This window comes from Crinia signifera, chromosome 3 (assembly GCF_055691185.1).
Source record: "Crinia signifera chromosome 3, ASM5569118v1, whole genome shotgun sequence".
Taxonomy (NCBI): Eukaryota; Metazoa; Chordata; class Amphibia; order Anura; family Myobatrachidae; genus Crinia; species Crinia signifera.
Window position 1 is genome coordinate 342354462 of NC_139219.1, and position 288358 is coordinate 342642819.

Consider the following 288358-nt stretch of genomic DNA (forward strand, 5'->3'; position numbering starts at 1 on the left):
GTCGCGTGAAACTAGGCCATTTGGTCCTCAAAAATGAACAGCTATGAAATTAAATTTCAGAAATGAAAAAAAAAAATCGGTTTACCCGCAATATCTCTAGAACCAATGAACCCATATGGACCAGCCTGGTATCAGGTTGAAGGTCTCGAGCTTCTCTGATGCCGGATGGGGTACTGGCAGCCGTTGGAACCGGGTTTGGGTCGAAATTAGCGGGTCCCATGTTATCCTATGGGGAAAACGTTCCAGCTTTGCCTGGCGGTATCTCCGGTTCCCGGGGGGCTAGCAATGCGGGGCTGAGCTCATTGGAAAGCCCTGGCCCTCAGCTACAACATGAGCCTATTTGGAGTAGATTGTGTGGTGCGCTATCATACAGCAGCTGGCACAAGGGTTTGTCAGGCCCGATAGTATATAAGGAAAAAAGAAAGGGTATGTGCCAGCGCTGGCTGTAATAATACAATGGTACACGGTTCTCAAAAAGGTATAACAATTTATTATGACATAAAAACAATAATAAAAATTATATGCTAAAAAGGTGAATCACTTTAAAGCAACAGTCCAAGACAGTAGGTAAGAATACCTCAGTATATTATATTAATTATCTTGATAATTGTAGCTGCTTGGATAGATATAAAATGATATTATTGCTGTATATTACCATCCCATTTCTGTCTGGTCATTGGTGGAAACCAGGATCTGTGACGGAATGTCCATAGGGAATGTCCTATAATTTCAAGGACTCAGGATATCCCAGTGTGGTGTCCTCTTAAGTGGTAGCTGGATGATTAGGAATAAAGCTGTATCCCATAAGATTTTTGAATCCAGAAGATTTGAAGGGAACCAACTGTGGGAGAGCGGACTTGTCACTTGATAACAGTGGATGGAGGTTTTCACAGCAGCATGGATTGCTTTTGCTCAACGCGTTTCCCCGGATAACCCGGCTTCATCAGGAGCAGATATGAGTGTTTGTAGGCTCTCAGGCATGCTTTTTATACCTGATAGTTAATTGCTTAGGTGATTCACCTGTCTGTTAATTGGTAGCTAAAAACTTTTTTCATGGGAGAACCGTGTATATAATAAAACTATATATTTAATAAACTCTATAGGAGGCAATCGCTTATGACAAATACAAGTTTTGATAAACATATACAAAGATATATAAAAAATTGGGTGTAAACAGAAGGGCATAACCCCGCTTGTATGGGTCACATGACCCGGAAGTGATCTGTAATATTGACACAGCGTAATTGAAGTATCGATCGCCTGTATAAGGCACATAAAAATTTTGTTCGGGTCCAGAAAACAGTATATGTATCTGCAGCACTGTGCACGTCTCACCGCCAAGTGCCGATTGCCGGTACCGGCAGATTCGGCGGCGTACGCGTCTCCAGGTCGCAGGCACACATCTATCGCGTTGCTAGGTGACAGACGCGGTCACGTGATATCACGTGACTCGCGTCGTATCCCAGCAACAGAGCGGGCGTCCCCCACGCCACTAAGACACCAGGGAAAAGACGTCAATACGTCTCTGTCACGTAACACGCGACAGACCCAGGCGAATCAGATAGCGCGGACGAGCGTCCGCCGCGCTGTCATGACAACAGCCACAAGTGCTATCATATCAGCGCCCGATAGTCCAATCCCCATACAGGAGATCAGAACTGTGTCTAGTTGGAGAGTAAGGAGAATAGAACATTTTCACATATACAGATGGGGCATTCTGGATAATTCAATAGTATATGTAACTAGGAGATATATTCAATTCATCAGAGATAAGAGAATAGTTATACAAGTCTTTGTGTATGGAAACAGAGAATCATTTTACATTATATATATAGAGAGAGAACACAAATTTGATAATGGAAAAAATTATTATAATAATACTAACAATAATAATAACACCATATATAAAGACAAAAAGAAATTATACAACTGTATTGAGCTCGATGGTCTCATTTAATCCATCTGGGTGCAAAGAATTAAATTTCAGTGTCCAATAGATTTCCCTCTTGCAGAGTAGATTATAACGGTCTCCACCTCGTGGAGTACAGGCTATATGTTCTAAAGCTGTTATGGATAAACATGTTGGATTGGAGTTATGCTTGATTCTATAGTGTCTAGATACACTATGTTTTTCGAAACCTTTTAGTATATTTCGTCTATGTTCCATAAATCTAGTTCGCAAGCATCTCGTTGTTCTTCCAACATAGGGAAGGTTACACCCACATTTTAACAAATATATTATATATGTGGATTCACAGTTTATAAAAGATTTTGGTATAGGGGGTAGTTGTTCTGATAACATTGTGAGGGGTTGTTGTTTAGTAACGTGTTTGCACATTGTGCATTTAGATTTCCCACATTTAAAAAATCCTTTGGGTTTTTCTGGAAGCCATGATAGACGATGGTCATCAATATTAGGTGTTTTATGTGACGTATCTTTTTTGAGGTGACTCGGTGCAAGAATAGTTTTCAAGGTCTTGTTCTTTTTATATATAATTCTTGTTTTTTCTGGAATGATATTGGATAAAATCTTATCCTGATGAAGCACTCTATAATTTTTTGTAACTATGTTTCTTATATCGTTAGAACAGTTATTATATTTGCTGATAAAAGCGAGATCTCTTCCATTTGATTCTAAATTATTCTTAGTTTTGTTTTTATTTTTATTATTATTATGGTTAGGATTCTCCCCTGTCAGCAGATCATTTCTATTCATTTCAAGTGTTTCCTGTAATGCTTTTTTCAATATTTGATCAGGATACTCTCTTTCTAAAAAAGATTCAGACATTATGTTGGCCTGTGTTAGAAATTGTTCGGTCTCAGTACAATTTCGCCTAAGGCGCATAAACTGGCCCTTCGGAATATTAGTTTTCCACGGCATGTAATGTGCACTTTTAAAGTGCACATAAGAATTGGTGTTTACAGGTTTTATATAATTAGATGTTATAATTTTATTGTCTTTAATTTCGAGAGTCACGTCCAAGAAGTTGACAAAAGACTCATTGAAAGTGTGGGTAAAGGTTAAATTATATCTATTTTGGTTAAGTGAGTGAACAAATTGAGTGGCCGAAAGTGAATCCCCATCCCAAATTATAAAGAGATCGTCTATATAACGGCCATAGTAGACCAGGCTCTGCGCCCAGCTGCTCCCCCACACATGGGTCTCCTCTACCTCCCCCATGTATAGGTTTGCATAGCTGGGCGCGAACCTGGTCCCCATGGCCGTCCCCATCACCTGTAAGAAGAATTCCCCATGAAATGTGAAATAATTGTGTGAAAGAATAAAGGAAATACTGTCTAGAATGAAATCCCTATGTTCCGACTCCAGGTCCTCACACATCATAAGTTTTCTTTGTATCACTTCACAACCCAATTTGTGTGGGATGTGGGTGTATAATGCATTTACATCTAAAGTGAGAAATGCATAGTTGTTTTTCCAACCTATTTCTTGGATTTTGGTGATTAAATCACGAGTATCTTTGATGTAGGACCTGAGAGTCGGAACATAGGGCTGTAAAAAGAAATCAACATAATGTGACAAATTAGCTGTAACAGAACTGATACCAGATACTATGGGGCGCCCGGGAGGTGAAGAAAGGGATTTGTGGATTTTAGGTAAAAAATAAAACGTGGGCGTGATGGGATGTGAAGGTAAGAGAAATTTGTACTCCTCCTTGGACGTGACTCCCGATAAAAGTGCTTGGTCAAGTAAAATCTTTAGATCACTCAAAAAATTGAGTGTGGGGTCCCTAGTGAGTAGGGAATAAAATTTTGTGTCATATAATTGTCTATATGCTTCTTCAAGATAGTACTTTCATGTTCATAATAACAACCCCCCCCCTTATCTGCTTCCTTAATAATTAGTTGTTTATCTTGTTGGAGATTTTTTAGAGCATTTTTCTCTCTTTTATTTAAGTTGGATACTTTAAAGGGTTTGGCACTTTCTTTTAGACAAAGTTCCTTAAAGTCTTCTAAAGTGATTTTATAAAATGATTCGATGCTAGAGCTCTTTGCACTGATGGGGAAAAATTCAGATTTATTACGAAATTTAGGTGGATTGGATCTTTGGATATCAAAGATTTTTTGTGTAGTCGGTATTATATGATTTTGTTCCCATAGTTCTTCCAAAAGGGAAAGAGCAGTATCATCCATCTCATTAAGGGTAATTGGAATAGAGTCATCTTTCTTAGTGTCTAGTGTTTTCTGTGCAAAATATCGTTTTCTGCACAAGGTACGTATAAACCTGTTCAATTCCACAAATAGATCGAATATATTTGGCGGACTAGTAGGACTAAATTTGAGTCCTTTCTGTAAAATAGACATATGACTCTCGTCCAAAACCTTATCAGATAGATTAAATACACATTGAATTTTAGGTATTTTTAAATGTGTTTTAGATTTCTTTTGGAGGCGTTTGCCTCCTCTGTTTCCCCTATACTTTCGTCTCTTCGTCTTTTTGGGGAATCTCTGTTGTACAGTGGTTGATTTAGATCCCACCTTGATGTTTTGGGGCGGGCTCCCAAAAAAGACGCAGATTCTTGGTAATCTCTCCGTTCCAAGGGTGGCTCTTCTCTTTGTGATTTTCTATAATGGGATGAATCTCTGAATTGTACATCAGATGGACGGGAGTCCCTATTAGTATATTTATTTCTATACGTATTTTTTGGTGAATCGTGATTATCATAGAATTTATTATATTTTTTGGAGTTTTGAGTATAATTATTTCTTCTGTCATTTGAATCTGATCGACCATGGGGTTCTATTTGTCTCCTAAAAGATCTCACTTTTTTGTTTTGATAATCCCATAGGTCTCGTTTGAATTTTTTCTGTTTAGTGAAAACCAGGTCTTTTTCAAATTTAAGTATTCGGTCATTTATCTGCTTATCTTTTTCAATGAAATATTCATCTGTCTTATATTTATCAAGGGATTTTTTCATTTCTTCTATCTCCTTAGGGATTTTTTCATTTCTTCTATCTCCTTCTCCAATGTATTCACTTTGCTCATTCTATATTTAATCAATAATCTCATCAGGGATAGGGAGCAAGAGTCAAGAAGTTGGTCCCATTCCAACTGGAATTCTGGGTCATTCTGAAAAATGGAGTTTTTAAAAAGCCTGAGACCACGAGGTATCATCTTCTTCTCCACATAATGTTCTAAATTAGTTGCATCTAACCAATTTCTTGACTCTGCTTTCATTAGATCCTCCATTTTGTATAGCTCTTTATACCATTCATTATTTCCCCTTTCCAGAGGTACAGAGTTAGTATTACATTCTGCCCACTGTGACATATATGATTGCCTCCTATCTCTACGATCAGAGTAATTCATAAAACAGCTCATGATTGCAGCACCACACTGACAATTAGTAAAAAAACAATATACAGTAGATTGTGTGGTGCGCTATCATACAGCAGCTGGCACAAGGGTTTGTCAGGCCCGATAGTATATAAGGAAAAAAGAAAGGGTATGTGCCAGCGCTGGCTGTAATAATACAATGGTACACGGTTCTCAAAAAGGTATAACAATTTATTATGACATAAAAACAATAATAAAAATTATATGCTAAAAAGGTGAATCACTTTAAAGCAACAGTCCAAGACAGTAGGTAAGAATACCTCAGTATATTATATTAATTATCTTGATAATTGTAGCTGCTTGGATAGATATAAAATGATATTATTGCTGTATATTACCATCCCATTTCTGTCTGGTCATTGGTGGAAACCAGGATCTGTGACGGAATGTCCATAGGGAATGTCCTATAATTTCAAGGACTCAGGATATCCCAGTGTGGTGTCCTCTTAAGTGGTAGCTGGATGATTAGGAATAAAGCTGTATCCCATAAGATTTTTGAATCCAGAAGATTTGAAGGGAACCAACTGTGGGAGAGCGGACTTGTCACTTGATAACAGTGGATGGAGGTTTTCACAGCAGCATGGATTGCTTTTGCTCAACGCGTTTCCCCGGATAACCCGGCTTCATCAGGAGCAGATATGAGTGTTTGTAGGCTCTCAGGCATGCTTTTTATACCTGATAGTTAATTGCTTAGGTGATTCACCTGTCTGTTAATTGGTAGCTAAAAACTTTTTTCATGGGAGAACCGTGTATATAATAAAACTATATATTTAATAAACTCATCCACTGTTATCAAGTGACAAGTCCGCTCTCCCACAGTTGGTTCCCTTCAAATCTTCTGGATTCAAAAATCTTATGGGATACAGCTTTATTCCTAATCATCCAGCTACCACTTAAGAGGACACCACACTGGGATATCCTGAGTCCTTGAAATTATAGGACATTCCCTATGGACATTCCGTCACAGATCCTGGTTTCCACCAATGACCAGACAGAAATGGGATGGTAATATACAGCAATAATATCATTTTATATCTATCCAAGCAGCTACAATTATCAAGATAATTAATATAATATACTGAGGTATTCTTACCTACTGTCTTGGACTGTTGCTTTAAAGTGATTCACCTTTTTAGCATATAATTTTTATTATTGTTTTTATGTCATAATAAATTGTTATACCTTTTTGAGAACCGTGTACCATTGTATTATTACAGCCAGCGCTGGCACATACCCTTTCTTATGAGCCTATTTGGAGCATGGGCCTGGAGCTGTAGCTCCATCAGGCCCATTATTAACCCGGCCCTGCATTTGAGGGCCTTTGACTGACGGTTGCCTGTGTGTTTTTCTCCTCAGGTGAGAATGATTCTACTGGGAGAAGAGTTATGTGTCTTCTTCCATCATTTGGGGTGTGTTGGATGTTTAGACCAGTTTTTGTGATGTCTCTGTGAATAATTTGAAATGAGTAAGTATGCCAACATAAGTGTGGAGTATGTGCGATTAGTAAGCACATTGTTGTGGGTACTGTACAGTAAAAGAAGATCAACAGCATATTGTTTAATGCTGTGATGTTAGGTTTGTCTGCTGTGGTTGTTTGTAAATGAATGCTTCTGTTGCTATGTAGTCATACCTCCCAGCATGCCCCTCTCCAGGAGGGACAATGCTCTGTAACTGGGCTTCCCTTTTTAAAAAAGTCAGTCCACACAGTCTCAAGCGCTCTCCCCCTGCAGCTGCTGAATCCCAGGTGAAAATATTCAATCAATGATTATTTCAATGGACAATCTCTATGCAGAAACAGGGATTATCTGCAGCGCTGGGTTAATGTGCAATTCTTTATATGGGGTTCGCAGGTTTTCAAAAATAACAGATTATTCCAGAAGTTTTTTCTTCTTTTACTTATAAAAACTTTTATTTATGAAGCCAATATATATGCAAAAAAACTTTTGCCAAAGATATAAGTAAAAAACTTTTCCCAAAGATATGAATAAAAAATTGCAAAAAATACAAAATATAAAACACAGTATACAGTCTCGTTCCTTGCAGAAAAAAAGTTTTAAAATAGGCTTACCGGACCTTTCGGGGGCAGAATCTCCTACCACTTAGATGTTTCTCAGTGGGATTTCTTTAGCAGGATGAAATGCTGCTCCTTCACTGGTACTCTTCCCTTCAGGCACCACACTGCCACTGTGGTGACCCTTCGGGTTTTCCCTGTGTTTGGATAAAGTATTCCCTCGTGTGTAGGAGATAGGGACAGGTAATCCTTAGAGCAAAAAGAACACACAGCCTGCGTTCCTCTCACCAGCCAGCACCTGCCTGCGCTCGCAGTCTGGCAGGGTCACCGGGACGCTGATCTTTAAATGTATGCTGTGGGGCTCCGATGTTATCTGGATACCTCTCCCAGGCTTCACTTGAATGTATGTGAGCCTCTCGGGGTGCGATTGTATATACCCCGGTACTGCTACCTTGTGTCTGGCGGCTTTTTACTTTTCTGTGAGCTCCAATCTCAAGCTGCTCATCTACTAATTTAAACCTCTTGGGTCTTTCTCAAGATGGGATGCGGTCAATTTGCCGGCGGTCGGGATTCCGGCGTTCAGAATCCCGACACTGGAATCCCGACCGCCGAAATCCCGAAACTTTCTCCCTCCGTGGGTGTCCACGACACCCATAGAGGGAGAATAAAATAGCGTGCCGAGGCCCGCTGCATGGCGAGCGCAGCGAGCCTGCAAGGGGGGGTGATCCACGTCCTCCCCATGTCGGGATTTTGGCGGTCGGGATTCCAGTGTCGGGATTCCGACCGCCGGGATCCCGACCGCCGGGATTACGTATCGGATCCCTCAAGATGCAGCTGGAGAGTGTAGCTCCTGATTATTTATCCTCCCTGAGAGTTCCGGTTTGCCTGTTCCTGGGCTTCATGTTCTTTCTCATACATGTTGCCCGACTTTCTTAAAGTTGTATACACATATAAAAAAGCATGAAAAATTCTTACACATAAAATATATAAAACCAGATACATAAATCAGATATACTGTATAAAACAAGATGGGGATATTTCTATTTGGAATGCAGTTAGAATACAAAGTCGGCATGGGTTTTATCTGGAGTGAGGTATTGGGGATACGTTATAGAAACCACTTTATTTCAAACTCCCCATTTAGCCCGTTTGGGTGCAATGTATCTAACTCGTAGATCCATCGCATTTCTGCGCGGGCCAAATCACTTTTTTTGTCCTCTCTTCTCCAATTTCCCTTCACTGAGTCTATTATTTTAAAACTCACAATTTTATTTAATGAACATTCATGCACTTGTTTAAAATGGGCCGACATACAGTGTGTCTCCACCCCTTTTCTGATATTGTTTAGGTGTTCTCTTAATCTAATCTTGAACTGCCGACTTGTTCTCCCTACGTACTGTTTGTTACATGCACACTGGATTAAATAGATAACGTTGCTGCTGCTGCATGTAACAAAAGGATCAATTGTATACTCCTTTCCTGTTGCGGTAGATGTGAAACTTTCTATTTTGTTTCCCTCTTTGTTCTTACATTGTTTACAGCTGGCACACATACCGCAGCGAAAAAATCCTTTTGTTTTAACCCTTGTGTGCATGGCTGCTTTTGGGGTTTGGGCACTCCTCACTACCCAGTTTCTGATGTTAGGGGCTCTTTTATAGATCACCTCTACCTTATCTGAGACATACTCTTTCAGGATTGGGTCGGCTTTCAACAATCCCCAATGCTTGTTGAGGATTTTTTTCAATTTTTTTGTAATCACTGCAAGTGATAAAGTATGTAGTGATAAAAGCTGTGTTTTCAGTTTTCCTTATTTTTTTGGGCTGATTGATCAAGAGTGATTCTCTTTTAACTTGGTTCACTTCTGCTATCGTTCTGTCTAGATCTACTTCGACATACCCCTTCACTAAAAATTCATTTTTCATTTTCTCTGCTTGGCTTTTATATATGTCCTCCTGTGTACAATTTCACTTGATTCTGTGGAATTGACTACCCGGTATTCCTTTTAACCACCGCGGATGGTGGTTACTCTCTTTGTTAATAAAGGAATTACTGTCTGTTGGTTTGTAATATGTTTTTGTCAGGATCTTGTCTTCTTCAATGTACACAGTTAGATCTAAAAAATGTATACATTTTTCACTTGACATGAAAGTTAGAATAATCCCCATATTGTTATTATTTAAACATTCCTGGGCCTCTTGCAGTGCTTTTTCACCCCCTGTCCATATCATTATCACGTCATCAATATAACGTTGATGGAGGACGAGACTCGCCCCCAGACTTCGCCATACATCTGACTCCTCCCACATCTCCATGAAAATATTAGCGAAGCTGGGGGCGAATCTCGTCCCCATCGCCGTCCCGGCGCACTGCAGAAAGAATGTACCATCAAAACAAAAATAATTGTTTTCTAAAATAAATTGTATGCTTTCTAAAATAAACATTTTAAGATTTTCTTCACAGTTTTCTCTTGTTAAGACCTTTTCTGCGGCTGCTTTACCATCCTTATGCTGTATTATGGTGTAAAGAGAAGATACGTCCGCAGACACCAGGATATCTCCTTTTTCCACTCAATTTGTTGTAACTTATTTATGATATCCATAGTGTCTTTGAGATACGCTCTCCCCTTACACACAATTGGGCTTCCCTCTTATTGTTAAAACAGAAATAACGCATCAATAATTCCATGCTTTTGTTATACTCAAATATTGTTATTTATTGCTGCAGGTGGCATTAGCTTGTTGCACAGGGTACTAGCCACGGCGTATGAGGCCTACCCTTTGTGCTACACAGCAGGTGTTTGTTAGAAGCAGCAACCATTTTGGCAATCATGACTTGCATAATAACATTATAAAATGGCTGATCATTCAGAATAGTGCTGTAAAGGTTATTTCTTATAGATAATTGTTTTTGGTTTTAGAAGCTTACGAATGTGATGTTGACATTATAATGGAGCAAGGACAGCCAGCTAGTCTCCACAAACTTATCAATAATATGGGAACAGGGCCACACATGCGTAGACCCCAAGGTCACGGAATCTTTGCCTAGTAACAAGGAAGTTGGGTGTTGGGTTAATAATGACATCATGATTGAAAGCAGAGCTTGCCAATAAGACTCAATGCTTATGTGTAATTAATGTGATTAAGGTTTAAATATTAGAGTTAGAGAAGGAGGAGGCAGGCAGTTGTGGAAGAACAAGCAAGCACGGGGGGCTGGAGGTAACTATGAAATGAGGTTTAATCATGGCTGATCACTGTCCTTGAAAGGTTTCCATTTTGATTTGATTTAGAATTACTGTTTAAGTATTAGCTAATCAATTTTATGTTTCTTGTGTTAGTCTGCATTTGCAAATACCTGTAATGAAGCTATTTTTCAAGTAAAGCATTGTCATACATTTTATAACAAGGTTATGTTGGTGTGCAATCATTTCAGAGTTGCCGTTATATTTAAAGGTAATAAAGTAAATATAAACAAGTTTAATCATATCTAAGCGTTATCAATCATATCTAGCCGTTATCAATTTTGGAGGCCCCAGAGAGATCAATAATATTGGTGCCCACATTTGTCAGTAATTGAGAGAATCAAAGTTTGCACAAATAATTAAAATAAATAATGTGTGTAAAAAAAAAATTGTAAAGTGGTGCAGTTTTTTCCCCCTTATCTATCTCTCAATGGCCCTTATTCTGATTGACGCGGACTTTACCGCATACTTTCGGATCGCGTCTTTACGGCGTCTGCGCATGCGTGGAGAACGCTACGCGCATGTGCCACGCCTTGACTCGGTACCAGTTCGGCCAAATCCCGTCCAAAACTGTTCACCGCTATCAGTCGGGAAATATGGGCGTATTATGGGCGTCATGCGGAATGTCACATGGGCGTAGTTTAAAAGTGGGCAAAACGGGGCGGAAACATGGGCGGACACGGGGGAGTACACTTATGTTGGGGGGCGTACATTCGGATACCACTCCGAATGCACGCGATCAAAAGGGGAAGAAATGTGCGGTGTCCACAAGTGTACTATTGCTTTGCGGACACCACTCGTTCATGCGGTAGGCGAACGTACGCCTAATGACTACAAGCATTAACACCTGAACCCAATAGAATCTACTCCTTTACTCATTACTCACTAATAGGCCGCTTGTCAGTGCTTTAATTGAAACCATTGCTGCTTCAAGGAACCCTTACTAAACACCCACATATCCTGTACTTGTCAGACACTTTAAAACTGCTAACAATGGACATGACAGAATATTAATACTAGCAATACACATGTGTATTCGACATGTACTCATGAAACCACACATTTTTGGGTAAAGTAAAAAAATTTATTTCTATACATGTCACAGTCAATGCCACTGTGATGCAATGACCAATGTATTGCAGAAGATAATTCATAGTGGGTTGTTTGGCGTAAATACTCCGCTTACGGGCGGTAGCACCGCTTGGCTCCCGTTCGGATGCGGTATTTCCGAGCATACTCTGTAATACTCTGTAATACCGTGCAGAATCGGAGTGTTTCTCCCGCACACGCATGGTTTGTATGTCGTCCGTAAACACGCCCTGTTCTTAAAGAGTGAGTCCGTCCGAATGCGGAGGACACGTGGGCGTTTCTACGGACGATGGCCGCATGCGGCAAAACACCGTGGCGTGCGGACCGCTCCATAAGAATGCGGGAATATCCGCACCGATCAGAATAAGGGCCCATCTCTGTTAAAGTGTGGTAATCAAGATTACTTGAAAGAAAATGCTCCCCTTTAATTATAAAACAAATAGATCGTAATTTAATGCATGGAAAGACAACGCTGCATTTTGCAGACTGTCAGCTTGCTAAACCCCCCCGCATCGCCCATTTCTTCTCTGTGTCGGAGAATAGATAAGGAGCACAAGAAGCTTGGCAAGAAGTTTTAAACAACCTTGTTTGAATTAGGAAGAATATTTATTTTGTTTATTTGCAAAGCGTGCAGACTATAACAAGCATATTGATTTAAAGGTTATGCTGGCAATGATTTTCTACTTTTTTTAAAATTTCTTTAAATAACAGTATTTTTGTTTATTGTTATTTTTCGACCACGGTTGGATTGTTTGATGTATATTGTCTTCTGAGAATATTGCTGAAGTAACTAATCTGTAGCGGTTGTTTTGATAATTAGAGTTTTTTGTTTGTCCAATCTATAAATTTTAAAGAAGTTGCATATATTTGTTGTAGGTTTTTCCCGTGCTAATAATTTGGTGATTAGAGAGAGGAGGTTGTGCATTTACATTTCTTTCTGGTTGACTGGCCAGCAACATGTGGAAGAAATGGAATGCATGATTTATCCATAATCTGTATTGTTTGGAAACCCCCGGATTGTCTACTGTATATGGTTTATATAAGAAAATGTTAATAAATAATTAAGTATACGTTACATTGTTAGAGCTAGCAAGCAGTCGGATTACAATGGAACAGTTTGTGCTGATTTCTTTATATCCATAGACAGAGGTCCATTAAAATACAGAGTTTAAAGGAGTAGATGCTAATATTTTAAGCCAAGTAACAGTTCATTTTTACCACCAGAATAAATAAAGTTAATTGGAATATTGTTTATAACAAAGAAAGTAAGATCGAGTTTATCTCATTGTAAAGTTTTTTGGTCTCTTGTCTTGCGGAGATGAAGTACGTAATGTAGGACTGATGTTTTTCTGTTATGGGTTTTTGAGTTCATTTTTTTGGTTTATTAAACAAAGCAACTGTGAGTTAGAAACTCTAAAGTGATTGATTCAGTTGCTGTAATGCGAGATAAGGAGTTGTCCAGGTTAGGTGAAGAAACAGGAAATGATGATGTGAATCCAATGTTTTTTTCATTTAATGAGTAATACATTTTGGATAAGAAAAGCGAGATATATCGATGAGATATAAGTCCAATATAACTTCTATTCTTAAAGGTTCATATTGATATATTAGACCATGTTTTCTGTTGCCTATTTGCTTGATCTGGATACATATATCAAATCAGATATACCTTGAGTAATGCGCAGATAAGTCCTGGGTTTTATTTTTATTCTCATGAATGGAAGGTAATCAGTGATAACTGACTCAAGGCTGTGGGTTTTTTTAAGCCAATTTTTGTTTTGTTTTTCATTTGTGGTTAATTTCATTTTCTTTGTTATTTTCAGGTTTGTTTTGAAAGGGGGAGGGTACTAAATTGATAGTGTAGTTAAGGGGTTGATACTGTGGCCGCAGTTAAATAAGAACGGTGGACGGGTAGTAGTCTAAACGTGTAATGATCGCTTAGACAATGTGCAGATATGATAACAGACTGACATATTGCATATAATTTTTTTTTAACGAGTTGATTTTTTCCTGTGAGAGTGCTGACCGGTATCGAGATTCACAGGGGGTGTCTGCCACCTACGTACAAGGTAGAATATATGGGAAAAAATAACAAGACAGGGAGGGGGAGGGACACGTGACTACTGATAACAGAGGACAGTAGATGAAACACCATACTGATAACAGAGATGGACAGTAGGTGGCCCACTATACTGATAACAGAGGACAGTATGTGGAAGGCGTAGGTGTGATAACAGTGACAGACACATAACGCAAGGTAAGGTTTTTTGTGGGGAAATTTTTCATTTGTATTATTTATTTTTTGTCTTTGAAAGAGGTAACACCTTTTTAAGCATTTGTATGGGATCACAGAAAGTATGTGACTGGTGTGAGCAAGTGAGAAGGAATAGAAAATACTATGCTGGTCATAGTTAGTTGGAATTGGCGATGATGATGCACCTGTGAGGTAATGATTATTTGTTGAGAGTGAATGCGCAATGGTCTGGTGACAGGTGGTAAAAGCTCCAAGAATTGAGATAGTATATCCCACTAACCCACATATGTTTGGAAAGATTGTACTGTCCCACTGAGGGGTTAATTCTGTTCAGTGAGAAGTGAGGAGAGGTGATTTCTCTTTTAGAGCCCTAGGGAAGAAAAAGAAAAATGGGGAAAAGAAAAATATATATTTTTTTTGTTTATTTTTGAAAAAGCAGAAAGGAAGAAGTTTTTTTCAGTGACGAGGTGAGAGTAACATCAGAAATAACTCTGTAGGAGTTTAAAGACAGGAAATGGTTAATGAGATTGATAAGAGAGTAAAGTTTTATTCCTAAATTATGTGAAATATCCAAGGAGTGTTACAGAACTGTTTTCCATAACAAGGACATTTAAACAATTATGTGTTGAAAGATCTTAGAATTAAAGAAAAATTTTTACCTTTTGAAAAAGCATAATGAATAGATTTGTTATTGCAATGTTTGTATGGGACAGTGATCAGCCATACCCAAGGATGACCTCCAGCCCCCTCCCCATTGCTTCCCTCATGTGATAATGTTGTTTTATCAAGATCTGCCATTTTCAAGAAACTGCCAATTTTTCCCCAATGACAAATGTTAATATGATGTCTGAGCTTAATAATGCTACTGCTTCTGCTTTCTGATTTAAATTAAACCCCAGTCAATAGAGGTGTGACCATTCCAGAGAAGAGATTAATTCATAAATTGATGCATTTAATTCTGCACAGAAAAAGTAAATGTTTTAAAAAATTATTATTATTATTATTATTATTATTATTATTATTGCTGAGCCACTAGAAATTCTTTAGAAAATAATATTGAGTCTGCAGGTACCTCTGCAGAATCCTTATCAAAGCCCTTATTGAAAAATACAGATTTTATAGTGATTATTATAAGATGCATATTGAGTTGTGTTTTATGCTTACTGATTTATCTGATTGCATGGTGCCACTTTACTAGATCCATTGGTCATGCATATGAGCCCACAAATAAGGAATGGAGGTCACAATTAGGCGCAGCACAACTGGGTACTGCTACTAGTAATCGCATTTACTGCACAACTAATCATGATATTCTCTCAAATATTTGTAATGATTTAATGATTGTTTTTTCTCAGAGTGGTTTGGAAAAAATTGTATATTATTAACAGGAATCCATGAGAGACTGCTGTCAGAAGGCACTAACCGATATGAGGACCCTCATGGGGTTAGAGGTTTCTGAACATCTATGGACCACTGACATGCAGGTTACATATATATTGAACCGAAATGAGATGCCCAAAACTTCCATGGATTCCACAATGCCCTCTAAAATCTGAGGCGGATATAGTTTTTTCCAGATTTTACAACAAAGCATATTATCTAATACCCATAGTAGTTGCAACACTCTGTTATTGCAGGTTATCTGCCCAATGTGATTATTCTTATTATTTTTTTAGTGTAAATCAATTCACTTTACAGTTATGGAAGTATTACCGTCATCTAATCATTGATTTATGATCTGCATATCTCCTACTATCAAATAGCAGATAGTCAGGACTTACTACATTTATTTACAGCACAGTCCAATATACGTGGACTCAATTAAGCCAAAGTTTTTTGGACAGCCCCACTATGTCCCACAATGAGTTGCATGTTTGCTACCACAATGCTGATTCAATATGTTTATGATCTAATGATGTGTTTAAATTCTTTACAGGATTCTCTTACTGACACCTTTTCTATTACTACTACTAAATCTAACTGACACAGAGCTGACAAAGTACAATATACTGACATAATTGCTTCATTTGAGGCTCTGATACACGCACTGACAGAAGCCACAGCACTGAATATATCAGATTTATCATATACCTGTCTTTACTGTAATGAACAACAAGCAGCGGCCTTGGGAGTTTGAACACATATACATGGGGGTTCACATAGACCCATTGGGTGCTACAGTTGCACACTTGACCGAGTGGCATCTGCTTTACCAACATGTTTAAGGACTGTGGCGGGTGCTGCAGCCTTTGTATAGAAATTACAGAACACCGCACACTATGTGTCTCTAATGCTACATCTTTTCTAATGAACTCTTCACAGACAAGACACATTTCCAGTGCATGGTTCTCTCGTTGGGAACTTTTGCTCCCAGCACCACATGACCTGACCATTGTCAGGTGTGGTACGCTAAATCCTGCTACTCTGCTACCTGGTGGGACCCTGGAGTCCCAGAGGATGGATGAGAGGCAGGATTTAGAACATGATTGTGAGGAATATTTAAAGCAAAATTTCTCCAATTAGACCTGATATCTCTGACACGCCACTGCCATCTACAAAGATTGTAGTTGTCACCAACAAGGAGACTCAGGATGGCCATATACAGGATATGCGGTAGTATTGGATTTAGAGATCCTCATTTTCCATCGTGATTTTGCTATGATATAATACGCTAATATCACAGCAAGTAAAGGAGCTCATTGAGGCTGTGCAACTCCCTGCAAAGGCAGTAGTTGTTAAGTGTCAAGCTCACATGTTATAAAGTGATCCTGTTTCACTTGGTAACAAAAACAAGATGGCCACTGTACAATTTAATGTTTAGTACAATTTACCAGCAGAAGCTCATAAAGCATCAAGAGTTGTGTATTTAACAGGAATGTGCCAATGGATGATGAATGGATCGAGTCAAAGGGCTAATGGCCTATGTAAAGATGGTGGGGACAGGTCAGTAGCTCCCAAAATCCCTCCTCCTGGCATATGCAGAAGCTGCCCATGGGATGTAAGGAGAGAGAGGGCATGTATGTTGATTGCTAGAGTCATGGTGGTGTATTCTACTTCTGCTTTTAAATGTAATCCCACAAGTATAGTAATAATCATAGCAGACACATATATACATCATACTACTGATGCTCCCAGTTTTGGGTATGCATCAGAGGATGGTAAAAAAATACTGATAGCCAATATGTTAAACTAATTAAAAGGTTTAAAATGAATATATGAGTAATAACATAAAAGTAACTAAGAACTCCCACACCAGAACCATTGATAGAATGCATCTAGTAAGGTATCAGTAAAGAAGAGGCACTCTGAGTAAGGATGGTAACAATGGTGTAAACATAATATCTATATGCAAACTGACATTTCTTTCTAAGACGCTCATCATGAGCTGATAAAAAGAACAATAAGCTAAACTGATTGTTGGTTATATTGACATCTACTGTATCACTCCAGTAATGTTGGGTTAATGGCTACTTCCATTACAGTCAAATCAAACAACACTTCACTTTCTATGTAGGATTCACACAAGTGAATCTTATGAGGTTACTGACTCTCCCCAGGTTTAAAATTGACAGTGTCCAAAGTATAATCAGGAAAGTATCACATGTATTAACAAAATTGAATAACTGAACATGATTAGAGTAATGCTTTTGTAGAGATCATTAAATACACTAAATTGGCAAAGAGTGTAATAACAGGAGATATTTTGGAGTACAACAAAACATGTAGTTATCATGTGACAGAGTTGGGTGAGGTAGTAGAAAATCTAGATAAAAAAGGTACTAATTGAATTGTTTTTCTTATGATGTTTTCTCAAACATACTGTCTCATAAGCCATGGACATTACCACAAGGATTATATTATATTTACAAACTTAAGGTTTCTAAATGGTTACAAACAAGATCTATTGTAATACATTTTACTTTTACTAATTAATATAGTGGTAATCCAATATGAATATTTGAAAGTAACATATGGTATATTAAAGAAACACACTTATTTACATTATCCCAAGTTTATAAAATTTTATTTGAATTTGTGAATATAATTAAAATATGGTACAAGCATCACAAATACTAAACTGATGGATACTAAAGGAAAATGTTATGAAATTGTTTGGGTTAAAAATTAGTTTACTAAACAGGCATGAGTGATATTCCCTACAGTTGGTTTATTTGGTTGAACCCCAATAACTGGTTCGCATAAGTCAATGTTATATATGCTTTAAGAAGTTTAATGTTTTTTCAAGATAATATTATTGATTTTTCTGTATAATAGGGAAATCCTCAAGAATGTTTTCCGATGTATTGAGAGAGACTAATGATGCGTTTTGCGAGATATATGAACTTTCATTGGAGATATGACCAAGTTCAGAGGATGGAACTGTTAAAACAGAAATAACACATCAATAATTCTATGCTTTTGTTATACTCAAATATTGTTATTTATTGCTGCAGGTGGCATTAGCTTGTTGCACAAGGTACTAGCCATGGCGTATGAGGCCTACCCTTTGCGCTAAGCAGCAGATGTTTGTTAGAAGCAGCAACCATTTTGGCAATCATGACTTGCATAATAACATTATAAAATGGCTGATCATTCAGAATAGTGCTGTAAAGGTGATTTCTCATAGAGAATTGTTTTTGGTTTAAGAAGCTTAAGAATGTGATGTTGACATTATAATGGAGCAAGGACAGCCAGCTAGTCTCCACAAACTTATCAATAATATGGGAACAGGGCCACACATGCGTAGACCCCAAGGCCACTGAATCTTTGCCTAGTAACAAGGAAGTTGGGTGTTGGGTTAATAATGACATCATGATTGAAAGCAGAGCTTGCCAATAAGACTCAATGCTTATGTGTAATTAATTAATTAATGTGATTAAGGTTTAAATATCAGAGTTTGAGAAGGAAGAGGAAGGCAGTTGAGGAAGAACAAGCAGGCACAGGGGGCTGGAGGTAACTATGAAGGAGGTTTAATGGCTGATCACTGTCCTTGAAAGGTGTCCATTTTGATTTGATTTAGAATTACTGTTTAAGTATTAGCTAGTCAGTTTTATGTTTCTTGTGTTAGTCTGCATTTGCAAATACCTGTAATGAAGCTATTTTTCAAGTAAAGCATTGTCATACATTTTATAACAAGGTTGTGTTGGTGTGCAATCAGGGCCGGTACTGAGCCGCCGAGGTACCATAGAGAGGTACTAGAAAGCATCCCATCCCGCCCGGCGTGAAGCAACGCTGTCCCCTGTGCGCGCCGCCCGCTCTCTGCTGGGGGGATTTCAGCGAGGACAGAGAGGAAGCACCCGGAAGCTGCATATCACGGCTTGTAACAGCAGGTACAGTGCTCCAGGGGGTGCCGCAGCAAGTATTGTCTGCACCCTCCCCACCCCCAACCCCCCCGGGCGGGCGGGCGGCGCAGGTTTTTTTTGCCTGGGGCAGGGGGGGGGGGGGGGGGGGGGGGCTTGCACCGGCCCTGTGTGCAATCATTTCAGGGTTGCCGTTATATTTAAAGGTAATAAAGTAAATATATACAAGTTTGGGTTATCAATCATATCTAATCGTTATCAATCATATCTAGCCGTTATCATATTATTGCCAGCACCTGTTTCACACAGGTTGATTGATAAGAAAGGTGCTTCACCACAGGTGCTGGTAATCATAAATTAAGGTAGAAGTCCAGAAACAGAGCATTGTGTCCTCCTGGAGAGGGTCATGTTGGCAGTACATCTGCCCCACCTGCAGTGCACATGGTTTTGCCCATTTTCCAAACAAATTTGTACTTCGATCAGATCTGAATAAAGGCCTATAAGTGAAAAATAAGTTGAGTACATTATAATATAGGGGGGGGGGGGGGGGGGGCTGGCGGCGGCCAGGGGGCGTGGCGATGAGGTGTGTATCTCTCTCTCTCTCTCTGAGGGCCAGATGTAACAAACTTGATAAAATGAAGAGTGATAAACAACCAGCCAGCCAATCAGCTCCTAACTTTTATATCACAGGCTCGGTTTGAAAAAATGACAGGTAAGAGCTGATTGGTCGGCTGTTTTTCACTCTCAATTGTATCACTTTTTGAAGTTTGATACATCTGGCCCTGAATGGTTTCTCTTTTATCATCTATCGAATTTATAATGCGATCTGGGTGGAATGTTACCGCCCGGGATTGCATTGTAAAATGCGACAGTAGTCCTGGGATGTATCCCACAAGTGCAGGGACAGGGCTCCGAAAGGAACCTGTCCCTGCAATGTGCTGATCCGGAAGTCGGGGGGTCTGCGCATGTGCGGTTAGTGCTGACCCCCAGCCGACCCCGCTGATTGCACTGCCCCAGCAGCAGTGCGATCAGTAGCCCATAGGTAACAATGGCAATAGCCCAGGGATGCAAAGCACTGCTGCCCAATGTTGATACATGGGGGATGCAGCCGGTGGTGGTGCAGGGGGATCGCAGCAGGGATCGGAGATTGGAGTATTGTTTAATAAATGTGGCCCTTAGTCTCTCAATCTCTCATCTCCTTTTTCTGTTAGTCCCTATATTTTCCAGTTCACCTCTGCGAGCTCCCCCAATATCTTCTCTTCTTTAGCCCCCTCTGTCTGAATCTTTTCTTTTTTCCTCAGTCTAATCACCTCTGTCTCAGCCACCTTTCTCTGAGTCCCTATTTTCTTGAACTGTGTCTCCACCTTTCCTCAACCCGTCTCTGTTAGTCCCTATATTTTTCACAGTGTCTCTAAATCTCATAGCTTATTTTCTCGTAATCACTATTTCATACATCCCAACTTTTAGGGAGACCAAGGAGGGACACAGTGAAGCGCGGCAAACATTTTGGGGACGTGGCCTAATTAAAGGGGGTGTGGTCTATACTTGCGGCTCTCCTGTGTGGCCACGCCCTGTTTTGACGCTATGGGGGCATGACCCAGAGGCTCTGTGAGCCTCTAGTAATGCCCACAGCCCCCTGGCTGCTCAGCAGCTGACAGGGGGACTCCCAACAGCCCCCCTCGCCGCGGGACACTGCCGGCCACGGGAGGGACACGAGAATGTCCCCGAAAACCGGGACATTCCCACTGTAATCGGGACTGTTCGGAGGTATGCTATTTTTTTCTACTGTGTCTCTCAGCCAACTTTCGCCTTATTTTTCTTCAGTGTGTCCACCTCTCCCTCAGTTCCCCCACTCTCTCTGAATCTCTATTTTCCCCTCAGTGTCTACACCTCATCCCTTTTTTATCCATGAGTCCCTATTTGTATCAGTATCTCAACCTCTCCCTCCCCCCCTCTCTTACTCCCTATTTTTTTCCCTCTGTCCCTTATTCACTCACTCAGCCCCACCTCTTTCTGTGTCTAAGGGGCACATTTATCAATAAACCGCGATGTTTTTAAATCCCTATTTTTCCATCAGTGTCTCCACCACTCCCTCAGTCCTCTTTATCTAAAGCACTATTTTTCAGTGTCTCCAACTCTTCCTTAGCCATCCTCTTTCAGTCCCAATTTTTTAATACAGTGTCTTCACCTCTCTCTGAGTCCCTTTTTTTTCTCAGTGTCTCTTCCTCTCCCTCACCTCTTTGTCTGCGTCCATATTGCCCCCTATGTCTCCTTACTCTTCCTGAATCCCTCTGTCCCTCAGTGTCCATCTCTCCTTCAGAGCCCTCTCTATCTCTCTCTGTCCCTATTTTTTTCCCTCCGAGTCTCTAGATTTGTCTTAGCCCCCTCTCTCTAAGCCAATTTTTTCCTACACTGTCCAGGGCCGGTGTAAGGCTTCTCAGCACCCTAGGCAAAACTTCAAACTACGCCCCCCCCATACTGCCACCAATAACCATTTTCCAACCCCTTAAGGCATAATTGCCTAACTTTCTGGAATGGCAGCCTGCCAAAATTGAGGTGTCCTCCCAGCCCCTCAGGTAGGGGGGCAAGACCCCTGCTTTCTCTGAAGGCCCCCAGCACCCTCCCCTTTGACACCCACAACAGAGTACAGGAAGAGAGGGCAGCAAAATAGGAAAGTATGCCTCAAGAGAAAGTATGGAGGTGAGGTTATAGAGGTTCCACAGCAACCACCTGCATTAAGTATAACAAGGATCCTCACATCCTTGAATTTTTGATAGGCAGACTTAGTGGCACCCCTCTAGATCCCGGCGCCCTAGGCAGCTGCCTAAACCTGCCTAGTGGTAGAGCCGGCCCTGACAGTGTCTCTACCTTCCCCCCAGCCATCTCTTTCTTTCTCAGAATTGCAGTTTTCCTCTCAGTATCTCCACCTCTCCTTCAGCCTCCCCCCTCTCTCTTTCTCTCTCAGAATTGCAATTTCCCCTCAGTTTCTCCACCTCTCCCTGAGCTCTATGTCTGAGTCCATATTTTTAGTGTCTCCACCTCTCTTTTATTAGTTTGTTTTAGTCCCTATTTTTCCCTGTTTCCACCTCTCCTTCAGCCTCCCCCTCTCTCAATCCCTATTTGTCCTACAGTGTCCATCTCTCTTTCTGTCCCCATTTTTTTTGTGTCTCCGCCTTTGTCCATAGCCCCCCTTTTGGTCAATCTGCAGACCTTACCAATCGCCCACTTGAGGTGTTGTGCCTGCACATGTCCTGCCAGCACAAATGCTCTCCCTGCATATTGATTTATTACATTTCTTATATAGCACACACATATTCCTCAGCGCTTTACAGAGTTCACATCAGTCCCTTCCCCAGTGGAGCTTAGAATATATGTTTAATGCATACATTGCTCTCCAAGGCTATTCCTCATCCCTACCTGCAAATAATACTCTTTTACTATACCTCTTATGCTGTGCACCTTTCTTGCACATTGCTTCCTACACTATTCCTCACCTTGTTACCCCTCCCAGCACACACTGCTTTCTTACTCTCAGCCTCACTCGGCAACCCATCCCATCCCATCACACCACACACTGCTCTCCTTTACTACTCCTCACCCTACACCACCTCCCTGCACGTACTGCTCTCCTGCTTTACCCCTCACTCTGCAACCCCTCCAGGCACCCACTGCTGTCCAAGACCACCATTTACCCCCAACCAGTACACATTGAGCTACACTACCCCTTCCCCTGCACACCCTGCTCGCACACACTGCTCTAGTGCATTATCCTTCACCCTGTACTCTCTCCTCCCCTTTACCCTAAACCCCCTGCTTGCACGCACTGCCCTTCTAAACTACCCCTCAACCTGCATCCTCTCCCCTCACACACTGCTCCCCATACACTACACCTCACCCAGCACCTGACCCACACACACGCACTGCTCTACAACAATAATCTGCTCCTCCTCCTCCCAAGAAATACTCCCCTGACACCACACACTGCTCTCATTTACTACTCCTCACCCTACACACCTCCCTGTACATACTGCTCTCCTAACCTACCCCTCACTCTGCAACCCCTAGCTGCACCCACTGCTCTCCTGGGAGTCCTAGACTACCCTTAACCATCACCCAATTCAAATTGCTCTTCTACACTACCACTCACTCTGCATTTCCCTCCCCTCACACATTGCTCTCCTACACCACTCCTCACCCTGTAACCAATATCCACACAGATACTGCTTTGCTACACCTCCTCAAAGGCCATCTTGAATTTCACTGGGTGATTTTAAACATGGCACCATAAGCAAGTCGATCACAGCTCATGTTGCCATTTTTAAAATGAGCTATGCATTCTATCCTACACTACCCCATACCCTACATTCCTTCACTGCTCTCTTATACTACCCCTCTCCTTGTACCCCCTCCCCTTATACACTGCTCTGCTACACTACCCTTCAACATGCATCCTCCTTCCGTATAAATTGCTTTCCTATACTTCCCCTTACCTGGCACCTCCACACCCACACTGCTATCCTATGCTACCGCTTACCCTGCACACACTGGTCTCCAACACTACCTCCCACCATCCCCCACCACCTTTTCCCGCAACATGAGGTTTTCTGTTTCATGAGGGGACTCTCATTGGCTGAGAGTGGAAGGCATTGCTCATTTTAAAAATGGCAACATGAGCTGTGATTGACTTGCTTATGGTGTCATGTTTAAAATCACCCAGTGAAATTCAAGATGGCCATGGGAAGCTAACAGCAGCTCATCATGTCATCATCTTTCCTCCTTGGGCTGGATTAAATTAGCCTGTGTGAGGCAGGGATAGGCTGTCCGACAGTGGAGGAGGTGAGAAGACATCCTGAAGAAATTAGACAGCGAGGAAGTCCTGGACGGCTTGTTGCTATGCACAACAGCTTAAAGGCCACCCCCCAGGTGAAGATGCGGAGGAATTCATGGATGGGCAGTGGCCATGCTTAAAAACTGCTACCCTCAAGGTAGAGGAAGAGGGTGCCACAAACCTTGGGGAGGGGCAGCCCCTTAGGTGAAGATCACATCAGATGCCACCAGTCCTAGGGGAGTGGCAGCCACACAAAAGAGTTTATAGACAGCTGCTTCCCAAGTGAATGTGTAGTATAATACATTTTTAGTATTCTGAGTCGTGTCTTTATTTTAATATTGTTTTTATATAGGCAAAACGGGTGCCAGCAGGACTTTTATGTCTGGACATGCTTGCACTTGTGGCTCTGCAAGTGCCAGCATGCCGGGGCTGGCCTTCATTAACCTGTATGCTGCCTGTAAATGTACAATGAACTCTGCACCCACTGGCACCAGGGAAGTAGGGTAAAGCTCTGGTGGGGTGAACCTATTTCCTTTTTTGGGCCCTACTCTCCAAGGAAATCTAGCCCTAGGCTGACCAGTTTTGGGGCTGGTTAATGTGAGGGTGGAGACCCCAAACAGAGTGTCCCCCTGCTATGGTATTACCCCTCTGGCTGGTTCAGCTTGGTGCTGGTTTTTGGAAAACAGGAGCAATCCAACACTGCCCCCCCTAATTTCCTTAACCAAATCAGGTAGAGAAGTCTGGGGCTCGTTTAGGAATGCATGCTGGGCTGGCAGGGCATGTTCATTAAATCTTGATGGGCATGGAGTTTGAGGGCTACACCTCAAAAGTGATTGAACCTACTGAGCAGAAATTTGGAATATAATTGTCACCCAGTACTGCATGCCAAATTTCAGGGCAAAAACAATAAAAAGGAGTAATCTAAAATTTCAACTGTAACCGGCTGCTGCTACCTCTCCCTTCCTGCATAAGCCACCACTGGAATTCTTTCTTCCTCTCTTAGCACCATGCACACTGGCGGTTCCTCCAACTTCAGTCAAAGGCTGCTGCCGCTACGCACCCCATCTCCTTCGGCCAGTGCTGGATTTCTCACCTCCACTCCCAGCACCATACACACTGGCCGCCTCCCCCCTCCCTGCATCCGCTGCAGAGGCAGCAAAGTATTTTGACTAAAGTTATAAGTAGAAACAATTCTGCTAGGTAAATAAAAACTATTTATGCATTTTGCACAGAACAGTGATACAAACATTTTCATCAAACATTTAGAAAATAAAATCTTTATTCTTACAGTGAATTATTTACATTTCTGAATTAAAAAAACTAAATTGAAAAAAAAGCTATGAAATTCCATAGACAAAAAACCTTACGGTTTCACATGTTCCATTAAGGCTTCTTAAACATGATCTGGCATTTTAGGAAACCTATTGTAACTATTCCACTCAAACTCCAAAAAGCAATGAAATTACGATCATTAAGGCTGACGCCTTAATGGACGTGTTCCTTGCGCAATACAGATATGGTACGCCATCACAGCCTGTGGGTAAGTGCAGATTCAGCACTCTCACAGAGTGAGATTGCTGTCACTCACACAATGGTGGAGCTGCTAAGTCACAGATTTGTGTGCTCATTGGAATACACACATGCAGTCTATGCAACTGAAGGTCTGAGCAGTTATGAATTTCTTTCTTCGTGCTTTAGCTTTACGGGGGACCCCCAGATTTTTTGTCCCCCCGTATTTTTGGAACGAATGCTAGCTACCCTCTTTAAACCGTGCAAGAAAGCAACAGGGTTTAACCCGTACTGTCAGATACAGCACTCAAGAGGTCCTAGCGGCATGTTCCGCCCTACTGCCTGCCAATTCACACTATCGGTATATATACTGGCATATGTAAGGTGTTACAGCGTGACACAAGCCTTTCCGATCAGCTGTGCAGGGAACTACCTGCAACCCCAGTGCTGCGTGCACGGGGTGTAGTTCTATACGGCATCAATTGACATATACTCAGTGCCTTAACTCTGCCGATATTGAAGGCCCCATAGCAATTGTATTCACCTGATATGCAGTAATTGTTGGACTCATTAATGTGAAACGGAGCAGTACACACCAGGCAATTTTTGCCCACTGCCCGATCCCAATACCACTGTGTCGGTCCGCCCAATGAGACCCGTGCGCTAAACAGGGTGAAACATCTAGAGTATCAATCTATATATATGAAAATTCTGCATTAATTTGTGGCCCACGCTGCACCCTTTACTGTTTAATTGTAAACAGACATTGTGATACAAAATCGTAATATCTTTACATGGCAACAGTGTGACCAGTCAGACAAAATCACAGACAGGGAATTACTTATGAATACAGCACGTCCCTCTAGTGGTAACAGGTGACCCAGCCGACACATAGGGAAGAGAAGTTATAATAAAGTTAATAGGAATATAAAGTGCTAAGGGACGCCGCATGAGCCCAAGTTTTTAACTTGCACCATTTGTTCACTTGTCCTTGTTATATGTTACATGTAGTTTGTCATATTTTCGCAGCTCCCTCTTTTTTTATGTAATAAACTATTAAAGGTTACTTTTTAAGTCGTCTTATTATATTGTGGTGCACCACTACCGTGACAAACTTGTTCTTTCCCTCCAATTTCTACCTTAATAATTTGTCCAGTGGTAGCACACCCCCGAGCATCATAAAGATACCCAATCACAAACTTAACGGGGGGCCTCTCTCCTAATTTCCAATTGTTCAAAACTGAGATTACCGTCCTGTGCGATTTGACCCACCAAACAATCTCTACAATTCAATTATAATAATAATAATAACAGTTTTATTGTCATTGTCATCGCAATAAAAATTGAACAACAACGAAATTACAGTACAAAACATAGAAAGACAACAATTAACGATCTTGGTTAAAATCAATAATTGCTAAAGGAAAGAAGCTGTTTCTCATATGTGTAGTTCGTAGCTTAGGAAGCCTTAACCTTTTCATTGATGGTAAAAATGAGAGCATATGATAATAAGGATGGTGGGGATCATGCATAATACTATCTCTTTTGCGCCGGCAGTTCTTAACAAAGATCTCTTCAGTGGAGGGCAGCTCACAGCCAATAATATCACCCTGTCTAGTTTAATCAGGTCTTTTTTTGTGCTGCTACCAAACCATACCACAATGCAGTATGAGATAATACTTTCAATAACTCCTCTATAGAACCTAATCAGATTTAATTGAGAAAACCCAGCCACTTTAAGCTTCCTCAAAAAAAAAAGACGTTGGTGAACCTTCTTAACCATCAAATCAGTATTGGCAGACCAAGTAAGGTTTTGAGAGATAGTTACTCCCAATAGTTTAAAATCTGTAACCCTCTCTACTACCAAATTATTGATCTGGAGGGGCATCAATTCCGTCTTCCTACCTCGCCTAAAATCAATAATAATTTCTTTTGTCTTAGTCAGGTTTAATAGTAAATTATTTTCAGTACTCCACCTAACTAAAACATCAACTTCCTCTCTATAGGCACTCTCATCTCCGTCATTAATAAGGCCTACCACAGTAGTATCGTCCGCAAACTTTATAATAAAATTAGTATCCGCCTGCGGATAACAGTCATAAGTAAAAAGGGAAAATAAAAGTGGACTCAAGACACACCCTTGTGGCGTACCTGTGCTAATTTGAATAGGGGAAGATATATATTCGCCAATTTTTATTTGTTGGGGTCTATTAATCAGGAAATCTAATTAGTCAGGACAAGGAACTGTTTCACTAAAGCAGCCTCCCATGTGCAGGCTGGGAATATAGAAGGACACCAAGCTCAGCAGCAAAGCCCACTGACTGACTGGAGGGACTCCTACAGCTAGAGCCAAATCTGGGCTCCTGAGATATTGATAGAAGGGAAACTACATCACTCCCCATCTGAGTTGTGGGATACAAACAGTTTAAAACCAAGTTATAGTTACAGATCTTTGAGACCACCAGGTTAACAGCGCCATCCGATGGTGTAAACTAGACAGTTACTACCTTTCTGTTCTACCAAGGAGATTAGTTTTTCCCCTTTATTAGGGACATTACCCAACTAAATTTCTACCTCTTTCTCTAATCAAAGAAGACTGTTATTCTACGTTCCACATCCACTGCGCAGTGACTGAGGAGAGGCCTCCAGCGAACTCCAAAACCCCTGTGCACAGGTCTGTCCTAGGGACAGTGTTTAGTGATAGGAAACATTACAGTTTAATGTGATTACAAATTGCCTTATATTTATACATATTGATAGCCTTAATTGCGTTAACTGGTATTATAGTTAATTAAGTCAGTAAAGTATCTTTGGTGCACTCCTTTGGTGACACGGCTGGTCTGCACAAGAGCGCTAACCCATTTTAGTATAACTTACCACGTGACGGCCCTTTGGTTGGGCTCATAGGGACAGTGTTGATCAACTGCACCAGAAAGGAGATAGTCCATACAAGTGTTCTGTTGAAATGTTTTATTGTGTATAACCGATTGGTTAGAGTCTGTCGCAGAAATAGTGCACATCTATACGCCCACATGTGCCTTATCCTACAATACTGCATTTATTGTGTTCTGTAACGGTTCACCCTTTGGGGGACATTTACCAAAATGGATTCGTAGAAAAAAGGTGTATTCGTAGGGAGAAATACACCTTTTTTTTACGAATTTGTATTTTCGGGATTTACAATCCCAAAAATACAACAATTCGTAGTCCTAAAGATGGAACATTCGTATTTGTATTTACAAATACGAATGTCTACACCATCGATAGGATACGACAGAAATCACCATTCAAAAGAATGGTGATTCCTGATTTAGTAAGCAGCCGTATGGATAATACGGCTGCTAAGTGGTGTGAAACACCCACGCAAATACGACAGGAAAATAGAACACCATTTTCCTGTTCTATTTGCGTTTTAGCCTGCACGGATCAGTCAGATCCGTGCAGGCTTCAGTGTAAAAAAATAGAAAAAATAAATATAAAAAAAAAAAACTGAAGGAGCCGGGGCCGGTAATTAAAAATCATGGAACCCGACAAATAGGGGTTCCCCGATTTTTAACAACCAGCCCCAGGCTCCAGGTCCGGGGCTGGTTCCCAAAATACGGGGGACAAAATGACTAGGGGTCCCCCGTATTTCAAGAACCAGTCCCAGGCACAACCAGCCAGCAGGGTAATGTCACAGCCGGGGGACACTTATTATATAAGGTCCCGCGGCCAAAACATTAACCCTACCGACCAGTCAGCCTGGCCAGGGGCCCTGGGGGAGTGGGGACCCCCCCAATGAAGGGGTCCCCCCCCTCCAGGACTTACCTGACCAGGCTGAAGCCTGGTACTGTCCCCGATGCCCCTGGGCGGTGGGCATCGGGCTGATTATGGTGTAAAAAATAGATTAAACTATTGTTTTTTACTGTGGCACTACAAGTGCCAGCAAGCCTCCCCAGCAAGCTGGGACTTGGAGAACCACAAGTCCCAGCCTGCGGGGCATTAAAGGGCCCGCTGGCACTTGTAGTTCCACAGTTAAAAAAATAGTACACAAAACTCGTCCTGTGTCGTCTTCTGCCTCCATGTCGACCGTCGCTGTCGCCGTCCGGATCCGACGAAATCCATTTGGGAAGCTGTGGAAGGAAACCATACTCACCTGTCCCAGCGCGACGTAGTCCAGGTAAGTGTCTTGGCAAAAAAACAAACCGAACACCCCGAAACCAGCCGGACAGGGAGACGCACGGTGTTTGTTTACATCGTGCGGCTCCGCCCCTGAATGCCGCTATTGGCCGCCTTGTGGCCTAGCGGCTCCTGATTGGCCGCTAGGCCGCAAGGCGGCCAATAGCGGCATTCGGGAGGCGGAGCCGCACGATGTACACAGAGTACCGTGCGTCTCCCTGTCCGGCTGGTTTCGGGGTGTTCGGTTTGTTTTTTTGCCAAGACATTTACCTGGACTACGTCGCGCTGGGAGTATGGTTTCCTTCCACAGCTTCCTCCATGGATTTCGTCGGATCCAGACGGCGACAGCGACGGTCGACATGGAGGCAGAAGACGACACAGGACCAGAAGACGACGACACAGGACCAGGGCTACCTACGGAAAGAAGATAGGTAAGTATTAGTATGTGTGGGCTTTGTATGTATTAAAGTTTTATTTTAAAAGTGTGTCAGTGTGTTTTGTGTACTATTTTTTTAACTGTGGAACTACAAGTGCCAGCGGGCCCTTTAATGCCCAGCAGGCTGGGACTTGTGGTTCTCCAAGTCCCAGCTTGCTGGGGAGGCTTGCTGGCACTTGTAGTGCCACAGCAAAAAACAATAGTTTAATCTTTTTTTTTACACCATAATCAGCCCGATGCCCACCGCCCAGGGGCATCGGGGACAGTACCAGGCTTCAGCCTGGTCAGGTAAGTCCTGGAGGGGGGGGACCCCTTCATTGGGGGGGTCCCCACTCCCCCAGGGCCCCTGGCCAGGCTGACTGGTCGGTAGGGTTAATGTTTTGGCCGCGGGACCTTATATAATAAGTGTCCCCCGGCTGTGACATTACCCTGCTGGCTGGTTGTGCCTGGGACTGGTTCTTGAAATACGGGGGACCCCTAGTCATTTTGTCCCCCGTATTTTGGGAACCAGCCCCGGACCTGGAGCCTGGGGCTGGTTGTTAAAAATCGGGGAACCCCTATTTGTCGGGTTCCCTGATTTTTAATTACCGGCTCCAGGCTCCTTCAGCCTGGTGCTGGTTACAGCTGTGGGGGGGACCCCACGCCGTTTTTTTTTTTTATTTATTTAATTTTTCTATTTTTTTTTTACACACTGCAGCCTGCACGGATCTGACTGATCCGTGCAGACTGCTAGAAACATTCGTATTAGCGGCCGTATATATGTGCCGCTAATACGAATCATGACACCATCGGAGGGTTACAAAGCAGTCGTATCTGACTGCTTTGTAATTTCCCCTCCGGAACACGACTTTGCATACGACTTAAACAGTCGTATGCAGCCGTAGGGGAAATACCAATACGAAAAACTAGGTTTTTCATATTGTTAAATTTCCCCCTTTATCTTACAAAAACGTTCAATAGGTAGTCCTGTCCACTACCTGACCTCGGTTCTCTCACCACTAATAAACACCCTTGAAACATTTCATTGCCTGATTCTTTCCCCGCTTCCGAGAAGATGAGAAGAGAAGGAAGAGGTGACCAGCACCTCAGAGCACTAGGTAAAAGGGTGGTACTGTTTACCTAGCACGGCGCCCATCGCATTGATCGCATGTACATCGCATGCCATTATAGTGGCATGCGATGCCTGCGATGTGATGGGTGCGATTGTAGTGATTTTACATAGGGAACAATGTTAAATTACCTTCAAATCAACCAGATCAACCTAATGTACCCGATTTTACATAGGGAACAATGTTAAATTCCCTTCCAATCAACCAGATCAACCCAATGGCCCCGATTTTACGTAGGGAACAATGTTAAATTCCCTTCCAATCAACCAGATCAACCCAATGGACACGATTTTACATAGGGAACAATGTTAAATAGCCCCCAGACCACAAATTGAATAGAATAATCACCCTGAAGTGTGAAATGCCCCCCCATTGTTAACGTCACCCCATGGTCAACGTCATCCCGAAGAGTGGCGAGCGCAGCGAGCCCACGAGGGGCAGTGGTACGTGTCCTCCGACCTTTTCATACCCCCACTATCCACGTCGGCGTGGAGTTAAGAATAGAAAGTGTGGCGAGCGCAGTGAGCCACCGAGCCCGAAGCGTGGCGAGCGCAGCGAGCCCCGCGAGGGGACACGGATACCTTCACAGGTATCCGCGTCCCCTCGCGGGCTTCACAGGTATCCGCGTCCCCTCACGGGGCTCGCTACACTCGCCACGCTTCGGGCTCGGTGGCTTGCTGCGCTCGCCACACTTTCTATTCTCAACTCCACGCCGACGTGGATAATGGGGCTATGAAAAGGTCAGAGGATGCGTACCGCCGCCGCTCGCCACACTTCGGGATGACGTTAACAATGGGGGGGGGGCATTTCACACTTCAGGGTGGTTATTCAATTCAATTTGTGGTCTGGGGGCTATTTAACATTGTTCCCTATGTAAAATCGGGTCCATTGGGTTGATCTGGTTGATTGGAAGGGAATTTAACATTACAAACACATAAGATGCATGCGATGCCTGCGATTTGCGGCAAGATACCCGCGATATAGATCGTGGGCGCCGTTCTAGGTAAACAGTACCAAAAGGGTTACTGGCTTTGACATTCCTGTTTGTCACATTAGGAGTCTGGTGGTGGCAGCGATATACCCACCCACTGCCTAGTGGGTGGAGTCAGTAACAGGTGGTCTCTGATGGTAAGAGGGAATCCCTTATTGGCCAGGTCCTGGGAGACCAGAATCCCTATCTGTGACAGGGAAGGGTGTAGCCAGCAAGGGCAGGTATCTGGTCACACAGACTCACTTAATGCGTGGGCCAGCCTACTTTATCTGACACTCCCAAATACCGCTTTCTTTTCAGTGGAGTCCAAATGCTTCTTCTGTTGCTATTTTCCCTCGCACATGCGCAGTCATTTCATAATCACTCTGTCAGCAGCAGCGATCGACTCTGAATCAGGCCCTATTTGATTAAGTGGCGCTACTCCCGTGGGCATTATGTGCGTAAGTGGTGCTAGTCCCGTGGGCATTATGTGCGTAAGTGGCGCTAGTCCCGTGGGCATTATGTGCGTAAGTGGCGCTAGTCCCGTGGGCATTATGTGCGTAAGTGGCGCTAGTCCCGTGGGCATTATGTGCGTAAGTGGCGCTAGTCCCGTGGGCATTATGTGCGTAAGTGGCGCTAGTCCCGTGGGCATTATGTGCGTAAGTGGCGCTAGTCCCGTGGGCATTATGTGCATAAATGTTGCTAGTCCCGTGGGCATTATGTGCGTAAGTGGCGCTAGTACCGTGGGCATTATGTGCATAAGTGTCGCTAGTCCCGTGGGCATTATGTGCGTAAGTGGCGCTAGTCCCGTGGGCATTATGTGCGTAAGTGGCGCTAGTCCCGTGGGCATTATGTGCGTAAGTGGCGCTAGTCCCGTGGGCATTATGTGCGTAAGTGGCGCTAGTCCCGTGGGCATTATGTGCGTAAGTGGCGCTAGTCCCGTGGGCATTATGTGCGTAAGTGGCGCTAGTCCCGTGGGCATTATGTGCGTTAGTGGCGCTAGTCCCGTGGGCATTATGTGCGTAAGTGGCGCTAGTCCCGTGGGCATTATGTGCGTATGTGGCGCTAGTCCCGTGGGCATTATGTGCGTAAATGGCGCTAGTCCTGTGGGCATTATGTGTGTGTATGCAGTGCTACTACTATGGGCATTATGTGTAACAGACACCAGTGTGTAGAGCAGTGGCATAAGTTCTTACCAGTTGCCCGGAGGCAAGATAAATATTGGTGCCCCTCAAACAGCTCAATCAGCAAGGTGTTTGGCTCCAGTAAGACAGGTCATTGGGTTCTAATACAGTTGCAGAAATGATGTTAGGAGGTGGAGTGTCAGCCACAGAAGCGATATTGACGGCTTTCAATTAACTGATTCAAACTCACAGGGGAGGAGAGGTGCCCCCTTGGGAGGAGGAGCCAGTTGATCGATGACTATTGCCTCCCAGAGTTCTGCCTCTGGTGTAGAGTAACGTAAGCATACCCTCCAACATGACCCATTCCATTAGGTACAAAAAGCTATGTTCCTGGACTTACCTGCCAGTGGCAGTTACAGAAGTTGGACTCCAGCACAGTCCAATATTCAAAGCTGAGGGGGGTCACATCAACTGTCAGTGAGTCCAGGACAGTGATGTGTGGGGTGGCATTAGGTGTGTCTCCCCTTTTTGAATATTGGTCTGAGCTGCAGGCTCACATCTGTAACTGCTACTGACAGGGAAGTCCAGGAACAGAGCATTTTGTACCTAATGGAATGGCTCATGTTGGAGGGTATGCGTAAGCTGTGCTTTGTGGTGTAAAATTTATCAAGAGCACTACCTGAGTTGTAATAAGGATAAGATTGTTCTGTGTGGTGTAACTTTAAATAGGGGTACCATGTTAGTCCACACCCCTTTCTTCTAGCGGATGCTGTCACTTTGTAATGTATGTATTTTGCAGGGGGAGGGGGGCATTGGCAACGCAGCCCAGGGTTGCTACCCTCCTGGAATGGGGCGGGGCTAAAGATGCAAATTGTGTCATTTAGCCCCACCCCTCCTTGAAGAACCGAATTGAGAGATTTGCAGTACTGGGGACGTCTACATCAGGCCCTGCCCCTGCTGCTGACAGTCTTCTCCCAGAGAGGAGATTTTATATGTAGCACCGGCCCTGGTCCCAGTCTCCATTGCTGCCAGAGCAGAGTAATGTGGATTTCTTGATGAGGGAAAGCATATGTCGCTCTATGCAGGAATAATGCAACAGATGTCGAACTGTTGGAAAACTTTTATTGGCCCAAAGCAATTCAGTGATTTCAGATAAGGGAGAAAAGTGACAAATATGCCCCAGATATGTTACAGACATGCTACAGACATGCTCCAGATATGCCCAGACATGTTACAGATATGTTACAGACATGTTACAGATATGTTACACACATGCCCAGACATGCTCCAGATATGCCTCAGACATGTCACACAGATGTTACAGACATGCCCAGACATGTCACAGATATGTCACAGATATGCCCAGACATGTTACAGATATGTTACACACATGCCCAGACATGCCACAGATATGTCACAGATATGCCAAGACATGTTACAGATATGTTACACACATGCCCAGACATGCCACAGATATGTTACAGACATGCTTAGACATGTTACAGACATGTCACAGATATGTTACAGACATGCCCCAGACATGTCGCATACAGTGCACAGTATCTACAATGAAAGGGTTGCAGGTTACTGTAGATTCTCTTTGTATTCACCCCATTTATTGTCATCCAATGATCCCATATGTCCTTGAGGCCAGGTCTATCTAATTCATAGCTTATATCACACTAAATAATTCCATTATTCATAGAACAAGTCCTAATTGATGTATCTTATTGCATGTCCCAGACATTATCCAGGAATATGCATGGGGCAGGGCTGCAGCATTGGAGGAGGAGCTCCATGGTGTCATGTAGGCTTATGTGCTAGTGTGTGTCGGTCATTGTGTATGTGGCCCCAGATGAGCACAACGTAGAAGAACCCCTAGGTGTCTGGACACAATCACCATGTGACCTCTGTTATATGTTATAGTGAGTAATATGTACTATGGGGAATGACAGTCCTCACTCTGACCCCATATGATGAAGATGACAGGATTCTGTACTCTGTCCAGATCCAAAATTACTGCAGGTTCTTAGATGCTCTGTTAGTGCCTTGGGCTGGAATAAGTGGTTATAGGCTGCATCCATATATGCCACCATTGCCGGATTTGGACCGGTGGACACTTGGCATCTGTCCATTAGTATGTTGGTCCTTCATTTTTCTCCTGGGCAATATGACACCTGAAGACTTTATGGAACTGGTCACAGAAACTCCTTTTGCTTCCTGTTTTGCTCATATAGAAAATGATCACCATAAAAAAGACCAAACACATGTGGTCTAGTAGTTGTCCACTTGCCCCTCGTAAAGGAATATCCCACTGAATATTGTCAGAGGCTCATCAGAATATGCCAGTTGCCCTGTCACCAGGTCAATACAGACAGTGTCCCCAGCGACAAGCTGCAGAATAATGTTGAAGACCCCAAGTGAGCCAGTGGTCGTCTTATTTTCTACCAGAGGCTTCTTCTCAAGGCCCTCAGGCTGGTAGCCTGCTGAATCCACACGAGCAATGCCAATGTTAGACTTGGAGAGAACTGCTTCTAGTTTTTCATCTTTGTAGCCAGTTAAGATGACACTAAAGAAATATCGTCCATCCAGTGGGGCCGTGAAGATACCTGGGGAGACAATGTATGTTTTGGTTACCAATACGGACTGATGACCTACCTCTGCAGCTTCCTACTGGCCAAGTGGCTAAAATAATAAATGACCTTAGCAGAACCAAATGTTTCTGGAAATCTCTTGTGTCTACCGTAATTATCTATAATCTTCTGAGTGCTCTGGACTATGCAGTACTTGTACATTAGATACAGTCCATACAAGGCCCAGAGTTCAAACAATGTTAAAGCCATGACTCTCAAAAAGGTTAGATGGGCCACTTCTCATGCTGCTGACCGTGCAGAGCCTTAACACAATGTATGCTGGAGAGGGTGAGGAACCTCAGGATCGTGCTGCAGAGGGTGTGGGGCCTCATGACCATGGTGCAGAGAGTGCTGTGCCTCACGATCATGCTGCAGAGGGTGCAGTGCCTCATGACCATGATGCAGAGGGTGCAGTGCCTCATGACCATGCTGCAGAGGGTGCTGTGCCTCACGATCATGCTGCAGAGGGTGCAGTGCCTCATGACCATGATGCAGAGGGTGCAGTGCTACAGGACCATGCTGCAGAGGGTGCAGTACCTCATGACCATGATGCAGAGGGTATAGTGCCTCATGACCATGATGCAGAGGGTGCTGTGCCTCACGATCATGCTGCAGAGGGTGCAGTGCCTCATGACCATGATGCAGAGGGTGCAGTGCTACAGGATCGTGCTGCAGAGGGTGCAGTACCTCATGACCATGATGCAGATGGTGCAGTGCCTCATGACCATGCTGCAGAGGGTGCTGTGCCTCATGACCATGCTGCAGAGGGTGCAGTACCTCATGACCATGATGCAGAGGGTGCAGTGCCTCATGACCATGCTGCAGAGGGTGCTGTGCCTCATGACCATGATGCAGAGGGTGCAGTGCTACAGGACCATGCTGCAGAGGGTGCAGTACCTCATGACCATGCTGCAGAGGGTGCTGTGCCTCATGACCATGCTGCAGAGGGTGCAGTGCTACAGGACCATGCTGCAGAGGGTGCAGTGCCTCGGGACCATGCTGCAGAGGGTGCAGTGCCTCATGACCATGCTGCAGAGGGTGCAGTACCTCATGACCATGATGCAGAGGGTGCAGTGCCTCATGACCATGCTGCAGAGGGTGCTGTGCCTCATGACCATGATGCAGAGGGTGCAGTGCTACAGGACCATGCTGCAGAGGGTGCAGTGCCTCATGACCATGATGCAGAGGGTGCAGTGCTACAGGATCGTGCTGCAGAGGGTGCAGTGCCTCATGACCATGCTGCAGAGGGTGCTGTGCCTCACGATCATGCTGCAGAGGGTGCAGTGCCTCATGACCATGATGCAGAGGGTGCAGTGCTACAGGACCATGCTGCAGAGGGTGCAGTACCTCATGACCATGATGCAGAGGGTGCAGTGCCTCATGACCATGCTGCAGAGGGTGCTGTGCCTCATGACCATGATGCAGAGGGTGCAGTGCTACAGGACCATGCTGCAGAGGGTGCAGTGCCTCATGACCATGCTGCAGAGGGTGCTGTGCCTCACGATCATGCTGCAGAGGGTGCAGTGCCTCATGACCATGATGCAGAGGGTGCAGTGCTACAGGATCGTGCTGCAGAGGGTGCAGTACCTCATGACCATGATGCAGATGGTGCAGTGCCTCATGACCATGCTGCAGAGGGTGCTGTGCCTCATGACCATGCTGCAGAGGGTGCAGTACCTCATGACCATGATGCAGAGGGTGCAGTGCCTCATGACCATGCTGCAGAGGGTGCTGTGCCTCATGACCATGCTGCAGAGGGTGCAGTGCTACAGGACCATGCTGCAGAGGGTGCAGTGCCTCGGGACCATGCTGCAGAGGGTGCAGTGCCTCATGACCATGCTGCAGAGGGTGCAGTACCTCATGACCATGATGCAGAGGGTGCAGTGCCTCATGACCATGCTGCAGAGGGTGCTGTGCCTCATGACCATGATGCAGAGGGTGCAGTGCTACAGGACCATGCTGCAGAGGGTGCAGTGCCTCATGACCATGATGCAGAGGGTGCAGTGCTACAGGATCGTGCTGCAGAGGGTGCAGTACCTCATGACCATGATGCAGAGGGTGCAGTGCCTCATGACCATGCTGCAGAGGGTGCTGTGCCTCATGACCATGCTGCAGAGGGTGCAGTACCTCATGACCATGATGCAGAGGGTGCAGTGCCTCATGACCATGCTGCAGAGGGTGCTGTGCCTCATGACCATGATGCAGAGGGTGCAGTGCTACAGGACCATGCTGCAGAGGGTGCAGTACCTCATGACCATGATGCAGAGGGCAAGGGGCCTCATGACCATGATGCAGAGGGTGCAGTGCCTCATGACCATGCTGCAGAGGGTGCTGTGCCTCATGACCATGCTGCAGAGGGTGCAGTACCTCATGACCATGATGCAGAGGGTGCAGTGCCTCATGACCATGCTGCAGAGGGTGCTGTGCCTCATGACCATGATGCAGAGGGTGCAGTGCTACAGGACCATGCTGCAGAGGGTGCAGTGCCTCATGACCATGCTGCAGAGGGTGCTGTGCCTCATGACCATGATGCAGAGGGTGCAGTGCTACAGGACCATGCTGCAGAGGGTGCAGTACCTCATGACCATGATGCAGAGGGCAAGGGGCCTCATGACCATGATGCAGAGGGTGCAGTGCCTCACGATCATGCTGCAGAGGGTGCAGTGCCTCATGACCATGCTGCAGAGGGTGCAGTGCCTCGGGACCATGCTGCAGAGGGTGCAGTGCCTCATGACCATGATGCAGAGGGTGTAGTGCATAGGACAATGCTGCAGAGGGTGCAGTGCCTCATGACCATGATGCAGAGGGCAAGGGGCCTCACGACCATGCTGCAGAGGGTGCAGTGCCTCACGATCATGCTGCAGAGGGTGCAGTGCCTCGGGACCATGCTGCAGAGGGTGCAGTGCCTCGGGACCATGCTGCAGAAGTTGCAGTGCCTCGGGACCATGATGCAGAGGGTGCAGTGTCTCATGACCATGCTGCAGAGGGTGCAGTACCTCAGGACCATGCTACAGAGGGTGCAGTGCCTAGGGACCATGCTGCAGAGGGTGCAGTGCCTCGGGACCATGCTGCAGAGGGTGCAGTGCCTTGGGACCATGCTGCAGAGGGTGCAGTGCCTCGGGACCATGCTGCAGAAGGTGCAGTGCCTCGGGACCATGCTGCAGAGGGTGCAGTGCCTCGGGACCATGCTGCAGAGGGTGCAGTGCCTCAGGATCATGCTACAGGGGGTGGGGGCTTTAGACCATTTACTGTTGTGCTTTTAATAAGGGGGCCTATTAATCATTGATAGTTACTTTGTCTTAGGGGGCTACTATGGGCATTACATAGTAACATAGTAATTAAGGCTGAAAAAAGACGTTAGTCCATCAAGATCAACCTATGTAACGTGTAACTACTGACGTGAGTAAGTCATATCTATAGGATTCCCTTAGTGGCCAATAATGCATCCAGTTTGATGTAAATTCATTAACAGTAGTTGCTGTAATCACCCCACCGGCAATGGGTTCATGAATGTTACTGCTCTAATGGTGAAGAATCCTCTTCTTAATTCAGTACGGAATCTCTTTTCCCCGAGCCTCAGTACATGCCCGCGTGTCCTAAGTATAGGCCTGTTACTGACCAATCATCTCCCAGTTCCATATGATTCCCAGTCCTGTATCTGTACATAGTAATCATATCACCTCTCAGCCTCCTTTTCTCCAGTGATAACATATTCAGCCTGGTATAACCTATCTTTGTATTCTAGTGATTCCAGACCAGTTACTAGCTTAGTCGCCCTTCTCTGTACCTGTTCCAATTCATTTATGTCCTTTTTAAGGTGCGGTGCCCAGAACTGAACACAATATTCCAAGTGTGGTCTCACCAATGCCTTGTAAAGAGGCACTATCACATTGGCATCCCTTGAATCCATACCCCTTTTAATGCATGCCAGTGTCCGGTTTGGTTTTGCTGCTGCACTTGAGCAGTGCGCACTATTACCCAATTATTCTTCTATGATGACCCCCAAGTCCTTCTCTACAGCAGAATTTCCTATAATAACTCCATTTAGCCTATAAGTAGCTTGTTCATTTTTGTTCCCATAATTACATTACATTTTTCAATGTTAAACTGCATTTCCACCTTTCCAGTTTATTTAAATCACTTTGTAGTGTTTCCACATCCCCTTCGGAGTTAATTTCCTTACTGAACTTCGTGTCGTCTGCAAATATTGCAGTTTTACTCGCTATGTCACTTCCAATATCATTAATAGTAAGCCACCAATGCTCAATATCACTCCACAGATATTACGCATCACTGCTGCCTGCCACTACAGTCATCTTAGGGATTATTTCTTATTATGATGTTATAGAATTTATAAAAACAATATATGTTGTGACCAATGAAATCCCACTGGACCTTGTTATGCATTATAACCTATGGCACAATTTCGGTATACAGAGCGTTGTGTACTAGGTGTATTGTTATGTCATGTTATTAGGGGCTGACATGATATATGGAGCAGAGAGGCTTTGGAATGTCCCATTGAGCTCTGTTTTCACCACCACGTGACATGATGAGACCCTGCCCATCACACTTTGCAAGCAAACAGGAAAAAAATGAAGTTTACACTAGCGCTTCTGTCTAAGCTTTTGGTGGATTTAATTGGGGGATGCAGAGTGTGAGAATTCCCTATATTTGTGACTACCAGCGCCAGCCACTACCAGCCAGGGGGAGCGCACGGTGTGGAGTACCCCCACCATATTGCCAAACATCCAGACATGAAAAAAAGATATAGAAATAAATTCAAGATAAAATGTACCTTTAATTCTTATTTGTAATAAAACTGTTTAAGTGAAATATCTACCACATAAACTATTGAATAAATTATGAATTTCTAGAAAAAAAAATGTTTAAATAGCAGTAAAATAAGAATTCTAAAAATATACATATATTCAAGATATACTGCTGCCATGCATTAGCAGTTCATTACTGCATAAAGGGCAGAAAAATACATTTAATCTTGAAGATTCTGAAAAAGTCCAACTAATAATAAAAATCGATACAATATCAGCAAATTTAGCTAAATGGTAATAATATAGAGGAACTGGACAGAATTCACACTGCCAGATAACCCACGCCATAATAATAAAAAAAAACTTGCATATCAAAGCAAAATTATATGCGACAATAGAACTACCCAAATGAAGACAGTGGAATAATAATATAATAGAGGAACTGGACCGAATTTACCCTGACAGATAACCCAGAATAAGCACTTATATGAGATTATATGCTATACTCATACACACACTATGCCAGAAAACTTCCACAAATTAACACTGAAACAGATAAAATTATAAACACAACTACAGCACGTGCAATTTTTCTAGAAATTCATAATTTATTCAATCATTTATGTGGTAGATATTTCACTTAAACGGTTTTATTACAAATAAGAATAAAAGGTACATTTTATCCTGAATTTATTTCTATCAGTGACAATCCTTTTATCTTTCTCTCATGTATAAAGTTATTGTCTATGGCAGCCCCCAACTCTGATTTTACTGTAATTCACACAGCAACTAAAACTGGGGCAATGAAAATCCTACTTAGAAATACTAGTGCGGGAGTAGCCTCATTTCCCCTTTCTCAGTACAAACAGCCAGACAGTATGGCGCTGCATTATTTTCTTACTGGCGCACTACAGGTCCTGGTATCCCCTGACATAAACACTTGGACTGGTTGCCAGGGAAACCCTGGGTGTCGTGGCTTGTGAGTAGTTGATGCTATGACAAATTAGGGCTTTGATTCATATGTTCTATGATAACTCACAACTATAAGAGGAAGCCGTTACGTACCTGTTAATGGATCATAGGCGTCCCCATCATTCACCAAAATTTTGTCAAACGCAATGGTTCCTGGCTCTGGTAAGGGGACAGTGAGAGCCGCAGAAAAGGAGAGTTGCGGAACTTCAGCCGGGACACCAATCAGGCCTGAATTCACAGAAAGACATAGAAGCTGTTACAGTGTCCTTATTATCTGATGATTCCCATTACATACAGATACATAGTTATATAAAGATGTGGGTCCATCAAGTTCAACCTTGCTTGGTGTATGATATGATGGAAAGCAATATACCTTTTTATTTCATTTATAAAACATATTGAAACTGTTTAAGAAATATACATAAAAATAACAGGAACGATCCCTGTGTAGTGGCAGAGCCGGCTTTAGCCTAAATGACGCCCTAGGCAAGATTTTGGCATGTGCCCCCTAGCACCGCCACTAGTTCCGCCTCTGACCCTGCTCCCCTTTTCCAGCACCAGCACCCCTCATTATAGCAGTCATCATTTTGGTGCTCCTACCCGCAATATTTTAAATAGAAACAGTGCACACATTCGGTGCTCAGCCCAAACAGGGGTGCGATCTCACTGGGAAGGGGCATGGCCACACAATAGTACCCCCAATTCAAATTATGCCACACAGTAGTGCAACTTTATTCACATTATGTCATGCGATGGTGTCCCTTATTCACGTTACATCACACACAGTAGTACCACTTTACCTTATACACATTATTCCTCACATTATTCACATTATACCCTTAGAAAAAAATCCTGAGAAAATATTGTATTTTAAGCACCTCCATGGCCACACTGCAACCCGGCACAAAGCAGTGTGTGCTGGGCAGAGGAGAAGAGCTGCAGCTGCTGCTGTCACTTAAGGGGAGGGGGCCTGGGGCCCCCACTGGGCCCTTCCATCAGACTTTGGCCTGGGTAATTTGTACCGCCTACCTGCATACGGAATGCTATGTTCCAGTGATTTCCATCAATACACTATTTCATATGCAGATACAGCCTGAATCACACACAGAATATAGGCATGCTGCATATCATTTTAATCAGCAGAAGCTGATGCCCCTAGGCATTCCAAATGCCCTAGGCAATTGCCTAGATTGCCTATGCCTAAGGCCGGCTCTGTGTAGTGATCCATGTTAGTAACATACTGTAGTAACATACACAGTAACATAGTAATTAATGCTGAAAAAAGATGTTAGTCCATCAAGTTCATCCTATCTAAATTGTAACTACGGACTTGAGTAAGTCATATCTATAGGATTCCCTTAGTGGCCAAAAATGCATCCAGTTTTGATATAAATTCAGTAACAGTAGTCGCTGTAACCACCCCACCGGCAATGAGTTCCAGAATGTTACTGCTCCAATGGTGAAGAATCCTCTTCTTAATTCAGTACGGAATTGATTTTCCTCGAGCCTCAGTACATGCCCGCGTGTCCTAAGTATAGGCCTCTTACTGACCAATCATCTCCCAGTTCCATATGATTCCCAATCCTGTATTTGTACATACTAATCATATCACCTCTCACCTTCATTTCTCCGGTGAGAACACATTCAGCCTGGTTAACCTATGTTTGTATTCTAGGGATTTGAGACCTGTTACTAGCTTAGTCACCCTTCTCTGTACCTGTTCCAATTCATTTATATCTTTCCTAAGGTGCGGTGCCTAGAACTGAACACAAAAGTGTGGTCTCACCAATGCCTTGGTAGTGATCTGTACATCTGCTATTACTCCATACTGATGCCCAGGATGTGCAAAGGTTCCTACAGGTCTCCAATATTGTAGACTAGCTAGTCTCCTGGTGCAATTCCACCCTTTATATGCTACAGCGAATGGAGGAACAGCAATCATCCATCCAAGCCGATACAACAAGCCACAACATAGGGAATCTACCTTAGTCCAGCACAGTGGAGAAAACTTTCCATTTTATTTCAGGTACTGAAACCATTTGAAGCAGCAACCAATGAAGTCCGTCAGGTGATTCCCTTAAATAAACTACTGGAAAAGCAGCAAGAGAAACTGAATGATGAGTTTAAACAAAACATTTCTGATAAGTATGTTGGTCTTGTCAATCAAGGTCTTTATTCGCCTCCCCAGGCATAGGCAAACTAGGCAAAATTACAGTGGCCAGTTGCTGTCTGCAGGTCACTTAACAGTGCCTGTCTGCTCTAGCTGTGAGCCCAGTGGTGAAGTCCCTTCCTGCCACTGTTAGACCCAGAATGCTGGGGCAAGGCACATCATTGTGCATTGTATTATGGGAGTGGCCAGGAACACAGAAGAGCAGCATCATGAGTCAGCCAGTTACTGAGCTCTGCTGCTGGGGGGACATGGGACAGTGAGTAGTAGGCAAATAAATGACTTATGTGAAAAGGGCCATTACTATGTACAGTGTAAAGGGGCATTACTGTGTAATGGGGGGCATTACTGTGTAATGGGGGGCATTACTGTGTAATGGGGGCATTACTGTGTGGAATATGTAAGGGGAATTTCTGTGTGTGTAAAGACGCATTATTCCTAGTTGGCATATGTAAATTGAATGAGTGTGTGGGTATAAAGTGGCATTACTGAGTGGCATGTAATCGGCAATACTACTACGTCCCATATTCAATGCGGCCGGTGAGGGGGTTAAATGGCGGGGATCGCAGAAAACAAGCGATCTTTGCTGTCTAACCCCCTCGCCGGCCACTCACCCTATTCTACATTCCAGGAGAATCCTCGCTGTCACAGGACGGTGAGGATTCCCCCAAACAGCGAGGCTCGTGGCTACTGCAGGGAGCCTGCTGCATTTAGCCGCGAGTCTCGCTGTTTCAGGGGCCGCATACGCCGATTCCCCATTGCTCCAAAAACGTAGTGAGAGGGAATCGGTGTATGCAGGGGGTCAGTTGACTACTGACAGGGTGAGCTGGCACAGCTCGCCCCCCGGGCATTGAATATACCCTTATGTGGCATTATGTGTTTAAGGTGTAATAATGTGTGGCTTAAGGAGCACAACAGGATTGCGTAATGTCAATGTGGAGCACTGTGGGGTGGTGCAATGTGAATATGAAGCACTGTGGGTGGGAGATAGTGAATAAGGAGAACTATGGGGTGGCGCAGTTTGAAAAAGGTGGCATAATGTAATTATGGAGCACTACATTGTGGTACAATGTGAATATGCAGTGCTATTTGGTGGCGCAATGTGAATAAAGAGCATAATTGGCTGGTGCAATGTGATACAGAGCACTACAGGGTGGTGTATTGTGAAATGGAAGCACTGTATGGTTGGCACAGTGTGACTAGGGAGCACTACATGGTGGTTTAATGTGAAAAGGGAGCCCTATTTGGATGGCACAGTGTAAATATGGAGCACTGTGGCTTGTGTAATGTGAATAAGGAGCACTAGAAGGTGGCACAGTGTGAATAAGGAGCACTACGTGGTGGCATAATGTAAATAAGGAGCACTATAGAGTGGCTTAACGTGTAAGGTAAAGGGATACTTCTTTGAGATGTAACATAATTAAGGGGCACTATTAAGTGATGTAATGTGTATAAGGGGCACTATCATGTGATGTAGTTTACATAAGATTGCAATACTGTGTGGCATTTTATTCTCAGTAAGTACACCCCATTTTTGTGTCACACACTGCCCCCTTTTGAAAAATGGGTGGTGGGGTTGCCCATGCTGTCGCAGGACACCAAATTGAGGATTACTATGGCTGATGTGTGTTGCTGGCTGCTGCGATCTGTGCTGATGAGTGATGGGTGCTTTGCTGGGAGAGGGTTACTGGGTCAGAGGTGGAACTAGCAATGATGCCTAGGACCGGCTCTGGGTAACATCTTGCAATCGGACAATCATGCTTGTTCCTAGGTTTAAGTTGTATATTGGCATTTGCAAGCGCACATTCCTTCGCATGAGGGCAATGTTTTTTGATTGCGCATTTCTGTGTATGTGCATGAGCTGGGTGCTCGCACTCAACCTTGCAGCTGCTGGTGGGGAGGTACGTGGTGGCCCGTTAGCATATGGTAAAAAGATGTGGGAGGGTCCCAGTGGCATGCGAATGGGTATTTATGTGAAACATCCATTCGTAGCAAGTGCAAACATATACACCTTGCGAATGGTGGCCTGGCGTACTCGCAAGTATGCAAATTCAAATCCGAGTGAATGAACCAGGATAACCCCCATAATGTCATTCTTTCCAACTGACACAGATCTTAAGTGATGCAAAGAATTCATTGTAAGCAAGTATCACACCACATGGGGATGTCTCCTGCAACTGCTACTGCCAAGTACCCAAAGACCCACTGGTGATAGGGATGAGTCTACTCAGTGACAGATTATTATAACGGCATCTGGTCAGGCGTAATAGCATTGCCCTACATTAGTGACACTTGTACAGTGACTCCACCTTATACTGTATGGTAACCACACATAGAATGTTGAGGATTAATTGAAATGACATTCTATGAATGAGCAAGTTAGACAGTACCTTTGAATACTAGAAGGAAAAAAGCCAATGGATCCCCTTTAACAAACTCACTATGTTTTACTTATGCTGCCCACCCTCCAGTGTGTACACGGAAAGAGTGTTTAGCACTTCGAGGAGGCTTGGTAGAGATTGGCGTATGCTACTTCCTCAAAATATGGAAAAGCTTTCCCATCCATTACATCAAAGTACAGACACTGTAATGGTGGATTCCAGCGGAGTGAGTTCAAATTGTGCGATGGTGCGATGATGATACTGAGACAGATAATAATGAATAAAGATCAAAAAGACGAGGAGTGTTTTTGGCAAAACCGGAAAACAAAAACATAACGAGGGCAGTTTTTCAAAACAACCTCAAAACTTGGATTTGCCCTTAAACTCTCCCTATGAGGTGTGTAACCAGAAGTTTGTGGGCCCCCATGCTGTGCAAGTCATTCCCTTTGCTACCTATAAAAGTGGTTACACTCTTCATTTTGATCTTTCAGATTGGATTAGAAGTCTATAAAATAAAAAATAAACCCAGCCACGGGAGCAGATCACTGAATTTGGGTCTCAGTTACAATCCCATGATACATAACCTTGCCCATGGAAACAAGACATGAGAAACTACAGAGTGGGGAGGCTGCAGGAGATACAGACATGAGAAACCACAGAGGAGAGAAAGGCTGCATGTTGGGTTGCCACCTCACTCACCATCGATTCCTGGAGACACCCCCCCCCTCACCCTGTAGGAGAGCCAGACAAGAGAAACCTTGGCGGATAGAGAGGCAGTAGGAGATACAGACATGAGAAACCTCGTAGGTTAGAGAGGCTGCTGGTAGGATTGCCACCTCACTCACCGCCGATTCCTGGAGATCCCCCCCCCCCCCCTCAGCCTAATGCGCGCGTGCTCCAGGAGAAGTGGGCGTGGCCTCATGAAGTGGCCGTGGACTATTCTAAAAGTGGGTGTGGTCTCTGTAAACATCGGTGTGGCATTATAAGACAGTTTCTCTGTTTAACCCTGAGCGCGGCCAATTCATTTAACACTATATATACACATGTGTATATATATATATATATATATACTATACGTGTGTGTGTGTGTGTGTGTGTGTGTGTGTGTGTGTGTGTGTATATATATATATATATATATATATATATATATATATATAATAGGAGAAGACTGTGTCACTCGGGACTGGTTCAATAACAAACAACTCATAGCCAGACAATGGTTAAGTTGATGTTTCAGCCCTCAGGCTTTTATCAAAACAGCTTACATAAAGCCTGAGGGCTGAAACGTCAACTTAACCATTGTCTGGCTATGAGTTGTTTGTTATTGAACCAGTCCCGAGTGACGCAGTCTTCTCCTATTATCTACATGGGACAGCATTGCCTGTACTTATACTGAAGGCATCGGGCAAAAAGTTTCCTTCTGGAGTTGAGTGCCAGCGTTTTTGCACAATTATATATATATATATATATATATATATATATATTTATATATATGTTTTGTTATGCTGAGCCTAAAGATGGGTCAATAAAGTCCCAAAAGCTTGCCAAAAGACCCATGTAGTCGGCGTCTTTTATTCTGTAAGACAAGGACTGGAGAGTGCAGTTCCCTCGTCAGATATATATATATATATATATATATATATATATATATATATATATATATATATATATATATATGTATATATATACTGTACATATGTATATGCATGTATAATATACATATATATACACATACATGTAGGACACCAGCCCATGTACTGCAGGGTTACACTTCAGGGGAGGCGGCAGTACAAGCCCCAGCATGCCATGTCCCTGGGCAGCCACATGTGGGACCCTTACATAACCCCCACCCATGATAAGGACTGCACTTACTATCCACTGACCCTATTCACTGCTGCTGCTGGTAATCTGAACTTCACAGGACTCCCTCCATACAGTGACAGCTGCTCCACCCCCTCTGAGTCCCTGCACCCTGCTTTGCACTGCCAATGACTGTGTCCCTGTCATCTCCAGAGTCCTCACGAACAGGGCACTCAGCAGAGCACTGAGTCTCTCTGTTACAGCAGAAGTAAGGGGAGAGAACAGGAGACAATGGGGTAAGTGCTGCCCCCTTCTGGGCTAGAAGCCCGGCGGCAAATTACTCATTATCTCAGCACTGCGGGGGCCATTGCTGGGCAACCGCAAGACACCTTCCCCCTTTCCCTCAGCAACAGCACGGACGGCCCTGGCACTGGGGAGAGACTATGGAGGGCTGGAGGCTTTTCTAGACACTCGGATTCCAGGAGAATCCTGGAATCCGGGAGACTGGAAAAGCCTCCTTGAGGGTTGTCACCAAAAAATGGGAGAATCCCAGGAGAGGTGGCAACCCTAGCTACAGGAGATGGAGGATGCACTCCTTCAAAGACAATAGAATTTTTTGGGGGGAAATATTCCTTTTCTATACTTTTAAAAGGTGGAAGCTCCTCTTATCTTTATTAGCATAGGTTGGATAAGGAGACAGCCACTGTTTGTGGCTGTCTCCTTATCCAACCTATGCTAATAAAGATAAGAGGAGCTTCCACCTTTTAAAAGTATAGAAAAGGAATATTCTCCCCCCCCCCCCCCCAAAATTGTTTTTCTATTGTCTTTGAAGGAGTGCATCCAAAACAAATTCTTTTTTTCTTTTTGTTCTTGTCCTAATCTCTATATTTGGGATAGCACCCCCACTGGTGTCTACAAACACCAAGTGGACCCCTCACCCACAAAATAAGGGTGCTAATTGATTTGTGTGTGCAGAACTCCCAAAACCCATATACTCTACAGGAGATGGAGACAGGAGAACCCTCAGAGGATAGAGAGGCTGCCTGATATAGAGACATGAGCAACTACAGAAAATAGAGAGGCTGCATGAGATACTGTAAAGACATGAGTAACTACAGAGGAGAGAGAGGTTGCAAGAGAAAAAGACAGTAGAAACTTTGGAGGAGAGAGAGAGAGGCTGCAGGAGATAAAGACATGAGACACCTCAGAGAAGATAGGCTGCAGGAGATGCAGACATGAGAAACCTCGGAGGAGAGAGAGAGAGAGAGAGAGAGAGAGAGAGAGAGAGAGAGAGAGACTGCAGGCGAGCAAGTGCCTAGAGCAGTGGTTCCCAAACTTTTTTGACTCATGGCACCCTAGAGCATCAACATTTTTTCAAGGCACCCCTAGGCAAAATGTTTCTTATTGCAAAATACATAAACAAATATTAAATTAAGTAAATAGTGTTTAAGTTTAATCATTTTGGTCAGTTATGTGGTAAGGAACAGGATTTGCGTCTATTTGTCCACATTGATGGCCACAAGCACTGGTTTTGAATATTACATTAAAAATAAATAATTTAAATTGGTCTTGGACTTTCAACCCAAGGCACCCCTGCAAGAATCTCGGGTCACCCCAGGATGCCTAGGCCCACAGTTGGAGAACCACTGGCATAGAGAGAGGCTGAAAGAGATTTAGAAAGCTCGCAGGAGAGAAAGAGGCTGCAGGAGATACAGACATGAGAAACCTCAGAGGAGAGAGAGGCTGCAGGAGACACAGACATGAGAACCCTCAGAGGAGAGAGGCTGCAGGAGATACAGACATGAGAAACCTCAGAGGAGAGAGAAGCTGCAGGAGATACAGACATGAGAAACCTCAGACCAGAGAGAAGCTGCAGGAGACACAGACATGAGAACCCTCAGAGGAGAGAGAGGCTGCAGGAGAGTTAGAACGCTCGCAGGAGAGAAAGACTGCAGGAAATACAGAAATGAGAAACCTCAGAGGAGAGAGAGGCTGCAGGAGACACAGACATGAGAACCCTCAGAGGAGAGAGGCTGCAGGAGATACAGACATGAGAAACCTCAGAGGAGAGAGAAGCTGCAGGAGATACAGACATGAGAAACCTCAGACCAGAGAGAAGCTGCAGGAGACACAGACATGAGAACCCTCAGAGGAGAGAGAGGCTGCAGGAGATTTAGAAAGCTTGCAGGAGAGAAAGACTGCAGGAAATACAGAAAAGAGAAACCTCAGATGAGAGAGAGGCTGCAGGAGATACAGACATGAGCAACATCAGAGGAGAGAGAGGCTGCAGTAGATGTAGACATGAGAAACCTCAGAGGAGAGAGAGAGTGAAGGCGATAAAGACATGCGAAACCTCGGAGGAGAGAGAAGCTGCAGGAGATATAGACATGAGAAACCTCAGAGGAGAGAGAAGCTGAAGGAGATACAGACATGAGAAACCTAAGAGGAGAGAGACTGCAGGAGATACAGACATGACAAAACTCAGAGGAGAGAGAGGATGCAGGAGATACAGATATGAGAAACCTCAGAGGAGAGAGACTGCAGGAGATACAGACATGAGAAACCTCAGAGGAGAGAGAGGCTTCAGGAGATACAGATATGAAAAACCTCGGAGGAGAGAGACTGCAGGAGATACAGACATGAGAAACCTCGGAGGAGAGAGAAGCTGCAGGAGATACAGACATGAGAAACCTCAGAGGAGAGATAGGCTGCAGGAGACACAAGACATGAGAAACCTCGGAGGAGAGAGAGGCTGCAGTAGATGCAGACATGAGAACCCTCAGAGGAGAGAGAAGCTGCAGGAGATACAGACATGAGAAACCTCAGTGGAGAGAGAGGCTGCAGGAGATACAGACATGAGAACCCTCAGAGGAGAGAGAGGTTGCAGGAGATACAGATATGAGAACCCTCGGAGGACAGAGAAGCTGCAGGATATACAGATATGAGTACCCTCGGAGGACAGAGAGAAGCTGCAGGAGATACAGATATGAGAACCCTCGGAGGAGAGAGATTCTGCAGGTGATACAGATATGAGAACCCTCGGAGGAGAGAGAGGCTGCAGGAGAGACAGACATGAGAAACCTCAGAGGAGAGAGAGGCTGCAGGAGATACAGATATGAGAACCCTCGGAGGAGAGAGAGGCTGCAGGAGATACAGACATGAGAACCCTCAGAGGAGAGAGAAGCTGCAGGAGATACAGACATGAATACCCTCAAAGGAGAGAGAGGCTACAGGAGATACAGACATGAATACCCTCAGAGGAGAGAGAGGCTACAGGAGATACAGACATGAGAACCCTCGGAGGAGAGAGAGGCTGCAGGAGATACAGACATGAGAACCCTCAGAGGAGAGAGAGGCTGCAGGAGATACAGACATGAGAAACCTTGGAGGAGAGAGAGGCTGCAGGAGATACAGACAAGAGAACCCTCAGAGGAGAGAGAGGCTGCAGGAGATACAGATATGAGAACCCTCGGAGGAGAGAGAGGCTGCAGGAGATACAGACATGAGAACCCTCAGAGGAGAGAGAGGCTGCAGGAGATACAGACATGAGAACCCTAGGAGGAGAGAGAGGCTGCAGGAGATACATACATGAGAACCCTCGGAGGACAGATAAGCTGCAGGAGATACAGACATGAGATCCCTCAGAGGAGAGAGAGGCTGCAGGAGATACAGATATGAGAACCCTCGGAGGACAGATAAGCTGCAGGAGATACAGATATGAGAACCCTCGGAGGAGAGAGAGGCTGCAGGAGATACAGACATGAGAAACCTCAGAAGAGAGAGAGGCTGCAGGAGATACAGATATGAGAACCCTCGGAGGACAGATAAGCTGCAGGAGATACAGACATGAATACCCTCAAAGGAGAGAGAGGCTACAGGAGATACAGACATGAATACCCTCAGAGGAGAGAGAGGCTACAGGAGATACAGACATGAGAACCCTCGGAGGAGAGAGAGGCTGCAGGAGATACAGACATGAGAACCCTCAGAGGAGAGGGAGGCTGCAGGAGATACAGACATGAGAACCCTCAGAGGAGAGAGAGGCTACAGGAGATACAGACATGAGAACCCTCGGAGGACAGATAAGCTGCAGGAGATACAGACATGAGATCCCTCAGAGGAGAGAGAGGCTGCAGGAGATACAGATATGAGAACCCTTGGAGGACAGATAAGCTGCAGGAGATACAGATATGAGAACCCTCGGAGGAGAGAGAGGCTGCAGGAGATACAGACATGAGATCCCTCAGAGGACAGATAAGCTGCAGGAGATACAGACATGAGATCCCTCAGAGGAGAGAGAGGCTGCAGGAGATACAGATATGAGAACCCTCGGAGGACAGATAAGCTGCAGGAGATACAGATATGAGAACCCTCGGAGGAGAGAGAGGCTGCAGGAGATACAGACATGAGAACCCTCGGAGGACAGATAAGCTGCAGGAGATACAGACATGAGATCCCTCAGAGGAGAGAGAGGCTGCAGGAGATACAGATATGAGAACCCTCGGAGGACAGATTAGCTGCAGGAGATACAGATATGAGAACCCTCGGAGGAGAGAGAGGCTGCAGGAGAGACAGACATGAGAAACCTCAAAAGAGAGAGAGGCTGCAGGAGATACAGATATGAGAACCCTCGGAGGAGAGAGAGGCTGCAGGAGATACAGACATGAGAACCCTCAGAGGAGAGAGAGGCTGCAGGAGATACAGACATGAGAACCCTCAGAGGAGAGAGAGGCTGCAGGAGATACAGACATGAGAAACCTTGGAGGAGAGAGAGGCTGCAGGAGATACAGACATGAGAACCCTCAGAGGAGAGAGAGGCTGCAGGAGATACAGATATGAGAACCCTCGGAGGAGAGAGAGGCTGCAGGAGATACAGACATGAGAACCCTCAGAGGAGAGAGAGGCTGCAGGAGATACAGACATGAGAACCTTCGGAGGAGAGAGAGGCTGCAGGAGATACAGACATGAGAACCCTCGGAGGACAGATAAGCTGCAGGAGATACAGACATGAGATCCCTCAGAGGAGAGAGAGGCTGCAGGAGATACAGATATGAGAACCCTCGGAGGACAGATAAGCTGCAGGAGATACAGATATGAGAACCCTCGGAGGAGAGAGAGGCTGCAGGAGATACAGACATGAGAAACCTCAGAAGAGAGAGAGGCTGCAGGAGATACAGATATGAGAACCCTCGGAGGACAGATAAGCTGCAGGAGATACAGACATGAATACCCTCAAAGGAGAGAGAGGCTACAGGAGATACAGACATGAATACCCTCAGAGGAGAGAGAGGCTACAGGAGATACAGACATGAGAACCCTCGGAGGAGAGAGAGGCTGCAGGAGATACAGACATGAGAACCCTCAGAGGAGAGGGAGGCTGCAGGAGATACAGACATGAGAACCCTCAGAGGAGAGAGAGGCTACAGGAGATACAGACATGAGAACCCTCGGAGGACAGATAAGCTGCAGGAGATACAGACATGAGATCCCTCAGAGGAGAGAGAGGCTGCAGGAGATACAGATATGAGAACCCTTGGAGGACAGATAAGCTGCAGGAGATACAGATATGAGAACCCTCGGAGGAGAGAGAGGCTGCAGGAGATACAGACATGAGATCCCTCAGAGGACAGATAAGCTGCAGGAGATACAGACATGAGATCCCTCAGAGGAGAGAGAGGCTGCAGGAGATACAGATATGAGAACCCTCGGAGGACAGATAAGCTGCAGGAGATACAGATATGAGAACCCTCGGAGGAGAGAGAGGCTGCAGGAGATTCAGACATGAGAACCCTCGGAGGACAGATAAGCTGCAGGAGATACAGACATGAGATCCCTCAGAGGAGAGAGAGGCTGCAGGAGATACAGATATGAGAACCCTCGGAGGACAGATTAGCTGCAGGAGATACAGATATGAGAACCCTCGGAGGAGAGAGAGGCTGCAGGAGAGACAGACATGAGAAACCTCAGAGGAGAGAGAGGCTGCAGGAGATACAGATATGAGAACCCTCGGAGGAGAGAGAGGCTGCAGGAGATACAGACATGAGAACCCTCAGAGGAGAGAGAGGCTGCAGGAGATACAGACATGAATACCCTCAAAGGAGAGAGAGGCTACAGGAGATACAGACATGAATACCCTCAGAGGAGAGAGAGGCTACAGGAGATACAGACATGAGAACCCTCGGAGGAGAGAGAGGCTGCAGGAGATACAGACATGAGAACCCTCAGAGGAGAGAGAGGCTGCAGGAGATACAGACATGAGAAACTTTGGAGGAGAGAGAGGCTGCAGGAGATACAGACATGAAAACCCTCAGAGGAGAGAGAGGCTGCAGGAGATACAGATATGAGAACCCTCGGAGGAGAGAGAATCTGCAGGATATACAGACATGAGAAACCTCAGAGGAGAGAGAGAGGCTGCAGGAGATACAGATATGAGAACCCTCGGAGGACAGATAAGCTGCAGGAGATACAGATATGAGAACCCTCGGAGGAGAGAGAGGCTGCAGGAGATACAGACATGAGAACCCTCGGAGGAGAGAGAGGCTGCAGGAGATACAGACATGAGAACCCTCAGAGGAGAGAGAGGCTGCAGGAGATACAGATATGAGAACCCTCGGAGGAGAGAGAGGCTGCAGGAGATACAGATATGAGAACCCTCGGAGGAGAGAGAGGCTGCAGGAGATACAGATATGAGAACCCTCGGAGGAGAGAGAATCTGCAGGATATACAGACATGAGAAACCTCAGAGGAGAGAGAGAGGCTGCAGGAGATACAGATATGAGAACCCTCGGAGGACAGATAAGCTGCAGGAGATACAGATATAAGAACCCTCGGAGGAGAGAGAGGCTGCAGGAGATACAGACATGAGAAACCTCAGAAGAGAGAGAGGCTGCAGGAGATACAGATATGAGAACCCTCGGAGGACAGATAAGCTGCAGGAGATACAGACATGAATACCCTCAAAGGAGAGAGAGGCTACAGGAGATACAGACATGAATACCCTCAGAGGAGAGAGAGGCTACAGGAGATACAGACATGAGAACCCTCGGAGGAGAGAGAGGCTGCAGGAGATACAGACATGAGAACCCTCAGAGGAGAGAGAGGCTGCAGGAGATACAGACATGAGAACCCTCAGAGGAGAGAGAGGCTACAGGAGATACAGACATGAGAACCCTCGGAGGACAGATAAGCTGCAGGAGATACAGACATGAGATCCCTCAGAGGAGAGAGAGGCTGCAGGAGATACAGATATGAGAACCCTTGGAGGACAGATAAGCTGCAGGAGATACAGATATGAGAACCCTCGGAGGAGAGAGAGGCTGCAGGAGATACAGACATGAGATCCCTCAGAGGACAGATAAGCTGCAGGAGATACAGACATGAGATCCCTCAGAGGAGAGAGAGGCTGCAGGAGATACAGATATGAGAACCCTCGGAGGACAGATAAGCTGCAGGAGATACAGATATGAGAACCCTCGGAGGAGAGAGAGGCTGCAGGAGATACAGATATGAGAACCCTCGGAGGACAGATAAGCTGCAGGAGATACAGATATGAGAACCCTCGGAGGAGAGAGAGGCTGCAGGAGATACAGACATGAGAAACCTCAGAAGAGAGAGAGGCTGCAGGAGATACAGATATGAGAACCCTCGGAGGACAGATAAGCTGCAGGAGATACAGACATGAATACCCTCAAAGGAGAGAGAGGCTACAGGAGATACAGACATGAATACCCTCAGAGGAGAGAGAGGCTACAGGAGATACAGACATGAGAACCCTCGGAGGAGAGAGAGGCTGCAGGAGATACAGACATGAGAACCCTCAGAGGAGAGGGAGGCTGCAGGAGATACAGACATGAGAACCCTCAGAGGAGAGAGAGGCTACAGGAGATACAGACATGAGAACCCTCGGAGGACAGATAAGCTGCAGGAGATACAGACATGAGATCCCTCAGAGGAGAGAGAGGCTGCAGGAGATACAGATATGAGAACCCTTGGAGGACAGATAAGCTGCAGGAGATACAGATATGAGAACCCTCGGAGGAGAGAGAGGCTGCAGGAGATACAGACATGAGATCCCTCAGAGGACAGATAAGCTGCAGGAGATACAGACATGAGATCCCTCAGAGGAGAGAGAGGCTGCAGGAGATACAGATATGAGAACCCTCGGAGGACAGATAAGCTGCAGGAGATACAGATATGAGAACCCTCGGAGGAGAGAGAGGCTGCAGGAGATTCAGACATGAGAACCCTCGGAGGACAGATAAGCTGCAGGAGATACAGACATGAGATCCCTCAGAGGAGAGAGAGGCTGCAGGAGATACAGATATGAGAACCCTCGGAGGACAGATTAGCTGCAGGAGATACAGATATGAGAACCCTCGGAGGAGAGAGAGGCTGCAGGAGAGACAGACATGAGAAACCTCAGAGGAGAGAGAGGCTGCAGGAGATACAGATATGAGAACCCTCGGAGGAGAGAGAGGCTGCAGGAGATACAGACATGAGAACCCTCAGAGGAGAGAGAGGCTGCAGGAGATACAGACATGAATACCCTCAAAGGAGAGAGAGGCTACAGGAGATACAGACATGAATACCCTCAGAGGAGAGAGAGGCTACAGGAGATACAGACATGAGAACCCTCGGAGGAGAGAGAGGCTGCAGGAGATACAGACATGAGAACCCTCAGAGGAGAGAGAGGCTGCAGGAGATACAGACATGAGAAACTTTGGAGGAGAGAGAGGCTGCAGGAGATACAGACATGAAAACCCTCAGAGGAGAGAGAGGCTGCAGGAGATACAGATATGAGAACCCTCGGAGGAGAGAGAATCTGCAGGATATACAGACATGAGAAACCTCAGAGGAGAGAGAGAGGCTGCAGGAGATACAGATATGAGAACCCTCGGAGGACAGATAAGCTGCAGGAGATACAGATATGAGAACCCTCGGAGGAGAGAGAGGCTGCAGGAGATACAGACATGAGAACCCTCGGAGGAGAGAGAGGCTGCAGGAGATACAGACATGAGAACCCTTAGAGGAGAGAGAGGCTGCAGGAGATACAGATATGAGAACCCTCGGAGGAGAGAGAGGCTGCAGGAGATACAGATATGAGAACCCTCGGAGGAGAGAGAGGCTGCAGGAGATACAGATATGAGAACCCTCGGAGGAGAGAGAATCTGCAGGATATACAGACATGAGAAACCTCAGAGGAGAGAGAGAGGCTGCAGGAGATACAGATATGAGAACCCTCGGAGGACAGATAAGCTGCAGGAGATACAGATATAAGAACCCTCGGAGGAGAGAGAGGCTGCAGGAGATACAGACATGAGAAACCTCAGAAGAGAGAGAGGCTGCAGGAGATACAGATATGAGAACCCTCGGAGGACAGATAAGCTGCAGGAGATACAGACATGAATACCCTCAAAGGAGAGAGAGGCTACAGGAGATACAGACATGAATACCCTCAGAGGAGAGAGAGGCTACAGGAGATACAGACATGAGAACCCTCGGAGGAGAGAGAGGCTGCAGGAGATACAGACATGAGAACCCTCAGAGGAGAGAGAGGCTGCAGGAGATACAGACATGAGAACCCTCAGAGGAGAGAGAGGCTACAGGAGATACAGACATGAGAACCCTCGGAGGACAGATAAGCTGCAGGAGATACAGACATGAGATCCCTCAGAGGAGAGAGAGGCTGCAGGAGATACAGATATGAGAACCCTTGGAGGACAGATAAGCTGCAGGAGATACAGATATGAGAACCCTCGGAGGAGAGAGAGGCTGCAGGAGATACAGACATGAGATCCCTCAGAGGACAGATAAGCTGCAGGAGATACAGACATGAGATCCCTCAGAGGAGAGAGAGGCTGCAGGAGATACAGATATGAGAACCCTCGGAGGACAGATAAGCTGCAGGAGATACAGATATGAGAACCCTCGGAGGAGAGAGAGGCTGCAGGAGATACAGACATGAGAACCCTCGGAGGACAGATAAGCTGCAGGAGATACAGACATGAGATCCCTCAGAGGAGAGAGAGGCTGCAGGAGATACAGATATGAGAACCCTCGGAGGACAGATAAGCTGCAGGAGATACAGATATGAGAACCCTCGGAGGAGAGAGAGGCTGCAGGAGAGACAGACATGAGAAACCTCAGAGGAGAGAGAGGCTGCAGGAGATACAGATATGAGAACCCTCGGAGGAGAGAGAGGCTGCAGGAGATACAGACATGAGAACCCTCAGAGGAGAGAGAGGCTGCAGGAGATACAGACATGAATACCCTAAAAGGAGAGAGAGGCTACAGGAGATACAGACATGAATACCCTCAGAGGAGAGAGAGGCTGCAGGAGATACAGACATGAGAACCCTCGGAGGAGAGAGAGGCTGCAGGAGATACAGACATGAGAACCCTCAGAGGAGAGAGAGGCTGCAGGAGATACAGACATGAGAAACTTTGGAGGAGAGAGAGGCTGCAGGAGATACAGACATGAGATCCCTCAGAGGACAGAGAGGCTGCAGGAGACACAGATATGAGAACCCTCGGAGGAGAGAGAATCTGCAGGATATACAGACATGAGAAACCTCAGAGGAGAGAGAGAGGCTGCAGGAGATACAGATATGAGAACCCTCGGAGGAGAGAGAAGCTTCAGGAGATACAGACATGAGAACCCTCGGAGGAGAGAGAGGCTGCAGGAGATACAGACATGAGAACCCTCAGAGGAGAGAGAGGCTGCAGGAGATACAGATATGAGAACCCTCGGAGGAGAGAGAGGCTGCAGGAGATACAGATATGAGAACCCTCGGAGGAGAGAGAGGCTGCAGGAGAGCTGCGTATCCTATTGGATTATTACTGAACCAGTGTCAGTGGCCCAATTAACGACATGGAGTGTACACACTAGGTAAAATTGGCCACAATATCGCTTTACTGTCCCACACATCAATACGATTACCTGTTATACTGTACATACATTTAGTTAAACATCTCTCTCCGACGATGATGATGATGAAGTTTTTCTAATTTCTCAGCAATACTTCTTTATGGTCTCTATAGTTTAAAGAATTGTAACAATTGTCCCCCATATTCATGATTCCCTGTAGAATGAATAATTATTTCTATTGTATATAACTACAGTCCACCCTTACTGACCAAAGAACAATTGTCCTGATAAATACTACGTATTATATATATGTATGTATGCTGCGTATGTATATATATATATATATATATATATATATTCCATTGACAAAAAACCTTACGGTTACACATGTCCCATTAAGGCTTCTTACACATGATCTGGAATTTCTGAAACCTGTTGTAACTCTTCCACTCAAACGACAAAAAGCAATGAAATTCCGATCATTAAGGCTGACGCCTTAATGGACGTGTTCCTTGCGCAATACAGATATGGTACGCCATCACAGCCTGTGGGTAAGTGCAGATTCAGCACTCTCACAGAGTGAGATTGCTGTCACTCACACAATGGTGGAGCTGCTAATTCACAGATTTGTGTGCTCATTGGAATACACACATGCAGTCTATGCAACTTAAGGTCTAAGTAGTTATGTGGCGCACTCATCCTAATACTGTAATTACCCGCAATCATCTAAAACTGTCTATACTGTACCTCTGAGTTACTATAGTGTTTATTCTAGCACCCGCCATCTTTGAAAACCCATGCAGTTCCTCTTCCCTGCCTGGGGTGTAGCTGTCTGCTGTAGTGCTTCTAGCACAGTGTGGTCTGTATATCAGCACTGCAAACCAGACCTTTGCTAGAAACACTACAGCAGACAGTAACACCCCAGACAGGGTAGAGGAACTGCATAGGTTTTAAAAGATAGCGGGTGCTAGAATTAACACTATTACTAGAACTATCCCACTGAGGGTCCAACATCTTTCACACCCACTACATATATCCATTTAATTTAGTATTCACATGCAGTTACCAAAAACATCTTTCATAATTGCAAAAACTATAATACTCCCAACTACTATGCATCTACACTTTCTTCTCCTATACGCCTTCATGCTGTTCTGTCTTCCCCGATACCTACTGCTGTGTGTATTGCCTCATCTGCACCAATGTGTCTTTCCCCATCTGCGCTGCCCTGTCTTTCCACACAGATGCCACTGTTTTCTTCTATCTGTGCCACTGGCTTCCCCTCTATTAGTCATACTCTGTCTCCCCCTCCATCCATGCTGCTCTGCCCGCCTCATCCATGACAATGTTTCCCTCCATCTGTGCTGCTCTGTTTTCCCTTTATCCCATTTGCTCTGAACCCCCTCCCCCATCAGTGCTGTCTTTCCTCCAACTGCTCCTCTGTTTCCCACCCAATCGCATCACTCTGTTTTACCTTCCCCAATCTGTGCCACTCTTTTCCACCCATCTGCTTTGTTAGTCCCCCATCAGTGCTGCTTAGCCTTCCTACCATCTACGCATTTCTATTGTTCACCGTCCGCACCACACTGTCTCCTACCCCAATCAACACCACTTTTACCCCATCCTCTCGGCTCTGTTTACTGCGCAGACCTTAAGTTGCATAGACTGCATGTGTGTATTCCAATGAGCACACAAATCTGTGAATTAGCAGCTCCACCATTGTGTGAGTGACAGCAATCTCACTCTGTGAGAGTGCTGAATCTGCACTTACCCACAGGCTGTGATGGCGTACCATATCTGTATTGCGCAAGGAACACGTCCATTAAGGCGTCAGCCTTAATGATCGGAATTTCATTGCTTTTTGTCGTTTGAGTGGAAGAGTTACAACAGGTTTCAGAAATTCCAGATCATGTGTAAGAAGCCTTAATGGGACATGTGTAACCGTAAGGTTTTTTGTCAATGGAATTTCATAGCTTTTTTTCAATTTATTTTTTTAATTCAGAAATCTAAGATTTCACTGTAAGAATAAACATTTGATTTTTTAAATGTTTAACGATAAGACACCCCTGGCAACGAGCATTACCCCTCGCCACAAGAATTTCAAACCCCTGGCAATGAGCATTACAAACCCCTGGCAATGAGTATGACACCCGTCCCAGTGCATGAAACCCCTGTCAACAGGCAAGACATCCAGCCCATGAAACCCCTGGCAATGAGCATGACACCCAGCATGTAGAAGCTTTACTGTAGGGCAAAAACTCTCCTAAAATCTCTCCGTTTTGGATTCTTACAACCTATTACATTCCCCGCTGGGTGTTAAACTGACCATTCCATGTTGCAATTGCATTTGGTATATTTATTGATGGCTTGGATGTGAGAGAACTTAAAATTCTTAGCTAACGTACATTGGTTTGTGAAGTTAATATGCCTTCAAAGATGAAATTGAGGTAAAGAGTTGGACAAGGTTTTATTTATGGCCTTTCATATGAGTTATAAACAGCAGTATATTTCAATAAAAATGGTCAAAATCAAAAAGTCTCTAACATCATTCATACTGTTGTTAATAAATCAATAAAGTTTTATTTTGGGATCATGATGAGATGATCCTATATAGTAAAAGGCTAAACACTGCTCATCACCTCTATTGGAGATTCAAGAGGTTTGTTCCAACATGTTGGTGCATTGGTAATGAGTAATCTAATAGGGAGAAATTTACGAAGATGGGAGTTCTATTTCACATGGGATGTTGCTATGGGCAACCAATCAAAATCTACATTATTTATTTAGAACCTTCTAGAAGATATCGATAGTATCTGACTGGTTGCCCATAGCAACATCCCATGTGAAATAGAACTCCCATTTTAGTAAATTTCCCCCATAATGTCAATCATAAATATCACCTGGAATCCAACACATTTGAACAACAACCTAATCCCTGCCTGTGGTACACAGATGTGAGTAACCTCCACTAATGTACTAACACCCCACTACTAATAATAATAAACAAGTAAGTGTGTAACAAGAGGCAGAACTAGCGAATTGTGGGCCCAAGTGCAAAAATATGCTCCTCCCTACACTCAAAATAGGAACAGTGTGAGCCGAAGGCACCCTATAATCCTCTACTCCCATACCACACCCTACTTCCACTGTCCCCAACATACTACACATCCCATAACTCCTACCCCCATCCCCTGCTCACATCAGTAGGGTGCGCATGCACGTAGCTGCAGTGACATCTTACTTGTGTATACTTGCAGCCAGTGCTTTGTACAAAAATAGGTTCAGGAACTCTCTGGGAAGGAGCAGAGTGGGCAGAGCTTTTGCAGGGGTGGGGCTTCAAACAGTACTTTGAGCGAGATTTTTTTGAACACCTCCATCCACAAATGTGGCGACTGTGCTCCATTATACATATGCCCCACACCGTGATTCCCATTATACATATGCACCACATCTTGGTGCCCATTATTCATATGCCACACACCGTGATGTCCAATGTATATATGCAAGCATCATGATGCCCATTACACATATGCTACCCCCCATGATGCCCATTATACATATGCCACGCATCGTGATGCCAATTACACATAATGCCACACACCGTGATGCCCATTATACATATATCACACACCGTGATGCCCATTACACATATGTCACACACTGTGATGCCCATTACACATATTCCACACATCATGATGCCTATTATACATATTTCACACACCGTGATGCCCATTACACATATGTCACACACTGCAATGCCCATTATACATGTGCCACACACCATTATGCTGAGAAGTGCAACATTATCGGATGAGATTGGCTAGATGTGGGGCACTGGGTTGAGGATGGTTGGGTAGATTGGCGTGTACTGGGCTGGGAATGGGGGATGGTGGTTGGCTATATGGGGTGCACTGGGCTGGGCATGGGGGATAGTTGGGTTAGATGGGGCGCACTGGGCTGAGGATGGAGGATGGTTGAGTAGATGGAGGGGCACTGGGCTGGGCACAAGGGTTTGGCAGCACTGACCTTGGGTTTGCTTGTCTGCCCATGCATATTGCAGGACCTCAGCTCTGGCTGCTGCTACTTGAAGCTCCCAATCACTGTGACTCATGATGAGTGCTGCTGACAGGGGGAGGGTGCCATTGAGTTACCCCCTGCTGGGTCTTAGATCATATCAGCACTGGGACTGGTACCGGCTATGGGAGCTGCTCAGCTACATCCTAGCACAGCCATTACCCCATTTTCAAAATACAGTCAACAGGTATCTGCAGTTGGAACAGAACCTATAATGTGTACATATACAGTAAGATGGTGTGTGTGAAATGCGCTCATTGACGCTGTGAATCTAGTAACAGAGTTATCTCACGTACCCTTCCCAAATCTGTGTGATCTAGTGCACTATGCACGGACCCCACAGCACCATTCCAGGGCATTGATTTTGGATGGCCAGAGTAGATGGCAGGCACAAAAGTACACTTGCTGGGAGGATTAGCAGCAGGGTGTCAGGAGCGGGTGGGAGCAGAGAACAGACCGATGGTGAGTGCCGGAGCAGCCCTGGGAACAGGAGCGGAGTGGAAAACTCATTAATTATGCGGAGGAGTGGACATACAGGGTGCACGATCCCTGCGTGTGACTCTGTAACCCAATACTACTACATGCCAGGGCAGTACCATTATTTAACCCTCTGTGTGGCAGTGCCACCTGTGCGGGCAGCATAGGCATATTCTTAGGAGGTGCACCCTTGGAGGGGCATGTCTATCACTGCCTACTGGGCGTGTCCATCACCGCCTACTAGGCATCAATACAAACTACACTAAATAGAAGGTGACTTATTTATGTATATGCACTTCAGAATAATCATTCCCCCACACATACTAGAAACAAGGACAGTGTGCTGCAAAAATGTACATGCCCATTACACATTAAGCCACACACCGTACTTCACATTACACAAAATGCTGCACATTGTGATTCCCATTACACAATATGCTGCACACCGTGATGACTATTACACAATATGCTTCACAGTTATGCACATTACACAATATGTTGCACACTGTTATGCCCATTACACAATATTCTGCACACTGTTATGCCCATTACATATTATGCCACACATTGGGGGTTATTCTGCTTGGTGTGGTGGGACTGTACGTGGTCGGTTCGGGGTTTTTTTGCATCTGCGCATGCGTAGCTTTCGCTATGCGCATGTGCGGCGACCTCACACCGCTCAGGGACAGGTCTCTCCATGCAAAAAAACCTGTCCTCAAGAGTACGGTCATTGTGGGCGGCATGTGGGCGTTTTTATGGGAGCCGGACGGAATAATGAGGAAAACTGGGCGTAAACATGGGCGTACACGGGGGTGTGCACACAAAATGCACGGTGCCACAACCGCCTCGATCGGCGAACGCACCGTGCATTTTGGGCCAAAAACAGGCGGACGCCAAAGAGTGCTCCTGACCACTCTTAGGGGTTTATTCTAGTTCATTCTTTCTGACAAAATCCTTCTTAGATGGACAAAACCATGTGCACTGCAGGGGGGCAGATGTAACATGTGCAGAGAGAATTAGATTTGGGTGAGTTATTTTGTTTCTGTGCAGGGAAAATACTGACTGCTTTATTTTACACTGCAATATAGATCTCACTTTGAAGAAAAACCCCACCCAAATCTAATTCTCTCTGCACATGTTACATCTGCCCCACCTGCAGTGTACATGGTTTTGTCCATCTAAGAAGGATTTTGTCAGAAAGAATGGACTAGAATAACCCCCTTAGAGCTACCGCATGAGAGCGGATGCCTGGGTCTGCTAATTAACGCCGAATACAAGTAAATTACATACACCTGAATGCAATAAGCCATGCTGCTATAACCATCTCACCCATTCAGAAAGTGTTTTTGTATACTTTAAAAAGCAGGACACTCAATTCACAGAAGTCGGCATGTGTCAACTTTTTCACTGTAACACAAACATACCAGTTTTTTATTAGGAAAAAGACACATAAACCACATCCACATAAACCACAAGAGCAACAAGGATGTTTTTGGACTCAATTTCTACTTGCACTGTGGCGTACGCTCAGATATACGGAAGGTGCCGGTGTGAAAACGGACCAGACCCGTCCGTATACGGTGGCGTACGCTCAAGTGTACGCCACTCCCCATTGTCGGTGTTTGTGACCGTCCGTGTGCGGCTGTTCTGTGGGCGGACTTACTCACCGTGAGCGTACGGGAAATGTACGGTGTGACGGACCGTACGCACGTTTCACCGATCCGATCAGAATAAGGCCCATTGTTACGTGTAATGCCCCCAGTACTCCTGCCTATAAACTTAATGCCACCAGTAGTGCACCTGACCTTACACAATGCCCACAAAAGTGCTACTTACATTTTTGCTGCTTCACTGCTGCTGTTATGTGGATGGGAAGGGGGAGAAAAGAGACAGCCTTGCAGCTTCCCCACTCTGCACTGCTGCCAGTGGTGAGGCAACCGACGCCAGAGGGACGGGGTTGGAGCAGAGGAGGTAAGAGGCACCTTCTGCTCTCAGCTGAGGGGGGGTCCATGTGTTCCAGAGCTGCTGGCAGGCCAGCTCCGGTGGGATGGGGAGGAGAGGCAGCTTCCGCCTCGAGTGGAAGGGGGCTTCTCTACAACCAGGACCCTCTCAAACCAGATTTATTTCTGATTGGGATTATCTCCCAAGTGGTGGTTTGAGAGAGTCCTGGTTGTAGAGAAGTCACAACGGGTCACCTTTGCGAAAGCTGCAGATAGCAGCAAAATGCTTCAGCTGCTCTGCAGTGAACCAGACAGCTGCAATTTACAGTATTCCTTAAAGACTTGGATATCATCAGTCGGTGAGGACTTTTTGTATATAATTGATTCAATCATTATCCCTCCAATGGGTGAACTCCAATAAGGCTGATCCATGGACTGGCAATCAGAAATAAGAGTTATTATTAATTCCAACCATTTTGCACTTCTGGTTACTCAATATTCATTGTTTTTAATGCTCTAGAGTTATTAAATTTATTTTATTTATTATACACCTGACCACTTGTTACTTATGCGCAGTTAAACCTCTTCCTGTTTTCCATTCCACATGTCGCTAGCCTTGTAAATTTAAATGGTGCCGGGTACAGCCCTAGTGTCTTTCAGTACTTCTGCACATGCACTGGACACACAGATCACTGCACGTCCAGTCCTCTCACAGGGCCTTATTCTGGTTGATTCGGTCAGATGCGTATTTTTGGAAAGGCCCCGCCTTCCGTATGGATCGCTCACACCGTCCGAATGCGGTAAGACGCCGACCGAACTGGCCGCAAGTGGATTTTTCCTATGCACACCTCCTCCATCTTTGGGAACCTCCCCCATCATTCGATGGTCGCCGACCATCGAATGCTGGACCGAGTGCTCCAGACCACTGGGGCATTTCTCCATGCAAAAGCAGGGATATGGGCGGGCAGCTGGCATCCGGCTATGTCATATGTCCGCCCCCCACATGTTCGTCACGGCCGGATTACCATATGTACGGCCAGCGTTTTCATGGGAACGCCCTTGAAATGCGGGACGTACGCATATGGTAATGAGGCCAAACAGCCCTTCACGACCCTCTCCACCCCCTGTTCGGATTGCTCCGACCGATCGTTTTCTGTACAGAATTCACGCCGTATTCGGATGTGCGCGGCGTTCGCACATGTGCAGATACGCCTCTGCACATGCGCAAACACCAACCATCGGCCGTCCGTCCGCATTCGGCGCCATCCAACAGAATAACCTCTACAGTGACAGTCTGAGAAGAGCCGGCCTTAGCCATTTTGATGCCCTAGTCAAAATTTTGCCTGCTGCTAGTTCTATCTCTGATACAGAACCCCTGATACAGCAAAGCATCTGTAAGTCAGCAGCACAGATCACCGCAGCAGCCAGCAACACCCACCATCCACTGGCATATCCATAATGGGTGCAAGGTGTGCAGCACACATGGTCGTCTGGGCCCTGGGGGCCCCACACGCTGTACACCCTGCACCCATTTCATCACTGGGAAAATGGCTGCGTAGTGACCCAAATTCACATTACATAGCACGCAGTGACCCATATTCATATTACACAGCGCGTAATAACCCATATTCGCGTCACACAGCATGTAGTGACCCATATTTGCATTACACAGCAAGTAGCGACCCATAGTCACATTACACAGCATAGAGACCCATATTCGCTTAACACAGCATGTAGTGACCCAAATTCACATTACACAGCATGTAGTGACCCATATTCGTATGTAGTGACCCATATTCACATTACACAGCATGTAAATATTAGAGAGCACGTAGTGACCCATGTTCACATTACACAGCGGGTAGTGACCATATTAACATTACACAGCCCGTAGTGACCAATATTCACATTACACTGCGCATAGTGACCCATAGTCACATTACACAGCGCATAGTAACCCATATTCACATTACACAGCGCATAGTGACCATATTCACATTACACTGCGCATAGTGACCAATATTCACATTACACTGCGCATAGTGACCCATAGTCACATTACACAGCGCATAGTAACCCATATTCACATTACACAGCGCATAGTGACCATATTCACATTACACAGCGCATAGTGACCCATATTCACATTACACAGCGCATAGTAACCCATACTCACATTACACAGCACGTAGTGACCCATACTCACATTACACAGCGCATAGTGGCCCATACTCACATTACACAGCGGGTAGTGACCATATTAACATTACACAGCGCGTAGTGACCAATATTCACATTACACTGCGCATAGTGACCCATAGTCACATTACACAGCGCATAGTGACCCATATTCACATTACACAGCGCATAGTAACCCATATTCACATTACACAGCGCATAGTGACCATATTCACATTACACAGAGCATAGTAACCCGTAGTCACATTACACAGCGCATAGTGACCCATATTCACATTACACAGCATGTAGTTACCCATATTCACATTACACAGCGCATAGTAACCCATACTCACATTACACAGCACGTAGTGACCCATACTCACATTACACAGCGCATAGTGGCCCATACTCACATTACACAGCGGGTAGTGACCATATTAACATTACACAGCGCGTAGTGACCAATATTCACATTACACTGCGCATAGTGACCCATAGTCACATTACACAGCGCATAGTGACCCATATTCACATTACACAGTGCATAGTAACCCATATTCACATTACACAGCGCATAGTAACCCATATTCACATTACACAGCGCATAGTGACCATATTCACATTACACAGAGCATAGTGACCCGTAGTCACATTACACAGCGCATAGTGACCCATATTCACATTACACAGCATGTAGTTACCCATATTCACATTACACAGCGCATAGTAACCCATACTCACATTACACAGCACGTAGTGACCCATACTCACATTACACAGCGCATAGTGGCCCATATTCACATTACACAGCACATAGAAACCCATATTCACATCACACAGTGCATAGTGACCCATAGTCACATTACACAGTGCATAGTGACCATATTAACATTACACAGTGCGTAGTGACCCATATTCACATTACACAGCACATACTGACCCATATTCACATTACACAGCACATAGTGACCCATATTCACATTACTCAGCGCATAGTGACCATATTCACATTACACAGTGCGTAGTGACCAATATTCACATTACACTGCGCATAGTGACCCATATTCACATTACTCAGCGCATAGTGACCATATTCACATTAACAGTGCGTAGTGACCCATATTCACATTACTCAGCGCATAGTGACCATAGTCACATTACACAGAACGTAGTGACCCATAGTCACATTACACAGCACATAGTGACCCATAGTTACATTACACAGCACATAGTGACCCATAGTTACATTACACAACGCATAGTGACCATATTCACATTACACAACGCATAGTGACCCACAATCACATTACACAGTATGTACTGACCCATATTCACATTACACAGTGAGTAGTCACCCATAGTCACATTACTCAGTGCATAGTGACCCATATACACCTTACACAGCATGTAGACATTACACAACGCATAGTGGCCCATATTCACATTACACAGCACATAGTGACCCATATTCACATTTGTCAGCTCGTAGTGATCAGTAGTCACATTACACAGCGCTTAGTGACCCATATTCACATTACACAGCACATAGTGACCATATTCACATTACACAGCACAGTGACCATATTCACATTACACAGCACATAGTGACCATATTCACATTATACTTTACAGCGCGTAGTGACCCATAGTCACATAACACAGCACGTAGTGACCCATAGTCACATTACACAGCGCATAGTGGCCCATATTCACATTACACAGCACATAGTAACCTATATTCACATCACCCAGTGCATAGTGACCCATAGTCACATTAAACAGTGCATAGTGACCATATTAACATTACACAGTGCGTAGTGACCCATATTCACATTACACAGCACATACTGACCCATATTCACATTACACAGCACATAGTGACCCATATTCACATTACTCAGCGCATAGTGACCATATTTACATTACACAGTGCGTAGTGACCAATATTCACATTACACTGCGCATAGTGACCCATATTCACATTACTCAGCGCATAGTGACCATATTCACATTACACAGTGCGTAGTGACCCATATTCACATTACTCAGCGCATAGTGACCATAGTCACATTACACAGCACGTAGTGACCCATAGTCACATTACACAGCACATAGTGACCCATAGTTACATTACACAGCACATAGTGACACATATTTACATTACACAACACATAGTGACCATATTCACATTACACAACGCATAGTGACCCACAATCACATTACACAGTATGTACTGACCCATATTCACATTACACAGTGCGTAGTCACCCATAGTCACATTACTCAGCGCATAGTGACCCATATACACCTTACACAGCATGTAGACATTACACAACGCATAGTGGCCCATATTCACATTACACAGCACATAGTGACCCATATTCACATTTGACAGCTCGTAGTGACCAGTAGTCACATTACACAGCGCTTAGTGACCCATATTCACATTACACAGCACATAGTGACCATATTCACATTACACAGCACAGTGACCATATTCACATTACACAGCACATAGTGACCATATTCACATTATACTTTACAGCGCGTAGTGACCCATAGTCACATAACACAGCATGTAGTGACCCATAGTCACATTATACAGCTCGTAGTGACCATATTCACATTACACAGCGCGTAGTGACCCATATTCACATTACACAGCACATAGTGACCATATTCACATTATAAAGCGCGTACTGACCCATATTCACATTACACAGCACATAGTGACCATATTCACATTACACAGTGCATAGTGACCCATAGTCACATTATACAGCTCGTAGTGACCATATTCACATTACACAGCGCGTAGTGACCCATATTCACATTACACAGCACATAGTGACCATATTCACATTACACAGCACATAATGACCATATTCACATTATACTTTACAGCGCGTAGTGACCCATAGTCACATTAAACATCGCGTAGTGACCCATATTCGCATAACACAGCACGTAGTGACCCATAGTCACATTATAATGCACGTACTGACCCATATTCACATTACACAGCACATAGTGACCATATTCACATTACACAGCACATAGTGACCATATTCACATTACACAGCACATAGTGACCATATTCACATTATACTGTACAGCGTGTAGTGACCCATAGTCACATTACACATCGCGTAGTGACTCATATTCGCATAACACAGCGCGTAGTGACTCATATTTGCATAACACAGCACGTAGTGACCCATATTCGCATAACACAGCACGTAGTGACCCATAGTCACATCACACAGCACATAGTGACCCATATTCACATTACACAGCACATAGTGACCATATTCACATTACACAGCGCATAATAACCCATATTCACATTACACAGCACATAGAAACCCATATTCACATTACACAGTGCATAGCGACCCATAGTCGCATTACACAGTGCATAGTGACCATATTAACATTACACAGCACGTAGTGACCCATATTCACATTACACAGCACATAGTGACCCATATTCACATTACACAGCACATAGTGACCCATATTCACATTACTCAGCGCATAGTGACCATATCCACATTACACAGTGCGTAGTGACCAATATTCACATTACACTGCGCGTAGTGACCCATATTCACATTACTCAGCGCATAGTGACCATATTCACATTACACAGCGCGTAGTGACCCATATTCACATTACTCAGCGCGTAGTGACCATAGTCACATTACACAGCACGTAGTGACCCAGTCACATTACAAAGCACGTAGTGACCCATAGTTACATTACACAGCACATAGTGACCCATAGTCACATTACACAGCTCGTAGTGACCCATATTCACATTACTCAGCGCATAGTGACCATAGTCACATTACACAGCACGTAGTGACCCATAGTCACATTACACAGCACATAGTGACCCATAGTTACATTACACAGCACATAGTGACCCATAGTCACATTACACAGTATGTACTGACCCATATTCACATTACACAGTGCGTAGTCACCCATAGTCACATTACTCAGCGCATAGTGACCCATATGCACCTTACACAGCATGTAGACATTACACAGTGCATAATGGCCCATATTCACATTACACAGCACATAGTGACCCATATTCACATTTGACAGCTCGTAGTGACCAGTAGTCACATTACACAGCGCTTAGTGACCCATATTCACATTATAAAGCACGTACTGACCCATATTCACATTACACAGCACATAGTGACCATATTCACATTACACAGCACAGTGACCATATTCACATTACACAGCACATAGTGACCATATTCACATTATACTTTACAGCGCGTAGTGACCCATAGTCACATTAAACATCGCGTAGTGACCCATATTTGCATAACACAGCACGTAGTGACCCATAGTCACATTATACAGCTCGTAGTGACCACATTCACATTACACAGCGCGTAGTGACCCATATTCACATTACACAGCACATAGTGACCATATTCACATTACACAGCACATAGTGACCCATAGTCACATTACACAGCGTGTAGTGACCCGTAGTCCCATTACACAGTGCGTAGTGACTCATATTCACATTACACAGCACGTAGTGACCCATATTCACATTACACAGCACATAGTGACCATATTCACATTACACAGCACATAGTGACCCATAGTCACATTACACAGCGTGTAGTGACCCGTAGTCCCATTACACAGTGCGTAGTGACTCATATTCACATTACACAGCACGTAGTGACCCATATTCACATTACACAGCACATAGTGACCATATTCACATTACACAGCACAGTGACCATATTCACATTACACAGCACATAGTGACCATATTCACATTATACTTTACAGCGCGTAGTGACCCATAGTCACATTAAACATCGCGTAGTGACCCATATTTGCATAACACAGCACGTAGTGACCCATAGTCACATTATACAGCTCGTAGTGACCACATTCACATTACACAGCGCGTAGTGACCCATATTCACATTACACAGCACATAGTGACCATATTCACATTACACAGCACATAGTGACCCATAGTCACATTACACAGCGTGTAGTGACCCGTAGTCCCATTACACAGTGCGTAGTGACTCATATTCACATTACACAGCACGTAGTGACCCATAGTCACATTATAAAGCACGTACTGACCCATATTCACATTACACAGCACATAGTGACCATATTCACATTACACAGTGCGTAGTGACCCATATTCACATTACACAGCACATAGCAACCATATTCACATTACACAGCAGTTAGTGACCCATATTCACATTACACAGCACGTAGTGACCATATTCACATTACACAGCACGTAGTGACCATATTCACATTACACAGCACATAGTGACCATATTCACATTACACAGCACTTAGGGGGTTATTCTAGTTCATTCTTTCTGACAAAATCCTTCTTAGATGGACAAAACCATGTGCACTGTGGGTGGGGCAGATGTAACTTGTGCAGAGAGAATTAGATTTGGGTGGGGGTTTTCTTCAAAGTGAGATCTATATTGCAGTGTAAAATCATGCAGTCAGTATTTTCCCTGCACAGACACAAAAAAACTCACCCAAATCTAATTCTCTCTGCACATGTTACATCTGCCCCCTGCAGTGAACATGGTTTTGTCCATCTAAGAAGGATTTTGTCAGAAAGAATGAACTAGAATAAACCCCTTAGTGACCATATTCACATTATACTTTACAGCGCGTAGTGACCCATAGTCACATTAAACATCGCGTAGTGACCCATATTCGCATAACACAGCACGTAGTGACCCATATTCACATTATAAAGCACGTACTGACCCATATTCACATTACACAGCACATAGTGACCATATTCACATTACACAGCACATAGTGACCATATTCACATTACACAGCACATAGTGACCATATTCACATTACACAGCACATAGTGACCATATTCACATTACACAGCACATAGTGACCATATTCACATTATACTGTACAGCGCGTAGTGACCCATAGTCACATTACACATTGCGTAGTGACTCATTCGCATAACACAGCACGTAGTGACTCATATTTGCATAACACTGCACGTAGTGACCCATAGTTCAATTACACAGCACATAGTGGCCCATAGTCACATTACACAGCACGTAGTGACCCATAGTCACATTACACAGCACATAGTGACCCATATTCACATTACACAGCACATAGTGACCATATTCACATTACACAGAGCAGAGTGACCCGTAGTCCCATTACACAGTGCGTAGTGACCCGTAGTCACATTATAAAGCACGTACTGAGCCATATTCACATTACACAGCACAAAGTGACCCATATTCACATGGGTGCCGGACGGCTCCCCGACAGTCGGGATTTCAACAGTCATTCCTCCGATGTCGGAATCCCGACTGCTCCCTCGTGGGGGTCCGCAAGGGGCTTCATTGCGCTCCCCACACTGTGCAGTCAGGATTCCGACGTCTGAGTAATGACTGTCGGAATCCCGACTGTCAGGGAAATATACCACACCCATTCACATTACACAGCACGTACTGACCCATAGTCATATTGTACAGCACATAGTAACCCATAGTCCCACTGCACAGCATGTAGTAACCCATAGTCACATTGCACAGCACGTAGTAACCCATAGTCACATTGTACAGCACTTAGTAACCCATAGTCACATTGCACAGCACGTAGTGACCCATAGTCATATTGTACAGTACATAGTAACCCATAGTCCCACTGCACAGCACGTAGTAACCCATAGTTACATTGCACAGCACGTAGTAACCCATAGTCACATTGTACAGCACTTAGTAACCCATAGTCACATTGCACAGCACGTAGTAACCCATAGTCACATTGCACAGCACGTAGTGACCCATAGTCATATTGTACAGTACATAGTAGCCCATAGTCCCACTGCACAGTACGTAGTAACCATAGTTACATTGCACCGCACGTAGTAACCCATAGTCACATTGTACAGCACTTAGTAACCCATAGTCACATTGCACAGCACGTAGTAACCCATAGTCACATTGTACAGCACTTAGTAACCCATAGTCACATTACACAGCACATACTGACCCATAGTCACATTGCACAGCACGTAGTAACCCATAGTCACATTGTACAGCACTTAGTAACCCATAGTCACATTGCACAGCACGTAGTGACCCATAGTCATATTGTACAGCACATAGTAACCCATAGTCCCACTGCACAGCACGTAGTAAACCATAGTCACATTGCACAGCTCGTAGTAACCCACAGTCACATTGCACAGCACGTAGTGACCCATTGTCCCATTACACAGCGCATAGTGATCCATCATTTAATTACACAGCTTGTAGTGACCCATATACACATGTCACAGGATGTAGTGACCGATATTCACATTATATAGTGCGTAGTGACCCAATCACATTACACAGCGGCTACAAACCCATAGTAACATTACATAGGGGGCGGGCATTCGGAAGGCGGCATTCCGCTCGCTAAGCAGCAAAAGAACGCTGCTTAGCAAGCGATCCTGAATCAGGCCCCTTGTTCCCCTCAATTACTAGTACGCTCTGAAACACTGGTGCATCCTCAGTCCCTTATCTAATTACCTTCAGCCAGGAGCATCATGCCACAGATCAGTGGGCAGGGCTGCACTGCAGCTTCACTATTTCACAGAAAAAAGCTACCCCATCCCCAGGCACAAGCAAAGTAAGTGTAACGCAATAGTTTTCAAAAGGGGGCGTGGCCACGGGGGTCCGTGATTAGGCCACGCCCTCTTTTTAAAACTATCACGGTAAACGAGCCCAGGCCACTGCTAGCCACCTGGGGGAAGGGAAGGGGGCACTGATGTAAGCACCCATTTGATGCTACCCACGGCTACCTTGCTGCATGCACTAGTCCGACTCCTGTTGCTCCTGCACGTAATTATCTGCCGGCTGATGCCCTCAGCTGGGACAGAGAGACGTGACTGCACTCACCACCAGCGTTAATAGGGAGGGTGGTAGTCATGTCCTCCAGCTGCGGGGCGAGGGGGTAGTGGCATGCGACGTGGTGCACGTTTCCCCCATAACCCGGGCACAGCTCTGCCAATGTCACACTTCCAGTATCACAGTAACTAGTTCCCTGCAGCCACTACAGCGCTCTGAGCACACATACATATACTGCACACAGGAGGAGTGTGCAGCACAATGCCCGGCTGGGTGACAGAGCCCATACAACTTCAGGAGGTCTCTGTGTGTTGATTGACAGGTGTGGAGACAGTACAGCCGCAGCACTGCTCACTGAGGGCGGGGCCATTCTGTACTCGGACGGAGTAGTCCTCTCTTGGGTCCTCCTATGCCCAGACCTGCAAATAACTACCTGTCTGCCCGGTTCCTGTGCCCCATGTTTGCGTGTCATTATGCCATCAGCCATCTGCATTAGCTGGGCATGTATGTGTATGAAGTATACTATATATTCATATTGATATATAAGAAACTGTGAATATCGCTTCACAGTCGGCCATCTTGGTACACCCAAGTGAAGCTCATCAGTGTACTGCTCCCCCTGCTGGTGGCATTGTGCGCATGCGCAACAAGTTGGCGCTCCTATCTTTATAATGGGGGACGTTTCACTAAATTATAAAAAAACTGTACCTATCTGAAAATCCTCAACCCCAAAAGGCACTCCACTGGGACAATATCTACCTAATAAAACAAACCCCAAGTCTCAATTGTTCCTCTACCCTGAGTTATGCCTTCCCAAAAAAACCCTCATAGACTAACATGGGTGACAAGTTGTCATTTCTGGAGTGTCAGAAAAAAACTGACAGTTGGAAGTTTACATCGCTCCCAATTGGTCATTTTTTTATATTTCGCCCTGAAATTTGGCACGCAGCACCGGTTGACGATTCTACGCGTACGTGCCAAATTTCAGCTCAGTACGTCCAGTCACTTTTGAGGTGCAGTCCCTCAAACACCATGCCCCCATCCGAAAAGTTCCCTATGGGAAAAATCCGTTCGTTGGATTCAGCCTTAATATAAGGGCACGACCGTGCCCTTATAATATATATATATATATATATATATATATATATATATATATATATATATAATCCTTGCGGTAGGACCGGCACTCCAAGCCTAGAAATGCAGCTGCCGGGTGCTTGTCCGGAGTGAAGAATATGTGAGCAAGAAAGGAAAAAGCAACCCCTCCCCCGACTTCCACATGTAGCAATAACCAGCCAGACACACTGATGGAGGTGCTAACGTTTTGGGGTTTGACCCCCTTTATCAAAGCAAACAAATATTTATATGTAAGTCTTCTCACCTTGTTCTCCCCGCAGACCTGCAATAAGGAAAGAACATGATTAGCAGTCAGACCACAGGACTTCACCCTCCAGCTACCACTCTGATAATACAATCCTGTCATTATCCTTTCTAATATTTCTTTTATAGCGGGACTAACGGTACTATAATATCCCCCCACTAACAGATGCTGTACCACACTCATTTATATACAGTAGCTGTCTTACCTGGAGGTCCAACAGGTCCTTCTCTACCAGGCGCTCCATTTCTCCCGGGTGGTCCAGCTGGTCCTTGGGGTCCTGGTGGCCCTGTTTTCCCTAGAGGACCAGGAGGACCAGGTAGGCCTGGAGGTCCTATAACAAAATATGGAGATATAAATTGTAAAGGTAGTTTGGGGAACAATGTGTAAATAAGTTAGTGGAAATTAGGGGCGTATAGTATAGCGATGGGGTCACCAGTGCCCCAAGTGTAGTCACTACCTGTTTGGTACATAGAGCTGTATCTGATAACATAGAGCTGCTCTGAATGCTGATAACAGAGAGACTCCGGGGTTTTATTTTTCTTATGTGTGTCTTCTTTCACTATTTGTTTTAGTACAAGCGGGCCCTTTAATGCCCCGCATGCTGGGACATGTGGTTCTCCAAGTCCCTGCCTGCAGGGCTGGTTGCTGGGACTTGTAGTTCCACAACAAAACACAATAGTGTATTAATTCTTTTTTTTTAACAGAATACCATACCTCCCAACACTCACGATTTCAGCAGGACAGTCCCGATTACCAGGTCCTGTCCCGCTGTCCCACCCGCGGCCGGAGGTGTCCCGCTGCGGGGGGGGGGGGGGGGGCAGATGGGAGCCCCCCAATTTGACAGAATAGACGCTGTGCGCATGCGCACAGCGTCTATTCTCGGCCAAAAACGGGAACGCGGCTCATTTGCATAAGCCGCGCCCATCATTTACATAAGCCGCACCCCCTTTTTGGACGCTCTATTTCTGCAGCTACAAAGTTCGGAGGTATGGAATACAATCAGCCCTGGGCTTCAGTCCAGGCAAGGGTTATCCTGGAGGGGGACTCAATGTAACAGTAATTTAGGTTGAGAAAAGACTTTAGTCCATCAAGCTCAGCCTATCTAGTTGTCTATTAGACTAGAGTAGAACTATATCATTCCCTCATGTCCATAAAGGCATCCAGTTTTATTTTAAACTCCTTTATGTGTTTGCTGTTTTCCGGCAAAGATTTCCAGAACTTAACTGCCCTCACAGTGAAGAAACCTCTTCTTAATTCCATATGAAATGTTGTCTATTAAATTATTCAGGCCCGCCCACTACGTTCCAAGTACAGCCCTTTTACTGAATAATCATCTCCGAGCTCTTTATAATTTCCAATCCTGTATTTGAACATAGTAATCATATCACCTCTCAGTCTTTGTTTTTCAAGTGAATACATATTCAGCCCTGGTTAGCCTATCTATTGACTCTAGACCCCTTATTAATTAGTTGCCCTTCTTTGAACCAATTCCAGTTCATTTATCTCTTTCTTAAAGTGAGGTGACCAGAACTGGACACAGTACTGTAAATGAGGCCTTACCACAGGGTTGCCGACTTTAGAAAGCTCCTCTCCGGGAGAAGCCCGGAGAGGAGACTTTCAGCAGGAGTTTGGGGGCGGGGCTTAAACGTGCCATCTTTAAGCCCCGCCCCATGAAGGAAAGTGCCTCAATTTGATGAGCTCCTTGGAGGGGGCGGGGATAAACTACGCGATGATGACACTTTGGCCCCGCCCCCTCTCCGGAGATCATCAGAAAAGGTCATTTAAATGCCGCGGCCGGGGTGGGGGAAGCCGCAATCAGGGGAGGGGGGAGAGGGGGTCCCCCATAATCCGGTAGGGTTGCCCACCTTTTGGGGGGGCCGGGAGGGTGACCCGATTTTCTGTACCCTCTCGGCCATACCGGGAGGGTAGACAACCCTGCCTTACTAGTGATATAAAGTGGTATTATCACACCGGCATCTCTGGATTCCATTCCCCTTTTAATGCATGCCAAGGTCCTGTTAGCCTTTGCTTCTGCACTGAAGTATTGTGCACTATTACCCATTCTATCATTTATGAAATCCCTTTCCACTGCAGAGCTCCGAGTACTAACCTCATTTAATTCATAACTAGCGTGAGCTCCCAACATGAATTACTTTGCATTTATCTACATTAAATTGCATCTTCCACCTTGCTGCCCACATTGCAAGTTTACCAAGTCGTCTTCCAGTGCTTCCACGTCCCCTTCTGAGTTCATTTCCTTGCTCAGTTTTGTGTCATCTGCAAATATTGCAATATTACTTTGCAGGCCATCAAGGATTGCATCCACTGATTCCCCAAAGGCCACATTCCTGCTGACCTCTTCGTACAAACTAATTAAGTTTGTCTGGCATGATTTATTTTTAACGAACCCATGCTGTGCCTTACATACTGTATCACCTTGTTGTGTTCTAAGAAATCTCTAATTATCCTCTCCACATAGGCGAATCTAGGGGGTGGTCCGGGGTTGCACAGGACCACCCATTTTGTAGCTGAGGGATGGGGCTTTCTAACGAGCCCGGCCCCGTGTCTCTAGCCCCCTGGGAACCGGAAATACTGCCAGGCAAAGCAGGAACGTTTTCCCTATAGGATAACATGGGACCCGCTAATTCCGACCCCCACCCAGTTCAACCGCTGCCAGTTCCCCCTTCGGCATCACTGAAGCACGAGGTTGATCTCAGTTGAACCCAAATCGCTGGGCCTTCAATCTGATACCAGGCTGGATCCATATGGGTTAATTGGTTCCAGGGATATTGAGGTTAAACCGTTTTTTTTTTTTTTTCATTTCTTAAATGTAATTTCATGACTGTTTATGTTCTTTGAGGGCAGATTTCTCTGGAACCAAACAGCCCAGTTTCACGGGACTAAAATCATTCGAAGCCAACTCAAAAGTTCTTCAATATGAAACTGGTCTCATGTAAATGGGTCAGTTGGTTCCGAAGATATAGCTGGTTGGTTAAAGGGGGGTAGGGAGAGGGGAGTGGTTGTCTCTCCCCCTCACACAAGAAAATGCAGGGACTAGGCTGGTGTATAAGGGGTCAGCCTGGGAATGTCCCTGCATGATCCTGGTACCACATTCCTGGGTAAATCCCTGCATTTTCTGTTGTGAAAGGGGTATTATTTCAAACAGCCGTGACCTGCAGTGCTCTGAATACAGCCAGGCAGCCCCCTGTTCTCTGCCCAGCTGTCAATGACTGTCACCTGCTCCAATTCTTCTCCCCGCTTTCACCTCAGCCCGCCCCCCCTTTAATCATGTGGTGCCGGCGCCCGGCGTGCTCCCCCGACGTCACGCACAACAACAGCGTGCACAATATTTCAAATGTCCACTCGGCTAGAGGGGACACCAGGAGGGGAGTGGGACTCAGCGTGCTCTGCTCTGCACTCTGCTCCTCTCCCCATAGAAGTAGCTGCACCGCTCTCCATCTCTCCCTGCAGCAGCAGCGAAGGCTCATATAAAAATTTACAGTAAGTGTCACTTTTGGGGGCATTGCTTAAGGGATGCTACAAGTGGTGGTATGTGGGGGCATTACGCATAATGTGTGACTTAATGTGTAAGGGGCATTACGGTGTGCAGCATCATGTGGAAGGGGCATTGTGTGTGCAGCATCATGTATAAGGGGCATTATGTGTGCAGCATCATGTGTAAGGGACATTATGTGTGCGGCATCATGTGTAATGGGTACTATGGTGTGCGGCATCATGTGTAATGGGTACTATGGTGTGCGGCTTCATGTGTAATGGGTACTACAGTATGGTGCCATCAAGCAAGATATCCCTAGCAATGAGCACGTAGGTAAGCAGCACTTATGTGGCAAATATGTAATGGGCATTACGGTTTGTTATATAGTATGTAATGGGCATCATGATGTGTGGCACAATGTGTAATGGGCATTATGGTGTGTGGCCTTATGTGTAATTGGCATTACGGCGTGTGGCTTTATGTGTAATGGATATTATGGAGTTTGCTAAAATGTGTAATGGGCATTACTGTGTATGGTCTAAAGTGTAATACCACACCCCTTTTTGTGATGCCACGCCTCCTTCCCACGAGGCCACGCCCCCATTTTGCCGCGTGACTACACCGCGCAAAGGTCCCCTTACTATTATGTCTACATCTGGGACCACCCATTTCCATAATTCTAGATTCGCCTATGCCTCTCCAGTATTCTCTACAATGGATGTTAGGCTGATCACTTGCAGGGTTTGTTTTACTCCCCTTTTTCAGTATAGATACTAAATTTGTCTCTCAGTACCATCCCTGAATTCACCAATTCCTCGAAGATTAGGTATAATGGCAGTGCTATGACAGAGCTTAGTTTTTATCACGGCGCCCCCAATATTAAGTCGCACAAATTTTCATCGCATCGCATGCGATGCAATTCGATTTAAGCCCCTTATACGTTTTGAAATCGCATAAGCACCCTAATGGGTGCTTACAATGTTAAATGCACCCCCAAGCCACCCCCAGTATGAACGTGAACCCGAAGCGTGGCGAGCGCAGCGAGCCCGCGAGGGGCGGCGGTACGTGTCCTCCGACCTTTTCATACCCCCACTATCCACGTCGGCGTGGAGTTGATTTTATATAGTGTGGCGAGCGCAGCGAGGCGAGCGGACGCATATTACTTTACATGTATTCCGTGTCCCCTCATGGGGCTCGCTACGCTTCGGGCTCGGTGGCTCGCCACACTATATAAAGTCAACTCCACGCCGACGTGGATAGTGGGGGTATGAAAAGGTCGGAGGGCGCGTACCGCCGACCCTCGCGGGCTCGCTGCGCTCACCACACTTCGGGTTCACGTTCATAGAGGGGGTCCATTTAACATTGTAAGCCCCCATTAGGGTGCTTATACAAATTAAATCGCATCGCATTGTATGGCATTGTATGCCATATACAATGCCAAACAATTTTAACATTGTATGACATCGGTGGACATCGTGGAACATCGCATCGCATACCATCGCATGCCTTATGGTCTGCGATGCGATGGGCGCCGTGATAATACACAAGTACTGTTTTTTTAGTACCCTTGGATGAATTTCGTCTGGTCTGAGAGATATGGGGGGACAATTACCAAAATGGATTCGTAGAAAAAAGGTGTATTCGTAGGGAGAAATACACCTTTTTTTTACGAATTTGTATTTTCGGGATTTACAATCCCAAAAATACAACAATTCGTAGTCCTAAAGATGGAACATTCGTATTTGTATTTACAAATACGAATGTCTACACTATCGATAGGATACGACAGAAATCACCATTCAAAAGAATGGTGGTTCCTGATGTACTAAGCAGCCGTACTGATAATACGGCTGCTAAGTGGTGTAAAACACCCACGCAAATGCGACAGAAAAATAGAACACCATTTCCCTGTCATATTTGCTTTAAGCCTGCACGGATCAGTCAGATCCGTGCAGGCTTCAGTGTAAAAAAAAATAGAAAAATTAAATAAATAAAAAAAAAAATGGCGTGGGGTCCCCCCCACAGCTGTAACCAGCACCAGGCTGAAAGAGCCGGGGCCGGTAATTAAAAATCAGGGAACCCGACAAATAGGGGTTCCCCGATTTTTAACAACCAGCCCCAGGTCCGGGGCTGGTTCCCAAAATACAGGGGACAAAATGACTAGGGGTCCCCCGTATTTTAAGAACCAGCCCCAGGCCAAACCAGCCAGCAGGGTAATGTCACAGCCGGGGGACACTTATAATATAAGGTCCCGCGGCCAAAACATTAACCCTACCGACCCGTCAGCCTGGCCAGGGGCCCTGGGGGAGTGGGGTCCCCCCCCTCCAGGACTTACCTGACCAGGCTGAAGCCTGGTGCTGTCCCCGGTGGCCCTGTGCGGTGGGCATCGGGCTGATTCAAGTGTAAAAAAAAAGATTAAACTATTGTTTTTTACTGTGGCACTACAAGTGCCAGCAAGCTGGGACTTGGAGAACCACAAGTCCCAGCCTGCTGGGCATTAAAGGGCCCGCTGGCACTTGTAGTTCCACAGTTAAAAAAATAGTACAATAAACACACTGACACACATGAAAAAGTTTAATACATACAAAGCCCACACATACTAATACTTACCTATCTTCTTTCCGTAGGTAGCCCTGGTCCTGATGTCCTGTGTCGTCTTCGGGATCCATGTCGATGTCCTTCTTCATGTCGACGTCGCTGTCGGCGATGGCGTCCCCGTCCGGATCCGACGAAATCCATGTGGAAGCTGTGGAAGGAAACCATACTCACCTGTCCCAGCGCGACGTAGTCCAGGTAAGGGTCTTGGCAAAAAAACAAACCGAACACCCAATCAGGAGCCGCAAGGCGGCCAATAGCGGCATTCGGGAGGCGGAGCTGCACGATGTACACAAACACCGTGCGGCTCAGCTGTCCGGCTGGTTTCGGGTGTCGGTTTGTTTTTTTGCCAAGACACTTACCTGGACTACGTCGCCCTGGGACAGGTGAGTATGGTTTCCTTCCACAGCTTCCTCCATGGATTTCGTCGGATCCGGACGGGGACGCCATCGCCGACAGCGACGTCGACATGAAGAAGGACGTCGACATGGATCCCGAAGACGACACAGAACATCAGGACCAGGGCTACCTACGGAAAGAAGATAGGTAAGTATTAGTATGTGTGGGCTTTGTATGTATTAAACTTTTATTTTTCATGTGTGTCAGTGTGTTTATTGTACTATTTTTTTAACTGTGGAACTACAAGTGCCAGCGGGCCCTTTAATGCCCAGCAGGCTGGGACTTGTGGTTCTCCAAGTCCCAGCTTGCTGGCACTTGTAGTGCCACAGTAAAAAAAAATAGTTTAACCTTTTTTTTTACACTTGAATCAGCCCGATGCCCACCGCCCAGGGGCATCGGGGACAGCACCAGGCTTCAGCCTGGTCAGGTAAGTCCTGGAGGGGGGGGACCCCTTCATTGGGGGGGTCCCCACTCCCCCAGGCCAGGCTGACTGGTCGGTAGGGTTAATGTTTTGGCCGCGGGACCTTATATCATAAGTGTCCCACGGCTGTGACATTACCCTGCTGGCTGGTTGTGCCTGGGGCTGGTTCTTAAAATACGGGGGACCCCTAGTCATTTTGTCCCCCGTATTTTGGGAACCAGCCCCGGACCTGGAGCCTGGGGCTGGTTGTTAAAAATCGGGGAACCCCTATTTGTCGGGTTCCCTGATTTTTAATTACCGGCCCCGGCTCCTTTAGCCTGGTGCTGGTTTCGGCTGTGGGGGGGACCCCACGCCGTTTTTTTTATTTATTTATTTAATTTTTCTATTTTTTTACACCTTGCAGCCTGCACGGATCTGACTGATCCGTGCAGACTGCTACAAATAATTCGTATTAGCGACCGTATATATGTGCCGCTAATACGAATTGTTACACCATCGGAGGGTTACAAAGCAGTCGTATCTGACTGCTTTGTAATTTCCCCTCCGGAACACGACTTTGCATACGACTAAAACAGTCGTATGCAGCCGTAGGGGAAATACCAATACGAAAAACTAGGTTTTTCATATTGGTAAATTTCCCCCATGTTTACATTTAGATCTAGCAATCTGTTTTTAACTATTTCCTCATGTAAACAGAAATCTGTGTAACTTTTTAGAGCTGTGCTACCCTCTTGGTGGAGAACATCTGTAGAATCCTCCCTCGTAAATACTGATGCAAAGAATTAATTGAATATCTCTGCCTTTTCCTCATCTTCAATTATCTGGATACTGCTCTTTTTTTTCAGTCGGCCAATATTCTCCTTCCTCAGATGCTTCCCATTATGTAGCTGTAGATTTTTTGGGGATTTGATTTGCTATCTGACTCCTTTATTGGGAGGGATCCCACTACCACAGGGTCCCGGCCCGGGCTGACCAGTAATGAATATGAATGTCTATATACTGGCCTTTGTAAATTCTGAAATATGAATTTAAGGCTGTATATGGGTATGAATGGCTATGAAAACGGCCATTCGTATTTTAGTAAACTTCTCCTATACAGTATCTCCAGTAGATGTTTTGTATGCCTCACCCACTGTCCCTGTCTGCAGCTAATGATCCTCTGTAGCCAGGAGGACTGGTCACATACTGACCCTTTGTCTTACCCATGAAGTCCTGAAGGGTGAAATTCTGGAACTCTGAGGAGAGTACCAGCATTGAGCTGTTCAAGGTGTTCAGTCTCCGATTGATTCCATTCAGCTGATTATTGTGGAGCTTCTCAAACCAAGCCGTGTGAGTCCTGACGGTGCTGTTCATCTCCTGCACACAATTCCAAAGGCCGGACACATGTTTATTTAGATTCTCCTTTATCTTGCCCAAGCTACCAGAGACTATATCCAGCTTCACACAGATGTTCTCAAGCTTAGCAACTCTGTCTTCCAAGCTGGCAGCAGAATGCCTGCACCCCTGCGTTTCCTCCATCACTGTGCTGCCGTACCTATTTATTTCTTTCTGGAAGAGGTGGAACTTTTCTGTATTGTCTTTTATGTGCTCAGTCACCTCCTCCTGGATTTTATTGATCTCAGAGATGAGCTTGTGTTTGGTGGTTCCTAAATCGTGGATATCTGTTTGGTGCTTCTCTACACTTTCCTGAAGATCTTTCACACTGTCATTTAATGAACTGAATGTCACAATGATGTTGGACAGCTCCCCTTGTATATGCTTCAATTCCCCACCAGAGCTCCCTCCGAAAACTGTGAATCCATCAAGTGGCTTATTGGAGCCTATTTGGTCTCTGTCTTCTTCTGCTTTACTCTGAAGAAACTGGCAGCTCCTGGTGCATTCTTCCACCTGCTCCTTCAGTTTGCCCACTTCCTCCTGCAGGTTGGAGCACACCTGCCCACAGCTCTTGTAATCAAACTGGATCATCTTTTGAAGAGATTTAATATCATTTTCCATATCTAACATCTTCCCATTAGTTTCATTCTGATACTGAGCAATGTTAAGATAAAATCTGTCCAGGTCATCTAAGATGCTCACTGTAAACCGATCCTGGGCATCATCTAATAACTTGGTGAATGACTCTCCGTTGGCAACCACAAATGTTTTAACATTTCTAAGCTCATCATCTAGGTCACTGACTGTCCCCTGCATGGTGCTTCCAGATAGTCGGAGATTAGTTATATCAGAATGGACAATGTGAATCTGATCTTCATTGTTCTTCACTCTTCTTTCTAAATCGGACACTGCATTTGTCACATCTGCATCCTGGTTGTGACACTGATCATTACAACTCTGGATTGTGTCTTTTACTTGGGTGCTTAGATCGTTTACATCTTCTGTAACTTTGTTTAGACGTTCTTCATTATTTCCAACCCGGTCTTGTAGTGAGTGAATATCATAAGATAGGCTAGTCATTTTCTGGTCCATCAGGTCCCTAAACCCAGAGCTATTGCCCAGTTCTGTCAGAAGAATATTAATTTTGTAGTCATTCCCATTGATGCGATTCTTCAAATCATCCTTTAGATTGTTCATCTCCTCCTGAAAGAAATTCTGTATTTCATCACGGTAATGGTAGTAATGTTCCTCCAATGTTCTCTTAGTGGTATTCATTCTACCCTCAATGTCAGAGAGACGACTGTTCAGATCATTGTCCACATCAGTAATTGGATTATTGGCACTCTCATCCAGCTCACTATCTAGACGCACAGTTAAAGCGATGATGGATCCAGACAAAGTCTCCGTCTTCTTTTCAGTTTCACTCATCTTTTTACGTAGTTCTTCTACTTCTGTGCAGCAATCCTTTGGCAGATGTGTGGTGAGCTCCACCACATGTGACTGAATGTTCTGCACAGCTTCTCTGTTCCGCTGATCTACAGAGTTGATGAGTTTCTCCAGGCCACTTATACGATCGCTGTCCTCATTTCTCTGATTGCGGAACCCCTCCACTCCAGACAGGCAAGCAGAACATGACTGATGCATCCGCCTCTCCACTTCTCGTAAGATGTCACCTTTCACATCGGAAAGCTTCTGGCTTACTACTGTATCTGGGGCCCCAGGGTGCTTGCTATTTGCATTATTTAGGTTACCTAGTTCTTGATCATGGTCTTTAACCTTTTTGTCCAAATTTGTCAAAAGTGTCTGAATGTCATTAAGTTTTTCGGACATGTCAGATTGGCCAATGGCGGAATCTGCAGGCTGCTTCCCATTGAGCACAGTTTGCATTGTCAAACGAATCTCTGACTGGAATTTCTCATTCATTCCTTGCATTGTAGACTGAAGGTTGTGGAGTTCCTTGGTCAGGGATTGCACCTTCTCTTCTAGTTGCTTCACTTTGTCCATATGACCTAAAGGAAGACAGAAGAGTTACTGGACCGAAATAGAGACTATTAATAGATATAAAAATGTTTAGCATCCACTCCAGAATGAACTCATGGTGCAACAATGAAAGCTTAGTAATACCTTATATGGTGAGAGCTTTTTGGTGAGCAGATAGAGGACCAGGAACTCTGAGGAGGAGAGCGGCCCAGAAAAAGGCTGTAAAGGGTGAGAGAGAGATCAGACACAGCTCAGGGAGAGGTACAGAGAGAACCATGTAGACAGCCAGAAAGGTGCACATTGGACATGAGAGGAGATGTAATAATATACCACAGCTCTGACTGGGGAATGGGGGACTGGCTGTATATTAGAGGTGTTTTCGGATACAGGTGTGTGGGTAACCTGTATCAGAACACACCTCTAATATACTGCAAATAGCAGTAACATTACATTATACAGAAATAATTCTGAAGCTGAAATATATTGCAGAAATATTTAATATCAGAGAGATTTGTGCTTTACACATAAAAAAAATGGTGCATGGTGCAACAAAGGCCCAGTGTTTGGATACCAGCTTTCCACATTCTACCTGGTGCCAACCATTACTACGGACAAGTACTGGCATCTCTTGGACTAGATGCCTGCCTGTATTGGGTATAAGCGGTGGATTTCCCAGTTACCATAATGCCCCCCAGTAAAAGAAAGATGACAACTTCTGAAAGGATTGCACTAATCCTGGGAGATTCCATTATTAGGGAAAATGATAATGAACTAGAGAAACAAGTCAGGTGTAACCTGGAGCCACAGCCCCAAGGTATAAAGAGCACATACTAGGAATTGGGAAGAGAAGTGGTGGATGAAGTTATTGTCCACCTGGGGACCGATGACCTGGACAATGCTGATTTCATGGCAGTAAAAGATGAATGTATGACGTTAGGGAATGCTCTAAAGCAGGTGGAAACCACTGTAACATTATCAGTAGTATCTCCAGTACACAGAGGGAAGGATAGAACGTCAATGTTTACCTGCAGTGAGGAGAGATTTATGGGTCATAATCCCACCATCTGGCAAGATAGGAGTTTATACAAAAGATATGGCCTGCATCCATCTACAAGGGGAACTAGACTAATAATTGGAAAGAATGGGTGCTTATTATTTATTACCAGTTATTTATATAGCGCACACAGAGAATATTAGTACAGTCACATCAGTCCCTGCCCCTGAGGAGCTTACAATCTATATTCCCTACCACATGCACACACAGACATTCTAAGGTTAATTTTTGTTGGGAGCCAATTAGCCTATCAGTATATTTTTGGATTGTGGGAGGAAACAGGAGTACCCAGCAGAAACCCACCCAAGTATGTGAACATACAAACTCTGCACAGTTGGGGCCACAGTGGGAATCAGACCCATGACCTCAGCGCTGTGAGGCCATAACACTCAATAACTATTTAAACTAGCAGAAGGGGGCAGTGAACCACATAGGAATAATACAATCTGCTCTCCAAACCTAAAGGTATTGTTTCTGTGGGAAAAGGGAATACAAGTCATAGCCACAGCCACAAAGGATCATTCAGATCAAACCCAAGTAAATATAGGCAGAGATATGAGTTTTGGTTGTGATTTTCCTGTTCCCAGCTAAGAGCTATGTGTGCAAATGCTAGGAGCATAGTAAATAAAATCCCAATAATGACAAGGGGTGAACTGGATATAGTGGCTATTCCAGAGTCGTGGTTCAATGAGAATCATGATTGGGACATACTGTAGCTATATCGGGATATACTTCATTTATGAAGGACAGAATGGGAAGAATCAGAGGAGGGGGAGCAATGTATGTAAGACAAGCATAAATGCTACCTTAATACAATATACTGAAGAAAAAAAACTGAGGCCCTTTGGGTGACCATAGAAACATAGGACAATGCCATTCTTCATATTGGGGTGGTCTGCAGACCACCAGGTCAAGAAGAAGAACTGAACTAAGGGAGAGCAGACTGTGGAACGAACATTTACCACAAACGGGACAAATAAGCCAGATCTCATTGTGGATTTCACGCCGAAGGAAATAACACTGAGGCTAAGCAAACTCAAAACAAATAAATCACCAGGGCCAGATGGGATTCATCCGAGGGTATTAATGGAATTAAGGGATGAACTAGCTACCCCCCTACAATATATCTTTAACAAATCACTATCGTCAGGTATAGTACCAAAAGATTGGAGAATAGCAGAGGTAGTGCCAATATTCAAAAAAGGAAAAAGGAAGATCCCGCTAATTACAGACCCGTTAGTTTAACATCAATTGTGGGTAAACTATTTGAAGGATTTTTAAGAGATGGTATCCAGGAATATTTAGACCATCACCGTCTACTCAGTACTAACCAACATGGGTTCGTGAAAAATCGTTCATGCCAAACTAATCTACTAGGGTTCTATGAAGAGGTTAGCAAAAACCTTGATAATGGAAATGCTGTAGATGTGATTTTCCTAGATTTCGCTAAAAGAGATTGATTAATAAAATGGAGAACCTAGGATTGGGTGAAAATATCTGCAGATGGGTAGGGAATTGGCTATGTAATAGAGAACAAAGAGTTGTGAATGGTGCCGTATCAGATACCATACCGGTACTAAGTGGAGTGCCCCAGGGTTCGGTTTTGGGGCCCATTTTGTTTAACATTTTTATTAACGATATTGGGATGGGGTTACTCAGCAATGTATCCATCTTTGCGGACGATACAAAACTTAGCAAAGTCATCAAATCATCAGAAGACATCACCATGCTTCAAAATGATCTTGCAATTCTAGATGAGTGGTCAAAAAAATGGAAGATGAGGTTCAATGTAGATAAATGTAAGGTTATGCACCTTGGGAGACACAACCAGTTTGCAAGTTACAACCTTAGCGGAGAGGAACTTGGTAATTCCATACTTGAAAAGGACCTAGGAGTCCAAATAGACAGCAAATTGGGATGTAGTGCCCATTGTAATGTAGCTACAAAAAAGGCCAACAAAATTCTGGCATGTATTAAGAGGGTAATGGAAACTAGGGACTCAAGGGTAATTATGCCACTGTATAAAGCATTGGTGAGACCTCACCTCGAGTAAGGAGTGCAGTTCTGGGCCCCACACTATAAAAAGGACATCATAGAATTAGAAAAAGTCCAAAGGCGAGCAACAAAGCTTATTAGGGGAACGGAGAACTTAAGCTACGGGGAGAGATTAAGCAATTTGGGACTATTTACATTGGAAAAGAGACGTTTAAGGGGGGACATGCTCAACATGTACAAGTATATCAAGGGCCAATATAAGGAACTGTCACACACCCTCTTTTCTACTAGAAAGGAATCTAGGACACGAGGGCATGAGTATAGATTAGATGAAAAAAGATTTAATTTAGCTAGTAGAAAGAATTTCTTTACGGGCAGAACAGTCAAACTCTGGAACTCTCTTCCCAGAGAGGTGGTAACGGCTGGCTCATTAAATGCGTTCAAGGCAAAGTTGGACAAACATTTACTGGAGAAAAACATCCATGGGTACAAATAAGAAATATAATCTGTCTGTAAAATATCAGAACCTACCAAATCAGCAATGGATATCTATACCAGGTTGAACTAGATGGACGCAAGTCTTTTTTCAGCCTTACCTACTAAGTAACTATGTAACCAGAACCTACTGGAGGACATCACCAAAATGGCAACAAAAGGAAGAGAGGTGATAATCGTTGGAGACTTTAATCTTCCCAATGGAGGTGTCTGTTCATAGTTCCACTAGAAGATGCAATATTAATACTTGCAAGACAGAACATCAGATGAAAATGTAGGTGAAATCCTGGGATCCAGTGATTATCAAGCAGTATTGTTCACACTTAAGGCCAAGGTTGACATACAAACACAAAGGTGCTAGTCTATCACCTACAGTATGTTTCCATAGCATCTCATTAATAACATTTATGTTAACAAAAAAAAAGGCTGATTTTCTACGGAAGGAGAGATATGTAAGTGGCAGAGTGGAGGAACTCAGGAGGAGGCAGAAGAGGTGGGAACATAATGTTGTGTCAATAGGGTTAGGAAATGCACAAGGAAAAGGAAGCCAGATTGGTTTACAAAGAAGTAGTGAGTATTGTGACAGCAGAAGAGGTGGACTTTAGAAAATATAAGTGGACACAAATACAATTATCTTGTTAGAAAGAAGGAGGAAAAGAAGGTAATCAGATGTGCAAAGACGCAAACTGAAGAGAAAATGGCTGAATTAGTGGTTAAAAGGAGGCAAAACATTTTAGGTATATAAGTGAGAGGAGAAAAACAAAAGGTGGAGTAATAAGACTAAAGACAGAGGGCCTTATTTTGGTTCATTCTTTCTGAAAAAATCCTTCTTAGATGGACAAAACCATGTGCACTGCAGGTGGGGCAGATGTAACATGTGCAGAGAGAATTAGATTTGGGTGAGTAATTTTTTTTCAGTGCAGGGAAAATACTGACTGCTTTATTTTACACTGCAATATAGATCTCACTTTGAAGTAAAACCCCACCCAAATCTAATTCTCTCTGCACAAGTTACATCTGCCCCACCCGCAGTGCACATGGGGGTTTATTCTAGTTCATTCTTTCTGACAAAATCCTTCTTAGATGGACAAAACCATGTGCACTGCAGGGGGGCAGATGTAACATGTGCAGAGAGAATTAGATTTGGGTGAGTTATTTTGTTTCTGTGCAGGGTAAATACTGACTGCATGATTTTACACTTCAATATAGATCTCACTTTGAAGAAAAACCCCACCCAAATCTAATTCTCTCTGCACATGTTACATCTGCCCCCCCTGCAGTGCACATGGTTTTGTCCATCTAAGAAGGATTTTGTCAGAAAGAATGGACTAGAATAACCCCCATGGTTTTGCCCATCTAAGAAGGATTTTGTCAGAAAGAATGAACCAAAATAAGGCCCAGAGAGTGGAAATCTTCTTGAGGAGGGCAATGTAATGGCAGATCATATTAATAATTATTTCTGCTCAGTATTCACTGCTGAAAGAGAGGGGAAGGGGCCACAGTTAAGTTGCAAGTATAGTCAGAAAACTGAGGGAGAGACAAGTACATTTACAGAGGAGAAAGTCCTCACAGAACTCTCAAAACTGAAAGTGGATAAATCAATGGGGCCAGATGGGATACATCCAAGGATACTAAAAGAGCTTAAAGGGTGCAAGGTAAGCCACTCTTGACCAGTGAGCCTTACATCAGTAGTAGGGAAATTGATGGAAATACTATTAAAAGAAAGAGTTGCAGATTACCTCATATCTAGAAATGAACATGGTCCCAAATAACATGGATTTATTTGGGGGAGATCATGTCAAACATACTTTATTGACTAATGGGTGACTAAAGTAATAGATAAAGGAGAAGCTGTCGATGTAGCTTATCTAGACTGTAATGAGGTGAAACTGTCCCACATCGCAGACTGCTAAATAAGCTGGAAAACCTGGGCTTAGATACTAAGATGGATGAATGTATAAGATCTTGGCTACAGGATAGAATACAGGGAGTGTAGTGCATTCACATAGGGTAATGTTACCAGGGATCTGTACTGGGACCAGTGCTCTTTGATATCTTTATTGGTGACATTGAAAATGGTAAAAGGGAAAGTATGCCACAGGGCAGACACCAGGAGGGTAACAGAAATAATTGAGAACCTAGGTAGACTAGAGAAAGGGTCAGGAGCATGCCAAAACATGTAAAATCCAAAGACTAAATATAGTATACTGTAAATGGCACTATAATTGAAACTACTGAGGAAGAGAGGGATCTAGGTGTGATGATCTCTGGTGACTTAAAGGCAGGTAGGCAATGTAACACAGCAATGAGGAAGGCGAGTCAGATGCTTGGTGCATAGGGAGAGGAATCCACCCCAGAAAGAAAGAAGTAATAAAGCCATTGGTGCGGCCTCATCTAGATACTGTGCCCAGGTCTGTATAGGTCACTGGTGCGCCCTCATCTAGATACTGTGCCCAGTTCTGTATAGGTCACTGGTGCGGCCTCATCTAGATACTGTACCCAGTTCTGTATAGGTCATTGGTGCGGCCTCATCTAGAGACTGTGCCCAGGTCTGTATAGGTCACTGGTGCGGCCTCATCTAGATACTGTGCCAAGGTCTGTATACGTCACTGGTGCGGCCTCATCTAGGTACTGTGCCCAGTTCTGTATAGGTTACTGGTGCGGCCTCATCTAGATACTGTGCCCAGTTCTGTATAGGTCACTGGTACGGCCTCATCTAGATACTGTGCCCAGTTCTGTATAGGTCACTGGTACGGCCTCATCTAGATACTGTACCCAGTTCTGTATAGGTCACTGGTACGGCCTCATCTAGATACTGTACCCAGTTCTGTATAGGTCATTGGTGCGGCCTCATCTAGAGACTGTGCCCAGGTCTGTATAGGTCACTGGTGCGGCCTCATCTAGATACTGTGCCAAGGTCTGTATACGTCACTGGTGCGGCCTCATCTAGGTACTGTGCCCAGTTCTGTATAGGTTACTGGTGCGGCCTCATCTAGATACTGTGCCCAGTTCTGTATAGGTCACTGGTGCGGCCTCATCTAGATACTGTACCCAGTTCTGTATAGGTCATTGGTGCGGCCTCATCTAGAGACTGTGCCCAGGTCTGTATAGGTCACTGGTGCGGCCTCATCTAGATACTGTGCCAAGGTCTGTATACGTCACTGGTGCGGCCTCATCTAGGTACTGTGCCCAGTTCTGTATAGGTTACTGGTGCGGCCTCATCTAGATACTGTGCCCAGTTCTGTATAGGTCACTGGTGCGGCCTCATCTAGATACTGTGCCCAGTTCTGTATAGGTCACTGGTGCGGCCTCATCTAGATACTGTGCCCAGTTCTGTATAGATCACTGGTGCGGCCTCATCTAGATACTGTGCCCAGTTCTGTACAGGACACTGGTGCGGCCTCATCTAGATACTGTGCCCGGTTCTGTATAGGTCACTGGTGCTGCCTCATCTAGATACTGTGCCCAGTTCTGTATAGGTCACTGGTGCGGCCTCATCTAGATACTGTGCCCGGTTCTGTATAGGTCACTGGTGCGGCCTCATCTAGATACTGTGCCCAGTTCTGTATAGGTCACTGGTGCGGCCTCATCTACATACTGTGTCCAGTTCTGTATAGGTCACTGGTGCGGCCTCATCTAGATACTGTACCCAGTTCTGTATAGGTCATTGGTGCGGCCTCATCTAGATACTGTGCCCAGTTCTGTATAGGTCACTGGTGCGGCCTCATCTAGATACTGTACCCAGTTCTGTATAGGTCATTGGTGCGGCCTCATCTAGAGACTGTGCCCAGGTCTGTATAGGTCACTGGTGCGGCCTCATCTAGATACTGTGCCAAGGTCTGTATACGTCACTGGTGCGGCCTCATCTAGGTACTGTGCCCGGTTCTGTATAGGTCACTGGTGCTGCCTCATCTAGATACTGTGCCTAGGTCTGTATATGTCACTGGTGCGGCCTCATCTACATACTGTGCCCAGTTCTGTATAGGTCATTAGTACCACCTCATCTAGATACTGTGTCCAGTTCTGTATAGGTCACTGGTGCGGGCTCATCTAGATACTGTGCACGATTCTGTATAGGTCACTGGTGTGGCCTCATCTAGATACTGTGCCCGATTCTGTATAGGTCACTGGTACGGCCTCATCTAGATACTCTGCCCGATTCTGTATAGGTCACTGGTACGGCCTCATCTAGATACTGTGCCCAGTTCTGTATAGGTCACTGGTGCGGCCTCATCTAGATACGGTGCCCAGTTCTGTTAAGTCACTGGTGCGGCCTCATCTAGATACTGTGCTCAGTTCTGTATAGGTCACTGGTGCGCCCTCAGCTAGATACTGTGCCAAGTTCTGTATAGGTCACTGGTACGGTCTCATCTAGATACTGTGCCCGGTTCTGTATAGGTCACTGGTACGGTCTCATCTAGATACTGTGCCCGTTCTGTATAGGTCACTGGTGCGGCCTCATCTAGATACTGTGCTTAGTTCTGTATAGGTCACTGGTGCGCCTCATCTAGATACTGTGCCCAGTTCTGTATAGGTCACTGGTGCGGCCTCATCTAGATACTGTGCCCAGTTCTGTATAGGTCACTGGTGCGGCCTCATCTAGATACTGTGCCCAGTTCTGTATAGGTCACTGGTGCGGCCTCATCTAGATACTGTGCTCAGTTCTGTATAGGTCACTGGTGCGCCCTCAGCTAGATACTGTGCCCAGTTCTGTATAGGTCACTGGTGCGGCCTTATCTAGATACTGTGCCCAGTTCTGTATAGGTCACTGGTATGGTCTCATCTAGATACTGTGCCCAGGTCTGTATAGGTCACTGGTACGGTCTCATCTAGATACTGTGCCCGGTTCTGTATAGGTCACTGGTGCGGCCTCATCTAGATACTGTGCCCAGTTCTGTATAGGTCACTGGTGCGGCCTCATCTAGATACTGTGCCCAGTTCTGTATAGGTCACTGGTGCGGCCTCATCTAGATACTGTGCCCAGTTCTGTATAGGTCACTGGTGCGGCCTCATCTAGATACTGTGCCCAGTTCTGTATAGGTCAGTGGTACCACCTCATCTAGATACTGTGCCCAGTTCTGTATAGGTCAGTGGTACGGCCTCATCTAGATACTGTGCCCTGTTCTGTATAGGTCACTGGTGCGGCCTCATCTAGATACAGTGCCCAGTTCTGTATAGGTAACTGGTGCGGCCTCATCTAGATACTGTGCCCAGTTCTGTATACAGTAGGTCAGTGGTACCACCTCATCTAGATACTGTGTCCAGCTCTGTATAGGTCAGTGGTACCACCTCATCTAGATACATTGCCCAGCTCTGTATAGGTCAGTGGTACCACCTCATCTAGATACTGTGCCCAGTTCTGTATACAGTAGGTCATTGGTACCACCTCATCTAGATACTGTGTCCAGTTCTGTATAGGTCACTGGTGCGGCCTCATCTAGATACTGTGCCCAATTCTGTATAGGTCACTGGTATGGCCTCATCTAGAGACTGTGCCCGGTTCTGTATAGGTCACTGGTACGGCCTCATCTAGATACTGTGCCCAGTTCTGTATAGGTCACTGGTGCGGCCTCATCTAGATACTGTGCCCGGTTCTGTATAGGTCATTGGTGCGGCCTCTTCTAGATATTGTGCCCAGTTCTGTATTGGTCACTGCTGCGGCCTCAGCTAGATACTGTGCCCAGTTCTGTATAGGCCACTGCTGCGGCCTCATCTAGATACTGTGCCCGATACTGTATAGGTCACTGGTATGGCTTCATTTAGGTACTGTGTCTGGTTCTGTATAGGTCACTGGTGCGGCTTCATCTAGGTACTGTGCCTCGTTCTGTATAGGTCACTGGTGCAGCCTCATCCATATACTGTGCCTGATTCTGTATAGGTCTCTGGTGCGGCCTCATCTAGATACTGTGCCCAGTTCTGTATAGGTCACTGGTGCGGCCTGATCTAGATACTGTGCCCAGTTCTGTATAGGTCAGTGGTACCACCTCATCTAGATACTGTGCCCAGTTCTGTATAAGTCAGTGGTACCACCTCATCTAGATACTGTGCCCAGTTCTGTATACAGTAGGTCATTGGTACCACCTCATCTAGATACTGTGCCCAGCTCTGTATAGGTCACTGGTGCGGCCTCATCTAGATACTGTGCCCAGTTCTGTATAGGTCACTGGTGCGGCCTCATCTAGATACTGTGCCCGATTCTGTATAGGTCACTGGTGTGGCCTCATCTAGATACTGTGCCCGATTCTGTATAGGTCACTGGTGCAGCCACATCTAGATACTGTGCCCAGTTCTGTATAGGCCATTGGTGCGGCCTCATCTAGGTACTGTGCCTGGTTCTGTATAGGTCACTGGTGCGGCCTCATCCAGATACTGTGCCCGATTCTGTATAGGTCTCTGGTGCGGCCTCATCTAGATACTGTGCCCAGTTCTGTATAGGTCACTGGTGCGGCCTCATCTAGATACTGTGCCCAGTTCTGTATAGGTCAGTGGTACCACCTCATCTAGAAACTGTGCCCAGTTCTGTATAGGTCAGTGGTACCACCTCATCTAGATACTGTGCCCAGTTCTGTATACAGTAGGTCAGTGGTACCACCTCATCTAGATACTGTGCCCAGCTCTGTATAGGTCTTTGGTACCACCTCATCTAGATACTGTGTCCAGTTCTGTATAGGTCACTGGTGCGGCCTCATCTAGATACTGTGCCAGATTCTGTATAGGTCACTGGTGTGGCCTCATCTAGACACTGTGCCCAGTTCTGTATAGGTCACTGGTGTGACCTCATCTAGATACTGTGCCCGATTCTGTATAGGTCACTGGTGAGGCCTCTTCTAGATATTGTGCCCAGTTCTGTATAGGTCACTGCTGCGGCCTCATCTAGATACTGTGCCCAGTTCTGTATAGGTCAATGGTACCACCTCATCTAGATACTGTGCCCAGTTCTGTATAGGTCAGTGGTACCACCTCATCTAGATACTGTGCCCAGTTCTGTATACAGTAGGTCAGTGGTACCACCTCATCTAGATACTGTGCCCAGCTCTGTATAGGTCATTGGTACCACCTCATCTAGATACTGTGTCCAGTTCTGTATAGGTCACTGGTGCGGCCTCATCTAGATACTGTGCCCGATTCTGTATAGGTCACTGGTGTGGCCTCATCTAGATACTGTGCCCGATTCTGTATAGGTCACTGGTGCGGCCACATCTAGATACTGTGCCCAGTTCTGTATAAGCCATTGGTGCGGCCTCATCTAGGTACTGTGCTTGGTTCTGTATAGGTCACTGGTGCGGCCTCATCCAGATACTGTGCCTGATTCTGTATAGGTCTCTGGTGCGGCCTCATCTAGATTCTGTGCCCAGTTCTGTATAGGTCACTGGTGCGGCCTCATCTAGATACTGTGCCCAGTTCTGTATAGGTCAGTGGTACCACCTCATCTAGATACTGTGCCCAGTTCTGTATAGGTCAGTGGTACCACCTCATCTAGATACTGTACTGTGCCTAGTTCTGTATACAGTAGGTCAGTGGTACCACCTCTTCTAGATACTGTGCCCAGCTCTGTATAGGTCATTGGTACCACCTCATCTAGATACTGTGTCCAGTTCTGTATAGGTCACTGGTGCGGCCTCATCTAGATACTGTGCCCGGTTCTGTATAGGTCACTGGTGCGGCCTCATCTAGATACTGTGCCCAGTTCTGTATAGGTCACTGGTGCGGCCTCATCTAGATACTGTGTCCGATTCTGTATAGGTCACTGGTGTGGCCTCATCTAGATACTGTGCCCGATTCTGTATAGGTCACTGGTATGGCTTCATTTAGGTACTGTGTCTGGTTCTGTATAGGTCACTGGTGCGGCTTCATCTAGGTACTGTGCCTCGTTCTGTATAGGTCACTGGTGCGGCCTCATCCAGATACTGTGCCTGATTCTGTATAGGTCTCTGGTGCGGCCTCATCTAGATACTGTGCCCAGTTCTGTATAGGTCAGTGGTACCACCTCATCTAGATACTGTGCCCAGTTCTGTATAGGTCAGTGGTACCACCTCATCTAGATACTGTGCCCAGTTCTGTATACAGTAGGTCAGTGGTACCACCTCATCTAGATACTGTGCCCAGCTCTGTATAGGTCATTGGTACCACCTCATCTAGATACTGTGTCCAGTTCTGTATAGGTCACTGGTGCGGCCTCATCTAGATACTGTGTCCGATTCTGTATAGGTCACTGGTATGACCTCATCTAGATACTGTGCCCGATTCTGTATAGGTCACTGGTGTGACCTCATCTAGATACTGTGCCCGATTCTGTATAGGTCACTGGTGAGGCCTCTTCTAGATATTGTGCCCAGTTCTGTATAGGTCACTGCTGCGGCCTCATCTAGATACTGTGCCCAGTTCTGTATAGGTCAATGGTACCACCTCATCTAGATACTGTGCCCAGTTCTGTATAGGTCAGTGGTACCACCTCATCTAGATACTGTGCCCAGTTCTGTATACAGTAGGTCAGTGGTACCACCTCATCTAGATACTGTGCCCAGCTCTGTATAGGTCATTGGTACCACCTCATCTAGATACTGTGTCCAGTTCTGTATAGGTCACTGGTGCGGCCTCATCTAGATACTGTGCCCGATTCTGTATAGGTCACTGGTGTGGCCTCATCTAGATACTGTGCCCGATTCTGTATAGGTCACTGGTGCGGCCACATCTAGATACTGTGCCCAGTTCTGTATAAGCCATTGGTGCGGCCTCATCTAGGTACTGTGCTTGGTTCTGTATAGGTCACTGGTGCGGCCTCATCCAGATACTGTGCCTGATTCTGTATAGGTCTCTGGTGCGGCCTCATCTAGATTCTGTGCCCAGTTCTGTATAGGTCACTGGTGCGGCCTCATCTAGATACTGTGCCCAGTTCTGTATAGGTCAGTGGTACCACCTCATCTAGATACTGTGCCCAGTTCTGTATAGGTCAGTGGTACCACCTCATCTAGATACTGTACTGTGCCTAGTTCTGTATACAGTAGGTCAGTGGTACCACCTCATCTAGATACTGTGCCCAGCTCTGTATAGGTCATTGGTACCACCTCATCTAGATACTGTGTCCAGTTCTGTATAGGTCACTGGTGCGGGCTCATCTAGATACTGTGCACGATTCTGTATAGGTCACTGGTGTGGCCTCATCTAGATACTGTGCCCGATTCTGTATAGGTCACTGGTACGGCCTCATCTAGATACTCTGCCCGATTCTGTATAGGTCACTGGTACGGCCTCATCTAGATACTGTGCCCAGTTCTGTATAGGTCACTGGTGCGGCCTCATCTAGATACGGTGCCCAGTTCTGTTAAGTCACTGGTGCGGCCTCATCTAGATACTGTGCTCAGTTCTGTATAGGTCACTGGTGCGCCCTCAGCTAGATACTGTGCCAAGTTCTGTATAGGTCACTGGTACGGTCTCATCTAGATACTGTGCCCGGTTCTGTATAGGTCACTGGTACGGTCTCATCTAGATACTGTGCCCGTTCTGTATAGGTCACTGGTGCGGCCTCATCTAGATACTGTGCTTAGTTCTGTATAGGTCACTGGTGCGCCTCATCTAGATACTGTGCCCAGTTCTGTATAGGTCACTGGTGCGGCCTCATCTAGATACTGTGCCCAGTTCTGTATAGGTCACTGGTGCGGCCTCATCTAGATACTGTGCCCAGTTCTGTATAGGTCACTGGTGCGGCCTCATCTAGATACTGTGCTCAGTTCTGTATAGGTCACTGGTGCGCCCTCAGCTAGATACTGTGCCCAGTTCTGTATAGGTCACTGGTGCGGCCTTATCTAGATACTGTGCCCAGTTCTGTATAGGTCACTGGTATGGTCTCATCTAGATACTGTGCCCAGGTCTGTATAGGTCACTGGTACGGTCTCATCTAGATACTGTGCCCGGTTCTGTATAGGTCACTGGTGCGGCCTCATCTAGATACTGTGCCCAGTTCTGTATAGGTCACTGGTGCGGCCTCATCTAGATACTGTGCCCAGTTCTGTATAGGTCACTGGTGCGGCCTCATCTAGATACTGTGCCCAGTTCTGTATAGGTCACTGGTGCGGCCTCATCTAGATACTGTGCCCAGTTCTGTATAGGTCAGTGGTACCACCTCATCTAGATACTGTGCCCAGTTCTGTATAGGTCAGTGGTACGGCCTCATCTAGATACTGTGCCCTGTTCTGTATAGGTCACTGGTGCGGCCTCATCTAGATACAGTGCCCAGTTCTGTATAGGTAACTGGTGCGGCCTCATCTAGATACTGTGCCCAGTTCTGTATACAGTAGGTCAGTGGTACCACCTCATCTAGATACTGTGTCCAGCTCTGTATAGGTCAGTGGTACCACCTCATCTAGATACATTGCCCAGCTCTGTATAGGTCAGTGGTACCACCTCATCTAGATACTGTGCCCAGTTCTGTATACAGTAGGTCATTGGTACCACCTCATCTAGATACTGTGTCCAGTTCTGTATAGGTCACTGGTGCGGCCTCATCTAGATACTGTGCCCAATTCTGTATAGGTCACTGGTATGGCCTCATCTAGAGACTGTGCCCGGTTCTGTATAGGTCACTGGTACGGCCTCATCTAGATACTGTGCCCAGTTCTGTATAGGTCACTGGTGCGGCCTCATCTAGATACTGTGCCCGGTTCTGTATAGGTCATTGGTGCGGCCTCTTCTAGATATTGTGCCCAGTTCTGTATTGGTCACTGCTGCGGCCTCAGCTAGATACTGTGCCCAGTTCTGTATAGGCCACTGCTGCGGCCTCATCTAGATACTGTGCCCGATACTGTATAGGTCACTGGTATGGCTTCATTTAGGTACTGTGTCTGGTTCTGTATAGGTCACTGGTGCGGCTTCATCTAGGTACTGTGCCTCGTTCTGTATAGGTCACTGGTGCAGCCTCATCCATATACTGTGCCTGATTCTGTATAGGTCTCTGGTGCGGCCTCATCTAGATACTGTGCCCAGTTCTGTATAGGTCACTGGTGCGGCCTGATCTAGATACTGTGCCCAGTTCTGTATAGGTCAGTGGTACCACCTCATCTAGATACTGTGCCCAGTTCTGTATAAGTCAGTGGTACCACCTCATCTAGATACTGTGCCCAGTTCTGTATACAGTAGGTCATTGGTACCACCTCATCTAGATACTGTGCCCAGCTCTGTATAGGTCACTGGTGCGGCCTCATCTAGATACTGTGCCCAGTTCTGTATAGGTCACTGGTGCGGCCTCATCTAGATACTGTGCCCGATTCTGTATAGGTCACTGGTGTGGCCTCATCTAGATACTGTGCCCGATTCTGTATAGGTCACTGGTGCAGCCACATCTAGATACTGTGCCCAGTTCTGTATAGGCCATTGGTGCGGCCTCATCTAGGTACTGTGCCTGGTTCTGTATAGGTCACTGGTGCGGCCTCATCCAGATACTGTGCCCGATTCTGTATAGGTCTCTGGTGCGGCCTCATCTAGATACTGTGCCCAGTTCTGTATAGGTCACTGGTGCGGCCTCATCTAGATACTGTGCCCAGTTCTGTATAGGTCAGTGGTACCACCTCATCTAGAAACTGTGCCCAGTTCTGTATAGGTCAGTGGTACCACCTCATCTAGATACTGTGCCCAGTTCTGTATACAGTAGGTCAGTGGTACCACCTCATCTAGATACTGTGCCCAGCTCTGTATAGGTCTTTGGTACCACCTCATCTAGATACTGTGTCCAGTTCTGTATAGGTCACTGGTGCGGCCTCATCTAGATACTGTGCCAGATTCTGTATAGGTCACTGGTGTGGCCTCATCTAGACACTGTGCCCAGTTCTGTATAGGTCACTGGTGTGACCTCATCTAGATACTGTGCCCGATTCTGTATAGGTCACTGGTGAGGCCTCTTCTAGATATTGTGCCCAGTTCTGTATAGGTCACTGCTGCGGCCTCATCTAGATACTGTGCCCAGTTCTGTATAGGTCAATGGTACCACCTCATCTAGATACTGTGCCCAGTTCTGTATAGGTCAGTGGTACCACCTCATCTAGATACTGTGCCCAGTTCTGTATACAGTAGGTCAGTGGTACCACCTCATCTAGATACTGTGCCCAGCTCTGTATAGGTCATTGGTACCACCTCATCTAGATACTGTGTCCAGTTCTGTATAGGTCACTGGTGCGGCCTCATCTAGATACTGTGCCCGATTCTGTATAGGTCACTGGTGTGGCCTCATCTAGATACTGTGCCCGATTCTGTATAGGTCACTGGTGCGGCCACATCTAGATACTGTGCCCAGTTCTGTATAAGCCATTGGTGCGGCCTCATCTAGGTACTGTGCTTGGTTCTGTATAGGTCACTGGTGCGGCCTCATCCAGATACTGTGCCTGATTCTGTATAGGTCTCTGGTGCGGCCTCATCTAGATTCTGTGCCCAGTTCTGTATAGGTCACTGGTGCGGCCTCATCTAGATACTGTGCCCAGTTCTGTATAGGTCAGTGGTACCACCTCATCTAGATACTGTGCCCAGTTCTGTATAGGTCAGTGGTACCACCTCATCTAGATACTGTACTGTGCCTAGTTCTGTATACAGTAGGTCAGTGGTACCACCTCTTCTAGATACTGTGCCCAGCTCTGTATAGGTCAGTGGTACCACCTCATCTAGAAACTGTGCCCAGTTCTGTATAGGTCAGTGGTACCACCTCATCTAGATACTGTGCCCAGTTCTGTATACAGTAGGTCAGTGGTACCACCTCATCTAGATACTGTGCCCAGCTCTGTATAGGTCTTTGGTACCACCTCATCTAGATACTGTGTCCAGTTCTGTATAGGTCACTGGTGCGGCCTCATCTAGATACTGTGCCAGATTCTGTATAGGTCACTGGTGTGGCCTCATCTAGACACTGTGCCCAGTTCTGTATAGGTCACTGGTGTGACCTCATCTAGATACTGTGCCCGATTCTGTATAGGTCACTGGTGAGGCCTCTTCTAGATATTGTGCCCAGTTCTGTATAGGTCACTGCTGCGGCCTCATCTAGATACTGTGCCCAGTTCTGTATAGGTCAATGGTACCACCTCATCTAGATACTGTGCCCAGTTCTGTATAGGTCAGTGGTACCACCTCATCTAGATACTGTGCCCAGTTCTGTATACAGTAGGTCAGTGGTACCACCTCATCTAGATACTGTGCCCAGCTCTGTATAGGTCATTGGTACCACCTCATCTAGATACTGTGTCCAGTTCTGTATAGGTCACTGGTGCGGCCTCATCTAGATACTGTGCCCGATTCTGTATAGGTCACTGGTGTGGCCTCATCTAGATACTGTGCCCGATTCTGTATAGGTCACTGGTGCGGCCACATCTAGATACTGTGCCCAGTTCTGTATAAGCCATTGGTGCGGCCTCATCTAGGTACTGTGCTTGGTTCTGTATAGGTCACTGGTGCGGCCTCATCCAGATACTGTGCCTGATTCTGTATAGGTCTCTGGTGCGGCCTCATCTAGATTCTGTGCCCAGTTCTGTATAGGTCACTGGTGCGGCCTCATCTAGATACTGTGCCCAGTTCTGTATAGGTCAGTGGTACCACCTCATCTAGATACTGTGCCCAGTTCTGTATAGGTCAGTGGTACCACCTCATCTAGATACTGTACTGTGCCTAGTTCTGTATACAGTAGGTCAGTGGTACCACCTCTTCTAGATACTGTGCCCAGCTCTGTATAGGTCATTGGTACCACCTCATCTAGATACTGTGTCCAGTTCTGTATAGGTCACTGGTGCGGCCTCATCTAGATACTGTGCCCGGTTCTGTATAGGTCACTGGTGCGGCCTCATCTAGATACTGTGCCCAGTTCTGTATAGGTCACTGGTGCGGCCTCATCTAGATACTGTGTCCGATTCTGTATAGGTCACTGGTGTGGCCTCATCTAGATACTGTGCCCGATTCTGTATAGGTCACTGGTATGGCTTCATTTAGGTACTGTGTCTGGTTCTGTATAGGTCACTGGTGCGGCTTCATCTAGGTACTGTGCCTCGTTCTGTATAGGTCACTGGTGCGGCCTCATCCAGATACTGTGCCTGATTCTGTATAGGTCTCTGGTGCGGCCTCATCTAGATACTGTGCCCAGTTCTGTATAGGTCAGTGGTACCACCTCATCTAGATACTGTGCCCAGTTCTGTATAGGTCAGTGGTACCACCTCATCTAGATACTGTGCCCAGTTCTGTATACAGTAGGTCAGTGGTACCACCTCATCTAGATACTGTGCCCAGCTCTGTATAGGTCATTGGTACCACCTCATCTAGATACTGTGTCCAGTTCTGTATAGGTCACTGGTGCGGCCTCATCTAGATACTGTGTCCGATTCTGTATAGGTCACTGGTATGACCTCATCTAGATACTGTGCCCGATTCTGTATAGGTCACTGGTGTGACCTCATCTAGATACTGTGCCCGATTCTGTATAGGTCACTGGTGAGGCCTCTTCTAGATATTGTGCCCAGTTCTGTATAGGTCACTGCTGCGGCCTCATCTAGATACTGTGCCCAGTTCTGTATAGGTCAATGGTACCACCTCATCTAGATACTGTGCCCAGTTCTGTATAGGTCAGTGGTACCACCTCATCTAGATACTGTGCCCAGTTCTGTATACAGTAGGTCAGTGGTACCACCTCATCTAGATACTGTGCCCAGCTCTGTATAGGTCATTGGTACCACCTCATCTAGATACTGTGTCCAGTTCTGTATAGGTCACTGGTGCGGCCTCATCTAGATACTGTGCCCGATTCTGTATAGGTCACTGGTGTGGCCTCATCTAGATACTGTGCCCGATTCTGTATAGGTCACTGGTGCGGCCACATCTAGATACTGTGCCCAGTTCTGTATAAGCCATTGGTGCGGCCTCATCTAGGTACTGTGCTTGGTTCTGTATAGGTCACTGGTGCGGCCTCATCCAGATACTGTGCCTGATTCTGTATAGGTCTCTGGTGCGGCCTCATCTAGATTCTGTGCCCAGTTCTGTATAGGTCACTGGTGCGGCCTCATCTAGATACTGTGCCCAGTTCTGTATAGGTCAGTGGTACCACCTCATCTAGATACTGTGCCCAGTTCTGTATAGGTCAGTGGTACCACCTCATCTAGATACTGTACTGTGCCTAGTTCTGTATACAGTAGGTCAGTGGTACCACCTCATCTAGATACTGTGCCCAGCTCTGTATAGGTCATTGGTACCACCTCATCTAGATACTGTGTCCAGTTCTGTATAGGTCACTGGTGCGGGCTCATCTAGATACTGTGCACGATTCTGTATAGGTCACTGGTGTGGCCTCATCTAGATACTGTGCCCGATTCTGTATAGGTCACTGGTACGGCCTCATCTAGATACTCTGCCCGATTCTGTATAGGTCACTGGTACGGCCTCATCTAGATACTGTGCCCAGTTCTGTATAGGTCACTGGTGCGGCCTCATCTAGATACGGTGCCCAGTTCTGTTAAGTCACTGGTGCGGCCTCATCTAGATACTGTGCTCAGTTCTGTATAGGTCACTGGTGCGCCCTCAGCTAGATACTGTGCCAAGTTCTGTATAGGTCACTGGTACGGTCTCATCTAGATACTGTGCCCGGTTCTGTATAGGTCACTGGTACGGTCTCATCTAGATACTGTGCCCGTTCTGTATAGGTCACTGGTGCGGCCTCATCTAGATACTGTGCTTAGTTCTGTATAGGTCACTGGTGCGCCTCATCTAGATACTGTGCCCAGTTCTGTATAGGTCACTGGTGCGGCCTCATCTAGATACTGTGCCCAGTTCTGTATAGGTCACTGGTGCGGCCTCATCTAGATACTGTGCCCAGTTCTGTATAGGTCACTGGTGCGGCCTCATCTAGATACTGTGCTCAGTTCTGTATAGGTCACTGGTGCGCCCTCAGCTAGATACTGTGCCCAGTTCTGTATAGGTCACTGGTGCGGCCTTATCTAGATACTGTGCCCAGTTCTGTATAGGTCACTGGTATGGTCTCATCTAGATACTGTGCCCAGGTCTGTATAGGTCACTGGTACGGTCTCATCTAGATACTGTGCCCGGTTCTGTATAGGTCACTGGTGCGGCCTCATCTAGATACTGTGCCCAGTTCTGTATAGGTCACTGGTGCGGCCTCATCTAGATACTGTGCCCAGTTCTGTATAGGTCACTGGTGCGGCCTCATCTAGATACTGTGCCCAGTTCTGTATAGGTCACTGGTGCGGCCTCATCTAGATACTGTGCCCAGTTCTGTATAGGTCAGTGGTACCACCTCATCTAGATACTGTGCCCAGTTCTGTATAGGTCAGTGGTACGGCCTCATCTAGATACTGTGCCCTGTTCTGTATAGGTCACTGGTGCGGCCTCATCTAGATACAGTGCCCAGTTCTGTATAGGTAACTGGTGCGGCCTCATCTAGATACTGTGCCCAGTTCTGTATACAGTAGGTCAGTGGTACCACCTCATCTAGATACTGTGTCCAGCTCTGTATAGGTCAGTGGTACCACCTCATCTAGATACATTGCCCAGCTCTGTATAGGTCAGTGGTACCACCTCATCTAGATACTGTGCCCAGTTCTGTATACAGTAGGTCATTGGTACCACCTCATCTAGATACTGTGTCCAGTTCTGTATAGGTCACTGGTGCGGCCTCATCTAGATACTGTGCCCAATTCTGTATAGGTCACTGGTATGGCCTCATCTAGAGACTGTGCCCGGTTCTGTATAGGTCACTGGTACGGCCTCATCTAGATACTGTGCCCAGTTCTGTATAGGTCACTGGTGCGGCCTCATCTAGATACTGTGCCCGGTTCTGTATAGGTCATTGGTGCGGCCTCTTCTAGATATTGTGCCCAGTTCTGTATTGGTCACTGCTGCGGCCTCAGCTAGATACTGTGCCCAGTTCTGTATAGGCCACTGCTGCGGCCTCATCTAGATACTGTGCCCGATACTGTATAGGTCACTGGTATGGCTTCATTTAGGTACTGTGTCTGGTTCTGTATAGGTCACTGGTGCGGCTTCATCTAGGTACTGTGCCTCGTTCTGTATAGGTCACTGGTGCAGCCTCATCCATATACTGTGCCTGATTCTGTATAGGTCTCTGGTGCGGCCTCATCTAGATACTGTGCCCAGTTCTGTATAGGTCACTGGTGCGGCCTGATCTAGATACTGTGCCCAGTTCTGTATAGGTCAGTGGTACCACCTCATCTAGATACTGTGCCCAGTTCTGTATAAGTCAGTGGTACCACCTCATCTAGATACTGTGCCCAGTTCTGTATACAGTAGGTCATTGGTACCACCTCATCTAGATACTGTGCCCAGCTCTGTATAGGTCACTGGTGCGGCCTCATCTAGATACTGTGCCCAGTTCTGTATAGGTCACTGGTGCGGCCTCATCTAGATACTGTGCCCGATTCTGTATAGGTCACTGGTGTGGCCTCATCTAGATACTGTGCCCGATTCTGTATAGGTCACTGGTGCAGCCACATCTAGATACTGTGCCCAGTTCTGTATAGGCCATTGGTGCGGCCTCATCTAGGTACTGTGCCTGGTTCTGTATAGGTCACTGGTGCGGCCTCATCCAGATACTGTGCCCGATTCTGTATAGGTCTCTGGTGCGGCCTCATCTAGATACTGTGCCCAGTTCTGTATAGGTCACTGGTGCGGCCTCATCTAGATACTGTGCCCAGTTCTGTATAGGTCAGTGGTACCACCTCATCTAGAAACTGTGCCCAGTTCTGTATAGGTCAGTGGTACCACCTCATCTAGATACTGTGCCCAGTTCTGTATACAGTAGGTCAGTGGTACCACCTCATCTAGATACTGTGCCCAGCTCTGTATAGGTCTTTGGTACCACCTCATCTAGATACTGTGTCCAGTTCTGTATAGGTCACTGGTGCGGCCTCATCTAGATACTGTGCCAGATTCTGTATAGGTCACTGGTGTGGCCTCATCTAGACACTGTGCCCAGTTCTGTATAGGTCACTGGTGTGACCTCATCTAGATACTGTGCCCGATTCTGTATAGGTCACTGGTGAGGCCTCTTCTAGATATTGTGCCCAGTTCTGTATAGGTCACTGCTGCGGCCTCATCTAGATACTGTGCCCAGTTCTGTATAGGTCAATGGTACCACCTCATCTAGATACTGTGCCCAGTTCTGTATAGGTCAGTGGTACCACCTCATCTAGATACTGTGCCCAGTTCTGTATACAGTAGGTCAGTGGTACCACCTCATCTAGATACTGTGCCCAGCTCTGTATAGGTCATTGGTACCACCTCATCTAGATACTGTGTCCAGTTCTGTATAGGTCACTGGTGCGGCCTCATCTAGATACTGTGCCCGATTCTGTATAGGTCACTGGTGTGGCCTCATCTAGATACTGTGCCCGATTCTGTATAGGTCACTGGTGCGGCCACATCTAGATACTGTGCCCAGTTCTGTATAAGCCATTGGTGCGGCCTCATCTAGGTACTGTGCTTGGTTCTGTATAGGTCACTGGTGCGGCCTCATCCAGATACTGTGCCTGATTCTGTATAGGTCTCTGGTGCGGCCTCATCTAGATTCTGTGCCCAGTTCTGTATAGGTCACTGGTGCGGCCTCATCTAGATACTGTGCCCAGTTCTGTATAGGTCAGTGGTACCACCTCATCTAGATACTGTGCCCAGTTCTGTATAGGTCAGTGGTACCACCTCATCTAGATACTGTACTGTGCCTAGTTCTGTATACAGTAGGTCAGTGGTACCACCTCTTCTAGATACTGTGCCCAGCTCTGTATAGGTCATTGGTACCACCTCATCTAGATACTGTGTCCAGTTCTGTATAGGTCACTGGTGCGGCCTCATCTAGATACTGTGCCCGGTTCTGTATAGGTCACTGGTGCGGCCTCATCTAGATACTGTGCCCAGTTCTGTATAGGTCACTGGTGCGGCCTCATCTAGATACTGTGTCCGATTCTGTATAGGTCACTGGTGTGGCCTCATCTAGATACTGTGCCCGATTCTGTATAGGTCACTGGTATGGCTTCATTTAGGTACTGTGTCTGGTTCTGTATAGGTCACTGGTGCGGCTTCATCTAGGTACTGTGCCTCGTTCTGTATAGGTCACTGGTGCGGCCTCATCCAGATACTGTGCCTGATTCTGTATAGGTCTCTGGTGCGGCCTCATCTAGATACTGTGCCCAGTTCTGTATAGGTCAGTGGTACCACCTCATCTAGATACTGTGCCCAGTTCTGTATAGGTCAGTGGTACCACCTCATCTAGATACTGTGCCCAGTTCTGTATACAGTAGGTCAGTGGTACCACCTCATCTAGATACTGTGCCCAGCTCTGTATAGGTCATTGGTACCACCTCATCTAGATACTGTGTCCAGTTCTGTATAGGTCACTGGTGCGGCCTCATCTAGATACTGTGTCCGATTCTGTATAGGTCACTGGTATGACCTCATCTAGATACTGTGCCCGATTCTGTATAGGTCACTGGTGTGACCTCATCTAGATACTGTGCCCGATTCTGTATAGGTCACTGGTGAGGCCTCTTCTAGATATTGTGCCCAGTTCTGTATAGGTCACTGCTGCGGCCTCATCTAGATACTGTGCCCAGTTCTGTATAGGTCAATGGTACCACCTCATCTAGATACTGTGCCCAGTTCTGTATAGGTCAGTGGTACCACCTCATCTAGATACTGTGCCCAGTTCTGTATACAGTAGGTCAGTGGTACCACCTCATCTAGATACTGTGCCCAGCTCTGTATAGGTCATTGGTACCACCTCATCTAGATACTGTGTCCAGTTCTGTATAGGTCACTGGTGCGGCCTCATCTAGATACTGTGCCCGATTCTGTATAGGTCACTGGTGTGGCCTCATCTAGATACTGTGCCCGATTCTGTATAGGTCACTGGTGCGGCCACATCTAGATACTGTGCCCAGTTCTGTATAAGCCATTGGTGCGGCCTCATCTAGGTACTGTGCTTGGTTCTGTATAGGTCACTGGTGCGGCCTCATCCAGATACTGTGCCTGATTCTGTATAGGTCTCTGGTGCGGCCTCATCTAGATTCTGTGCCCAGTTCTGTATAGGTCACTGGTGCGGCCTCATCTAGATACTGTGCCCAGTTCTGTATAGGTCAGTGGTACCACCTCATCTAGATACTGTGCCCAGTTCTGTATAGGTCAGTGGTACCACCTCATCTAGATACTGTACTGTGCCTAGTTCTGTATACAGTAGGTCAGTGGTACCACCTCATCTAGATACTGTGCCCAGCTCTGTATAGGTCATTGGTACCACCTCATCTAGATACTGTGTCCAGTTCTGTATAGGTCACTGGTGCGGCCTCATCTAGATACTGTGCCCGGTTCTGTATAGGTCACTGGTGCGGCCTCATCTAGATACTGTGCCCAGTTCTGTATAGGTCACTGGTGCGGCCTCATCTAGATACTGTGTCCGATTCTGTATAGGTCACTGGTGTGGCCTCATCTAGATACTGTGCCCGATTCTGTATAGGTCACTGGTATGGCTTCATTTAGGTACTGTGTCTGGTTCTGTATAGGTCACTGGTGCGGCTTCATCTAGGTACTGTGCCTCGTTCTGTATAGGTCACTGGTGCGGCCTCATCCAGATACTGTGCCTGATTCTGTATAGGTCTCTGGTGCGGCCTCATCTAGATACTGTGCCCAGTTCTGTATAGGTCAGTGGTACCACCTCATCTAGATACTGTGCCCAGTTCTGTATAGGTCAGTGGTACCACCTCATCTAGATACTGTGCCCAGTTCTGTATACAATAGGTCAGTGGTACCACCTCATCTAGATACTGTGCCCAGCTCTGTATAGGTCATTGGTACCACCTCATCTAGATACTGTGTCCAGTTCTGTATAGGTCACTGGTGCGGCCTCATTTAGATACTGTGTCCGATTCTGTATAGGTCACTGGTATGACCTCATCTAGATACTGTGCCCGATTCTGTATAGGTCACTGGTGCGGCCTCTTCTAGATATTGTGCCTAGTTCTGTATAGGTCACTGCTGCGGCCTCATCTAGATACTGTGCCCAGTTCTGTATAGGTCACTGGTATGGCTTCATCTAGGTACTGTGTCTGGTTCTGTATAGGTCACTGGTGCGGCTTCATCTAGGTACTGTGCCCGGTTCTGTATAGGTCACTGGTGCGGCCTCATCTAGATACTGTGCCCGATTCTGTATAGGTCTCTGGTGCGGCCTCATCTAGATACTGTGACCAGTTCTGTATAGGTCACTGGTGCGGCCTCATCTAGATACTGTGCCCAGTTCTGTATAGGTAAGTGGTACCACCTCATTTAGATACTGTGCCCAGTTCCGTATAGGTCAGTGGTACCACCTCATCTAGATACTGTGCCCAGTTCTGTATACAGTAGGTCAGTGGTACCACCTCATCTAGATACTGTGCCCAGCTCTGTATAGGTCATTGGTACCACCTCATCTAGATACTGTGTCCAGTTCTGTATAGGTCACTGGTGCGGCCTCATCTAGATACTGTGCCCGATTCTGTATAGGTCACTGGTGTGGCCTCATCTAGATACTGTGCCCGATTCTGTATAGGTCACTGGTACGGCCTCATCTAGATACTGTGCCCCGTTCTGTATAGGTCACTGGTATGGCCTCATCTAGATACTGTGCCCAGGTCTGAATAGGTCACTGGTGCTGCCTCATCTAGATACTGTGCCCAGTTCTGTATATTGTCACTGGTGCAGCCTCATCTAGATACTGTGCCCAGTTCTGTATAGGCCATTGGTGCGGCCTCATCTAGGTACTGTGCCTGGTTCTGTATAGGTCACTGGTGCGGCCTCATCTAGATACTGTGCCCGATTCTGTATAGGTCTCTGGTGCGGCCTCATCTAGATACTGTGCCCAGTTCTGTATAGGTCACTGGTGCGGCCTCATCTAGATACTGTGCCCAGTTCTGTATAGGTCAGTGGTACCACCTCATCTAGATACTGTGCCCAGTTCAGTATAGGTCAGTCGTACCACCTCATCTAGATACTGTGCCCAGTTCTGTATACAGTAGGTCAGTGGTACCACCTCATCTAGATACTGTGCCCAGCTCTGTATAGGTCATTGGTACCACCTCATCTAGATACTGTGTCCAGTTCTGTATAGGTCACTGGTGTGGCCTCATCTAGATACTGTGCCCGATTCTGTATAGGTCAGTGGTACGGCCTCATCTAGATACTGTGCCCAGTTCTGTATAGGTCTTTGGTAATACCTCATCTAGATACTGTGCCCAGCTCTGTATTGGTCATTGGTACCACCTCATCTAGATACTGTGTCCAGTTCTGTATAGGTCACTGATGTGGCCTCATCTAGTTACTGTGCCCGATTCTGTATAGGTCACTGGTGTGGCCTCATCTAGTTACTGTGCCCAATTCTGTATAGGTCACTGGTGTGGCCTCATCTAGATACTGTGCCCGATTCTGTATAGGTCACTGGTACGGCCTCATCTAGATACTGTGCCCAGTTCTGTATAGGTCACTGGTATGGCCTCATCTAGATACTGTGCCCAGGTCTGTATAGGTCACTGGTACAGCCTCATCTAGATACTGTGCCCGGTTCTGTATAGGTCACTGGTGCTGCCTCACCTAGATACTGTGCCCGGTTCTGTATAGGTCACTTGTGCGGCCTCATCTAGATACTGTGCCCAGTTCTGTATAGGTCACTGGTGCTGCCTCATCTAGATACTGTGCCCAGTTCTGTATAGGTCATTGCTACGGCCTCATCTAGATACTGTGCCCAGGTTTCCCATCAGGCGACAGTAGAAAATCAGCCCCGTGTCATGTTCCCAATCAGGCGCAAGTGGTAAATCCACCCCGGGTCATGTTACCCAATCAGGCGCAAGTGGTAAATCAACCCCAGGTCATGTTACCCAATCAGGCAACAGTAGTAAATCAGCCCCAGGTCATGTTACCCACTCCGGCGACAGTGGTAAATCAACCCCGGGTCATGTTACCCAATCAGGCACAAGTGGTAAATCCACCCCGTGTCATGTTACCTAATAAGGCGCAAGTGGTAAATCCAGCCCGGGTCATGTTACCCACTCCGGCGACAGTGGTAAATCAACCCCAGGTCATGTTACCCAATCAGGCGACAGTAGTACTGTAAATCAGCCCCGTGTCATGTTACCCACTCCGGCGACAGTGGTAAATCAACCACGGGTCATGTTACCCAATCAGGCGACAGTAGTAAATCAGCCCTATGTCATGTTACCCAATCAGCACAAGTGGTTAATCCACCCCGGGTCATGTTACCCAATCAGGCGACAGTGGTAAATCAACCCCTAGTCATGTTACCCAATCAGTCTCCACTGGTAAATCCAACCTGGATCCAGGGCCGGTGCAAGGCACCAGAGCGCCCCAGGCAAGTCGGGGTGGGGGTGCCCCGGTGTCTGCCGCCCGGGTACCTGTCCTGCGGCGCTGTAAAGCTGGCGGCGGTGGCAGCGTGGGGTCCCTGCAGTCAATAAGAAATAACGAGCGCTATCCGCCGGGCTATGCGGAAGCGCTTCTGTTTTGGAAACACTGGCCGCACGGCGCAAGCTGATTGGCTGAATCTCAGCCAATCAGCGTGCGGCCAGTGTTTCCAAAACAGAAGCGCTTCCGCATAGCCCGGCGGATAGTGCTCATTAAATCTTATTGACTGCAGGGACCCCCCGCTGCCGCCACCGCCAGCTTTTACACACATATACGCCACAGGACAGGTACCCGGGCGGCAAGGGGGGGGGGCGAAATACTGCCCTCCAGTGGCTAGCGCCCTAGGCAACTGCCTAGATTTGCCTAGTGGTGGCGCCGGCCCTGCCTGGATCATGTTATCCAATCAGGCGACAGTGGTAAATCCAACCCGGGTCATGTTACCTAATCAGGCGCAAGTAGTAAATCCGACCTGGGTCATGTTACCTAATCAGGCGACAGTAGTAAATCAGCCCTGTGTCATGTTACCCAATCAGGCGCAAGTGGTAAATCCACCCCGGGTCATGTTACCTAATCAGGCGACAGTAGTAAATCAGCCCCGTGTCATGTTACCCAATCAGGCACAAGTGGTAGATCCACCCCGTGTCATGTTACCCAATCAGGCGACAGTGTAAATCAACCCCAGGTCATGTTACCCAATCAGGCGACAGTGGTAAATCCAACCTGCATCATGTTATCCAATCAGGTGACAGGGTTAAATCCAACCTGGGTCATGTTACCTAATCAGGCGCAAGTAGTAAATCCAACCTGGGTCATGTTACCTAATCAGGCGACAGTAGTAAATCAGCCCTGTGTCATGTTACCCAATCAGGCGCAAGTGGTAAATCCACCCCGGGTCATGTTACCTAATCAGGCGACAGTAGTAAATCAGCCCCGTGTCATGTTACCCAATCAGGCACAAGTGGTAGATCCACCCCGTGTCATGTTACCCAATCAGGCGACAGTGTAAATCAACCCCAGGTCATGTTACCCAATCAGGCGCCAGTGGTAAATCCAACCTGGATCATGTTATCCAATCAGGTGACAGGGTTAAATCCAACCTGGGTCATGTTACCTAATCAGGCGCAAGTAGTAAATCCAACCTGGGTCATGTTACCTAATCAGGCGACAGTAGTAAATCAGCCCTGTGTCATGTTACCCAATCAGGCGCAAGTGGTAAATCCACCCCGGGTCATGTTACCCACTCCGGCTACAGTGGTAAATGAACCCCAGGTCATGTTACCCAATCAGGCGACAGTAGGAAATCAGCCCGTGTCATGTTACCCACTCCGGCGACAGTGGTAAATCAACCCCGGGTCATGTTACCCAATCAGGCGACAGTAGTAAATCAGCCCCATGTCATGTTACCGAATCAGGCGCAAGTGGTAAATCCACCCCGGGTCATGTTACCCAATCAGGCGACAGTGGTAAATCAACCCCAGGTCATGTTACCCAATCAGCCTCCAGTGGTAAATCCAACCTGGATCATGTTATCCAATCAGTCGACAGTGGTAAATCCAACCCGGTTCATGTTACCTAATCAGGCGCAAGTAGTAAATCCAACCTGGGTCATGTTACCTAATCAGGCAACAGTAGTAAATCAGCCCCGTGTCATGTTACCCAATCAGGCGCAAGTGGTAAATCCACCCTGGGTCATGTTACCCAATCAGGCGACAGTAGTAAATCAGCCCGTGTCATGTTACCCAATCAGGCACAAGTGGTAAATCCACCCCATGTCATGTTACCCAATCAGGCGACAGTGGTAAATCAACCCCAGGTCATGTTACCCAATCAGTCGCCAGTGGTAAATCCAACCTGGATCATGTTATCCAATCAGGCGACAGTGGTAAATCCAACCTGGGTCATGTTACCTAATCAGGCGACAGTGGTAAATCAACCCCAGGTTATGTTACACAATCAGGCGCCAGTGGTAAATCCAACCTGGATCATGTTATCCAATCAGGCGACAGTTGTAAATCCAACCTGGGTCATGTTACCTAATCAGGCGCAAGTAGTAAATCCAACCTGGGTCATGTTACCTAATCAGGTGACAGTAGTAAATCAGCCCCGGGTCATGTTACCCAATCAGATGACAGTAGTAAATCAACCACGGGTCATGTTACCCAATCAGGCGACAGTAGTAAATCAAACCCGGTTAATGTTACCCAATCAGCAGCAAGTGGTAAATTCACCCTGGGTCATGTTACCCAATCAGGTGACAGTGGTAAATCCAACCTGGGTCATGTTATCCAATCAGGCGACAGTGTTAAATCCAACCCGGGTCATGTTTCCCAATCAGAGTCTCTCACAATATAAATAAATACATGCTGGATCAAGTAATTTCCTGCTTCCTGAATAGCCAGTTATATGTAGAGCGTCACATTGGTATAAACAGCCCATTTACTAACCCCTCCAATAACTGATGAACTTATAACAATTAGACTTACCCTCTCCTCCTGATCCGCTCAGGTGGCTCCCACCACTGGATCCAGAAAGGTTCGGCCTTACCGGCCGTGGCCGAGGTCTTGTGGTTGTGAGCTGAGGTGCACCTGCTGGCCCGTCCATGCAGTCATCTCCTGAGTAGCCGTGACAGCACTTCCATTCCATGTCTGTCACAGTCTTGTAGGCTACTTTGTATCGCGGTCTCACAAAGCTGCGGTACCTGAGAGAGGAAACAGCGAGCATGAAGATGGTGAGGGTCCTGTGCTGCAGCCTACTGTATATTATGTACATGATTAGTGTAGTGGTAAGCATTACTGCATCAGATCACTAAGGATGGGGTTCTACCAAGGCCCTATCAGTGTGGAGAGGTGCAAAGGGCCTAATTTAGAAAGTATTGCATATGAAAAGCTGGTTGCACCAACATAGCATATGTGATCAATAAGCAATGCAAATGCAGGCTGACATGCCAACCAACCCTGCCTGGCTACTAGCTCCCCCTGCCTGTATACTACCTTCCCCTGCATCCTACCACATCCTCCTGCCTGTACACTACCTTCCCCTGCAGCCTACCACCTCCTCCTGTCTGTACACTACCTTCCCCTGCAGCCTACCACCTCCACCTGCCCGTATACTACCCCCTGCCTGCCAACCACCACCCACTGCATACTATCCCCTTCCTGCCTACCACCACCCACTGCAGACTATCCCCTGCCTGCCAACCACCCCATACCTGCCTACCACCACCCCCTATCTGCCTACCACCTCATACTGCCTGTATACTACCTTCCCCTGCCTGCCTACCACCTACTCCTGTAGTTATACTAACACCCCCTACCTGCCTACCACCTCCACTTCCTGCCTACCACTTCATTCTGCTTGTATACTACCTCCCACTGCCTGCCTACCACCTCCTCCTGCCTGTATACTACCCCCCTGTCTGCCAACCACCACCAACTGCATACTATCCCCTGCCTGCCTACCACCCCATACCTGCCTACCACCACCCCCTGTCTGCCTACCACCCCTATCTGCCTACCACCTCCTGCTGTCTGTATACTACCTTCCCCTGCCTGCCCTCCACCTCCTTCTTCCTGTATACTACCTTCCCCTGCCTGCCTAACACCCCATACCTGCCTACCACCACCCCCTGCCTGCCTACCACCCCCTATCTGCCTATCACCTTCTACTGCCTGAACACTACCTTCCCCTGCCTGCCTACCACCTCCTGCTGCCTGTATACTACCTAACTTCCCCTGCTGCCTACCACCTCCTGCTGTCTGTATACTACCTTCCCCTGCCTGCCCTCCACCTCCTTCTTCCTGTATACTACCTTCCCCTGCCTGCCTACCACCCCATACCTGCCTACCACCACCCCCTGCCTGCCTACCAACCCCTATCTGCCTACCACCTCCTACTGCCTGTATACTACATTGCCCTGCCTGCCTACCACCTCCTCCTGTAGTTATACTAACACCCCCTACCTGCCTTCCACCTCCCCTTCCTGCCTACCACCCCCTTCTGCCTGTATAATACCTCCCACTGCCTGCCTACAACCTCCTCCTGCCTGTATACTACCCCCTGCCTGCCAACCACCACCCATTGCATACTATCCCCTGCCTGCCTACCACCCCCTGCCTACCACCACCCCCTGCCTGCCTACCACCCCCTATCTGCCTACCACCTCCTTCTGCTTGTATACTACCTCCCACTGCCTGCCTACCACCTCCTCCTGCCTGTATACTACCCCCCTGCCTGCCAACCACCACCAACTGCATACTATCCCCTGCCTGCCTACCACCCCATACCTGCCTACCACCATTTGTAGTAGTAGTACGTTTATTTATAAGGCGCCGCAAAGTGTCCGCAGCGCCGTACATAGCAAACAAAAAACAAATGACAGGGTAACGTACAGGGTGTTTTGAAAAATACAGTATAAATAGGGGTATAGCTGGTAGAAATAAAATCAGCATCAGTTCAGAAGTAGGTGTCAAAATTGTCGAGGAGACTGAAGATGAAGTAGAGGAAGGGAAGAACAGGACAGGAGGACAGGTGAGGTAAAGAGGTAGGGTGAGTACGTGAGGCAGGAGGACCCTACTCATAAGAGTTAACATACTAAAAATAGGTGGGTGGACGAACGAAAAAAAACAGGGTAAGTAGGAACGGAGGGGAACGGAGGCAGGATAGGAGGATCAAAAGAGGTTAGGAGGAGGGATAGACTAGTCGAAAAAAGTGGGTTTTGAGGGAGCGCTTGAAGGAGGTAAGGGAATCAGAAAGCCTGATGGGTGGCGGGAGGTTGTTCCAGTGCAGGGGGGCAGCGCGAGATAAGTATTGGACACGGGAGTGGGAGGAGGTGATTAGGTGAGAGGTCAGTCGGCGGTCAGCGATGGAGCGAAGAGGACGGGAGGGAGTGTGGATAGAGATCAGTGAAGAGAGGTAAGGAGCGGTGGAGGAGGAGAGAGCCTTGTAGGTGGTGGTGAGGAGTTTAAAGAGAACTCGGAAAGGAATGGGGAGCCAGTGAAGAGATAGACAGAGGGGGGAGGCGGAGGTAGAGCGGCGGGAGAGGAAGATGAGCCTAGCAGCAGCGTTAAGAATGGTTTGGAGAGGTGCGAGGCAGGTGAGAGGTAGCCCAGAGAGAAAGATGTTGCAGTAGTCAAGGCGGGAGATGACAAGAGAGTGAATGAGAATTTTGGTCGCGTCAGTGGAGAGGAATGGTCTGATGCGTGAGATGTTGCGTAGGTGAAAGCGGCAAGACTGTGAGAGAGCACGAATGTGGGGGGTGAAAGAGAGGGAGGAGTCAATGATGACACCGAGGCAGCGCGTTTGGTTGGTGGAGGTGATCTCGGTTTCACCAATGCTGATGGAGATAGTGGGAGAAGAGGGGATGTTCGGGGGATGGAAGATTAGAAGTTCAGTTTTAGCCATGTTTAGTTTCAGGAAGCGTTGGGTTATCCAGGCTGAGATGGCCGTGAGGCATTCGGAGACCTTGGACAGGAGTGATGGGGATAGGTCGGGGGAGGAGAGATAGATTAGGGTATCATCAGCATAAAGGTGGTAATGAAAACCATAGGAGCTGATGAGGGTGCCCAGAGAGGTGGTGTAGAGGGAGAAGAGGAGAGGGCCAAGGACTGACCCTTGGGGAACACCGACTGGCTGCGGGGTAGTAGGAGAGGAGGAGCTCGGAGTGGAGACGGAGAAGGAGCGATCGGAGAGGTATGAGGTGAACCAGGAGAAGACCGTGCCAGTGATGCCAAAGGAGCGGAGGGTGTTGAGCAGGAGAGGGTGGTAAACAGTGTCAAAGGCTGCCGACAGATCAAGCTGGATGAGTATAGAGAAGAGGCCTTTGGATTTAGCCGATAGTAAATCGTTAGTGACTTTGATCAGGGCAGTTTCAGTGGAATGTAAAGGGCGGAACCCGGATTGGAGGGGGTCTAGAATGGAGTTAGCAGTAAGGTGGCTTAGGAGACGATTATAGGTCAGACGTTCTAGGAGCTTGGAGGCAAAAGGGAGGAGGGAGATGGGCCTGTAGTTGGATGGAGAGTTGGGGTCCAGATTTGTTTTTTTGAAAATTGGGGAGACAAGAGCGTGTTTGAAGGAGGAAGGGAAGATCCCAGAGGATAGGGAAAGATTAAAGAGGTGAGCCAGGTGAGAGCAGACTGACAGACTGAGACGACGGATAATATTGGAGGGGATAGGATCGAGCGGGCAGGTGGAGGGAGAAGCGGATTGAAGGATAGAGTGGACTTCAGCAGCAGTGGTGGGGTAAAATGAGGACAGGGGTTGGAAGGAGGGGAGTGGAGATGTAGTAGGGGAGGAGGGAGAGGGTGAGGTCATGGCAGCAGTGATGGCAGTCCTGAGAGAGGAGATTTTGGTTGAAAAGTAGGTAGCAAAATCAGCGGCTACGAAGAGCTGGAGGAGGGGGGGAGAGCAAGGAATTGAAGGTGGCGAAGAGCCTGCGGGGATTGGATGATTGGGAAAGGATGAGGGACCACCACCCCCTGTCTGCCTACCACCCCTATCTGCCTACCACCTCCTGCTGTCTGTATACTACCTTCCCCTGCCTGCCCTCCACCTCCTTCTTTCTGTATACTACCTTCCCCTGCCTGCCTACCACCCCATACCTGCCTACCACCACCCCCTGCCTGCCTACCACCCCCTATCTGCCTACCACCTCCTACTGCCTGTATACTACATTCCCCTGCCTGCCTACCACCTCCTCCTGTAGTTATACTAACACCCCCTACCTGCCTACCACCTCCCCTTCCTGCCTACCACCTCCTTCTGCCCGTATAATACCTCCCACTGCCTGTATACTACTCCTTGCCTGCCAACCACCACCCATTGCATACTATCCCCTGCCTGCCTACCACCCCCTGCCTACCACCACCCCCTGCCTGCATACCTGGTGCTGATGTCACACACCCTCCCCTAATACAGGTAATATTTCCTTATTTATAACTTGCAACAGAAAGACACAAACATTTCATACAGAAAAACGAGTACGTACGATTATACATGAGCCCCTTTTCTTGAGTAAAAACATTGTCCATGAAAAGACCGTATAAAGTCCACTTACATCAGTCTTAGAATTAAAAGAAAAGAAAAGCGGGCTTTGCACATGAATAATACAACAACACATCAGCTGAAAACATAATGCATCATACAACATCACATAACACAACAAACTTATTTACATGCGGTATTTACAACTGCATGCAAGAGGAAATGATCTGGTGCTACAGGTATATGTAAAACCGCATATTTTGTGTAATGCACATCTAAGGGAGTGAAAGGATAGCAAAGCCACAAGCCAGAGAGACTACCGTAAGTCAGCCGCCCACTCAAGGGGGCCGAAGATGGCGCCACAGCCTGGCCCATCTCCCGGCCTCCATCCGGCGTCTCTCCAGATCCCTCAATTTCCACACCTCGTGCAAAATGTCAGTAACCACCACCACACAGGGGAGGACTTTCTGCCTAATGGATACCTGACACCGTGCATTCCACGTGAAATATCTAACAACTATGCTGACTAAAAACAAAGTGGATAACTCAAACCGACCCGGACGCTTGAACGCCCCATAGGCCTACTCCGGGTAACTGAGCCCCGAAAGGCACGGGATTCCCAAGGCCCTGGAAACACCCTTATAAACCTCCACATTGAAGGGACACCTGAGCAAGAAATGGTCCATAGTCTCCTCCTCCCCCAGACACTCCTCCCGTGGACAACCACGATCATCGGCATTTCTATGCTTCAGGTTTCCCCTCACGTAAAGTCTCCCATGGAAGGAGAGCCAGGAAATGTCTTGATATTTCAGAGGGATCCTCCCGGAATTAACAAGGGCCAGCCCCTCTGATGACAAATTACCCGGGCAGTCCCTCAGTGACAGCTGTTCCCGGAAGTGGGACTGCAAAACCTTCTTCTCCAGCTCCCTTCTAGAAGAACCTTTGACTGTTCCCGCTTCCAGGCCCCACCGCCTTGTCACTTTCAAGACAGGAGCCACGTAGGCCGGGAGGTATCCACGGCGGACTCGCAGACTTTTAACATTCCCTCCCTCTAACCATGCGTTGAGGAAAGGAGACACCCAGACTCTGAAACCTTCTACCCATCGAGGAGGAGCCTCTAATTGGAGGCTTGACAGATGTAATTTAATAAAGGTCATCAAAAAGAATAGCACTGGGTTGACCATACCCAGGCCTCCTTCCCTCCTCGACCTGTAGGTGACAGTCCTCTTGATCAGATTCAGTTTGTTTCCCCAGAGCATCTGGAAAAACAAAGCATAAATCTTTGGCAAAAGGCACACATAGCTGACGTACAAAAACACAGGGATCAGGTAAGTCTTGATCAGGTCCACCCTTTACCTGAAGGACAGCTTCCACCTCTTCCAGCGCTCTACCTTCTGGCCGGCCTCTACCAGTCTGGAATCCCAATTTCGCGTGGCGTAATCGCCCGGGCCAAATTCGATGCCTAAGACTTTGATCACCTGGCTCGCCCAGGGGAGACCATCCGGAAGGCCAAATTCCTGGCCCTCCTCCCCCATCCAGAAAACCTCACTCTTGTCCTGGTTGACCAGGGAACCCGACGCCACAGAGTATTCCTGGATGGCCGATACCACCGCATCCGCCTCCGACGGATCCGACAGGATGACGGTGACATCGTCCGCGTAGGCCACTGCCTCCAGCGAATATTCCGGGCTCAGCTGGACTCCCCTCACAATGCCACCCTCCAGCCTTCTAATGAAGGGGGTCGATGGCAAAAACATACAGGAGGGGGCTTAGAGGGCAGCCCTGCCGAACACCCGAATTCACTGAAAAGGTCGGACCTATCCAACCATTCACAAGAGGGAAGCTCTCGGCTTGCCTGTAGATTATCCGCAGCCAATTTACCACCCTCACTGGGAGGCCATACCTAGCCAGCAGAGCCCACAGGTATTCGTGGTTTACCCTGTCAAAGGCCTTTGCCTGATCCAGCGCCAGCAGGTACTTTCCCCACTTCTCAGCCCTGCACCGCTCCACGGCCTCCCGGATGCCAAGGACAGCACTAAAAGTGCTCCTGCCTTTCACAGTGCAGTGCTGAGAAGGCGAAAGCAAAGACTCGGAAACCTCCATCAGTCTGTTAAAGAGCACCTTTGCCAGAATCTTCCTATCCGTATCAAGAAGGGCGATGGGGCGCCAGTTCTCAATACGGGACGGGTCCCTCCCTTTGGAAAGCAAGATAAGGGCAGACAATCTCATGGAAGGAGGGAGCAAGCCCTCACCCAGGCACTCATTGAATACTTCCACGAGACGAGGGGCCAAGAGGTCACAAAAACACTTAAAGAATTCGGAGGTTAACCCATCCGGACCTGGGGCCTTTTTCATAGACAAGGAGCCTATGGCCTTCTTGACCTCGTCCACCGTTATCTCCTCACCAAGGGAATCAAGAGCACTACCATGACTCCCGAGACCTGGCGTCTCCAACAGAAACCGTTCCATCTTCTCTCTGATAGGCGGCTTCTCAGATAGAAGGTCGGAGTAGAAGGATTGCACAACCCCCAGGATGCCCTCCCGATCCTCGCGGAGTACACCCTGGCCATCATACAACCCCCTCACCTCCTTACAGTCAACCGAACTCCTGCAATTCTGGTAAGGATCAGGTGAGTGGTATTTCCCGTAATCCCTCTCCAAAATCAAAGAAGCATATCGGTTGTACTGGTACTCCTTCATCTGAGCTTTCACCCGGGAGATTTCCCCACCATCACCCTGCTCAGAGATCAGGAAATCTAATTTCTTTCTCAAGGCACAGTAGACACGGTTCCTGACCAAGTTCTCTCTGGCTACGAGGTCGCGAAAAAAGCTGCGAGTCCTTTTCTTACATACCTCCCACCACTCAGACCTGTTCCAACCCGCCTCCAAAAGTGACTCCTGAGATTGAAAGAAGTCCCTGAAAGACTGAAAGGAGTTTGTAGTTCAAGCGCCAAAGGCCCTGGCCTTTCTGAGGGGACTCTGAGGCGTTCAAGGATACACACAGACAAACATGATCGGAGAACTCTACCGGCCTCAGCTTGGGAACCGAGGTTTTCGAGCTCTCCTTAACAAAAACCCTATCTATTCTACTCCTGCAACTACCTCTATGAAAGGTGAACCCCGTGAGGTCTGGGGAGTGTCGAACGTGCACATCCACCAGACCCGACTGTCTAATCATACTCACTAGAAAGAGGGAGTCGTAGCCCAGAGTAGTCCTTGACCCTCCCCTGTCTTTGGGCCTAATTATGGTGTTAAAATCACCGCCAAAGACTATCTGCCGGGCTACAAAGAGATACGGTTTTATCTCTCTGAAAAGACACTTCCTGTCCCATTTAGTCTGGGGCCCATAGATATTAATAAGCCTCAGGTCGTGCCCCTTCAGATTGACATCCAAAACCATACACCTGCCTACTTGCACCTCGATGACTCGCTGGATGGTAACTTCGGTGGTAAAATGAATCCCCAGCCCTCCATACGGCTCGGCAGCCAGAGACCAGAAGGACGCCCCACGCCTCCACTCGGTTTTTGCCTTGTGAATATCCGTGAGCTGCCTCAATCTGGTCTCCTGTAAAAAAACAAAATCTATATTTAAGGAATTGAAAAAATCAAAAGCTAACTGCCGAGCACGTACGGACAAGATAGACGCCACATTGTGCGTGGCAAATCTTATGGGCTGGGGGGCCATCCTTCAGAGCCACCGAGCGTAGGGACCAGATCACTTCCTCTTCACACGCTTTTCCTGAAGATCCTCATCCGACCCCCACCTCTTAACACTGACCCCTGGGCCGACATCCTCCTCCTCCACAATCGGCAGGATGCCATCTTCCACCACTTCTACTACCTCGACCACCTTCTTGACTTCCTCAAGAACCCCCTTGTCAGGAACACCGCCCCCAGTCACCAGAGACAGCGATGCCCCCAGAGGTATGCCCTGAGGAGTGTTGTCGACCACCACGGGAGGACCTGGGTCGACATGAGGACCGATGAGGTTAGAGCCACCGGGATCCGGACCGGGGACAGCGCCAGACAGGGGAGGCCCCGTGACGCCTACCTGGCCGTCACCCTGTCCCAGCTGAACCACCGGTCCCGTTACCTTCTGCTCCACCAGCACATCCTCCACCTCATCCACCCTCAATTGAGGTGCCAAGTCCTCCACCGTGCACACTTTTTTTTGAGCCCCAGAGGCACCCTTTTTCAGGAAGGACCTACACTTCAGAACAAAAGGCTCTACCCCCTCGCTTGCCTTCTCCTGGACAGGACAGGGCTGTTCATCCACCTTCCTTTTCTTCCTCTGTCTCTGCCTCCTCGGCCTCAACACAAGGCTGCCGTCTGACTCTTTTACCACATCCCCCTCCCCTTCCGCCTCCTCTTCACTTGTCAGGGAGAAGAAACTATTTGACAGGCTGATCTGCTTATCCACCCTAACCTTTTTATTCTTCCCTTTCCCCTTCCCCACCAGCTGGAAAGGGCCATCTTCCGCTCCGTTCTCCTGAACCACCACCCTGTCAGGCACACCAGAGGGTCCCTCCTCTACCCTCTGTGATTGGGAGGTCGGGGCCAACAGGGGGCCAGGATTAGGCTGCTGGGGGCCCACGGAAAGGCCCGCCTGGACCACGCCTCCAGCCGACACCACCGACGGAGCCCCCACCAGCCCACCCTCCACCGCCACTGCCGCCCCCTCCTTCTCCCCATCTAAAGAGGTGTTGTGGAAAGCCATCGGGCAGCTAGAGAAGGCATGGCCATCATCCCCACACAAATTGCTAACTATTTTGTCACAGTCTTTAGCCACATGCCCGAGGCTATTACATCTTGAACACTTCTGGCTTGGGCAGTCACGGCTAAAGTGGCGGAAGTCCCCACACCTATGACACTCTCTAGGCTGGCCGGGGTAGAAGCACTGCACCCTATCCTTGCCTATGAATGCAGCTGATGGTATGTGGCAACCTTCCCTTAAATTCGCATAGACTGCCCATGCCCCGCCCCACCCCACACATCCCTAGCCCCCGGGACCTTTTCTAAGGGGGATAAAAGTTTCGCCCCATGCCTCTGTAGCCAGAAGCAAATATCTGAGGGGCTCAGGGACTCATTCCGGACAAGTATATTCACCTTAACTCTTTCTTGCCTGGTTATGGCAAAGGCCTTAAATTTATTCCACCAGTCGTTATGCTTCACCTCCCCCCACTTGGACCAGAACTTCTGTAAGCCATAGTATGTCATGAAGCTGATATCAAACTCAGGGGCGCCTACCGGGTGTATACATGCAAAGAAGTCCTCTTTTTTAAAGCCCAGAAGAAATAGCCTGTCCAGAACATCAGCAGAGGTGGGAGTTAACCCCTCTGCCACCCATTTTAACTGAACGGCATTCCTCCTCTTTGCCGGCTGCCCCCACGTAGGCTTGGGCCTGGCCGCCTCCACTCGCACTGGACCCGCAGACAGAATCCCAGCGTAGGAAACCGCGGGCGGCACCACTACCGGTGTTGCGGAAGATACCGGTGCCGCAGGGGCCACAGGAGCCACTGAGGTCGCAGTACGCACGGAGACCCTACTCGCACCGCCATACTGGGCCCACCGGCACCCCTAGTCGACCGTCTTTCACCTTCCCCTTTCCTCTGCTTTTCCTTAATAGCGACACCAGTACCCATACCCTCAATCCTAATTTTGTCACCAAACACGGTCTCAACCTCTACCCCTTTAACCGAGGGCTGGACCTCCATCTCCTCTGACTGTGATACTGGACCCGGCACACCCTCCCCCTCCAGCACCCTGATGTGGTCATAGAGAGGGCTCTCCCCCTCCGATCCCGTTTCCACCACATCTGATCCCCCGTTAGGGGGAAGCCCTGTACTCTCTGCCACCTCTTTCCCCTGCAGTTCAGCAATTTTTAATTTCAATACATCCTTCTCATTATTGTTAATTTTTAATTCTGCCTGCAGCTCTTGAATCAACGCATTGAGCACCGGTCTTTTGGTGCTAAATGCGTTATTTCTTTCCTTCTTTTTAATCGTAATTTTGTTCAGCAGTCTAATAGACCTAGTATCCAGAGCCAGCACTCTGGATTGCAAGTCCTGTACACATACAACAGTTCCTTCCACAGGCTGGCCTATCTCCATGGCGACATCTGCACCAAACACCCCCCCTGTACTGGCATTCACACTCACCAGCTCCTCTCCGTCTGTCACAACATTACACTGTCCTTTGCCCCCCTCAGATGCAGGGACAGCGTGCTGCAGCACATTCAATGTAGGAGTCCCTGGGCTTATTGCGACCCCCCCTTCAGGGGCACCCTGGGTGCCTTCCTCCTCCGTTAGGGCTCCTCTGCCCCCACACTCTGGTTCCAGAGCCACCAGCACTGGAGCGGTGACGTCACACGCCGCCCGGCTACAATCGCCGCCATCTTTGCTCACAGGGGACATGCACTTATCTGCAGCAGGCGCCATCCCGCCGTCCTCTGCCGCGTCCCTGAAGCCGCCATCAGCTCCCCCTCCGGCCGCTTCCTCCTCGTCACCAGCCGCCCGGACATCAGCTGCCAATGCCGCCTCCCCGCTCACACTGCCTCCTCCGCTGACATCACCCGCCGGGACCCGCGAGCCTCCCGCATCCACGGACAGGGACGCCAGCACCACGCCGCTGCTCAGACACCGCTCGGGGGCCGCAGACTCCACGTCATCCTGCTCAGCCTGCACCTCTCTCTTCACCGCGGGCACGGGTGCCGGATCGTCCATCACTCTGGGACCTGACGCCGGTTCCACTTCAGCCTGCGCTAGGACAGCAGGCTTCATAGTAAATGGCACCAACACCGACACACTGCCTCCATTATTCACAGATTTGTTAGAGTCTGTAACTTCAGGCAGCACACCATCCTCCTCCTCCCCCACTGGTAAGGCCATACTGCCAGCAAAAGTACCTTCAGGGCTACTGGTCACACTGGGCTTTCCTCCTGACACCGTGGGCCCGGCATCCATCACAGCCGACCCATTAACAGGGAGATTCACCATCACAGGAATGTTTTCTGCCACCGGGGGACTTACAGCAACGGGCACTTTGAGCTCACTTGCCACTGGGGCCAGAACAACTGCAGGCTGTAGCTTAGGTGGGGGGATAAGCGGCCTTCCGCTAGGTAGAATCAGGCTGACTTGGGAAGCTTTCACAGGTTCTTGCCCATCCGAGTAGCTGGAACTTTCATCCGAATCGCTCAGGGGGGCCCGACACGAGCTCTCCCCCTTAGGCACCTCCAATGCCCCCCTCCGGTTACCTGCCCCAGATGACATTGGGGCTAGGCCTGGGCCAGGCCCGGCAGCCGGGGGACTCTCCTGGGCAGCAACCCCAGGAGGCTCCATAGCACTGGGGATAAATCCCCTAATCGAGTCCCAGGCTTTTCGGCCTACACTGGAAGTCAGGAGCTCACCAACACAGCTCCTCCCCTAATACAGGTATATCCGGCCTGGTGCTGACGTCACACACCCTCCCCTAATACAGGCATATCCAGCCTGGTGCTGATGTCACACACCCTCCCCTAATACAGGTATATCCGGCCTGGTGCTGACGTCACAAACCCTCCCCTAATACAGGTATATCCGGCCTGGTGCTGATGTCACACACCCTCCCCTAATACAGGCATATCTGGCCTGGTGCTAATGTCACACACCCTCCCCTAATACAGGCATATCCGACCTGGTGCTGACGTCACACACCCTCCCCTAATACAGGCATATCCTGCCTGGTGCTAATGTCACACACCCTCCCCTAATACAGGCATATCTGGCCTGGTGCTAATGTCACACACCCTCCCCTAATACAGGCATATCCTGCCTGGTGCTAATGTCACACACCCTCCCCTAATACAGGCATATCTGGCCTGGTGCTAATGTCACACACCCTCCCCTAATACAGGTATATCCGGCCTGGTGCTGACGTCACACACCCTCCCCTAATACAGGCATATCCAGCCTGGTGCGGATGTCACACACCCTCCCCTAATACAGGTATATCCGGCCTGGTGCTGACGTCACAAACCCTCCCCTAATACAGGTAATATTTCTTTATTTAGAACTTGCAACAGAAAGACATAAACATTTCATACAGAAAAACGAGTACATGCGATTATACATGAGCCCCTTTTCTTGCGTAAAAACATTGTCCATGAAAAGACCGTATAAAGTCCACTTACATCGGTCTTAGAATTAAAAGAAAAGAAAAGCGGGCTTTTCACATGAATAATACAACAATACATCAGCTGGAAACATAATGCATCATACAACATCACATAACACAACAAACTTATTTACATGTAGTATTTACAACTGCATGCAAGAGGAAATGATCTGGTGCTACAGGTATATGTAAAACCGCATATTTGTGTAATGCACATCTAAGGGAGTGAAAGGATAGCAAAGCCACAAGAGGGCCAAAGATGGCGCCACAGCCTGGCCCATCTCCCGGCCTCCATCCGGCGTCTCTCCAGATCCCTCAATTTCCACACCTCGTGCAAAATGTCAGTAACCACCACCACACAGGGGAGGACTTTCTGCCTAATGGATACCTGACACCGTGCATTCCACGTGAAATATCTAACAACTATGCTGACTAAGAACAAAGTGGATAACTCAAACCGACCCGGATGCTTGAACGCCCCATAGGCCCACTCCGGGTAACTGAGCCCCGAAAGGCACGGGATTCCCAAGGCCCTGGAAACACCCTTGTAAACCTCCACATTGAAGGGACACCGGAGCAAGAAATGGTCCATAGTCTCCTCCTCCCCCAGACACTCCTCCCGTGGACAACCACGATCATCGGCATTTCTATGCTTCAGGTTTCCCCTCACGTAAAGCCTCCCGTGGAAGGAGAGCCAGGCAATGTCTTGATATTTCAGAGGGATCCTCCCAGAATTAACAAGGGCCAGCCCCTCCGATGACAAATTACCCGGGCAGTCCCTCAGTGACAGCTGTTCCCGGAAGTGGGACTGCAAAACCTTCTTCTCCAGCTCCCTTCTAGAAGAACCTTTGACTGTTCCCGCTTCCAGGCCCCACCGCCTTGTCACTTTCAAGACAGGAGCCACGTAGGCCGGGAGGTATCCACGGCGGACTCGCAGACTTTTAACACACCCTCCCTCTAACCATGCGTTGAGGAAAGGAGACACCCAGACTCTGAAACCTTCTACCCATCGAGGAGGAGCCTCTAATTGGAGGCTTGACAGATGTAATTTAATAAAGGTCATCAAAAAGAATAGCACTGGGTTGACCATACCCAGGCCTCCTTCCCTCCTCGACCTGTAGGTGACAGTCCTCTTGATCAGATACAGTTTGTTTCCCCAGAGCATCTGGAAAAACAAAGCATAAATCTTCGCCCATCTCGACTCTGGCAAAAGGCACACATAGCTGACGTACAAGAACACAGGGATCAGGCAAGTCTTGATCAGGTCCACCCTTTCCCTGAGAGACAGCTTCCACCTCTTCCAGCGCTCTACCTTCTGGCCGGCCTCTACCAGTCTGGAATCCCAATTTCGCGTGGCGTAATCGCCCGGGCCAAATTCGATGCCTAAAACTTTGATCACCTGGCTCGCCCGGGGGAGACCATCCGGAAGGTCAAATTCCTGGCCCTCCTCCCCCATCCAGAAAACCTCACTCGGTACTTATGTATTATCTGGGCTCCCATGTTAAATGCACCCCATTTTTTCATACCCCTACTATCCAACTACGCATGGAGTTGATTTTATATAGTGTGGCGAGCGCAGCGAGCCACCGTGCCCGCAGCGTGGCGAGCGCAGCGAGCCCCGCAAGGGGACGCGGTCTCATAAGAAAAACGGGAGCCCAGATATTACATAAGTACCCCTCACTCTTGTCCTGATTGACCAGGGAACCCGACGCCATCGAGTATTCCTGGATGGCCGATACCACCGCATCCGCCTCCGACGGATCCGACAGGATGACGGTGACATCGTCCGCGTAGGCCACTGCCTCCAGCGAATGCTCCGGGCTCAGCTGGACTCCTCTCACAATGCCACCCTCCAGCCTTCTAATGAAGGGGTCGATGGCAAAAACATACAGGAGGGGGCTTAGAGGGCAGCCCTGCCGAACACCCGAATTCACTGAAAAGGTCGGACCTACCCAACCATTCACAAGAGGGAAGCTCTCGGCTTGCCTGTAGATTACCCGCAGCCAATTTACCACCCTCACTGGGAGGCCATACCTAGCCAGTAGAGCCCACAGGTATTCGTGGTTTACCCTGTCAAAAGCCTTTGCCTGATCCAACGCCAGCAGGTACTTTCCCCACTTCTCAGCCCTGCACCGCTCCACGGCCTCCCGGATGCCAAGGACAGCACTAAAAGTGCTCCTGCCTTTCACAGTGCAGTGCTGAGAAGGTGAAAGCAAAGACTCAGAAACCTCCATCAGTCTGTTAAAGAGCACCTTTGCCAGAATCTTCCTATCCGTATCGAGAAGGGCGATGGGGCGCCAGTTCTCAACACGGGACGGGTCCCTCCCTTTGGAGAGCAAGATAAGGGCAGACAATCTCATGGAAGGAGGGAGCAGGCCCTCACCCAGGCACTCATTAAACACTTCCACAAGACGAGGGGCCAAGAGGTCACAAAAACACTTAAAGAATTCGGAGGTTAACCCATCCGGACCTGGGGCCTTTTTCATAGACAAGGAGCCTATGGCCTTCTTGACCTCGTCCACCGTTATCTCCTCACCAAGGGAATCAAGAGCACTACCATGACTCTCAAGACCTGGCGTCTCCAAAAGAAACCGTTCCATCTTCTCTCTGATAGGCGGCTTCTCAGATAGAAGGTCGGAGTAGAAGGATTGCACAACTCCCAGGATGCCCTCCCGATCCTCGCGGAGGACACCCTGGCCATCATACAACCCTTTTACCTCCTTACAGTCAACCGAACTCCTGCAATTCTGGTAGGGATCAGGCGAGTGGTATTTCCCATAATCCCTCTCCAAAATCAAAGAAGCATATCGGTTGTACTGGTACTCCTTCATCTGAGCTTTCACCCGGGAGATTTCCCCACCATCACCCTGCTCAGAGATCAGGAAATCCAATTTCTTTCTCAAGGCACAGTAGACACGGTTCCTGACCAAGTTCTCTCTGGCTACGAGGTCGCGAAAAAAGCTGTGAGTCCTTTTTTTACATACCTCCCACCACTCAGACCTGTTCCAACCCGCCTCCAAAAGTGACTCCTGAGATTGAAAGAAGTCCCTGAAGGACTGTCTAACCTCTTCCCTCTCAAGGAGTTTGGAGTTCAAGTGCCAAAGGCCCCGGCCTTTCTGAGGGGACTCTGAGGCGTTCAAGGATACACACAGACAAACGTGATCGGAGAACTCTACCGGCCTCAGCTTGGGAACCAAGGTTTTCGAGCTCTCCTTAACAAAAACCCTATCTATTCTACTCCTACAACTACCTCTATGATAGGTGAACCCTGTGAGGTCTGGGGAGTGTCGAACGTGCACATCCATCAGACCCGATTGTCTAATCATACTCACTAGAAAGAGGGAGTCGTAGCCCAGAGTAGTCCTTGACCCTCCCTTGTCTTTGGGCCTAATTATGGTGTTAAAATCACCGCCAAAGACTATCTGCCGGGCTACAAAGAGATACGGTTTTATCTCTCTGAAAAGACACTTCCTGTCCCATTTAGTCTGGGGCCCATAGATATTAATAAGCCTCAGGTCGTGCCCCTTCAGATTGACATCCAAAACCATACACCTGCCTACTTGCACCTCGATGACTCGCTGGATGGTAACTTCAGTGGTAAAAAGAATCCCCAGCCCTCCGTACGGCTCGGCAGCCAGAGACCAGAAGGACGGCCCACGCCTCCACTCGGTTTTTGCCTTGTGAATATCCGCGAGCCGCCTCAATGTGGTCTCCTGCAAAAAAACAAAATCTACATTTAAGGAATTGAAAAAATCATAAGCTAATTGCCGAGCACGCACGGACAAGATAGATGCCACATTGTGTGTGGCAAACCTTATGGGCTGGGGAGCCATCCTTCAGAGTCACCGAGCGTAGGGACCAGATCACTTCCTCTTCACACGCTTTTCCTGAAGGTCCTCATCCGACCCCCACCTCTTAACACTGACCCCTGGGCCGACATCCTCCTTCTCCACAATCGGTAGGATATCATCTTCCACCAGCTCTATTACCTCGACAACCTTCTTGACTTCCTCAAGAACCCCCTTGTCAGGAACACCGCCCCCAGACACCTGAGCCAGCGATGCCCCCAGAGGTATACCCTGAGGAGTGTTGTCGACTACCACGGGAGGACCTGGGTCGACATGAGGACCGATGAGGTTAGAGCCACCGGGATCCGGATCGGGGACAGCGCCAGACAGGGGAGGCCCCGTGACGCCTACCTGGCCGTCACCCTGTCCCGGCTTAACCACCGGTCCCGTTACCTTCTGCTCCACCAGCACATCCTCCACCCCATCCACCCTCAATTGAGGCGCCAAGTCCTCCACCGTGCATACTTTTTTCCGAACCTCAGAAGCGGTATTTTTCAGGAAGGACCTACACTTCAGGATAAAGGGCTCTACCCCCACGTTCTCTTTTTCCTGGGTAAGGCTGGGCCGCTCATCCACCTTTCTTTTCTTCCTCAGCCTCTGCCTCTTTGGCCTCAGCACAAGACTGCCGTCCGCCTCCTTCACCACATCCCCTTCCCCCTCTGCCTCCTCTTCGCTTGCCAGGGAGAAGAAGCTGTTTGACAGGCTAATCTGCTTGTCCGCCTTATCCTTCTTATTCTTCCCCTTCCCTTTCCCCACCAGCTGGAAAGGGGCATCTTCCACTCCGCTCTTCCGAGCCACCACCCTATCAGACACACCAGAGGGTCCCTCCACTACCCTCTGCAACTGGGAGGTCAGAGCCGACAGGGGGCCAAGATTGGGCTGCTGGGGCCCCACGGAAAGGCCCGACCGGATCACGACTCCAGCCGACACCACCGACGGAGCCCCCACCAGCCCACCCTCCACCTCCACTGCCGCCCCCTCCATCTCCCTGTCTAAAGAGGTGTTGTGGAAAGCCATCGGGCAGCTAGAAAAGGCATGGCCATCATCCCCACACAAATTACAAACTATTTTGTCGCAATCTTTGGCCAAATGCCCGAGGCTATTACATCTTGAACACTTCTGGCTTGGACAGTCACGACTATAGTGGCGAAAGTCCCCACACCTGTGACACTCTCTGGGCTGACCGGGGTAAAAGCACTGCACCCTATCCTTGCCTATGAATGCAGCTGACGGTATGTGGCAACCTTCCCTTAAATTTGCATAGACCGCCCATGCCCCACCCCACACATCCCTAGCCCCTGGGACCTTCTCTAAAGGGGACAAAAGCTTCGCCCCATGCCTCTGCAGCCAGAAACAAATATCCGATGGGCTCAGGGACTCATTCCGAACGAGTACATTCACTTTAACTCTTTCTTGTCTGGTTATGGCATAGGCCTTAAATTTATTCCACCAGTCGTTATGCTTCACCTCCCCCCACTTGGACCAAAACTTCTGTAAGCCATAGTATGTCATGAAACTGATATCAAATTCAGGGGCACCTACCGGGTGTATACATGCAAAGAAATCCTCTTTTTTAAAGCCCAGAAGAAAGAGCCTATCCAGAACATCAGCTGAGGTAGGAGTTAACCCTTCTGTTACCCATTTAAGCTGGACAGCATTCCTCCTCTTTGCTGGCTGTCCCCATGTAGGCTTGGGCCTGGCTGTCTCCACTCGCACCGGACCTGCAGACAGGATCCCAGCGTAAGAAACCACAGGCGGCACCACCACCGGCACTGCGGAGGATACTGATGCCGCAGGGGTCACAGGAGCCACTGAGGGCGCAGCACGCACAGGAGACGCCACCCGAACTGCCGTACTGGGCCCACCTGCACCCCCAGCCTTCCGCCTTTCACCTTCCCCTCTCTTTTGTTTTTCTTTAACAGCAACATCAGTACCCCCATTCACCACCCTAATTTTGTCCCCAAACACAGTCTCAACCGTTACCCCTTTAACCGAGGGCTGGCACTCCATCTCCTCTGGCTGCAATATTGGACCTGGCACACCCCCCTCCTCCAATATTCTAATGCGGTCATACAGAGGGTTATCCCCTTCCAATCCCACTTCCACCTCATCCGAACTCTTGTTAGGGGGAAGTTCTGCACTCTCAGTCACCTCTTTTCCCTGCAGCTCAGCAATTTTTAATTTCAGTGCATCCTTCTCCTCATTTCTAATTTTTAGCTCTGCCTGCAATTCTTGGATCAACGCATTGAGCATCGGTCTTTTGGTGCTGAAGGCGTTGTTCCTCTCCTTCTTTTTGATTGTAATTTTGTTCAGCAGCCTAACAATCCTAGTTTCCAGAGCCAGCACTCTGGATTGCAAGTCCTGCACACACATAACAGTCTCTTCCACTGGCTGGCTTACACCCACAGTAACAGCAGTATCAGCCCCCTCCCCTGTGCTGGCATGTGTTGCATCCACCAGCTCCCCCCCATCAGCCACAATACCCTGCACAACAGTTCCCAATGGGGGCATAACACATTCCTTTATGGAAACAACCATACCACCCCCTTCCCCTGCACTGGCAACAGTGTCCTCCAGCACCCCATTGTCAGTCACTGCTGGTGCAACATCACTGTCCAGTGCAGGCACAGCATCCTGCAGTACAGTAACCGCAGGAGACTTTTCACAGTCAGACATAGTAATCACATCAGGGGGACCCTGGGCGCCCACCTCCTCCACCAGGGCTACCCCTTCCCCACATACCACATGTACAGCCGGCTCAGGGGCACTGACGTCACCCGCCATAGCGCTGCGGCCGCCGCCATCTTCATTTTCGCGGCCCGGGCATACAGGCGCTACCACGCCGTCGCCCGCCGCGTTCCTGCAGCCGCCATCCCCCTTCCCCTCTGCCGCCTCCTGCCCTACGCAGCCGGCCGCGTCATCCGCGGCCGCCGAAGCCGCGTCATCACCGGGCGCCGCGGCCGTCTCTCCGGGTGCCGCGGCCGTCTCACCGCTCGTCTGTTCTTCAGCGCTGGCGTCACCCGCCGGGACCCGCGAGCTGTCCGCATCCACGGACAGGGACGCCAGCACCTCCCCGCCATCCAGCTGACGCTCCAGGCCGCCATCCACGCCAGCCCGCGCCTCTCCCTTCTTCACAGGCGCCGGACTGGACACCATCACGTGCCCTGCAGCCAGCACCTCCTTAGCCTGTACCCGGGCAGCAGGCTCCGTTATATCAGACACCACCACCGCAGCCCCGCTCTCTTCACCTCTGCTAGGCACAATAAAGTCAATGGGCAATGGCAGCATGCCATCCTCTTCCTCCCCCACCGTCACAGACACATTTTCAATAAAAGTACCTTCTGAGACACTGTCCACACCGGGCTGCACCCCAGGCACCATGGGTTCAGCATTGGAGATATGCACTTGAACCTCCGGAAACTTTTCAGCCACTGGGGGCCCTGCAGCAACATGGGCTTTGGGCTCAGCTGCCACTGGGGCACAAACGACTGTAGCCTGCAGTTTAGGTGGGGGGATAAGCGGCCTTCCGCTAGGTAGGATCAGGCTGACTTGGGAACTCTTCACAGCTCCTTGTCCATCTGGGCAGCTGGAACTTCTAGTCGAGACATTCAGAGGGGCCCGTCCCGAGCTCTCCCCCTTAGGCATCACCAAAACCCCCTTTCGGCTACCTGCCCCCGATGGTATTGGGGCTAGGCCCGGACTGGGCCCGGCAGCCGGGGGGCTCTCCTGGGCAGCAGCCCCAGGAGGCTCCATAGCACTGGGGATAAATCCCCTAATCAAGTCCCAGGCTTTTCGGCCTACTCTGGAAGTCAGGAGCTCAGCTAACACACAGCTCCTCCCCTAATACAGGTATATCCGGCCTGGTGCTGATGTCACACACCCTCCCCTAATACAGGCATATCTGGCCTGGTGCTGACGTCACACACCCTCCCCTAATACAGGCATATCTGGCCTGGTGCTAATGTCACACACCCTCCCCTAATACAAGTACAGATGGAGCGGGTCTCATTATTTCTACCTATGGCGATTGTACCGCCAGCTAGCCATGGCGGGCCACGGCGCGCGGCATCGCAATACATTTTAAAATCTTGGCGATTCACCGTGGTGTCTCCGGATTAGTGCAATACCAGTGATCATCCACCAGATGTCACTTTTGAAAACCTCATTGCGCATGCGTGACATTTGTGCTGCAGCGCGTGCATGAAGCGCAGGAACTACAGTAAATAATTTATTGTCCCTGGCAAGCCTAGTCAGCGCCTCTCTCACACCGCCGGCACAAGCATGATCCCGTCTCTTTGGAGGAGAGGATCATGCTGACGCGGGCGGAGAGGCGCTGCATTTGTTTGACACGCAGCAGTGTCTCTGACGCTCTAGGAATGAGACGTTCCTGCGTCTGAGTTGCGGAGACACTCCAGGAATGAGACGCTTTTGCGTCTGAGTTGTTATTACGGCAGGGTACTACAGTAAAGTACTTTGTGCTGTGTCCAGCAAGCTGTACTGTTCTGTAGATAGTGTACACACTAATAAATAAAATTACATTGCATTGCGTACAGAATCATTACATTAAATTATACTGTACTGTATTGTACGTCTCATTGGTTTTGTTGAAAGGTGCTGGCCTTTGGCTAGTACAGTATTGTAGTTTTAACACACATAAAAAAATTCCGGTTACCAATAAGGCTTTCTTGGCATCTAAATTTGCATGGGCGCTTGAGCGTCTACACGGGTACTATACTGGAGCGGCACGGACGCTAATGTGTCTCAGTATATTGTTCTAACGGTCGCCACATTTTGGTGTTATGTCATTCACAGGAAGTTACTGATTTGTAAAGGGATCATTTTACTTTTACATACAGTACTGTTACAGTCATGTGCAGTATACAGTGCTGTAGATTTAGTAAGCTCGTTGAAGTGGTACAATGTCTGGCTTTTATCCGTGGTCAATCAGCTGCTACTGTATACTGTAGTACAGTACATTACTGTGCTGTACAGTACCTCTCATTTTTTCAAGCCAACCATTTACAGTACAGTAAATTCCCAGTTACTGTAGGAGCTGATTGGCCAGTGATAAACTACTGTACTCATTACTCAGTGGCGGGCGCGCAGAATGCGACGCTTGTTCCGCACAGGACGCACGTGGGCAGGGCGCCATTTTTATTGCCTTCTGAGATAGCAGAGATTGCTGCATGCTCATCCAGAAGAGCAAGGCCCTTCGGAAGAGGAGAGCTCCTCATCCTGGTGGCGTGGCGGGACAGGCCCCTGGCCTCCAACTGAGAGGTTGTTGAGGCCTACCAGGAGGCAAGCCAAGCCATCAGGGAGCGTTTCCAGAGGTAATTTCGAGAAGGAAAGGAGTTGCACTAAGGATGCACACCAGAGAGAGGAGGATCTTCTGCAAGGGAGAAAAAGAGTCCTTATGTTTTAAAATTTATACTTTTATTAATTTTTGTTAAAAAGAAGAAAGAACAGACCTGTGTGGATTTTTTTAGCATATAGAATCACACTAGGTAGTCTTCTTCAGTGCCTTGTGAAAAATTTCTTAAGAGGTTAAGACTTTTACATACATACATATAACATATAATGTGTTTGTGCTAAATGCACAAGAAAAGATAGAAGTGTGTTTAGGGATTAAAATCGAATTCCCTTTGGCTGGCTACTTAAATGATGCTGTGATATTTAATTTTTATTATAAGTCCTCATGGGAAGGAAGGTTTTTGTCATTCAATCACCAACTGATTTAATTATTTTTGGTGATTTATGGTGGGTTATTTCCCACGTGTAAATATATCAATTTTTATCTGGCAGATATTTATTACAGGGCTACGTGTATTGTTTTTATTTGGGATACATATTAAACGTATCCACCTCTCAGATTTTCTCGTGATTCGAGTACTCGGGATAATTCTTCCAGATAGTTTTTTTCTCAAAACAATTTTCTGGTTCCCTTAGTATTTATTGCCAGTTAGTGGCTAATTTCAAGTAATACACCTAAATAAACCTGTTTCAGGTTTACCCTAGGTCTCCGCTGTATCTCTTTCCCAATTAGTTAGCTCTCTCTCACTGAGCTACTTAAATTGGGGGGAGGGGGGGGGCGGAGGAGCTGATAAGTTTATTTCACAGCTTTATGATGATACACTGGCACATTTGTGCTCATAATGTGGTTCAAATTCCACTTTTTCAATTCAATATGTTAACGCTGTTCAATATATTCAGTTATTGTTAATACAATCAGGAGAGTGTTTAGAGCGGTGAAATGTTTTATATCTGGTTTCAGCAGTTTCTAGGTGGGAGCATCGAATATTAGGGATAATTCCTCCAGATAGTTATTTACAAACTAATTTTCTGGTTCCCTCTGAATGCTTTCTTTCAGTAACTATTGCCATCTAGTGGCTATTTTTGGATGGTACATATGGATATATTTATTCCCAATTCTCCTAGACTTCTGCTGTATCTCTCTCTCAGTTATTAGCTCTCTCTCACTGAGCTCTTTTTCTGAGGGAGCAGATAGGTTAATTTCACAGCTTTGTGTTCTTTATACTGGTTTACTGGTATTTTGTAAGGACCAGATTGTGGTTTTAATTCCACTTTCTCTTCAAAGTATATTATTGCTTTCTCACTATCTCTACTATACTCGTTTTTATTCTTTAGATCTGCTGTTTTTAGTGAATCAGCCCTCTCTTATTGGGATGTCATGAGTTTGTAAATATATTTCCCAGTTATTTCTGATTCTTGAGCAGTATCAGCTTTATATTTTAATTCAGTGTGTTAAAGCTGTTCAATATATTCAGTTTTTATTAATGCAATCAGGAGAGTATTTAGAGCAGTGAAATATTTTATATCTGGTTTCAGCAGTTTCTAGGTGGGAGTATCAGAGATTAGGGATAATTCCTCCAGGTAGTTTATTCACAAACTGATTTTCTGGTTCCCTCTTAAAGCTTTCTTTCAGTAGCTATTGCCATCTAGTGGCTATTTTTAATAGTACATATGGGTATATTTATTTCCAGTTCCCCTAGACTTCTGCTGTGTCTCTCTCTCAGGTATTAGCTCTCACTGAGCTATTTTTCTGGGGGAGCAGATGGATTAATTTCACACCTTTGTGTTCTTTTATACTGGTTTACTGGTGTTTTGAATAAACCAGATTGTGGTTTTAATTCCACTTTCTCTTCCCAGTATAATATTGCTTTCTCAGCGTCTTTAATATACTCGTTTTCAGTTGTTTCTTAGGTCTGCTATTTTAGTGAATCAGCCCTTTCTCACTGAGCTGTTTCAAGTTATAAATATTCTTCACAGTTATTTCTGATTTTTGAGCAGTCCTGATTTTATATTTATGTTGTGGTTTAAATTCCACTTATTCTGTCCAGTGTATCAATCTTTTCCAATATATTCTGCTTATATCTGCGCAGTCTTGGAAAGTTTTAAAGATAATAATATATTTTATCTCATTTCAGCTATTTCTAGGTACTGAATTTGCTCAGATAAACGTTAAATTTCCTTCCACAGACTCCACAGACTTTTATGGCTCTGATGAAGCTAAGCCTGTGAAACACGTGTCAGCCTCCCCAAACTGGCTACTTTTGTTGCAAATATCAATGAAAATGTATAAATAATGATGTAATGACGCTGTGATAGAATTAGTAACAGATACAAGTCTGTGGAAGGAAATTCCCTGTTGGCCAAATTATCCAACATAGCGATGGTACCTGATCAATGTGTACTGAGCACCATTGATGTCACAAGTTTGTATACTTGTATCCCGCATGATCTTGGCATTGCGGCGGTCCATACCCTTATTCAGGATAATACTCTTTACACAGGTCCAGAAATCTCCTTTTTTTTGCAGTTGTTAAATCTCACTCTAAAAAGGAATTATTTTCTGTTCAATAACAAATATTTTTTGCAACTCCGGGGCTGTGCGATGGGGTCCTCAGTGGCCCCATCGTCCGCTAATTCTTTTATGTTTCTGATTGAAAAGCAATTATTTTTTTGTGACCCTGTGACCCGAGGTTCGTTATTACTGTATACAAGATATATAGACGACCTCCTTGTATGTTGGTCTGGTCCACCTGAGCAGCTGGTCTCCTTGTTGGAAAAACATAACTTGTCTTCATCCCCGGTTAAATTTACCTTTAAAATAAACACCAATGAGGTCCAATATTTGGATGTCAACATCCGTATTGTCGACAACAAATTTATAACATCTTTATTTGTTAAACCAACAGACAGGAATAATATATTATTAGCATCCAGCCATCATCCTTCACCTTTGAAAAAAGGCCTCCCTTTTTCCCAAATGCTCAGGGTTCTTAGAATCACAAGTGAAAGATCTCAATTAGAACTCGCTTTAGACCAAATGGTCTGTAAATTCTTGGAGCGGGGATATGATGCCTCTGACCTTGAAATCTCCAAAGAGAAGATCATGAGTATGAACCGTGATAGTATTAAGACCACTAACTCCAATGATAAAATCAAAGAAAAAGTCATCTGGGTTAATGCTTATCACTCTAAAAGTACTAACATCAGACATAGTGCCAAAAAAAATTGGCCAATTATAAATTCAGATCCTGCCTTACACTCCCTGCAGAATAAATCAATAATGTGTTCATATACCAGAGGTCGCAATCTTAGGGATATGCTTGTTAAAAATGATGTCACTTATCCACCCCCTAATACTACTTTTCTAGGAAAGCCCAAAATGGGATGTTTCAGATGTTGTGGATGTACCACTTGTAGTTACCTAGTGCCAGGTAACTCATTCCATCATCCCCATAGTGGCAAGAAATTCTTTATTAAACATAGATTAAGCTGTAGTTCAAAATTTGTTGTGTACCTTATAACTTGTCCGTGTGGTCGACACTATGTCGGCAAGACGGACTGTACCTTTAAGGAACGTGCTGCAGCCCATCGTTCCGCTATCAAAACAGCGCTGACCACAGGACACAGTGATCAACCTGTGGCACGCCATTTCTTGGAGGCGAGACATTCCCTTACATCGCTTAGGTATAAGATCATAGACCATGTCCCCCCTCTTAAGCGTGGGGGTGACAGGTCCCTGCTGTTATTGAAAGCGGAAAGCCGCTGGATATTTACTCTTGACACACTGGCGCCCCGCGGTCTCAACGAGAATTTGGGACTGTCGTGCTTTTTATGATCGCTTTTTTGATAATTATCACACTGTCACCGTCATCATTGTACTGTACATTTTGTTTATTCCATTGCGTTTATAATTTGATGCCGCTTGGCTGAGAGATCAGCGGCATTCGTAACTCAGCTCACTCCTATCCCTGCACACGTATGTGCATACAGTGGTGAGGCTTTTATACATGTATTAATCTGTGGTCACAGTGTGCGATTTTGTACGTCCAGTATTTTTAAATGTAAATGCTTTGTTTATATATGTTTGTTTATGGTGTTTCCTTGGTTACTCTGTTATTCCAGATTGGTCAATTTGTGTCACATGGTGCGGACTCTCCGTCAGTCTGTGAACGACAGAGCCGGCGCGTGACGTCATCAGTGGGCGTCCCCCAGGCACGACGTACACGGACGGAACAGTCTGATAAGGTATTTAATCTGTTTGTATTTGTTTATGTTCATCTCTCTTCCTTGATAAAGGGGCCAAATGGCCTTGAAACGTTGGCAATAACCAGCCTGTGTGTCGTTTTGTTCTGAGTGCCACCGTCTGACTTCTATATATATATATATATATATATCGAAAGAATGACCCCACGTGCGCCCTTAGTGGATAAGCAGCTACTCTAGGACCTCCCCTGTTAGTGGGAGGTGACAGATAGAAATAGGAAGAAAGGGGTATAGAGAGCGCTTTTACCACCACGTGGAATTTCCACCAATCACAGTTAAACACAATACAATACAATGTATAATCGTAAAACCAGTGTGTTTTATTGTAGTATTCGAGAGTTCACATCTGGAAATAATATCCTTTTCGGAATATCAATAACCCGACGCGTTTCGTCTTAACAAAGACTTCATCAGGGGTTTAAACTGTGGGTGGTAGACATGATAGTAATATGTTACAGACAAGTAATCATATATCATATACACAAATACATAGTTATTTATAAACTTATGTTAAAATAAAATTTATATAAATTTAAAATTAATGATGGACAACCAAGTCCATAAAAAGGAGGAACAAATATAAAGTAACATTTGTAGGAAGAGAGGATGAGCACAAAAAAGAAGAAGGTGAGCACAAAAAAAGGATTGATATACATAGGGGATAAAGGTAACAAAAAAACTAATTTTTATTAAATTATATATATTATTATATATATAACAATATATATATATATTATTTTATTTTATGGTATATCCTTAGGAAAAATGGGGGAAATGGATAAAATATTTGGACAAGGGTTACTTTGAGGCCTAAACTAGTTTGAACAAAGGCTACTTTGAGACCTTAATTAATCGATGATGGGAATGTGAGGCACATACCAGAATTAGATATAGAATGTACTGGTGTATTAGTCCTTCAGTGAAGATAGACAGGCTGTAGCAACCTTCCCCTCAATGGGGTGAACTCCAAAACAGTCTCCAAAATATCTATAGGAGAACCACATTGTGAATATGGTAACGACTTTCAGGCAATTCATATTTTTACAGGATTAAAAAATTGTAAAAAATCACGTACCATAATCTGGTGTCCTAATGCATATACTGGCGTTTATTTTCACATTCAGTGGTGATACTAGGATTGTCTCTCCTTTAGTAGGGCAAATTCCTTAATATCTGAAGAAGAACTAGGTGGTCAATGGCACTATAATAGTTTTTTAAAAAAGTTACTGTGATGGGTAAAAAGATGTTTTACGTACCAAATATTACCCACACGGGGTCACGAGGTGCGTGGCAAATCAGCAACCTTTTTTGGCAGCTTCTTGGGGTACAGGAGTGTTGAATATTTCAGTTAAAAGGGTCAATAGGCCCATTAAAACGTAGAGGGGATTTGTAGGTAAGTCTACGCAGTGTGGTGGGCCTGACTCTGCCGTTCAGGTCTTCTGTAACTGGAAGTGTATATTTAGAATATGCTTAACACCGAATTTATAGGTGAATCATTTTTTTGAAAGGAGGTTACATACCTAATGCTCCACTGTGGGATGGATACAATGCGTACAGATGACGGCGATAAATGGTTCGATTTCACAGTTCTAAAAGTGATGCAAATTAATTCTAATTATAATCAGACCATAGCCGGGCTTCTGATAATACAGGATTCAACTAAGGGTTCTCCTATGGAGATCTAGTGGGCATCCTCCACATAATATATGCCATATTCAAGGAATTCATTAAAATTCATTAAAATAAGACTAATATATTGCACAGTGCATAAACCATTGAACAAAATATAAATATAAACAGTGTCGAGCATTACTTCATGACAGAATCCCATAAATTTTCCATAGTAAGCTAGCAACCATATTCAATACATAATGACATTTACATGGGTTTAATATTTTACAAGGTTTTCAGAAAGTTTGGTTGAACACTACACCACAACCTCTTACCTAATCTCTGTGTAATGGAATGGCCAGCACTGACTGCAGATACTTACTGCCTGAGCTTAGGCTGCTTTATGAGCCAGAAGGCTATGACATCACTTCCGGGTGCTCGTTATGTCTAAATGTGACAAAAGCTACCAATATATATAAAGTTACAGGCTCTCCATTCAGGGGTAGTGTGAGGGTGATTAGTGCCTGTAAGGTCACATACGCTAGTCCACGTGGAGGCAGGTCATCTCTATTAGTCCACCTTAATAGGATGGCGTGCGTTCCACTTGCGTGTCAGCATAGATATCCGGGAGTGGGATGGTCCACTTCCAAACATCGGAAGTTAAGACCATCCCACTCCCGGATATCTATGCTGACACGCAAGTGGAACGCACGCCATCCTATTAAGGTGGACTAATAGAGATGACCTGCCTCCACGTGGACTAGCGTATGTGACCTTACAGGCACTAATCACCCTCACACTACCCCTGAATGGAGAGCCTGTAACTTTATATATATTGGTAGCTTTTGTCACATTTAGACATAACGAGCACCCGGAAGTGATGTCATAGCCTTCTGGCTCATAAAGCAGCCTAAGCTCAGGCAGTAAGTATCTGCAGTCAGTGCTGGCCATTCCATTACACAGAGATTAGGTAAGAGGTTGTGGTGTAGTGTTCAACCAAACTTTCTGAAAACCTTGTAAAATATTAAACCCATGTAAATGTCATTATGTATTGAATATGGTTGCTAGCTTACTATGGAAAATTTATGGGATTCTGTCATGAAGTAATGCTCGACACTGTTTATATTTATATTTTGTTCAATGGTTTATGCACTGTGCAATATATTAGTCTTATTTTAATGAATTTTAATGAATTCCTTGAATATGGCATATATTATGTGGAGGATGCCCACTAGATCTCCATAGGAGAACCCTTAGTTGAATCCTGTATTATCAGAAGCCCGGCTATGGTCTGATTATAATTAGAATTAATTTGCATCACTTTTAGAACTGTGAAATCGAACCATTTATCGCCGTCATCTGTACGCATTGTATCCATCCCACAGTGGAGCATTAGGTATGTAACCTCCTTTCAAAAAAATGATTCACCTATAAATTCGGTGTTAAGCATATTCTAAATATACACTTCCAGTTACAGAAGACCTGAACGGCAGAGTCAGGCCCACCACACTGCGTAGACTTACCTACAAATCCCCTCTACGTTTTAATGGGCCTATTGACCCTTTTAACTGAAATATTCAACACTCCTGTACCCCAAGAAGCTGCCAAAAAAGGTTGCTGATTTGCCACGCACCTCGTGACCCCGTGTGGGTAATATTTGGTACGTAAAACATCTTTTTACCCATCACAGTAACTTTTTTAAAAAACTATTATAGTGCCATTGACCACCTAGTTCTTCTTCAGATATTAAGGAATTTGCCCTACTAAAGGAGAGACAATCCTAGTATCACCACTGAATGTGAAAATAAACGCCAGTATATGCATTAGGACACCAGATTATGGTACGTGATTTTTTACAATTTTTTAATCCTGTAAAAATATGAATTGCCTGAAAGTCGTTACCATATTCACAATGTGGTTCTCCTATAGATATTTTGGAGACTGTTTTGGAGTTCACCCCATTGAGGGGAAGGTTGCTACAGCCTGTCTATCTTCACTGAAGGACTAATACACCAGTACATTCTATATCTAATTCTGGTATGTGCCTCACATTCCCATCATCGATTAATTAAGGTCTCAAAGTAGCCTTTGTTCAAACTAGTTTAGGCCTCAAAGTAACCCTTGTCCAAATATTTTATCCATTTCCCCCATTTTTCCTAAGGATATACCATAAAATAAAATAATATATATATATATTGTTATATATATAATAATATATATAATTTAATAAAAATTAGTTTTTTTGTTACCTTTATCCCCTATGTATATCAATCCTTTTTTTGTGCTCACCTTCTTCTTTTTTGTGCTCATCCTCTCTTCCTACAAATGTTACTTTATATTTGTTCCTCCTTTTTATGGACTTGGTTGTCCATCATTAATTTTAAATTTATATAAATTTTATTTTAACATAAGTTTATAAATAACTATGTATTTGTGTATATGATATATGATTACTTGTCTGTAACATATTACTATCATGTCTACCACCCACAGTTTAAACCCCTGATGAAGTCTTTGTTAAGACGAAACGCGTCGGGTTATTGATATTCCGAAAAGGATATTATTTCCAGATGTGAACTCTCGAATACTACAATAAAACACACTGGTTTTACGATTATACATTGTATTGTATTGTGTTTAACTGTGATTGGTGGAAATTCCACGTGGTGGTAAAAGCGCTCTCTATACCCCTTTCTTCCTATATATATATATATAACCATCCAATGGAAAAAGCACTCTGGAGACTTGGTAAATGCAAAAACGTCTGTATTAAGGAAACTTTGAACGTTTTCAGGACCTCAGTCCCGTCATCAGAAAAAATCCTACAGCCTTTTCTGATGACGGGACTGAGGTCCTGAAAACGTTCAAAGTTTCCTTAATACAGACGTTTTTGCATTTACCAAGTCTCCAGAGTGCTTTTTCCATTGGATGGTTGTATTGATTCTGAAGTGGCACCGGAGCAGTTGCACCATCAGAGTGCCGACATAGGTGGATATATATACATATATAGATGGATCATAAGACTAGATACAGTTGCCCCAAAAGGGCTTAACGAAAATATGGGTCTGAATGTCTTGCTGCAATGATCCTTGTGATTAATTTTCATGATTGATGCATTTTTTGATGTTTATTCAATATCCTCGGATTTATATCGTTATGCTAACCCATCTACATTGTTATGCTAATCCATTATTGAGACAGTCCGCTATATGTTATATGTTGTTTGTTATTTATTTATAAGTGGTTTTGGTTACTTTGACATTTTTTGCTGTGTCTATTTATATATCACGTTTAATTAATGATACTAAATTAGGATATCAGTCCGGATTATCATTATAATAAATGCCCATCCATAGTGAATGTATACGTTATAGGATGGTTTTGCTTAGCACTAAGTAGGTGATTTTGATATTAATTTTAAAGGTTGATATATTGCTTTAGACATTGCAACTGAGTAACGTTTGGTGATGTCATCTGGTAGCGCCGCCTGGCTGGGCGTGGACCCTGGCTGAAGCGCGCAGTGTTCATTATTTAAACAGTGTCTGTTTGTGTGTTCAATGAGCCTGACGATAATACTTGAGTGTATTGAAACGTTGCTGTGCCATCGTTGTTTGCAATAAAAAGCTTTTAAAACGGGCTGGAGTGCGACACCTCTGTGGACTATATATATATATATATATATATATATATATATATATATATACACACATACAGGGGTGTCAACAGCAGTGTAGACCCCTGGGCATAGCAATGTATTGGGGCCCCTACCGATCCTCCAGCGGTAGGGGTGGGGGAAGCTTTGATGTCCCGCAGGTGGTAGGGGATATTATATCAACCGTTCATCATGTAGGGCCTGGATCAGTAATTTCCACTAATTTCCCCTTTACTGCACAGATGGTGTGAGATGAGGTGGGAGAAGGGGGCATTGGGCTGAATGAAGGGGCCCTGATACATAACTTCCAGGGTGGTAGAGGATGTTTAATATGCAGAGGAGGGGTGTATAGTGGAGTGGGCTTATTATTCATAATTTTCTGGTGGGAGGACAGCTTGCTTGACTGCAGATATCTCCAGTTCCCAGAAATATATTTCTTAGATTTTAATGGAATGAAAAACTAGAGAATCCCACCTACCAAATGGTATTGGGGTCTAGGAATCAGAGTTCAGGAGGCAGAGCAATCTGCCAACGAGTATATAAAACTACATACCAGGTGTGTGGAGCTGGAGCAGTAACCACCTGCTGGAAGGCTGATATATCTGGTTCTGAGAACAGTAGAGTCAAGCTACTAGTGTCCATCAAAGGGGGAAAGTCCCAGCTTTTGGAATATACCCTCAGAAAATTCTAATTCAGACAGAACCTGAAATATCTGACTGGGAAGAGCAATTAACAGGCTTGGATGGGGACCACTGCTTTGAAGTCAGATATCTCCGGTTTCCAAGGGCCGATTTTTAAAATTCTTGTACCCATGGAAAGAGGGGACCCTCAGCTTTCAGTCTAGGCCCCATAGACTCCTGGGGGATTTCTGGGTACTCATAAACCCCCCCTGCGTGCATTGCTATGTGCATTTCTTGGGGACTTCAGCTATATGCTGGGAATGACCATACCTCCAATTCTGGGAAGGTCCCTCACAACAGAACTACCTAAGATTGTTGGAGTAAGTGTGTTAGGTTTTCTGTATCTTTTTCCTTTGATTTACTTGAGATTGTATTATACTGTGTATCTTTAAAGTATATTTAAAAAGTAATTTTTGTAACTAACGGCCCATTTATCAAACCATATTTGCGTCTAAATCCCCGAAAACGCACGTTTTCGGGGTTTAGCTGCAAATATTAAGTATCTCCTAAATGTATCAAAGGGGGACCGCAGCAGGGATCTCCGATCCCTGCTGCGGTCCCCACTGCACCGCCGCCGGACGCATCCCCCATAGGTTTCTATGGGGGATGCGAAGCTGCCCGATGTATCAACATCCCATTGGATCCCGTTGGACCCATTGTAGCCTATGGCTACACATCGCACTGCCCGCAGTGCGGTCAGAGGGGTCGGCGGGGGTCAGCGCATAACCGCGCATGCGCTGACTCCCCGGCTTCCGGGTTAGTGCTTCGCAGGGACGGGCTCCTTTCGGTAATATTCCGCCCAGATCGCATTGTAAATGTAATCATGATAAATGGGCCCCTAAAGCTCTGAAATATTCTTGGAATAAATAATTCATAATTCCAGTTCTGAATCTGTGTTTATAGGATTTATGCCTAGAGTGTGGCTTCGCTACAGCCTTTGTATACATTGTATTGTGTGTCCGGGACAAACGCAAGCACCCCTTCAAATATTGCATTGGTATATAGAGGACAACTTCGGGTCATGGCCGGTGCTGTTCAGATTAACATACCTGAAGGAGCAACCGGTAGGACCATGACAAACTGTATGGGGAATAACATTGCCTAGGACTCCGATATAGAGAATAACATCACCTAGGACACTGCTATAGAGAATAACATCACCTAGGACTCTGATATAGAGAATAACATCACCTAGGACTCTGATGTAGAGAATAACATCACCTAGGACATCGCTATAGAGAATAACATCACCTAGGACACTGCTATAGGGAATAACATCACCTAGGACTCCGCTATAGAGAATAACATCACCTAGGACTCCGCTATAGGGAATAACATCACCTAGGACATCACTATAGGGAATAACATCACCTAGGACACTGCTATAGGGAATAACATCACCTAGGACACTGCTATAGGGAATAACATCACCTAGGACACCGCTATAGAGAATAACATCACCTAGGACACCGCTATAGGGAATAACATCACCTAGGACACTGCTATAGGGAATAACATCACCTAGGACACTGCTATAGGGAATAACATCACCTAGGACTCCGCTATAGGGAATAACATCACCTAGGACTCTGATATAGAGAATAACATCACCTAGGACTCTGCTATAGAGAATAACATCACCTAGGACTCCGCTATAGAGAATAACATCACCTAGGACATCGCTATAGGGAATAACATCACCTAGGACACTGCTATAGGGAATAACATCGCCTAGGACATCGCTATAGAGAATAACATCACCTAGGACACCGCTATAGAGAATAACATCACCTAGGACACCGCTATAGGGAATAACATCACCTAGGACTCCGCTATAGAGAATAACATCACCTAGGACACCGCTATGATGAATAACATCACCTAGGACATCGCTATAGAGAATAACATCACCTAGGACACCGCTATGATGAATAACATCACCTAGGACATCGCTATAGGGAATAACATCACCTAGGACACCGCTATAGGGAATAACATCACCTAGGACATCGCTATAGGGAATAACATCACCTAGGACACTGCTATAGGGAATAACATCACCTAGGACACTGCTATAGAGAATAACATCACCTAGGACACCGCTATGATGAATAACATCACCTAGGACATCGCTATAGGGAATAACATCACCTAGGACTCCGCTATAGAGAATAACATCACCTAGGACTCCGCTATAGAGAATAACATCACCTAGGACACTGCTATAGGGAATAACATCGCCTAGGACACCGCTATAGGGAATAACATCACCTAGGACACTGCTATAGGGAATAACATCACCTAGGACTCTGCTATGGGGAATAACATCACCTAGGACATCGCTATAGAGAATAACATCACCTAGGACTCTGATGTAGAGAATAACATCACCTAGGACTCTGATATAGAGAATAACATCACCTAGGACACTGCTATAGAGAATAACATCACCTAGGACACCGCTATAGAGAATAACATCACCTAGGACTCTGATATAGAGAATAACATCACCTAGGACATCGCTATAGAGAATAACATCACCTAGGACACTGCTATAGGGAACAACATTGCCTAGGACACTGCTATAGGGAATAACATCACCTAGGACATCGCTATAGAGAATAACATCACCTAGGACACTGCTATAGGGAATAACATCGCCTAGGACACTGCTATAGGGAATAACATCACCTAGGACACCGCTATAGGGAATAACATCACCTAGGACACCGCTATAGGGAATAACATCACCTAGGACACTGCTATAGGGAATAACATCACCTAGGACACCGCTATAGGGAATAACATCACCTAGGACACCGCTATAGGGAATAACATCACCTAGGACACCGCTATAGGGAATAACATCACCTAGGACACCGCTATAGGGAATAACATCACCTAGGACATCGCTATAGGGAATAACATCACCTAGGACACCGCTATAGGGAATAACATCACCTAGGACACCGCTATAGGGAATAACATCACCTAGGACTCCGCTATAGAGAATAACATCACCAAGGACATCGCTATAGAGAATAACATCACCTAGGACACCGCTATAGAGAATAACATCACCTAGGACACCGCTATAGAGAATAACATCACCTAGGACATCGCTATAGAGAATAACATCACCTAGGACACTGCTATAGGGAATAACATCACCTAGGACACCGCTATAGGGAATAACATCGCCTAGGACACTGCTATAGAGAATAACATCACCTAGGACATCGCTATAGGGAATAACATCACCTAGGACATCGCTATAGAGAATAACATCACCTAGGACACTGCTATAGGGAATAACATCACCTAGAACACTGCTATAGGGAATAACATCACCTAGGACTCCGCTATAGAGAATAACATCACCTAGGACATCGCTATAGGGAATAACATCACCTAGGACACTGCTATAGGGAATAACATCGCCTAGGACACTGCTATAGGGAATAACATCACCTAGGACACTGCTATAGGGAATAACATCACCTAGGACACTGCTATAGGGAATAACATCACCTAGGACACTGCTATAGAGAATAACATCACCTAGGACACTGCTATAGAGAATAACATCACCTAGGACACTGCTATAGAGAAGAACATCACCTAGGACACTGCTATAGGGAATAACATCACCTAGGACACTGCTATAGAGAATAACATTACCTAGGACACTGCTATAGGGAATAACATCACCTAGGACACCGCTATAGGGAATAACATCACCTAGGACACTGCTATAGGGAATAACATCACCTAGGACACCGCTATAGGGAATAACATCACCTAGGACACTGCTATAGAGAATAACATCACCTAGGACACTGCTATAGGGAATAACATCACCTAGGACATCGCTATAGGGAATAACATCACCTAGGACACTGCTATAGGGAATAACATCACCTAGGACACTACTATAGGGAATAACATCACCTAGGACACTGCTATAGGGAATAACATCACCTAGGACATCGCTATAGGGAATAACATCACCTAGGACACTGCTATAGGGAATAACATCACCTAGGACACCACTATAGGGAATAAAATCACCTAGGACATTGCTATGTGGGATAATATCACCTAGGACCCCACTATAGGGAATAACATCACCTAGGACACTGCTATAGAGAAGAATATCGCCTAGGACATCGCTATAGAGAATAACATCTCCTAAAACAATGCTACAGGGAATAACATCGCCTAGGACACTGCTATGGGGAATAACATCACCTAGGACACTGCTATGGGGAATAACATCACCTAGGACACCGCTATAGGGAATAACATCACCTAGGACATCGCTATAGAGAATAACATCACCTAGGACACTGCTATAGGGAATAACATCACCTAGGACATCGCTATAGGGAATAACATCACCTAGGACACTGCTTCAGGGAATAACATCACCTAGGACACCGCTATGGGGAATAACATCACCTAGGACATCGCTATAGAGAATAACATCACCTAGGACAACGCTATGGGGAATAACATCACCTAGGACACTGCTATAGGGAATAACATCACCTAGGACACTGCTATAGGGAATAACATCACCTAGGACACTGCTATGGGGAATAACATCACCTAGGACACTGCTATGGGGAATAACATCACCTAGGACACTGCTTTAGGGAATAACATCACCTAGGACACTGCTATAGGGAATAACATCACCTAGGACACCGCTATAGGGAATAACATCACCTAGGACACTGCTATAGAGAATAACATCACCTAGGACACCGCTATAGGGAATAACATCACCTAGGACACCGCTATAGGGAATAACATCACCTAGGACATCGCTATAGAGAATAACATCACCTAGGACACTGCTATAGGGAATAACATCACCTAGGACACTGCTATAGGGAATAACATCACCTAGGACACTGCTTTAGAGAATAACATCACCTAGGACACCGCTATAGGGAATAATATCACCTAGGACATCGCTATAGAGAATAACATCACCTAGGACACTGCTATAGGGAATAACATCACCTAGGACACTGCTATGGGGAATAACATCACCTAGGACATCGCTATGGGGAATAACATTACCTAGGACACCGCTATAGGGAATAACATCACCTAGGACATTGCTATGTGGGATAATATCACCTAGGACCCCACTATAGGGAATAACATCACCTAGGACACCGCTATAGGGAATAACATCACCTAGGACACCGCTATAGGGAATAACATCACCTAGGACATCGTTATAGGGAATAAAATCACCTAGGACACTGCTATAGGGAATAACATCACCTAGGTCACCGCTATAGGGAATAACATCACCTAGGACACTGCTATAGAGAAGAATATCGCCTAGGACATCGCTATAGAGAATAACATCTCCTAAAACAATGCTACAGGGAATAACATCGCCTAGGACATCGCTATAGAGAATAACATCACCTAGGACACCGCTATAGAGAATAACATCACCTAGGACACTGCTATAGGGAATAACATCACCTAGGACATCGCTATAGGGAATAACATCACCTAGGACACCGCTATAGGGAATAACATCACCTAGGACGTCGCTATAGAGAATAACATCACCTAGGACATCGCTATAGAGAATAACATCTCCTAAAACAATGCTACAGGGAATAACATCGCCTAGGACATCGCTATAGAGAATAACATCACCTAGGACACCGCTATAGAGAATAACATCACCTAGGACACTGCTATAGGGAATAACATCACCTAGGACATCGCTATAGGGAATAACATCACCTAGGACACTGCTATGGGGAATAACATCACCTAGGACATCGCTATGGGGAATAACATCACCTAGGACACCGCTATAGGGAATAACATCACCTAGGACATTGCTATGTGGGATAATATCACCTAGGACCCCACTATAGGGAATAACATCACCTAGGACACCGCTATAGGGAATAACATCACCTAGGACACCGCTATAGGGAATAACATCACCTAGGACATCGTTATAGGGAATAAAATCACCCAGGTCACCGCTATAGGGAATAACATCACCTAGGACACTGCTATAGAGAAGAATATCGCCTAGGACATCGCTATAGAGAATAACATCTCCTAAAACAATGCTACAGGGAATAACATCGCCTAGGACATCGCTATAGAGAATAACATCACCTAGGACACCGCTATAGAGAATAACATCACCTAGGACACTGCTATAGGGAATAACATCACCTAGGACATCGCTATAGGGAATAACATCACCTAGGACACCGCTATAGGGAATAACATCACCTAGGACGTCGCTATAGAGAATAACATCACCTAGGACATCGCTATAGAGAATAACATCACCTAGGACACTGCTATGGGGAATAACATCACCTAGGACACCGCTATAGAGAATAACATCACCTAGGACAACGCTATGGGGAATAACATCACCTAGGACACTGCTATAGGGAATAACATCACCTAGGACATCGCTATAGGGAATAACATCACCTAGGACACCGCTATAGGGAATAACATCACCTAGGACGTCGCTATAGAGAATAACATCACCTAGGACATCGCTATAGAGAATAACATCACCTAGGACACCGCTATGGGGAATAACATCACCTAGGACATCGCTATAGAGAATAACATCACCTAGGACAACGCTATGGGGAATAACATCACCTAGGACACTGCTATAGGGAATAACATCACCTAGGACACTGCTATAGGGAATAACATCACCTAGGACACTGCTATAGGGAATAACATCACCTAGGACACTGCTATGGGGAATAACATCACCTAGGACACTGCTATGGGGAATAACATCACCTAGGACACTGCTATAGGGAATAACATCACCTAGGACACTGCTATAGGGAATAACATCACCTAGGACACCGCTATAGGGAATAACATCACCTAGGACACTGCTATAGGGAATAACATCACCTAGGACACCGCTATAGGGAATAACATCACCTAGGACATCGCTATAGAGAATAACATCACCTAGGACACTGCTATAGGGAATAACATCACCTAGGACACCGCTATAGGGAATAACATCACCTAGGACACCGCTATAGGGAATAACATCACCTAGGACATCGCTATAGAGAATAACATCACCTAGGACACTGCTATAGGGAATAACATCACCTAGGACACTGCTATAGGGAATAACATCACCTAGGACACTGCTTTAGAGAATAACATCACCTAGGACACCGCTATAGGGAATAACATCACCTAGGACATCGCTATAGAGAATAACATCACCTAGGACACTGCTATGGGGAATAACATCACCTAGGACACTGCTATGGGGAATAACATCACCTAGGACACTGCTATAGGGAATAACATCACCTAGGACACTGCTATAGGGAATAACATCACCTAGGACACCGCTATAGGGAATAACATCACCTAGGACACTGCTATAGGGAATAACATCACCTAGGACACCGCTATAGGGAATAACATCACCTAGGACATCGCTATAGAGAATAACATCACCTAGGACACTGCTATAGGGAATAACATCACCTAGGACACCGCTATAGGGAATAACATCACCTAGGACACCGCTATAGGGAATAACATCACCTAGGACATCGCTATAGAGAATAACATCACCTAGGACACTGCTATAGGGAATAACATCACCTAGGACACTGCTATAGGGAATAACATCACCTAGGACACTGCTTTAGAGAATAACATCACCTAGGACACCGCTATAGGGAATAACATCACCTAGGACATCGCTATAGAGAATAACATCACCTAGGACACTGCTATAGGGAATAACATCACCTAGGACACTGCTATGGGGAATAACATCACCTAGGACACCGCTATAGGGAATAACATCACCTAGGACATCGCTATAGGGAATAACATCACCTAGGACACTGCTATAGAGAATAACATCACCTAGGACATTGCTATAGAGAATAACATTGCCTAGGACTCCGATATAGAGAATAACATCACCTAGGACAACGCTATAGGGAATAACATCACCTAGGACACCGCTATAGAGAATAACATCACCTAGGACACTGCTATGGGGAATAACATCACCTAGGACACTGCTATAGGGAATAACATCACCTAGGACACCGCTATAGGGAATAACATCACCTAGGACACCGCTATAGAGAATAACATCACCTAGGACACTGCTATGGGGAAGAACATCACCTAGGACTCTGATATAGAGAATAACATCGCCTAGGACACCGCTATAGAGAATAACATCACCTAGGACACTGCTATAGAGAATAACATCACCTAGGACATCGCTATAGGGAATAACATCACCTAGGACACTGCTATAGAGAATAACATCACCTAGGACATCGCTATAGGGAATAACATCACCTAGGACACTGCTATGGGGAATAACATCACCTAGGACACCGCTATAGGGAATAACATCACCTAGGACACTGCTATGGGGAATAACATCACCTAGGACACTGCTATAGGGAATAACATCACCTAGGACACTGCTATAGGGAATAACATCACCTAGGACACCGCTATAGGGAATAACATCACCTAGGACACCGCTATAGGGAATAACATCACCTAGGACACTGCTATAGAGAATAACATCACCTAGGACACTGCTATAGGGAATAACATCACCTAGGACACTGCTATAGAGAATAACATCACCTAGGACACCGCTATAGGGAATAACATCACCTAGGACACTGCTATAGGGAATAACATCACCTAGGACACCGCTATAGAGAATAACATCACCTAGGACACTGCTATAGAGAATAACATCACCTAGGACACTGCTATAGAGAAGAACATTGCCTAGGACATCGCTATAGGGAATAACATCACCTAGGACATCGCTATAGGGAATAACATCACCTAGGACACTGCTATGGGGAATAACATCACCTAGGACACTGCTATAGGGAATAACATCACCTAGGACACTGCTATAGGGAATAACATCACCTAGGACACTGCTATAGGGAATAACATCACCTAGGACACTGCTATAGAGAATAACATCACCTAGGACATCGCTATAGGGAATAACATCACCTAGGACACTGCTATGGGGAATAACATCACCTAGGACACCGCTATAGGGAATAACATCACCTAGGACACTGCTATGGGGAATAACATCACCTAGGACACTGCTATAGGGAATAACATCACCTAGGACACCGCTATAGGGAATAACATCACCTAGGACACCGCTATAGGGAATAACATCACCTAGGACACCGCTATAGGGAATAACATCACCTAGGACACCGCTATAGGGAATAACATCACCTAGGACACCGCTATAGGGAATAACATCACCTAGGACACTGCTATAGAGAAGAACATCACCTAGGACATCGCTATAGGGAATAACATCACCTAGGACACTGCTATGGGGAATAACATCACCTAGGACACTGCTATAGGGAATAACATCACCTAGGACACTGCTATAGGGAATAACATCACCTAGGACACTGCTATAGGGAATAACATCACCTAGGACACTGCTATAGAGAATAACATCACCTAGGACATCGCTATAGGGAATAACATCACCTAGGACACTGCTATGGGGAATAACATCACCTAGGACACCGCTATAGGGAATAACATCACCTAGGACACTGCTATGGGGAATAACATCACCTAGGACACTGCTATAGGGAATAACATCACCTAGGACACCGCTATAGGGAATAACATCACCAAGGACACCGCTATAGGGAATAACATCACCTAGGACACCGCTATAGGGAATAACATCACCTAGGACACCGCTATAGGGAATAACATCACCTAGGACACCGCTATAGGGAATAACATCACCTAGGACACTGCTATAGAGAATAACATCACCTAGGACATCGCTATAGAGAATAACATCACCTAGGACACTGCTATAGAGAATAACATCACCTAGGACACTGCTATAGGGAATAACATCACCTAGGACACTGCTATAGAGAATAACATCACCTAGGACATCGCTATAGAGAATAACATCACCTAGGACACTGCTATAGAGAATAACATCACCTAGGACACCGCTATAGAGAATAACATCACCTAGGACACTGCTATAGAGAATAACATCACCTAGGACACTGCTATAGAGAAGAACATCGCCTAGGACATCGCTATAGAGAATAACATCACCTAGGACACTGCTATGGGGAATAACATCACCTAGGACACTGCTATGGGGAATAACATCACCTAGGACACTGCTATAGGGAATAACATCACCTAGGACAACGCTATAGAGAATAACATCACCTAGGACACTGCTATGGGGAAGAACATCACCTAGGACTCCGCTATAGAGAATAACATCACCTAGGACTCCGATATAGAGAATAACATCACCTAGGACATCTCTATAGGGAATAACATCTCCTAGAACATCGCTATAGGGAATAACATCACCTAGGACACCGCTATAGGGAATAACATCACCTAGGACACTGCTATAGAGAATAACATCACCTAGGACATCGCTATAGGGAATAACATCACCTAGGACACCGCTATAGGGAATAACATCACCTAGGACACTGCTATAGGGAATAACATCACCTAGGACACTGCTATAGAGAATAACATCACCTAGGACATCGCTATAGGGAATAACATCACCTAGGACATCGCTATAGGGAATAACATCACCTAGGACACTGCTATAGGGAATAACATCACCTAGGACACTGCTATGGGGAAGAACATCACCTAGGACACTGCTATAGAGAATAACATCACCTAGGACACCGCTATAGGGAATAACATCACCTAGGACACTGCTATGGGGAATAACATCACCTAGGACACTGCTATAGGGAATAACATCACCTAGGACACTGCTATAGAGAATAACATCACCTAGGACACCGCTATAGGGAATAACATCACCTAGGACACTGCTATAGGGAATAACATCACCTAGGACACCGCTATAGGGAATAACATCACCTAGGACACTGCTATGGGGAATAACATCACCTAGGACACCGCTATAGGGAATAACATCACCTAGGACACTGCTATAGGGAATAACATCACCTAGGACTCCGCTATAGAGAATAACATCACCTAGGACTCCGATATAGAGAATAACATCACCTAGGACATCTCTATAGGGAATAACATCTCCTAGAACATCGCTATAGGGAATAACATCACCTAGGACATCGCTATAGAGAATAACATCACCTAGGACACTGCTATAGAGAATAACATCACCTAGGACATCGCTATAGGGAATAACATCACCTAGGACACCGCTATAGGGAATAACATCACCTAGGACACTGCTATAGGGAATAACATCACCTAGGACACTGCTATAGAGAATAACATCACCTAGGACATCGCTATAGGGAATAACATCACCTAGGACATCGCTATAGGGAATAACATCACCTAGGACACTGCTATAGGGAATAACATCACCTAGGACACTGCTATGGGGAAGAACATCACCTAGGACACTGCTATAGAGAATAACATCACCTAGGACACCGCTATAGGGAATAACATCACCTAGGACACTGCTATGGGGAATAACATCACCTAGGACACTGCTATAGGGAATAACATCACCTAGGACACTGCTATAGAGAATAACATCACCTAGGACACCGCTATAGGGAATAACATCACCTAGGACACTGCTATAGGGAATAACATCACCTAGGACACCGCTATAGGGAATAACATCACCTAGGACACTGCTATGGGGAATAACATCACCTAGGACACCGCTATAGGGAATAACATCACCTAGGACACTGCTATAGGGAATAACATCACCTAGGACACCGCTATAGGGAATAACATCACCTAGGACACCGCTATAGGGAATAACATCACCTAGGACACTGCTATAGAGAATAACATCACCTAGGACATCGCTATAGAGAATAACATCACCTAGGACACTGCTATAGAGAATAACATCACCTAGGACACCGCTATAGAGAATAACATCACCTAGGACATCGCTATAGGGAATAACATCACCTAGGACACTGCTATAGGGAATAACATCACCTAGGACATCGCTATAGGGAATAACATCACCTAGGACACTGCTATAGGGAATAACATCACCTAGGACACTGCTATAGAGAATAACATCACCTAGGACATCGCTATAGAGAATAACATCACCTAGGACACCGCTATAGGGAATAACATCACCTAGGACATCGCTATAGGGAATAACATCACCTAGGACACTGCTATAGAGAATAACATCACCTAGGACACTGCTATAGAGAAGAACATCGCCTAGGACATCGCTATAGGGAATAACATCACCTAGGACACCGCTATAGGGAATAACATCACCTAGGACACTGCTATAGGGAATAACATCACCTAGGACACTGCTATAGAGAATAACATCACCTAGGACATCGCTATAGAGAATAACATCACCTAGGACACTGCTATAGAGAATAACATCACCTAGGACACCGCTATAGAGAATAACATCACCTAGGACACTGCTATAGAGAATAACATCACCTAGGACACCGCTATAGGGAATAACATCACCTAGGACACCGCTATAGGGAATAACATCACCTAGGACACCGCTATAGGGAATAACATCACCTAGGACACCGCTATAGGGAATAACATCACCTAGGACACCGCTATAGGGAATAACATCACCTAGGACACCACTATAGGGAATAAAATCACCTAGGACACTGCTATAGGGAATAACATCACCTAGGACACTGCTATAGAGAATAACATCACCTAGGACATCGCTATGTGGGATAATATCACCTAGGACACTGCTATAGGGAATAACATCACCTAGGACATCGCTATAGAGAATAACATCACCTAGGACACCACTATAGGGAATAAAATCACCTAGGACACTGCTATAGGGAATAACATCACCTAGGACACTGCTATAGGGAATAACATCACCTAGGACACCGCTATAGGGAATAACATCACCTAGGACACCACTATAGGGAATAAAATCACCTAGGACACTGCTATAGGGAATAACATCACCTAGGACACTGCTATAGAGAATAACATCACCTAGGACATCGCTATGTGGGATAATATCACCTAGGACACTGCTATAGAGAATAACATCACCTAGGACATCGCTATAGGGAATAACATCACCTAGGACATCGCTATAGGGAATAACATCACCTAGGACCCCACTATAGGGAATAACATCACCCAGGACACAGAAATAGAGAATGATATTGCCTAGGACATCGTTATAGGGAATAACATCACCTAGGTCACTGCTATAGGCAATAACATCACCTAGGACACTGCTATAGAGAAGAATATCGCCTAGGGCACCACTATAGAGAAGAACATCGCCTAGGACATCGCTATAGAGAATAACATCACCTAGGACACTGCTATAGAGAATAACATCTCCTAAAACAATGCTACAGGGAATAACATCGCCTAGGACACCGCTATAGGGAATAACATCACCTAGGACACTGCTATAGGGAATAACATCGCCTAGGACACTGCTATGGGGAATAACATCACCTAGGACATCGCTATAGAGAATAACATCACCTAGGACACTGCTATAGAGAATAACATCTCCTAAAACAATGCTACAGGGAATAACATCGCCTAGGACACCGCTATAGGGAATAACATCACCTAGGACACTGCTATAGGGAATAGCATCGCCTAGGACACTGCTATGGGGAATAACATCACCTAGGACACCGCTATAGGGAATAACATCACCTAGGACACCGCTATAGGGAATAACATCACCTAGGACACTGCTATAGGGAATAACATCACCTAGGACACTGCTATAGGGAATAACATCGCCTAGGACACCGCTATGGGGAATAACATCGCCTAGGACACTGCTATAGAGAATAACATCACCTAGGACACTGCTATAGAGAAGAACATCGCCTAGGACATCGCTATAGAGAATAACATCACCTAGGACACCGCTATAGGGAATAACATCACCTAGGACATCGCTATAGAGAATAACATCACCTAGGACACTGCTATAGGGAATAACATCACCTAGGACACTGCTATAGAGAATAACATCACCTAGGACACTGCTATAGGGAATAACATCACCTAGGACACTGCTATAGGGAATAACATCACCTAGGACACCGCTATAGGGAATAACATCGCCTAGGACACTGCTATAGAGAAGAACATCGCCTAGGACATCGCTATAGAGAATAACATCACCTAGGACACCGCTATAGGGAATAACATCACCTAGGACACCGCTATAGAGAATAACATCACCTAGGACATCGCTATAGAGAATAACATCACCTAGGACATCCCTATGGGGAATAACCTGGATATAGAGTTGAGTTGTCTCCTAGAAGCATTTGGGCTGTGGTCCCTCCCAAATCACTAAAATGTGCGTTATGGAATGCACGCTCTGTTGGCAACAAATTAACATCCATCAAAGACCTCTTCATTTCAAACAACTTTAACCTGCTGGCTATAACAGAAACATGGCTCTCACAATCAGACACAGCCTCCCCTGCAGCCCTGTCACATGATGCTCTCCACTTCACACACACCCCCAGACCTGGTGACAGCAGAGGAGGTGGGGTTGGAATATTACTATCCCAATCCTTCACATACAAAGTTATACCACAGGTTCCATCACTCTCATTCACATCATTTGAAGTATATTCCATCAGAACTTACACTCCTTTCTTGCTGCGTGTTGCAGCTATCTATCGCCCACCTGGGCAGCCATCACGATTTCTGGCAGATTTTTCTGCCTGGCTTCCTCTCTTCCTGTCCTCTGGCATCTCAACCATCATCATGGGTGACTTCAACATTGCTATTGATAACCCAAAATCTGCTGCTCATGCCTCCAAACTACTCTCTCTAACCTCCTCCTTCGGCCTCTCCCAATGGACTGACTCCTCTACTCATCGGGATGGCCACTGCCTTGATCTGGTATTCACTAAGCTGTGCTCATTGTCTGAATTCACCAATTCTCCTTTCCCTCTCTCAGATCACAACCTTATCTCCTGCACGCTGTCCTCTAGTACTTCTAACTCAAAAACACAGAAATCATTTAATGCACCTCAAGCCCGCAGAAATATTAATATGAATGCCCTGGTAACCCCCTCCCCCCCTGCCCTGGTACCCCCATCCCCCCCAGGTACCAGGACAGGGGGAGGGGGGTACCAGGGCAGGGGGGGAGGGGGTACCAGGGCATGGGGGGAAGCGAGGGTACCAGCTGGCAGGTACGGGGGGAGGGGGCAGGACAGGTACCAGGGGACACGAGGGGTTTACACGGTATTACTGCAATGTGAATGGTACTTAAACGGTATTTAAAATGGTAATCTACTGCAATGTGAAAGCTAATACCGTTTTAAATACCGTTTAAAATTACCTGTTCTTTAAACGGCTTGGCAGTGGGAAAGCAGCATCAGTTGGTGATATGCTCAATTCCATACCTGAGCCCTCTGATGCATTTACTTCATTTGATCCCACAAATGAAGATGAAGTATCTGCACATTTCTCTTCCTCCCACTCTACTACCTCTTCTCTTGACCCTATACCCTCGCAAATAAGTAAATCTCTTATCTCCTGTGCTCATCCCAATCTTAACTAAAATCTGTAACCTCTCTTTCTCTACTGGTGTCTTTCCTTCATTGTTCAAACACGCAGTTATTACTCCGATTCTGAAAAACAGAATTCTGATACAAGCTCTCTCTCAAACTTCCGTCCCATTTCTCAACTTCCACGCACCTTCAAACTACTTGAAAGACTTGCCTACACTCGCCTCACACACTTTCTTAACTCGCACAACTTAATGGACCTGTATCAGTCAGGCTTTCGTGCCCAACACTCCACAGAGAAAGCACTATTCACTACTAATTCTTCTAGATCTCTCTGCTGCTTTTGACACTGTTGACCACACGCTTCTTGTACAAACACTACAATCCATAGGTCTTAAAGACACAGCCCTCTCTTGGTTCTCATCCTACCTATCTAACCGCTCCTTTAGTGTTCGTTTCTCTGATTCTACCTCCTCTCCGCTACCTCTTTCAGTTGGAGTACCTCAGGGTTCAGTTTTAGGTCCTCTGCTTTTCTCAATCTATACCTCATCTCTTGGCAAACTAATCAGCTCCTTTGGATTTCAGTATAATCTGTATGCGGATGATACTCAGCTCTACCTATCCTCCCCGGACTTGTCCCCATCTGTATTGAGCCGTGTCTCAGAATGCCTTTCTGCTGTTTCATTCTGGTTTTAATTTCGCCACCTCAAACTTAATATCTCAAAAACAGAATTAATTATATTTCCGCCAATAAATAGTAGTTACCAACCTGATATCTCTATTGCTGTTGAGAAGATGGCAATCACTCCTACCTCTCAAGCTCGCTGCCTAGGTGTTATCCTTGACTCAGAACTTTCCTTTGTACCCCACATTCAATCTGTCTGAAAATCATGCCACATGCACATAAAAAAACATGTTTAAAATTCGCCCTTACCTTACACAAGACACTGCAAAAACTCTAATCCATGCTCTCATCATCTCATGCAGTGATTATTGCAATAGTCTCCTTATTGGCCTTCCCCAATACAGACTCTCATCACTACAGTCCATTATGAATGCAGCTGCGAGGCTGATCTTCCTAGCCAGACGTTCATCGTCTGCAAAGCTACTCTGTCAGTCACTTCATTGGTTACCTGTATTCTACCGTATTCAATACAAAATTCTTTTACTTACACACAAAGCCATTAACCAAACTACACCCAGTAGCGCACGCAGGGGGGGATTTCTGAGTACCCAGAAACCCCCCCAGGAGTCTAGCCTGAAAGCTGAGGGTCCCCTCTTTCCATAGGTACAAGAATTTTAAAAATTGGCCCTGGGGAACCGGAGATATCTGACTTCAAAGCAGTGGTCCCCATCCAAGCCTGTTAATTGCTCTTCCCACTCAGATATTTCAGGTTCTGTCTGACTTAGAGTTTTTCTGAGGGTACATTCCAAAAGCTGGGACTCTCCCCCTTTGATGGACACTAGTAGCTTGTCTCTACTGTTCCAAGAACCAGAGATATCAGCCTTCCAGCAGCTGGTTACTGCTCCAGCTCCACACACCTGGTATGTAGTTTTATATACTCGTTGGCAGATTGCTCTGCCTCCTGAACTCTCATCCCCTAGTCCCCAATACCATTTGGTAGGTGGGATTCTCTAGTTTTTAATTCCATTAAAATCTAAGAAATTTATTTCCGGGAACTGGAGATAACTGCAGTCAAGCAAGCTGTCCTCCCACCAGAAAATTATGAATAATAAGCCCACTCCACTATACACCCCTCCTCTGCATATTAAACATCCTCTACACCCTGGAAGTTATGTAACAGGACCCCACATTCAGCCCAATGCCCCCTTCTCCCACCATCTGTGCAGTAAAGGGGTAATTAGTGGAAATTACTGATCCAGGCCCTACATGCTGAGCGGTTGATATAAAACCCCCTACCACCCGCGGGACATCAAAGCTTCCCCCACCCCTACCGCTGGAGGATCGGTAGGGGCCCCAATACATTGCTATGCCCAGGGGTCTACACTGCTGTTGATGCCCCTGTATGTGTGTGTGTATATATATTTTATTATTATTTATATACATTTGGTCTATATATTATACTTTAACTGACCCGGCATATACTGGGTCACCTGTGTCCATCTTCGTGCTTTGCTCCGCCCCTCTGGAAACCCCCTTCTGAAAATCCTGCGTTTGCCCCTGACACCAACATACATATCTTCTCTTATCTCAAAATATCATCCAACATGACCTCTACGCTCCTCCCAAGATCTGCGTCTCTCATTCACACTCATTACTCGCTCCCATTCCCGACTGCAGGACTTTCTTCGGGCTGCACCCACTCTGTGGAATGCCCTCCCAAGCACAATAAGACTCTCCTCCAGTCTCCAAACCTATAAGCGTTCCCTAAAAACTCATCTCTTCAGGCAAGCTTATCAAATTCCAGAACCAGTCACAGAACCTTGCATTCTGGTGGAATTGATGCAATAAAGAATACAGTATCTATCCTTATGTATCAATGCCTATTTCCCTATACTGTAGATTGTAAGCTTGTGAGCAGGGCCCTCCTACATTTTGATTGTCTGTAAATACCCTGTTTTGTTGTATCACTGTCTCCTTTGTAAAGCGCAACGGAATATGCTGCTCTATATAAGGCACTGTTAATAAATAAATAATATGTTGCTATGGGGCACATAATGCCTGGCTGTGCCCCTGCTTATCTCCATACTCACAGGACTGTGCGTGGGCACTGGATTTGCCCCCAGATGCAGGGCTGGTATTCTGGCTTCACGTAGGTCTCTATCCCATCTTCTACCATACAGCTGACTGTTCGGCTCACGACGTATGTACACCAGTTCCTGCAGAGATGAGGACATATTAGTGGGATTGGTCCTATTGGGATTGGTAATACATATTCTCCCAGTGTGGGGTACTGTACTGTATGGTAGGGAGGTAATTACATTGTGCACAGGTGCCCTGTCATGCTAGTGACACATAAGTACAGGGTAGTGATCAGCAATGGCCAGTCACTAATAGCGTTAGTGTTGTACTGAGGGATAACATACGGGCAGACAGACCCAGCAAAAGCTCACAGCGGCACAGACAGGCGTACAGAGGGAACAGACAGCGGCACTGACCAGGGGCGGATTGGCACACCGGGACACCGGGCTATTTTCCGGTGGGCTGGTCCAAACCCTCCTCTATCGGGCAGTATTGCATGCTTTCCGGGCCGGACCATTCTGCCTGAAGAGCAGTGGCCACGCCCCCTCAGACAGAAGCGGAGCACACTGACTGACACCCGTTACCCAGCAGCAGGCCTGTGGCAGCGGCTGGAAGCCAGGGTGAAAGCTCTATAGACAGGAGGACATCCTGCAACAGGAGCCCTGCAGGGGCTCATTTGTCCTCTCTTCCTGCCAGCACCTTCCTCCTACAGTGGCTGCCATACGACCTGCAACAGTGAGTACTTCTATAGTGAGTCAACAGTCAACAGTGAGTACTTCTGTACTCAGCAAATTTCGGGGGGGGGGGGGGGGGGGTGCCCACAAATGGCTTCTCTCTGCAATAGAGAATAGGGCATGTGGAGAGTATGAATCTGGGATTCTTTCTCCCTGTGATCCATCTCTGGGTCTCTCCCTGTGACCGCTCTTTTTCTTTCTCTCTCTCTATCTCTCTGCGATCCCTCTCTCTCTATCTCTCTGCGATCCCTCTCTCTCCATCTCTCTGCGTTCCCTCTCTCTCTATCTCTCTGCGTTCCCTCTCTCTCTATCTCTCTGCGATCCCTCTCTCTTCATCTCTCTGCATTCCCTCTCTCTCTGCGATCCCTCTCTATCTCTCTGCGATCCCTCTCTCTCTATCTCTCTGCGATCCCTCTCTCTCTATCTCTCTGCGATCCCTCTCTCTCCATCTCTCTGCGATCCCTCTCTCTCTATCTCTCTGCGATCCCTCTCTCTATCTCTCTGCGATCCCTCTCTCCCTCTCTCTCTGCGATCCCTCTCTCTCTATCTCTCTGCGATCCCTCTCTCTCTATCTCTCTGCGATCCCTCTCTCTCCATCTCTCTGCATTCCCTCTCTCTCTGCGATCCCTCTCTCTCTATCTCTCTCTATCTGTCTCTGCGATCCCCCTTTTTCTCTCTCTGTGATCCCTCCCTCTGTCTCTCTGCGATCCCTCTCTCTGTCTCTCTGCGATCCCTCTCTCTGTCTCTGTGCGATCCCTCTCTCTGTCTCTGTGCGATCCCTCTCTGTCTCTCTGTGCGATCCCTCTCTGTCTCTCTGTGATCCCTCACTGTCTCTCTGTGATCCCTCTCTGTCTCTCTGAGATGTCTCTCTCTGCGATCCCTCTCTCTGTCTCTCTCTCTGCGATCCCCCTTTTTCTCTCTCTGTGATCCATCTCTCTCGCTCTGTGATCTCTCTCTCTGTCTCTGCGATCCCTCTCTCTGCGATCCCTCTTTGTCTCTCTGAGATACCTCTCGCGCTCTGTGATCCCTCTCTCTCTCTTTCGCTCTGCGATTCATCTCTCTGTCTCTCTCTGCGATCCCTCTCTCTGTCTCTCTCTCTGCGATCCCTCTCTCTGTCTCTCTCAGCGATCCCTCTCTCTTTCTCTCTGCGATTCATCTCTCTGTCTCTCTCTGCGATCCCTCTCTCTGTCTCTCTCTCTGCGATCCCTCTCTCTGTCTCTCTCAGCGATCCCTCTCTCTTTCTCTCTGCGATCCCTCTCTCTGTCTCTCTCTCTGCGATCCCCCTTTTTCTCTCTCTGTGATCCATCTCTCTCTCTCTGCGATTCATCTCTCTGCAATTCCTCTCTCTGTCTCTCTTTCTGCGATCCCCTTTTTCTCTCTCTGTGATCCCTCTCTCTGCGATCCCTCTTTGTCTCTCTGAGATACCTCTCTCTGTCTCTCTCTGCGATCCCTCTCTATGTCTCTCTCTCTGAAATCCCCCTCTCTCCCTCTCTCTATCTCTCTCTGCGATCCCGCTCTCTCTGCGATCTCTCTCTCTGCGTTCTCTCTCTCTCTATCTCTCTCTGCGATCTCTTTCTCTCTCTGCGATCCCCCTCTCTCTCTCTCTGCGATCCCTCTCTCTATCTGTGATCCCTCTCTATCTCTCTCTCTCTCTGCGATCCCTCTCTCTATCTCTCTCTCTGCGATCCCTCTCCCTGTCTCTGCGATCTCACTCTCTGCGATCCCTCTCTGTCTCTCTGCGATCCCTCTCTCTCTCTCTCTGCAATCCCCCTCTCTCTCTCTCTCTGCGATCCCTCTCTTGCTAGTGTGATCCCTCTCTGTCTCTCTGCGATCGCTCTCTCTCTCTCTCTCTCTGCGATCCCTCTCTTGCTAGTGTGATCCCTCTCTGTCTCTCTGCGATCGCTCTCTCTCTCTCTCTCTGCGATCCCTCTCTCTCTCTCTGCGATCCCTCTCTCTCTCTGTGATCCCTCTCTGTCTCTCTGCGATCCCTCTCTGTCTCTCTGCGATCCTTCTCTATCTCTCTCTGCGATCCCTCTCTCGCTCTGTGATCCCTCTCTCTCTCTATCTGCGATCCCTCTCTCTATCTCTCTGCGATCCCTCTCTCTGTCTCTATGCGATCCCTCACTCTGTCTCTATGTGATCCCTCTCTCTATCTCTCTCTGCGATCCCTCTCTCTCTCTCTGTGATCCCTCTCTCTCTGCGATCCCTCTCTCTCTGTGATCCCCCTCTCTATCTGTGATCCCTCTATCTCTCTCTCTGCGATCCCTCTCTCTCTCTGCAATCTACCTCTCTCTCTCTGCGATCCCTCTCTCTCTCTCTCTCTCTGCGATCCCTCTCTGTCTCTCTCTGCGATCCCCCTCTCTCTATCTGTGATCCCTCTCTATCTCTCTCTGCGATCCCTCTCTCTATCTCTCTGCGATCCCCCGCTCTCTCTATCTGCGTTCCCTCTCTCTATCTCTCTCTCTGCGATCCCTCTCTCTCTCTCTCTCTCTGCTATCCCACTCTCTCTCTCTCGGCACAGACAGGCGTACAGAGGGAACAGACAGCGGCACTGACGGACATACAGAGGGACCAGACAGTGGCACAGACAGGCATACAGAGGGACCAGACAGCGGCACTGACGGACATACAGAGGGACCAGACAGCGGCACAGACAGGCATACAGAGGGACCAGACAGCGGCACAGATGGGCACACAGAGGGACCAGAGAACGGCGCAGACTGGCATACAGAGGGAATAGACAGCAGCACAGACAGGCGTACAGAGGGACCAGACAGCGGCACAGACGGGTGTACAGAGGGACCAGACAGCGGCACAGACGGGCATAAAGAGAGACCATACAGCGGCACAGACTGGCATACAGAGGGACCAGACAGCAGCACAGACAGGCGTACAGAGGGACCAGACAGCGGCACAGACGGGCATAAAGAGGGACCATACAGCGGCACAGACGGGCATACAGAGAGACCAGACAGCGGCACAGACGGGCATACAGAGGGACCAGATGGGCGTACAGAGGGAACATAGAGCGGCACAGACAGGTGTACAGAGGGACCAGACAGCGGCACAGACGGGCATAAAGAGGGACCATACAGCGGCACAGAAGGGCATACAGAGGGACCAGACAGTGGCACAGATGGGCACACAGAGGGACCAGAGAACGGCGCAGACTGGCATACAGAGGGAATAGACAACAGCACAGACAGGCGTACAGAGGGACCAGACAGCGGCACGGACGGGCATACAGAGGGACCAGACAGCGGCACAGACAGGCATACAGAGGGACCAGACAGCGGCACAGACGGGCATAAAGAGATACCATACAGCGGCACAGACAGGCATAAAAAGGGACCAGACAGCGGCACAGACAGGCATACAGAGGGACCAGACAGCGGCACAGACAGGCATAGAGAGGGACCAGACAGTGGCACAGATGGGCACACAGAGGGACCAGAGAACGGCGCAGACTGGCATACAGAGGGAATAGACAACAGCACAGACAGGCATACAGAGGGACCAGACAGCGGCACAGACGGGCATACAGAGGGACCAGACAGCGGCACAGACGGGCATACAGAGGGACCAGACAGCGGCACAGACGGACATACAGAGGGACCAGATGGGCGTACAGAGGGAACAGACAGCGGCACTGACGGACATACAGAGGGACCAGACAGCGGCACAGACAGGCATACAGAGGGACCAGACAGCGGCACTGATGGACATACAGAGGGACCAGACAGCGGCACAGACAGGCATACAGAGGGACCAGACAGCGGCACAGATGGGCACACAGAGGGACCAGAGAACGGCGCAGACTGGCATACAGAGGGAATAGACAGCAGCACAGACAGGCGTACAGAGGGACCAGACAGCGGCACAGACGGGTGTACAGAGGGACCAGACAGCGGCACAGACGGGCATAAAGAGGGACCATACAGCGGCACAGACGGGCATACAGAGAGACCAGACAGCGGCACAGACGGGCATACAGAGGGACCAGATGGGCGTACAGAGGGAACATAGAGCGGCACAGACAGGTGTACAGAGGGACCAGACAGCGGCACAGACGGGCATAAAGAGGGACCATACAGCGGCACAGAAGGGCATACAGAGGGACCAGACAGTGGCACAGATGGGCACACAGAGGGACCAGAGAACGGCGCAGACTGGCATACAGAGGGAATAGACAACAGCACAGACAGGCGTACAGAGGGACCAGACAGCGGCACGGACGGGCATACAGAGGGACCAGACAGCGGCACAGACAGGCATACAGAGGGACCAGACAGCGGCACAGACGGGCATAAAGAGAGACCATACAGCGGCACAGACAGGCATAAAAAGGGACCAGACAGCGGCACAGACAGGCATACAGAGGGACCAGACAGCGGCACAGACAGCCATAGAGAGGGACCAGACAGTGGCACAGATGGGCACACAGAGGGACCAGAGAACGGCGCAGACTGGCATACAGAGGGAATAGACAACAGCACAGACAGGCATACAGAGGGACCAGACAGCGGCACAGACGGGCATACAGAGGGACCAGACAGCGGCACAGACGGGCATACAGAGGGACCAGACAGCGGCACAGACGGACATACAGAGGGACCAGATGGGCGTACAGAGGGAACATACAGCGGCACAGACGGACATACAGAGGGACCAGACAGCGGCACAGACGGGCATAAAGAGGGACCATACAGCGGCACAGACAGGCATACAGAGGGACCAGACAGCGGCACAGACAGGCATACAGAGGGACCAGACAGCGGCACAGACAGGCATACAGAGGGACCAGACAGCGGCACAGACGGGCATAAAGAGGGACCATACAGCGGCACAGACAGGCATACAGAGGGACCAGACAGCGGCACAGACAGGCATACAGAGGGAACAGACAGCAGCACTGATGGGCATAAAGAGGGACCATACAGCGGCACAGACGGGCATAAAGAGGGACCATACAGCGGCACAGACAGGCGTACAGAGGGACCATACAGTTGCACAAACAGGCATACAGAGGGACCAGACAGCGGTACAGACGGGCATACAGAGGGATCAGAGAGCGGCACAGATGGGCATAAAGAGGGACCAGACAGCGGCACAGACGGGCGTACAGAGGGACCAGACAGCGGCACAGACGGGCGTACAGAGGGACCAGACAGTGGCACAGACAGGCATACAGAGGGACCAGACAGCGGCACAGACAGGCATACAGAGGGACGAGACAGCGGCGCAGACGGGCATACAGAGGGACCAGACAGCGGCACAGACAGGCATACAGAGGGACCAGACAGCGGCACAGACAGGCATACAGAGGGACCAGACAGCGGCACAGACGGGCATAAAGAGGGACCATACAGCGGCACAGACAGGCATACAGAGGGACCAGACAGCGGCACAGACAGGCATACAGAGGGAACAGACAGCAGCACTGATGGGCATAAAGAGGGACCATACAGCGGCACAGACGGGCATAAAGAGGGACCATACAGCGGCACAGACAGGCGTACAGAGGGACCATACAGTTGCACAAACAGGCATACAGAGGGACCAGACAGCGGTACAGACGGGCATACAGAGGGATCAGAGAGCGGCACAGATGGGCATAAAGAGGGACCAGACAGCGGCACAGACGGGCGTACAGAGGGACCAGACAGCGGCACAGACGGGCGTACAGAGGGACCAGACAGTGGCACAGACAGGCATACAGAGGGACCAGACAGCGGCACAGACAGGCATACAAAGGGACGAGACAGCGGCGCAGACGGGCATACAGAGGGACCAGATGGGCGTACAGAGGGACCAGACAGCGGCACAGACAGGCATACAGAGGGAATAGATAGCAGCACAGACAGGCGTACAGAGGGACCAGACAGCGGCACAGACAGGCGTACAGAGGGACCAGACAGCGGCACAGACGGGCATACAGAGGGACCAGACAGCGGCACAGACGGGCGTACAGAGGGAACATACAGCGGCAAAGACAGGCATACAGAGGGACCAGACAGCGGCACAGTCGGGCATAAAGAGGGACTATACAGCGGCACAGACAGGCATACAAAGGGATCAGACAGCGGCACAAACAGGCATACAGAGGGACCTGCAGCGGCACAGACAGGCATACAAAGGGATCAGACAGCGGCACAAACAGGCATACAGAGGGACCAGACAGCGGCACAGACGGGCGTACAGAGGGACCAGACAGCGGCACAGACGGGTGTACAGAGGGACCAGACAGCGGCACAGATGGGCATACAGGGGGACCAGACAGCGGCACAGACGGGCATACAGAGGGACCAGACAGCGGCACAGACGGGCATACAGAGGGACCAGACAGCGGCACAGACGGACATACAGAGGGACCAGACAGCGGCACAGACGGGCGTACAGAGGGACCAGACAGCGGGAAAGTACTGGTTACAGACTGAAAAACTGGACTGGAATGTAGTGAGCTCAGTAACAGATCAGTACCCGGCAGATGTGTTAGTGTGTGTGTGTGTTTTACACTGTGTGACACAAGGTGCCGGCTGTTTAGTCACAGTGATATGGGAAGACACAGGATATGTATCTCATGCACTGATGCTAATGTGTAGTGTATACAGCAGGTGGCGAGCTTGTAGTGAGCTCAGTAACAGATCAGTACTCGGCGGATGTGTGTGTGTGTGTTACACTGTGTGACACAGGGTGTCGGATGTGTGTTCACAGTGATATGGGAAGACACAGGATATGTATCTCATGCACTGATGCTGATGTGTAGTGTATACATGGCGAGCTTGTAGTCAGCTCAGTAACAGATCAGTACCCAGCGGATGTGTGTGTGTATGTGTTACACTGTGTGACACAAGGTGCCGGCTGTGTGGTCACAGTGATATGGGAAGACACAGGATATGTATCTCATGCACTGATGCTGATGTGTAGTGTATACAGCAGGTGGCGAGCTTGTAGTGAGCTCAGTAACAGATCAGTACCCAGCGGATGTGTGTGTGTGTGTGTGTGTGTGTGTAGTATACAGCAGGTGGCGAGCTTGTACTGTGCAGTGAGCTCAGTTACAGATCAGTACCCAGCGGATGTGTGTGTGTGTGTTACACTGTGTGACACAAGGTGCCGGCTGTGTGGTCACAGTGATATGGGAACACACAGGATATGTATCTCATGCACTGATGCTGATGTGTAGTGTATACAGCAGATGGCGAGCTTGTAGTGAGCTCAGTTACAGATCAGTACCCAGCGGATGTGTGTGTGTGTTACACTGTGTGACACAGGGTGTCGGATGTGTGTTCACAGTGATATGGGAAGACACAGGATATGTATCTCATGCACTGATGCTGATGTGTAGTATACAGCAGGTGGCGAGCTTGTAGTGATCTCAGTAACAGATCAGTACCCAGCGGATGTGTGTGTGTTACACTGTGTGACACAAGGTGCCGACTGTGTGGTCACAGTAATATGGGAAGACACAGGATATGTATCTCATGCACTGATGCTGATGTGTAGTGTATACAGCAGGTGGCGAGCTTGTAGTGAGCTCAGTTACAGATCAGTACCCAGCGGATGTGTGTGTGTTACACTGTGTGACACAAGGTGCCGGCTGTGTGGTCACAGTGATATGGGAAGACACAGGATATTTATCTCATGCACTGATGCTGATGTGTAGTATACAGCAGGTGGTGAGCTTGTAGTGAGCTCAGTAACAGATCAGTACCCAGCGGGTGTGTGTGTGTTACACTGTGTGACACAAGGTGCCGGCTGTGTGGTCACAGTGATATGAGAAGACACAGGATATGTACCTCATGCACTGATGCTGATGTGTAGTGTATACAGCAGGTGGCGAGCTTGTAGTGAGCTCAGTAACAGATAAATACCTAGCGGATGTGTGTGTGTGTGTGTGTTACACTGTGTGACACAAGGTGCCGGATGTGTGGTCACAGTGATATGGGAAGACACAGGATATGTATCTCATGCACTGATGCTGATGTGTAGTATACAACAGGTGGCGAGCTTGTAGTGAGCTCAGTAACAGATAAGTACCTAGCGGATGTGTGTGTGTGTGTGTGTGTGTAGTATACAGCAGGTGGCGAGCTTGTACTGTGCAGTGAGCTCAGTAACAGATCAGTACCCAGCGGATGTGTGTGTGTGTGTGTGTGTGTGTGTAGTATACAGCAGGTGGCGAGCTTGTACTGTGCAGTGAGCTCAGTTACAGATCAGTACCCAGCGGATGTGTGTGTGTGTTACACTGTGTGACACAAGGTGCCGGCTGTGTGGTCACAGTGATATGGGAAGACACAGGATATGTATCTCATGCACTGATGCTGATGTGTAGTGTATACAGCAGGTGGCGAGCTTGTAGTGAGCTCAGTAACAGATCAGTACCCAGCGGATGTGTGTGTGTGTTACACTGTGTGACACAAGGTGCCGGCTGTGTGGTCACAGTGATATGGGAAGACACAGGATATGTATCTCATGCACTGATGCTGATGTGTAGTTTATACAGCAAGTGGCGAGCTTGTAGTGAGCTCAGTTACATCAGTACCCAGCGGATGTGTGTGTGTGTGTTACACTGTGTGACACAAGGTGCCGGCTGTGTGGTCACAGTGATATGGGAAGACACAGGATATGTATCTCATGCACTGATGCTGATGTGTGTAGTATACAGCAGGTGGCGAGCTTGTAGTGAGCTCAGTAACAGATCAGTACCCAGCGGATGTGTGTGTGTGTTACACTGTGTGACACAAGGAGCCGGCTGTGTGGTCACAGTGATATGGGAAGACACAGGATATGTATCTCATGCACTGATGCTGATGTGTAGTTTATACAGCAGGTGGCGAGCTTGTAGTCAGCTCAGTAACAGATCAGTACCCAGCGGATGTGTGTGTGTGTTACACTGTGTGACACAAGGAGCCGGCTGTGTGGTCACAGTGATATGGGAAGACACAGGATATGTATCTCATGCACTGATGCTGATGTGTAGTGTATACAGCAGGTGGCGAGCTTGTAGTGAGCTCAGTTACAGATCAGTACCCAGCGGATGTGTGTGTGTTACACTGTGTGACACAATGTGCCGGCTGTGTGGTCACAGTGATATGGGAAGACACAGGATATTTATCTCATGCACTGATGCTGATGTGTAGTATACAGCAGGTGGTGAGCTTGTAGTGAGCTCAGTAACAGATCAGTACCCAGCGGGTGTGTGTGTGTTACACTGTGTGACACAAGGTGCTGGCTGTGTGGTCACAGTGATATGAGAAGACACAGGATATGTACCTCATGCACTGATGCTGATGTGTAGTTTATACAGCAGATGGCGATCTTGTAGTGAGCTCAGTAACAGATCAGTACCCAGCGGATGTGTGTGTGTGTTACACTGTGTGACACAAGGTGCCGGATGTGTAGTCACAGTGATATGGGAAGACACAGGATATGTATCTCATGCACTGATGCTGATGTGTAATGTATACAGCAGGTGGCGAGCTTGTAGTGAGCTCAGTAACAGATCAGTACCCAGTGGATGTGTGTGTGTGTTACACTGTGTGACACAAGGAGCCGACTGTGTGGTCACAGTGATATGGGAAGACACAGGATATGTATCTCATGCACTGATGCTGATGTGTAGTGTATACAGCAGGTGGCGAGCTTGTAGTGAGCTCAGTAACAGATAAGTACCTAGCGGATGTGTGTGTGTGTGTTACACTGTGTGACACAAGGTGCCGGATGTGTGGTCACAGTGATATGGGAAGACACAGGATATGTATCTCATGCACTGATGCTGATGTGTAGTATACAGCAGGTGGCGAGCTTGTAGTGAGCTCAGTAACAGATAAGTACCTAGCGGATGTGTGTGTGTGTGTAGTATACAGCAGGTGGCGAGCTTGTACTGTGCAGTGAGCTCAGTAACAGATCAGTACCCAGCGGATGTGTGTGTGTGTGTGTGTGTGTAGTATACAGCAGGTGGCGAGCTTGTACTGTGCAGTGAGCTCAGTTACAGATCAGTACCCAGCGGATGTGTGTGTGTGTTACACTGTGTGACACAAGGTGCCGGCTGTGTGGTCACAGTGATATGGGAAGACACAGGATATGTATCTCATGCACTGATGCTGATGTGTAGTGTATACAGCAGGTGGCGAGCTTGTAGTGAGCTCAGTTACATCAGTACCCAGCGGATGTGTGTGTGTGTGTGTGTGTGTGTGTGTAGTATACAGCAGGTGGCGAGCTTGTACTGTGCAGTGAGCTCAGTTACAGATCAGTACCCTGCGGATGTGTGTGTGTGTTACACTGTGTGACACAAGGTGCCGGCTGTGTGGTCACAGTGATATGGGAAGACATAGGATATGTATCTTATGCACTGATGCTGATGTGTAGTTTATACAGCAGGTGGCGAGCTTGTAGTGAGCTCAGTTACATCAGTACCCAGCGGATGTGTGTGTTACACTGTGTGACACAAGGTGCCGGCTGTGTGGTCACAGTGATATGGGAAGACACAGGATATGTATCTCATGCACTGATGCTGATGTGTGTAGTATACAGCAGGTGGCGAGCTTGTAGTGAGCTCAGTAACAGATCAGTACCCAGCGGATGTGTGTGTGTGTTACACTGTGTGACACAAGGAGCCGGCTGTGTGGTCACAGTGATATGGGAAGACACAGGATATGTATCTCATGCACTGATGCTGATGTGTAGTTTATACAGCAGGTGGCGAGCTTGTAGTCAGCTCAGTAACAGATCAGTACCCAGCGGATGTGTGTGTGTGTTACACTGTGTGACACAAGGAGCCGGCTGTGTGGTCACAGTGATATGGGAAGACACAGGATATGTATCTCATGCACTGATGCTGATGTGTAGTTTATACAGCAATTGGCGAGCTTGTAGTGAGCTCAGTAACAGATAAGTACCTAGCTGATGTGTGTGTGTGTGTTACACTGTGTGACACAAGGTGCCGGCTGTGTGGTCACAGTGATATGGGAAGACACAGGATATGTATCTCATGCACTGATGCTGATGTGTAGTGTATACAGCAGGTGGCGAGCTTGTACTGTGCAGTGAGCTCAGTTACAGATCAGTACCCAGCGGATGTGTGTGTTACACTGTGTGACACAAGGTGCCGGCTGTGTGGTCACAGTGATATGGGAAGACACAGGATATGTATCTCATGCACTGATGCTGATGTGTAGTGTATACAGCAGGTGGCGAGCTTGTACTGTGCAGTGAGCTCAGTTACAGATCAGTACCCAGCGGATGAGTGTGTGTTACACTGTGTGACACAAGGTGCCGGCTGTGTGGTCACAGTGATATGGGAAGACACAGGATATGTATCTCATGCACTGACGCTGATGTATAGTGTATACAGCAGGTGGCGAGCTTGTAGTGAGCTCAGTTACATCAGTACCCAGCGGATGTGTGTGTGTGTTACACTGTGTGACACAAGGTGCCGGCTGTGTGGTCACAGTGATATGGGAAGACACAGGATATGTATCTCATGCACTGATGCTGATGTGTGTAGTATACAGCAGGTGGCGAGCTTGTAGTGAGCTCAGTAACAGATCAGTACCCAGCGGATGTGTGTGTGTGTTACACTGTGTGACACAAGGAGCCGGCTGTGTGGTCACAGTGATATGGGAAGACACAGGATATGTATCTCATGCACTGATGCTGATGTGTAGTTTATACAGCAGGTGGCGAGCTTGTAGTCAGCTCAGTAACAGATCAGTACCCAGCGGATGTGTGTGTGTGTTACACTGTTTGACACAAGGAGCCGGCTGTGTGGTCACAGTGATATGGGAAGACACAGGATATGTATCTCATGCACTGATGCTGATGTGTAGTTTATACAGCAGGTGGCGAGCTTGTAGTGAGCTCAGTAACAGATAAGTACCTAGCTGATGTGTGTGTGTGTGTTACACTGTGTGACACAAGATGCCGGCTGTGTGGTCACAGTGATATGGGAAGACACAGGATATGTATCTCATGCACTGATGCTGATGTATAGTGTATACAGCAGGTGGCGAGCTTGTACTGTGCAGTGAGCTCAGTTACAGATCAGTACCCAGCGGATGTGTGTGTGTTACACTGTTTGACACAAGGTGCCGGCTGTGTGGTCACAGTGATATGGGAAGACACAGGATATGTATCTCATGCACTGATGCTGATGTGTAGTGTATACAGCAGGTGGCGAGCTTGTACTGTGCAGTGAGCTCAGTTACAGATCAGTACCCAGCGGATGTGTGTGTGTTACACTGTGTGACACAAGGTGCCGGCTGTGTGGTCACAGTGATATGGGAAGACACAGGATATGTATCTCATGCACTGACGCTGATGTATAGTGTATACAGCAGGTGGCGATCTTGTAGTGAGCTCAGTTACATCAGTACCCTGCGGATGTGTGTGTGTGTTACACTGTGTGACACAAGGTGCCGGATGTGTGGTCACAGTGATATGGGAAGACACAGGATATGTATCTCATGCACTGATGCTGATGTGTAGTGTATACAGCAGGTGGCGAGCTTGTAGTGAGCTCAGTTACATCAGTACCCAGCGGATGTGTGTGTGTGTTACACTGTGTGACACAAGGTGCCGGCTGTGTGGTCACAGTGATATGAGAAGACACAGGATATGTATCTCATGCACTGATGCTGATGTGTAGTTTATACAGCAGGTGGCGAGCTTGTAGTGAGCTCAGTAACAGATCAGTACTCGGTGGATGTGTGTGTGTGTTACACTGTGTGACACAAGGTGCCGGCTGTGTGGTCACAGTGATATGGGAAGACACAGGATATGTATCTCATGCACTGATGCTGATGTGTAGTTTATACAGCAGGTGGCGAGCTTGTAGTGAGCTCAGTTACATCAGTACCCAGTGGATGTGTGTGTGTGTTACACTGTGTGACACAAGGTGCCGGCTGTGTGGTCACAGTGATATGGGAAGACACAGGATATGTATCTCATGCACTGATGCTGATGTATAGTGTATACAGCAGGTGGCGATCTTGTAGTGAGCTCAGTTACATCAGTACCCAGCGGATGTGTGGAGGGATTACGGCTGTACGCAGCTCCCACAGAGATGAATGAGTAACGGATTAGACCCTCTTCCTGGTTGACACTGACACCAATGAGGGCACTCAGCCGATATAAGGATTAGTCAGAGATGAAAGGACGCTTTGCCCCTGCTGTGCCCATACGGATACGTAGGCTGCCCGGCCTGTAAAAAGCCTTAGGGTCAGATGTAGTAAGCTTTTAAAGTGATATAATGGAAAGTGATAAACCACTAGCCAATCAGCTCCTCCCTGCCATGTCACAGGCAGGGTTTAACAAATGACTGGTAGGAGCTGATTGGTTGTTAGTTTATCACTCTCCATTTTATCATTTTTCAAGGCTTAGTACATGTGGCCCTCAGAGAGAAAACACAGCCTGTAACATGACAGGTAGTAGCTGCCTACTGTCCCCAGTACACCTCCCCCTATAGGAGAGCCTACAGATATTACTAGTTATATATTTATCACTTACTCACCAAAGCTTACAATCTAGTGCCAAATGCCCCATTTACAGTGGCGTAACTATGGAGGGTGCAGGGGGTGCAATTGCTATGGGTAGGGTTACCACCTAGTCCCTTTAATTCCGGACACATGTTAATTACACAGGTTCTGTGGCAGTTTAAAATCAGGTGAAGTGGAGTCTTGATGTCAGCCAGCCACAGAACCTGTGTAATTAATATGTGTCCGGAATTAAAGGGACTAGGTGGTAACCCTAGCTATGGGGCCCAGCGGCTTGGGGGGCCCCAAGGCAATCCCCTGCACCCTTTTGATTACTTCCCCCACAGCCATGCATTGAACATGCCTGCAGCCTTGGTGAGACACTGCACCGAGGAGAGGAAGCCTGGTACGCGTTGAGTGGCACCAGGAGACTGCACCGTGGAGAGTGAAGCGATGTGAGCGGGACGTAGCAGAAAAGGCCGAGCTGGGGAGAGGAAAACCCAGCGCGGTGAGTGGCACCAGCAGCGTGCACCGTGGAGTGTGAGGCGCTGTGAACAGGAAAGGCCGTGCCGCCGGAGAGGGAGCCCGGGCGCGGTGAGTGACACCAGGGTATTGCGCCATGGAGTCACAGTGAGCAGGAAAGGCATGGTGTGTGACACCAGGGGTCTGCGACGTGTCAAGGGGGTCGCTGGACAGAGCTGGGAAGACCATGGCAAGAAGAGGAAGTCCTGCGCAGTGAGCTAAAACAGGTGATGCAGTGCGGGGGAGAGAAGGGCCTGGCGCATGAGCGGTACCAGGAAACACTGCATTAGGGAGCAAGAAAGGCCATGCCGGTGAGAGGATTGGAAGACCTGATTCCTGCACTCAGCACTACCTACTTGGACTGAGAGCGAGGTACATGCAGCTACACACTCCCCCTGTACTTGGGGGAGGTGGGGTGGATTAGGTGGGACAAGTTTCAATCCCCTGCTTTCCCTTCTCTCCTACTCTACCTTCCCTTCTGTACCTCCCTTCCTCTATGCCTATCCTGGCATCCTCTACTCCCCCCCCCCCCTCATCTTCTACTCCCCCTCTCATCCTATACCCCCCCCCTCATCCTCTACTCCCCCCCCCTCATCTTCTACTCCCCCTCTCATCCTTTACCCCCCTCTCATCCTTTACCCACCGCTCATCCTTTACCCCCCTCTCATCCTCTACCCTCTCTCATCCTCTACTCCCCCTCTCATCCTCCATACCCCTCTCATCCCCCTCTCATCCTCTACTCCCCATCTCATCCTCCACCCCCCTTTCATCCTCTACCCCCTCTCATCCCCTACCCCCCTCTCATCCCCTACCCCCCCTCTCATCCCCTACCCCCTCTCATCCCTACCCCCCTCTCATCCCCTACCCCCCCTCTCATCCCCTACCCCCCCTCTCATCCCCTACCCCCCCTCTCATCCCCTACCCCCTCTCATCCCCTACCCCCCCTCTCATCCTCTACTCCCCCTCTCATCCTTTACCCATCTCTCTTGTTCTTTACCAATCTCTCTTGTCCTTCACCCCGCTCACCATATTTCCTCTCTTTTTCTCACCCCTCTCTCTGACCGCTCTTTCTCTTTCCCTCCCTCCGATGTTCTCGGTCACTACAGCTCACAACTCTATCGCTTGGCTCTACCCATTTCTCACTGACACCCTCTTTCTTTCATTCCTTTTTTTTTCCATGAAGCAGCCTCTCTTTTTATGACCACCCTCTCTCTCTCTTGCTCGCACCACTCTCTGACACTGTTTGTGGTCGAGTCAATTTATCACACTGTGAGTGGTGTTGTGAGAGCTCCTGGTGCAATTCAAATATGCGCGTTGCTAAGTCCAAATCTGACAAAACTATCTCGGTAATGCTGTTTGTGGCCTAATGCGGCACAAACAGCATTGTGGCAGGGCACTTTAGTCGGACAATACTGGTACTTGTGACTAAACACACGCAAGTTCCAGAAATTCTCAGACATAACAGTGCACTGATTTGAATAGCCCCAGGAGCTCCCTCCCATCATTATTCACAGCGTGCTGAATTACCTAGACCTCTTTGTTGCCCACTCTCCTGCCCCCCTAACGGGTATTTTAGTGACAATGGGGGAGGGGGCCCCTTTCAAGATTTTGCTATGGGGCCCTCAAAGTACTAGTTACGCCCCTGCCCATTTACATATGCACAGAGCTGCCAACAGGGTTTTCTTCAGGCGCATAGTAATTGGGAACACACGGGAAGAGGAACACTGTGAGCCCCACTTCCACACACATCACCGGCTCCAGTGCTGTGACTGATATTAGAGGGGGGGCATGTGGTTGTCAGCAATAGGGGGGTGCTGGCATGTTAGGGAACAAGCATGTATTTCTGTATGTATTATGTGACATGCAGCTTCCCAGTATGTATATAACAGGCTGGAGGTCATTATACAGCGGGCAATGGGGGGGTGCTGGCATGTTAGGGAACAATCATATATCTATGTATGTATTATGTGACCTGCAGCTTCCCAGTATGTATATAACAGGCTGGGGGTCATTATACAGCGGGCAATGGGGGGTGCTGGCATGTTAGGGGACAAGCATGTATCTATGTATGTATTATGTGACATGCAGCTTCCCAGTATGTATATAACAGGCTGGAGGTCATTATACAGCGGGCAATGGGGGGGTGCTGGCATGTTAGGGGACAATAATGTATCTATGTATGTATTATGTGACATGCAGCTTCCCAGTGTGTATATAACAGGCTGGAGGTCATTATACAGCGGGCAATGGGGGGGTGCTGGCATGTTAGGGGACAATCATGTATCTCTGTATGTATTATGTGACATGCAGCTTCCCAGTATGTATATTACAGGCAGACGGTGCATTATACAGCGGGCAATGGGGGGGTGCTGGCATGTTAGGGAACAAGCATGTATCTATGTATGTATTATGTGATATGCAGCTTCCCAGTATGTATATAACAGGCAGACGGTGCATTATACAGCGGGCAATGGGGGGGTGCTGGCATGTTAGGGGACAATCATATATCTATGTATGTATTATGTGACATGCAGCTTCCCAGTATGTATATTACAGGCTGGAGGTGCATTATACAGCGGGCAATGGGGGGGGGGGGGGGTGCTGGCATGTTAGGGGACAAGCCTGTATCTATGTATGTATTATGTGACATGCAGCTTCCCAGTGTGTATATAACAGGCAGACGGTGCATTATACAGCAGGCAATAGGGGGGTGCTGGCATGTTAGGGGACCTTCATGTACCTATGTATGTATTATGTGACATGCAGCTTCCCAGTATGTATATTACAGGCAGACGGTGCATTATACAGCGGGCAATGGGGGGTGCTGGCATGTTAGGGGACAAGCCTGTATCTCTGTATGTATTATGTGACATGCAGCTTCCCAGTATGTATATAACAGGCAGACGGTGCATTATACAGCGGGCAATGGGGGTGGTGCTGGCATGTTAGGGGACAAGCATGTATCTATGTATGTATTATGTGACATGCAGCTTCCCAGTATGTATATAACAGGCTGGGGGTCATTATACAGCGGGTAATGGGGGGGTGCTGGCATGATATGGGACAAGCATTTATCCATGTATGTATTATGTGACATGCAGCTTCCCAGTATGTATATTACAGGCAGACGGAGCATTATACAGCGGGCAATGGGGGGGTGCTGGCATGTTAGGGGACAAGCATGTATCTATGTATGTATTATGTGACATGCAGCTTCCCAGTATGTATATTACAGGCAGACGGTGCATTATACAGCGGGCAATGGGGGGTGCTGGCATGTTAGGGGACAAGCATGAATCTATGTATGTATCATGTGACATGCAGCTTCCCAGTATGTATATTACAGGCAGACGGAGCATTATACAGCGGGCAATGGGGTGGTGATGGCATGTTAGGGGACCAGCATGAATCTATGTATGTATCATGTGACATGCAGCTTCCCAGTATGTATATTACAGGCAGACGGAGCATTATACAGCGGGCAATGGGGTGGTGATGGCATGTTAGGGGACCAGCATGTATCTATGTATGTATTATGTGACATGCAGCTTCCCAGTATGTATGTTATAGGATGACGGTGCATTATACAGCGGGCAATGGGGGGGGGGGGGGGGGGTGCTGGCATGTTAGGGGACCAGCATGTATCTATGTATGTATTATGTGACATGCAGCTTCCCAGTATAGGTAGTTGGTGCATTATACAGCGGGCAATGGGGTGGTGCTGGCATGTTAGGGGACAAGCCTGTATCTCTGTATGTATTATGTGACATGCAGCTTCCCAGTATGTATATAACAGGCAGACGGTGCATTATACAGCGGGCAATGGGGGTGGTGCTGGCATGTTAGGGGACAAGCATGTATCTATGTATGTATTATGTGACATGCAGCTTCCCAGTATGTATATAACAGGCTGGGGGTCATTATACAGCGGGTAATGGGGGGGTGCTGGCATGATAGGGGACAAGCATTTATCCATGTATGTATTATGTGACATGCAGCTTCCCAGTATGTATATTACAGGCAGACGGAGCATTATACAGCGGGCAATGGGGGGGTGCTGGCATGTTAGGGGACAAGCATGTATCTATGTATGTATTATGTGACATGCAGCTTCCCAGTATGTATATTACAGGCAGACGGTGCATTATACAGCGGGCAATGGGGGGGTGCTGGCATGTTAGGGGACAAGCATGTATCAATGTATGTATTAAGTGTCATGCAGCTTCCCAGTATGTATATTATAGGATGACGGTGCATTATACAGCAGGCAATGGGGGGGGGGGGTGCTGGCATGTTAGGGGACCAGCATGTATCTATGTATGTATTATGTGACATGCAGCTTCCCAGTATGTATATTACAGGCAGACGGTGCATTATACAGCGGGCAATGGGGGGGTGCTGGCATGTTAGGGGACAAGCATGTATCAATGTATGTATTATGTGACATGCAGCTTCCCAGTATGTATATTACAGGCAGACGGTGCATTATACAGCGGGCAATGGGGGGGTGCTGGCATGTTAGGGGACAAGCATGTATCAATGTATGTATTAAGTGTCATGCAGCTTCCCAGTATGTATATTATAGGATGACGGTGCATTATACAGCAGGCAATGGGGGGGGGGGGGGGGTGCTGGCATGTTAGGGGACCAGCATGTATCTATGTATGTATTATGTGACATGCAGCTTCCCAGTATGTATATTACAGGCCGGAGGTGCATTATACAGCGGGCAATGGGGGGTGTGCTGGCATGTTAGGGGACCATCATGTATGTATGTATGTATTATGTGACATGCAGCTTCCCAGTGTGTATATAACAGGTAGACAGTGCATTATACAGCGGGCAATGGGGTGGTGCTTAGGAGAGACTTAACTACATTCCTAGGGAGCTGCTGCTCGGCACAAGGTACATACATTAGTGTAGTGCCTGAATTTCGTTAGCCCAATGCTGCACACAAGGTATATTTATTGGTGTAGTGCCTGGATATGGGAAGCCTGCTGCTGGGCACCAGGTATACTGTATGTATTGCTGTAGTGCCTGGATATGGGATGCCCGGCGCTGCTGGGCACAAGGTATATGTATTGCTGTAGTGCCTGGATATGGGACGCCTACTGCTGGGCACAAGGTATATGTATCGCTGTAGTGCCTGGATATGGTACGCCCGCTGCTGGGCACATGGTATATGTATTGCTGTAGTGCCTGGATATGGGAAGCCCGCCGCTGGGCACAAGGTATATGTATTGCTGTAGTGCCTGGATATGGGACGCCTGCTGCTGGGCACATGTTATATGTATTGCTGTAGTGCCTGGATATGGGAAGCCCGCTGCTGGGCACATGGTATATGTATTGCTGTAGTGCCTGGATATGGTACGCCCGCTGCTGGGCACATGGTATATGTATTGCTGTAGTGCCTGGATATGGGAAGCCCGCCGCTGGGCACAAGGTATATGTATTGCTGTAGTGCCTGGATATGGGACACCTGCTGCTGGACACATGGTATATGTATTGGTGTAGTGCCTGGATATGGGACCCCTGCTGCTGGACACATGGTATATGTATTGCTGTAGTGCCTGGATATGGGACACCTGCTGCTGGACACATGGTATATGTATTGCTGTAGTGCCTGGATATGGGACGCCTGCTGCTGGGCACAAGGTATATGTATTGCTGTAGTGCCTGGATATGGGACGCCTGCTGCTGGGCACAAGGTATATGTATTGCTGTAGTGCCTGGATATGGGAAGCCTGCTGCTGGCCACATGGTATATGTATTGCTGTAGTGCCTGGATATGGGAAGCCCGCTGCTGGGCACATGGTATATGTATTGCTGTAGTGCCTGGATATGGGACGCCCGCTGCTGGGCACACGGTATTTGTATTGCTGTATTGCCTGGATATGGGACGCCTGCTGCTGGGCACATGGTATATGTATTGGTGTAGTGCCTGGATATGGGACCCCTGCTGCTGGACACATGGTATATGTATTGCTGTAGTGCCTGGATATGGGACACCTGCTGCTGGACACATGGTATATGTATTGGGGTAGTGCCTGGATATGGGACGCCTGCCGCTGGGCACATGGTATATGTATTGCTGTAGTGCCTGGATATGGGAAGCCCGCCGCTGGGCACAAGGTATATGTATTGCTGTAGTGCCTGGATATGGGACACCTGCTGCTGGACACATGGTATATGTATTGGGGTAGTGCCTGGATATAGGACGCCTGCTGCTACGCAGTGCCGAATTTCCCATTAGGCACGTGAGGCACGTGCCTAGGGGCGGCACATGTTTGGGGGCGGCACTTGGATGCTTCTGTTGGTGCTGTCAGCCTGAAATGTACCAGTAACTGCACAATATCCACTGTACTGTTCCATATTCCATCTTGTATAGAGTGTACATGGATAGGGAATGCAGATACTGTCCCTGTAATCTGTCCTACTTATTCTATTCTCTCAAATGAGGGCTTATAAATAATCAATACAAATAATACACTTAGGCAGGGGGGGGCGACCATTATTGTTGTGCCTACGGGCGCACTCACTCCTAAATCCGCCCCTGCTGCTACGCACATGGTATATGTATTGGTGTAGTGCCTGGATATAGGACGCCCGCTGCTGGGCACATGGTATATATATTGGTGTAGTGCCTGGATGTGGGACGCCCACTGCTGGGCACAAGGTATATGTATTGCTGTAGTGCCTGGATATGGGACACCCGCTGCTGAGCACATGGTATATGTATTGCTGTAGTGCCTGGATATGGGAAGCCTGCTGCTGGGCACATGGTATATGTATTGCTGTAGTGCCTGGATATGGGACGCCCGCTGCCGGGCACACGGTATATGTATTGCTGTAGTGCCTGGATATGGGATGCCCGCTGCTGGGCACAAGGTATATGTATTGCTGTTGTGCCTGGATATGGGACACCTGCTGCAGGACACATGGTATATGTATTGCTGTAGTGCCTGGATATGGTAAGCCCGCTGCTGGGCACACGGTATATGTATTGCTGTAGTGCCTGGATATGGGACACCTGCTGCTGGGCACATGGTATATGTTTTGCTGTAGTGCCTGGATATGGGACACCCGCTTGGGCACACGGTATATGTATTGGTGTAGTGCCTGGATATGGTAAGCCCGCTGCTGGGCACAAGGTATATGTATTGCTGTAGTGCCTGGATATGGTAAGCCCGCTGCTGGGCACATGGTATATGTATTGCTGTAGTGCCTGGATATGGTAAGCCTGCTGCTGGGCACATGGTATATGTATTGCTGTAGTGCCTGGATATGGGATGCCCGCTGCTGGGCACAAGGTAAATGTATTGCTGTAGTGCCTGGATATGGGACACCTGCTGCTGGACACATGGTATATGTATTGGTGTAGTGCCTGGATATGGGACGCCTGCTGCTGGACACATGGTATATGTATTGCTGTAGTGCCTGGACATGGGAAGCCTGCTGCTGGGCACAAGGTATATGTATTGCTGTAGTGCCTGGATATGGGACACCTGCTGCTGGACACATGGTATACGTATTGCTGTAGTGCCTGGATATGGGACACCCGCTGCTGGACACATGGTATAGGTATTGGTGTAGTGCCTGTATATGGGACACCCGCTGCTGGGCACACGGTATATGTATTGCTGTAGTGCCTGGATATGGGACGCCTGCTGCTAGACACAAGGTATATGTATTGCTGTAGTGCCTGGATATGGGACACCTGCTGATGGACACATGGTATATGTATTGCTGTAGTGCCTGGATATGGGACACCCGCTGCTGGGCACATGGTATATGTATTGGTGTAGTGCCTGGATATGGGACACCTGCTGCTGGGTACATGGTATATGTATTGGTGTAGTGCCTGGATATGGGACACCTGCTGCTGGGTACATGGTATATGTATTGGTGTAGTGCCTGGATATGGGACACCTGCTGCTGGGTACAAGGTATATGTATTGCTGTAGTGCCTGGATATGGGACGCCTGCTGCTGGGCACAAGGTATATGTATTGCTGTAGTGCCTGAATATGGGAAGCCTGCTGCTGGGCACATGGTATATGTATTGCTGTAGTGCCTGGATATGGGACACCCGCTGCTTGGCACAAGGTATATGTATTGCTGTAGTGCCTGGATATGGTACGCCTGCTGCTGGGCACATGGTATATGTATTGGTGTAGTGCCTGGATATGGGACACCTGCTGCTGGGTACAAGGTATTGGTATTGCTGTAGTGCCTGGATATGGGAAGCCCGCTGCTGGGCACACAGTATATGTATTGCTGTAGTGCCAGGATATGGGACGCTCGCTGCTGGGCACAAGGTATATGTATTACTGTAGTGCCTGGATATGGGATGCCCGCTGCTGGGCACACAGTATATGTATTGCTGTAGTACCAGGATATGGGACGCCCGCTGCTGGGCACAAGGTATACAGATTGCTGTAGTGCATAGATATGTTAAGCCCGCTGCTGCGCACATGGTATATGTATTGGTTTAGTGCCTGAATATGGGACACCCGCTGCTGGGCACATGGTATATGTATTGCTGTAGTGCCTGGATATGGGACGCCTGCTGCTGGGTACAAGGTATTGGTATTGCTGTAGTGCCTGGATATGGGAAGGCCGCTGTTGGGCACATGGTATATGTATTTCTGTAGTGCCTGGATATGGAAGCCTGCTGCTAGGCACATGGTATTTGTATTGGTCTAGTGCCTGGATATGGGAGCCTGCTGCTGGACACATGGTATATGTTATTCTGTAGTGCCTGGAAATGGGAAGCCTGCTGCTGGGCACACGGTATTTGTATTGCTGCTGTGCCTGGATATGGGAACCCGCTGCTGGGCACATGGTATATGTATTGCTGTAGTGCCAGGATATGGGACGCCCGCTGCTGGGCACAAGGTATACAGATTGCTGTAGTGCATGGATATGGGAAGCCTGCTGCTGGGCACATGGTATTTGTATTGGTCTAGTGCCTGGATATGCGAAGCCCACTGCTGGGCACATGGTATATGAATTTCTGTAGTGCCTGGAAATGGGACGCCTGCTGCTGGGCACAAGGTATATGTATTGCTGTAGTGCCTGGATATAGGACGCCTGCTGCTGGGCACACAGTATACTGTATGTATTGCTGTAGTGCCTGGATATGGGAGCCCGCTGCTGGGCACATGGCATATGTATTGCTGTAGTGCCTGGATATGGTAAGCCTGCTGCTGGGCACATGGTATATGTATTGCTGTAGTGCCTGGATATGGGAAGCCCGCTGCTGGGCACAAGGTATATGTATTGGTGTAGTGCTTGGATATGGGACGCCCGCTGCTGGGCACATGGTATATGTTTTGGTGTAGTGCCTGGATATGGGAAGCCTGCCGCTGGGCACAAGGTATATGTATTGCTGTAGTGCCTGAATATGGGACGCCCGCTGCTGGGCACAAGGTATATGTATTGCTGTAGTGCCTGGATATGGGAAGCCTGCTGCTGGGCACAAGGTATATGTTTTGCTGTAGTGCCTGGATATGGGACGTCCGCTGATGGGCACATGGTATATGTATTTTCTGTAGCGCCTGGATATGGGAAGCCTGCTGCTGGGCACATGGTATATGTATTGGGGTCGTGCCTGGATATGGGAAGCCTGCTGCTGGGCACATGGTATATGTATTGCTGTAGTGCCTGGATATGGTATGCCCGCTGCTGGGCACAAGGTATATGTATTGCTGTAGTGCCTGGATATGGGAAGCCTGCTGCTGGGCACAAGGTATATATATTGCTGTAGTGCCTGGATATGGGACGCCCGCTGCTGGGCACAAGGTATATGTATTGGTGTAGTGCCTGGATATGGGAAGCCCGCTGCTGGGCACAAGGTATATGTAATGCTATAGTGCCTGGATATGGGAAGCCCGCTGCTGGGCACAAGGTATATGTATTGCTGTAGTGCCTGGATATGGGACACCTGCTGCTGGGCACATGGTATATGTATTGGGGTCGTGCCTGGAAATGGGACACCCGCTGCTGGGCACATGGTATATGTATTGCTGTAGTGCCTGGATATGGGACGCCTGCTGCTGGGCACATGGTATATGTATTGCTGTAGTGCCTGGATATGGGAAGCCTGCCGCTGGGCACAAGGTATATGTATTGCTGTAGTGCCTGAATATGGGACGCCCGCTGCTGGGCACAAGGTATATGTATTGCTGTAGTGCCTGGATATGGGAAGCCTGCTGCTGGGCACAAGGTATATGTTTTGCTGTAGTGCCTGGATATGGGACGACCGCTGATGGGCACATGGTATATGTATTTTCTGTAGCGCCTGGATATGGGAAGCCTGCTGCTGGGCACATGGTATATGTATTGGGGTCGTGCCTGGATATGGGAAGCCTGCTGCTGGGCACATGGTATATGTATTGCTGTAGTGCCTGGATATGGTATGCCCGCTGCTGGGCACAAGGTATATGTATTGCTGTAGTGCCTGGATATGGGAAGCCTGCTGCTGGGCACAAGGTATATATATTGCTGTAGTGCCTGGATGTGGGACGCCCGCTGCTGGGCACAAGGTATATGTATTGGTGTAGTGCCTGGATATGGGACGCCCGCTGCTGGGCACAAGGTATATGTATTGGTGTAGTGCCTGGATATGGGAAGCCCGCTGCTGGGCACAAGGTATATGTAATGCTATAGTGCCTGGATATGGGAAGCCCGCTGCTGGGCACAAGGTATATGTATTGCTGTAGTGCCTGGATATGGGACACCTGCTGCTGGGCACATGGTATATGTATTGGGGTCGTGCCTGGAAATGGGACACCCGCTGCTGGGCACATGGTATATGTATTGCTGTAGTGCCTGGATATGGGACGCCTGCTGCTGGGCACAAGGTATATGTGTTGGGGTCGTGCCTGGATATGGGAAGCCCACTGCTGGGCACATGGTATATGTATTGCTGTATTGCCTGGATATGGGAAACCCGCTGCTGGGCACAAGGTATATGTATTGCTGTAGTGCCTGGATATGGGAAGCCCGCTGCTGGGCACAAGGTATATGTCTTGCTATAGTGCCTGGATATGGGAAGCCTGCTGCTTGGCACATGGTATATGTATTGCTGTAGTGCCTGGATATGGGACACCTGCTGCTGGGCACATGGTATATGTATTGGGGTCGTGCCTGGAAATGGGACACCCGCTGCTGGGCACATGGTATATGTATTGGGGTCGTGCCTGGAAATGGGACACCCGCTGCTGGGCACATGGTATATGTACTGCTGTAGTGCCTGGATATAGGACGCCCGCTGCTGGGCACATGGTATATGTATTGCTGTAGTGCCTGGATATGGGACGCCCGCTGCCGGGCACATGGTCAATGTATTGGTGTAGTGCCTGGATATGGGACGCCTGCTGCTTGGCACAAGGTATATGTATTGCTGTAGTGCCTTTATATGGGACGCCCGCTGCTGGGCACAAGGTATATGCATTGCTGTAGTGCCTGGATATGGGACGCCCACTGCTGGACACAAGTTATATGTATTGCTGTAGTGCCTGGATATGGGACACCCGCTGCTGGGCACATGGTATATGTATTGCTGTAGTGCCTGAATATGGGAAACCCACTGCTGGACACAAGTTATATGTATTGCTGTAGTGCCTGGATATGGGACACCCGCTGCTGGGCACATGGTATATGTATTCCTGTAGTGCCTGGATTTGGGTAGCCCGCTGCTGGGCACATGGTATATGTATTGCTGTATTGCCTGGATATGGGACGCCCGCTGCTGGGCACATGGTATATGTATTGCTGTAGTGCCTGGATATGGGATGCCCGCTGCTGGGCACATGGTATATGTATTGCTGTAGTGCCTGGATATGGGAAGCCTGCTGCTGGACACAAGGTATATGTATTGCTGTAGTGCCTTTATATGGGACGCCCGCTGCTGGGCACAAGGTATATGTATTGCTGTAGTGCCTGGATATGGGATGCCCGCTGCTGGGCACAAGGTAAATGTATTGCTGTAGTGCCTGGATATGGGACTCCCGCTGCTGGGCACATTGTATATGTATTGGTGTAGTGCCTGGATATGGGAAGCCTGCTGCTGGGCACATGTTATATGTATTGCTGTAGTGCCTGGATATGGGACACCCGCTGCTGGGCACATGGTATATGTATTGGTGTAGTGCCTGGACATGGGAAACCCGCTTCTGGGCACATGTTATATGTATTGCTGTAGTGCCTGGATATGGGAGCCTGCTGCTGGGCACAAGGTATATGTAATGCTGTAGTGCCTGGATGTGGGACGCCTGCTGCTGGGCACAAGGTATATGTATTGCTGTAGTGCCTGGATATGGGAAGCCCGCTGCTGGGCACAAGGTATATGTATTGCTGTAGTGCCTGGATATGGGAAGCCTGCTGCTGGGCACATGGTATATTTATTGCTGTAGTGCCTGGATATGGGAAACCAGCTTCTGGGCACAAGGTATATATATTGCTGTAGTGCCTGGATATGGGACGCCTGCTGCTGGGCACACGGTATATGTATTGCTGTAGTGCCTGGATATGGGACGCCTGTTGCTGGGCACAAGGTATATGTATTGCTGTAGTGCCTTTATATGGGACTACCGCTGCTGGGCACATGGTATATATATTGCTGTAGTGCCTGGATATGGGAAGCCTGCTGCGTGGCACATGGTATATGTATTGGTGTAGTGCCTGGATATGGGAAGCCCACTGCTGGGCACATGGTATATGTATTGCTGTAGTGCCTGGATATGGGACGCCTGTTGCTGGGCACAAGGTTTATGTATTGCTGTAGTGCCTGGATATGGGACGCCCGCTGCTGTGCACATGGTATATGTATTGCTGTAGTGCCTGGATATGGGAAACCCGCTTCTGGGCACATGTTATATGTATTGTTGTAGTGCCTGGATATGGAAGCCTGCTGCTGGGCACAAGGTATATGTAATGCTGTAGTGCCTGGATATGGGAAGCCTGCTGCTGGGCACATGGTATATGTATTGCTGTAGTGCCTGGATATGGGAAGCCTGCTGCTGGGCACATGGTATATGTATTGCTGTAGTGCCTGGATATGGGAGCCTGCTGCTGGGCACATGGTATATGTATTGCTGTAGTGCCTGGATATGGGACGCCCGCTTCTGGGCACAAGGTATATGTATTGCTGTAGTGCCTGGATATAGTGGCGTAGCTATAGCACCGCAGCCCCCGCGGTGGCGGGAAGGCGCAGAGAACATGTGGGCGCCGTCGGTCTGCGGAGCTATAGTTACCGCACTTACCCGCTGCTGCCCTGCTGTCACGGTCCCGTCTCTCCCGGCGCCGGCTCCTGCAGGTATAATGAAAACGGAAACTTAGAAAATGGCAGCCCTATACTGCAGACAGTTTTCTGTCTGCAGTATGGGGCAGCCATTTTCTAAGAGTCCGTTTTCATTATAGAAGCAGGAGCCGGCGCCGGGAGAGATGGGACCGTGACCGCAGATGCGGCCGGTCAGGTACGCCGAGGGGAGGGAGGGGAGGTGGGCGCCGAAAAATCTGCCGCGGGGGGGGGGGGGGGGGCGAAATTTAGGTAGTTACGCCACTGCCTAGATATGGGAGCCCGCCTCCTATATGTACAGGGGACTATAACCATGGTGCATAAATGTATGTGTGTACAGGTCTTTAAGCAGGGTTGTGCGCCCGCCTCCTACATGTACACGGGACTATCACCAGGGTGCATACATGTATGTTCCCTGGTCTGTATACAGGAGTGTGCACTCTCCTCCTACATGTACACGGGACTATCACCAGGGTGCATACATGTATGTGTGTACAGGTCCATATGCAAGGTTGTGCACTCTCATCCTACATGTACACGGGACTATCACCAGGGCACATACATGTATGTGTGTACAGGTCCATATGCAGGGTTGTGCGCCCACCTCCTACATGTACACGGGACTATCACCAGGGTGCATACATGTATGGGTGTACAGGTCTGTATGCAGGGTTGTGCGCCCGCCTCCTACATGTACACGGGACTATCACCAGGGCACATACATGTATGGGTGTACAGGTCTGTATACAGGAGTGTGCACTCTCATCCTACATGTACACGGGACTATCACCAGGGTGCATACATGTATGGGTGTACAGGTCTGTATACAGGAGTGTGCACTCTCATCCTACATGTACACGGGACTATCACCAGGGTGCATACATGTATGTTCCCTGGTCTGTATACAGGAGTGTGCACTCTCCTCCTACATGTACACGGGACTATCACCAGGGGGCATACATGTATGTGTGTACTGGTCCGTATGCAGGGTTGTGCACTCTCATCCTACATGTACACGGGACTATCACCAGGGTGCATACATGTATGTGTGTACAGGTCCATATGCAGGGTTGTGCGCCCGCCTCCTACATGTACACGGGACTATCACCAGGGCACATACATGTATGTGTGTACTGGTCTGTATACAGGAGTGTGCACTCTCATCCTACATGTACACGGGACTATCACCAGGGTGCATACATGTATGTGTGTACTGGTCTGTATACAGGAGTGTGCACTCTCATCCTACATGTACACGGGACTATCACCAGGGTGCATACATGTATGTGTGTACTGGTCTGTATACAGGAGTGTGCACTCTCATCCTACATGTACACGGGACTATCACCAGGGTGCATACATGTATGTGTGTACAGGTCTGTATACAGGAGTGTGCACTCTCATCCTACATGTACACGGGACTATCACCAGGGGGCATACATGTATGTTTGTACTGGTCCGTATGCAGGGTTGTGTACTCTCATCCTACATGTACACGGGACTAACACCTGCGGGCATACATGTATGTGTGTACTGGTCCGTATGCAGGGTTGTGCGCCCAAATCCTACATGTACACGGGTCTATCACCAGGGGGCATACATGTATGTGTGTGTACAGGTCCATATGCAGGGTTGTGCACTCTCCTCCTACATGTACACGGGACTATCACCAGGGCACATACATGTATGTGTGTACAGGTCCATATGCAGGGTTGTGCACTCTCCTCCTACATGTACACGGGACTATCACAGGGCACATACATGTATGTGTGTACAGGTCCATATGCAGGGTTGTGCGCTCTCCTCCTACATGTACACGGGACTATCACCAGGGCACATACATGTATGTGTGTACAGGTCCATATGCAGGGTTGTGCACTCTCCTCCTACATGTACACGGGACTATCACCAGGGCACATACATGTATGTGTATACTTGTCGTACATGGTGCATAACCTGCACCTATATGAACATGCCTGCACAAAACTTTGGGAACATACATGTTAAAGCCCAGTTATGCCTCTACAATCTAATGTATGTGAAATGTGTATGACATGACATTGTCTGTACAACAAAGGGGCTGATTCAGACCAGCTTGTAGCGAGACGAATTCGGCCCCTTCCCCGATGTTTGGGTTTGCACATATACAAACCCCAGGAGTGACTGGCGTCAGCGAGCTATTAGCTGGAGAGGGAGCGGACAGGGGCCGGGAACAACCAGTGTTTTATTGGCATAGCCTAAAAAAGACAAATGTTCCCCTGGGAATGCAGGTGTGGCGATACCTGCTGAGGGCGGGCAGGTGACGTCACATGACTTCACATGTGTGATACATGCCGCTTACACTGACGTCACACGTGTGATACATGCCGCTTACACTGACGTCACACGTGTGATACATGCCACTTACACTGACGTCACACGTGTGATACATGCCACTTACACTGACGTCACACGTCTGATACATGCCGCTTACACTGACGTCACACGTGTGATACATGCCGCTTACACTGACGTCACACGTGTGATACATGCCGCTTACACTGACGTCACATGTCTGATACATGCCGCTTACACTGACGTCACACGTGTGATACATGCCGCTTACACTGACGTCATACGTGTGATACATGCCGCTTACACTGACGTCACACGTGTGATACATGCCGCTTACACTGACGTCACACGTGTGATACATGCCGCTTACACTGACGTCACACGTGTGATACATGCCACTTACACTGACGTCACACATGTGATACATGCCACTTACACTGACGTCACACGTGTGATACATGCCGCTTACACTGACGTCACACGTGTGATACATGCCGCTTACACTGACGTCACACGTGTGATACATGCCACTTACACTGACGTCACACGTGTGATACATGCCGCTTACACTGACGTCACACGTGTGATACATGCCACTTACACTGACGTCACACGTGTGATACATGCCGCTTACACTGACGTCACACGTGTGATACATGCCACTTACACTGACGTCACACGTGTGATACATGCCGCTTACACTGACGTCACACGTGTGATACATGCCACTTACACTGACGTCACACGTGTGATACATGCCGCTTACACTGACGTCACACGTGTGATACATGCCGCTTACACTGACGTCACACGTGTGATACATGCCGCTTACACTGACGTCACACGTGTGATACATGCCGCTTACACTGACGTCACACGTGTGATACATGCCGCTTACACTGACGTCACATGTCTGATACATGCCACTAACACTAATGTCACATGTGTGATACATGCCACTAACACTGACGTCACATGTGTGATACATACCACTAACACTGGCGTCACATGTGTGATACATGCCGCTTACACTGACGTCACACGTGTGATACATGCCGCTTACACTGACGTCACACGTCTGATACATGCCACTAACACTAATGTCACATGTGTGATACATGCCACTTACACTGACGTCACACGTCTGATACATGCCACTTACACTGACGTCACATGTGTGATACATGCCGCTTACACTGACGTCACATGTCTGATACATGCCACTAACACTAATGTCACATGTGTGATACATGCCACTTACACTGACGTCACACGTGTGATACATGCCACTAACACTGATGTCACATGTGTGATACATGGCACTAACACTAATATCACATGTGTGATACATTCCACTAACACTGACGTCACACGTGTGGTACATGCCACTAACACTAATGTCACATGTGTGATACATGCCACTAACACTAATCTCACATGTGTGATATGTGCCGCATACATTGACATCACACGTGTGATACATGTCGAGTACACTGACGTCACATGTGTGATACATTCCACTAACACTGACGTGTCACGTGTGATACATGTCACTAACACTGACGTCACATGTGTGATACATGCTGTGTACACTGACCTCACACGTCTGATACATGCCTCTAACACTGACGTCACATATGTGATACATGCTGTGTACACTAACCTCTCACGTGAGATACATCCCGCGTACATTGATGTCACACGTGTGATACATGCCACTTACTGTACACTGATGTAACACGTGTGATACCTGCCTCGTACACTGACGTCACATGTGTAATACATGTCATGCACAATGACATCACATGTGTGATACCTGCCGCGTACACTGACGTCACACGTGTGATTTATAGAGAACATATACACGGGAGGGGGATAGACGCAGGATCACATGGGGTGATATTCCCTAAAGGATAACAGATGGGCCAAGTGCCTGGTAAATGTGTGGTACCTACCTGTGCCGTGTTGCAGCCCGTACCCCGTTCTGCGCCTGCGTCACTTGGCCCCCTGTATAAAGGTTATAGCGGGGAGGGTAATTGGTGGCATCGCCCCCACCTAGGGTAAGGTACAGGAGGCAGCTGACAAGGTTCCACATCAGCCTTGCCATCATCCCAGTCTGTGTCCAGCGGTGACTAGTCCCAGGGCTCTGTGCCAGCTGTGCACATATCCTACAGACCAGTGTGGTCTCCTCAGTCCAGGTCTGGCAGTAGTGCCACGCTCGGTTCCACGTTCCCAGCCCTGGGGATACTCCTCGCTCAGTCCAACACTGCCAGCAGCATCCTCCAAGAGAAGCAGGGGTCTGGCTGAGTGGGGGGAGGAGGGAGAGAGGGGAAAATCTTCCATCCCAACCCCCTCTCAAAACTTCCTGCCTCCCTCTGTAAGTCTGCAACTTAACCCTGCACAGAAACTTCAGTTCTCTCCACTAAAAGTGCAAGCTCTGTGGGCGAGGGATTCCACTGCTGGGGCCAATATGCATGGAACATAATAATAGTCTCTACATCTTCATTTTCTTCATGGACAGTGGCTGATTGTGTAACATCCAATCCGGGTACATGGCATTGTCTATGGGGCCCAATGCCACAGGCCGCAGAGTACTAGTGTCTGTACAGCGCTGAGTATTACTGTGCTAGTCTCCTGCAGAGTATTCCTCCTCTCTGTATATCGCTTAGTACTGGAGTAACTGCTGTGCTAGTCTCCTGCAGAGTATTCCTCCTCTCTGTACAGCGCTGAGTATTAGTGTAACTACTGTGCTAGTCTCCTGCAGAGTATTCCTCCTCTCTGTATATCGCTTAGTACTGGAGTAACTGCTGTGCTAGTCTCCTGCAGAGTATTCCTCCTCTCTGTACAGCGCTGAGTATTAGTGTAACTACTGTGCTAGTCTCCTGCAGAGTATTCCTCCTCTCTGTACAGCGCTGAGTATTAGTGTAACTACTGTGCTAGTCTCCTGCAGAGTATTCCTCCTCTCTGTACAGCGCTTAGTACTGGAGTAACTGCTGTGCTAGTCTCCAGCAGAGTATTCCTCCTCTCTGTACAGCGCTGAGTATTAGTGTAACTACTGTGCTAGTCTCCTGCAGAGTATTCCTCCTCTCTGTACAGCGCTGAGTCCTGGAGTAACTGCTGTGCTAGTCTCCTGCAGAGTATTCCTCCTCTCTGTACAGCGCTGAGTATTAGTGTAACTGCTGTGCTAGTCTCCTGCATAGTATTCCTCCTCTCTGTACAGCGCTGAGTCCTGGAGTAACTGCTGTGCTAGTCTCCTGCAGAGTATTCCTCCTCTCTGTACAGCGCTGAGTATTAGTGTAACTGCTGTGCTAGTCTCCTGCAGAGTATTCCTCCTCTATGTACAGCGCTGAGTCCTGGAGTAACTGCTGTGCTAGTCTCCTGCAGAGTATTCCTCCTCTCTGTACAGCGCTGAGTATTAGTGTAACTGCTGTGCTAGTCTCCTGCATAGTATTCCTCCTCTCTGTACAGCGCTGAGTCCTGGAGTAACTGCTGTGCTAGTCTCCTGCAGAGTATTCCTCCTCTCTGTACAGCGCTGAGTATTAGTGTAACTGCTGTGCTAGTCTCCTGCATAGTATTCCTCCTCTCTGTACAGCGCTGAGTATTAGTGTAACTGCTGTGCTAGTCTCCTGCAGAGTATTCCTCCTCTCTGTACAGCGCTGAGTATTAGTGTAACTGCTGTGCTAGTCTCCTGCAGAGTATTCCTCCTCTCTGTACAGCGCTGAGTCCTGGAGTAACTGCTGTGCTAGTCTCCTGCAGAGTATTCCTCCTCTCTGTACAGCGCTGAGTATTAGTGTAACTGCTGTGCTAGTCTCCTGCATAGTATTCCTCCTCTCTGAACAGCGCTGAGTCCTGGAGTAACTGCTGTGCTAGTCTCCTGCAGAGTATTCCTCCTCTCTGTACAGCGCTGATTATTAGTGTAACTGCTGTGCTAGTCTCCTGCATAGTATTCCTCCTCTCTGTACAGCGCTGAGTCCTGGAGTAACTACTGTGCTAGTCTCCTGCAGAGTATTCCTCCTCTCTGTACAGCGCTGAGTATTAGTGTAACTGCTGTGCTAGTCTCCTGCACTGTATTCCTCCTCTCTGTACAGCACTGAGTATTAGTGTAACTACTGTGCTAGTCTCCTGCAGAGTATTCCTCCTCTCTGTACAGCGCTGAGTCCTGGAGTAACTGCTGTGCTAGTCTCCTGCAGAGTATTCCTCCTCTCTGTACAGCGCTGAGTATTAGTGTAACTGCTGTGCTAGTCTCCTGCATAGTATTCCTCCTCTATGAACAGCGCTGAGTCCTGAAGTAACTACTGTGCTAGTCTCCTGCACTGTATTCCTCCTCTGTGTAGTGATGTCATCCTCATCTTCTGATTCCTCATCCCCTTCAGTGTGTTCTTCCTCATCCTCACAGATTATCATTCATCCCCGCTGGACTCCACAATCCTCTGTAGTCTCTGGAGGCAATTGCTGGTCTTCATTTGATGAACATCATCTTCTCCACATTTTGCGGAACCAACCTCCTTCGCCGCTCACTGACCAGGTTCCCCGCTGCACTGAAAACTCTTTCGGCATACACACTGGAGGGGGGACAACTCAGGTAAAATAGATCCAGTTTGTACAGGGGCCTCCAAACTGCCTTATTTCCTGCCAGTACAGGTAAGGACTGTCTGACATGTCTACTTAGATGCTGTCACCAAAGTAATCCTCCACCATTTTTTCAATGATGACAGCATCCAATGCACCGACAGTAGACATGTCAGTAATCGTTGGCAGGTCCTTCAGTCAGGACCAGATGTCCAAAATGCTGCTGCGAGGCTGATCTTCCTAGCAAGACGCTCATCGTCTACCGATCCGCTCTGCCAGTTCCTCCATTGGTTGCCTGTGTCTTACCGTATTCAATATAAAACCCTTCTACTCACATATAAAGCTATTAACCATAGTGCACCAGCGTATATCTCTGCACTTATCACAAAATATCTCCCATCTCGACCACTCCGCTCTGCACAAGACCTGCGTCCAGTGGCGTAACTATAAATTTTGCTCCCCCCTGCCAAAAAGTTTGTGGCGCCCCCCTCCCCCCCCCCCCCCCCCCCCCCCCCCCCCCCCCCATGGCATTTTGGTAAGACCGAAAAATGAAATATATATATATAGACAAGGTTGTGTAACAGCACTCCACGGATTCGTACAAGAAGACTCCAGACACTGGTAACAGTCAATGTTTCGGAATTTTACTTCCGTTTTCAAGACAAACCAAAGCATAATGTAAAAAAACAGACATAAATACCGTGCAGAGTATGCAGCTCCTCCTTCCCTCCGCCCGCATCCAGCCTCTCAGCGCCCCTGTTCCCGCCGTTGTCGGGTTCCCGTGCAGCGTCAGGACAGCGCTCTGACGTCATCACACTGCGTCCCGACTGTTACCACGTTGTCATGGAAACGCATCGTATCAGCCGCGATCTACAGTCACAGAGAATCGGGGGGGTGTGCATCACTCCGCCGCTCTGTGTCATCCGCTGGAAATCCGTCACGTTCCCAGACTATGGAGACAGGGGAGTGTTGATGTGAGTGCACTGCCCGGAAGTCCCAGCCGCAGGGTTCACGTAGATGGCGTCAGGTTGCTAAGCAACCAGCTGGATGCCGTCTGGAATGGGAAACAAAAGGGGAGAGATGCAATCAATGTTGTATACATAAAAAAGTGCATAAAACCAACAGAAAAAGAATACCAGTGTGAGAGACTAACAACACAGTACATATCCAGATGTCGAATTCAGGGAATCTATAGAAAAATGTTAAAGGGCATTTGCTCATTAAGTCCCTTGGGGTTCAAGGTCTGTAGGCGAAAGATCCAGTAGGTTTCCAATTTAAGTAGTTTGAGGGCCCTATCGCCACCCCTTAGATCAAACGGTACATGATCAATGATCACATATTTTAAGTTGGCCAAAGAATGTTTGGCAGAAACGAAATGCCGGGCTACCAGCTGGTCATTTTCTTTGTGGTTTAAAGCAGATTTAATGGCGGACCGGTGGGCCGCTATCCGTTCCCGAAAGGTCCGGATAGTTTTCCCCACGTAGCATAGACCACATGGACATGTGATCATGTATACTACGTGGGTACTAGTGCAGGTGACAGCATGCTTAATGGGTATTTGATGTCCCAGATGCGGATGAGGAAAGGATTTGGTGGTGCGCATACCACCACATGTGGTGCATCCCACGCATCTGGTGCAGCCCCCTGGTTTTCGTTGAGTATTAGGGGGTAGTCGTAGAGAAATGTCCGTGTTGACGATCCAATCACGTAAGTTCCGGCCGCGTTTGTAGCAAGCCATGGGAGTTTTGTTTTTTAATGTCTTGAGATCTTTGTCAGACTGGATGACTGGCCACAATAATTTGGTGCTTTTAGAAATTGCATCATCAGCGTTGTTGTAATCACGCACCCAACCAAATCTATCCTCCAGATTTTTCTTTGGTCCCATTTTCTGTAATAAGTCTGCCCGGGATACACTGTTGACTTTCTCTCTGGCATTTGCCAGAGTCCGAGCAGAGTAACCTCTGTCTGAGAATCGTTTGACCATTTTGTCAAGATCAGAGGAGAGCTTATCCTCACTGCTGGTGATTCTTTTCACCCGGATGAGCTGAGAAAAGGGTAAACCTTTCTTGAGTGCTGGGGGGTGATGGCTTTGAGCACTCAACAAGGTATTTCTATCGGTGGGTTTTGAAAATAGGGCTGTCTCTAATTTCCCATTTAGGATGGAGATTTCTACATCCAGGTAATGGATCGTTGGTTGGCTCAATTCGTAAGTGAATTTAATGGGACATTCTCTGAGGTTGATGTCATGGACCATTTCCTCAAATGAATTTTTGGTGCCTGTCCAAAAAAGGAGGACATCATCAATGTACCTAAAATAAAAAATTATTGAGGCCGCATAACTGGACTGCAAAAAAAAGGTCATGTTCCACAAAATGCATGTAAACATTCGCGAACGAGGGTGCCACAGGAGAGCCCATGGCACACCCCGTCCGCTGTAGGAAAAATTCCTTGTTAAAAATGAAAAAATTACGAGAGAGCGTGAGCTCTAATAGCTGGTTGAAAAATGGGATGGGAGGGCCATTGTATAAAGGATCTGACTCCAATAATCTAGTAGTTGCCAGCAACCCCTCTCCATGCGGAATGCTGGTGTAGAGGCTGCTGATATCAAGGGAACACAGCCACATATTGGGTACGGGATCCCCAAATTTCTCAATTTTATTTAACAGATCTGTGGTGTCTTGTAGATAGGTGGGCAAACGCTGTACGCATGGCTGTAAGAAATAGTCCAGGAAGGAGAAGACGGGGCTGTACAGGGAATCCCTGGCCGAGATTATCGGACGACCAGGAGGGATCTGCGCATTTTTATGCACTTTTGGCAAACAATATAGGACAGGTGTCCTGGGGAAATCCGTAGTAAGGTATTCCCGGGTGGTGTTGGGTATCCATCCTTGATTAACAGCGTGTTCAAGGATCTGGTCCAACTCTCTCTTGTAAATGAATGTGGGGTCGGCTGACAATTTTTCATATGTGTCCAATTTGGACAGTTGGGAATATGCTTCATGTTTATAGGCCACTAAGTCCCAGAGAACAATCCCCCCACCTTTGTCGGCGGGGAGGATCATGATGTCCTCATAAGACTTCAAGTCCTTTAGGGCCTTCCATTCCTCTTGGGAGAGGTTTGAATGGGAGGGGATCTTGGGAACATTCATCACCACCTGAGAATCGAGTACTTTGATAAAACAGAGTTTGGTCCCATGCCAGATGAATCCAGTATTTCTGACTTTATGTCACATATTCACGACAATGATCTCAACCTCAAATTCACTTTTAAATCCAATCCTACTAAAATTGATTTTTTGGATTTGGAATTGGAAGGAACACCTGGTAAGGAAATCACCACCCGCACGCATTTTAAGTCAGTAGACGCCAACAGCTTTATCCCAGCGACAAGCTGCCACTTTCCAGCATGGAAGAATAGTGTGCCATATGCACAATTTTTGAGAATAAGACGTAATTGCAGTGATGACAGTGAGCTTCGGTCCCAATCACAACTTTTATTTGATCGTTTTGTAGAAAGGGGCTATAAAGTGGAGTTCATAGAAGATGCCAGAACAAAAGCCTTTGCACATGGAAGGGACGAGTTACTATCTGAAACCGGTAAAACTCAAAAAGAATTTAAAAGCAGACCGTTTGTAACGCAATTTAATTGCGAAAATTACCAAATCAAAAAGGTCCTGGAGAAACACTGGTCCATTCTCTTACGAGATCCCATTCTCGGTCAACATCTACCTCCCAGGCCGAATCTGGTTTTTCGGCGGGCCAGGAATTTAAAATCAATTCTGGCACCAAGCAGAATGAAACCACAACCCTTGTCTACTCCAAAAGGAGTTCATTTTCTAACTAAAAAACCTGGAACTCTACCGTGCAACAAGTGTATTTGTTGCCCCTTTTTGGAGAAGGCTCCCTTTCACCACATAATGGAGAATGTCAGGGAGTACAGTATTAAAGATGCAGTGACCTGCAATTCTGATCATGTGGTCTATAAGATCACCTGCAGTTGCAATTTAATATATGTCGGGAAGACCATTAGACAGATCAAATTGAGGATACAAGAACATATGCGTAACATCAGGAACAAAGTTAAGGTACACAGCCTTCCCAGGCATTACCTGGAGAAGCATAATTCCTCAGTCACCAAAGAGAATTTTAAATTCACTATTTTGGAGCGTGTGCCAGTGAATCCTAGAGGAGGGAATAGGGGCCAAGAATTAATTAAGAAGGAAAGCTTTTGGATCTACTCCTTAAACTCCCTTACACCGAGTGGAATAAATGAAGGCGTGGACATAGTGGCCTTCCTTTAGCCTTCATCCCTCCTCCTTCTTCCTTTCTTCTTTTTTTGCTTTTCCTTTTTCTTTATCTCCTCTTTTTTACTTTGGTTTTATTGGGCTTTGATTACTTTATTTAGAAATAATTTTTGATTAGAATTAATTTTCGTTAGGACCCTTAGGCAAAGGAAAAGGGGAAAAAAAAAGATCTCGATGGAAATAGGATGGTGACTCACCAGCAGGAGCATTTCCCTTAAAAGAACCCACACCCAGAGTTTTTAGGGTGAACATTTATGAGTCCATAAGAGGACTAACAACCTAAAGCTGTAACGGCCTTAGAAGTAAACCTAGGTGGGGATTATCGATTAACAGAGCTTCCCGCTTAGACAGGATGGTATAAGTTTAGTAATTTTATGCATATCAGATCATCATGGGGGAATGTTATAGTAAGTGGATATAGATTACTTCATTACTGTGGTCATCAGTATCCCTCTTACTGCACCATTAGGGTCTTGATCAATTACTTGGAGTAGATATAAATTTGATTAGGCATAGGGATGAATTAATAAAAACAAAGGAACACTTTCACTTTAGGACTTTTAGTATTTCTTAGGTAGTGACCCCCATTTTTTGCACATATGGAACTCACAGGTGCATTTTTCAAGTGACTTAGACCATTGATATATCATAATTGGGGAATTAAAAGTCGCAATTGAAATAATGAATACATAATGATACTCACCTAAGTAGGTATATATATATTATTTAATTATTATATAGTCACTTTTATGATAATTCCTGTATAAGAATTTTTTGTAGTATTTCACTAATAAGGTGTAGATGCATTAAACACATATAATTTCATAGATTTTACTTTTTGTTTGCTTACCAAGATCGCCCAAAATGGCGTTCAATTTGGAACGCATATTGCCGTGGGACCACTAAGCATGTTATACTCCCATTAGGAAACCCCAAATTTAGGTGTTTAATGTTAGAAATGCACGCGGAATGCACATATTTAATAGTATATCACCCCCTGTTCGACGTGAGTAATTGATCAGACATATAGCAGGCTAGCAGAGTCACTTAGTTCAACTATCCCATTCACTTAGAATTTATTAAATATAGTCCGCCCAGCTATTATTTTACAGAAGCGGTAGGCACCTGTGGAGCGGGTCTGCGTTCCACTTTGACAAAGATGGCGTCTATTTGGAACGCAGGACGATTCCGCAGAGCGGAAGTGGGACGCATCCTGCGTTCCACTGAAACAAATATGGCTGCGATTTGAAACGCACGGCGAATACGCCGATCGGCTGCTGTTAATCAGCGGTAGCTTTCAAAGGTTTATTAAAACCTTCCCCGGTATCAGCGGGGTGGCAGGTAAGCTCCCTCGGAAAGAGGCCCATTCTAACGAGTGATAGAGTTAAAGTAAATGTAAAAGATGTAAAGCCCATGGTGAATGCCTGACAGGAAATGACGTTTTCCATTCGGGCCTATATATAGCCGTCCCTTGGGACAGGCTGTCATTCTGCCATTCAGATACACTAGAGATAAGTTCTGGTCATACAGCACTATGTGAGTATTCGGTTTTTGGTTGTTTGGGTTATTAACCCCTTCCTGACAGAGCCAGTTTTTGCCTTCCTGACAGAGCCCTTTTTTTCAAATCTGACATGTATCACTTAAGTGGGGATAACTTTTTTTTGCTTTTACTTATCCCAGTGATTTTGAGATTGTTTTTTCGTGACACATTGTACTTCAAATTAGTGGTAAATTTGGGTCGATACAGTCTGTGTTTTTTTGTGAAAAATACCAAAATGTCGTAAAAAATGGAAAATTTAGCAATTTGCAAAATGTTAAATTTTCTGCTTGTGAGACAAATAATCATACCACTCAAAATAGTTAATAACTAACATAGACCATATGTCTACTTTATGTTTCCATCATTATTTCAACTTCCTTTTAATTTTTTGGACACTAGGAGGCTTACAATATGAATAGCAAATTCTCAAATTTTCAAGAAAATTTCAAACACTGATTTTTTTAGGGACCAGTTCAGTTCTGATGTGACTTTGAGGGACTTGTATGTGAGACACCCCCATAAATGATGCCATTTCAAAAACTGCACCCCTCACAGTATTCAAAACAGCATTTTGGAAGTTTGTTAACCCTTTAGGTGTTTCACAGGAATTAAAACAAAGTGTAGGTGAAATTTCAAAAAAAAATTTTTTTTTGCAGATTTGCAATTTTAATACATTTTTCTAAGGAACACAGTACATTTTACTAGAGAAATGTGACTAAAAATTGATTCCCCCAATTCTTTTGTTTTCATAAATATCCTATATGTGGCCCTAGTGTGCACGTTGACCAAACCACAGGCTTCATAATAGAAGGAGCACCTACTTGATTTTGGAGCCTCCTTTTTATGAGATTATTTTTTAGGCACCATGTAGGTTTCTAGGCACCATAAGATGCTAAAATTTAGGAACCCCCCCACAAGTGACCCGAATTTGCAAACTACACCCCTCAGGGAATTCATCTAGGGGTATAGTGTACATTTCAAACCCCCAGGGGTTTCACCAACTGTGGTACAACTGGGCAGTGAAAATGAAAAATTAAATTTTTTACACAAAAATGCAGTTCTGGCTCAATATTTTTCATTTTCAGAAGGTATGAAGGAGAAAAAGCACCCGAAAATCTGTGCCCTAATTTCTCCCGAGTACGGCAATGCCTCACATGTGACCAAAAAATACCATTTGGGTGCATGGCAGGACTCAGAAGGGAAGGAGTGATTTTTGGATTTTGCAGCTCAGATTCTGGTGGAATGTTGGTGGGTGCTATGTCGCATTAGCAAGACCCCCCAAGCACCAATACAGTGGAACCCCCCCACAAGTGACCCCATTTTGCAAACTACACCCCTCAGGGAATTCATCTAGGGGTATAGTGTACATTTCAAACCCCCAGGGGTTTCACCAATTTTGATACAACTGGGCAGTGAAAATGAAAAATTACATTTTTTTACACAAAAATGCAGTTCTGGCTCAAAATTTTTCATTTTCAGAAGGTATGAAGGAGAAAAAGCACCCCAAAATCTGTGCCCCAATTTCTCCCGAGTACGGCAATGCCTCACATGTGACCAAAAAATACCATTTGGGTGCATGGCAGGACTCAGAAGGGAAGGAGTGATTTTTGGATTTTGCAGCTCAGATTCTGGTGGAATGTTGGTGGGTGCTATGTCGCATTAGCAAGACCCCCCAAGCACCAATACAGTGGAACCCCCCCACAAGTGACCCCATTTTGCAAACTACACCCCTCAGGGAATTCATCTAGGGGTATAGTGTACATTTCAAACCCCCAGGGGTTTCACCAATTTTGATACAACTGGGCAGTGAAAATGAAAAATTACATTTTTTTACACAAAAATGCAGTTCTGGCTCAAAATTTTTCATTTTCAGAAGGTATGAAGGAGAAAAAGCACCCCAAAATCTGTGCCCCAATTTCTCCCGAGTACGGCAATGCCTCACATGTGACCAAAAAATACCATTTGGGTGCATGGCAGGACTCAGAAGGGAAGGAGTGATTTTTGGATTTTGCAGCTCAGATTCTGGTGGAATGTTGGTGGGTGCTATGTCGCATTAGCAAGACCCCCCAAGCACCAATACAGTGGAACCCCCCCACAAGTGACCCCATTTTGCAAACTACACCCCTCAGGGAATTCATCTAGGGGTATAGTGTACATTTCAAACCCCCAGGGGTTTCACCAATTTTGATACAACTGGGCTGTGCAAATGAAAAATTACATTTTTTACACAAAAATGCAGTTCTGGCTCAAAATCTTTCATTTTCACAAGGAATGAAGGAGACAAAGCACCCCAAAATCTGTGCCCCAATTTCTCCCCAGTACGGCAATGCCTCACATGTGACCAAAAAATACCATTTGGGTGCATGGCAGGACTCAGAAGGGAAGGAGTGATTTTTGGATTTTGCAGCTCAGATTCTGGTGGAATGTTGGTGGGTGCTATGTCGCATTAGCAAGACCCCCCCAAGCACCAATACAGTGGAACCCCCCCACAAGTGACCCCATTTTGCAAACTACACCCCTCAGGGAATTCATCTAGGGGTATAGTGTACATTTCAAACCCCCAGGGGTTTCACCAATTTTGATACAACTGGGCAGTGAAAATGAAAAATTACATTTTTTACACAAAAATGCAGTTCTGGCTCAAAATCTTTCATTTTCACAAGGAATGAAGGAGACAAAGCACCCCAAAATCTGTGCCCCAATTTCTCCCCAGTACGGCAATGCCTCACATGTGACCAAAAAATACCATTTGGGTGCATGGCAGGACTCAGAAGGGAAGGAGTGATTTTTGGATTTTGCAGCTCAGATTCTGGTGGAATGTTGGTGGGTGCTATGTCGCATTAGCAAGACCCCCCAAGCACCAATACAGTGGAACCCCCCCACAAGTGACCGCATTTTGCAAACTACACCCCTCAGGGAATTCATCTAGGGGTATAGTGTACATTTCAAACCCCCAGGGGTTTCACCAATTTTGATACAACTGGGCAGTGAAAATGAAAAATTACATTTTTTTACACAAAAATGCAGTTCTGGCTCAAAATTTTTCATTTTCAGAAGGTATGAAGGAGAAAAAGCACCCCAAAATCTGTGCCCTAATTTCTCCCGAGTACGGCAATGCCTCACATGTGACCAAAAAATACCATTTGGGTGCATGGCAGGACTCAGAAGGGAAGGAGTGATTTTTGGATTTTGCAGCTCAGATTCTGGTGGAATGTTGGTGGGTGCTATGTCGCATTAGCAAGACCCCCCAAGCACCAATACAGTGGAACCCCCCCACAAGTGACCCCATTTTGCAAACTACACCCCTCAGGGAATTCATCTAGGGGTATAGTGTACATTTCAAACCCCCAGGGGTTTCACCAATTTTGATACAACTGGGCAGTGAAAATGAAAAATTACATTTTTTACACAAAAATGCAGTTCTGGCTCAAAATCTTTCATTTTCACAAGGAATGAAGGAGACAAAGCACCCCAAAATCTGTGCCCCAATTTCTCCCCAGTACGGCAATGCCTCACATGTGACCAAAAAATACCATTTGGGTGCATGGCAGGACTCAGAAGGGAAGGAGTGATTTTTGGATTTTGCAGCTCAGATTCTGGTGGAATGTTGGTGGGTGCTATGTCGCATTAGCAAGACCCCCCAAGCACCAATACAGTGGAACCCCCCCACAAGTGACCCCATTTTGCAAACTACACCCCTCAGGGAATTCATCTAGGGGTATAGTGTACATTTCAAACCCCCAGGGGTTTCACCAATTTTGATACAACTGGGCAGTGAAAATGAAAAATTACATTTTTTTACACAAAAATGCAGTTCTGGCTCAAAATTTTTCATTTTCAGAAGGTATGAAGGAGAAAAAGCACCCCAAAATCTGTGCCCTAATTTCTCCCGAGTACGGCAATGCCTCACATGTGACCAAAAAATACCATTTGGGTGCATGGCAGGACTCAGAAGGGAAGGAGTGATTTTTGGATTTTGCAGCTCAGATTCTGGTGGAATGTTGGTGGGTGCTATGTCGCATTAGCAAGACCCCCCAAGCACCAATACAGTGGAACCCCCCCACAAGTGACCCCATTTTGCAAACTACACCCCTCAGGGAATTCATCTAGGGGTATAGTGTACATTTCAAACCCCCAGGGGTTTCACCAATTTTGATACAACTGGGCAGTGAAAATGAAAAATTAAATTTTTTTACACAAAAATGCAGTTCTGGCTGAAAATTTTTCATTTTCAGAAGGTATGAAGGAGAAAAAGCACCCCAAAATCTGTGCCCCAATTTCTCCCGAGTACGGCAATGCCTCATGTGTGACCAAAAAGTGGCAGGACTCAGAAGGGAAGGAGTGATATTTGGATTTTGCAGCACAAATTCTGGTGGAATGTTGGTGGGTGCTATGTCGCATTAGCAAGACCCCCAAAGCACCAATACAGTGGAACCCCCCCACAAGTGACCCCATTTTGCAAACTACACCCCTCAGGGAATTCATCTAGGGGTATAGTGTACATTTCAAACCCCCAGGGGTTTCACCAAAATCTGTGCCCCAATTTCTCCCGAGTACGGCAATGCCTCACATGTGGTAAATTTGGGTCGATACAGTCTGTGTTTTTTTGTGAAAAATACCAAAATGTCGTAAAAAAATTGAAAATTTAGCAATTTGCAAAATGTTAAATTTTCTGCTTGTGAGACAAATAATCATACCACTCAAAATAGTTAATAACTAACATAGACCATATGTCTACTTTATGTTTCCATCATTATTTCAACTTCCTTTTAATTTTTTTGGACACTAGGAGGCTTACAATATGAATAGCAAATTCTCAAATTTTCAAGAAAATTTCAAACACTGATTTTTTTAGGGACCAGTTCAGTTCTGATGTGACTTTGAGGGACTTTTATGTGAGACACCCCCATAAATGATGCCATTTCAAAAACTGCACCCCTCACAGTATTCAAAACAGCATTTTGGAAGTTTGTTAACCCTTTAGGTGTTTCACAGGAATTAAAACAAAGTGTAGGTGAAATTTCAAAAAAAAATTTTTTTTGCAGATTTGCAATTTTAATACATTTTTCTAAGGAACACAGTACATTTTACTAGAGAAATGTGACTAAAAATTGATTCCCCCAATTCTTTTGTTTTCATAAATATCCTATATGTGGCCCTAGTGTGCACGTTGACCAAACCACAGGCTTCATAATAGAAGGAGCACCTACTTGATTTTGGAGCCTCCTTTTTATGAGATTATTTTTTAGGCACCATGTAGGTTTCTAGGCACCATAAGATGCTAAAATTTAGGAACCCCCCCACAAGTGACCCGAATTTGCAAACTACACCCCTCAGGGAATTCATCTAGGGGTATAGTGTACATTTCAAACCCCCAGGGGTTTCACCAATTGTGGTACAACTGGGCAGTGAAAATGAAAAATTAAATTTTTTACACAAAAATGCAGTTCTGGCTCAAAATTTTTCATTTTCAGAAGGTATGAAGGAGAAAAAGCACCCCAAAATCTGTGCCCCAATTTCTCCCGAGTACGGCAATGCCTCACATGTGACCAAAAAATACCATTTGGGTGCATGGCAGGACTCAGAAGGGAAGGAGTGATTTTTGGATTTTGCAGCTCAGATTCTGGTGGAATGTTGGTGGGTGCTATGTCGCATTAGCAAGACCCCCCAAGCACCAATACAGTGGAACCCCCCCACAAGTGACCCCATTTTGCAAACTACACCCCTCAGGGAATTCATCTAGGGGTATAGTGTACATTTCAAACCCCCAGGGGTTTCACCAATTTTGATACAACTGGGCAGTGAAAATGAAAAATTACATTTTTTTACACAAAAATGCAGTTCTGGCTCAAAATTTTTCATTTTCAGAAGGTATGAAGGAGAAAAAGCACCCCAAAATCTGTGCCCCAATTTCTCCCGAGTACGACAATGCCTCACATGTGACCAAAAAATACCATTTGGGTGCATGGCAGGACTCAGAAGGGAAGGAGTGATTTTTGGATTTTGCAGCTCAGATTCTGGTGGAATGTTGGTGGGTGCTATGTCGCATTAGCAAGACCCCCCAAGCACCAATACAGTGGAACCCCCCCACAAGTGACCCCATTTTGCAAACTACACCCCTCAGGGAATTCATCTAGGGGTATAGTGTACATTTCAAACCCCCAGGGGTTTCACCAATTTTGATACAACTGGGCTGTGCAAATGAAAAATTACATTTTTTACACAAAAATGCAGTTCTGGCTCAAAATCTTTCATTTTCACAAGGAATGAAGGAGACAAAGCACCCCAAAATCTGTGCCCCAATTTCTCCCCAGTACGGCAATGCCTCACATGTGACCAAAAAATACCATTTGGGTGCATGGCAGGACTCAGAAGGGAAGGAGTGATTTTTGGATTTTGCAGCTCAGATTCTGGTGGAATGTTGGTGGGTGCTATGTCGCATTAGCAAGACCCCCCAAGCACCAATACAGTGGAACCCCCCCACAAGTGACCCCATTTTGCAAACTACACCCCTCAGGGAATTCATCTAGGGGTATAGTGTACATTTCAAACCCCCAGGGGTTTCACCAATTTTGATACAACTGGGCAGTGAAAATGAAAAATTACATTTTTTACACAAAAATGCAGTTCTGGCTCAAAATCTTTCATTTTCACAAGGAATGAAGGAGACAAAGCACCCCAAAATCTGTGCCCCAATTTCTCCCCAGTACGGCAATGCCTCACATGTGACCAAAAAATACCATTTGGGTGCATGGCAGGACTCAGAAGGGAAGGAGTGATTTTTGGATTTTGCAGCTCAGATTCTGGTGGAATGTTGGTGGGTGCTATGTCGCATTAGCAAGACCCCCCAAGCACCAATACAGTGGAACCCCCCCACAAGTGACCCCATTTTGCAAACTACACCCCTCAGGGAATTCATCTAGGGGTATAGTGTACATTTCAAACCCCCAGGGGTTTCACCAATTTTGATACAACTGGGCTGTGCAAATGAAAAATTACATTTTTTACACAAAAATGCAGTTCTGGCTCAAAATCTTTCATTTTCACAAGGAATGAAGGAGACAAAGCACCCCAAAATCTGTGCCCCAATTTCTCCCCAGTACGGCAATGCCTCACATGTGACCAAAAAATACCATTTGGGTGCATGGCAGGACTCAGAAGGGAAGGAGTGATTTTTGGATTTTGCAGCTCAGATTCTGGTGGAATGTTGGTGGGTGCTATGTCGCATTAGCAAGACCCCCCAAGCACCAATACAGTGGAACCCCCCCACAAGTGACCCCATTTTGCAAACTACACCCCTCAGGGAATTCATCTAGGGGTATAGTGTACATTTCAAACCCCCAGGGGTTTCACCAATTTTGATACAACTGGGCAGTGAAAATGAAAAATTACATTTTTTTACACAAAAATGCAGTTCTGGCTCAAAATTTTTCATTTTCAGAAGGTATGAAGGAGAAAAAGCACCCCAAAATCTGTGCCCTAATTTCTCCCGAGTACGGCAATGCCTCACATGTGACCAAAAAATACCATTTGGGTGCATGGCAGGACTCAGAAGGGAAGGAGTGATTTTTGGATTTTGCAGCTCAGATTCTGGTGGAATGTTGGTGGGTGCTATGTCGCATTAGCAAGACCCCCCAAGCACCAATACAGTGGAACCCCCCCACAAGTGACCCCATTTTGCAAACTACACCCCTCAGGGAATTCATCTAGGGGTATAGTGTACATTTCAAACCCCCAGGGGTTTCACCAATTTTGATACAACTGGGCAGTGAAAATGAAAAATTAAATTTTTTTACACAAAAATGCAGTTCTGGCTGAAAATTTTTCATTTTCAGAAGGTATGAAGGAGAAAAAGCACCCCAAAATCTGTGCCCCAATTTCTCCCGAGTACGGCAATGCCTCATGTGTGACCAAAAAGTGGCAGGACTCAGAAGGGAAGGAGTGATATTTGGATTTTGCAGCACAAATTCTGGTGGAATGTTGGTGGGTGCTATGTCGCATTAGCAAGACCCCCAAAGCACCAATACAGTGGAACCCCCCCACAAGTGACCCCATTTTGCAAACTACACCCCTCAGGGAATTCATCTAGGGGTATAGTGTACATTTCAAACCCCCAGGGGTTTCACCAAAATCTGTGCCCCAATTTCTCCCGAGTACGGCAATGCCTCACATGTGGTAAATTTGGGTCGATACAGTCTGTGTTTTTTTGTGAAAAATACCAAAATGTCGTAAAAAAATTGAAAATTTAGCAATTTGCAAAATGTTAAATTTTCTGCTTGTGAGACAAATAATCATACCACTCAAAATAGTTAATAACTAACATAGACCATATGTCTACTTTATGTTTCCATCATTATTTCAACTTCCTTTTAATTTTTTTGGACACTAGGAGGCTTACAATATGAATAGCAAATTCTCAAATTTTCAAGAAAATTTCAAACACTGATTTTTTTAGGGACCAGTTCAGTTCTGATGTGACTTTGAGGGACTTTTATGTGAGACACCCCCATAAATGATGCCATTTCAAAAACTGCACCCCTCACAGTATTCAAAACAGCATTTTGGAAGTTTGTTAACCCTTTAGGTGTTTCACAGGAATTAAAACAAAGTGTAGGTGAAATTTCAAAAAAAAATTTTTTTTGCAGATTTGCAATTTTAATACATTTTTCTAAGGAACACAGTACATTTTACTAGAGAAATGTGACTAAAAATTGATTCCCCCAATTCTTTTGTTTTCATAAATATCCTATATGTGGCCCTAGTGTGCACGTTGACCAAACCACAGGCTTCATAATAGAAGGAGCACCTACTTGATTTTGGAGCCTCCTTTTTATGAGATTATTTTTTAGGCACCATGTAGGTTTCTAGGCACCATAAGATGCTAAAATTTAGGAACCCCCCCACAAGTGACCCGAATTTGCAAACTACACCCCTCAGGGAATTCATCTAGGGGTATAGTGTACATTTCAAACCCCCAGGGGTTTCACCAATTGTGGTACAACTGGGCAGTGAAAATGAAAAATTAAATTTTTTACACAAAAATGCAGTTCTGGCTCAAAATTTTTCATTTTCAGAAGGTATGAAGGAGAAAAAGCACCCCAAAATCTGTGCCCCAATTTCTCCCGAGTACGGCAATGCCTCACATGTGACCAAAAAATACCATTTGGGTGCATGGCAGGACTCAGAAGGGAAGGAGTGATTTTTGGATTTTGCAGCTCAGATTCTGGTGGAATGTTGGTGGGTGCTATGTCGCATTAGCAAGACCCCCCAAGCACCAATACAGTGGAACCCCCCCACAAGTGACCCCATTTTGCAAACTACACCCCTCAGGGAATTCATCTAGGGGTATAGTGTACATTTCAAACCCCCAGGGGTTTCACCAATTTTGATACAACTGGGCAGTGAAAATGAAAAATTACATTTTTTTACACAAAAATGCAGTTCTGGCTCAAAATTTTTCATTTTCAGAAGGTATGAAGGAGAAAAAGCACCCCAAAATCTGTGCCCCAATTTCTCCCGAGTACGGCAATGCCTCACATGTGACCAAAAAATACCATTTGGGTGCATGGCAGGACTCAGAAGGGAAGGAGTGATTTTTGGATTTTGCAGCTCAGATTCTGGTGGAATGTTGGTGGGTGCTATGTCGCATTAGCAAGACCCCCCAAGCACCAATACAGTGGAACCCCCCCACAAGTGACCCCATTTTGCAAACTACACCCCTCAGGGAATTCATCTAGGGGTATAGTGTACATTTCAAACCCCCAGGGGTTTCACCAATTTTGATACAACTGGGCTGTGCAAATGAAAAATTACATTTTTTACACAAAAATGCAGTTCTGGCTCAAAATCTTTCATTTTCACAAGGAATGAAGGAGACAAAGCACCCCAAAATCTGTGCCCCAATTTCTCCCCAGTACGGCAATGCCTCACATGTGACCAAAAAATACCATTTGGGTGCATGGCAGGACTCAGAAGGGAAGGAGTGATTTTTGGATTTTGCAGCTCAGATTCTGGTGGAATGTTGGTGGGTGCTATGTCGCATTAGCAAGACCCCCCAAGCACCAATACAGTGGAACCCCCCCACAAGTGACCCCATTTTGCAAACTACACCCCTCAGGGAATTCATCTAGGGGTATAGTGTACATTTCAAACCCCCAGGGGTTTCACCAATTTTGATACAACTGGGCAGTGAAAATGAAAAATTACATTTTTTACACAAAAATGCAGTTCTGGCTCAAAATCTTTCATTTTCACAAGGAATGAAGGAGACAAAGCACCCCAAAATCTGTGCCCCAATTTCTCCCCAGTACGGCAATGCCTCACATGTGACCAAAAAATACCATTTGGGTGCATGGCAGGACTCAGAAGGGAAGGAGTGATTTTTGGATTTTGCAGCTCAGATTCTGGTGGAATGTTGGTGGGTGCTATGTCGCATTAGCAAGACCCCCCAAGCACCAATACAGTGGAACCCCCCCACAAGTGACCCCATTTTGCAAACTACACCCCTCAGGGAATTCATCTAGGGGTATAGTGTACATTTCAAACCCCCAGGGGTTTCACCAATTTTGATACAACTGGGCTGTGCAAATGAAAAATTACATTTTTTACACAAAAATGCAGTTCTGGCTCAAAATCTTTCATTTTCACAAGGAATGAAGGAGACAAAGCACCCCAAAATCTGTGCCCCAATTTCTCCCCAGTACGGCAATGCCTCACATGTGACCAAAAAATACCATTTGGGTGCATGGCAGGACTCAGAAGGGAAGGAGTGATTTTTGGATTTTGCAGCTCAGATTCTGGTGGAATGTTGGTGGGTGCTATGTCGCATTAGCAAGACCCCGCCAAGCACCAATACAGTGGAACCCCCCCACAAGTGACCCCATTTTGCAAACTACACCCCTCAGGGAATTCATCTAGGGGTATAGTGTACATTTCAAACCCCCAGGGGTTTCACCAATTTTGATACAACTGGGCAGTGAAAATGAAAAATTACATTTTTTTACACAAAAATGCAGTTCTGGCTCAAAATTTTTCATTTTCAGAAGGTATGAAGGAGAAAAAGCACCCCAAAATCTGTGCCCCAATTTCTCCCGAGTACGGCAATGCCTCATGTGTGACCAAAAAGTGGCAGGACTCAGAAGGGAAGGAGTGATATTTGGATTTTGCAGCACAAATTCTGGTGGAATGTTGGTGGGTGCTATGTCGCATTAGCAAGACCCCCAAAGCACCAATACAGTGGAACCCCCCCACAAGTGACCCCATTTTGCAAACTACACCCCTCAGGGAATTCATCTAGGGGTATAGTGTACATTTCAAACCCCCAGGGGTTTCACCAATTTTGATACAACTGGGCAGTGAAAATGAAAAATTACATTTTTTTACATAAAAATGCAGTTCTGGCTCAAAATTTTTCATTTTCAGAAGGTATGAAGGAGAAAAAGCACCCCAAAATCTGTGCCCCAATTTCTCCCGAGTACGGCAATGCCTCACATGTGACCAAAAAATACCAGTTGGGTGCATGGCAGGACTCAGAAGGGAAGGAGTGATTTTTGGATTTTGCGGCTCAGATTCTGGTGGAATGAATGGTGGGTGCTATGTGGCATTAGCAAGACCCCCGAAGCACGGTGAAATTATGAACCTAATAATCCATAGATGTGTGGTATATTTTAAAACACTCCTTTATACATAGGCCGGGTTTGTCGGGGCAAGTGTCACACTGGAAAATAGTTTGCTTTCTTATTCCCTTTTTATAGCAAACTGCACCTTTTTTGTGTCCTGCCCTTTTTTCCAGTGGAGGGGATTTCATCAGGAAAATGCTGCCCTGGTACAATACGGGGGCCAGTACCAGAAGTACTGGGGCCCTCTGCCTGCTGGTTCCCAAATATTAGGCCCTTTATGACTTCCTCTTGAAAGTGCATAAATGTCCCCCTCTGGCCGGTAGAACGGAATAGCACGTAAGCGTTATACAGTGCCATCTGGATGATATACACGGCCAGCTTCTTGTACCAGATTTTTGTTTTCCGCAGGGCACTGTACGGCTTCAGTACCTGATCTGAAAGATCCACTCCGCCCATGTACCTATTGTAATCCAGGATACAATTAGGTTTTGAGGTGTGGGTACTGGTACCTCGTACATGGACGGAGGTGGTACTGTCTCCGTGAATTGTTGTCAGTATAAGGACATCCCTCTTGTCCTTATATTTGACCAACAACATATTTTCGGTGCATATTCCCCTGCTTTCACCCCTTCTCATTACTTGGGCAATGTGCGTTTTTGGGAGGCCTCTTTGGTTCTTGCGCACAGTACCGCAAGCTGCTGTACCTCTTGAACCAAGGGCCTTAAACAGGGGGATGCTAGTGTAAAAGTTATCCACATAGAGGTGATAACCTTTATCCAGGAAGGGGTGCACTAAATCCCAGACAATTTTTCCACTAACACCTACGAGGGAGGGGGGGCATTCTGGCGGTTCAATTCTTGAATCCTTCCCTTCATATACCCTAAACCTGTGAGTGTACCCTGAGGTGCTTTCACACAGCTTATACATTTTTATGCCATACCTTGCCCTCTTACTGGGAAGGTACTGGCGGAATTTAACCCTTCCTTTAAAATGTATAAGGGACTCGTCTATGCAAATGAATTTATCTGGGATGTACATCTCTTCAAATTTGGCACTAAAATGATCAATGACCGGCCTGACTTTGAATAGCCGGTCAAAGGTGGGATCATCTCTGGGTGGGCACTGTGCATTATCGTTGTAATGCAAAAATTTAAGGATCGTCTCAAATCGAGCCCGGGTCATGGCCATACGGTAAAATGGGGTGCTGTACAGAACATCTGTACTCCAATATTGCCTAATTTCTGGCTTTTTTACTATGCCCATATGAAACACCAGACCCCAAAACGTCATCATCTCTACTGCATCTACAGGGGTCCACCTAGCAAATAATGACGTGGGGTTTTGAGCAATAAACTGCTGGGCATATAAATTAGTTTGGTCCACCATTAAATTTATAAAATCATCAGAGAAAAATAATTTGAAAAAGTCAATTTCTCTGAGACCTGTGGAATCAAATTGGATACCTGGCATGGCCAAAAACTCAGGAACCTGGGGCTCAAAATTGTCTGGTGGTGGGGTCCATACGAGATCAATTATTGGGGGGGGGGTCTCAGCTGCTCTACGGGGGCGTCTTTGAGGGGGTCCCTCATCACCAGAGGAGGAAGAGGAGCTTAAGACGAATCCTTCAAATTCCCCGCTTGCCTCACTGGCTGTGTCAGAGTCAGAGGCAAGCATGGCATATGCCTCCTCCGCTGAATACATTCTTCTGGATGACTGGGATGACATTTGGGATGACATTTGGGATGACATTTGGGATGCCATTTTTATTTTTGTGTTACTGGTAGTGAAATGTTTCAACACGTGTATAGTGTAGGGGGGGGGGGTACAAACTTTATTTCAACCCGGGGGGGGGGTATGTAGTGTGTAGTGTGTATGTAGTGCAGAAAAAAAAAATACTTTATACAGGAATTTGATCCCAATAAAAAAAAAAAAAAATTGAAGGGGTTAAAAAAAAAAAAAATTGAAGGGGTTTAAAAAAAAAAAAAAAAAAAAAAGGTCCTGCGTCAAAAATTGAGCACAGATGTTGGTCAGTAACGTCCGTCACTGAACAACGCTCAAAGGCGACAGGAATTTGATCAAAAAAAAAAAAAAATAGATCAACCCTGTGCCGAAAAAGCTGATCAGTGATGTACGTCACTGATCAGCGCACAGTGGCCACAGGACACCCACAAAATCACAGTGTGTGTAAAAAAAAAAATTTAAAAAAGACCCCACAGCACCCTCAAAAAAAAAAAAAGGTGATCAGTGATGCGACACTGATTACCAGTGAGGGGCAGCAGGTGCACAACCTTTGGTGCAACTGACAGTGCAACTGGCAGCAACTGACAGGTATATATATAAAAAAAACCTCTGCACCCCCAAAAAGTTGCTGATCACCTCAGATATAGTGATCAGCACAAAAGGCGGGGGCAGCAGACACAAAATATAGCACTCTCTATCACTCTCTGTCACTATCTCTCTCTATCTCTCTATCTCTCACTATCTATCACTCTATGACACTGCAGCAGCAGCACTGACAGTTATATATATGAAAAATAACCCCTGCACCCCCAAAAAGTTGCTGGGGGTGCACAAAAGGGGGGCAGCAGACACAAAATATAGCAGTCTCTATCACTCTCTGTCACTATCTCTCTCTATCTCTCTATCTCTCACTATCTATCACTCTATGACACTGCAGCAGCAGCACTGACAGGTATATATATATAAAAAAAAAACCTGCGCCCCCAAAAAGTTGCTGATCAGTTAATTTATACTGATCAGCACAAAAGGGGGGGCAGCAGTCAGTTATATAAAAAATATATAGCACAATCTGTCTCTATCTCTCTCTATCTCTCTATCTATAACTCTATCACACTGCAGCAGCACAAAATATAGCACTCTCTGTCACTAGCCCTCTCTATCTCTCTCTATCTCTCTCTCTCTATCTATAACTCGATGACACTGCAGCAGCACAACACAGCACAACACAGCACAGGAAGTCACAAGAAGTAGCAAGATCCAGGCAGTGATCAGGTAAGTATTTGGCAAGGTTTAGGTCAGTATACTGCGGCAGCTAGGCACAGTGACCGCACTGCACGCAATTCCAGACCGGAATGGCGTCTGCAGTGCAGTCACCGTTAGTTTAAACCCCCCTCCATGGCTGTGATTGGTCCGTCGGTCCGACGAACCAATCACGGCCTTTGGGGGTGGGCGGGGTGAGGTGGGGTGACACCAGTGTCACCCTTACACCCCGCGGTGATTGGTGCTGTACTTTACAGCACCAATCACCTCCGATCCCTGTGTCACCGGCGAACGTTATTCGCCGGTGACACAGAAAACGCTGTGAATGGCTGTTCACACTGAACAGCCAATCACAGCGATCGCCGAGGGGGGGGCGGCATCGCAGCCCCCCCTGGGCATGCAGGGACATGTCTGCTGTCAGGGACAGCAGACATGTTTAAACTGTCACCGCGTCTATAGACGCGGTGACAGTTTAAATCCATGACGTACATTTACGCCATGTGTCGGGAAGTACTTCCCGACCATGACGTAAATGTACGTCAAATGTCGGGAAGGGGTTAATGCTCCTGCTTGTAGCCATTGTCCTACATATATAGGATTACTCACTATGTATGTACATTGATTGGGTTTTCATGTTTACTTTCAAAGCTGACCTTGATGTTGACATCTGCCACTGAGTGGGTGAACTCAGTATATTTGGGACACACACTGTTTATTTATACGGGCCAGTTTTAACAAGAGCTCTGTTATCTGGTTAAATGTAAGTCTCATTATACCCTTTATACCGTTTTATAGTAGCCCACTTATATTTGGTACTGGAGATGGTTTATTAAACTGGGAGAGGAGGGGGAATAAAATTCTAACCCCCAAATCATGTACGTCTCTCCATCCAGATATATACCCACAAAAATGTTTTCTTGTACGCAATCATTGTGAGACACTGCAAGAAGGTACCCCCCTTTTTATTCCTTTTTTTCCTGTGAAATTTTTTCCTTTATTAGTTTTGTAAATATTGGTAAACATAGGCGAATCTAGGGGGTGGTCCGGGGGTGCACAGGACCACTCATTAGCCCATTTTGTAGCTGAGGGATGGGGCTTTCCAACGAGCCCAGCCCCGTGTCTCTAGCCCCCTGGGAACCGGAGATACTGCCAGGCAAAGCAGCTGGAATGTTTTCCCTATAGGATAACATGGGACCCGCTAATTCTGACCCGCACAGCTGCCAGTTCCCCCTTCTGCATCACTGAAGCTCATGGTTGATGTCAGTCAAACCCAAATCGCCGGGCCTTCAATCTGATACCAGGCTGGATCCATATGGGTTAATTGGTTCCTGGGATATTGAGGTTAAACCGTTTTTTTTCATTTCTTAAATGTAATTTCATGACTGTTTATGTTCTTTGAGGGCAGATTTCTCTGGAACCAAACAGCCCAGTTTCACAAAAGTCATTTAAAGCCAACTCAAAAGTTCTTCAATATGATACTGGTCTCATGTAAATGGGTCAGTTGGTTCCGAAGATATAGCTTGTTGGTTAAAGGGGTGTAGGGAGAGGGGAGTGTTTGTCTCTCCCCCTCACACCAGAAAATGCAGGGACTAGGCTGGTGTATAAGGGGTCAGCCTGGGAATGTCCCTGCATGATCCTGGTACCACATTCCCGGGTAAATCCCTGCATTTTCTGTTGTGAAAGGGGTATTATTTCAAACAGCCGTGACCTGCAGTGCTCTGAATACAGCCGGGCAGCCCCCTGCTCTCTGCCCAGCTGTCAATGACTGTCACCCCTGCAGCTTCCGCTCCAATTCTTCTCCCCGCTTTCACCTTAGCCCGGCCCCCTTCATGTGGTGCCGGCGCCCGGTGTGCTCCCCCGACGTCACGCACCACAGCGCGCATAATATTTCAAATGTCCACTCGGCTAGAGGGGACACCAGGAGGGGAGTGGGAGCGTACTCTGCGCTGCGCTCTGCTCCTCTCCCCATAGAAGCAGCTGCACTGCTCTCCATCTCTCCCTGCAGCAGCAGCAAAGGCTCATATAAAAATTTACAGTAAGTGGCACTTTTGGGGGCATTGCTTAAGGGACGCTGAAAGTGGCAGTATGTGGGGGCATTACGCATAATGTGTGGCTTAATGTATAAGGGGCATTACGGTGTGCAGCATCATGTGTAAGCGGCATTATGTGTGCAGCATCATGTGTAATGGACATTGTGTGCAGCATCATGTGTAATGGGTACTATGGTGCGCGGCATCATGTGTAATGGGTACTATGGTGCGCGGCATCATGTGTAATGAGTTCTATGGTGTGTGGCATCATGTGTAATGGGTACTATGGTGCGCGGCATCATGTGTAATGGGTACTATGGTGTGCGGCATCATGTGTAATGGGTACTATGGTGTGCGGCATCATGTGTAATGGGTACTATGGTGCCATCAAGCAAGAACCCCCTAGCAATGAGCACGTAGGTAAGCAGCACTTATGTGGCAAATATGTAATGGGCATTACGGTTTGTTATATAGTATGTAATGGGCATCATGATGTGTGGCACAATGTGTAATGGGCATTATGGTGTGTGGCCTAATGTGTAATTGGCATTACGGCGTGTGGCATTATGTGTAATGGGCATTACCGTGTATGGTCTAAAGTGTAATACCACACCCCTTTTTGTGATGCCACGCCTCCTTTCCACGCCCCCTTTTTGCCGCGCGGCTACGCCGCGCAAAGGTCCCCCTACTGTTATGTCTAGTTCTGGGACCACCCATTACCATAATTCTAGATTCGCCTATGTTGGTAAATTATGTATGCATTATAATTTGATGTTTGAGTGGGCCTTATTGAACACTCCTGTAACTAGGATTGTGATGAATTTAATGAGAAAAAGCTCATACAAGAACATTGTTTCTGTAGTTTGTTTGTTTGTTTTTTAATAATGATATGCTGGTAATCGCTCTATCGAACATGTTTATTGTAATGATGATCTTATGTATGAACATTTACAACTATATGTGTTTGTTCTTTCCATCTCGTTGGTTTTTAAATGAATATTTGAATCCATTTCCCTCCATTGTCCTCTCCAACCCCTTTTTTAACTCCTTGTTATGTAAAAGCTGTGATACATATTCTCCTTGACATATTTTATTACTATTTACAGTGCAACTATATCTGTGTCAATCAAGTCATCGAATGCCCCTGATGAAGTCACGTAGTTGACGAAACGCGTTGGGCCTGCTGTTGTATTGGAATATTGTACACTATGTCAATTGTTTCTTCATCCAATGACTATGTATACTATGTATTTTTTATGAGCCGAGTTGTAGGCTTTTATTGAATAAATTTTATAACTGAGGAAAAGTTGTGTACCTTCACCTTTAGCGCACTCTGTCCCTCTTTTTGTATCTCTATTTGTCTTGGGTCCCGGCTAACAGGGGACTCTCAGAGTTGCTGCTGGTCATCACTAGGGCGCGTTATTAAGGTACTCCCAGGTTTCTTTATATATATATATATATAGACAGGACTTACCCAAGCCTCCGTGAAGGAACAAGACAGTGTCATATTTTCATTTAAACCGCCAGGATAAATAACCTTGAGACGGTGTATCCAAGAAGTCTCCAAATGGAGCAGTGCTGCATTCCTATCGCCGCCACGTAGGGATGGGGCTACCCAATCTATCATCCGATATTTGATCGCATGCAGATTGTGCCGTGCCTCAACCCAGTGGCGGGCTACCGGTTGTTCACTACTACCCTTTTCAATAGCGCCCCTGATCGCTGACCGATGTGCTGTCATACGATCTTTAAATTTACATACAGTTTTGCCGATGTAAGACAAGCCACATGGGCAGATTAATTGGTAAACCACATGAGTGGTTTCACAGGTAAAATGTGTTTTAATTTTGTATGTAACACCATTATGCATAAAAGTATCTCCTGTTAACAAGTATTTGCATGTAATGCAGGGGCATTTATAACAACCCGGGCGATTTTGTGAAAAAAAGTTTTTGGGTTAGTAGTCTTCTTTTTAGTCACATCTGCCTTAACTAGTAAATCCCTTAAATTTCTCGGTCTTGAGTAACAGGGCATAATTTGTGTGTCAGTTAATCCCAGATCCACGTCTGCCTGTACAATAGGCCAATGTTTGCGAACTTTTTTAATGACTAAATTGGATTGGCAATTGTATTGATTTACCCAAGGAAATTTGTTAGTTAAAGTTTTAGGTGGGTTCTTCTTTAATAGTTTTTCTCTTGGTATATCAAGGACTTTTACTTTAGTTTGTAAGAGCTCAGATTTATTGTACCCCCTCTCGATAAATCGAGAGATTAGCACATCGATCTGGTCAGACGTTGTTTTAAAGTCGTCATTAATACGTCGCAGACGTAGCATCTGGGAGTACGGCAGACTGTATTTGAAACTTTTGGGATGACAGCTAGTGCTATGTAAGAAAGAATTTCTATCTGTGTCTTTAGTATACACAGTGGTGTGTAAATGACCATTCACATTGGAGATCCTCACATCCAAGAAGTCCACAGAAGAGTGGTCCATCTTGAATGTAAGTTTCACCGGGCTATCGCTCTGGTTATGCAGATTGATGAGCTCGATGAACTCCACATCAGAGCCCCCCCAGATCATCATGAGATCATCGATGAATCTGGTATAGAACAGAATATTATTAGAAATGTAGACATCAGAAAAAAAGATGGCCTTTTCGACCTCAAACATATAAGAGTTGGCATAGGCCGGTGCCACCGCCGCCCCCATGGCACAGCCACGTGTCTGGAGGTAGAACCGCCCATCAAAAATAAAAAAAAAATTTGTCAAAATCATTTCTAGCATAAGCAACAAGATATCAATCTGTGCCCCATCAAAAGTATTACTTGATGACAAAAGTCTACGAACCACCTGCAACCCAGCTTGATGCGGTATCACCGTATACAAACTAGTTACATCGGCGGTAATAAGCCAAACATTGTCCAGTCTGCACTGTAACATACACAATTTATTAAGCAATGTGGTCGTATCTAATAAAAAATTTGGATGATTCTGAACCAGGGGCTGCAAGATAGTATCAAGATAAACAGAGGTGGGTTGTAGCAAACTACCCCTAGCCGATATGATCGGCCGACCAGGTGGGGGGTTTACACCCTTATGTATTTTGGGCAACGTATACATTAAGGGGACTAAAGGAAAAGGAGGAATCAGAATCTCAAACATTTCATCAGTAATTAGACAAGCATCTTTAGCAAGAATCAACAATTCCTTAAGTTCTCTAGAGAAAACAACAGTAGGGTCCCCATTCAATCTGACATATACCCCAGGTTCTTCAAGCTGGCGGACAATCTCTTTTTTATAGTCCTCAATATCCTGTAATACAATGGCTCCCCCCTTATCCACCGGGCGGATGATGAGGGAATCATTGGATCGCAAAGCACCAAGTGCTTTTCTTTCCTCTGCTGAAAGATTAGAAGGTACCTTCTGAGAAGATTTGACACAGTCCTTGACATCCTTATCAATCATTTTCATAAATGTCTTTATTACTGCATTGTTGGAGAGCGGGTCAAATTTAATATTCTGTTCTATACCAGATTCATCGATGATCTCATGATGATCTGGGGGGGGGCTCTGATGTGGAGTTCATCGAGCTCATCAATCTGCATAACCAGAGCGATAGCCCGGTGAAACTTACATTCAAGATGGACCGCTCTTCTGTGGACTTCTTGGATGTGAGGATTTCCAATGTGAATGGTCATTTACACACCACTGTGTATACTAAAGACACAGATAGAAATTCTTTCTTACATATCACTAGCTGTCATCCCAAAAGTTTCAAATACAGTCTGCCGTACTCCCAGATGCTACATCTGCGACGTATTAATGACGACTTTAAAACAACGTCTGACCAGATCGATGTGCTAATCTCTCGATTTATCGAGAGGGGGTACAATAAATCTGAGCTCTTACAAACTAAAGTAAAAGTCCTTGATATACCAAGAGAAAAACTATTAAAGAAGAACCCACCTAAAACTTTAACTAACAAATTTCCTTTGGTAAATCAATACAATTGCCAATCCAATTTAGTCATTAAAAAAGTTCGCAAACATTGGCCTATTGTACAGGCAGACGTGGATCTGGGATTAACTGACACACAAATTATGCCCTGTTACTCAAGACCGAGAAATTTAAGGGATTTACTAGTTAAGGCAGATGTGACTAAAAAGAAGACTACTAACCCAAAAAACTTTTTGTCACAAAATCGCCCGGGTTGTTATAAATGCCCCTGCATTACATGCAAATACTTGTTAACAGGAGATACTTTTATGCATAATGGTGTTACATACAAAATCAAAACACATTTTACCTGTGAAACCACTCATGTGGTTTACCAATTAATCTGCCCATGTGGCTTGTCTTACATCGGCAAAACTGTATGTAAATTTAAAGATCGTATGACAGCACATCGGTCAGCGATCAGGGGCGCTATTGAAAAGGGTAGTAGTGAACAACCGGTAGCCCGCCACTGGGTTGAGGCACGGCACAATCTGCATGCGATCAAATATCGGATGATAGATTGGGTAGCCCCATCCCTACGTGGCGGCGATAGGAATGCAGCACTGCTCCGTTTGGAGACTTCTTGGATACACCGTCTCAAGGTTATTTATCCTGGCGGTTTAAATGAAAATATGACACTGTCTTGTTTTAAATAATTATCACCAGCATGAGGCAATACACATTATTCTCTATTTGAGAAATCATGTCATTTGAGTTCTTGTTTGCATGCATGTAGGTACATTTATATGCGTGTTTATACTGTTTAATGTTTTTCAGCGTAACAGTGGATTATTCATTCTAAAATTGGTTCAATATATCGATTGGACTGGATCTTGATTCTGCCTGAAACAAAGATGTTTTTGCACGATTAATGCTGTTGGGAATTAATGTTTAGTTATAATTTCTTCTCTTGCATTTAATAAAAATTGTTTTTGCAGTACTGCATCTAATCCCCTCTTTCTGAAGGATTGTTTGCAGATGTTTTGTAAAATATTTGATTTATGATTTATTATTTTTTATTTTTTATTATTTTTTCTATATATATAAAAAAAAATTCTATGAATTTTTTCTATGAATTTTTTCTATGGAGATTTTCTCTATGTAATGCTCTCTATGAATTTTTATGGTTCAATGTACTGTATATTTAATCATATTATTACACTTTGTAATTGTTTTGCTGGTTCTTGGTTATTTTTTGTTACTTTGTATATATTGTTTTAACTCCTGTTGATCCCGCTGCGGCACTGACAGGTTGACGTAATCGAGTTAAAATCCCGGCGGTAGTGAAGGGCTAGCGTGGTGTTGTCTCCATGACAACAGACCTGACGCACCCGAACGAGCGCCGTGGAGAGGCTTGATGACGTCACTCGTTTGTACCCGCAGCGCGGGAATCGGGAGATTGTTGCACATTGGTGATTGGTGATTGCTGGTATATAAGGTGTAAATGTAAGCTTTATATGTATCCTGACGAAATTTCTATAAAGAAATGAAACGTTGAAATTGACTACAGTGTCTGCCGTTTATTTGAAAGAAAGTATCCAGAGTGCCACTCTATTGCCGTTATCTATATATCTATATATATATATATATATATATATATATATATATATATATATATATATACATACATATATATTTATAGATTTTAAAAATAAAATTCTGATAAAATTCTGATAATCACTACTTCCCCATCTAGATGTCCCTATACATCAGTACACTGCCCGTGCTGCCAGCCTAGGTACAGGCGAGTCGGCTTCGGCGCGGGCGTGGGCATCAGTAAAAAAAAAAAAAGAAATTCCTACTTGGGTGACGGGTGGGCGGTCGCATGGGAGGAAGGTCGGCAGCTGTCACCAGTGATCGGTGATCAGTGTGTCCAGCACCGCAGTGGGCGGGCGGGCGTCGGTGATCCGTGTGTCCAGCACCGGAGCGGCGGACAGCAGTAGAGCAGCGGCAATTGCAACTTTTAAAAAAAAGTGTCAAATGACTCTCTGGCTCTTGATTGGCTGAGATAGAGCACTCTCAGCCAATCAGCGGCCGCGGAAGGAGGCAGCTGATTGGCTGAGAGTGCTCTATCTAAGCCAATCAATAGCCGTGCAGTCATTTGACACTTTATTTTAAAGTTGTAATTGCCGCTGCTCTACTGCTGTCCGCCGCTCCGGTGCTGGACACACTGATCACCGATCACTGGTGACAGCTGCCGACCTTCCTCCCATGCGACTGCCCACCCGTCACACCCAAGTAGGGATTTCTTTTTTTTTTTTTACTGATGCCCACGCCCGCGCCGAAGCCGACTCGCCTGTACTTAGGCTGGCAGCACGGGCAGCAGCAGCCAGGCTCTACACAGTGTGGCTGACTGCAGGATTGCAGACTCAGTCAGTGTGTGTGCCGGGCCCGGGCGGGTGCCGGCGCCCACGCAGCCCCTGCTCCCCCAAGCGGTAGCGGGGGCTGCCTTACAGTATCTATGCCCCTGTCTGCGTCTCTCTTCTGCACGGATCACTAGCTCCCATTCACTATTACAGGACTTTCATTGGGCTGCTCCCATCCTATGGAATGCCCTTCCACGCACAATAAGACTCTCCGCTAGCCTCCAAACTTTCAAGCGTTCCCTGAAAACTCACCTCTTCAGGCATGCCCAGGGTTGCCAACCCTCCCGGAATGGCCGGAAGGATCCCGAAAATCGGGTCCCCCTCCCGGTCCCTCAGAAAGGGGGGCAACCCTCCCGGATTCCGGCTGTCCCCTTCCCCCCTAATGTACCTTGTGGTGGCCGTAGCGTTAAATTGCCGCGATTTGCAGCAGTTCGACAGAAGTGGGCGGGGCTAAATATGCAAATCACACATGTTTAGCCCCCGCCCCCTCACTGGAGACCCGCGTATTGCGGTATTTGCATTACTGGGGGCAGGAAATGATAATGTCTCCATCAGGCCCCGCCCCAAGAAGTGATGTAGACAGTCTCCTCTCTGGGGTTCTCCCAGAGAGGAGATTGTAAAAGTCGGCAACCCTGGGCAAGCCTATCATAGTTATATACCAGTAGGAATAGGGGGTTAGCTAGCGCTCAGTTACCTAGTGAGCGAAGGGGCTGCAAAGTATTGAGCTGTCCAAGCTCACAAGAATTCTGTAAAAGAGATGGGGTATACAATGCGCTCACCTCCTAACAAAACTTCTGTGGGTGCACAGAAAATTGCTATTTGTGGTGTATAACAATGATATCAATACCCAGATGTGATGCAAAAAATGGCAATTGTAATGATGGGTCTGAGAGGTATTGTGAAAGCACAGTTGCTTTATTGAATAAACAATATAATGTGAGTCCAGGTCCCACTGGTGTGGGTTCTTAGTCACTGAAGGGGAGGGCAGAGGAATGGCAGCACGGGGAATGAGGGTTTGTGCTGGTCTGTAACTGTGCGGGGTATGAGGGTCCGCAACTGCAGACGGGAGGGAAAGTCGAAGTATGAAGAAACGTGGCACAGGGGGTGGTGCGAGGGGCTGGCGTCCCGTCCCCCCGCAGTGCACCTCTCACCTGTGTCTGTGTGGTCGTCACGGACGGTCCCGCGGCGTTCCAGTGAGTGTCCTAGCCGGAGCACTGACAGCGTGTAAGCTGTGCTGTGTGTCGGGCTCTGGAGTGATGACGTGTGCGCAATTTCTGGGTCCCGGCGCCTGGTTGCCAGGGCAACCCCAGCCGCGTTCAAATACGTCCTGGTGCAAGCTCTACTCCCAGCCGGGAGGAGACTTGTAAGTGGCGGGTGTCTGAATGCGAATGTCCAACGCGTTTCAACCGCTGTGCGGTCTTCTTCAAGGATAATGCACATGGAGTGGTGTCCATTTCTTATGGAATACAAATGTCCCGCCCTCTGCTCAGATTGGCTGTGTGCACAAGTGGGAGTATTCATTGCTGGATTACGTAATGCCAGCCTCTCATGTGTTGTGCATTATGTTGCTATCGTGCAGTACCTGGAGTGTATCACAATGCATTAAGGATGGACAGAATCACAAGGTGGATGATATGTTCAGTTTTCATATGAAACATGATGAGAGTAATTAATCTGTATCACAGGTTTGCGAGGGGAATAAACTCATTATCCCAGTGTGCCATTGTTAAATTCAATGTTGAGGCCCATGGGGTGTAATGTTTTAAGGGTAAACATCCAGTATAATTCTCTTCTATTTAAGACGTCAGTGTGGTCACCCCCTCTCCAATTCATGTCGGGGGCTTCAATGGCGGTAAAGACTAGTCCCTTGGGGTTGGATTGGTGTGCCTCTTTAAAGTGCATTGATACACTATGCTTGGCGTAACCCATTCTGATATTTCGAATGTGCTCATAGATTCTGATTTTTAGGGTCCTTGTGGTTCTACCGACATACTCTAATCCACAAGGACACCTAAGAAGATATATGACCCCTTTACTTTCACATGACATTTGTTGTTTGTGTCTGAATGTTTGGTTGATGGTGGTGGAGGTCCATGTAGGTGAGTTTTTCGTGGTGGTAGTGGCTAGGTTTTTACATCCGGCACAGCGTCCACATTGGAAAAAAACCTTTTTGTCAGTAAGTGTTGTTTGTCTGGTTTCTTTCGGCTTAATGTGATTTTTAACAAGCTTCTGTCTGAGGTCTGGAGCCTTCCTGAATATCAATCTGGGCCTGTCTGGTAGAATGTCTTTAAGTTGGTGGTCCTGTTTGAGTATGTGCCAATGTTTGCCTAATATGTTCTTGAGTTGGTCAGAGGATTGGTTGAATTGTGTAATGAAAGAGACTTACTGTGTGATTTTTGTGTCAGTCGGGTATTTGTTTGTCAATGTGGCGGCTCTGTCCATGACGCTTACGTCATTATATGCTTTGTCTACCACGTCTTGGTCATAAAGCTTCTCTAGAAGCTGTCCCCTAAGTTCAAGTGATTGTGTGTGAAAATCGTCGTTTTTGGAACAATTCCGTTTGATACGGCGGAATTGTCCTCTGGGAATGTTCCTCAGCCATGGTTTATAATGCCCGCTGTTGTAGAGAATATAACTATTGACATCTACCTGTTTCCTGTATGTTTTTGTGTGTATGTTATTGGATTCAATGAATATTTCTAGGTCCAGGAATTGTACTACAGTTTGGCTAGCGGTTGAGGTGAATTGCAGATTTCTGTCATTGATGTTGAGGTATTGCATGAATTTTTGTAGAGAATTATATGTGCCCTGCCAGATGAAAATGCAATCATCGATATATCTTCGCCATAGGATCAAGTTGGCACTCCAGTCACGCTCCCCCCATATGTAGTCCTCCTCCCACTTACCCATAAAGAGGTTAGCGTAACTGGGCACCACCCTTGATCCCATGGCGGTCACAGTTGTCTGTAGGTAAAAGGTGCCGTTAAACCATGTGTAATTATGGTGCAGTATGTAATCAATGGAATCGATGATGAATTGTATTTGATCCTGTTGTAATTTTTGTGTTTTTTGGAGAAAGTGTCTGGTGCTATCAAGGCCTTGGTGATGTTTGATGACAGTGTAAAGTGATGTAACATCACTGGTGACAAGCCAGTAATCGTCCTTCCATTCTATTGTTTGTAGTGTATTGATGATGTCAGTAGTATCCCTTATGTATGATGGTAAACTTTTAACAATGTCTTGAAGGAAGGTGTCGGTGTACTGTGCTAGATTTGAGGTGATGGAGTCAATGCCTGAGATTATGGGTCGTCCTGGTGGTTGTTGTAAGCTTTTGTGTATTTTTGGTAAGTAGTAAAAGACGGGAATTTTTGGGTGTGTCTGTTCGATGAAATCGTGCTCTGCTTTGTTGAGGATACCTGTTGTGTGACCTGTGTTGAGTAAATCATGTAGTTCTTTGTTAAATTTGGATGTGGGGTCATTGGGTAATACCTGGTATGTGTTTTTATCCTCAAGAAGTCTAAGGGATTCACTGATGTAGTCGGATTTGTTAAGTATGACTATTCCACCCCCTTTATCTGCCGGTTTTATTATGATTTGATTGTTGTTTTCCAAATTTTTGAGGGCTTGTCTTTCGCTATTCATCATATTTTGTTTGTGTTTGTTATGATTGGTACTTTGTGTTGTGAGGTGGTCCAGATCATCTGTAACAAGTGATTCGAAGGTTTTGATCTGGTGACTTTTGATATGTGTAGGATTGAAGGTGGATTTGGGTTTTAGAGTGGTGTGTGAGTAACGGTCTGGGGTTGTGTTGCTGTTTCTGGTGATGGGGTTCGTCATGAAGTACTTTTTGAGACAGAGTTTGCGTGTAAAAGCCTGTAGGTCACAATATGTGTTAAATTTGTCAGGTTTCTTGTTGGGGGCAAATTTGAGACCTTTTGCAAGGACATCGAGTTGCTGATCGGAGAGTGTGGTGTCGCTCAAATTGAATATTTGGGTGTGTTTGTCGGTCTGTTCTGTTATGGTATGTTGATGTGTTTTTGTTTTTTTTGGAGTCACCTCCTCTACATCCTCTTCTAGATCTATATGTCTTTTCTTTTTGTTTTGTATGTTGTTGCTGGTTATTGGCGTCAGGCAGGCCTGTCGACCTGCCTCCGTATCTAAAAAATGTTCTCCCCAGGTAGGAGTTTCTGATGTGGATGCGGTACATGTTACTGGGGGATTTGTCGTTGCACTATCTGTTGCGTCTTGGGAAGTGGTGTTATTGCCCAGGACGGCGTCAGGAAAGGTGTTTGTCGGATTGGTATTGCGTTGTGTCGTCACCCACCCCTGGTCAAAGGAGAGTCTGGTCAGATGGTCGTAGTCTTGGTCGTCCTCGATTTCGTACACTGAAAAAGAGGTGTGGCCACTGGTGTCCAAACTAGTGTCTGATTCTGTTTCTGAAGTTATGGATATCGTCCTACTTCTGGTGTGTGTAGGGATGGTCGTGTGTAGTTTGGACATGTATTGCTGATAGGTTAAACCAGTGTCCTTATATTTGGTTTGGCAATTGGGAGGTTTGGGTAACAGTGCAGCCGATGTTCTTTGTGTCTTTTTGGTCAGTGGTCTATTGTTGTTTTTTTTATTATTGAGTTTGGTAGTATCAATGAGTGTCGGTCTTGTGTCACGGTGGACTTTTTTGATCTTAGTGTTGATGATGTCGTTCTCTTTACGTGTAAGTCTTTTCTGAGAAATGTCTTCTATCTCTGCGTACCCAGGTTCTTTCGTGAATGGTTCAATGTGCTGCCATTCCTCTGCCCTCCCCTTCAGTGACTAAGAACCCACACCAGTGGGACCTGGACTCACATTATATTGTTTATTCAATAAAGCAACTGTGCTTTCACAATACCTCTCAGACCCATCATTACGATTGCCATTTTTTGCATCACATCTGGGTATTGATATCATTGTTATACACCACAAATAGCAATTTTCTGTGCACCCACAGAAGTTTGGTTAGGAGGTGAGCGCATTGTATACCCCATCTCTTTTACATAGTTATATACCACACACATAGCCTGAGGCACTTATGGATTATATAGCTTCCCTTCTGGACTTGTAACTTGGTGGGACTGCTGTGCTATTACTGGTGCCTGTCCTTGTGTTTCCCTCCTATATCCCTATAGATTGCAAGCTTGCAGCAGGGCCCTCCTACCTCCAAGTCTGTCTGTTGTTAGGAGGATCACCTCTTTTGATCCTCATATCCTGCCACCGTTCCCATCCGTTCCTACTTATCCTATTGCTTTTCGTTCATCCACCCACCTCCTTTTAGTATATTAACTCTTACGAGTAGGGTCCTCCTTCCTCACGCGCTCACCCTACCTCTTTACCTCACCTGTGCTCCTGTCCTGTTCTTCCCTTCCTCTAATTCATTTTCAGTCTCCTCGACAATTTCCACACCTACTTCTGAACTGATGCTGATTTTAGTTCTACCAGCTATACCCCTATTTATGCTGTATTTTATCACCACACCCTGTACGTTACCTTGTCATTTGTTTTTTGTTTGCTATGTACGGCGCTGTGGACACTTTGTGGCGCCTTATAAATAAACGTACTACTACTACTACTTGTTACCCAGATTGTTTTATCACTGTCTACTATTGTAAAGCGCAACAGAATCTGCTGCGCTATATAAGACACTGTAACAGAATCTGCTGCGCTATAAGACACTGTAACGGAATCTGCTGCGCTATATAAGACACTGTAACGGAATCTGCTGCGCTATATAAGACACTGTAACGGAATCTGCTGCGCTATATAAGACACTGTAACGGAATCTACTGCGCTATATAAGACACTGTAACGGAATCTGCTGCGCTATATAAGACACTGTAACGGAATCTGCTGCGCTATATAAGACACTGTTACGGAACCTGCTGCACTATATAAGACACTGTAACGGAATCTGCTGCACTATATAAGACACTGTAACGGATCTGCTGCGCTATATAAGACACTAACGGAATCTGCTGCGCTATATAAAACGCTGTAACGGAATCTGCTGCGCTATATAAGACACTGTAACGGAATCTGCTGCGCTATATAAGACGCTGTAACGGAATCTGCTGCGCTATATAAGACACTGTAACGGAATCTGCTGCCCTATATTAGACACTGTAACGGAATCTGCTGCGCTATATAAGACACTGTAACGGAATTTGCCGCACTATATAAGACGCTGTAACGGAATCTGCTGCGCTATAAGACACTGTAACGGAATCTGCTGCGCTATATAAGACGCTGTAACGGAATCTGCTGCGCTATAAGACACTGTAACGTAATCTGCTGCACTATATAAGACACTGTAACAGAATCTGCTGCACTATATAAGACGCTGTCACGGAATCTGCTGCGCTATATAAGACACTGCAACGGAATCTGCTGCGCTATATAAGACACTGTTACGGAACCTGCTGCACTATATAAGACACTGTAACGGAATCTGCTGCACTATATAAGACACTGTAACGGAATCTGCTGCGCTATATAAGACGCTGTAACGGAATCTGCTGCGCTATATAAGACACTGTAACAGAATCTGCTGCGCTATATAAGACACTGTAACGGAATCTGCTGCGCTATATAAGACACTGTAACGGAATCTGCTGCGCTATATAAGACACTGTAACTCAATCTGCTGCGCTATATAAGACGCTGTAACGGAACCTGCTGCGCTATATAAGACGCTGTAACGGAATCTGCTGCGCTATATAAGACGCTGTAACGGAATCTGCTGCACTATATAAGACGCTGTAGCGGAATCTGCTGCACTATATAAGACGCTGTAACGGAATCTGCTGCGCTATATAAGACGCCGTAACGGAATCTGCTGCGCTATATAAGACACTGTAACGGAATCTGCTGCGCTATATAAGACACTGTAACGGAATCTGCTGCGCTACATAAGACACTGTAACGGAATCTGCTGCTCCATATAAGACACTGTAACGGAATCTGCTGCGCTATATAAGACGCTGTAACGGAATCTGCTGCGCTATATAAGACGCTGTAACGGAATCTGCTGCGCTATATAAGACACTGTAACGGAATCTGCTGCGCTATATAAGACACTGTAACGGAATCTGCTGCGCTATATAAGACGCTGTAACGGAATCTGCTGCGCTATATAAGACACTGTAACGGAATCTGCTGCTCCATATAAGACACTGTAACGGAATCTGCTGCGCTATATAAGACGCTGTAACGGAATCTGCTGCGCTATATAAGACGCTGTAACGGAATCTGCTGCGCTATATAAGACGCTGTAACGGAATCTGCTGCGCTATATAAGACGCTGTAACGGAATCTGCTGCGCTATATAAGACGCTGTAACGGAATCTGCTGCGCTATATAAGACACTTTAACGGAATCTGCTGCGCTATATAAGACACTGTAACGGAATCTGATGCTCTATATAAGACACTGTAACGGAATCTGCTGCACTATATAAGACACTGTAACGGAATCTGCTGTGCTATATAAGACACTGTAACGGAATCTGCTGCGCTATATAAGACACTGTAACAGAATCTGCTGCGCTATATAACACTCTGTAACGGAATCTGCTAAACTATATAAGACACTGTAACGGAATCTGCTGCGCTATATAAGACACTGTAACAGAATCTGCTGCGCTATATAAGACGCTGTGACGGAATCTGCTGCGCTATATAAGACACTGTAACGGAATCTGCTGCGCTATATAAGACGCTGTAACGGAATCTGCTGCGCTATATAAGACACTGTAACGGAATCTGCTGCGTTATATAATACACTGTAACAGAATCTACTGTGCTATATAAGACACTGTAACGGAATCTGCTGCACTATATAAGACACTGTAACGGAATCTGCTGCGCTATATAAGACGCTGTAACAGAATCTGCTGCGCTATATAAGACACTGTAACGGGATCTGCTGCGCTATATAAGACACTGTAACAGAATCTGCTGCGCTATATAAGACACTGTAACGGAATCTGCTGCACTATATAAGACACTGTAACAGAATCTGCTGCGCTATATAAGATGCTGTAACAGAATCTGCTGCGCTATATAAGATGCTGTAACAGAATCTGCTGCGCTATATAAGACACTGTAACGGGATCTGCTGCGCTATATAAGACACTGTAACAGAATCTGCTGCGCTATATAAGACACTGTAACGGAATCTGCTGCACTATATAAGACACTGTAACAGAATCTGCTGCGCTATATAAGACACTGTAACGGAATCTGCTGCGCTATATAAGACACTGTAACGGAATCTGCTGCGCTATATAAGACACTGTAACGGAATCTGCTGCGCTATATAAGACGCTGTAACGGAATCTGCTGCGCTATATAAGACACTGTAACGGAATCTGCTGCGCTATATAAGACACTGTAACGGAATCTGCTGCGCTATATAAGACACTGTAACGGAATCTGCTGCACTATATAAGACGCTGTAACGGAATCTGCTGCGCTATATAAGACACTGTAACGGAATCTGCTGCGCTATATAAGACGCTGTAACGGAATCTGCTGCGCTATATAAGACACTGTAACGGAATCTGCTGCGCTATATAAGACGCTGTAACGGAATCTGCTGCGCTATATAAGACGCTGTAACGGAATCTGCTGCGCTATATAAGACGCTGTAACGGAATCTGCTGCGTTATATAAGACACTGTAACGGAATCTGCTGCCCTATATAAGACACTGTAACGGAATCTGCTGCGCTATATAAGACACTGTAACAGAATCTGCTGCGCTATATAAGACGCTGTAACGGAATCTGCTGCGCTATATAAGAAGCTGTAACGGAATCTGCTGCGCTATATAAGACACTGTAACGGAATCTGCTGCTCCATATAAGACGCTGTAACGGAATCTGCTGCGCTATATAAGACACTGTAACGGAATCTGCTGCGCTATATAAGACACTGTAACGGAATCTGCTGCTCCATATAAGACGCTGTAACGGAATCTGCTGCACTATAAGACGCTGTAACGGAATCGGCTGCGCTATATAAGACGCTGTAACGGAATCTGCTGCACTATATAAGACACTGTAACAGAATCTGCTGCGCTATATAAGATGCTGTAACGGAATCCGCTGCGCTATATAAGACACTGTAACGGAATCTGCTGCGCTATATAAGACGCTGTAATGGAATCTGCCGCGTTATATAAGACACTGTAACGGGATCTGCTGCGCTATATAAGACACTGTAAATAAATAAATAAAGTGGCCAGAATGTATTTCTCTGACTGTAACAGACTGACCACCCTCGTATCCTGGCAAAGCGTATGGAGGCTTCATCCACAAGAGCTACATCCTTTGCTCCTTCACTCAAGCTGGCAGTGTCGGAACTGACTTCACGTGTGGCAAGTTCAAATGGCTGGAGAACCTTGCACGACACGGAAATCACGAGTCACCTCTGCGCTTGAGTCAGGTGCAGCCCCGCTCCTCTGCCTATGTCGTAGGTGGCTGTGTAGGCTTGAATGGCCTTTTGCTGCTCCTCCATCCTCTGCAGCATATAGAGGGTGGAGTTCCAGTACGTCCATAGGTGCCGATTCTGTGGGTGCTCAAGGGCTTGGGCACCCACGGAAATTGATGATCATCAGTCCTGCTGCTGGGCTGCCATATTAACTTGCTAATTTGAGACTGCAGCACCCACATTGCCGGACCCGCCACCTGGGAAACAGTATGCCGGGAAGAGTGTATTCTGGCCGCGGAGTACCTGCACTGTGGGGGCATTTATGTACCTGCACTGTGGGGGCATTTATGTACCTGCACTGTGGGGGCATTTATGTACCTGCACTGTGGGGGCATTTATGTACCTGCACTGTGGGGGCATTTATGTACCTGTACTGTGGGGGCATTTATGTACCTGCACTGTGGGGGCATTTGTGTACCTGCACTGTTGGGGCATTTATTTACCTGCACTGTTGGGGCATTTATTTACCTGCACTGTGGGGGCATTTATGTACCTGCACTGTGGGGGCATTTATGTACCTGCACTGTGGGGGCATTTAATTTGAATATTGGAGACAACTGTGCTTCAATGAAGCCACTCTATATTTTTGGCTTGAGCACCCACCAGCAAAAACATAAATCGGCACCTATGAGCACGTCACCAACTCTTGTTTGAGCTGATGGCAGGGCAGTTTGAGGAGTTTTTGCTGCCACTACAGCCTTCGGCAGGCAGTGGCAGAATGCTGAAAGTGTTCGCAAATTTTGCGGGCCACCGCAAGCATCTCCTACATGCTCCTGTCACTTCTGATGAAATGCTGCACCACCAAATTTATTGTGTGGGCAAAACATGGCACGTACTGGAAATTGCCCATGTGTAATGCCCGCACAATGTTACTGGTGTTGTCCGACACCACAAATCCCCTGGAGAGTCTAAGGGGGGTAAGCCACTGCGAGATGATTTCCCTCAGGTTGTCAGCATTGTGCCTCTTACTGAAACCGGTGATACACAGCGTAGCCTGCCTTGGAAGGAGCTGGCGTGCAGGAGATGCTGCTGCGGAAGGCGATTCATCTACCCAGTGGGCTGTCACAGTCATATAGTCCTTAGTTCACCCTGATCCACATGTCCATAGTTAAGTGGACAGTGGGTACAACTGCATTTTTCAGGGCACCGAGGATACTTTTTCACACGTCTCCGTACATCCTCGGTATAACCTGACTCGTGAAGTGGAATCTAGATGGGATTTGATACCGGGGACACAATACCTCCATCAATCACCTAAATCCCACTCCACTGATGCGGACACCGGAAGCACGTCTAACACCAACATAGCTGTCAAGGCTGCAGTTATCCACTTTGCCATCGGATGACTGCTGTTGTACTTCTCATGGCAAATGACTATTGGATGGTCAATTGCTTAGTGAAAAATGTAGCAGTCTTACAACTTCCCCTATGGGAAGATGACTGACTCCCTGCAGCAACAGCAGCAGTGGTAGTAATAGGTGTAGCACTGCAGGATCCTCCGAAAGAATCCCGGATTGAAGAGGAATCAGTCATGCCGGTGACATGGCCTGCAGGACTACCTCCGATCTGGACAGAGGAGGAAAATGACGAGGAGGGAGTTTCTGGTGTGGTTTTCAGGTGCTTGGATACAACAGGACCAATGGATTAAGGTGTCCCTGGACACCCTGTCCTTTCCACAGTTTCTGAAGTAAACACTGAATTATGAAGGGTCTTCTGGTGACGTATAAGGAAGGATGTCCCTAGGTGGCCAGGATCCTTACTCCTGCTTATTGCAGCTTTACATAAGCTACATATGGCAATACATTTGTTGTCTGGATTTGGATAAAAAAAAATGTAGACCAAATAGAGGGATTTATTGGTCCTCTACCCAGGCATGACAACGGGCTTTTTCATCCCATGGACAACGTTAGCCATCCATCACCTGAACAATCCAATCAAAGTGAATGCAATCCCAATATTAACAGCCAAACAACGTGTCCCTACTTGGCGACCTGACCACTATAGTCGTATCTAGAAATGAAATGCTTGTAATGTCTTTATGTAATATATGTAATGTCTCCCCCCCCCCCCCACCCCTTTTCATCCCTGCTTGATGCTGCACTGTAATCCACAAAACATTCCTAGTGTGCGCAAGCACACATGGCCAATAAAGTTGATTCTATTCTATTCTAACAACTGTTTCCACCCCTGGTGCCTCATTTAAGCAAACCACATCAGGATCCTCCTCGTCACCTTCCTCCTCAGCCCCAGCTACATTAATATCCCACTCCTAGGGCCTTATTTTGGTTCACTATTTCTGACAAAATCCTTCTTAGATGGACAAAACCATGTGCACTGCAGGGGAGCATATGCAAAATGTGCAGAGAGAGTTAAATTTGGGTGGGGTTTTACTTCAAAGTGAGATCTATATTGAAGTGTTAAAATAAAGCAGCCAGTATTTTCCCTGCACAGAAACAAAATTACTCACCCAAATCTAATTCTCTCTGCACATGTTACATCTGCCCCCCTGCAGTGCACATGGTTTTGTCCATCTAAGAAGTATTTTGTCAGAAAGAGTGAACCAAAATAAGGCCCCTAGTGTACAACATTGACAAAATCAGAAACTGCACTGTGATCCTTCCAGCATATGTAGTGGGTGTACTGCAAATGGTGGAAGGAGACACCTCTTCCCGTACAGTGATGGGAAGGTCCGGCATCACAATCACCAACACCCTTGGACTCCTTGTGGATTTGTGATAACATGTCTTTAGATGGCAGAGTTGTTTGCTGTGTTTTTGTCGATGACAGCTTAATTCTCTTAAATTTTCTAGAGGGCGGGGGAGGAAGAGGATGACTTTGATCAATGTGTGAAGCTGAACAACTAGTCATGCACATAGGCCATGGCCTTAGCCGTTCCTTGCCACTCCGTGTCGTAAATGGCACAGTGGTAAGTTTACATTTCTCATCCAATGATTTACATTTATTTTTTGGGGTCCTTTTACTGAACTTTGTTTTTTGGGATTTTAAAAGCCCTCTATTTTGACACTGGGCATCGGCCTTGACAGACAACATTGTTGGCATTTCATCGTCTATGTCATGACTAGTGGCAGCAGCTTCAGAACTACGAGAAAGTGGCTCTTCATCTTTCCCTATTTTTTATCCTCCATATTTTGGATCTCCATTATTTTTGTGGAGTTATGCCACAGGAAAGCACCACTGAAGTGCAATTATATACGTCTCTAGGTAGGCACCAGCAGACAGAAATTATATGTACATCAGTAGGTTCAGTAGGTAGGCACCAGCAGACAGGTATTTATATATGTCAGTAGGTGGGCACCAGCAGACAGGTATTATATGTGCGTCAGTAGGTAGGCACCAGCAGACAGGTATTTATATATGTCAGTAGGTGGACACCAGCAGACAGGTATTATATGTACGTCAGTAGGTAGGCACCAGCAGACAGAAATTATATGTACATCAGTAGGTTCAGTAGGTAGGCACCAGCAGACAGGTATTTATATATGTCAGTAGGTGGGCACCAGCAGACAGGTATTATATGTACGTCAGTAGGTAGGCACCAGAAGACAGGTATTTATATATGTCAGTAGGTGGGCACCAGCAGACAGGTATTATATGTACGTCAGTAGGTAGGCACCAGCAGACAGGTATATGTATGTCACTAGGTGGGCACCAGCAGACAGGTATTATATGTACGTCAGTACTAGGCACCAGCAGACAGGTATTATATATACTGTACGTCAGTAGGTGGGCACAAGCAGACAGGTATTATATATATATATATATATATATATATATATATATATATATATATATAGGTATATGTAACCAATATCTCTGAATTCTATTATCATGTAGTGTTCTAGATTGGTTACTAACATTACTCAGTGTGCTGAGGGAAAAAAATTCTTGTTTTACTTACCCAGTATTAACCCCTCCCTCATGCACCTGGGTAATGTTACTGAACTAATTGAGCATCTACCACTATCTGTATGTATGTTGTTAGAGGCAGAAGGGAGCCCATATTAGGAGGAGATGCAGGTCCTGATATGCCACATGGAGTAGTCCGGGGTTGCTTCAAGGTAGGTAACTCTTAGTTCAGATATACCAAGTAAGGAGCCATTATCATGTGGTTTTTTGCTGGTTAATCGTAGACCCAATTTAGGGTAACGGTGGTGTGGGGTGTGGTGCTCCTGGACTGGATGGGCTGGGTGGCTTTAGTGCGGCATGCACTTACATTCTATTAACACTTTTCCCTCACTAACACTCTCTCTCTCTCCTATTTTAATTACATTTCATTTATCTCTCTCTTTATATATAGCTTTGGCTTCTTATCACTAATTATTAACACTTAGGGTGACATTCTATGGGCTGAGAGAAAAGTGCATATATTTTTCGCACTCCACATCGCCGCTCTTCGCACTTTCAGAAATCACATTTTTTAGTCATAATTCGCATATTTAATGGGATGCGCATTAGAGGCTAAAAAGTGCGATGTAGTGCGATTTGCGGCAAATTGATGCGAAATTATGTCACTAAAAAGTGCGATTTCTTCCGCCGGTCATGTGCGAATTTTAGACCAACCAGAGTGCGATTTACAAGACTGTTTCGACATGCCAAATAACCCCCTAATCTATTGGCCCACCTAGGTCCCCTCCATTATGCATCACACCCCCTATATAAAGGGGCATTGGCGCCATTTCACTCTTTGATAGGAAGTAAGGAGCATGGAGAGGAGCAGTGGCAGTGTGAGAAGAGGAAGAGGTGTTGGTGGCAGAGTGAGGAGTGGAAGAGGGAGCAGTGGCAGAGGGAGCAGTGGCAGCAGCCAGGCAAGAGGAGCCAGTGGGAGAGGCAGCAGAGGACTGGTGAGGTCGACCTCCATTACGGGGAGTGGCAGCAGTTTGGCAGCCACCATGGCAACTGCAAGGGCAGCCCCAGACCAGGCCCTGGCGGACCAGGCCCAGCAGGAGGAGGTGGAGGATCCGCTGGCATCCCCATCCTGTAGCCAGGACCTTGCCCATACCCCACAGCAGCTGCAGGAGGGCCACGTGTCCGAGATGGAGGAAGATGGAGGTGAGGAGGAGGAGGAGGAGGAAGACAATGGCATGGAGGAGGATTTTGACATGCATGTGGAAGATATAGAGGATGAGGAGGAGGGTGAAGCTGGCTGCACCAAAATTGGGAGAAAGGTCTGATTCAGTTATGAGAAGAATGTGGCGCTTGTCCGGGCCATCATACCCCTGTATGACCGCTTACTGGGGAAAAACCAGCACAAGACCACCTCACATCGTAAACGTGGTATGTGGAAGGACATCACCCAGGCGATCAACGCTGTCAGTCACCGCAAGAGGCTAATCAAAAACATTAAAAAGCGGTTTAACGACATCAAGCGGCAGCTGAAAAAGAAAATGGCCATGGAGATGGAGGAGGCCACCAAGACTGGCGGAGGAAGCCCCACTACAATAACGTACACATCATATGAGGTGAAGCTCCAAAGAATTATCCCCCCTGAGGTCCTGCCTGGGATGCACATTGCGGATACTGATAGGCCGGAAAGCCCACCCCGAGCTGGTAAGTGTCACCACATGCAATATGAAACATACATGCCAATGTATTTAAACTGCAATGTTATTTTGTATTGTTATACTAATTCATGTGGTGCTGTGGAACTACATAGCCCAGCAAGGTCTGTCAATGACAATAGTTTACACCTACTTTAAAAATGATCAGAATGCTGGGCCTTGTAGTTCCACAACTGCACATCTATTGTTCCACACTGTAACATTTTTTCTAGCAGCTTCATATGTATGTGGCCCAAAAACATTGGTGTACTGGTGGTTTAGCAGTCACGCCAACAGTTGTAATGTGTCAAGCAGTGTTTTAATTTTTTTGCCTGACTACAGGTGCAAAACATCAATGTAAAAATATGAATAGTAAATAATATAGCCCTAAACCAAAGGTAATTTTGTCCATTATTGTAATGTATTTGATGATTTTGCACAAAAGCATCTCCATTGCTCGGTACATAAAGTCTGCCGATCTTTCCTTTCACAGATTGTCCGTCCCGAAGTGATCAAGCATCCAAGAAAAGAAGCTCCGATGGTGCCGCATCTGTGGAAGCAGGTAAATGTTCAAACCACAGGCCATTACACATACAGTACACACACCCATATCACATCAAATAATAAATCACATTACAGTCATCTCCAGCTGCTACATTGCAACGGACATGAATGTAATGTGGCCTAGCCATGTCAATGAAGATTATTGTCAATGTTTCATGCAGGATCGGGGTCCATTTGTAAGTACATAGTACCCCTAGATATGGACGTCTACCATCTCAGACCCTTTCCAAAACAGTACTGACGACAGAAAGGACAATATATGCATCTGTACTTACCTCTTCCTCATAGGCGAATCTAGAATTATGGTAATGGGTGGTCCCAAATCTAGACATAACACAAGGGGGACCTTTGCGCGGTGTAGCCGCGCGGCAAAAAGGGGGCATGGCTTCATGGGAAGGAGACGTGGCATCACAAAAAGGGGTGTGGTATTACACTTTAGACCATACACAGTAATGCCCATTACACATTTTAGCAAACTCCGTAATAACCATTACACATAAAGCCACACGCCGTAATGCCAATTACACATAAGGCCACACACCATAATGCCCATTACACATTGTGCTACACACCGTAATGCCCCTTACACATTAAGCCACATATAATGCCTAATCCCCCCACATACCGCCACTTGTAGCATCCCTTAAGCAATGACCCCAAAAGTGCCACTTACTGTAAATTTTTATATGAGCCTTCGCTTCTGCTGCAGGGAGAGATGGAGAGCGGTGCAGCTGCTTCTATGGGGAGAGGAGCAGAGCGCAGCGCAGAGCACACTCCCACACCCCTCCTGTGTCCCCTCTAGCCGAAAGGACATTTGAAATATTGTGCGCGCTGTTTTTGTGCGTGACGTCGGGGGAGCACGCCGGGCGCCGGCACCACATGATTAAAGAGGGGGCGGGCTGAGGTGAAAGCGGGGAGAAGAATTGGAGCGGAAGCTGCAAGGGTGCCAGTCATTGACAGCTGGGCAGAGAGCAGGAGGCTGCCCGGCTGTATTCAGAGCACTGCAGGTCACGGCTGTTTGAAATAATACCAGTTTCACAACAGAAAATGCAGGGATTTACACGGGAATATGGTCCCGGGATCTTCTGCATTTTCTGGTGTGAGGGGGAGAGACAACCACTCCCCTCTCCCTACCCCCTTTTAACCAACCAGCTATATCTTCGGAACCAACTGATGCATTTACATGAGACCAGTATCATATTGAAGAACTTTTGAGTTGGCTTCGAATGATTTTGGTCCCGTGAAACTAGGCTGTTTGGTTCCAGAGAAATCTGCACTCAAAGAACATTTAAGAAATAAAAAAAAGGTTTATCCTCAATATCCCTGGAACCAATTAACCCATATGGATCCAGCCTGGTATCAGATTGAAGGCCCAGCGATTTGGGTTCGACTGAGATCAACCTCGAGCTTCAGTGATGCTGAAGGGGGAACTGGCAGCCGTTGAACTGGGTGGGGGTCGGAATTAGCGGGTCCCATGTTATCCTATAGGGCAGTGGTAGCCAACCCTAGCCCTCGAGAGCTACCAACAGTGCACATTTTCCAGACAACCTAGCTGCTGCACAGCTGCACTCATTAATCACTGACACATTTTAAAAGATACACAGATGGAGCTAATTAGCTCACTTGTGATTCTGTGAGGAGATCTGCAAAACATGCACTGTTGGTAGCTCTCGAGGACTAGGGTTGGCTACCCCAGCTATAGGGAAAAATGTTCCAGCTTTGCCTGGCAGTATCTCCGGTTACCAGGGGGCTAGAAACACGGGGCGGGGCTCGTTGGAAAGCCCCATCTCTCAGCTGCACCCCTGGACCACCCCCTAGATTCGCCTATGCTCTTCCTCTGTATCCACAGGTACTGTACAACTAGGACAACAATCCACAGAATCCTCTGATATGCCGGAGGATGACCTAGAGATAATTCTGGAACCAGTGGACACGTTTGCGACTGAGGAGGAAATAAACACATCATCACAGAGTGATCTTCCACCAAGTGGGGTGACTCCAAACCCATACCTCCCAACTGTCACGATTTCCGCGGGAAAGTCCCGATATTCGGGGACGTTCCCGCATCCCGCCCGGGGCCGCCATTGTCCCGCGGTGGGGGGGACAGTTGGGAGCCCCCCCAGCTTGCCGAGAATAGACGCTGTGCGCATGCGCACAGCGTCTATTCAGCGCCGACGAGCGGCGAAAACGGGGGCGTGGCCGGAGTTCGCGTCACCCCCTGTGAGGCCACGCCCCTTTTCTTGAGGCCACGCCCCCTTTTCGGGAGCGCGCGCGAATGTCCCGACCTCCCAACTTCAAAAGTTGGGAGGTATGCAAACCCACCCCCACCCAGAAATACTCCCCCTACAGCTGCTTCTGCTGCCCAAGTAGCTACCTCCTTGGTACATTTCAAGGACAAACAACTAGAATTTATGGCCTCCCAAAGTCTGGAAATGGGCAACATTAAGGGGTACATGCGTGACACCTTTCTACAGTTGAGAAAATTGTCTAGGAGTGTACGGGTTGGTGTAGGCACTCAGGTGCGTATGGCAAATAGCATAGACCGCTGTCTTGCTGAACTTAGTTCTGCTGTAAGGGAGCAGAATATCCATATTGGCAGCCTTGCACAAAGTATTCATTCAATTAGTCAATCGTGTATTGCGCAGACCAATGCGTTGATCGCTATGCAGGCGCAAATCCATCAAATGGAGGTGTCAGGTGTCATAGGTGCAACTACATCTACAATTAGTAGTGTATCTAGCACACCAGTAAGTGGCTCACCAACTTCCCCACCCCGTCGGAGTATTAGTACCCGGGGTGGCGTGTGCGCAGGGTCAAGAGGTGGTAGTGCGCGGCCTGATGGAGGGAAAAAAATATTATTTAACATAAAATAAATTGATAATGCATGTACTATGGTTGAATTTTTGTTACATTAATACATATTTCTATTGTTTGCGACTGACAAATGCAGGTTATGTATGACATAATATACTGTAGTAAAAATGTCACAACGCATACCATTTTGTCTGTGTGTTATTCTTCAAACATTTGTTGTGTGATCTGTTCCATAATGTAATGATATATGGGCAAGGTATTGGTGGAAGATGCTGTTGTCTCAAATCTGGCCCGTCCGAGGTTGTGGAACTACATATTTCAGCAAGCTGTGGCAGTCATGTTTTGCGCTGTCATGCTTACAGTGTGTCAGGGCATGCTGGCCCATGTAGTTCCACAACAACAGGTGAGCCATAGTTGATTGCACAAAAATCACATACATGTTGTTAATATACTTACAAGGTTTTTTACAGCAAGGGATAGGTCTGCACCACCAACTGTACCCTTGGACTGTGTCTATTGGGCTAAATATGGGGGCAAAAAGGTGTTAGTGATAAATGTAATGTAGGTGCGTTCACTTCCAGCAAAGGTACATGTAGGAATAGAGGGCACATGTGCTTACCAGAAAAGTAGTGCCTGATGATGTCTGTACACACCAGATTCCCCCTCTGCGTACCCCTCACTACCCGAGGTGTGGTAGGTTGGGCTTCCTGCACGACTGCTGCATGATCCTCCTCCACATAGGCTGGTTGGTATAGGGCTATGTTGTGTAACATGCAGCAAGCCTGGACGATCATCACTACTTTTGCAGGGTGGTAAAGCAGCAAACCAGATGACCGGTCCAAACACCGGAATCTACTTTTCAACACTCTAAACGTACGCTCCACCACATTGTGGGTCGCAATATGGGCTTCATTATACCGGTGCTGTGCAGGGCCATCGGGGGTGCGCAAAGGTGTCATGAGCCAGGAAAGACACCCATATCCTGAGTCACCTAAACCAAAGAAAGGAAGTTATTGCCTTATATGGTAAGGTATGTGCAGTGGGCAAATAGTATTTTCTTTGGACAAGAGTAGTAGGCTGGTGAAAATTGAAACACACACACACACACACACACATTTCAGCAGGTACAAAGACGAATAGAGAGGGTAATATGTAAAAATGTACTTACCAAGTAGCCAGCCCTCTGGCATTTGTTGTTGGGTAAATCGGTTCCAGAGGCCGGAGTGTCTCAGAATATAGGCGTCATGGCAGTTCCCAGGGAAGCCTGCAACCACACTTAGGATTTTGAGATGAACATCACATACAACCTGCATGTTCAGGGAGTGCCGCCCACGCCTATTGACATAGACTTGGCCCCGCACATGCGGTGCCCTAATCCCAATGTGTGTGCAGTCTATAGCCCCCAGCACGTGAGGGAATGCTGAGAGTCTATAGAAAGCAACCTTGTGGTCCTGCCACTCTGACTCTGAACTGGGGAATCTGATTTATGTCCACCACAACTTCTTTAAAGCAAGTAACACTTGAGTCAAATACTTTGAGAAAGGGGCTTATGATACCCCCAAGGACCATGAGGTCACGGACTGAGTGGAGCCAGTGGCCAAATAGTAGAGGGTACACATTAATTTCTGCAGCCCAGACACTGCATAGTTGCCCCCCCCCCCCCCCAAAAGGGTCCAAATCATCTCTCACCTGCTCATATAAGTTCAACAAGTTATTGCGGTTTAGCCTAAACATCCCCACAACCTGTTGATCCGAGAGGGAGTCCAGGTACAGCCTAGCACGATACATACGTGGGGTACGCACTATTTGGGGTGGTTCCTGGTTCTGGTGCGCAGCTTCCTCCCTCCTGCCCAGCTCCTCCAAATGGGCCAAATTGAAAATGAGCAACTCAAATCCACTCTGCACAATCTCCATGTCTCAAACCCTCACAGGTGTCCTTAATGATGTGGGGGTATATGTAGGAGTGTTTGTGAGTGAAATTAAGGACACCTGTGATGACATTAACCATGTGTGCACTTGACCAAATTGAGTTCTGGGCCAAATCGCCCAACAGAACCTGGTCTGAAAAAAATGGCGATTATTAGACACCTTAAAAGTGCGATTTGCGAAATCCCATTCCATTAAATAAGCGATTTGTATACTTTTCTTTTGGAAAACATCTGGATGCGATAAAAGTGCAAATTTCAGTACGCATGACTTATATAATACCTATATATACGTCAGTAGGTGGGCACCAGCAGACAGGTATTATATATACGTCAGTAGGTGGGCAGCAGCAGACAGGTATTATATGTACGTCAGTAGGTGGGCACCAGCAGACAGGTATTATATATATGTCAGTAGGTGGGCACCAGCAGACAGGTATTATATATATACACGTCAGTAGGTGGGCACCAGCAGACAGGTATTATATATACATCAGTAGGTGGGCACCAGCAGAAAGGTATTATATATACGTCAGTAGGTGGGCACCAGCAGACAGGTATTATATATATACACGTCAGTAGGTGGGCACCAGCAGACAGGTTATATATGTACTTCAGTAGGTGGGCACCATCAGACAGGTATAATATATATACGTCAGTAGGTGGGCACTAGCAGACAGGTATTATATATACGTCAGTAGGTGGGCAGCAGCAGACAGGTATTATATATATACACGTCAGTAGGTGGGGACCATCAGACAGGTATAATATATATACATCAGTAGGTGGGCACCAGCAGACAGGTATTATATATATATACGTCAGTAGGTGGGCAGCAGCAGACAGGTATTATATATACACGTCAGTAGGTGGGCACCATCAGACAGGTATAATATATATACGTCAGTAGGTGGGCACTAGCAGACAGGTATTATATATGTCAGTAGGTGGGCACCAGCAGACAGGTATTATATACGCAGTGGAGGCACCAGCACAGTGGAATACACAGTTGCACCAACGGACTAAATAATTACAAGTTAGCAGAAGAGGAGATACTAATATATCACAGCCTAACCAACCCACTTCCCCAGACCGAATGAAAATGGTGGTGCGGGAGCCAGATTTTATAAGAAGTGCGGATCTCGCGGCATTCGGGCGGGCTCGGATCTGGCCAATCCTTGCCTGCACATATCTAGTGCTGAGTACTGGTGTTACTGCTGTGCTAGTCTCCTGCAGAGTATTCCTCCTATCTGTACAGTGCTGAGTAGCGGAGTTACTGCTATGCTAGTCTCCCTGTGCTAGTCTCCTGCAGAGTATTCCTACTCTCTGTACAGCGCTGAATACTGGTGTAACTACTGTGCTAGTCTCATGCAGAGTATTCCTCCTCTCTGTACAGCGCTGGGTACTGGTGTAACAAACTGCTGTGCTAGTCTCCTGCAGAGTATTCCTTCTCTCTGTACAGTGCTGAGTACTGGTGTTACTGCTGTGCTAGTCTCCTGCAGAGTATTCCTCCTATCTGTACAGTGCTGAGTAGCGGAGTTACTGCTATGCTAGTCTCCCTGTGCTAGTCTCCTGCAGCATATTCCTCCTCTCTGTACTGCGCTGAGAATTATTTATTAACACTTATATACCTAGCACACACATATTCCGCAGCGCATTACAGAGAATATTACAACAATCACATCAGTCCCTGCCCCAGTGGAGCTTACAATTTATATTCCCTACCACATGCACACACAGACATTCTAGGGTTAATTTTGTAGGTAGTCAATTAACATAACAGTATATTTTTGGATTGTGGAAGGAATCAGTAGTCCCCGGGGAAACCCACACAAGTACAGAGAGAATATACAAACTCCGCACAGTTACAGCCATGGTGGGAATGGAACCCATGACCTCAGTGCTGTGAGGCAGTAGTGCTAACCATTACACCATCCATACTGCCCCGTATATATAACACATGGTGGGGATAGAACCCATGACCTCAGTGCTGTGAGGCAGTAATGCTAACCATTACACCATCCGTACTGCCCCGTATATATAACACATGGTGGGGATAGAACCCATGACCTCAGCACTGTGAGGCAGTAATGCTAACCATTACACCGTCCGTGCTGCCCCGTATATATAACACATGGTGGGGATAGAACCCATGACCTCAGTGCTGTGAGGCAGTAATATAACCATTACACCATCCGTGCTGCCCTGTATATATAACACATGGTGGGAATAGAACCCATGACCTCAGTGCTGTGAGGCAGCAATGTTAATCATTACACCATCCGTGCTGCACCGTATATAGAACACATGGTGAAAATGGAACCCATGACCTCAACGCTGTGAGGCAGTAAAGGTAACCATTACACGATCTGTGCTGCACCATATATATATATATAACACATGGTGGGGATAGAACCCATGACCTCAGCGCTGTGAGGCAGTAATGTAACCATTACACCGTCCGTACTGCCCCGTATATATAACACATGGTGGGGATAGAACCCATGACCTCAGTGCTGTGAGGCAGTAATGCTAACCATTACAACGTCCATACTTCCCCGTATATATAACACATGGTGGGAATAGAACCCATGACCTCAGCGCTGTGAGGCAGCAATGTTAATCATTACACCATCCGTGCTGCACCGTATATAGAACACATGGTGGGAATGGAACCCATGACCTCAGCGCTGTGAGGCAGTAAAGGTAACCATTACACGATCTGTGCTGCACCATATATATATATATATAACACATGGTGGGGATAGAACCCATGACCTCAGCGCTGTGAGGCAGTAATGTAACCATTACACCGTCCGTACTGCCCCGTATATATAACACATGGTGGGGATAGAACCCATGACCTCAGTGCTGTGAGGCAGTAATGCTAACCATTACACCGTCCGTACTTCCCCGTATATAGAACACATGGTAGGAATAGAACCCATGACCTCACTGCCGTGAGGCAGTGATGCTGAACATTACATCATCCGTACTGCCCCGTATATATAACACATGGTGGGAATAGAACCCATGACCTCAGTGCTGTGAGGCAGTAATATAACCATTACACCATCCGTACTGCCCTGTATATAAAACACGTGGTGGGAATGGAACCCATGACCTCAGAGCTGTGAGGTAGTAATGCTAACCATTACACCATCTGTACTGCCCCGTATATATAACACATGGTGGGGATAGAACCCATGACCTCAGCGATGTGAGGCAGTAATGCTAACCATTACACCATCTGTACTGCCCCGTATATATAACACATGGTGGGGATAGAACCCATGACCTCAGCGATGTGAGGCAGTAATGCTAACCATTACACCATCCGTACTGCCCCGTATATATATAACACATGGTGGGAATAGAACCCATGACCTCAGTGCTGTGAGGCAGCAATGTTAATCATTACACCATCCGTGCTGCACCGTATATATAACACATGGTGGGAATGGAACCCATGACCTCAGCGCTGTGAGGCAGTAAAGGTAACCATTACACGATCTGTGCTGCACCATATATATATAACACATGGTGGGGATAGAACCCATGACCTCAGCGCTGTGAGGCAGTAATGTAACCATTACACCGTCCGTACTGCCCCGTATATATAACACATGGTGGGGATAGAACCCATGACCTCAGTGCTGTGAGGCAGTAATGCTAACCATTACAACGTCCGTACTTCCCCGTATATATAACACATGGTGGGAATAGAACCCATGACCTCAGCGCTGTGAGGCAGTAATGTAACCATTACACGATCCATACTGCCCCAGATATATAACACATGGTGGGGATAGAACCCATGACAATGCTTCTTTATTGAAGATTGCAACCTTTTGTACAAAAATATATACCATTTCATATACAGTATAAAATATAATTTCACATAAATTTACAAACATCAATTTGATCCATATCCCCATACCTTCCCACCCCCCCCCCCCCCCTTTTTTTTATATTTCCCACCTTCACCTCCACCACCTAACAATCTTATACAAAATAAACTTTCTTATCCTGTACTTTCTCCTGATCCTGAGCTCCACCATTTCTCCTTTTCCAAAACATCCACCCTGACTCATACCCTCTCATATTAATACCTCCCCATACATCTCTCCTTCCACTCCACTTTTAAACTTACCATCATTTTTACCTTATCCTCCCGTCCTTCCATCTTCATTCATTCTCACTACATTCATTCCTATCATACCTCTCCTCCACCTTCACCACTATACCCATCTCCTTTAATACAGAACACATTCATTACCCTTACCCGCAAGACGCCTTTCATCTCTTCATTTACTCCCCCCAACCACTTTCTCCACCTACATTTATTTTTTAAGTGAAGGATCTGGTACTAGCAAAACATGTAAGTAAAACATTCTTTTATTTCATATTCCATATCCCCCCTATTTTGTGTGAAAATAAAAAGAACAGAGTCCCAGTATGTTCCAGGTTCTACTATTTGCCACCTACTATGGAGGTTTCAACCGGCCCCACAAGCGAGACCAGCTGATGGCATCCAGCTTCTCCTTTTCCATTTCCATCATTACCTTCACCTCATGTAGAATAAGACCCACCACCGTCCTAACAGGGAGGATCTTTTGTCTCAATACTGTATAACATGACACCGTGCATTCCACGTGTGATACCTGACTGCTAAACTAATCATATAAATTGTGCATAAATCAAAATTCCCATAACCTTTGAATGCCCCATAGACCCACTCCGGGTAACTTAGCCCCGAAAGACAAGGGATCCCTAGAGCAACTGAGACATCTTGGTAAATTTTTACATTGAAGGGACATTTAAGAAAGAAATGGTCCATTGTCTCCTCCTCCCTAGGACATTCCTCACGTGGACAATCACGGGTATTGGCACCTCTAAACTTAATATTCCCTTTAACGTAAAGTCTCCCTTGGAAAGAAAGCCAGGCAATGTCTCTAAACTTCAGTGGGATCCTCTGCTCATTAAGCAGTTTCAACCCAGCTGAATAGACATCCCCTGGGCAATCTCTCAAAGCCAGTGGAGCATAAAAGTAGGTCTGCAAGATCCTCTTCCCCATCTCCTTTCTCGAGAGATCTCTCACATCACCCACCTTCAAACTCCACTTGGTAATCATCTTTATGGATTGAATCACGTAAATCGGAAGGTAACCTCGCCTGGTCCAAGGTCTTCCCTTCCGACCACCATCTATCCATGTTCTAGAATAAGGAGACATCCATTCCATGAAACCATGTACCCATCGAGGGGGGTTGTCTAAAAATAGACCTCCCACATTCAATTTAAAAAAAGTTGTTACAAAAAGGACTACAGGATTGACCATTTCCTGGCCCCCTTCTGTCCTCGATCTGTACGTGATTCCTCTCTTGACTATGTTCATCTTGTTTCCCCAGAACATCTGAAAAAACACGGAACATAATCTAGACCACAAAGACTGAGGCAAAAAACAGACATAGCTGATGTAAAGGAACATTGGTATCAAATAAGTTTTGCAAATGTCAACCCTTTCTCTCAGGGAGAACTTGCACCCTTTCCAGAAATTGACCTTCTTGGTGACATCATCTAGCTTTCTTCCCCAATTTAGCAAGGAATAATCTCCGTGATCAAATTGGATGCCTAATATTTTGATACTATCTTTAGGCCTGGGGAGGGTGTCCGGGAGAGAAAATTCTTTCCCTCCCTCCCCCATCCAGAAAACTTCACACTTGTCCTGATTTATCTTCGAACCAGACGCCTCAGAAAAATCAGTCACTAGTTGGTTGATGTCACTTGCCTCCTCCTCCGCTGACAAGACCACCGTAACATCATCTGCATAGGCTACCACCTTTAGAGTACACTCCGGTGACAGCTGCACCCCTTCCAACCTGCTGCTCTCAATCCTCCTCACGAAAGGATCAATTGCAAACACGTATAAAAGAGGGCTCAGGGGGCAACCCTGACGCACACCCGAGCTTACCCCAAATTTGGGCCCTACCCAACCATTCACAAGCGGGAAGCTCTCGGCCTCTTTATAAAGAACCTTTAACCAATTGACCATTTTTGACGGAAAGCCATACCTTTCAAGTAATTTCCAAAGATACTCATGATTGACACGGTCAAAAGCTTTAGATTGATCCAAGGCCAGCAGGAATTTTCCTTCCCCCCCAGCCCTGCACCGCTCCACGGCTTCCCGGACACCAAGGACCGCACTAAAAGTGCTACGCCCCTTCACTGTACAGTGCTGGGAGGGGGAGAGGAGCCTCTCAGAAAACTCCATTATTCTGTTAAAGAAAACTTTTACCAAAATCTTCCTGTCCGTATTATGGAGAGCGATGGGGCGCCAATTCTCAATACGGGCTGGGTCTTTTCCTTTGGACAATAAGATTAGAGCCGACCATCTCATGGAAGGAGGCAGATTTCCTTCCTCCAAACTTGCATTGAACACATCCGTGAGATGGGGAGCTAATACATCAGAGAATTCCTTATAGAACTCCGATGTTAGACCATCCGGTCCAGGTGACTTTTTTGATGTCAAACCATCAATTGCTTCCCTAACTTCCTCTACTCCAATCTTATTGTCCAAACACTCAAGAGAGCCATCTGGCTCCATCAGACCTGGTGTCTCCCTCAGAAAAGTCTCCATCCTCTCTCTGATAGGTGCTTGCTCAGACAAGAGATCAGAATAATAGGCTCTAATGATTTCCAGGATGCCTTCCCTCCTCTCCTGAAGCACACCCCTTCCATCATATAGGCCACTGACTTCTCTTGCCTCGGCGGCTTTTCTACAATTCTGGTAGGGATCCGGTGAGTGGTATGTACCATAATCCCTCTACAGAATCAAAGATACCAATCGGTAATACTGAAATTCCTTCATCTGAGCCTTCACCTGGGAGATTTCCCCACCATCTCCACCCTCAGAGATCAAGAAATCCAATTTCCTTTTAAGAACATAGTAGGCACTCTTTTTTTTCAATCCTCTGTTTTTAATTAGTCTTTTGAAAAAACCTTGGACCTTCTTTTTCATTTCCTCCCACCACTCTGGATTTACTCCATCCTCCCTCCAACAGTGATTCATGATCCTCAAAGAGACCTCTGAGAGACTGCTTCACACTCTCTTCCTTTAGGAGCTATGAGTTCAGCCTCCACAGACCCCTCCCTTTCTGGATGGACTGTGAAGCATTCAATGAAAAACTAAGAAAGCAGTGATCTGAAAATTCTACTGGCTCCACCTTGGAAGGCAGAGTTTTCGAATTTGTTTTGACAAAAAATCTATCTATTCTACTTTTATTCTGACCGCTATAAAAAGTGTACCCAGTGAGGTCCGGAGTATGCCTAATATGGACATCCACCAGACCAGCCTCTCTAACCATTCTAACTAAATAATTTGCATCATAGCCCAAGGTCCTACTGCTTCTGGTACCTCCTCTGTCTTTGGTTCTTACAACAGTGTTATAATCACCACCAAAAACGACCTGTTGGGCTGTGAATAAGAATGGTTTTATCACCTCAAAAAGACATTTCCTATCCCAAGCTTTTTGGGGACCATAGATATTGATCAGCCTTAGGTCATGTCCTCTAAAGGTGACATCAAAAACCATACATCTTCCTACTTCAATTTCTATGATTTTGTGCACGGTTACCATGCCGGAAAAAAGTACCGCCACCCCAGTATACGGCTCGGCCGCAAGAGACCAGAATGAGGGCCCCCTACTCCATTCCCATTTAGCCTTATGCAAGGCTTCTAGGGTCCTCAGTCTGGTCTCCTGGAGGAAAAAGATGTCTACCTCTGCTGTTCTAAAAAAATCAAAAGCCATGAACCGAGCTCGCTCAGAATGTATAGAAGCCACATTGATTGTGGCACATCTTATGGGGTGAGGGTCCATGCAAAAAACCATAGTGTAGGGCAATACCAAATCCTTTACTTATTTACACCAGACCCACCACCATCCTTACATTCACCACCACCCAACACATGCATATCCTCAGCCATACCCTCAGACAAACCATCATTCCTTTTTACAGGATCAGGAGGCCTGTCTGAGACATTTAGCAAGTTTACTCTGTTTCTTTCCGGGTCACCTTGCTCTCCTTCATCCCTTGTCACCACCTCTCTGTGTATGGTTTCATGCTCCCCTTCTCCCTTTTTCTCTTTTGAACTAATTAATTTTACCACTTTCCCTGTCTCCAAGGCTACTTTTTCTATTTTCTCCCCCTTTCCTTCCTCCTTCTTACTTTTCTTCCCTTGCGTTTTCCCTTTCTTATTTGCTTTTTTCTTCTTTCTCTTCCCTACTTCTTTCTCAACTTTCCTAAGAGCTAAAGTCTCCCCTTCCTTATAGACTTCCTCCTCCTCCTCCTCACTATCCTCATCTTCTTCAGAAAAAACTAGAAACCTTTTGGATATGCTCACTATCTCTTCATCCCCTTTCCTTTTTGTGGCACTTTTCCTCTTCCTCACTTCCTGAAACTGTTCCTCCCTTTCTGATTCTTTGTCTCTTTCCCAAACTACCAGAGTCTCCTCTTCTACTGTAGCCTTTTTGAATTTCCCCTTTGTTCCTGCTCCAGGTGTTCTATTCATATGGCGCATAGATTCTGGGCATCTACTGTAGGGATGCCCCTCAAGGCCGCACAAATTACATTTTACTATGTTACACAACCTCGAGGGGTGACCTGCCTCGTTGCAGAGGGAGCATTTTACGTTTCCACATTCACTGCTCATATGCCCCTCTTCCCCACAACGAAAGCAGGTACTTGGCTGGCCTGGATAGAACACCTGTATACGGTCTCTCTAGATATAAGCAGCTGAAGGGAGATGTTTTGTCCTTCCTTCAACCTGGTGTAGTCTTATCTGCACAGACCATGCACCTCCCCAGACTCCTAAGGTGTGTCCAACCTTAACCATGTCCCCTATCCAGATGCATTGTCTACTCAACCAGTACTTTATGTCATCAGCTGGGATAGTTTCATCCCTCACCAATATCCTTGCTCTGACATTCTCTGGTTTTGACACTGATAAAATTTTATAGCCCTTATAAGCTTCTTCAAATTTTCTTACTTGCCATTGGTCTACAACCTCATTCATTTTCCTCATAAAAACAAAACGGAGATAAAAAATTTGAGACCTTTCTGGATGGATACATGCCGTTAGGCCATGAGCACTGCAATCCAGAGTAAAGATTAAATTAAGAAATTTTTCTTTTGTGGGGACCGGATCTGACTTAACCCACTTAAACTGTATCACATTTCTCCTTCTCTGAATTACACTCTGGCTCATGACCTGACTTTGTCTGTCTTCATTTCTTTTATTTGTTTGTTTTATCATATTGGCATAAGATATAGGTGCTGGCATTTGAATTGGGTCTGGAGTTCCAAGCTCAGAAACTCCACTACCATCACCAGCTTTTACCTGCACTTTCTTTGTACGGATGTTTTCTGCAATCAACTTGAAAGCAGCCCCAGCTCTTTCAGGTACTAGTACATCCCCATATACAGTTTGCATTATTTGTGCCTCATCAGCCTTTAAATTTGCCTTATTTAAACATTTTTGGCCCTGTGCCAACTTTTCAGCTACACACAATTTTACATTTCTGTTAGAAACATTATCATTACTCTCAGCCGTTTCTTTAACACCTTTAAAACATTTTTGGGCATTAGCAGTAACATTGCTCGTTCCGGGCATCTGCCCATCATCCTTCATCGCACAATTTGTATCCATTTTTTCACTGTCCATATTTCCCCCTCCCCCAGCTGTCCCTGCAAGGTTGGGAGTACTGTCTGCAATGTAGACATAACTTTCCCCTTTACCTGCACCCACAGCCGGAGTTAGAGCACTGTCCCGTATCATACAGTTTTTTTCATTGGTTTCAGACTTTGCACCAAAGTCTCCCCGGGACACAACATTTGCAACTTTCATACTTACTGTGTCCCGGGGGACCTGCTTCATCTTTTCGGTGCCTTCCACCTCAGCTGTTAGCTGCACTCTCTTTTCCTCTGAGTCCATTTGCATGGGCTTCTCAATCTGCAGCTGCATCTCCATGCTGCTGGTTTTTTCCATCAGTTGATGTGGACTTGCAGGGAATAGGCCACCTCCTCTGCAGCTGCTCTCCATTAACTCATCTGCATCAGCTGAAGCAAGGGAATCCTGAAGCTCCTGGCTTGCAATTAACCCTTTCTCCGCCTGAGGTAAATCTTTGCTTTTTCTTTCACCTTTCATTTTTTTTGCAATATGAGTCTTTAATTTTGACAAGATTTTTGAATTTGTAACAATCTTATCTCTCCATATATGGCGCTCCCATGAAAGTCAAGAATTTCTCTTTTTCTTTGCTTTATAGACTCTTTGGTAAACTTTTTTCGCCTCTTTATTTAATTCCTCCAGACCCATTTTCTCAAAAGCATTATCTTCTTCTGCACTTAAGTCTTCATCCTCAGACTGCATTTCTTCCTCAGACTCTTCTGACATCATTTCACCAGGTCCCCCCGCAGTGACTGCTATGTCACCACCGGCGTTTGCATCCCCGCCGGGTTCTTCCATCATTTCCCCCCGTGGCTGGCTTGCCACAAGGGTACCTCCGGATTCATCCAGGGGGACATTTTCCATATTACTCACTGTATCTTTGTCTGAGGCTCCTGCTGCAGGTGTTGCAACAGCAGGGATGTTCTTCCTCTTGGACCGGCTCTCAACTGCACGGCCTCCTCCACATACTATAGTAAGGTACAGCAGGCCCTTGCCTGCAAGCTTCCCCCACCAGGGTCCCCTGGCTTGGGGATTCCCAGAGGAGGAGCTACTGCAAAAGTCTGAGTCTCTACCTTCTCTGGAGCACCTGCAACACACACCCTCCTTGCAGATCACCTCAGCGCTGTGAGGCAGTAATGCTAACCATTACACCGTCCGTACTGCCCTGTATATTTAACACATGGTGGGGATAGAACCCATGACCTCAGTGCTGTGAGGCAGTAATTCTAACCATTACACCGTCCGTACTGCCCCGAATATATAACACATGGTGGGAATAGAACCCATGACCTCATCGCTGTGAGGCAGTAATGCTAACCATTACACCATCCGTACTGCCCTGTATATATAACACATGGTGGGGATAGAACCCATGACCTCAGTGCTGTGAGGCAGTAATGTAACCATTACACCATCCGTACTGCCCCGTATATATAACACATGGTGGGGATCGAACCCATGACCTCAGTGCTGTGAGGCAGTAATGAAACCATTACACCATCCGTACTGCCCCGTATATATAACACATGGTGGGAATAGAACCCATGACCTCAGTGCTTTGAGGCAGTAATGTAACCATAACACCGTCCATACTGCCCCGTATATATATATATATATATATATATATATATATATATATATCACATGGTGGGAATAGAACCCAGGACCTCAGTGCTGTAAGGCAGTAATACTAACCATTGCACCACCCGTACTGCCCGTATATATAACACATGGTGGGGATAGAACCCATGACCTTAGTGCTGTGAGGCAGTAATGCTAACCATTACACCATCCGTACTGCCCCGTATATTTAACACTCACAGCACCATGACCTCAGTGCTGTGAGGCAGTAAGGTAACCATTACACCATCCATACTGCCCCGTATATATAACACATGGTGGGGATAGAACCCATGACCTCAGTGCTGTGAGGCAGTAATGTAACCATTACACCATCCGTACTGCCTCGTATATATAACACATGGTGGGGATAGAACCCAGGACCTCAGTGCTGTGAGGCAGTAATGTAACCATTACACCATCCGTACTGCCTCATATATATAACACATGGTGGGGATAGAACCCAGGACCTCAGTGCTGTGAGGCAGTAATACTAACCATTACACCACCCGTACTGCCCGTATATATAACACATGGTGGGGATAGAACCCATGACCTCAGTGCTGTGAGGCAGTAATGTAACCATTACACCATCCGTAATGCCCTGTATATATAACACATGGTGTGGATAGAACCCATGAACTCAGTGCTGTGAGGCAGTAATGTAACCATTACACCATCCGTACTGTCCCATATATATAACACATGGTGGGGATAGAACCCATGCCCTCAGCGCTGTGAGGCAGTAATATAACCATTACACCATCCGTACTGCCCTGTATATATAACACATGGTGGGGATAGAACCCATGACCTCAGCACTGTAAGGCAGTAATGCTAACCATAACACAGTCCGTACTGCCCTGTATATTTAACACATGGTGGGGATAGAACCCATGACCTCAGTGCCGTGAGGCAGAAATGCTAACCATTACACCATCCGTACTGCCCCGAATATATAACACATGGTGGGAATAGAACCCATGACCTCAGCGCTGTGAGGCAGTAATGCTAACCATTACACCATCCGTACTGCCCTGTATATATAACACATGGTGGGGATAGAACTCATGACCTCAGTGCTGTGAGGCAGTAATGTAACCATTACACCGTCCATACTGCCCCGTATATATATATATTTATAACACATGGTGGGAATAGAACCCAGGACCTCAGTGCTGTGAGGCAGTAATACTAACCAATACACCACCCGTACTGCCCGTATATATAACACATGGTGGGGATAGAACCCATGACCTTAGTGCTGTGAGGCAGTAATGCTAACCATTACACCATCCGTACTGCCCCGTATATTTAACACATGGTGGGAATAGAACCCATGACCTCAGCGCTGTGAGGCAGTAATGCTAACCATTACACCACCCGTACTGCCCGCATATATAACACATGGTGAGGATAGAACCCATGACCTCAGTGCTGTGTGGTAGTAATGTAACCATTACACCATCCGTACTGCCCCGTATATATAACACATGGTGGGGATAGAACTCATGACCTCAGCGCTGTGAGGCAGTAATGCTATCCATTACACCGTCCGTACTGCCCCGTATATATAACACATGGAGGGGATAGAACCCATGACCTCAGCACTGTGAGGCAGTAATGCTAACCATTACACCATCCATACTGCCCCGTATACTGTGAGGCAGTAATGTAACCATTACACCATCCGTACTGCCCCGTATATATAATACATGGTGGGGATAGAGCTCATGACCTCAGCGCTGTGAGGCAGTAATGCTATCCATTACACCGTCCGTACTGCCCCGTATATGTAACACATGGAGGGGATAGAACCCATGACAATGCTTCTTTATTGAAGATTGCAACTTTTTGTACAAAAATATATACCATTTCATATACAGTATAAAATATAATTTTACATAAATTTACAAACATCAATTTGATCCATATCCCCATACCTTCCCACCATCCCCCCACCCCCTTTTTTTTTTTTCCCACCTTCATCTCTACCACCTAACAATCTTATACAAAATAAACTTTCCTATTCTGTACTTTCTCCTGATCCTGAGCTCCACCATTTCTCTTTTTCCAAAACATCCACCCTGACTCATACCCTCTCATACTCATACCTCCCCATACATCTCTCCTTCCACTCCACTTTTAAACTTACAATCATTTTTACCTTATTCTCCCGTCCTTCCATCTTCATTCATTCTCACTACATTCATTCCTATCATACCTCTCCTCCACCTTCACCACTATACCCATCACCTTTAATACAGAACACATTCATTACCCTTACCCACAAGACGCCTTTCATCTCTTCATTTACTCCCCCCAACCATTTTCTCCACCTACATTTATTTTTTAAGTGAAGGATATGGTACTAGCAAAACATGTAAGTAAAACATTCTTTTATTTCATATTCCATATTCCCCCTATTTTGTGTGAAAATAAAAAGAACAGAGTCCCAGTATGTTCCAGGTTCTACTATTTGCCACCTACTAAGGAGGTTTCAACCGGCCCCACAAGCGAGACCAGCTGATGGCATCCAGCTTCTCCTTTTCCATTTCCATCATTACCTTCACCTCATGTAGAATAAGACCCACCACCGTCCTAACAGGGAGGATCTTTTGTCTCAATATAACATGACACCGTGCATTCCACGTGTGATACCTGACTGCTAAACTAATCATATAAATTGTGCATAAATCAAAATTCCCATAACCTTTGAATGCCCCATAGACCCACTCCGGGTAACTTAGCCCCGAAAGACAAGGGATCCCTAGAGCAACTGAGACATCTTGATAAATTTTTACATTGAAGGGACATTTAAGAAAGAAATGGTCCATTGTCTCCTCCTCCCCAGGACATTCCTCACGTGGACAATCACGGGTATTGGCACCTCTAAACTTAATATTCCCTTTAACGTAAAGTCTCCCTTGGAAAGAAAGCCAGGCAATGTCTATAAACTTCAGTGGGATCCTCTGCTCATTAAGCAGTTTCAACCCAGCTGAACAGACATCCCCTGGGCAATCTCTCAAAGCCAGTGGAGCATAAAAGTAGGTCTGCAAGATCCTCTTCCCCATCTCCTTTCTCGAGAGATCTCTCACATCACCCACCTTCAAACTCCACTTGGTAATCATCTTTATGGATTGAATCACGTAAATCGGAAGGTAACCTCGCCTGGTCCAAGGTCTTCCCATCCGACCACCATCTATCCATGTTCTAGAATAAGGAGACATCCATTCCATGAAACCATGTACCCATCGAGGGGGGTTGTCTAAAAATAGACCTCCCACATTCAATTTAAAAAAAGTTGTTACAAAAAGGACTACAGGATTGACCATTTCCTGGCCCCCTTCTGCCCTCGATCTGTACGTGATTCCTCTCTTGACTATGTTCATCTTGTTTCCCCAGAACATCTGAAAAAACACGGAACATAATCTAGACCACAAAGACTGAGGCAAAAAACAGACATAGCTGATGTAAAGGAACATTGGTATCAAATAAGTTGAAATTGACCTTCTTGGTGACATCATCTAGCTTTCTTCCCCAATTTAGCAAGGAATAATCTCCGTGATCAAATTGGATGCCTAATATTTTGATACTATCTTTAGGCCTGGGGAGGGTGTCCGGGAGAGAAAATTCTTTCCCTCCCTCCCCCATCCAGAAAACTTCACACTTGTCCTGATTTATCTTCGAACCAGACGCCTCAGAAAAATCAGTCACTAGTTGGTTGATGTCACTTGCCTCCTCCTCCGCTGACAAGACCACCGTAACATCATCTGCATAGGCTACCACCTTTAGAGTACACTCCGGTGACAGCTGCACCCCTTCCAACCTGCTGCTCTCAATCCTCCTCACGAAAGGATCAATTGCAAACACGTATAAAAGAGGGCTCAGGGGGCAACCCTGACGCACACCCGAGCTTACCCCAAATTTGGGCCCTACCCAACCATTCACAAGCGGGAAGCTCTCGGCCTCTTTATAAAGAACCTTTAACCAATTGACCATTTTTGACGGAAAGCCATACCTTTCAAGTAATTTCCAAAGATACTCATGATTGACACGGTCAAAAGCTTTAGATTGATCCAAGGCCAGCAGGAATTTTCCTTCCCCCCCAGCCCTGCACCGCTCCACGGCTTCCCGGACACCAAGGACCGCACTAAAAGTGCTACGCCCCTTCACTGTACAGTGCTGGGAGGGGGAGAGAAGCCTCTCAGAAAACTCCATTATTCTGTTAAAAAAAACTTTTGCCAAAATCTTCCTGTCCGTATTAAGAAGAGCGATGGGGCGCCAATTCTCAATACGGGCTGGGTCTTTTCCTTTGGACAATAAGATTAGAGCCGACCGTCTCATGGAAGGAGGCAGATTTCCTTCCTCCAAACTTGCATTGAACACATCCGTGAGACGAGGAGCTAATACATCAGAGAATTCCTTATAGAACTCCGATATTAGACCATCTGGTCCAGGTGACTTTTTTGATGTCAAACCATCAATTGCTTCCCTAACTTCCTCTACTCCAATCTTATTGTCCAAACACTCAAGAGAGCCATCTGGCTCCATCAGACCTGGTGTCTCCCTCAGAAAAGTCTCCATCCTCTCTCTGATAGGTGCTTGCTCAGACAAAAGATCAGAATAATAGGCTCTAATGACTTCCAAGATGCCTTCCCTCCTCTCCTGAAGCACACCCCTTCCATCATGTAGGCCACTGACTTCTCTTGCCTCGACGGCTTTTCTACAATTCTGGTTGGGATCCGGTGAGTGGTATGTACCATAATCCCTCTCCAGAATCAAAGATGCCAATCGGTTATACTGAAATTCCTTCATCTGAGCCTTCACCTGGGAGATTTCCCCACCATCTCCACCCTCAGAGATCAAGAAATCCAATTTCCTTTTAAGAACATAGTAGGCACTCTTTTTTTTTAATCCTCTGTTTTTAATTAGTCTTTTGAAAAAACCTTGGACCTTCTTTTTCATTTCCTCCCACCACTCTGATTTACTCCATCCTGCCTCCAACAGTGATTCATGATCCTCAAAGAGACCTCTGAGAGACTGCTTCACACTCTCTTCCTTTAGGAGCTCTGAGTTCAGCCTCCACAGACCCCTCCCTTTCTGGATGGATTGTGAAGCATTCAATGAAAAACTAAGAAAGCAGTGATCTGAAAATTCTACTGGCTCCACCTTGGAAGGCAGAGTTTTCGAATTTGTTTTGACAAAAAATCTATCTATTCTACTTTTATTCTGACCGCTATAAAAAGTGTACCCAGTGAGGTCCGGAGTATGCCTAATATGGACATCCACCAGACCAGCCTCTCTAACCATTCTAACTAAATAATTTGCATCATAGCCCAAGGTCCTACTGCTTCTGGTACCTCCTCTGTCTTTGGTTCTTACAACAGTGTTATAATCACCACCAAAAACGACCTGTTGGGCTGTGAATAAGAATGGTTTTATCACCTCAAAAAGACATTTCCTGTCCCAAGCTTTTTGGGGACCATAGATATTGATCAGCCTTAGGTCATGTCCTCTAAAGGTGACATCCAAAACCATACATCTTCCTACTTCAATTTCTATGATTCTGTGCACGGTTACCATGCCGGAAAAAAGTACCGCCACCCCAGTATACGGCTCGGCCGCAAGAGACCAGAATGAGGGCCCCCTACTCCATTCCCTTTTAGCCTTATGCAAGGCTTCTAGGGTCCTCAGTCTGGTCTCCTGGAGGAAAAAGATGTCTACCTCTGCTGTTCTAAAAAAATCAAAAGCCATGAACCGAGCTCGCTCAGAATGTATAGAAGCCACATTAATGGTGGCACATCTTATGGGGTGAGGATCCATGCAAAAAACCATAGTGTAGGGCAATACTAAATCCTTTACTTATTTACACCAGACCCACCACCATCCTTACATTCACCACCACCCAACACATCCATATCCTCAGCCATACCCTCAGACAAACCATCATTCCTTTTTACAGGATCAGGAGGCCTGTCTGAGACATTTAGCAAGTTTACTCTGTTTCTTTCCGGGTCACCTTGCTCTCCTTCATCCCTTGTCACCACCTCTCTGTGTATTGTTTCATGCTCCCCTTCTCCCTTTTTCTCTTTTGAACTAATTAATTTTACCACTTTCCCTGTCTCCAAGGCTACTTTTTCTATTTTCTCCCCCTTTCCTTCCTCCTTCTTACTTTTCTTCCCTTGCGTTTTCCCTTTCTTATTTGCTTTTTTCTTCTTTCTCTTTCCTACTTCTTTCTCAACTTTCCTAAGAGCTAAAGTCTCCCCTTCCTTATAGACTTCCTCCTCCTCCTCCTCCTCCTCCTCCTCCTCACTATCCTCATCTTCTTCAGAAAAAACTAGAAACCTGTTGGATATGCTCACTATCTCTTCATCCCCTTTCCTTTTTGTGGCACTTTTCCTCTTCCTCACTTCCTGAAACTGTTCCTCCCTTTCAGATTCTTTGTCTCTTTCCCAAACTACCAGAGTCTCCTCTTCTACTGTAGCCTTTTTGAATTTTCCCTTTGTTCCCGCTCCAGGTGTTCTATCCATATGGCGCATAGATTCTGGGCATCTACTGTAGGGATGCCCCTCAAGGCCGCACAAGTTACATTTTACTATGTTACACGACCTCGAGGGGTGACCTGCCTCGTTGCAGAGGGAGCATTTTACGTTTCCACATTCACTGCTCATATGCCCCTCTTCGCCACAACGAAAGCAGGTCCTTGGGTGGTCTGGATAGAACACCTGTATACGGTCTCTCCCGATATAAGCAGCCGAAGGGAGATGTTTTGTCCTTCCTTCAACTTGGTGTAGTCTTATCTGCACAGACCATGCACCTCCCCAGACTCCTAAGGTGTGTCCAACCTTAACCATGTCCCCTATCCAGATGCATTGTCTACTCAACCAGTACTTTATGTCGTCAGCTGGGATAGTTTCATCCCTCACCAATATTCTTGCTCTGACATTCTCTGGTTTTGACACTGATACAATTTCATAGCCCTTATAAGCTTCTTCAAATTTTCTTACTTGCCATTGGTCTAGAACCTCATTCATTTTCCTCATAAAAACAAAACTGAGATAAAAAATTTGAGACCTTTCTGGATGAATACATGCAGTTAGGTCATGCGCACTGCAATCCAGAGTAAAGATTAAATTAAGAAATTTTTCTTTTGTGGGGACCGGATCTGACTTAACCCACTTAAACTGTATCACATTTCTCCTTCTCTGAATGACACTCTGGCTCATGACCTGACTTTGTCGGTCTTCATTTCTTTTATTTGTTTGATCATATTGGCATAAGATATAGGTGCTGGCATTTGAATTGGGTATGGAGTTCCAAGCTCAGAAACTCCACTACCATCACCGGCTTTTACCTGCACTTTCTTTGTATGGATGTTTTCTGCAATCAACTTGAAAGCAGCCCCAGCTCTTTCAGGTACTAGTACATCCCCATATACAGTTTGCATTATTTGTGCCTCATCAGCCTTTACATTTTCCTTATTTAGACATTTTTGGCCCTGTGCCAACTTTTCAGCTTCACACAATTTTACATTTCTGTTAGAAACATTATCATTACTCTCAGCCGTTTCTTTAACACCTTTAAAACATTTTTGGGCATTAGCAGTAACATTGCTCGGTCCGGGCATCTGCCCATCATCCTTCATCGCTCAATTTGTATCCATTTTTTCACTGTCCATATTTCCCCCTCCCCCAGCTGTCCCTGCAAGGTTGGGAGTACTGTCTGCAATGTAGACAAAACTTTCCCCTTTACCTGCACCCACAGCCAGAGTTAGAGCACTGTCCCGTATCATACAGTTTTTTTCATTGGTTTCAGACTTTGCACCAGAGTCTCCCCGGGACACAACATTTGCAACTTTCATACTTACTGTGTCCCGGGGGACCTGCTTCATCTTTTCGGTGCCTTCCACCTCAGCTGTTAGCTGCACTCTCTTTTCCTCTGAGTCCATTTGCATGGGCTTCTCATTCTGCAGCTGCATCTCCATGCTGCTGGTTTTTTCCATCAGCTGATCTGGACTTGCAGGGAATAGGCCGCCTCCTTTGCAGCTGCTCTCCATTAACTCATCTGCATCAGCTGGAGCAAGGGAATCCTGAAGCTCCTGGCTTGCAATTAACCCTTTCTCCGCCTGAGGTAAATCTTTGCTTTTTCTTTCACCTTTCATTTTTTTTGCAATATGAGTCTTTAATTTTGACAAGATTTTTGAATTTGTAACAATCTTATCTCTCCATACATGACGCTCCCATGAAAGGCAAGAATTTCTCTTTTTCTTTGCTTTATAGACTCTTTGGTAAACTTTTTTCGCCTCTTTATTTAATTCCTCCAGACCCATTTTCTCAAAAGCATTATCTTCTTCTGCAGTTAAGTCTTCATCCTCAGACTGCATTTCTTCCTCAGACTCTTCTGACATCATTTCACCAGGTCCCCCCGCAGCGACTGCTATGTCACCACCGGCGTTTGCATCCCCGCCGGGTTCTTCCATAATTTCCCCCCGTGGCTGGCTTGCCACAGGGGTACCTCCGGATTCATCCGGGGGGACATTTTCCATTGTACTCACTGTATCTTTGTCTGAGGCTCCTGCTGCAGGTGTTGCAACAGCAGGGATGTTCTTCCTCTTGGACCGGCTCTCAACTGCACGGCCTCCTCCGCGTACCATAGAAAGGTACAGCAGGCCCTTGCCTGCAAGCTTCCCCCACCAGGGTTCCCTGGCTTGGGGATTCCCAGAGGAGGAGCTACTGCAAAATTCTGAGTCTCTACCTTCTCCGGAGCACCTGCAACACACACCCTCCTTGCAGATCACCTCAGTGCTGTGAGGCAGTAATGCTAACCATTACACCGTCCGTACTGCCCTGTATATATAACACATGGTGGGGATAGAACCCATGACCTCAGCGCTGTGAGGCTGTAATGTAACCATTACACCGTCCGTACTGCCCTGTATATATAACACATGGTGGGGATAGAACCTATGACCTCAGCGCTGTGAGGCAGTAATGCTAACCATTACACCGTCTGTACTGCCCCGTATATATAACACATGGTGGGAATAGAACCCATGACCTCAGTGCTGTGAGGCAGTAATGCTAACCACTACACCGTCCGTACTGCCCTGTATATATATAACACATGGTGGGGATAGTACCCATGACCTCAGTGCTGTGAGGCAGTAATGCTAACCAGTACACCATCCGTACTGCCCGTATATATAACACATGGTGGGGATAGAACCCATGACCTCAGTGCTGTGAGGCAGTAATAACCATTACACCATCAGTACTGCCCCGTATATATAACACATGGTGGGGATAGAACCCATGACCTCAGTGCTGTGAGGCAGTAATGTAACCATTACAACGTCTGTACTGCCCCGTATATATAACACATGGGGGTTTATTCTAGTTCATTCTTTCTGACAAAATCCTTCTTAGATGGACAAAACCATGTGCACTGCAGGGGGGGCAGATGTAACATGTGCAGAGAGAATTAGATTTGAGTGAGTAATTTTGTTTCTGTGCAGGTAAAATACTGACTGCTTTATTTTTACACTGCAATATAGATCTCACTTTGAAGTAAAACCCCACCCAAATCTAATTCTCTCTGCACAAGTAACACCTGCCCCACCTGCAGTGCACATGGTTTTGCCCATGTAAGAAGGATTTTGTCAGAAAGAATGAACCAAAATAAGGCCCATGGTGAGGATAGAACCCATGATCTCAGCGCTGTGAGGCAGTAATGCTATCCATTACACCATCCGTGCTGCCCCGTATATATAACACATGGTGGGGATAGAACCCAGAACCTCAGTGCTGTGAGGCAGTAATGTAACCATTACACCATCCGTACTGCCCCGTATATATAACACATGGTGGGGATAGAACCCATGACCTCAGTGCTGTGAGGCAGTAATGTAACCATTACACCGTCCGTACTGCCCTGTATATATAACACATGGTGGGGATAGAACCCATGATCTCAGCGCTGTGAAGCAGTAATGTAACCATTACACCATCCGTACTGCCCCGTATATATAATACATGGTGGGGATAGAACCCATGACAATGCTTCTTTATTGAAGATTGCAACCTTTTGTACAAAAATATATACCATTTCATATACAGTATAAAATATAATTTCACATAAATTTACAAACATCAATTTGATCCATATCCCCATACCTTCCCACCATCCCCCCACCCCCTTTTTTTTTATATTTCCCACCTTCACCACCTAACAATCTTATACAAAATAAACTTTCCTATTCTGTACTTTCTCCTGATCCTGAGCTCCACCATTTCTCCTTCTCCAAAACATCCACCCTGACCCATACCCTCTCATACTCATACCTTCCCATACATCTCTCCTTCCACTCCACTTTTAAACTTACAGATGGGTCTTGTCCCATCTTTGCAGGGGATGGCGCTGGCGTCGCCAGCCGCCATCCCCCGCCAGCGCCATGGCGACGGTGAGAAGCGGACGCGCGCGCACGAGAGGCGCGCGCGTCCCCTTCCGACGGCGCTTCGATGCGTTCCCCCGGGTCCCCGCCGGCTTGCCGGCGGTAACCCGGGGTCCCCGCCGCCTGCCCGCACCCCCCACTAACCCCCCTAGCCCTGTCCGTCTCCCTGAGGCGGAGACGGACAGGGTTTCCGTCGCGCTAGCGCCGGAGACTGAGACGCGCGTGCGCGTGAGACGCACGCGCGTCTCAGTCTCCTCGCTGGCGAGGCTGCTGGCGGGTCGCCAGCGCGTACGTTCTGGCGACCCGCCAGCAAGGATGGCAAAAGACCCATCTGTACCATCATTTTTACCTTATCCTCCCGTCCTTCCATCTTCATTCATTCTCACTACATTCATTCCTATCATACCTCTCCTCTACCTTCACCACTATACCCATCACCTTTAATACAGAACACATTCATTACCCTTACCCACAAGACGCCTTTCATCTCTTCATTTACTCCCCCCAACCATTTTCTCCACCTACATTTATTTTTTAAGTGAAGGATCTGGTACTAGCAAAACATGTATGTAAAACATTCTTTTATTTCATATTCCATATTCCCCCTATTTTGTGTGAAAATAAAAAGAACAGAGTCCCAGTATGTTCCAGGTTCTACTATTTGCCACCTACTAAGGAGGTTTCAACCGGCCCCACAAGCGAGACCAGCTGATGGCATCCAGCTTCTCCTTTTCCATTTCCATCATTACCTTCACCTCATGTAGAATAAGACCCACCACCGTCCTAACAGGGAGGATCTTTTGTCTCAATATAACATGACACCGTGCATTCCACGTGTGATACCTGACTGCTAAACTAATCATATAAATTGTGCATAAATCAAAATTCCCATAACCTTTGAATGCCCCATAGACCCACTCCGGGTAACTTAGCCCCGAAAGACAAGGGATCCCTAGAGCAACTGAGACATCTTGATAAATGTTTACATTGAAGGGACATTTAAGAAAGAAATGGTCCATTGTCTCCTCCTCCCCAGGACATTCCTCACGTGGACAATCACGGGTATTGGCACCTCTAAACTTAATATTCCCTTTAACGTAAAGTCTCCCTTGGAAAGAAAGCCAGGCAATGTCTCTAAACTTCAGTGGGATCCTTTGCTCATTAAGCAGTTTCAACCCAGCTGAACAGACATCCCCTGGGCAATCTCTCAAAGCCAGTGGAGCATAAAAGTAGGTCTGCAAGATCCTCTTCCCCATCTCCTTTCTCGAGAGATCTCTCACATCACCCACCTTCAAACTCCACTTGGTAATCATCTTTATGGATTGAATCACGTAAATCGGAAGGTAACCTCGCCTGGTCCAAGGTCTTCCCATCCGACCACCATCTATCCATGTTCTAGAATAAGGAGACATCCATTCCATGAAACCATGTACCCATCGAGGGGGGTTGTCTAAAAATAGACCTCCCACATTCAATTTCAAAAAAGTTGTTACAAAAAGGACTACAGGATTGACCATTTCCTGGCCCCCTTCTGCCCTCGATCTGTACGTGATTCCTCTCTTGACTATGTTCATCTTGTTTCCCCAGAACATCTGAAAAAACACGGAACATAATCTAGACCACAAAGACTGAGGCAAAAAACAGACATAGCTGATGTAAAGGAACATTGGTATCAAATAAGTTTTGCAATTGTCAACCCTTTCTCTCAGGGAGAACTTGCACCCTTTCCAGAAATTGACCTTCTTGGTGACATCATCTAGCTTTCTTCCCCAATTTAGCAAGGAATAATCTCCGTGATCAAATTGGATGCCTAATATTTTGATACTATCTTTAGGCCTGGGGAGGGTGTCCGGGAGAGAAAATTCTTTCCCTCCCTCCCCCATCCAGAAAACTTCACACTTGTCCTGATTTATCTTCGAACCAGACGCCTCAGAAAAATCAGTCACTAGTTGGTTGATGTCACTTGCCTCCTCCTCCGCTGACAAGACCACCGTAACATCATCTGCATAGGCTACCACCTTTAGAGTACACTCCGGTGACAGCTGCACCCCTTCCAACCTGCTGCTCTCAATCCTCCTCACGAAAGGATCAATTGCAAACACGTATAAAAGAGGGCTCAGGGGGCAACCCTGACGCACACCCGAGCTTACCCCAAATTTGGGCCCTACCCAACCATTCACAAGCGGGAAGCTCTCGGCCTCTTTATAAAGAACCTTTAACCAATTGACCATTTTTGACGGAAAGCCATACCTTTCAAGTAATTTCCAAAGATACTCATGATTGACACGGTCAAAAGCTTTAGATTGATCCAAGGCCAGCAGGAATTTTCCTTCCCCCCCAGCCCTGCACCGCTCCACGGCTTCCCGGACACCAAGGACCGCACTAAAAGTGCTACGCCCCTTCACTGTACAGTGCTGGGAGGGGGAGAGAAGCCTCTCAGAAAACTCCATTATTCTGTTAAAGAAAACTTTTGCCAAAATCTTCCTGTCCGTATTAAGAAGAGCGATGGGGCGCCAATTCTCAATACGGGCTGGGTCTTTTCCTTTGGACAATAAGATTAGAGCCGACCGTCTCATGGAAGGAGGCAGATTTCCTTCCTCCAAACTTGCATTGAACACATCCGTGAGACGGGGAGCTAATACATCAGAGAATTCCTTATAGAACTCCGATGTTAGACCATCCGGTCCAGGTGACTTTTTTGATGTCAAACCATCAATTGCTTCCCTAACTTCCTCTACTCCAATCTTATTGTCCAAACACTCAAGAGAGCCATCTGGCTCCATCAGACCTGGTGTCTCCCTCAGAAAAGTCTCCATCTTCTCTCTGATAGGTGCTTGCTCAGACAAGAGATCAGAATAATAGGCTCTAATGACTTCCAGGATGCCTTCCCTCCTCTCCTGAAGCACACCCCTTCCATCATATAGGCCACTGACTTCTCTTGCCTCGACGGCTTTTCTACAATTCTGGTAGGGATCCGGTGAGTGGTATGTACCATAATCCCTCTCCAGAATCAAAGATGCCAATCGGTTACACTGAAATTCCTTCATCTGAGCCTTCACCTGGGAGATTTCCCCACCATCTCCACCCTCAGAGATCAAGAAATCCAATTTCCTTTTAAGAACATAGTAGGCACTCTTTTTTTTCAATCCTCTGTTTTTAATCAGTCTTTTGAAAAAACCTTGGACCTTCTTTTTCATTTCCTCCCACCACTCTGATTTACTCCATCCTGCCTCCAACAGTGATTCATGATCCTCAAAGAGACCTCTGAGAGACTGCTTCACACTCTCTTCCTTTAGGAGCTCTGAGTTCAGCCTCCACAGACCCCTCCCTTTCTGGATGGACTGTGAAGCATTCAATGAAAAACTAAGAAAGCAGTGATCTGAAAATTCTACTGGCTCCACCTTGGAAGGCAGAGTTTTCGAATTTGTTTTGACAAAAAATCTATCTATTCTACTTTTATTCTGACCGCTATAAAAAGTGTACCCAGTGAGGTCCGGAGTATGCCTAATATGGACATCCACCAGACCAGCCTCTCTAACCATTCTAACTAAATAATTTGCATCATAGCCCAAGGTCCTACTGCTTCTGGTACCTCCTCTGTCTTTGGTTCTTACAACAGTGTTATAATCACCACCAAAAACGACCTGTTGGGCTGTGAATAAGAATGGTTTTATCACCTCAAAAAGACATTTCCTATCCCAAGCTTTTTGGGGACCATAGATATTGATCAGCCTTAGGTCATGTCCTCTAAAGGTGACATCCAAAACCATACATCTTCCTACTTCAATTTCTATGATTCTGTGCACGGTTACCATGTCGGAAAAAAGTACCGCCACCCCAGTATACGGCTCGGCCGCAAGAGACCAGAATGAGGGCCCCCTACTCCATTCCCTTTTAGCCTTATGCAAGGCTTCTAGGGTCCTCAGTCTGGTCTCCTGGAGGAAAAAGATGTCTACCTCTGCTGTTCTAAAAAAATCAAAAGCCATGAACCGAGCTCGCTCAGAATGTATAGAAGCCACATTAATTGTGGCACATCTTATGGGGTGAGGATCCATGCAAAAAACCATAGTGTAGGGCAATACCAAATCCTTTACTTATTTACACCAGACCCACCACCATCCTTACATTCACCACCACCCAACACATCCATATCCTCAGCCATACCCTCAGACAAACCATCATTCCTTTTTACAGGATCAGGAGGCCTGTCTGAGACATTTAGCAAGTTGACTCTGTTTCTTTCCGGGTCACCTTGCTCTCCTTCATCCCTTGTCACCACCTCTCTGTGTATTGTTTCATGCTCCCCTTCTCCCTTTTTCTCTTTTGAACTAATTAATTTTACCACTTTCCCTGTCTCCAAGGCTACTTTTTCTATTTTCTCCCCGTTTCCTTCCTCCTTCTTACTTTTCTTCCCTTGAGTTTTCCCTTTCTTATTTGCTTTTTTCTTCTTTCTCTTCCCTACTTCTTTCTCAACTTTCCTAAGAGCTAAAGTCTCCCCTTCCTTATAGACTTCCTCCTCCTCCTCCTCACTATCCTCATCTTCTTCGGAAAAAACTAGAAACCTGTTGGATATGCTCACTATCTCTTCATCCCCTTTCCTTTTTGTGGCACTTTTCCTCTTCCTCACTTCCTGAAACTGTTCCTCCCTTTCTGAATCTTTGTCTCTTTCCCAAACTACCAGAGTCTCCTCTTCTACTGTAGCCTTTTTGAATTTCCCCTTTGTTCCCGCTCCAGGTGTTCTATCCATATGGCGCATAGATTCTGGGCATCTACTGTAGGGATGCCCCTCAAGGCCGCACAAGTTACATTTTACTATGTTACACGACCTCGAGGGGTGACCTGCCTCGTTGCAGAGGGAGCATTTTACGTTTCCACATTCACTGCTCATATGCCCCTCTTCGCCACAACGAAAGCAGGTCCTTGGCTGGCCTGGATAGAACACCTGTATACGGTCTCTCCCGATATAAGCAGCCGAAGGGAGATGTTTTGTCCTTCCTTCAACTTGGTGTAATCTTATCTGCACAGACCATGCACCTCCCCAGACTCCTAAGGTGTGTCCAACCTTAACCATGTCCCCTATCCAGATGCATTGTCTACTCAACCAGTACTTTATGTCGTCAGCTGGGATAGTTTCATCCCTCACCAATATCCTTGCTCTGACATTCTCTGGTTTTGACACTGATACAATTTCATAGCCCTTATAAGCTTCTTCAAATTTTCTTACTTGCCATTGGTCTACAACCTCATTCATTTTCCTCATAAAAACAAAACTGAGATCAAAAATTTGAGACCTTTCTGGATGAATACATGCCGTTAGGTCATGAGCACTGCAATCCAGAGTAAAGATTAAATTAAGAAATTTTTCTTTTGTGGGGACCGGATCTGACTGAACCCACTTAAACTGTATCACATTTCTCCTTCTCTGAATTACTCTCTGGCTCATGACCTGACTTTGTCTGTCTTCATTTCTTTTATTTGTTTGTTTTATCATATTGGCATAAGATATAGGTGCTGGCATTTGAATTGGGTCTGGAGTTCCAAGCTCAGAAACTCCAGTACCATCACCGGCTTTTACCTGCACTTTCTTTGTACGGATGTTTTCTGCAATCAACTTGAAAGCAGCCCCAGCTCTTTCAGGTACTAGTACATCCCCATATACAGTTTGCATTATTTGTGCCTCATCAGCCTTTAAATTTGCCTTATTTAAACATTTTTGGCCCTGTGCCAACTTTTCAGCTTCACACAATTTTACATTTCTGGTAGAAACATTATTATTACTCTCAGCCGTTTCTTTAACACCTTTAAAACATTTTTGGGCATTAGCAGTGACATTGCTCGGTCCGGGCATCTGCCCATCATCCTTCATCGCACAATTTGTATCCATTTTTTCACTGTCCATATTTCCCCCTCCCCCAGCTGTCCCTGCAAGGTTGGGAGTACTGTCTGCAATGTAGACAAAACTTTCCCCTTTACCTGCACCCACAGCCGGAGTTAGAGCACTGTCCCGTATCATACAGTTTTTTTCATTGGTTTCAGACTTTGCACCAGAGTCTCCCCGGGACACAACATTTGCAACATTCATACTTACTGTGTCCCGGGGGACCTGCTTCATCTTTTCAGTGCCTTCCACCTCAGCTGTTAGCTGCACTCTCTTTTCCTCTGAGTTCATTTGCATGGGCTTCTCAATCTGCAGCTGCATCTCCATGCTGCTGGTTTTTTCCATCAGCTGATCTGGACTTGCAGGGAATAGGCCGCCTCCTTTGCAGCTGCTCTCCATTAACTCATCTGCATCAGCTGGAGCAAGGGAATCCTGAAGCTCCTGGCTTGTAATTAACCCTTTCTCCGCCTGAGGTAAATCTTTGCTTTTTCTTTCACCTTTCATTTTTTTTGCAATATGAGTCTTTAATTTTGACAAGATTTTTGAATTTGTAACAATCTTATCTCTCCATACATGGCGCTCCCATGAAAGGCAAGAATTTCTCTTTTTCTTTGCTTTATAGACTCTTTGGTAAACTTTTTTCGCCTCTTTATTTAATTCCTCTAGACCCATTTTCTCAAAAGCATTATCTTCTTCTGCACTTAAGTCTTCATCCTCAGACTGCATTTCTTCCTCAGACTCTTCTGACACCATTTCACCAGGTCCCCCCGCAGCGACTGCTATGTCACCACCGGCGTTTGCATCCCCGCCGGGTTCTTCCATAATTTCCCCCCGTGGCTGGCTTGCCACAGGGGTACCTCCGGATTCATCCGGGGGGACATTTTCCATTGTACTCACTGTATCTTTGTCTGAGGCTCCTGCTGCAGGTGTTGCAACAGCAGGGATGTTCTTCCTCTTGGACCGGCTCTCAACTGCACGGCCTCCTCCGCGTACCATAGAAAGGTACAGCAGGCCCTTGCCTGCAAGCTTCCCCCACCAGGGTCCCCTGGCTTGGGGATTCCCAGAGGAGGAGCTACTGCAAAATTCTGAGTCTCTACCTTCTCCGGAGCACCTGCAACACACACCCTCCTTGCAGATCACCTCAGTGCTGTGAGGCAGTAATGCTAACCATTACACCGTCCGTACTGCCCTGTATATATAACACATGGTGGGGATAGAACCCATGACCTCAGCGCTGTGAGGCTGTAATGTAACCATTACACCGTCCGTACTGCCCTGTATATATAACACATGGTGGGGATAGAACCCATGACCTCAGCGCTGTGAGGCTGTAATGTAACCATTACACCGTCCGTACTGCCCTGTATATATAACACATGGTGGGGATAGAACCTATGACCTCAGCGCTGTGAGGCAGTAATGCTAACCATTACACCGTCTGTACTGCCCCGTATATATAACACATGGTGGGAATAGAACCCATGACCTCAGTGCTGTGAGGCAGTAATGCTAACCACTACACCGTCCGTACTGCCCTGTATATATATAACACATGGTGGGGATAGAACCCATGACCTCAGTGCTGTGAGGCAGTAATAACCATTACACCATCAGTACTGCCCCGTATATATAACACATGGTGGGGATAGAACCCATGACCTCAGTGCTGTGAGGCAGTAATGTAACCATTACAACGTCTGTACTGCCCCGTATATATAACACATGGGGGTTTATTCTAGTTCATTCTTTCTGACAAAATCCTTCTTAGATGGACAAAACCATGTGCACTGCAGGGGGGGCAGATGTAACATGTGCAGAGAGAATTAGATTTGAGTGAGTAATTTTGTTTCTGTGCAGGTAAAATACTGACTGCTTTATTTTTACACTGCAATATAGATCTCACTTTGAAGTAAAACCCCACCCAAATCTAATTCTCTCTGCACAAGTAACACCTGCCCCACCTGCAGTGCACATGGTTTTGCCCATGTAAGAAGGATTTTGTCAGAAAGAATGAACCAAAATAAGGCCCATGGTGAGGATAGAACCCATGATCTCAGCGCTGTGAGGCAGTAATGCTATCCATTACACCATCCGTGCTGCCCCGTATATATAACACATGGTGGGGATAGAACCCAGAACCTCAGTGCTGTGAGGCAGTAATGTAACCATTACACCATCCGTACTGCCCCGTATATATAACACATGGTGGGGATAGAACCCATGACCTCAGTGCTGTGAGGCAGTAATGTAACCATTACACCGTCCGTACTGCCCTGTATATATAACACATGGTGGGGATAGAACCCATGATCTCAGCGCTGTGAAGCAGTAATGTAACCATTACACCATCCGTACTGCCCCGTATATATAATACATGGTGGGGATAGAACCCATGACCTCAGCGCTGTGAGGCAGTAATGTAACCATTACACCATCCGTACTGCCCCGTATATATATAACACATGGTGGGGATAGAACCCATGACCTCAGTGCTGTGAGGCAGTAATGTAACCATTACACCGTCCGTACTGCCCTGTATATATAACACATGGTGGGGATAGAACCCATGATCTCAGCGCTGTGAGGCAGTAATGCTATCCATTACACCATCCGTGCTGCCCCGTATATATAACACATGGTGGGGATAGAACCCAGAACCTCAGTGCTGTGAGGCAGTAATGTAACCATTACACCATCCGTACTGCCCCGTATATATAACACATGGTGGGGATAGAACCCATGACCTCAGTGCTGTGAGGCAGTAATGTAACCATTACATCATCCGTACTGCCCTGTATATATAACACATGGTGGGGATAGAACCCATGATCTCAGCGCTGTGAAGCAGTAATGTAACCATTACACCATCCGTACTGCCCCGTATATATAATACATGGTGGGGATAGAACCCATGACCTCAGTGCTGTGAGGCAGTAATGCTAACCATTACACCATCCGTACTGCCCTGTATATATAACACATGGTGGGGATAGAACCCATGACCTCAGTGCTGTGAGGCAGTAATGTAACCATTACACCGTCCGTGCTGCGCATGATGAATATTGCTATTACTGCTGTATCGCAGTCTCCTGCAGCATATTCGTATTCGTACAGCTCTGAGTACATGTATGAGTATTGTGTCGGCACCCCGTCTGCAGATCATCGCTCCTGTCTGGTGGACAGATGGTGGGTAAGAATAACAGGATTATTAGAGGGTATCCTGCAGGTCCTTCCACTTTCCGGGATGATGAGTAGATTAAGTTTAGGAAGTGAGATTTCCTGATCTCTGTCATGTATGAGGGAGGGATATGTGCTGAGCTAGCAACACGGAAACAATGTGTTATCAGAGCCAGGTCTGCAAGTACAGTACTGCCATTTATATTACATACACACCCCAAAATATACATATGACATACACACAGCAACATATACATTACATATTATATACACACAGCAACATATACATATTACATACACACAGCAACATATACATATTACATACACACAGCAACATATACATATTACATACACACAGCAACATATACATATTACATACACACAGCAACATATACTGTACATATTACATACACACAGCAACATATACATATTACATACACACCCCAAAATATACATATTACATACACACCCCAAAATATACATATGACATACACACAGCAACATATACAGTACATATTATATACACACAGCAACATATACATATTACATACACACAGCAACATATACATATTACATACACACAGCAACATATACATATTACATACACACAGCAACATATACATATTACATAAACACAGCAACATATACATATTACATACACACAGCAACATATAAATACACACGCCAAAATATACATATTACATACACACAGCAACATATACATATTACATACACACAGCAACATATACATATTACATACACACAGCAACATATACTGTACATATTACATACACACAACAACATATACATATTACATACACACAGCAACATATAAATACACACGCCAAAATATACATATTACATACACACAACAACATATACATATTACATACACACAGCAACATATACATATTACATACACACAGCAACATATACATATTACATACACACAGCAACATATAAATACACACGCAAATATATACATATTACATACACACAGCAACATATACATATTACATACACACAGCAACATATACATATTACATACACACAGCAACATATAAATACACACGCACATATATACATATTACATACACACAGCAACATATACATATTACATACACACAGCAACATATACATATTACATATACACAGCAACATATACATACACACAGCAACATATACATATTACATACACACAGCAACATATACATATTACATACACACAGCAACATATATATATATATATATATATATATATATATATATATATATATATATATATATATATATATTACATATACACAGCAACATATACATATTATATAGACACAGCAATATATACATATTACGTATACACAGCAACATACAGTATACATATTACATACACAGCAACATATACATATTACATATACACAGCAACATATACATATTACATACACACAGCAACATATACATATTACATATACACAGCAGCATATACATATTACATATACACAGCATTATATAAATATTACATATACACAGCAACATATACATATTACATATACACAGCAACATATACATATTACATAGACACAGCAATATATACATATTACATATACACAGCAACATACAGTATACATATTACATACACAGCAACATATACATATTACATACACACAGCAGCATATACATATTACATATACACAGCAGCATATACATATTACATATACACAGCATCATATACATATTACATACACAGCAACATATAAATACACACTGTGGTTTTTTGGTAGGTCCTGGGCACTGGGTTTTGTTGTGCGGTGCTAGCTGCCGCACTGGTCCTGTGACCGGCCTGGATTGCTCCTTAGGGCCTTATTCTGCTTGGTGCGGTCTGTTCCATCTTCTTTCTGAGGGCGCATTTTAGCTATCTGCGCATGTGTAGGCAACGTAGTGTTTGCTCACTCGCTCTGACCAATACCATCTAGAAATGTGCACCGAACTCCCTCGGGAAATATGGGCATATCATGGGCGTCATGTTGGGCGTAAACAAGGGCGCGGTTTCAAAATGGTCAAAACTGGGCGTAAATCTGGGCGTACACGTGGGAGTGTACAAACAGTGGTAGGCGTGCATTCGGTCAGGACACCGAGTGCAATTGAACCAACACGGCAGAAATCTGCGGAGTCCATAAGCAAGTTTCAGTTTTCTGAGAGCACCGGTTCATGCGCTAGGCATTCGGTTCGCCCAATTAGTATGCCCGCACCTTAAGTACTCTCAGCTGAGCACAATACAATCCACTCCTCTACTCATTAGTGATTAATTACACTCTTTTCACAGGTTCAATTGGAAGCATTGCTGCCTAAATGGCCCATTACAAAATACTAGACTATATGCTGCAATCACGACTGGATTTTTGCTATCTGACCCACATTTCACTGCAAGCAATGGACATAACTCACTATTACATTCATCGGAAACAGCACACATGTGGGGGTGGTAAAAAATATTTATTAAATAATAACAAATTATAACATAGTTTAACCATGTTACTTGTCACATGGTAAATAATAAAGGGGACATAATAATAAGGGTAAATAATATAGAGTCTGTATAAAATGTAACACATTTTACACATAGCCAGCAGAATCATTAGGAACACATCAGGTGGCTTCACAAGAAATGTATAGGCACAACACTAAGCAGCAGCCAGTAATGGAACCAGAAAGAGGGCAACAGGGGAACAAAGCAAAATATTCCAACCGAAGGCACCACAAATTTGGGTACCCCTTGCACGGGATTGGATTGCACAGGTGAGGCTGACAGACACAGCAAAAGAAAAGATTTTGGACGACATAAGGGCGGAGATTAATGCAGATGCTACATTATTTTCGTGGACGTTTGGCCCTGGTAGGGGCCTGGCCACGTGCAGCAGCTCTTCCGCCATGGCCACGGGGGTGTTGGGGTTCCCCTTCCGGCAGCAGGGAGTGCTGATGGTGGAGCTGCAGCAGAAGCGACCAATAATAGGGCCCTATTGGTGGCGATTAGCTCCGCCACAAGCTCATTATGGCGGAGGAGGAGGTCATTTTGGCGCACCAGCAGGTCATTTTGCCGAACAGCTTGCTCAGCAATGACCTGCTGGCTGCCAGGTATTGCCTGCTGGGTGCCGACAATAGCTTGCATGACCTCCTCGGTCCTACTCAGCCGCTCTGCTGCTGACTCTACCTGCTGCCGAATGGTATTAAGCAGCTGCGTCCACCCTTCAACATCCGGTGTGGCTGGTGGTGGCTGCTGCACCTGTGGCGTGGATGCCACTGTCTCCTCCTCAAGAAGATCACTACCGCACGTTGGAGATGGCTCTGAAATAGAAACGTACAATTACAACACATTCCTTGAAACTTATCAAAACGTAGTTATGTCATTCAAATTACCTTCTAGTTCAGCCACAAATACATCCACTGGGGAGTCACATGTTGCTCACCCCCGGATCTCCTCTACAGCCACGCAATCCACGGCCAACTGCTCCAGGGAGGTGAGCTTCAGTTTTAATGGCATGGGTCCAGCCCCAGTGGTGTGGCTGTGTTCCCAACGTGCGGTCAGTTTCTTCTTGAGGTTGCATTTGAAATCATGCCACCTGCAAACAAAGAATAAACAGTTATTACATCTCACACCTGAAGTTTGTATCAGCATGCATTGTTATATGCTACTGATTTCTTAGGAAGCTTCTTTCAGCATAACTTACATTAGGTCAAAACTAAAACTAATCACCTTGAATATGGCCATTGAGCATATTGTTATACATTCACAGTCACCATCTAATATATATTTAATATGTGACATGGCAATAATGTGGGTTGCGCATAGCAACGTGAGCTGTCATTTAGCAATTGCATCTACCTTTGTACAAACACATTACCTGTATTGCAATACTTATACATTGTGGTTCATTCAATTGTACACTGAAACAGGTTACACACAATAACTAAGGACAATAGAAATATCAGACACATGTCAGAATGTTGCAATTTACACATATCACCTTATTTTTTTTAAATTACTGCTTTAATTAGGACCAGTAGGGATGGTGTAATGGTTATCATTACTCGAGCAGTGCAGTGAGGGCATGGCTTCAATACCCTGCATGGCCCTACCTGTGCGGAGTTAGTATATTAGATTTGTAATAATTACATCAAACCACTAATAGGTAAATAATGTAGGCCCAAAAATATACAGTCTCCGAGCAATGTGTGTGCTAGCAAATGTACTTGTGTATTTGTAATAAGTGCCCCTAACGGTGTTGTACACACTAGAACTTGCCTTTTCTTCACACGATCTTGTTTACGTATTTGTGGAGCAACCGCATTAATCTCCGCAGTGATGATGTCGTCCCAAATCTTCTCCTTCATTGTGGGTGTCAACCTCTTGTGTGTCAACTCAATCCAATCCCGTTCATGGGGTACCAGTATTTGTAGTCCCTCCGCTTGGAATGGTTTGTTCTTTGTTGTTGTTTTCTCTGTTGTCCTCTTCCGGACACTCTTACCAGTTGTTGATCTCGAAGTGCTGGCCTGGCTACTCTCTTGGGAGGCCACCTGCTGTGTTCCCAATGATTCTGCTGAGGTAGAAGATGGCTCTGCATAAGATGGACCTGCAGACCCCATTGGCTGGTCATCTCTCAGGGACACATTGGGCATCTGATGGACATTGGAGGTAATGGACTCCAGCTGAGCCATGATGAGGTCATGCTCAGTACCATTGTCAGACTCTGATCCAGACATGTTTGCACCAAAATCTCCTTATGGTAGCATATATATATATGTATATATATATATATATATACCCATGTCCCTAATTTGCTTACATCACCCCCACGCAGCGTTCTGTACTGCTACGTATCGTGCGGCAGCGTACCGTATGGCAGTGTATACCGCTATGATTTTGCGGCGCAAACGCCACGCCCCTCCCCCAGAAAAAAAAAATTTGCAATAAAACCAGGCGTCAATTCTGATTTTCTTTTTCTATACATATTTTAAGATTTTCATCATTGCACACCTGCAAATTTATCCCGTCATACATGCAATATGTGAATGGTGAATTGTAATGTGCAACACTTGGATTATAGGTACAACAAATGTAACTAACCCATTCCAGATTCTAAGCCATTCCACAACACATCCCATATTAATCACTAATTGCATCCAAATCACATGTGACTGGATTGATGCTATGTACATTTGAATCCAGATCTGCAGTGTGGACAGGTGCAAGGTAAGGTTTTACATGTTTAATTTAGAGATTTGATAGATTTACTATGTTAGTGTACTCATTTTGCCACAAGGTTGTAACATATCACACTCTATTTGTGCAGTAAATCTTTGTTTGCATAAACCAATCATGTGACCTGGCCACCATTTGACATCTTTAATCTTTTCTATAGTTAAATCCTCCTCCATGTGTATGAATACATGCTGTTACTAACTAGATGTTTTCAATATATTACTTAATTATTGGTAAAGTGTAGCATGTTTGTTGGAAAGATATTTATATTACACTTGTTGTGTGAGGTTATATTATTTTTCCATAATTGTAGATCATTATGGATATTCGGGACCTGAGCGGGCGGCCATCAGCTGTACGTATGGTTCCATATGTTTCTAGTATAGTTTATTGTAGCCCATTCTTTGCTTAGGTGTACCTTTTAATGGCATAATTTTTTTTTAGGTTGTGGAAGCAGCCCTACAATATATGGCCCATGGGCTGAGGGCACTTGCGACTCCACCCACTCGTCGCCAAAGGAGGCCAGGACGTGCAAGAATCTTTCGCACACGGGTGACACTCTTTGGGATGCCCGATGATGAGGTACTTACTAGGTACCGGTTACCCCACATGTGATTCTAGAAATACTCACTTTAAATGAGAGTGATCTAGAACCTCTTCATCGGGTCAGGACGGCAATTCCGCCTCACACACAGCTGTTGGCGGTGTTGCAATTCTGCTCCTCAGGATCATTCCAGCAAGTAGTGGCAGTACTTGCTGGGATATCCCAGCCTGCTTTCTGCACAATCCTGAGGCGTGTGATGTCAGCCATGTTTAGGCGCAAGGTGCACTTCATGGCCATGTCTTTTGCACAAGAGACCCTTCACAGAAGCCAGCAGGCATTCCATCAAATTGCTGGCTTCCCTAATGTGATGTACCATTCGTGCCGCCATCACGCAGTGAGAAGATCTATAGGAACCGCAAAATGTTAAACTCACTGAACGTGATGGTGGTATGTGGACCATCCATGGAAATTCTCGCCTTCAACTCGAAGTTTCCCGGAAGTGCCCATGACTCTCATGTTATCCGACAAACCGGGATTTGGCAGAGACTCCAAGAGC

The 288358-nt window shown here is 46.2% G+C and overlaps 1 protein-coding gene across 3 annotated transcripts; it reads right to left on the reverse strand.

Annotated features, from left to right (window-relative positions):
- Positions 1–34487: 34487 nt before the first annotated feature.
- EMILIN1 (elastin microfibril interfacer 1) lies at positions 34488–199832 on the reverse strand. 3 transcript variants are annotated; one of them, XR_014471873.1, is made up of 9 exons: positions 199304–199832; positions 166999–167124; positions 116657–116871; positions 85057–87237; positions 77149–77274; positions 76944–76961; positions 41853–41987; positions 34745–35991; positions 34488–34679 (listed from the first exon to the last, which is right to left on the reverse strand). XR_014471873.1 is itself a non-coding variant. In XM_083178996.1 (8 exons), the coding sequence occupies exons 1-8, from the start codon at positions 199456–199458 to the stop codon at positions 35657–35659; spliced, it is 3291 nt and encodes a 1096-aa protein (XP_083035122.1). In that variant the 5' UTR covers positions 199459–199832; the 3' UTR covers positions 34488–35656. The 3 variants fall into 3 exon arrangements, 2 of the variants coding, with proteins under 2 accessions (XP_083035122.1, XP_083035123.1); XM_083178996.1 differs by having other exon boundaries at positions 34488–35991; XM_083178997.1 differs by lacking the exons at positions 166999–167124; positions 199304–199832 and adding an exon at positions 87353–87427 and having other exon boundaries at positions 34488–35991; positions 116657–116688.
- Between the last annotated feature and the right edge of the window lie 88526 nt (positions 199833–288358).

Coding starts and splice junctions, on each gene's coding strand:
- EMILIN1 (XM_083178996.1), bottom strand. CDS start 199,458: ATGATGGCAAGGCTGATGTGGAACCTTGTCAGCTGCCTCCTGTACCTT. Junction 167,125..199,303: donor CGGGCTGCAACACGGCACAG/GTAGGTACCACA, acceptor TCATCTCTGCAG/GAACTGGTGTACATACGTCG. Junction 35,992..41,852: donor CGCCTATGATCCATTAACAG/GTACGTAACGGC, acceptor TTGTCTCCCCAG/GTATCTTCACGGCCCCACTG.